This window comes from Cervus elaphus, chromosome 5, assembly GCF_910594005.1.
Source record: "Cervus elaphus chromosome 5, mCerEla1.1, whole genome shotgun sequence".
NCBI classification, from domain to species: domain Eukaryota; kingdom Metazoa; phylum Chordata; class Mammalia; order Artiodactyla; family Cervidae; genus Cervus; species Cervus elaphus.
This window is the reverse complement of record NC_057819.1, coordinates 6,607,275-6,837,933: the sequence shown is the minus strand read 5'-3', so window position 1 is coordinate 6,837,933 and position 230,659 is coordinate 6,607,275. Positions and strand designations below refer to the sequence as shown.

The window sequence follows — 230,659 nt, the reverse complement described above, 5'->3', positions numbered from 1 at the left end:
AGCCCGCCAGGCTCCTCTGTCCGTGGGATTCTCCAGGCAAGAATACTGGAGTGGGTGGCCATTCTCCAGAGAGGCTGCCCAGTAATTATCGGACGAATGCACTTCCCATGATAACTAAGGATCTTGTTTGATTTGCGGTTTCATTCCAAGGGCCCAAGAGGCCTTATAAGTGTATGGTGAATCAATACGTCAAGGCAAGAAGGGTGTCACGTCAGGGGCAGGAGGAAGTGAGGGAGGGAAGGTGGGAGAGAGGAGAGGAGCAAATGTAGGAGGGAGAGAACCAGAGTGGGGAGAGAGAGGAGATCAAGGGAGGGGGAACGGACAGCAGCACCCAGGGAGAACCGGGAGCGGGGAATTAACGCCCGGCCGCCCCGCCTGCGCGCGCCCTGGGGCCGCGTGGGCAGTGCGTCTCCCCGCTCCGGGCCGCGGCCGCCAAAGCCACGCGAGGCGGGCGGCGCGGTCGGGACCCCGGGTTACGCAGCACCCGTGGGGGGCGCCGCCGGGCGCCGGGGGTCTCGGCCCCGCCCCACAGGCCGCCTCGCGCCCGCCCCGCCCGCGCCCCTTCCCCGAGCCGCCCGGCCGCGCGCGGCATTGTGGGAGTTGTGGTCCCCGCGGAGCGCAGCGCGGCGTCGGCACCGGCGGGGGGACCGGCTCGGCTCCAGCTCCGGCTCCGGCTCCGGCTCCGGCTCCGGCGGCTCCGCGGCGCGGGCAGGGGGCGTCCAGGCGTCCGCGCCTTCGGGCGGCGGCGTCGCCCCGGCCCCAGCGGCCGCCCCCTCCGCCCCGCGCGCCTGGGCACAGGTAAGCGGGGGTCTCCCTGGGCTGCGGGGCTGGAGGGCGGCGCGGCCGGGCCGATCCCTGCGAGACGGGGAGGAGGCGGCGGGGGCCGGGCGGCTGCAGGCCCGCGGTCCCCACGCCCGGCGGTGCGGCTTCCGAGGATGCTTAGCGCCCGGCATCCTGGCCCCGCGGAGGGGCCCTCCGCCGCCAGGCGCTCGCTACGTGCCTGAGCGCCGCCACCTCGGCAGTGTTCGCGGCCCGGGCATCCTCCTCTTCCTCCCTGTGGCCCCTCGCGACCCTGTCCGCCGTGTTCACACCCCCCACCCCCATCACCCTCCTCGGTGACCATCCTGCTTGGTCCTTTTCCCTTGCTTGCACTCCTCCCCCCCCCCCCACCCCTGTGCATCACCCACTTCCCCCTGTCTCCCGTGGTGACCCTCGCTCACCTGTCCCATGAGGTATCACCTTAAGCCGTCTTCCTTAATCGCCCATTTTTCCTGTTAATACTTTATTCATTGTCCTATTCCTCATCCTCCCCCCAACCCCCGCCCCCGCCCTCCTGGTGGTCACCATCTGTCTTAACCTATCCTGTGCCCTCCCCTTTTCCCCGTCTCCTGAGTGGGTGGATTTCTGAAAAAGCTGGCCAAGAAAGTGAGGAAGAGAGGTCTCGGGTTCCCTGCAGCAGAGGGCTGGCTCTGAGCAGGCTCCTGGTTACATGCATCACACTTGTCCTGCTCCTTGGGGGTCTTCTAGGGTGGCCTGACCATACCCTGAGAGTGAGCAAAAGCTCTTTAGCACTGGGCAACCTCTTGAACTGGTGATGTAACTGGACTAACCAGGTTAGAATTGAGTCTCTTTCCTAGATATTCATTGTACCCAAAGTTGTGTGTGATGGGACTTGTTCACCCAAAAGTGGCGACAAATTCAGACCCTATTCCCCAGAGCCGACTGACTTTTAAGATCTAGAGTTATTAAAGTGCAGGACAGCAATGAGGTGTCCCCCTCCCTGATGAGGACAGCCGTGGAACAGATGTGTAAAGAAAGCTGGAAATCACTGAAGCAAGAGCTGGGTGGGGGGAGGGGGAAGGGCAGGGATGGAGCTTGGTGAAATTCATGCCCTTCCAGCTGGAGGGCTGGGGTCTGTGAGGGTCAGATGTTTGATAAACCAGTGCTTGATAAACTGCCAATCACCCTGCAAAGGTAAAGGTTTAATTTAAGTGTCACATTTCAGCTGTGAGCTTGTTAATCCACCTCTGGGCTCAGGTTCTGCCAGGATAGTTTGGCTAAAAGTAAGGGACAGGTGTGAAGAGTCCTTCCATGAGCTCTCGGTACTGTTTGTGAATTCGTGAGCAGGGTCTGAAACTGGGGTTTGGGGAAGCAGGAGCCTCTGCTGCGTTTTGTTTCGAGCTCAGCCCAAGGAGTGTTCATGGCTGGCGTTGTACAGAATGAGGCTTTCTGGGGGTGGGGTGGGGAGGGTTAGCGGTGTGGTTGTCCAGTGGAGAGAAGCCCCTGTCATCCACCCAGTCCCCTGGTGTCTTCATTTTGATTTATTTGAACCGTAGTCAAGGCTGATGGGAACTAACACTTAACAGGTGTTTGTTAAATGATCATCATCTCACTCTTGGAACCTTTAAGAAAAACCTTTCCTCCTGAGAGATTTGGTGTAAAAGTTCCAATTAGGGCTTCAGCTCAGTGAAGTGAGGGGGGAAATCCTTTTAGTAAAAGTGCTTGCTATCACGCAGATGTTAGTTTCACACTGAATTTCAAGAATCCTGGGGTTCTGTTTGGGAGGAGGCTTGCAAGCAAAACACCTCTCTGCAGGATTTTCCTTCCCTGGTCTTTAAGAGGAAACAGCTGCCAGTGATGGGAGGACCAGCCAAGGACCAGGGCCCCGGGCGGGGTTGGGGAGGGGCTCTTTGCGTTCAGGGACCCAGCCTTTCCCTTTCTCCCGAATCTGTGAGGAAATGGAGGATGCATGAGGACAAAAATTTAGCTTCTAACCTCCCCACTCTTGTATTTTTCCTAGAAACGTAAAAAATGTCCATGAATATTCAGCATGTGTGTTTCTGACTTACTAAATATCATAGTTAAGTGATTCAACCTAAGCTGGGAAGATAAAAAGTAGGGAGTTAAGGAGAAGCTAAGGGTTCCCTTTCATTTTAATAGCTTTGCATGTCTGGGGACAAAAGAAAAAGTCCCTTGAGGTGTGTGGCAACAAGAGTTTACCTTTGGCTGCTGGAATTCTCACTCCCAAGGTACCTTTCCCTGACGGCCCACCTTTGGTTTGCTGGCTCATAGAGATGGGAGTCCACATGTCATAGATGTCGCTAGATGATGACACGATCATAAGCACTTTCAACCCATCATTCCCCTCGACACTGATGAGCAAACAGAGAGGGGAGTGACCTGCCAGGTTTGGGTTCTTAACCTTTCTGCTGCGTTGCAAGAACACTTAGGCCAAACTTAGTCCCCAGAGAAAGAGGAGGGTACCGCTTTCCCGTTTTTGTTAGTTACCTTCACATATTTCTGGGGGAGAGGAGAAAGGGTAGTACCAAACAAAATTTCTGAATTATTCTCCTCGAGATGAGGGAATGTTACTACATATGTAGTAGAACATAGACCTGGCTGTTCTCATCTGATTAAAAAGAGGGTGGACAAAGAGTTTCAACTGGGAAACATCTCTGGGTTTTTTTGTTTTTTTAGTTTTATTGGAGTAGAGTTGCTTTACAATGTTGTGTTAGCTTCTACTGCACAGGAAAACACATCAGCCATACATATACATATATCCCCTCTCTTTTGATTCCCCTCCCATTTAGGTGACCAGTACATTAGTTAGGGTTCCCTTGCTATACAATATGTTTCTATCAGCTATTTATTTTATACATAGTATCAACAGTGTATATGCGTCAACTGGTAATGAGACAACTGGGCTCTGATCATCTTTTAGATTATTAGGATAATAACAGTGCTAGATATTGGACCAAAACATCTTGCCAGACATTGGCCCGAAACATAAGTGAGCTAAGTGGTAAAGCGCTTCTGTCTGTTTTGGAGAGACCGGAAAGGGTTTCTATTTTTCTCTTCTCATTCTGTCCATCATTTCACTTCATAGTCCCATGGGTGAGGCCAGTAGGTAGTCTCCCAAGCGAGGAGACAGAAAATGCCCAGTGTCTGCCACAGATTGACCCCAGGGAGCCCACTTGCTTTTCCAGCTTGATTTAAGCCCAGCCTGTGTCAGAAGGGCAAGAGAGATTAAATAAACAAGAACGATGAAGTGCCGTGAAAGAGAAAGTAAAATGGAGAACATGAGGTTTTAAGTGCCTTTGCCATTTGTAAGATGCTTTTGAATCCAGATTTCTCTTTAATAAAAACTACAAGAGATTTGGCTTCCCTACTGGTCCAGTGGTTAAGATTCCCAGCTTCCACTGCAGAGGGTGAGGGTTCAGTCCCTGGTCGGGGAGGTTCCATTACAGGGATTTAGGGAGAAGAAGTGTTTATTACATACCTACTTTATAAGAGTCCGGCAGTAGATCCTGCTTTGAAGTGAGATGGGCCTTGTGGCCCTGCCCCAGCTGCATGAACTGGGGTGGGTTATAGGACCTCTCTGAGCCTCAGTTTCCTCATCCATAAAGTGGGGATCATAGCACCTCCTGAGGACACAAAACAGATGGGACTGCTGTAATTATCCAACAGTACTTGACCCAGATTAGACACCACCGGCCTTTTGGGAAATGCAGGAAGAATGTACAAGATGAGAAGTGTGTCCTCTTCCAACAGGGATCTGATCAAACGCTCTGGGCCTTTTTGCATTTTAGCTGAGGACTTTTCCAAGTGTAAAAATTAATGCCGGTTTATTATTTTTTTTTTAATCTCAGGTTTGGATTGCCTAACATTGCACGGTGACCCACCCCACCACGTCCAAAGGCGACCTCAAGCCGCTCCTTCGCCCTGCCCACAGGGACTCCCGCCGGGACTGGAGCGGTGGGCACAGAGGTCTGTCCATGCCACTGGCGGCAGCAACCCAGGACCCGCGGCCGCCATGCCCCCGCCGGCCCCGGCCGCCCCCCGCCCCCGGCGCTAGGCTGCACAGCGTGGGCGCCCTCGGGACCCCCGAGGACTGACCTCTGCTGACCTCGCTCCGGACCCCCGACAGCTCCCCCCCCCCCCAAAATGTCGCTCGAGTGGCTGGCGGCCTGGGGCTGGTCGCTGGACGGCCTGAGGGACTGCATCGCCGCCGGCATCCAGTCGGTGCGGGACTGCGACACCACGGCGGCGGTCAGCGTGGCCTGCCTGCTGGCCCTGTTCGTGTGGTACTGTTACCACGTGGGCCGCGAGCAGCCCCGGGCCTACGCCTCGGTCAACGCCCTGATGCAGGGCCCCGACGCGGCGGGGCTGCAGAACGGCTTCGTGTACTGCCAGTCGGCCGAGTGCGTGCGCTGCAGCCACAGCGACGGCCTCAACCAGAAGCTCTACCACAACCTGCAGGAGTACGCCAAGCGCTACTCGTGGTCCGGCATGGGCCGCATCCACAAGGGCATCCGCGAGCAGGGCCGCTACCTCAGCAGCCGGCCGTCCATCCAGAAGCCCGAGGTCTTCTTCCTGCCCGACCTGCCCACCGCGCCCTACTTCTCGCGGGAGGCGCAGAAGCACGACGTGGAGCTGCTGGAGCGCAACTTCCAGACCATCTTGTGCGAGTTCGAGACCCTCTACAAAGCCTTCTCGAACTGCAGCCTTCCGCAGGGCTGGAAGCTGAACAGCACCCCCAGCGGCGAGTGGGTCACCTTTTACCTGGTCAACCAGGGGGTCTGCGTCCCCCGGAACTGCAGGAAGTGCCCACGGACGTACCGCTTGCTGGGAAGCCTTCGGACCTGTATTGGCAACAATGTTTTTGGGAACGCGTGCCTGTCCGTGCTGAGCCCTGGCACCGTCATCACGGAGCACTACGGCCCCACCAACATCCGCCTCCGGTGCCATTTAGGTAGGTGGGGGCGGGGCCTCCGGCCCGAGGCCCGCCCCGCGGAGGCTGCGCGCGCTTCCCGGCACTCTGATCAGAAATCCATGGGTCAGGTGCACGCAGTGTTGGCGGCAGAGATTGAGTCAAAAAGGCGTGGTCAGTATCAACCTACTCGGTGACAGGTGCTCCGTCCAGAGGCCCTGTCTGCCCTGTCCGGGGTGGGAGCCACCAGCCGCATGTGACTGTAGAGGGCCTGAAATATGGCCAGTGTAACTAAGGAGCTCGATTTTTACTTTAATCCAAATGTAAAAATCTGGCTGTGGCCGCTGTGTGGAACAGGGTAGCTCTAGAGCCAGAGGCTGTTGGGGAGGTTCTGGAGGTTTGTCAGGATGTCCAGGAGGCCGGAAGATGCCCAAGTGCCTTCCTGATCCCAAGGATGAGGTGTTGCTTGGTGTTACATTGATTTTGTTCCGCCTCTAAGGAGGTTGGTAATAAGTGTAGCATGTGTGGTGGTGGTTTTGAGAACAGGGTCTGCAGTCACGTTGCCTGTGTTTGCATCCTGGCTCCACCATGAGCCGGCTGGGTTCCTTTGGGCGAGTGAGTCCACCTCTCTGGGCCTCAGTTACCCCATTTGGAAAGTGGAGGAGGGAAAAAGGATTATTTCTTACAGAGCTGTGTTGGTAATGTGAGTTGTGAAGCCTTTGTTCAAGCAGAGCCTGCTAGAGAGAGTTGTTGTTTAGTTAAGTCGTATCCAACTCTTTGCCCCCCCACTGTGGACTATAGCCTGCCAGGCTCCTCTGTCCGTGGGATTTCCCAGGCAAGAACACTGGAGTGGGACAGAGAGTGAGCACTCAATAGAAGCAGGCTCAAATGCTACTCAGTGAAGAGGGACATTAGTTCTCCAGAATGCCTCCTCCCTGGTGAGTCGAGATAACATGTTGGTTAACAGGGCAACGGGGCCACAGGTTAGTATCCCAGACCAGAAGAGCCTGAGCGAGGCCCAGCATAGTGGTGTGACCGCCCCAGCTGTGGCGTGGATGGAGGACAAGCATGTGGAGGAGCCCAGGAGGGGCTGGAGCAGGGCTATCAGAACTGGGCTCCGCAGGGGACCTCGGGGCTGCGGGGGGCCTGAGCCCCTCTCCCCTGGGTCCCTCTGCTCCTCCTCTCTGTCTGTGAGGACTGCACACAGGGCTTTACTGCTTCAAAAAAGAGAAAAGACTTAGATTCAGGCAGTTGACACCGTTTTGCGTATCTCAAGAGTAAAAGCAGGACACGATCGGGGCCCTGGAGGGAGTGGCCTGGCTTCGTGGCTGGCTGTGAGACTGTGCAGTAACTGTATCTCCTCGGGCTTCAGTCTCCACATCTGTAAGGTGAGCAGATGGTACTCACTCACAGGAGCGTTGAGAGGTTTCAACAGAGTAGCATCTTCCACGGGCACTTGACACGGCGCCTGGCTCGTGGCAGCATTCGATCACCGGCAGCTAGGGCCTTCATGATCAAACGGTGTGTCGGGAGTGTGAGAAACTAGCCCAAAGAACGTGGCCCCGCCCCAGGAGACAGCAGAAAATGTGCCGAGTCCGGAAGTGCACACGCCTGGGCTCAGATCCTGGCTTAGCCCGTTTGCCAGGCGGCCTTGGGTAGGTGCGGAAGCTGTGCCTCCGTTTTCTCCTCTCTGCAGTGGGTGTGGTACCCACCTGGAGGGCTGTTTGGACGATTAGAAGTATGTCCTGTGTGTTGAGTGCTTTGCAGGTGAAGGGCAGTCGGGTAAAGGGGGCTCTGGTTATTCAGAGACGTGAGATGATCGTCTTAAGTGATGGTCGTGGTCAGTAAAGTCTCTGTGCGACGCACCGGGACGCGCTCTGAGCTCAGGGGACCCGGGCGCTGCAGGTGGCCTGCTCTGGGGAGGAGGGTCTGACCCTGCAGGACCCCGGGACCACCCAGGTGGAACGAGGGAAGAGCCATCCCCCGGGGCTGGGAAGTCCACTGGTGGGCTGAGCTTGGCCGGGCCAGTGGGAGCAAACCACAGGGGTCCCTCGTCAGGCTGAGGGATTCAGGCTGTGGGCGCAGGGAGCAATGCTGTTCTTAAAGGTTCTCCTTGTAAGTTTTTTGAAAGCTTCAGAGCGATGCGTAGGGAAGGGCATCTGAGGCAGAATCCCAGGCAGCGTGAGTAGGAAGGGCTGGTGGCAAGAACACTCAGGATCCGCCCCCTGGGTATTAATGCCTGTTGTGTATCGGTGCCGTGTACACGCGCGTGTTTGTAATACGTGTCTGCACGGACCGCTTTATGACCTGTCATTCCCCTCCCCGAGTGCCGCCTGCCACCAGAGAAACTGGGTCATCCGTGTCACCCTGGACAGCAGGCGGCCTGGAAGGCGGCCCACCGGCGTGGGCTATGCCGTGGCCAGGGTGCGCGCCAGGGCGGGGTTTGCTGTTTCCTTCTCTTCTCTGTCCCGCCTACATGTGTCCACCCAGAAAGGAAACGGGGCGTGTGAGACTCCTGGGACCTTGTGTGTTGACTGGGGGTGGGGAGACGAGGTCAGGGGCAGGGAGGGCCTGGTACGTGCTGGTGGCCACACCCCCACCAGCTACCTGGCTGTCGTGGGGAGGCCCCTGTGGTCCCGGAACTGTGCCCTGGTAATGCTCACCCCACGCCGCCTCCTCTTCTGCCTTCTGTCTTCATTGGGACTGGGGGTGTCATTTCTGTGTGACTGCAGCCCTAGTGCCTCCAGCCGGCACAAGTTTGCCGAGCCTGCTCCCAGCTTCCACTAGACGTGGCATCGCTTAACCCCTCTCCATGCCGCCCAGCCATCACCCTGCAGCGTGTAGGGGCTGCGATGTCCCCAGCCACTGCCACAGGCCTCCAGGGAACCGCCCCTGGAACTAACTAGGCAGATGTTAGCCAGGAGGCAGGTGCCCGGCCCGCAGGAAAGAGTAGAGGAAAATACACGTGCACGTCCACATTCTCATCAGGAAGCCCAGTCGGGCTCTCGTCCCTTCGTGAGTATTGCTGGTGTTCTTGGCCGTCTGGATGGGTGATGCAAGCGGGTCAGCTCGTGTCCGCCTTGCCCGCCCTGCAGGCCAGCTGCCAGCCTCCAGAGGCGGGGCCTCGCTGGACAGAGCCCTTTCTCCTCCTGTCTCTCGTCTCCGTTCGTGGGTGGTGGAGACAATGCAGCGAGCCCTAAGCCAGAGAGGCCGGGCTCGTAGGACCACCGAGGCAGTGTGGGGGCCTGTCTATCCCCAGGAGCTACCCAGATGCTCTGTCTGTGGGGGTGCTGACTGTTCCTGCCCGCCAGGCTGGCTTGGCAGTTGGCAGGGATGGTGGGCCGCAGGGAGGCTGGGGCACAGGGGAGGGAGGCAGAGGAGAGGGAACCAGGGCCGGGAAGCACAAGCCGGGATGTCTTTCTGTTGTACTGTGGGGGCTGGTAGTGAATCACCACCCAGAGAAAGGGGAGCTCCTTTCTGAAACCCTGGGGTGGACTGTCCCTGCAGAGAACCACCTATTCCTAAAGGCCTTCTGCACCCGAACCAAGCAGTGAGGGGACACACGGAAGGATGTGGCCCGCGGGGCTCTCCACTGGGGCCAGTGAGTGGCAGGCTGAACCCCTTTACGACCCTGACCTCCCCCCAGAAGTTGTCAAGGTAGTGGGAGAGGGTGGTTCCAGAGGCAGAATGGACTGTGTCAGCTGATCCAGTAGAGTGTGCTATTGAGAGCTGAAACTGACCGTCTGCGGGGAAATTGACAACCACTTAGCGTCACTGCTACTGACCTGTCAGCTCACACTTCATCATACTGTCCAGTGTTGGACCAGCCTGTTCCACGGAGCCAGATAGCTTGGGGTTTGAATTTCAGTTCCCACAGGACTGAATAGCACTCCCAGCAGGTCACTGAACTTCTCTAAGGCTCAGTTGCTGCATCTGGAAAGCATGTGTGGTGATGTCTGTAAAGTGTTTAATGCAAACCTGCTCACAGTAAGTCTTCAGTGGTTGGTAGCAAGGACAGTGGTCACACAGCCTGGAAGGCAAGTACGCCCACGGCCCCTCTTTACAGATGAAGAGCTACGGCTCAGAGAGGTGGAGTGGTTTGCTTAAAGTCACCCAGCACATAAAGGTGGTTGTCTGACCCCAGGTCCTCTGTCTTGCCCTCTCCCCCTCACGGCCTCTTGTTTCAATTCTGCCTCCCTCCATGCTTCCTGGAGCCATCCATTTGTGGTTCAGCGGGTACATGAAATCCTTGGGCTGTTCGGAAGTTGTTTCCTGTATGTTGGGAGGATGTTAAATCAGAGCGGTGGGTGCTGACTGGCCCGGGGTCATGATTGTCAGGCTGGGACGCTGGAGACACAAGCCCACCATGCAGGGCCCACCCACCCTCTTCCCAATCAGTTAGGTGGCCACGTGGTGCCTAGGCGACCAGAGTGCCAGGGGCCCAGCGTCCTTCAGACCCTCGGGTTGGAGATGGGGGTGTGAACGTGCACTCACAGCAGCGTTTCAAGCAGACCCTGTGTCCGGGGTTATATACCCGAGCCCGCTGCCCCACACTTGTGTTGAACATAACAGCTCCCTCTCTGAGGGTGTCAGTTTGTTACCTCTCAAAGCTCGACATTTCTTTAGGGGTGTCTCCGGCTTCCCAGAGTGAGGCTGGGGAAACTTGGACTATGAACATGCCATGCTCGGGCCTTGCGATGAACCCCAAAGAGGAGGGTGCTGTGAGGGTCTTAGCATCTTTATTCTCAGCTGGAGCAGCCCTTGCCTCTGGGGCAGGTGGAGGTCTGATCCCGCCTCCCTCGACCTCCAGGGGTCCCATGGCTGGGCTTCAGGAGTCTCAAGGTGAGGTGCAAGCCTCGGTTGATCAGTGCTTTCGTCAGAGGCATCCCTGGCCCAGAGCAGATTAAGCCACAGGAGGAGGGAGGTTTTCTGGGGAGTACAGTGGGGATTTGGGTGCACAGCCTGGCTCTGTCCTAGCAGACTGCCCTCTCCTCTCCCCTCCCACTGGGGCTCCCAAGGGGTGAGTGAGGGGGAAAGCGGGGCTTCGGAAGTTGAGTGCCGCCCCCCCAAAGGCTGCCCTCCTGACTTCCAGCATCCTGGTCCTGCCCACCTTCATCCTCTCCTCTCTCCTCTCCCCCAGGTCTGAAAACCCCAAGTGGCTGTGAGCTGGTGGTGGGAGGGGAGCCCCAGTGCTGGGCAGAAGGCCGCTGCCTCCTCTTCGATGATTCCTTTCTGCATACTGCGTTCCACGAAGGTGAGTGCCTGTCTGCTCTGTGGCCACCTTTAAATATATACGTATGTATGCTTATATATACTTCAATTTTATTTTTTAGAGCAGTTTCTAGTTTCCAGAAAAACTGAGCAGAAAGTCCAGAGTGTTCGCCCCTTGAAGTGACCTTCCCCCGCATATATTTTCCCTTTATTAACATTTTGCATGACCGTGGCCCGTTTGTTAACAGCAGACGCGTCATAGTTTACGTGAAGGTTGACCCTTGCTGTTGTCCGTTCTGTGGGCTTGGACAGATGTCGCGGGTCCGCCACGGGAGGACCGTACGCAGTAGCTTTCCTGCCCTAAACGTGCCCTGCACTCTGCTCCGAACCTTCTGGGGCCTTCTCCTAGGGTTTGTTCAGAGAGAAGGCGAGCCTGCGCTCTGTGCCAGGGGGCAGGAGGGGTCGCTGCCCGCGTGGGTCCGTCTCCGCAGGGGTCCTGGCTTGGGGGTGCTTTGACCCTCTCCTCTCTCGCCGCCCTCCCCTCCCCTCCCCAGGTTCGGCGGAGGACGGCCCCCGGGTGGTTTTCATGGTGGATCTGTGGCACCCGCACGTCGCGGCGGCCGAGCGGCAGGCCCTGGATTTCATCTTTGCTCCTGGACGATGAGAACGTTGGTCGCGCTGGAGTCGCCAGGAGTGACAGTGGGTCTGCCTGGGCAGACGGGGGTGCGGCTCAGCCCCCCCGGCCCCGTTTGGACCCCATGCTCAGAAACCTGCCTCAGCCGAGAGCTTGCATTTGGGACTTGTGTTTTTTAAGATCACGTTGGGTCCCTTTTTCCTTTGGTTACTGAACAATAGGGAATTTCCAGCTTGTATTTCCTTAGATTTTTTTTTCCCCTTCCCATCGTTTGCTTCTGTGATCCCTTTCTGCCTAGAAGCGCGTTCCCGTGCTCTGCGCCCAGCGGCCCACTGTCCCTGTCGTCGGGCGTTCACGCTCGCCGCTACCTGGTCTGTCAGAGCTCCCAAGTAGAGCTGCCAAACGGTTACTTGTCTGAATGTAATAACATAAATCTTCTTGTGGTCATCTTAAGAGGAAAACAAACAAACAAAAAAACCAACCAAAAAACTGCAAAGCAGAGAGCTGGCGAACATGGCCTCTGCTGCTCTTACAGTCACCTGGGGACCCTTCCGCTGCCCCAGGGCAGGGGGCAGTCTGCGGTCAGCATCGCCACCCGGCCCCAGCCGGCTGCGGCGTGGGCACGGTGGCCCTGGTCAGGGGCAGGGCCGACCCACCATTGCTCACCTCACCCCGAGCCCCGTGAGCTCGCTCACGGCAAGAGCCTCGGGCTGGCAGGACCAGAGGCGTCTCCATAAACGTGGCTTTCCGACAGAGCCAGGGTTGGTGGTGTCTTCTCCTCCGAGAGCCCAGCCAGGGCTCCCTCGGATCAGGCTCTGAACGCGTGATTCGCTTACCTCACTGCCTACAGAAGTCCTACTGCCAAACCGGGCCCGGGAGGTTCCCCGCTTGAGCTGTGTGGAGTCCACGGCGATGAGCGTTCAGACCATCAGGCTGGCCCGCGGGCGCCGAGGTGGGGCAAGCAAGACCTCCCTCCTCCAGGGACGTTCTGGAAAAGCCTTTCTCTGGCAAAACTGGGAATCGTAGGTCCGTCCGCCCAGGACGTGTCTGTTTTTTTGCTTTGGAGTTCTGCTGCCTGTGATTTTCCATTTGTCTTTCTGTACATAAACGTTCAAACGCTGGGCTCGGAGATCACGCTGGTGTCGGCCTTGTGCCTGTCACCACACAAGGGCGCAGCCCCGGCTCCCCGCCCACCAAGCCAGTATGTGCTCGTGAGGACCCCGGGCGACCTGCAGACCCGAAGGACCCACGGTCTCAGTGCTGGCTTGTTGGTCTCCGGTGAAGGACATGGCTGGTTTATGGCGCCAAGTCTGGAAACGGCCCCATGTCAGCCAACGTGTAAAGGAGTCGCCTCCAGCCACACGAGAGAGGCATTTTTGGAATAATGTATTATTGCAGAGTTGGGTCGATAAAACCATGGAGCGGCATGGAACACACAGTTTATCCTGCGTCCGGGTCCAGCATAAAGAACCCGTGTCTGCATTTGAGTACACTTTCTTACACATCTTTTTCAGCGATTAGGATGCAGGAAAGGGCAGAAATTTCTGCCCCACCCGAAGTCTTTCTCCTCCTCCTCCTGCAGTTTCTTGTCAAAGAGTCACTGAGGTGCATGATCTGTCTGCATCCTGACTGCTCTCCGTCTGCAAAGCTGACAGCCCACACCCGTCCCCAGCTGCCTGTGCTCCCGGGACGCGGGTGGGGACCAGGAGGTAAATAAAAGATCTTGCTGAAAACCAGAGTGAAGTGGTGAAGGTGGTGTGTGGGAAAGGAGACGTGACTGGGGCAGAAGCTCTGGGAGGGGCTGGTATGAGCTGGAGACTCTCAGTTCCTGGATCATGTCATGGAGACAGGCGGGGCCCCTGAAGGTGGTCACGTGCCGTGAATGAAGCGAAGTGTAGTTCTGATCCTGGAGGTGGGGGAAGGAGCGGACCCATGGAATGTTCAGTAACTGCAGGTGTCAGCCCTGAGCAGAGAACCAGGACCCTACCCTGCCTCAGAAAAACTGAGGAGTTGGGACTCAGTGCCGGGAACTTGTCCCCCATCCCCTTGGGCCAGTCACAGTCCTTCACCAAAGAGAGGCAGCGACATTGGTCCCCTTTCTGAGACCGCAGGAGTTCTGAGCAGTTAGGGAGAAACAGGTGAGGAAGAAGGGTGGGTGAGGGGGAGCTGGGGGAGCTCACGGGGCTAGTGGTAGAGGTACCAGGGGCGCCACGTTGCCTGTGGCTAACCTCAGGGCCCGAACCCTCGACAGCTGCGTTTTGAATCTTGCCCCTTAGAAGAGGAACCAGGGCTCTGGTGATCTTGAGTTGCCTGGCCGCCGGGTGGCCGCTGCAAGTGGAGGGAAGAGCGCTTTGCGCTCTGGGCCGCGATGTTTCGCCCCCCGCCCCCCGCCAAGGGTGCGTTGCCAGCTTGGCAATCGCTAAGGTAATTTACACGTCGTGGCCAGGGACGCCCAGGGTGAGAGGGGAGCTGGCCTGCCCGCCCAACTTCGGATGGGAAGCCCTGCCTTCCACCCAGAGACAGCCTGCCCCAGCTGGCTAGGCCAGAGCAGTTGCTCAGTGTGACAAGGTCATCTCCCAGGTCTTCTGTGCACCTGCTTACCACCCTGCAAAGTCACCTAGATTGTCTGGGTTCTGAGCCTCCCTTGGTGACATCAAGTGCCCTGCAGTGTGTGGCGGGGCAGGGGGAGGGTAGTCCTCACACACTGGTTCTGGATTTTGCACTGTATGGTCAGCTGGGGGGCTGCTGAGAAATAACTGGTACCTACCCCCCACCCCCCACCCCAAGGCATTCCAGTTCTTTGTTTCAGCTCATTTCCTGGGCTGAATCTCCTGTGTAGCTGGGGCTGAGGGTCGATGTCCTGAGTAGCAGAGATGAGGAGGCCTTTGAAACGAGCCAGCTGGAGGCCCAGGGCTGAGCTGTGTCCCTGTGATGCTGGTCAGGCCTCCAAACATTGGTCTCTAGGGGGCAGTCACTGCTTCTAACACCCTCCAACGATACTTTGAGCAGCCTCTTGTAAGAGCATAGCACTCCCATTCTCAGTCCTTGGGTTTCCAGGACCTGCCCCAACCCCAGCTGCAGGACTGGGCATATAACCCATTCCTGACCAATCAGAGCCTTCCAGACCCCTGGGTACTTAGGATTGGGTCAAGGCTGGGCACATGACCCACATCTGACCAATCAGAGCCTTCCAGACTCGTGGGTCCTCAGCGATTGGGTCAGGGCTGAGCACATGACCCACATCTGACCAATCAGCCTTCCAGACTCCTAGGTCCTCAGGGATTGGGTCAGGGCTGGGCACAGGACCCCAGTTCTTTCCTGGAACCATTGAGAAAGAGAGGCTACTGTTGATGGGGTGGGAGTGGGGAATCCAGTGTGAAGAAAATCTGAGCATGAAACCCACAGAGGAGAGCAGGTCTCATCCTGTGAAGATAGCCCTACCCTTTGCCTGGAAGCAGCCCTACCCTTGGACTTTTCCATCACATGAGCCAATAAATGCTCTTTTAACTCATGTCCAAGTTGTGGTTTCTGTCTGTTGCTCCCAGATGTCCAGATCCACTTTGTGCCTGATGCTCTCTGGCCTAGGATTAAAGTGATAAAGTGAGGTTTGAGGACGATAGTATGATGGCAAGTTGTTGGGTGGGTGGGAAGCGCTCCCTGCATGTTTTCAAAATGTAAGCCTGAGAAGCGAAGGCTCAGTGCAGAGTGCCGTGTTTAAGGATTTATCACGCCCTGCTGCCAGCCGCCTCGCCTACCCATGACATGTTTGTTCCCGCTTGACTCTTACTAACCAGATGTAAACACCGGGGACAGGACAGAATGAGGCCCTGTATTTTAGAGCTGCTGACAGATGGCAGCGAAAATACTCCATCAGAGTGCAGCTTTGGGTGGCAGGAGGCAACACACGCAGAGACTGACGGACTCTGCCTCCTCCCCAGGTGCACACAGTGGTCCTAACTTCAGATCACCCACTCTTCCCCATAGTGCCCACTCCCGCCACCCTGGATGCCAGGTGAGTGCGTTTCGTCATCGAGTACAGACGGCACGTACCTTCTGGGAGAGTCTGTCACATGTGTTATTATCCCGTAATACTTGGAGCCCTGCCAGGGGGAGCTGGGACAGCTACACACTCAACACGGGAAAACGTAGGGTCTGAGGGCAGGACACACGGGTGAGGTTGCAGTGCCGGCTAGTGGACGAGCCAGACGTGGAAGCCAGGAGTCCGCGCTCGCGGCTCAGCATCCCCAGGCTTTGAACTCCGTCGTGCATTCAGGCCTCCCTCTCCAGACAGAGGTACCCCGCTGGGGAGAGCGTTTGCCTTCTGAGGACGCATATTGAGCCCCACTTTCTGCAGCCCACGACCTGCCTCACTTTCACATACATCGCCTCTCCTCTCCATTTAAAAGAAGACGCTGAGGTTCAGAGAATTACATTAACCAGTTTCCAGAGCACGAAGTTGTAGAACCAGAAGATTTGAACCCTGGTCTCTGAATCCAAAGCCGCGTGTGCCTCCTGCCGCAGGAACCGGTTGGGGCTGGTGGGAGAGCAGGGACCAACTCTAAGCACGTGCAGGAGAGGGGATCGGGAGACGGCCAGGCTCACTCTCCCCTGCCCCTTGCCTTCCCTGGGAGCACTCGGCCCAGGGAGGGGAGGGCAGAGCAGGGGAGGGCTGGCACTCAGCCGACCCGAGCACACTCTGCAGTCGTGAAATGCCTCTTCTGGGCTCTTGACAGGATTCAAAAGACTCTCTGGGTTTTGTTCCCTGGAGAGCTGCAGCTGGGTTCCAGGTGGTTCAGACATTTAAAATAAACAGAGAGGAAGTGTCCTTCTTTAGCTTGAAGCCCTGAGAATCTTCACCTTAAGCTCCCCAGATTCAGTGGCCCTGTTGAGAAAAGATCCAGCGTGTCTTTGTTTTCTGAGCCAGGGTGACAGGTGTGGATCTAACATCCTGCCCTCCCCAGGGTCGGGGACAGGGGCTTCCCCACCTGCTGCTCTTTTCCCAGAACAGGTCTGCAGTGAAGGGGTGCGGGGGTGTGGGTGTGTGTGGCGGGAGGGGGGTGAACGGACGCCAGCGTTGTGCTCGGCTTGAGAGCACCAGCCGTCTGTTCCCTGCTTGTCCCGGGGACTCCTTCGGAGCCGGGATCTCCCTCTCCCTCAGGGCTTCTCCCCTCTGGAGACCATGCCCCACATACAGCAGGGGCATCCTTCTACCTGCCCCAAGTGCAGGCAGAGGAGGGGAGCTAGGTCGTCCTTGAATCTGCCCGTTTCCCTCCGTCATCTGTCGCCCTGCTGCTCCGGGCCACAAACCAACCTCCTCCCCCCTCCAAGCCCTCCCACCTGGACACCCACAGCCTCTGGGGGGGTTTTCCACTCCTGCTGTGCTTCTCACCCATCCGGGAGCCAGGGAAGTTTCCGGCGAGGAGCAAATCAAGGCACTGCCCTGCTTCAAGGCTCTCCTTCGCCTAGCGCCTCGGCCACTTGTCCGCTGCGGGCCTGCTCTAGCAGGAACAAGCAGGAAGAGGGGGAGCGCTCTGTTTCTGCCTTCATCGTGTGGAGTAGGTCTTCTAGGTGGAAAGGACAGGGCTGGGATCTGGGAGAGACTGTCGGGCATTTGGCCGAAGGGTCCAAGCCTGTGAGGAGCCTGGTGGGCGGGTGAGATGTGGGCTCACGCGTGTATGTACCATCTATTGCTGTGACGAATGACCCCAAGAGCGGCTTAAAACAACACACATTTATCATCCCCCACGCTTCCTGAGGGCTAAGGATTCTGAAGTGGATTGGCTCGATGGCTCTGGCTGTTTCTCGCAGGGCCGAATCAGATGAGGACAGTCAGGGCCCACTGTTGTCCGGTGGAGGCCACTGGGCCAGGCGGCCTGCTTCCAAGAAGCTCACTGAGACGGGCAGGAGATCCCACCCCGGGGACGTCTCCCCACGGCTGCCCACGTGTCAGCTTCTCCCCACGACAGGTGAACTGAGAGAGAGGCGGCAGCTGCGATGCTTCGTGACCTACCCTCAGAAGTCACACTGGCATCCTGGCCACATTCTGGCCATTAAAAATGAAGCACTCCGTCTAGCCCTCACTCAAGGGTGAGAGTCAGGTCCTGAAATTGTAGCAGAGAAATTGTGGACTTCCTAAGACACTTACTTGGCTGCGTCAGGTCTTGGTTGCGGCCTGCGAGATCTCTTGTTGCTGTGTGTGGAACTCACGCTGTGTCTCACGGGCTGTTGCTCTGCGGCGTGTGGGGTCTTAGCTCCCCGACCAGGGATCGAACCTGTGTACCCCTCCACTGCAAGGCAGATGCTTAACCCACTGACCACCAGGCAAGTCCCTGTGGGCCTGCTCTCACACCTTGCTTGCTATGTGGACCTCACGCTCTTCCTGTGACGTGGTGACTCTGCTCAGAGGGAGGCACAGGGCTGCCTCGAGTGCAGACTCTCGGAACCAGGATTCTGTGTTTTATGTGTTTTCAGCCCAACAGCAGCCCTGGGAAATGAGATGGGAAGAGAGGTTTCTGGAAGCAAAGCAAAGACGACGATCTGCCAGTAGCCTGACGCCTAGGAAAGGGCCCAGAACAGGCGGGAGGCTGTCTTGTGAAGCAGGTCTCGTGTGGAAGTGTCCTCGAAGCCAGGCGCTCAGCCGAGCTACTGAGGGCGGGGGATGTGAACACAGGCTCGGGAACTCCGAGTTCTGTCCCTGCACCAGCATGTAACAGGTCAGATTTTCGTCAACCTCAGGACTTGGCGATCTCACAACTCTAGAGCATCAGCGGCAAGTCTGGCTGCTTAGAAATGCCGCAGGACAGGAAGGGAACGGGTTCCGTGTCTGTCAGTCAGTCACGGGAAGGTGCCTGCAGAGCCTGGCCTGGGTCCTGGAAGGGGTTTTCCTCGGACCGTCCGGCAGAGAAGTAGGACAACGTGCATTTCCTTAGCTCAAGCTATGGCCCTCCTTCATCCGGGAAGCTCACCCTCTTAGGCCAGCCAGGGGCAAGAGAGACGCCAGAGACATGACAGAAAGGGGGCCGCAGGCCTGGTGTGCGGTGGAGCCTCGCTGAAGCTGGTGCTGTCCGCCCCCGACCCTCGCACACAGACCGCGCTGACATGCGCCCTTCCTTCCTAGCCTGGCTGGATCGGGCAGGGCAGAGAGAACGGTGACCACGCAGAGTACACACAGGTGTGTACATCTATACGTAGGTATCTCCATCAGAACTCAGTACTCAGAAGTCAGTAGCATTTCTGGTTACTTTATTTTCAGCCCTTAGCAACTTGTTTCAAGAAAAAGACACCATGTCATAAACAGGAGATATTGGCTCACTGGCGTGCAGTTACACTGCAGTTTTCACATGGAGTCTCAGGTACTTCCGGTAAAGATTTGGTTAGGATTTTGGTCAGTATTTTCATTCTGTGACTCTCATCGTACCATCATAGAACGTCGGACTGTAACGTCACCGAACCGATGTTCTCAGTCCTACCCTGGCAACAGCCAGAGCAGAATGCTGTCCCTTCTCATGCAGCAACCCCACTCCCCAAAAAGCAGCTCTGCTTCTTCTCCAAGACCTTTTAGAAACTCCTGTTTGGGACTCTCACTCAGGGCAACCAGCAGCACCTCCCACTTCCAGCCAAGGGGCCGGCCTGGCTGGTCATCACCCACCTCCGGGTCCCGGCACCCCAGGCTCCCTTCCAGGTCATCCAGATCGCCCCCTTCCCACAGCGGGTGATCCAGAAGATCCAGACAAGGCAGTCTCAGCATCCCCAACCGCTTCTTGTGCACTGACCCCCTAGGAGGACCGTGGTGAAGACAGCCTGAGAAGTGGGCACGCGGTCTGCTTGCAGATAGATCCATCTCCTGGCTCTGCAGTCACCTCGGACCCACCCCCTGCAGACAGTGTGGGACATGCACTCTAGACCAGGGACAGCGGGGTTCTAGAAGAAACACCAGCCTCAGTCTCTGTACTAGTCAAGGCCGGGGTGGAGTAGACCCAGGGACTGTCAGACACCCCGGGCTCCATGTGATGAGGGGGGATCACTGACCCCGGGCCCCTGGGCTGGAAGGAGCCATGGCCCCACCCTGACCCCCCCGCCACCCACACCATCAAGTTCTTTACCACGAGCTCTAGGTCTGCTGACCCGAGGATCGACCCCCTCCAGCCCTGATCCGCAGAAGGAGTAACAAACACTCAAATACTGCAGTCCTGAAAAAGAGGACTATTCCAGGGAAAGTAAAACAGAGGGGCTTTTCCACTTAACAAGGCAGCGCTTCCTTTGCTGGGGTTTGATTTGAGAGTCATCCACAGGGGTCAGGAGCGACCTACGGTTCAGAGCAGGTTCACCCCATGCTTCAGCAGCTTCTGCTTGGCTTTGCCCGGGAGGCTGAAGGCGCCGTCCTGCGGGTTTGGGAAGCCAGAGCTCCGTGCCGCCGTGGCCAGCTGCTGGAAGTAGGTTTCGTGAATGGGGTTGCAGCAGGCGTATACAGCCGTAGAGGCGTTCCTGGTGAAGGGGAGAAAGGAGATCACAGTCCGCCACCCGGCAGACCTCAGACCCCAGAGACCCCGCGAGGTCACTGGCCCAGCAGGACGAGCCCGGGCCCAGTCGCTGGGGCCACAGAGAAGGGGCGCCTCGGGGCTCCAAGCACAGCTCTGGAGGCCCCGCACAACCTGGTGCTCACCCTGGCCCCGAGCCTTCTGGCTGTGGGAGTCTCAGCTGTCTCATCAGAAGCATGGACATGACAGCAGTCAATTCCCTCACTGAGACTTCAGGGGTAAATGAGTAGAGATGGGTACAAATCGCTTAGCCCGTGGTGAGATGGTTAAGAAATGGAGGCTGCTGTTTCTATTACTGTTACTCAAATGAGCTACGTATCCCACCATGAAAAGTCTCAGCTCCGAGGAAGGTGAGACACTGCAGGTCCACAGGTCGGGGGTGGGTCTGGGTTGCCAGCATGGGCAGCTCTGACTTAAAGCCAGAGGAGGCACATATATTCTGGAAAGATACACAGAAATATTGGCTGGAGACAGCGCTGGGCAGCAGAAACACCCGCACTCATGCGTGGCAGCTGATAGACATTAGAACCTTGTCAGTCAGGCTCAGAGCCCACACCCCACACCCCACCTCTCAACTACACTGCACACACACACACACACCCCCCAACACCCCAACCACAAGCATGTGTGGAGGGGCGTGCACTGTGGAGACGAGACACCTGGGCTCAAATCCTGACTCAGCCACTGATCCGGGGCGACTCATTCATCCCACTGCATACTTGTCCATGAAATGAGGTTACAAAGAATGTACTCGACCAACCCACTCCATAGTATAGTACACACATGCAATATACACAGAGCAGGCACTCCCCTTCTGACCCTCTAACTTGCCTTCTTTTCTGCTACTGGTTTCATAAGAGAAGCATGTAGAGAGAAAAAGTAGAGTTCAGTTGGTTAAAGATTGTAAATGCCATTAATTAATAGGTCTAGAACTGTTGGCCTGAAGGTGTTCAAGACATGCAACAAAGTGAAAAAGGAACTTAGAAAACAGCAAGCGCCTGTGCTCCAGTTTTTTTTTTTTTTTTTATAAGACAGACCAGTAAAATAATAAAAAAATACTGATCATCTGTCTTTTATATGGGCTACCCCAGTGGCTCAGCGGTAAGGAATCCACCTGCCAATGCAGGAGATGGGGGTTCGATCCCTGTATTGGGAAGATCCCCTGGAGAAGGAAATGGCAACCCACTCCAGTATTCTTGCCTGGAGAATCCCATGGACCGAGGAGCCTGGTGGCTACAGTCCATGGGGGTCGCAGAGAGTTGGACACAACTGAGCGACTGAGCAGCAGCCCCTTTTATATGCAAAAAACAAAAACTAACACCAAGAAAACCTGGGGTGGGATACACCATCCTGTTAACTGTGGGTATCTGGGGGCACATGCTGGTGAGGGGAGGACACGTTGCCCTTGGGAGACCTTTGTGGGGGGCATCTGGATGTTGTGGTCAGGAGCACGCAGGGCTTGACCAGTTGGAAGACAGACAGCCCCTCCTCCCGCCCCAGTGACTGATGGAAGTGCTGAGACAGGCAGGGCCTTGGGTGCCCTCCCTGCTGTCCCTCAGTGTCTGCAGCAGCCCGAGCCCCAGGAAGGGACCCGGCACGTACAGCACTCAGGGAAGCCTGAGGTTGGATGACAGCAGCCCGCAGAGCGGGTCAGGGGAGGCCCGGGCCGGTCCGCGCACTGGTCTTCATCTGGCTGTGACTGAGGCTCTGCCAGGTACCCCGGGTGCAGCGCTGGGAGCGGCCTGGGGACGCTCACCTGACGGTCACCTCGTACAGCGTGGGCAGCCGGGCAAAGTCGGAATGCATCAGGCTGACGGCCTGGAGGAAGCGGCGGTCCTGCACTGTGTTCACCTGCGGCAGGTTGGCTGCCAGAAGAGGACACGGAAGTCATCGTGCATGGCAGAGCGCCGCCCCCACAGCACCCCCAAACCTAGAACCACCAAGAACTGGGGTGAAGTGAGGCCCCCCAGGCAGGAGTGCAGGTGCCCAGCGGCAGCGGGGACGGAGGTCAGAGTGCTGGGCCCTCCTGCCGCCCCTGATGGCAGGCAACATTCGTCTCGGCACACAGACGTCCAAGTTGGGAGGCGACACGTCACAGATAGTCTGGACGCGGGTGCTTCTCTCAAAATGATGGAGAAAGGGCCAGAAAGAGACCAGCCGGGAACAGTTTGCCGAGAGCATTTAAACCTGGTGGGAGCTGGGCTCCGAGACGGAAAGAGCATTCTGACCACGGGGCACCCCCACCCACCCACCCACCAGGGTGCTGGGCCCGGGTTCTGACCCCCCACCCACCTCTCGGAGGCGCCCCTTACCCGCCAGCACGTTCTGGACGCGGTCGTAGTGTGCGAAGTTGTAGGTTCTGGCCGCGGGGGCCGCCTGCTCCCGGGGTAGAGTCTCGCTCAGGTGCACCTCCAGCCCATTGAGGGACGCCAGGCTGCCGTGGTACTGCGGGGCGGGAGGGGACAGGCCGCCGCCACTCAGCAGGCCACGCGGGGAGAGCTGCCCGGCCGCCCCACGGGAGCTAACACCCGTGTTTGGAGAGGTCCCGACTTCTGCCCTGAGGTCCTAAACCTCTTAAAAGCGTTCATTGCTCAGTCATGTCTGACTCTCTGCGACCCCGTGGACTGTAGCCTGCCAGGCTCCTCTGTCCATGGAATCTTCCAGGCAGGAATACTGGAGTGGGTTGCCATTCCCTTCTCCAGGGGATCGCCCTGACCCAGGGACGGAACCCAGATCTCCAACATTGCAGGCAGATTGTTTACCGTCTGAGCCACCAGAGAGAGAAACCTCTTCAAACTTGTAGAAAAATGAGAACATAGAGGGAAGCGGAAAAGTAAAAGAAGGGGAAAAAAGGAAAAAAAGCCAAGAAAAACGGCCCAGAGTCCCAGCACCCAGGCAGAGCTGCTGGCAGGCGGCCCGCCCCCTCCTCACCACGCAGCCGCCGCGTCCCCACCCCGCACGTCTCAGCTGGACCGAGACGTCATGACGTCATCCGCGTGTGCGGCGCGGCCTCCTCCCTCCCGGAACCCGAGCGGACCCAGGGCCGCGGGCGCGATGCTCTCCGCTCGCTGGCCCAGGGGAGGACCCGGCTGAGGAAGGCCAGTGGGAGCTGAGGCCCAGGCCCCTCTATGGTCCATCGCCTCCTGGGGGATGTCACGTGCAGGTGCCGTGGGAACACAGGACTGTCCCGTTTCGTATGAGTCGTTGTTTATAAGCTAAAGATGGAGGTCAGACTGTAAGCAACGACTGACGCTAGTTTTGCAGCCTAACGATACAGCATGAAATTCATTCTTCAATCTGTTTTCCTACAACGACATTTTCCAACGACCAACGGCTGAGCTCTGTTTGGGGCCCATCAAGCAGGGATGTCATGCCCAATGGACTCAGCCTGAAACGGGGCCTCATGGGCCTGCCCCGGGGGCCACCGAAGTCAGGAGGCGGCAGCGGCTAGCGCCCAGGTAAATGACCCCCATGGCCCAGCCTCATCCTAGCCAGACCACCAGGGCCAGTTACAGGGGTTTCTGCACCTTGTTCTCTTCATCCGCGAAATAGGAGTATCATTGCTGAGTGGTGGAGGTCAAATAATATATGTACACGCTGTCTATTCTAAAGTGCTCCCCGGAGGGAGGAGTTTTCCTGAAGTCAACAATATAAAAATCATCGTCCTTGAAGAAGCGGTATCTCTTCCATGAGCACCAGTCCCTGGACTAACAAGACTTGTCTGTAGATTGACTTATTTCACAACAGCCGTGTAAAAAACTAAGCGCATGTAAAAAGGTACAGCGATGCTGAGAGAATGTTCCGAGGTGAATGTCATAAAGCTCAGGTGTTATCTTGGGGAACGTCCTGGCCTTAAATTAGCATTTCCGGCCCATGCTGCAGAAACGATACTCAGGCATTAGGTTTGGCTACAAGGTTTACGTGGCGTCCCCAGGGCCCAGCAGCCAGCCTGGCTCCCAGGAGGTGCCCGGTCAACAGCCACCTGGGGACTGGACCGAGAGCGTGAACTAGGAATCGTCAGCTGCAGGCTGTGAGTTAGTCACTGGCGCATATGACAGGCAGTGTCCAGGAGGACAGGCAGCGTCTTCTGCTTGGACTAGGGGTTGGCAAACACGGCCCATGGACCTTTTTTTTTTTTTTTTCCCCATGGACCATTTTTATAGCCTGAGAACTGAGATTGGTTTTTATATTTTTATATGGTTAGGGGAAAAAAAGAAAAGTCAAAAGAATATAACGATGTGAAATTACATGAAGTTCCGATTTTTTGTGTCCATAAACAATGTGCTGGAACACAGCCCCAGTTTACATACTGTTTATGGTTGTTTTTGTATTGTAACAGCAGAGGGGAAGAGCTGCACAAAGCCGAAAACGTCTGCTGTGTATCCCTTCACAATAGAGTTTGCCAACCCCTGAGACGCGCGACCACATACGAGACTGGCACAACACGCTAGGGGCCACGGAGCTGAGGCTGTGCCTGGACCCCTGCCTTTTAGTCCACAGGAAAGCCAGTGAATCACTGTCAGTGCGCCCCCAAACATGCACAAGAGTCGCTGCGGGGACACCCATGTGCTCAGAAGCACGAGGTTCAGGGAAGAGGGGCCCTTTTCCAGTCTCTGCCAACACTGACCTCGGGCCTCGGCCGCTGTGCGCACAGCTCCGCGCCCTGCTGTAGAGTGAACAACTGACCCCATCACTGTGGCCGAAGGGCACTGAGATGACGACCTCGGGGTTCTGAGCGGGGAGCCGGCAGTGGCTCTCTGCTGCCCCCTGGTGGTGGGAGCCGACTCTGCTCCTTCTGAAGCGGGGGGACCTCTCCCTGGCTGCTCCCCGCTCACCCCCGGCACCCAGCGCCCTGCCCCCACCCTCAGCAAGCAGAAACGGTGGCAGCTGGTCCAAGCAAACACGGGACGGCGGAACAACACAGGGAGCCGTGGCAACGTGTCCTTCCCGGGGGGACTGCGCTCATGGTCAGGTCCGAGCTTTCCTGCACCAGGCTGGGGGAGGGGGGTGGGGGTGGGGGTGGCTTTTCGGACAGCCGCAGAAGTCCGAGGGGAAATCAAGTCAACTGTTTTGTGTGCTGATCCCGGACGGAAAGGCAGTGAAAGCTCTCTGCCAGTTATAAAGGAGACGGCCTCCGGGTCTGATCAGCCAACTCCACTCTCAAACCGGCAAGCTGATCAAAGTCCATTATGCTCTGCTCTTTTTAGCAAAGACTGATTTTCCTTTTCTGTAAAGCTGCGTTCTCTCTTCTCCCCAACCCTAAACCCTCCTGTCTGTGAAAGCCCAGGGAGGTCGCTGTCCTGACACCAGTATGGGCCATGACAGACCAAGTGCCACGTCCACGTATAAAGGGCCATGGAAGGCAGGGCCTTCAGTCCTTCACCTTCCCACCTGCTGGGCCACCGTCAGCTCCACGGGGGACAGAGGGGTCGGGGTGGGGGCCGGGAAACAGCAGGAGGTGTGGACCTGCCCTGTGCATTAGCTAGGTCTCCATGGCTACTTCAGGGTGAGATGGGCGTCACCATGTCGGCCCCCAGCGCTATTCAAGGCTTGGTGGAAGTAGCAGATGTAAATTATTTACATACAGCAAATGCAGCATGCACCCTAATTTACCTCCTCCTCTCTGAGCAGCCTGTGTTGGTTTTTCTTTTTATCTTGGGGGGCCTCGTCTGAGCTGGGCTCAAAGCCGAACAGACCATGAGACTGAGGCGTGGGGGGAGGGGTAGGGATGGACATGTAGAGCTGCATCCATGGTCCCCGCTGTTATAATGAGGCAGGGGGACGGAGGTGGAGAGGGTGACCTGGGGCCTGGGGAAAGGGGAGAGGAGCCAGGCAGGTGGAGAGGGCTCTATGCGGGGACCCGCCTTCCCTCCTCCACTGCGCGCCAAGAGGGACCAGCTCCTTTACGGAGGGTCACAGGTCCGGCATGCTAATACGATGGGCTGAGCATAATACAGATTGAAGGACAGAAACACTGCGAGCCCCAGGATGCCGTTCGCCCTGCAGCAGCCTCAACTGCTGCTTCCCTGGCAACTAAAGCAAGGCCGTTACTATGGCAACTGGATCCAGTGTGGACCCCAGCCCGGAGGTCAGTGAGCCTCTAGGCGTGGGGGGGAGCTGCGAGGGTTTGAGCGGCGCCTTCTGGAGCCAGTCAGCATTTCAGAGGGTCCAGGCTCCTAGGAGTGAGCTTCAGATGGACGGGAATTTGGACTCGCAGAGAACCCCAACCCCGGCAGAGACACGCGCAGACTCCATCCACACAGGGATGAGGGCTGCTGGGTGGGGGCGAGGCTGTGTGTGGTCACTGCCCAGCACCCTCCCGGCTCACTATGAACCAGAGGCCCCGAGAAAGTGGGGACGCTGGAGAGGGTAGCCCTGGTGGCCACCTTTGCACTTGGCTCTGTGCTCGGCACTGGACGCTCACCGCCCACAAACGGAGGTGGGCACCCCCCGCACCCCACAGTATAAACAAGGACGTCGGCACCGGGCCGTGCAGCTGACGGCTGAGCCCCTCCCTGCCCCGGACCCCCACCCTGCTGCCCACTCACCACCTCCTCCACGGCCGCGCGGTCCCCCAGCAGCGGCTCCTCGGCCAGCAGCGACAGCACCAGGCCCTTAATGCTGTGCGTGTAGAGGTTCATCCGCACGAGCCCCTCATGGGAGGCCAGGCTCACCCTGGATGCACTTCTGTCTGCAGAGGGGCCTTCGTCTGAGGGGTCTGCTGAGTCCGGGCCGAGGGTCAAGCGGCCCTCGGGAGCCCCACTGCCGCGTTGCTCCTCGCCGTGTTCCTCCAGGGGCAGCTTGGTATGCCTCTGCCTCAAAACCAAGCAAGGTGCCCGCCCAGGCCCGCTCGTCCTGCCGGGGTCTTCCAGGTCGCCAGGAAGGTCTGCGGGCTGCGTGAGGGCTCCATTCTGGGGGACCGCCTCAGGAGCAGAGGCGGGGAGGCAGCCCAGGGGCAGGGACCCGGGCGGCTTGGCTCCGGGACTGCCGGGGTCGTGGACAGATTCCTCGCAACCAGGACCCCTGCCGTCTGCAGCAGGGTGGCTCAGGGATGCTTCTGTTTTCTGAGTTTCTGGGATGTGGATTTCAGACAAGTCCAGGTCCCCGTTCCCCCCGAACAAACCCAAACCCTTGCCCGCGGCAGTGCGGTGCAGCGTTGTGGGCAGCGTGCTCGCCAGGTCAGGGTCAGACCAGTGTCCGTTCTCCCTGCTGCCATCTGCCCAGGCGGCGTCAGGAGACAGAGGTTCAGGTGTGGTTGTCGAGGTCTGAGCCTTGGATCCCACGTGTCTGGGGGCGTTTTCTTTCGGGGCAGCTGAGGGCTCCTGGAGTCTGGCTGAAGACGCTGGAGTGCTGTTGAGGAAGGACAGGTGACTGAGGGTGGGCAAGGGCCCTGCCCCGGGGGAGACTGAAGCAGCGCTTCCCTAAAAATAATGGGCATTGGCACCATGTGGTGTCACGTGGTGACACCAGGATCACCTACTGGAAGTGGCAGAGCCCCCTGAATCAGAGGCACCCACGTCTGGGGGTGAACTGCGAGTCCGGTCCTATATGGGGTGCTACACATATGCTGTCTCCACCTTTCATGATGAACCCGAGACGCAGACATTATTGGATCCATTTTACAGATGGAAAAACTGAGGCTCGGGCAGGGAATGGACTTGCTCATGGCCACACAGCAGGTATGCCACGGATCTCAGATCTGAAACCTATGCTCGTCTCATTCTGCCAGATGCCCCTCATCTCTGCTGAAGGTCCAGTTCTCCATGCCCCCCGCCCCGGCCAGGGCAGAGCATGGAGAAGAGGGAATCATGGGAGGATGGGATGCACGGGGCTTCTGGATGAGCCCATGGGAGGGAGTGCCCGACACGTGAGTTCAGAGGAGCCTCTGTGAGCCCCCTTACCTGGCCGGGGGTTCCCGGGGGAACTCGCGGAGACTGGCGGCTTCCTCTTCAGTCAGGAAAACAGGTGTGATCTGGACGTTGGGAGGGAGCGCCGCTCCTAGAAGTGCAGAGCAACGTGGCCAGGGCCCTCTCTGGGCCAGAGAAGACGGGGAGGGGGGCAGGAAGTGTTCCTGGGGCGATGCCTCCAGCCCGCAGGCCGGCCCAGGGAGCAGCTCTGGGCTCCGGCCCCCAGAACAGAAGCCACAAAGCTGCAACTATGGTTTCTGCCATCAGCAGGAAAAGCCCACGTGGGCCACTCTGCTCCCAGAGGGACGTTTGGTAGAAGAAAACTGACCGGCACTAAAGACAGAACCTGGATCAAAAGCGCTGCTAACTGACCACAGGGGTCTGCCTGAACTTGGGCTTCAAATTAAACCCCCCTCGGCTGCCAAGGCTCTTCCTGGCAGTGGCCCTGCCGTCACCCTGTCCCCATCGTCACCTTTTGGAACTCATCTGAGCAGCTTCCTGGTGCTGAGGGTTGAGAAGGATCTGAAAGGGGGGGATTTAAAAGCTGTGCCTAAAATTGGAGGCTTTGCAACTGGGATTTTGAGAGTACCTTTGCCCTGGCAGTGCTGTTATTTATTTCCCTGATCTCACGAGCCGACGGGATAACCGTATGGGACGGCTCGGCCTTCCACGTGACTTGGACGGGGCCAGGCCGCTTACAGGGCCGTTTCCCAGACGTGACAGGACACCCGACTACTCACCACACTCCTGCAGGGCATCCCCTCCTGCGGGTTTCCTCTGAAAACAGACAGACAGGAGTCGGGGCGGGGCACCGCCTGCTCCCCCGACCTACCCATCGGGACCGCGCGCTGCCATCTGCTCCTGAAACGTGGCCAAGGCCTGGGGTGCTGGGCCCGGCCGCTCGCCCACAGCAGAGCGGGTGGAACACATCCCCCCAGGCTGCCTGCTCCCCGCCGGGGCTGGGGCCACGCCGGCTGAGGCGGCCACGCCACCCAGGCGCACACCAGGCTGCCTTCCGCTCCGGCCTCTCGGGGAATGACGGCGAGCGTTCCTGCTCTCAGCCCTCCAGGGAAGTCATCTGGAATACGGCCACGTCCGCCACAGCGCTGGCTGGAGCCCACACAGATCCCATTATGACAACAGCGTGGGGGGCCTGTGACCCTCACAGCAAAGGGCCCGGCCTAAACCCGAGGCGAGGCCGGCTCACCTCCGCACTTACAACCAAGGCGAGAAACCTGGGAGTCTCCTCAAAAGAGCTTTCCGGCCGTCTCCACCAAAAGGACCCAGCAAAGTGAAAGGAAAAACAAAAACTGCTCTTCTAGCCAAAATGACTCGCCCTCCTCTGAAAGGATGTGGTTTCCTTCACAGAAGCTAACTCCAGACAAAAATTCTTTTCAAAAAAAATCGCATGGAATCCCCTCGCCCACAAGCCAATCCTGTGAACACGGGGCACATTTTCCCGTAAAGTCTGTGCATTTTTTAAATACTTTGAGGACACATTACATAAAATTCTGTTTCTCTGCTCACAAGAGGGACTCACAGATTCTGTCATGAAAGCATCTTTGGGCATTTTCGACGGCTGACTAAAATCTTAGGAAGTTTACCGTGGTGCGGGAGAATTCATCACTTCCCGACTTGAGACCACCACCAGCAACCTGTCTGGAAAGGGCAGGCCAGTCGGTGTTTTGGGCTCTGCGGCTGTAGGTCTCTGTCTAGCCACTCAAGCTGCCGCCGTGGCTGGAAAGCAGGCCAAGAAAACACGGCAGGCCACGCAGCCCTCAGCCCTCAGCTCACAGCTCCTACCTTAGATGTCTAAGTGATAACCTGATTTTTCACTTTCATAAATCCTGTTGTGACCAGAGTTTTGAGTATAAACCTTTTCCAGCAGTCGGATAACTTCCTTAGTATTGACTCCTAAAGCTGAACAACGGGGAAAAAGGAAAAGACCCCCTCCACCCTCTCCTCATCAGACAGTTCACCAGGAAGGGTGTTCTCATGATGCCTGCACCACAGTGAGAAGGAGCCGGAAGAGAGCCGCACGTGCGTTTTTAAATGTCTGCTGACTTAGCAAGTACAAAAAGCTAGCTTCACGACAGATTTAAAAGCAGTTTCACATACTAAGAATCAACTTGTAAAACAAAAGAAAACAGAACTCCAAGGATATGTGCCAAATGCTAGTGGTGATTATCTCTATGTGGCCCAGTTGTGGGCAGGTTTATTCTCAATGAGCACATTATGACTTTTCCTTCATTATAAAAACAATTAGGTAAATATAAGATGGAAGTATTTTAAAAGCCGCTGTTGTCCTAAGCCATCTTTTACAGTCTCTCTCTGAAAAAAATCCAACATCGCTTTCTTTGGCATAAAGCCCACCCTGTGGGAAGTCATATTCTCACAGTTCCACCTGGATGGAAGAAAAACCAACCATCCAGGCCGACCACGCAGGAGAGAACACTTTCTTCCAGCTTTGCTAGGATCTCCCTTGAGGGGGACCACACGGATGGATGGGGCGTCCTAAGAAGGACACGGCAGCTGCCCCCACCACCGGGCAAGGCTGATCACCAGCCTTGCCCGACACAAAGACAGACTGGCTGGGGAACACATCCCTGCTAGGCGGGGGCAGGGAGGGGGGTTTGCTACCTGGTCCCGACGTGCCACGCGATGAAGCAGGACCTTGGCCGTGACGGAGGGTGGGAGCTGGGTGCTGACGATCCTGGGAGGTCAGAAACAGGAACCAGGACACCGGAGAAGAAACAGTCAGGACTCGGCATCGAAACAGTCCCAGCACCCGCGGCAGCTCGGATCTGGGGGGCACAGCTGGTGGGAGTGTCAGCTGGGAGGCACTCACGGTGGCCCTCCGGCTGTTCCCATCAAAGCTTTAAATGTCCGAACGCCTGGACCGACTTGTACCAAGAATATTCCTGAGGTGCTGGGATGGCTTCTCCAGGGCACATCCCTCCAGGATCAGAGAGTGCTGGACACACAGCACCAGCTCCCCTGCGTTTGGCGGGGACGGCCGAGCCTCCTCGAGGCCCAGAGGAGGCGTGGAGGGCTCCCAGGCTCTCTAGGAGGCCTTCCAACTGGGCAAAGAGACGCAGTGAGACCTCCGTGAGGCCAGCCCGAGGTGGACCCAGCCCAAGCAGGAGCCATGGCTGGTGCACTGGGGCCCCGGGCGGCAGGGAGGGGCGGCGCTGTGGGCCTCACACCCCTCTCCAGATGGTGTTGGGGGCCGGAGACCGACCACTCGCAGGCGTGGCCCAGCTGAGAGCTGCGTGGATCTCTGCAAAGCTGCCTCGTGCACTCCTAACTCTTCTCTGGACACAACAGCTTCCAGTTCCCCAGGGACAGGCAGGGACCCTCAATTGAATCTAAACTACCCTCGAGCTGCCAAACAAGACTGCCGGGAACTGGCCACACACAGAGCTCTCGGCGCCCCCGCCCCGATCAGGAGGTGGCCGGGTGGTCAGGGCTGAGCGGGGGCGGGGGCGCGACTCACAGTCCCGCGTGGAGGATGCAGCCGGCGAGCACGTGGGGCGAGCGCTGGCAGGTCTGCAAGATGAGGGCCGCCTTGAGCAGGAGCAGGGGCTCCACCTGTGCGGGCGAGAGGCAGGCCCAAGTCGGCACGTCCCCGTGGGCAGGAGGGGACGGGCCGGGGGCCGCGGAGGGCAGGCGGACCGCTCGGAGCCCGAGCCTGGAGGGAGGGTGTGCCGCACACCGGCCGCGTCCACCTCTGACACCCCACGCGGCTGCCACCACAAAATGCCAGGTGCTTGGCACCAGGGCGCCTCCCTGAAGCCAGGAGGCAGAGAGAATGGGCACTTGGCTCTTCCAACGCGGCCGTGCACATCGCCAAGGAGACCCTGACCGGCGGTGCGGAGACCAGGAGGCAGTGGCAGGGGAGAGTGAGCCCCTTAGATTCAGGTCACGGTGAACCCACCCTCCCCTGCAGCCCAAGCCCCTGTGACGAGCTGGCCTGCTGTCTGACCCGGTCCCCTAACTCTGCCAGAAGGGAAAATGGGAGCATCGCAGCCTTTCATGCAGGGTACGCGTCTCAGTCCTCGGTCCTTGTAAAAAAACCCCTAAAGGGACAGGCAGAGGGTCTGAACCTGCCCACGAAGGGCCAGCAGTGACTGGCAGCCGGAACCTGCGGTACCCGGGAGCGGTCAGCACTGAGAGTTAAGAGCCACGCTGGAGCCCTTCCCGCGGGCGGTTAGTTCCTCCACGGCCACTCGGAAAGCTCTGGGCCGACTCCCAAGAAGCGCTCCACATAGGAGCGGGAAAACTCGTCCCAGTTTCTAGCATCGAGCGGTGCCGCACCCCGGTGACAGGGACACGGTCCACGCCCGCAGAGACGCAGGCCACACATGGTGGAAGGTCCCACCCAAGATGATCAGGGCGCAGGGAGGGCTCCTCACAGCGCCGCTCGCATCTCCCCCCCGCAGTCTGAGGGTGTGACATCCGCCAAGGCCACCAGCCCACAGCGGCGCAGGTGGCCTCCCGTCACCACGTGCCAAGGCGACAGATCAGGGACAGACCCCGCCCAGCCCCCCGTCCTAGAGAGCGGCCACCCTGGGCCCTTCTGGATGTCGAGAATAACTAATGATAACGCTGAGAAGGGGGCCTTCAGATTGCTGAGTTCAGCACGTCTGGGCATTAACAAAGCAATAACACTCTTTACTGGGCATCTGTCCTTTATGTAACTGTCCCAGTTTCAGCCTCAGAACAGTCCTGGGAGGCGGGTGTCATGCCGCTCCATGGGTAAGGAGAGAGAGGCTGAGACAGGTGACCTGACTGGTCCCATCCCACGTGGCTGGCAAGCGCCGCCTGGAACCTGAGTTCTTAACAGCCACGGGGACGGAGGGACAGCTCATTGAAGGGGAAGAACCCGCATCCAGAAGCCCAGTTCCCATCCACGTGGCGGGAGGGGGCTTAGTCGGTTACTTTGGTTCGGTCCAGGTGCCAGAGGCAGTTGAAGATCTTGTGCAGGTCACCCGTGTTCCCCAGGATGTGCTCGATGAGCGTGTCCCACTCAGCACGCAGGTCTTCCCGTGGGCAGCTCTGAAACAGAACAGCCGGCATCAGCACCCGTGATCCCGACATGTGCTCCAGCAGGGACCCCAGCCCCCGACAGGGCCACGGGGGAAGGCAGGCATCCGGGAGGGGCTCCGGGGGCCCACGACCCTGGCGCTGACACGACGTGTTTGTGTAAAGGGTTCCTGGTGCCCGCATGTGCCCGGGCAGCATCGGTTTTGCTAAAGAGGTTCCACATGAGCCTCCCAGCCGCCCTCCTCATACCTTATAGGCCAGAGACACGGGCCCATGGTAAAAATGAAAGAAGCCAATGAGCTGGTGCAGAAGCTGCTTGCAGCTGACATCGGGGAGCTCCACGGCACAGCCCAGCACCTGCAGAGGACAATAGCGTTTTCCTGTTCGCGGAGTCCTGGTACTCAGGGCTCACTAAGCCAGACTCCACGGGCCCCTGGAGCTCCATTCTCTGTGTGCAGCCCCACACCCTCCCCCAGCCACCTGCTCTCCACGGGAAACAGGTGTGTTTTGAACCCACTCATGCCACCTGAGCTGGAATCATCCCCACTTCCTGTTCATCTGCCCGGGCATCCCCACCCTCCTCAGTCCCCCGCCACAGATTCCAGCACCCCCAGGCTGCCTGTTCTCATCACTCCAGCCACCCGTGACCTCTCTCCTGAACCCCTGTATGGTCAGCACTGTTATTTAGACACTGGATGTTTCATTTGGGTTTCACAGCAAACATGGGATCCAGACTGTTAGGAGAGGCCATCCAGCCAGATGGGGCGCTTCCAGAACCCGCACCCAGTGCATCGTCGCGCCAGCGTGGAGCATGGCGATGCTCCATTCCACAGACAATAAGACATTTGCTTAGTTAGGAAGTAATCTGGTCCTCTGTTTAAGGAGCCTGAAAAAAACTTCGTCTTCTTTGACTCAGTAATTCTACCTGGAGGAATCTCTCCTAAGGGAACCATCAGAAACTTAAACAAACCAACTCTGAACGAAAGCACGTAAACAAATGCTCTGAACGTAAGCTCCACTCAAGTGCCGTCAGCAGTCTGGCGCCCAGTTAAGTGCTTACTTCTCCCCCAGTTATTCTACAGATTTGAAAGAAATCCTAATGATCTGACCAACTTTCCTTCAGAGACCGACAAACTGATTCTGCAACAGAAATACAGAGGACTGAAAGTATCAAACACTGTCCCGGAGAAGAGTGAGTCTGGAGGATCTCCCCCAGCTGATTTTAGGACTGATCCTAAAGCTGCAGACATCAAGACGGAGCAGTACGTGTACAGAATCTTCAGAAAGGTCAGTGGGCGAGAACAGCAAGCCCAGAAACAGAGCCGCCCTTAAATGGTCCTTTGAGCTTCAACAAAGGAGCCCCAGGAAGCACATAGGAAAAGGCAATATTTTCAACAGTGGTGCTAGAACAATGGGACATCCACAAGGAGAAAAGGCCCTTTGACCTCCGCTCACACCAGTCACAAGGATTCATCCAAGGTGCATTACAGACCTAAATTTAAAAGCTACCACTATGAAACGTGCTCCCCCTCCCCGCCCGCCTCAACCCGGAATTGGAGAATGTCTTCTCCAATGAGGTAGGCAGTGGTTTTAGAGAGGATACAGAAAGCAATAATCGTAAAAGATAAAACTGATAGACTTCATTAAAACTAAAAAACGTCTCATCAAAAGACATTAGTAAGAAACTTAAGCCCACCCACAGACTGGGAGAAAGTATCTCAAAGGAAGATACCCAAGTATCCACGAAGCACATGAAAAAGCCCTGGTCACGGGGGAAGTGCAAATTAACACCTATTCAGACACCACTTCACATCCAGCTCAATGGCTAAAATTGTGAATAAGCAGACTGACACGTCTGCTGATGAGGGTGTGAAGTACCTGGCGTTTTCAGACCGTTGGTGGGAATGCAAGATGGTGCAACCGCTTTGGGCAAATGTCTGGTGGTTTCTTATAAAATCAACACATACCTGCCCTATGACCCAGCAATTCCATGCCTAGGTATTTACCCTTGAGAAAGGGAAATGTACGTTCACAGAAAGTCTTGTATAGGAATGTTTTTAGAGCCTTACTCTTTTGTTTTAAAGTCATTTTACTGAAGTGTAGTTTCTTTACAGTGTTGTTAATATCCAGGAACGTGATTCAGTTATACATGTGTGTGTGCGTGCTAAGTCGCTTCGGTCATGTCCAACTCTTTGTGACCCTATGGACTGTAGCCCACCAGGCTCCTCTGTCCATGGGATTCTCCAGGCAAGAATAGTGGAGTGGGTTGCCATGCCCTCCTCCGGGGGATCTTCCCAACCCAGGGATCAAACAAATGTCTTCTGCACTGGCAAGCGGGTTCTTTACCACTAATGCTACCTGGGAAGCCATATATATTCTTTTTCAGATTGTTTTCCATTATTTATCACAGGATATGGAATCTATTTCCCCGTTACTTTACAGAAGGACCCTATTTATCCATCCAATATGTTCGCATCTGCTGCTCCCAAACTCCCAATCCTTCCCTCCCCTAACCTCCTCTCCCTTGGCAAACACAAGTCTGTTCCCTATAGCTGTGAGACTGCTTCTGTTTTGTAGACGTTCATTTGTGTCATATTTTAGATTCCACATATGAGTGATAATCACGTGTTATTTAGTTTCTGACTGACTTCACTTAGTATGATAATCTCTAGTTTGATCTGTGTTGCTGCAAATGGCATTAGTTCACTCTTTTTTATGGCTGACTAGTATACCACTGTGTATAATGTACCACATCCTGTCTACCCATTCACCTGTCAATGGACATTGTCCATGTCCTGGCTACTGTAAACACTGCTGCTCTGAACACAGGGGTGCACGTGTCCCCCTGCCCCCTTTTTACTTATTTGGCTGCACTGGGCCTTAGTTGTGGCACGTGGGATCTTCCATCTTTGTTGTAGTGTGTGGAATCTCTAGTTGCAGCATGTGGGATCCAGTTCCCTGTCCATGGATCAAGCCCAGGCCCCCAGCCTTGGGAGTGTGGGGTCTTAGCCACTGGACCACCAGAGAAGTCACGTATCTTTCTGAATTGCAGTTTCGTCTGGATATATGCCCCGGAGTGGGGCTGCTGGGTCATTTGGTAGCTCTGTTTTCAGTTTTCTGAGGAACCTCTGTGTTTTTACACAGTGCGCACATGCCAAGTCGCTTCGCTCGTGTCTGACTCTTCGCAGCCCTATGGAGTGTAGCCCGCCAGACTCCCCTGTCCGTGGTGTTCTCCAGGCAAGAATATTGCCATACCCTCCTCCAGGGGATCGGCCCGACCCAGGGATCAAACCACATCTCCCCGTCTCTTGCATTGGCAGGCGGGTTCTTTACCACTAACGCCACCTGAGAAGCCCTCTCTTACACGGTGGCTGCACCAACTTACGTTCGCACCAACAATATAGGAGGGCTCCCTTTTCTCCACACCCTCTCCAGCATTTGTTATTGGCAGAGCTTTGGTGGTGGCTGCTCTGACTGGTGTGAGGTGATGCCTCATTGTAGTTTTGATACTCATTTCTCTAGACTCTTATTAATCTTACGTGCCCCAAACTGGACAAAGTTCCTGTGTCCAGAAAAAGAGTAAGTGGACCGATACGTTTAAACTGTGGGATACTGCTCAGTGATAAACAGGGACGCACCGTGGATCCATGCAACGGGGATGAATCCCACATACATTAAGCAGCAGGACAGAGGAGTGCTGTGGGTATTATTCCACTTACATGACACCCTAGAACAGGCAGAATTCTTCTTTGGTGGAAACACTCCGAACAGTGTTACCTGGGATGCGGGGGGAGGGGATGGAATTAAGGACATAAGGGAGCTTCCTGGCGTGATGCTAATATATTCTGTATCTTGATAGGGATTTGTGTTACACAGGTGCACCATTTATCCAAATGCACCAAATATACTCAAGATCTGTGTATTTTGTTGCATGTAAATGAATTTTACCTCAAAAAAGAGCAGAAGAACCACAAACACATATTGAACTCTAGTTAACATTCAGCATGATGACATACTTGGGGCCAGGCGGTAAGGTGTATACTCATATGTGCAACTTCAGAAAGCGTTAAAATAGAGGATAAAGGGATGAATAGATAGTATGTGATAAAGCAACCATAATGAAGGGTTCACTGTAGAATCTAAGAGGTATGTGAGTGTTCACCGTATAGTTCTTGCAACTGTTTGGTATGTTAGAAAATTTTTACAATAAAACATTGGAAATAATAACTATAAAGGCGAAGATACTTTCTCACACAAGCATCCCTTTCCCTTGGGAACAAAGTTAAAATAAGAGTAGGCAGGAGACAACGGGACTTGAGAGTAAAGGGTACTACTAGCTGTAAGTGGGTCTGTTTTGTTTTTTCCCCTTGAGGGTCCTCAGAAGCCTAACCTACGTGCACCAGTGTCTTCAAGTTTCGAGCTCCTTCCCCAGTAAGTGTGAAAAGTACAGGGAAAAACGGAAACAAGAAAAGATGGAGATTAAAAACTCAATTTGCATCACAGAGCAGAGAACACCCACAGGAGGAAGGTGAACGCCACCTTGTGTAATGCAGGCTGTGATAGTGATGTGTGGGAGAGCGCTGAGCTCCGACAGCGCCCGCAGAGAGGGACGCGGGCATCGTGGGTGACACAGAGGCAGGGGACGAGGCTGCTGGCTCAGGAGCCACGGCAAGGGTCACCGTGTAAACCCCGCCGGCACGGCACCGCTCAGCAAGACAAGCGCCTCTTGGTAGAGGCGACCCCGCCGGCACTGGTTCAGCCTGGCAAACTCACCCAGAGGTAATCACCGTCAACCTTTACAGCGAACTTCAGTTTCCGCAGGCGGACAAGGGCGGGAGGAGAGCCGGAAAGGTCAGAAACGCAGTGGACAAGCCCGGCGATCTGTCCACACAGCAGCTCCTGTTGGTCCAGCAGGGTCTGGGGAGAGGAGCCAGTCCAGACATGAGGCTGAAGGTCCTGAACTCCCAGGTCATTCCCCAGAGCCGGGGTGGCAGACTGCAGCCCGGAGGCCAGATCGACTCTGCCGCCTGTTTGTCTATAATCTGTGAGCCCAGGGTGGCTTTTACGGTTTTGTTAGGGTTGTCAAAATAATAACAAGAAAGAACATGTGACAGAGACCTTGCGTGGCTTACAAAGCCTAAAGCACTGGCCCTTTTGAGGCCAAGTTGGCCGAACCCTGCCCGGACTGTCACAGAACGCCCACAGTGAGCGCAGGAGATGACTGCCCAGAACGGCATTCCTGTTCCAAGATCACAGGGCTGAGCATTTTCCCCCATTCAGATCCCCATGGAGAGACCGGAGTGGTGCAGACTAATCCCCGGCGTAATCACGTGAGCAAACACACAGGCCTCCTGATCCACCTTCACATTAACTAAACCCCCCGGGGGAGACGGCACCTGAAGCCACAGAAAATGGAGAACTTATGCCTCAAAGGGCTGAACTTGGACCCAGTCAAGTCTTTAGATCCTCCTCCTAGTTTAAAGGAAAGGCTCTGGGCAGAAAGCATTGAATGATCCCCTTGTGAGGACGTGACCAGCCCAGTCCAGAGCAGGACACGTGCTGAAGTTCCCCTGCATCAGTGAGGTGGTGTCTTCAGGAATTCAGTGGTGCAGGGGGAGAAAGGATGGGGGGAGTGGGTGAGCAGTGTCATACGATAGGAGGGACTTGAAACACAGCCACGTGGGTTTGTGGCTCTTGTTTAGAGGCTGATTAGGAGAAAAGGGAGGGAGAGAGAGAAAGCGGGAGGGAAGGAAGGGCTAAGTAACATCTCAGATAATAAAGACAAAATGTGAACACAGACTCCATAAGGTGGTATTATTGTCACTAATTACGGTAATTTTTGCTGAGTGGGATGTTAACAAAATATACCCTTTCCAGTTGCAGATGTTCCCTGATGCTGGTGAGATGACACCATGTCTAGGATCTGCTTCAAATACTCCAGGAAAAAAAAAGAGAGAGTAGGGAGGAGTTAGGATAGCTCGTAACAGACTGGTCAGGTGGTGATCTTTGTTGAAGTCGGGCACACGACGGCTGATGACTCACTCTTCTTTACTCTGGTATATGTTTGGAGAAAAGTTTTTTTTTTTTCTTTCCCCCAACAGAGCAGACAGAAAATCGCTGACGGTAACAGACAGGTAGAGAAGGTGGAAGTACTGGGCTGCTGGCTTGGGCATTTCAACATCAGAATAGCAACAAAGAATACAGCTAGGAGTAAGGGAGCAGGGCTTCCCTGGTGGGCCAGTGGTTATGAATCTGCCTGCCAATGCAGGGGACGTGGGTTCGATCCCTGGCCTGGGAAGATTCCACATACCTCAGAGCAACTAAGCCCATGTGCCACAACTACTGAAGCCCATGCTCTAGAGCCCAGGCTCCGCAACAAGAGAAGCCACCGAAATGAGTAGCCTGCGCACCACAGCTAGAGGGTAGCTGGTACAACCAGAGAAAGGCTGTGTGCAGCAGAAAGAGCCAGTGGAGCCAAAGTAATAATAATAAAGAAATAAAGAATGAGAGAGTAAAAGTGGCAAATGCCTGGATTTTGCGAAGAAAACTGTCCAGATATAAACCCTTTGAAAGGCCATGGGGTCCCCACCGAGTGAGCCGAGTGGCTTACCTGCGGGGGATAAAAGTAACAGATGCCCGCTCGGGTTGGATCTCCTTCTCCCTTCACCTGGGAACCATCATAGAGGAAAAAATAGTTCCACCTGCCAAGAGAAGAGAGAGGAGCTGTGTTCCCTTCCATCCCATGAGCAGGGCCTTGTAACATGCAGCTTCCGGTGGCCCAGCCCAAGAGGGACTCATGCCTCAGTATCTGAAAAGCCTTCTGGGGGCCCCAGAGGAGAAGGAAGCCAAGAGCTACAAAGAGATAAGACCATTTCGTAAGTGCAGCCAACTCAAGCTAAAGACACGCCTCCATCCAGCGATCTGACCCTCTGTCCCAAAAGACAGCGAGCAGCTAAGGAAAGACGGGGCGCCCACAAAGACGCCTCTTATTTGAGACACTGCACCTTAACTCCGTACCCACGTGGTTTGGTAACGTGTCTTCTAAGACACTGATAACGAAGTAAGTTAGGGATGTCTCAGCTGCCCTCACAGCTGCTGGGCACGAGACCGCCTTTCTGCCGCCGTGTCCCTTAACACACACTTGCCAAGGGCTTGGGGCATGTGCTGCGTTCGCCAGCCCTGGGGCCACGGCGAGCAAAGGGACACAGGAGACGTGCAGTCTCCAGGCAGGAAAGCACGTCTATGCTGGGAAAGTGGGGGCGCCGCACCCCTCTGCCTGCCGAGGCCTGAGTCCCCAGGACTTCCCTGGGGGTCCGCTGGTGAAGACGCAGCGCTTCCACTGCAATAGGCGCAGGGTCAACCCCTGGCTGAGGAAGTTAAGATCCCGCATGCCACCTGGCTCAGCCAAAAAACCTACAAAACAAAAACTAGAAGCCTCACCCTCCTTTGACAGGATCCCTCATCAACCTTCTGACTGCCTCTCTGCAGGGGAAGCTCTCTTCTCAATTCCCACAACCCTCTGCTCTTCCCTGAAGACTCAGGATCTCTTCTGCGGTATGGCTATAATTATCTCCTTAAGACCACAGGGCAAACTCCCCAGGCTGGCGCTGGGTTCACCCTCAGTCTCTGAAAGCACGCCCGTCAGGCCAGGGCAGTGACTGGACTCTTCTCCCCAGTCTACACCCTGCCCCCGCCACCCTCCCTGGCCCCCACCTTATCCTCCCCGTGACAAGCCGTAACTGTTTCCAGCACGTTTTGCTTGCCTGAGCTCCAGATCTCGATGTGCCACCGGCTTCAGGGCAAGAGCAAATCAAAAATGCCTCGGGCGCCGCTCAGAAAGCCCACTGCCGGGTGGTGAGCCTCTTGGGATGTACCGTACAGAAATGGCATATCACTGTGCTGGGTACAGCGTTATCCGTCAGTTATGCTTCAGACAAAATGTCATAGAAAAAGACTGGATTTGTGGTTATCAGAGGCAGGGGGTGGGGGAAGCGGGGATCGGATGAAGGTGGTCAAAAGGTACAGCCTTCCAGTTATAAACAGTACTAGGGTTGTAAGGTGTTGGTGCTGTTGTTTACTCGCTGACGTTGTCTCCAACTCTTTTGTGGCCCCGTGGACTGCAGCCCGCCAGGCTCCTCTGTCCCTGGGATTTTCCAGGCAAGAGTATTGGAGTGGGTTGCCATTTCCTCCTTCAGGGGATCTTCTCAAACTAGGGATAGATCCCACATCTCTTACATGTCCTGCATTGGCAGGAGGCTTCTTTACTGCTGAACCACCAGCAAAGCCCTGGTGTAATGTACAGTATGATAAGTGTAATTAACACTGCCGTATGTTATATATGAAAGTTGTTAAACAGAGTAAATCCTGAGTTCTCATTACAAGGAAAAACTTTTTCCTTTTATTTGGTATCTGTGTGAGATGATGGATGCTCACTAAACTTACTGTAATCTTTTCATGATTACGTGAGTTACAGTGCTGAATGTCAACTATATGTCAGTGAACTGGAAGCTTATAGGTAGATAAATAGATGAATGAATGAATGAAACCCCACTGCTGGGCTGCATTCCACCTTTTCCTCATGTTCCCTGGGTGAACTCTTGACAGGCCCGCAAAGAACACTTGAGTGTCCTTTTGAACTGCACACGTGTCTATGGCCACACCACCCTGAACGCGCCCGACCTCATCTGAACGGCACACGTATAATGTCATAAACCCTGCTCATTCTTTTGAAACCACACCTCTCACTTTCCTCTCCCCGATTTAACGTTCACTGAACCAAATTCAGATAGGCTTAACCCATTTAGTGTTGAGGAGAGTTTCAGGCAGATGTTGTGGAATACCCTTCTAGAGCCAGTCTGGCCAAACTTCTCCCCGTGGCGAAATTCAGTGCGGCCACCTCTGCTTGTCTCTCACAAGCGAGGACTCGCCTGCCTGTGGTACTGGCACAGCCCAGCTGCAGAATCCAGCCACAGCCATCCTTTCTGCAATCTACCAGCGGTGCTAGATCCTGCAAGAGGCTTGTGTTGTCACAACACATCAGCCTCAGAGAGAAATGGCCCTTGATTAGTGGCTCTGAGGAAAATGGCTCAGCCCCCCCACTTAATTAAATCTAGACAATCCAGTTGGGGATTTTCAGTTCACCCAAAACATCTGTCCAGCAGCCTGGCAGGAACTAAACCCCCGCAGGCCCTGCTACTCACCAGGAGGCCAGCTGGCTCTCTGTGGAGGTGGAGGCCGCCATTTACTCTCCACCGGCCCTCATTCTCTTCATTTGGGTTTTCTTTTCCAGTCTGGCTTTGTTCTCCCCAGCAGTGGCAATTCCTCCGGGTCCCCAGTCTGCTGAATCTGGATGTGGGGCATCTAGGTGTCTTTAGACGCCAGCAGTCACTTGTCTAGTTTTCATTCAGCATGAAAGTGCTGCTTCCCTTCCCAGCAGGCCCTTCGGTCCCATCAGTACCTCCAGCCTCTCAGAAAGAATAAAATAAAGCAAGACGATTGTTCCAGGAAGTCAAATCCACCAATCTGGTTCCATGAGCATCAGCTCTCTGGCCCTCTGCGGAATGAACCCTTCAAAGAGCTCCTCACCAGGGATGCCCCTGGACAGGCAAGATGCATGCTGAAGGCGGTGCTCTGAAACAGTGTCTAGCTTGTCTTCTTCAAAGCCATTCTGAAGGCTTCTTTTTTAAGTTTGAAGCTTCCTGTTCAAAGATCAGTCCCTTGGCCCTAAAATAAACACAAGGCATAGATTATTTCAGAATCCCATGAGTGAGCATGTGACCCAGCAGAGCCAAGCAAATGGTATGCTTCAAAAGAGCTTTCCAGAAAGTTGAAGTGTGTTTCAAGATCCAAAAGAGAGGGGAGCAAAACCTCAGAGTAAGTCCAACAGTTAACTTGTAAAAGTGATGTCACACGTAAGATAAAATTAAATAACCGGTGTGAAAAAGCTTTGGGTGTTGAGCACAGCGATACGAATGAAGCAGCTGTAGTAATAATGGAACTCAGATTAAGGAACTGTCACCTCGACAGCCCCAAAAGTAATCTAAACGCCCAGAGCTGGGCGTGTTTCCAGAAGACAGAGAATTTAACAAGTGACATTCAAACTCCCACAAGAAGAGAGAAAACTCATGAAATTTCAAACTCAGAAAGGATGTGGGCATCACTTTAATCCTCTCTTGTAGTTTCCTTCAGTAACTACCTTGACTGTCTGGCTTCCTCCCTCCAGAGACACAGACACAGTGTTAAATTTATCCTTCCACCAAGCTGAAACTGGCCTTCAGGTAAATGCCACACTCACCAGGAAAAGAAAACAAGGTCTGATACTTTGGTCACTTCTAATCTGTATTACCAACTGTCACTTTCTCCAAGCTCAGTGTCCCCAGGGACATGGTTTCAAATGCTTGCTCACCATCTGCCATCCTCCTGGGAACACAAGGGAGTTTTGTTTTTTCAAGTTCCTTTGGTAGAAGTCCCTAGAGAGGACACCACTGAGTCTTTGGTGGCCTGTAAAACCTCTGTCTTTTCTCAGCTTTTGATATCTTGGGGTGGGCCTCACAAGGATCATACTCATGGCATCTGCGAAGTATATTCAGATGCCTATGGAGGCGGTCTCTAAGCCCCCTGGGGCCAAAGACTGCAGCCTGAAACCCCCATCCCTTGTTCCCATAGGACTGGGCCGTCCTCTGCCAAGGTCCACTCGCTTATCTGAAAGGTCCAGAAGGAGCCGGTAATGGTCCAAGGGTAAGGCAACTGTAGGGATACGGCCACAGAAGTCCCTGGAGGTGGGGCGAGGCGGCGATGAAGTGTGGCCTCAGGGTCTGCAGAGCGGGCAAAGGGGCGCTACCGACCGCGATGGGCCGGGAAGCGATGGCTAACCGCAGGTGGCAAGGGGACGTGTCTGGCCTCAGCTTCAGGGAGCTGGCATTGGTGGACAAAAAGGCGCAGGGGTCAATCGGGGCCCGGGTAACAGCACCGAGGGGCGCCCACAAGGCGCTCTCCGCCGTGCCCCCCCCCTTCCATGTCCCTGCGCCGCCGAGCGCCGCCCACCCGCCGGAGTCGCCAGGCAGCCCCGGGGTCGGTGATCGGGTTTAGGGACCCGATGGTCCCAGCGACTCCCGCCCGGTACCTACGCGCGCTGCGGAGCGGTCCCAGGGTCACGCGCCACCTGAGCCTACCTCCCCCAGCCTTAAGTTCGTGCAGGGCTGGCGCGCGCCGATGACGTAGGGTCGAGCGCGCCGTGACGTCGGAGGCCCATGGCGGCGGCGGCGGCGGCGGCGCGAGAAGCCTGGCAGGCGGCATCTCCGCGGAGACGGCGCTCGGCGGCTCGGCGTCCGAAGCGGAGGGAGGCTGCGGCGGCCGCCGGGACCCCGGGAGCCGAGCCCGAGGTGGAGGGCGGAGTCGTGCTTCGTCGCATCCAGGAGGCCAAGTAAGGACGGACTCGGTCCTGGGTCCAAACTTGACGCCCGTGGGAGCCTCCCCGAGCCCCATTCTCGCTATTTGTCAGCTTTAACTCTCAGGGTTTGAGGGTTATGGGTGGAGGTAACGGAGGTAAAGAGCTCATTATTGTAATAAGCACGCAATAACGTCTCTTATGGCAGTTGCAGCTGCGTGGCCGGTGGGCGTGAAAATAGTAATAGAACCTATGTAGGCTTGTTTCGAGGATTCAGTGGATTAGTAAATGGTTGCACCATTCCAAACAGTGTCTGGCGCGTGGTAAGCGCGCTACCCGTGTTCGGTGTGAATATTATGTTAATATTGGTCATCAGTGGTTTTGCTCGTACCAGGGCCCCAGCGTTTACGCGTGATACTCATCTTCACGAGTCTCATCCAATGATTAATTAATTGAGGAGCAGCTCTGTGCCTGACACTGGCTTAAGCGCTCTTTATGGACAATGACCATCTCAACCAGGCTTGGGTCTCGATCGGGCGCCGAGTCTCAAAGAAATATAATTTCTAGATGTGTATAGAACCAGGTTTCAAACTTTTGTCTTTGGTAACTTCAAATTCAATTCAGTCGCTGTATATTCATCGGGGGTTTGATTTAAGTCCTACCTGACTACCCTAGTGGTTTCTCCCACTTTCTTTAGTTTAATCCTGAATTTTGCTTTAAGGAGCTGATGATCTGAGCTGTAGTCACGTTCTGGTCTTGTTTTTGCTCACTGTATATAGCTTCTCCATTTTCGGCTACAAAGAATGTAATCAGTCTGATTTTGATATTGACCATTTGGTGATGTCCATGTGTAAAGTCATCTCTTGTGTTGTTGAAAAAGGGTGTGCGCTATGACCAGTGCATTCTCTTGGCAGAATTCTGTTAGCCTTTGCCCTACTTCATTTTGTACTCCAAGGCCAAACTTGCCTATTGATACTCCAGGTATCTCTTGACTTCCTGCTTTTGCATTCCAGTCCCCTATAATGAATAGGACATCTTTTTTTGGTGTTGGTTCTAGGAGGTCTTCTAGGTCTTCATAGAACTAATCAACTTCAACTTTTTCGGCATTGGGGTTGGATTATGTGATACTGAATGGTTTGCCTTGGAAACAAGCTGAGATCATTATGTCATTTTTGAAGTTGCACCCAAGTACTGCATTTCAGACTCCTGTTGATTCTGGGGGCTACTCCATTTCTTCTATGGGATTCTTGCCCACAGAGGAGATACAGTGGTCATCTGAATTAACTTCACCCATTCCCCTCCATTTTAGTTCACTGATTCCTAAGATGTTGATGTTCACTCTTGCATCTCCTGCTTGACCACGTCCAGTTTACCTTGATTCATGGACCTAACATTGCATGTTCCCATGCAGTACTGTTCTTTACAGCATCGGATTTTACTTTCATCACGAGACACATTCTCAGTTGAGTGTCCTTTCCGCTTTGGCCCAGCCGCTTCATTCTTTCTGGAGCTGTCCTCCGCTCCTCCCCGGTAGCATATCGGACACCTTCTGACCTGGGGGACTCGTCTGTCGGTGTCATATCTTTTTGCCTTTTTATAGTGTTTTCATGGGGATCTGGTATCTTGGGGGGTGTGTGTGTATCATAATGCCTGTGCCCTTTCTTCCATGATGGACACGCAGGTTGTTCCCACATCTTGGCTGTTACAGATAGTGCTGCAGTGAACGTTGGGAGTGAATGTGTATGTATTTTCAAAATAGTGTTTTCATTTTCTTTGGAAGAATACCCACAAGTGGAATTGTTGGCTCAAATGGTAGTTCTTTTTTTTTTTTTGATGTGGACCATTTTTAAAGTCTTCATTGAGTTTGTTACAATGTTGTTTCTGCTTTATGTTTTGGCGGCTTTTTTTGTTTTTGTTTTTTTTTGGCCAAGTCACATATGGGATCGTAACTCCCCAACCAGGGAGGGAGCTCACACCCCCTTTGTTGGAAGGTGAAGTCTTAACCACTGGACTGCCAGGGAATCCCTCAAATGGTAGTTCTGTTTTTAAGTTTTTGATGGAGCCTCACACTCTTTCCCATAGTGGCTGCACCAGTCGACATTTCCACCAGCAGTACACCAGAGTTCTCCTTTCTCCACATCCTTACCAACACTTGTTATTTCTCTTTTTTTTTTATATAGCCATCCTAACAGGTATGAGGTGGTAACTCATGGTGGTTTTGACTTGCCTACTGTTTAGTGATGTTGAGCATCTTTTCATGAACCTGTTGGCTATCTGTATGTCTTCTTTGGAAAAAATGTGTGTTCAGATCTTCTGCCCAGATTTTAATTGAATTGTTTGGGGTTTTCTTGCTATTGCGTTGTGTGTTCTCTATATGTTTTGGATATTAACCCCTTATCAGATACATGATTTGCAGATATTGTCTCGAATTCAGTATGTTGCCTTTTCATTTTGTCCATGGTTACATTTAACATGCAGAAGCTTTTTAGTTTGACGTAGTTCCGCTTGTTTATTTTTGCTTTTGTTCCTTGTACTCTTGGTGTTAGATTTAAAATATCATCACCAAAAATTTTTTAATAAATAGAAACAAAAAAGCATCGCAGATACTTGTGTCAAGGAGTTTACTGCCTGTGTTTGCTTCCAGGAGTTTTATGGTTTCAGGTCTTTCTAAAAATATACTCAGTTTTATTTGTTTGTCTGGCTGCACTGGTTCTTAGTTGCGGCACGAGCCATCTTTTAATTGCGGCTTGTGAGATCTAGTTCCCCCACCAGGCATCAAACCCATGCCTCCTGCATTGGGAGTGTGGAGTCTTAGCAACTAGACCACCAAGGAAGTCCTGGTCTCAAGTCTTATATTTAAGTCTAAATCCATTTTGAGTTAAGCTTTGTGTATGGTGTAAGATAGCGGTCTAGTTTTATTCCTTTTTTTTTTTTTTTAATGTGGCTGTCAGTTTTTCTAAATGCAGTTTATTAAAGAGACTGTCTTTTCCATTTTACATTCTTGGCTCCTTTGTTGTAAATTAACTGACCATAGATGGGTGGGTTTATTTCTAGGCTATGTTCTGTTCCATTGATCTACGTGTGGGTTTTTTTTTTTTTTTTTTTGAGTTTTTTTTTTTAAATTTTTTATTAGTTGGAGGCTAATTACTTCACAACATTTCAGTGGGTTTTGTCATACATTGATATGAATCAGCCACAGATTTACACGTATTCCCCATCCCGATCCCCCCTCCCACCTCCCTCTCCACCCGATTCCTCTGGGTCTTCCCAGTGCACCAGGCCCGAGCACTTGTCTCATGCATCCCACCTGGGCTGGGGATCTGTTTCACCATAGATAGTATACATGCTATGTGTGTTTTTAAACCAAAACTATACTGTTTTAATTACTATAGCTTTGTAATAGATTTTGAAATCAGAGGACATGATACCTCTAGCTTTGTTCTTCTTTCTCAAGATTACTTTGGCTATTTGGGGTCTTTTGTGGTTCCATACAAATTTTAGAATTGTTTGTCCTGTTTCATTAAAAATGCCATGGGAATTTTGATAAGGATTGCATTGAATCTGTAAATTGCTTTGGGTAGTATGAACATTTTAACGTTAATTGCAATCCATGATCAGGAAATATGTTTCCATTTATTTGTGTCCTCTTCAGTTTTCTTTCTTTACTATCTTGTCTTTTTCAGTATACAAGTCTTTCACTTCCTTGGTTACTTTTATTCTTAGGTATTTTATTCATTTTTAGGTGTTCTTTTTGATGCAGTTGTACATGAGATTGTTTCTTTTTTTTTTTCTGATCAGTAGTTTTTATTGAAGTATAGTTGATTTACAGTGTGTTAATTTCTGTTGTACAACAAAGTGATTCATTTATACATATATTGATATATATGTTATTCTTATATATTCTTTTCATTATGGTTTATCATAGGATATTGAATGTACTTCTCTGCACTATACGGTAGGGCCTTGTTGTTTATAAAAGCGTGTATCTGCTAACCCCACCCTCCCACTCCAGCCCTCTCCTCTCCCACCCCCCTCTGCTTTGGGGGCCACCAGTCTGTTCTGTATTGTCCATGAGTCTGATTTGGATTTACAGGTGAGTTCATTTGTGTCATATTTTAGATTCCACATATAACTGATACCACATGGTTTTTGTCTTTCTGACTTAAGTCACTGGGTATGGTAATCTCTACTTCCAGCTACGTTGCTGCAGATGGCCTCTTTTTTATGGCTGAGTAGTATTCCATTACACACGCTTACACATGCACACACACGCACACACACGCACACACACACATCTTCTTTATTCATCTGTCAATTAACGTTTGGGTTGTTTCGTGTCTTGGCTGTTGTGAATAATGCTGCTCTGAATATAGGTTTACATGTATCTTTTTAAATTATAGCTTTGTTCGGCTTTATGCCCAGGAGTGGGATTGCTATATCACATGGTTATTCTGAGTTTCCTGAGGAACCTCCGTAAGTGTTTTCCACAGTGGCTGCACCAACTTATATTCCCACCAACGGTGTAGGAGGACCACCTTTTCTCCATGCCATTCTCCAGCATTTGATATTAGTAGACTTTTTAAAGCCATTCTGATTGATGTGAGGTGGTAGTTAGCTCATTGTAGTTTTGATTTGCACTTCTCTAATAATAAGTCGTGATGAGCATCTTTTCATGTGCCTATTGGCCATCTGTATTTCTTCTTTGAGAAAAGGTCTGTTTAGGTCTTATGCCCATTTTTCAGTTGGGCTGTTTTGTTTTTTGTTGTTTTGCGAGCTCCTTATATATTTTGTAAATTAAACCCTTGTCAGTTGCATTGTTCACAGATATTTTATCCCATTCTTTACGTTGTCTTTTCATTTGTTTGTGGTTTCCTTTGCTGTGCAAAAGCTTGAGTTTTTAAGTTTGATTAGATCCCATTTAGGGCTTCCCTTGTGGCTCAGCTGGTAAAGAATCTGCCTGCAGTGCAGGAGACCTGGGTTCAATTCCTGGGTTGAGAAGATCCTCTGGAGAAGGGAAAGTCTACCCACTCCAGTATCCTGGCCTGGAGAATTCCATGGACTATATAGTCCATGGGGTCTCAAAGAGTCAGACATGACTTAGCGACTTTCACTTTACTTCACTTGATTTTATTTGTTGTTTCTATTGCCTTGAGAAATTGACCTAAGAAAACATTGGTATAACTTATGTCAGAGAATGTCTTGCCTATGATATCTTCTAGGACTTTTATGGTGCCATGTATTATATTTAAGTCTTTAATCCGTTTTGGGTTTCTTTTTGTGTATGGTGAGATGGTCTGTTCCAACATCACTGATTTACATGGGGCTGTCTGGCTTTCCCCACACTGAAAGAAGAAGCGGCCTTTTTCCCGCTGTGTATCATTGCCCCTCTGTCAAGCATTAATTTACCATAGATGTGTGGCTTTATCTCTGGGCTGTCTATTCTCTTCCGTTGATCCACATGTCTGGTTTTGTGCCAGTACCACATTGTTTTGATTATCACAGCTTTGTAGCATTATCTGACGTCTGGGAGGGTTATGCCTCCAGCTTTGTTCTTTTTCTTCTGGATTACTTTGGCAGTTCTGGGTCTTTTATGATTCTGTTTAAATTTTCAGATTATTTGTTCTAGTTATGTAAAAAAATGTTATGGGTAACTTGATGGGGATCACATTAAATCTGTATATTACTTTGGGTAGTATGGACATTTTAATAATATTCTTCCAATCCAACAGCATGGGGTATGAGTCATCTTGAATTTCCTTTATTAACATTTTATAGTTCTCAGTGTATGTGTTTCACTTCCTTGATCAGGTTTACTCCAAAGTATTTCATTTTGGTGGGGGGGGGAGGGTGAGGATGTGATTTTAAAAGGTTTTTTTGTTTTTGTTTTTTCTTCATTCCCTTTATGATATTTATTTGTGTAAAGAAATGCAGTGAATTTCTATATGTTAATCTTGTGTCCTGCTACTGTGCTGAATTTATCAGTTCTAGTATTTTTGTGTGAGGTCTTTAGCATTTTCTATATATAGTATTGTATTATCTGCATATAATGACAGTTTTACTTCTTCCTTCCCAGTTTGAATATCTTTTGTTTCTTCTCCTTGCTCGATTGCTGTGGCCAGCACTTCCAATACTATAAAAGATGAGGTGAGAGTGGGCATCCTTATCTTCTTCCCGATAGTAAGGGGAACGCTTTCAGCTTTCCACCAGTCAGTATTACGTCGCCTTTGGGTTTGTCATCAGTGGGCTCCCCAGGCGGCATTCACGGTAGAGAATCCGCCTGCCAATGCAGAGGACCTTAGAGACATGGGCTCAGTCCCTGGGAAGGTCCCCTGGAGGAGGCATTGCGGCCCACTCCAGTGTTCTTGCCTGGAGAATCCCGTGGACAGAGGAGCCTGGTGGGCCACAGTCCACCGGATCCCAAAGACTCAGACAGGCTGAGCGACTAACACTTTCACTTGCCATAAATAGCTTTCATTATACTGAGATGTTTCCCTCTATACCCACTTTAGTAGGAGCTTTTTTAAAAAAAAAAAAATCATGAATGGATATTGAATTTTGTCAAATGCTTTTTCTACATCTAATAGATGATGATCATGTGTCTTTGTCTTTATTTTATCCCATTGATTGATTTTGCATCTGTTGAGCCATCTTTGTGAACTTGGGATGAATCTCACTTGGATGCAGTGTGTAATCTTTTAATGTGTTATTGGATTCAGTAAATATTTTGTTGAGAAATTTTGCATCTATATTCATCAAAGATATTGACCTATAATTTTCTTCTTTTTTTTTTCATGATGTCTCTATCTGGTTTTGGTATCAGGGTGATGATGGTTTCACAGAATGTCTTTGGGAGTGTTGCTTCCTCTCCATTTTTTTGGGAAGAGGTTGGGAAGGATTGGGCTTGCCTGGTGGCTCAGCTGGTAAAGAACCTGCCTGCAGTGTGGGAGACCTGGGTTCCATCCCTGGGTTGGGAAGATCCCCTGGGGAAGGGAAAGGCTACCCACTCCAGTATTCTGGCCTGAAGAGCTCCATGGGCTGTAGTCCATGGAGTTGCAAAGAGTCGCAGATGACTGAGCAACTTTCACTTTACTTTCACTTCACTTAAGGATTGGTATCAGTTCTTCTTTTCATGTTTGGTAGAATTTACCTTTGAAGCCCTCTGATCCTGGATTTTCTTTGTAGGGAGTTTCTAAATTACAGACTATATTTCCCTTCTGGTGATCAGATTATTTCTTCTTGATTCAGTTTTGATGGGCTGTGTGTTTTTAGAAACTTGCCCATTTCTTCTAGGTTGTCAACTTTGTTGGCACGTAATTGTTCACAGTGTTCTGCTATGTATTTCTGCTGTGTCTCCTTTTCCATTTCTTGTTTTGTTGATTTGGGTCCTCACTCTCTTCATCTTGGTGAGCCTGGCTCGAGGTTTCTTAATTGTGTTTATCCTTTCAAAGAACCAGTTTTTGGTTCTTTTGGTTTGTCTATGTTTTTTAATCTCTCTTGTTTATTTCCTCTCTGACATTTATTACTTTTTCTTCCTTCTGCTTTTAGGTTTTGTTTTTTCTAATTCTTTTCAGTGATAAATTAGGTTGTTTATTGGAGATTTTTCTTGTTTTCTGAGGACAGCCTGTATTGCTGTGAATTTTCCTCTAAGAACTGCTTTTCCTGCATCACATAGATTTTGTGTGGTTGTGCTTTCATTTTCATTTGTCTAAAAGTATTTTTTAATTTCCTCTTTGATTTCATTGTTGACCCATTGGTTTTTTAGTAGCTTGTTGTTTGCTGCTAAGTCACTTCAGTCGTGCCTAACTCTGTGCAGCCCCATAGACGGCAGCCCACAAGGCACCCCCATCCCTGGGATTCTCCAGGCAAGAACACTGGAGTGGGTTGCCATTTCCTTCTCCAGCGCATGAAAGGGAAAAGTGAAAGTGAAGTTGCTCAGTCATGTTTGACTCTTAGCGACCCCATAGCCTGCAGCCCACCAGGCTCCTCCGTCCATGGGATTTTCCAGGCAAGAGTACTGGAGTGGGGTTGCCATTGCCTTCTCCGAGCCTGTTGTTTAGTCCCCATGTAATCATTTTGTTTTTTTCTCGTTTCTGTTTCTGTGATTAATTTCTAGTTTCATGCCATTTTGGTCAGGAAGGATGCTTGAGATAATTTCCATGTTCTTAAATTTGTTGAGGCTTGTTTTGTACCCTAGTATGTGGTGAATCCTAGAGAGTGTTCCATGTGTAGTTGAAAAGAATGTGTATTCTGGGATATTTTTTGGATGTAATGTTCTAAAAATACCAATTAAGTCCTAACTGTCCCTTTTGTATCCTTTAGTATCTCTGTTACTTTATTGATCTTCTATTCAGGAGATTTGTTCATTGACGGGAGTGGGATGCTAAAGTCTCCCACTGTTCCTGGATGTCTGTCAGTTTCTCCCTTTATGTCTGTTAGTGTTTGTTCTGTGTATGGGTGCCCCCATATATTAGCTGCACTCGTGTTGACGAGTGTAAAATCTTCTTCTGTCGGTCCTTATATCATCATACAGTGTCCTTCTTTATCTTTCTGTACGTCCTTTGTTGTAAAGGCTGTTTTGTCTGATGTTAGTATTGCAGCCCCTGCTTTCTTGTCACTTCCGTTTGCATGAAATATCTTTTTCTATCCCCACTTTCCATCTGTATGTGTCCTTTGCCCTAAAGTGGGTCTTTTGTGACCAGTGTATTATAGGCTCTTGTTTGGGGGTGGTTTTTTGTTTTGTTTTTTTTTAAAATCCAGTGTGCCACTCTGTGTCTTTTAATTGCAGCATTTGGTCCATTGACATTTAAGGTAATTCTTGATAGATATGTATTTATCACCATTTTAAATCTTGTTTTCCCTTTGATTTTATGTTTCTTCTTTGTCCCTTTTTGTTTCTTTTGTGGTTTGATGATTTTCTTCTCTCTTGTTTATGTTCTCTCCTTTTTGGTTCTTGTGAATCTGTTGTATGTTTTTGATTTGTGGTTACCCTGTTTTTCAAGTATGTTAACCCCTTCCTGTATTTGCTTGTCTTAGACTGGTAGTCATATAGGCTCAAACACATTATAGAGGGGATATAATCTATTTTCTTACTCTCCTTCCCCACGTTTTATGATTTTGATTGCCTCTTTTACATCTTTATGTTCATCCTCCATTCACTGTGATTATCACTCATAGAAGATTTTTAGATTTTTTAAAAAGTCTATTTACTGGCTTATTTACATGATTTACTTTCCCATTGTGATTTCCTCTTTATTAACATTTCCTTTAGGATAGGTTTAGAATTGCTGTATTTTTTTAGTTTTTGCTTATTTAAGAAATTCTCTGTCTATTCTAAGTGATAATCTTGCTGGATAGACTATCCTCGGTTACAGATCTTTCCCTTTTAGGACTTTGAATCTATCGTACCACTGTAAGATAGATTTCTGGCCTGTAACATTTCTGTAGAGAAATTGTCTGCTGGCCTTGTTGCGGGGTGGGGGGGGTGGGGTGGGGGGGGGGTGGGGGGGGCAGTTCCCTTAAAATTTGTTGTTTAGCTGCTGAGTCTTGTCCTAGTCTCTGCAACCCCGTGGACTGTAGCCCGCCAGGCTTCTCTGTCCATGGGATTTCCCAGGCAAGAACACTGGAGTGGGTTGCCATTTCCTTCTCCAGGGGATCTTCCTGACCCAGGGATCAAACTCGTGTCTCTTACATTGGCAGGCAGGTTCTTTATCACCGAGCCGCCGGTTTTTCTCTTGCTGCCTTTAGAACTTCTCTTTAACTTTTGCCGTGGTGGTGGCGGGATACCGGATGGGAGTAGAGGCCCAGACGGCACCAGCGACCAGGAGCGGAGGTGTGGAGCTGGGTACCGCGCGGGATCCGGGCGTTTGGGGGGACCACAGCGGCATCTGGGGGTCAGTTGTGCTGGTGACTTGTCCGGAGGTGAAGGGCCTTCAGTGAGACGGCAGCACAGAGTGTCCCGCTCGATCCCGCCCTACCCACCCCATCTTAAAAGGGCCCTTCCTTAAAAGTCCCCTTTGGTCCTGGGAATCCTCGATTCCCGGAAAGCCAGTTGATCTTCAGTCACTTTTTGGAGCTGGAGGATCTGTTGGACTTGGCATACCCCGTGGCCCACCACCTCCACGGGGACCTCTCTCTCCTTTTTCACCCGAGGGTCGGAGGACCTTGAGTTAAAGTGATGTTTTTCAGTGTCTGAGAATGTTCCCAATCTTTTAGCCTGAAATCATTAGTGATATTACTGTTTCATTTCTCCTTTTATTTCCGTTCCAAACATGCTTTTTTAGAGGCATAATTTCTGCTGATGCATTGTACACATGCTCTTTTATTTCATCTCCTGCCACTAATTTTTGGTTGTTTTAATATTTATTTATTTTTGGCTGCACTGGGACTTCGTTGCTGCGGGGGCTACTCTCTAGTTGTGGTGGGCAGGCTAGCTGCCCCATGGCGTGTTTTTCTTCCCAGACCAGGGATCAAACCCCGTGTCCCCTGCATTGGCAGATGGGTTCTTAACCACTGGACCACTAGAGGGGTCTTCCTGCCACTATGCTGATGACAGGTACCAGAACTGTAAACACCAGAGGAGAAAGGGCACTCACTGCAGCCTTGCAGGATGCCGTTTCTCTGGAAGGGCAAGGCCGGTTTTTGGAGTCAGAGGACATACAGCTGCCATTGAGCGAGCACCAGAGGTCAGAGGTCACTCTGAACAGCTAGGAGGATTCTCCTGTTGCCTGGGAGAGCTGACCCACTTCGGGAGCGGAAGCCACGAGAGCCGCAAGCTGGTGGGAACACTTCAGGGACCGTTCGATGAGTTGCTTCTGGCTGAGTGAGGACTAGTGTGTCGGTCTCAGAGAGACTCCTGGGGCTGCTGTCCCAGGGCAGCCCCCAAACTTCCCTGGCCTTTACCTCCAGGAACCCCACCAGGGTCTTACGGTGAAGAGCCAAGCAGAGTCACCTGGTGCCTCTGGCAGAGGGAAGAAAACTGTTTAAAATACACCCAGCGCATTATTTGTCACAACGGCTTGACTCTGTCTCCGGTGAAGACGCTGTCTGTCTGTAGCCTTGATTATGTTCTGTTCCATCTATACCTGCTCTGTTGATAGTTATGTTAGTGGAGGCTGGATTTTGTCAAACGCTCTTTCTGCATCTATGGAGATGGTCAGAGGATTTATCCTTCATTTTGGTAATGTGCTCTATCATTACGTTGGCTTTGCGTTCCTGGCGTAAATCCCAGTTAATTGTGGTGTATGTTCCCTTTAATGTGTTGCTGAATTCGGTCTCCTAGTATTTTTTTTTTTTTTACATTGGTGTTTATTCCTTCATCTTTCCTAATATCGAAAAGCCATATTATATCCAGTTTTTACTCACGAGCCTAGCAAAAAATGTTACAGGTCTCATTGTCATCACTGCAATAAAACTACAGGGATAGAAGCAAAACCTGTGTTCTCAGTGTAGCCATCTCCTAGTATTTTTGATGAGCATTTTTGTGTCTGTCTTCATCGGGGTGTTGGCCTATGATTTCCTTTCCTTACGGTATCCTTGTCTGCTTATGGTATCAGGGTTATGCTGGCCTCATGAAGTGAGTTTGGAGTGTTCCCTCCTCCTCTATTTTTGGGAGGGTTTAAGAAGGATCCCTATCACTTCTTCTTTGAATGTCTGGTAGAATTCACCAATCTAACTGGTCCTGAACTTTTTGTTACAGGTTTTTAATTACTTATTCATCCTCCTGACTAGTAATCAGTCTGTTCAGATTTTCTGTTTCTTCATGATTAAGTCTTGGAAAAATGTATTTCTAGGCATTTATCCATTTCTTTGAGCTTCCCTGGTGGCTTAGAGGGTAAAGTGTCTGCCTACAAGGCAGGAGACCTTGGTTCGATCCCTGGGTCGGGACCATCCCCTGGAGAAGGAAATGGCAACCCACTCCAGTATTCTTGCCTGGGACTGTGGCTCAGATCATGAACTCCTTATTGCCAAATTCAGACTTAAATTGAATAAAGTAGGGAAAACCACTAGACCATTCAGGTATAACCTAAATCAAATCCCTTATGATTATACAGTGGAAGTGAGAAATAGATTTAAGGAACTAGATCTGATAGACAGAGTGCCTGATGAACTACGGACGGAGGTTCATGACATTGTACAGGAGTCAGGGATTAAGACCATCCCCATGGAAAAGAAATGCAAAAAAGCAAAATGGCTGTCTGAGGAGGCCTTACAAACAGCTGTGAAAAGAAGGGAAGTGAAAAGCAAAGGAGAAAAGGAAAGATATTCCCATCTGAATGCAGAGTTCCAAAGAATAGCGAGGAGAGATAAAAAAAGCCTTCCTCAGCGATCAGTGCAAAGAAATAGAGGAAAACAACAGAATGGGAAAGACTAGAGATCTCTTCAAGAAAATTAGAGATACCAAGGAAACATTTCATGCAAAGATGGGTTCGATAAAGGACAGAAATGGTATGGACCTAACAGAAGCAGAAGATATTAAAAAGAGGTGGCAAGAATACACAGAAGAACTGTACAAAAAAGATCTTAATGACCCAGATTAACACGATGGTGTGATCACTCACCTAGAGCCAGACATCCTGGAATGTGAAGTCAAGTGGGCCTTAGAAAGCATCACTACAAACAAAGCTAGTGGAGGTGATGGAATTCCAGTTGAGTTATTTGAAATCCTGAAAGATGATGCTGTGAAAGTGCTGCACTCAATATGCCAGCAAATTTGGAAAACTCAGCAGTGGCCACAGGACTGGAAAAGGTCAGTTTTCATTCCAGTCCCAAAGAAGGGCAATGCCAAAGAATGTTCAAACTACCTCATGCTCGAATGCACTCATCTCACACGCTAGTAAGTGAAAGTGAAGTCGCTCAGTCGTGTCCGACTCACAGTGACCCCATGGACTGCAGCCTACAAGGCTCCTCCGTCCGTGGGATTTTCCAGGCAAGAATACTGGAGTGGGTTGCCATTTTCCTCTCCAGGAAAGTAATGCTCAAAATTCTCTAAGTCAGGCTTCAGCAGTACATGAACTGTGAACTTCCAGATGTTCAAGATGGTTTTAGAAAAGGCAGAGGAACCAGAGATCAAATTGCCAACATCCGCTGGATCATAGAGAAAGCAAGAGAGTTCCAGAAAAACATCTATTTCTGCTTTATTGATTATGCCAAAGCCTTTGTGTGGATCACAATAAACTGTGGAAAATTCTGAAAGAGATGGGAATACCAGACTATCTGACCTGTCTCTTGAGAAACCTGTATGCAGGTCAGGAAGCAACAGTTAGAACTGGACATGGAACAACAGACTGGTTCCAAATAGGAAAAGGAGTACGTCAAGGCTGTATATTGTCACCCTGCTTATTTAACTTATATGCAGAGTACGTCATGAGAAACGCTGGGCTGGAGGAAGCACAAGCTGAAATCAAGATTGCCGGGAGAAATATCAATAACCTCAGATATGCAGATGACATCACCCTTATGGCAGAAAGTGAAGAGGAACTAAAAAAGCTCTTGATGAAAGTGAAGGAGGAAAGTGAAAAAGTTGGCTTAAAGCTCAACATTCAGAAAACTAAGATCATGGCATCTGGTCCCATCACTTCATGGGAAATAGATGGGGAGACAGTGGAAGCAGTGTCAGACTTTATTTTGGGGGGCTTCAAAATCACTGAGGATGGTGATTGCAGCCATGAAATTAAAAGACGCTTACTCCTTGGAAGGAAAGTTATGACCAACCTGGACAGCATATTAAAAAGCAGAGACATTACTTTGCCAACAAAGGTTCATCTAGTCAAGGCTATGGTTTTTCCAGTGGTCATGTATGGATGTGAGTTGGACGGTGAAGAAAGCTGAGCGCTGAGGAATTGATGCTTTTGAACTGTGGTGTTGGAGAAGACTCTTCAGAGTCCCTTGGACTGCAAGGAGATCCAACCAGTCCATCCTGAAGGAGATCAGTCCTGGGTGTTCATGGAAGGACTGATGTTGAAGCTGAAACTACAATACTTTGGCCACCTCATGCAAAGAGTTGACTCATTGGAAAAGACCCTGATGCTGGGAAGGATTGAGGGCAGGAGGAGAAGGGGATGACAGAGGATGAGATGGCTGGATGACATCACCGACTTGATGGACATGAGTTTGGGTAAACTCCGGGATTCGGTGATGGACAGGGAGGCCTGGCGTGCTGCGATTCATGGGGTCGCAGTCGGACACGACTGAGCAGCTGAACTGAACTGATCCATTTCTTCTGGGCCATCCAGTTTGTTGGCCTTTAACTGTTCATGGTAGTCTCCTATGGTTCTGTGTATGTCTGTGGTACCAGTTGTAATGTATCCTTTTTCATTTCTGATTTTTGAGCCTTTTTTTTTTTTTCTTGGCGAGTCTAGCTAATGGTTTGTCCATTTTGTTTTATCTTTTCAAAGAACCAGCTCTTCGTTTTATTGATCTTCTCTATTTTTTGTAACTAGTTTTATTTCAGTGTGTGTGTGTGTATTTGGCTGTGATGGGCCTCCTCTGCTGCTTGGGCTTTTCTCGCGTTGGTGGAGGGCGGGCCTCTAACTGCAGTGGCTTCTCCTGTGGTGGAGCACAGGCCCTTGGGCGTGCAGGCTTCAGGAGTCGAGGCACGTGGGCTCGGGCCTTGCAGGTCGAGGGCCCCGGTTCACAGGCTCCGTCTTGGACTTGCTCCGTGGCACGTGGGATCTTCCTGGATCAGGGATGAAACCCATGTCTCCGGCATTGGCAGGAGGATTCTTTACCACTGAGCCACCAGGGAAGCCCTCTATTTTCCTTTTAATTTCAATTTCCTTCACATCTGCTCTGCTCGTTCTTTCCTTCTACTGACTTTGTTCTTTTTTAGTTCCTTGAGGTGTAAAGTTGTTTGAGACTTTTCTTGAGGTTTATCGCTGTGAACATCCCTCTTAGGATAGCTTTTGCTGCAGCCCATAAAGTCTTGCTATATCCCTGTTTTAAAGTCTGTTTTATCTGATAGAAATATAACTCTTCCCACTTTCCTCTGGTTTACATTTGCATGGACTATCTTTTTCTGTCCCTTCCATTTTCACTCTGCGTATCCTTATGTCAGAAATGATTCTCTTAGAGGCAGCAAATGGATGCTCTCTCAGTCCATTTAGCCACTCTGTGTCTTTTGACTGGAGAATCCATTCAGTTCATTTAACTGTTGACTGTGTGTTGCTCTGGTCTGTGGAAAACAGCTGACTTTAGAGAAAGCCTCGACACTTGGTTTTGCCCCTTCCACTTTCCCCGTGGGGTTATCTGTAGCAACACGGCCGCTGACTGAGGCCTGCTCTGTAGGAGGCACCGTGCTGCATGTTCCCCATTTCACCCCTGCCGTAGCCCTGTGATGGGTGCGGTTCTCACCCGTTTTAGGGATGAGGGCACAGAAGTGCGGACAGGCTCAGTCTCCAAGTTTAGCCACTGTTTGTGGAGCTGCCCCCGTGTGCCAAGACCCAGACGTGTCCCTGTGAACCGGGGGCCTCCTCCGGGAAGCCCTCTCCCCGCCCTCTCTGGGCCAAGCAGCTCCGCGCTGGCCGTGTCCCCCGGGCACCCTGCTCCAGGCTGACGGGTGGACTCTGCGTCTGAGCGTGCGCCCCCTCCCCACCTCCTGATCCCGGTCAGGAGGCAGTCCCTGTCAGGGAGCCCTGAAAAGGGCAAGAGGTGACCAAGCCACTTTTTTTCTCAACAGGGAGGACCTGGTTATCTCTGACTTCTGGAGCTCAGCACTAGGTGGGTACCGTGGGCTCAGGCTGGAGGCGCCGGGGTGGGCGGAGGGCCCAAAGGTGGGCCAAGCAAGGAATCCAGCTCTGGTCGGGTGACGTCTGCTTCACGGGGGGTGTCCATGCTGGGGTCTCATGCTAACTGTCCGCCCCCTTTAAAACTGTGTCTTCTGGCACTTAACCCTGGTCCTCAGCTTCTGTATCTGTGGAGTGGACTCGAAAATGTCCGCATCCTGTAGTGTAAGTGTAAATGAAGCGTTTGGCGAAGTGCTCACAGCGGTGACTGCGTGCTGCAGGGGAGCAGGGGGTGTTGGCTTCCAGCCGTGCTGCTGAAATTGACGTTTATCCTGCGCTCTTCCCTGACCTTACACGGCTGTTAAAGTCTCTTCCTAAACACGACGGGTGATAACACAAGTATACCATAGTTATAGTCTTTATGGTGAGACTTTTTACTTTTTTGTAAATTATACATAGTTTTTCTTTTTTAAAAAAAAGTAATCAGAACTTTTGACTTTTTTTGGCTGTATTGTGAGGCTTGTGAGAGCTCAGCTCCCTGACCAATGATCAAACTTGCGCCCCCTGCAGTGGACGTGCAGTCCTAACCACTGGACCCCCAGGGAAGTCCCAATATACGTAACTTTTCATGCATAAAGCTTTTTACCAAATTTAAGGTACTGTTCTTAGTATATATTCCCAGAGGTGGAAGTGGTCGGCTTGCTATCCACTTTCAGGTGGTTTTCCAGAAAGCGTTCACGGATTCTTTGAGCAGCGTGGATGCGGAGAGCCAGCTATCTACCTAACCTTCTGTAGCCTGGGTCTTATTTCAAGGTGTCTTTGCTGATAAGTCAACGTTGGTATCTCATTATGGGAATAGATACATGGCTGTTTGCGTTGTTTTGTTCTGCATACAGATCTGTTCTACTGAATTCAATGCCAGTGACAGAAAAGGAGAGCAGAGAACTCACCGCCCTGTGAAACAATTTAGACAGAGCATTTTTCCTTAGTCTCTAGACACCCCAGCGTACCTTTTTCTCCTTTTAATTTTTTACATGTTAAATATCTTACTCCCAGTTATTTATAGGATCATTTTGAGAGTTCTAGTCTTCTTTTATTAGAAAATTAGGTATTTCAGACCACAGTTGCATGTACTGGTTCCCTCTTACTAAACTAGGATGAGTTAATACAAGCTTTAGATGGACATCGTGGCCACGGATGAACCTGACTTTTGCTTGAAACATTCTCTTAGTTGAGGCCATGGGTACCCAGGCGCCGGCCACTGTCAGCTTGGGGTGGGCACGGCTGCACGCCCCCACGTGTCCTGGGTGGGAGGCCAGCAGCCCCTTCTCTGGGGAGTGGAGGCTTCTGCGCCCTGCTCCCCGGGCCGTGGATGGTTTAGCTCCTGGGTCACAGCACGCCCTCTGACTGCGCAGGGCCTGCTCTTTCAGAAACCATCACCGGGTGTCTCCAGAAACACCTGGAGCAGCTGAGGGCCCCCGAGGGGCCTCTCTCGGAAGCCCTGGGACACCTGCATCTCGACGCCCCCCTGGTGGAGGCAGACGCAGCCCCTGGCCCCGTCCCGGAAGAGACCCTGGTCCCAGGGACCTGCTGCCTCAAGTGTGTGTGTTACGGCGTCGGGAACTTCGCCAGCTGCTCCACAGCTAGAAGCCAGCTGGCGTTTTTGCTTCTGCTTCTGGAGCGGTGCCAGGTGAGTGTCCTCCGGTACCATCCCCCTCCTGGGTCTCCCGCACACTGACTGAGCCACGCGTCGCCCTCTGCAGGTTCCCAGGAGTCACTGCTGGGTGTACGACCCTCTGTTCAGTCAGCTAGAAGTCGCGGTTCTCAGCGCCCTGGGCCTGGTGGTTCTCAGGGAGAACGAGGTACGTGGCGAGGCCGCGGGGTCTGTCCGTCCCGTGTGGACCTGTGTGGTCCTGAAGGAGGAAGCCAGAGGGAGGCCGCAGCGTGTGCGGTGTGCGCGATTGTACCGACTATGATCAGGGTGGTGGGTGGTGTCGCTGCTGGAGGGGAAGAGGGCGCGGCCTCTGCACCACGGGAGGCCCTGCTGCTGGAGGTGCCCTGTCCCCGGGCCAGGAGGCTGCAGCCCAGCCCCGGCTGAGTTGTGGCTGAATCCTCAGATGGGGGGATCTCTGAGACCTTCGGAAAGAAGGCTCTCCAGAGGGGGTGACTGGACCCCAAGGTAACGTTTGGAAAGGCCCAAGTCATGATGGGGAGCTGCAGAGTGACATGGGACACGTGTGTTCAGCAGACCTGAGTTTTCTGGGTTTCTGGATGTCCCGATTTAGTCTCGTGTGATTCTGTAGCTGTCGCCCGCACGGGGAGGGAACGCAGGGCGATGCAGGAGGAGTGTCTCTGGTGCTTGAGGTCGCCGCCCCCTCCGCCTCTTAGCTGCAGACGGGGAACGTGTGCAGGCGGGAGGCGAACGGCAGACTGGGCGCGGCCCTGTCGTGGGGTGAGTGTGCGGCTGGCTAGGACTGCGCCCCCACCTTGCTGTAGACCTGTGTTCACCCCGTGCACGTTGGACCCCAGGAAGGGAAGCGGAGCGTGTGCGGGGAGCCCACCGTCTTCTACATGCCGCACTGCGGGACGGCACTCTATAACAACCTGCTGTGGAGGAACTGGTCGGTGGACGCCCTCTCCAAGGTGGTCATCATCGGCAACAGCTTCAGGGGGCTCGAGGAGAGGTGAGCGGGGGCGCCGGGGTGAACCCGGTCCTCAGGGCACCTGGACAGAGGGCTGGGCTGGGAGATGTCAGACTGGGTCACGCTGGGAAGCAGGGTGTCTTTCTGCAAATAATTTCTCCCTTCCCTTAGGACGGGCAGAGACGGCTTTTCTAAATGGGGGAAAACAGTCATTTCTTACAACTAACAGTATTCTCGGCCTGCGTCACACATCCTGTCGCTTCTCCCTAAGGAGATGGGCAGTGGCTGGGGCATTTACACCTGCTGCCAAATATTTGACCTCCTCTACACCCCCATTTTAGAAGATTTCTTGCTCTATTTAAGTCGTCTTGCCTTTCTGTGTCTTAAGGGGAACGAATCTGGTCTCATACTGCCTAATCATGTTTTTAACAATTTTGGTTTCTAGGTTGTTGACAAGGATTCTGCATAAACATTACCCATACGTTGCAAAGGTACCTGCCTGAGTGGAGGGGCTGGGGCGGACAGCCTGGGAAGCCTTACTGTGGGGAATCCCGCCTTCACCTGTAGTGGTGGCTGCTTGTGAGGGCCTGTGGTCCGGAAAGCTATGTTTTTTTTTCAGTGCGTCTCCTAATTTTTTCTTAATTTCCTCTGTTCTCAGTATTTGACCCAACTTATGCACTGTCCTTGGGGGTTCCAACTCATTGCACTAAGTACTAAAAATACCTTATTCCTTAGAAAGAGTGACGCGTAAACCAGGACTCTAACCCCGGAGGGTGGGACTTACCGCGCCTGCCCAGCTTGTTTAACTTTTGAATCTTTCTGCTCAGATTCTGACAGGCCTGGAGGAGGTGGTGTTCCCTCAGACCCCAAGGTACATGGACGTATTTAACGATACCTCCGTCCACTGGTTTCCTGTGCAAAAGCTAACCCAGCTGCCCACGGACACTTGGGCGTTTCGGGAAGAGCCAGATTACCAGGACTGTGAGGACCTCGAGATCATCAGGAAGAAGACAGGGGAGCCTCCCGCGCTGACCTGAGCTGGCTGTGAGGGGATGCGGGGCGCCCTCAGAGAGCAGGGAGCACACTGGCTCTGATGCAGACACCGTTTATTCCCCGGCGCACCCCCAGCAGGCGCGGCCTACTTGGCCATGTCGATGAGGCTCTGCAGCGAGGTGGGCACCCAGGTCTTCTCGCCCTGCACGAACACCACGCCCCGGTCGATGTAGATGACGATGCGGCCGAAGGTGTACAGCTGCTTGCCCTCGTGCCGCTTCCCGATGACCGGCATGAAGACGATGTTGTGCTCCTCGGCCTTGGTCTCGATGAGGTCCTTGAAGTTCATGGGCACGGCGCTGGCAGCCACGCCGATGCCCCGCTGGGCCATGTTCTCAGCCTCGCGCCGCTCCTGCATGGCCTCGTATTGGAAGTCCTTCCTCCGCTCCGTGTGCGTGAGGTAGGCGATGTGCTCGCGCGCACCGGGCTGCATGTAGGCACCTGCGAGACGCGGAGGCGGGGTGAGGGGTGAGGGGCCCACAGACGCCCAGGCGCCGACCCGGGCCCGGGGCACCTCACGGCCCGCCACCGACAGAGCCCCAGGGGCCCTGGGCGGGTGGACAGCTGGTTGCTGCCACGTTAGAGTTTCTGGTTTGTTCCTAATGACCAGAAATTATTAAACACTCAACAACCCTGACAGTCATCAGCCACTGTTTCCCACTTGCTAGGGCTTTCACCCCACACATCCCCAAAGGTTTCAGAACCCTGAAAACATAAGGCTAACACTATCAATAGATGTATCTGGGGGGGCTGAAACACAAATGAAGGGTCCCCAAATGCCCAGCGGTACTGAGGGGTCCAGAGGGGAGACTGTTCCAGGGGCTCACGGTCAGGGTGGCCAAGGAGGAGGTCTGGGGTGTGAGCAGAGAGAGGCTCCCTGGTGTCCCTGGGAGGCCTGGGTGAGCAGGGCTCACCTCACTAAACACAGTATACGGTCTGTGTCGTCCTGTGATAGGCTAAGCAGGAAGAGAAATTACAGCCCAGCTGCCACTCTGTGACCTCGTCTGTGAAAGACAGTCAGACCAGGTGCTTGGCGGCTCTGTTCAGAGGCGAGCGCACTCTGACTCGGGACTGGCTGAGGGGCCCCGAGACCCACCAGGCCGCGGGACCTCCCGAGAGCTGAGTATCACCCAGGGGTGGGTAGTAACTGAGCAGTCAGTGGCCTCCTCCGGACGCACCAGACACCACCTGTACTGAGCGCGGTCTGCAGTCAGTTACCCTGCGCCCCTGGGTCCTTACGGAGACCTGGAAGTGGGGCCTCGCTCCTGTTTCACAGGACAGACGACGGGTCAACTCCTAAGTGTTAGAGGGGCCACCCCGCTCCGGCCGGGCAGATGCTCCGAGGAGCTGCCAGCACAGTGATGACGAGGTGGGCCCGGCTGACGTGCGCCTTGTTCGTGGACAGCGCTCCTCTCGGCCGCAGGAGCCGGGGGGCAGCTGCGGGCTAAGTGACTATGTGGATGGGCCGCGTCCTTGAGCCCACAGGGCCTGAGCTCTGACTCAGTGTGGGCCACTCACCGACGTTGGAGGACACCGCCCTGTTCATGATGTCAAGAGCCTCGTTGAACTTGTCCTTGACAGACGGGTGCGCCAGCACTTGGTCCGAGAACATGGACTTCCAGCCCAGGTACCACTTGGTGATCTCCTCGTAATTGGGGCTGTTGCTCAGCCAGGAGCACAGCACCTGCCCAGAGGACACAGGTGAGGAGCCGAGTCCGCTGCGGCAGCAGGTGGGAGCACAGCTTCCACTTGCTCATCTGGGTCCTGGGCTACAAGCTGGTGACACTTGCAGGGTTTGAGGGGCTGAAGGGGGTCAGCTCAGCAGCGCAGGGCCCTGCACGTAGACGCTGTGTTTTGGCCTCCCACCCCCACCCCCACCCTCGGGCTGCTCTGAGGATCGGGGATGACGGAGGCTGGGTGCTCGGCCCCTGTGGCAAGTGCTCAATAAAGGGTGTGCACTGTGCCCTGCCTGGCCGTGTAGTTTCTTCTTGTGACCCCAGTCACCCCAGCTGTCCCCCCGCACCCCGCAAGCTGACACGGGGCTCACCTGCAGCCACTTGGGGAAGAAGTGCTTTTCGAGGAGACCCACCAGGCTGGAGACGGAGACCATCCCCTCCCAGTCGATGACCCAGTAGAAGGCGTCCATGTGCTGCTGGTGGGGGTTGACGACCAGCTCCCCGAGGCACATCCCTGCAAGAGAAGCCCAGCCTCAGGCACAACCAATGTCCGCCTTCGAGCTGCTGTTCAAGGTCGCATTTAAGCTCTTGACATGGCAATTCTTAAAAACCATTTCCTTCCCTAATCCAGAATTAGCTCTTAGAATCCAGTGGGACAGAAGTTTGAGGACCCCTGTGGCTGCCCTGTCACCAGAGGCCCAAACCAGAGCTTGGGAGGCAGGCGGAGGCTGACCCGGGCAAGGCAGAAAGGCCCAGGTACACTCGGGCTCTGGGCACAGAACTGCACCTCTCAGGGGAGAAGTCTGCGCTGGACGTGGCTGTGCTGCGGGTGGGTTTCCCCGGCTCCTTACCCAGCTTGGGCACGATGTTCTTAACCATGAAGGCCTCCCAGGAGCCGGGGGTGAAGACATCTTTCCAGGGCTGGAGGATGAGCTTGGCCGAGGAGTCGCTGGGATGCCACTTCTGCAGGGCGCTAGCCAGCTTGCTGCGGATGGGGGAGTAGAGTGGCTCCAGGCGCGCCTGCATGAGCGGCAGCCAGGGGTGGACCCACGAGTGGATGGGCACGGTGTCCGTCAGCGGGTTCCAGCTCTCCACCTGCAGGGGGAGCGTGGGGGGCCTGAGTTCACGCAGCCGTTGGGGGGCATGGGCAGATGATGCCCTGCTGGCTGAGCACACGTGTTGGGGAACAGAGTCTCCATTGGACAGGGACACTCAGTCACCAATATACCTATGAAATTTGTATTAAGTCTCAGAAACGGTACAATTCTAAGTCATTAAAGAAACTAAGTAAATGAATGCCCCACAAAGGGGGCTCTGAGGAACAGGCTGGAGCTGAGTGAAAGCCACTGCAGATTAGTGCTGCCCAACCCCGGCCCCTCCCCCCGAGGGCCCACCTCCTTCTGCAGCTTGGGGAAGATGAGCTGCTCCAGGATGTTGTCCAGCACCCACACGGGGATGAGGGGCGCCCAGCTGTCCAGGAAGTCCACCATTGGGTCGCAGTTCCTCGGCTGCCACTGTGCGACAATGCTCCGGACAAACGGCATCCAGACCTCCCAGATCAGCCTGCCAGCGGGCGGGGCAAACACTGGTTATGCGCCTGTCTGGTCCCACTGCCCAGCGCACCCCCGCCCCCACCTCTGGGGCAGGACTGCGGACACGCAGCAGCAGGGCCCTCCCGTCAGGAAACGATCAGCCGGCCCGCAGCTCTCATGGGCTCCCACTCGGCCTCCCTGGCGGGGTGGCTGGGGGCTCACAAGCCCCCCAGGGGTCGTGCGCTTCCCCACCTGGGGCTCTACTGCAGAGTCGACCCCCTCACTTGGGTCACGGCTTCAGCATCACCCTCCGAGACCTGTACCTCCACCTGTACCCACACGTGCACACACAGGTGGCCCCCTTGTCATTCATTCTCAGCCGGGCTGTATCTGTCTGCTCCATTACCACCTGCCTTGTCCCTTCCTGGAGACTGGCCCTGCCTCACTCCCGGGCGAGCCCGGCGAGCAGGACAAGCAGATACTCAGCGCACACGGTGAGGGGAGGGTGAGTGAATCTAAGTTCCCGGAGCAGCGCCTGCAGGTGCCCTGGGGGCCCACACAGGCCGAACCCCGCCGTCCAGCCTGATCGCTCCTTCCATGCCCCCGGGGAGCACCTGTGGAAGGCGTCGGCCGAGAGGTCCTGCCCGCCGTGCGACAGGAGCTGGTCGTTCTCCAGGAGGCCCTTCCACTTGGAGATGGTCTCCGTGCCATAGGTGCAGTCCTGCGGAGGAAGACACGGCGGCTGAGCGCGGCCTGCCGGCCCCTTGCCCTCTGGACCATCTGGAGGCCGGGCCACCCTGGGCGAGAGGCGGTGCGGCGGCCTCCCTGGCCCGCTCACCTTGAGGGGGTCCCAGTCCTTGAAGTAGTCCTTCATGAGCGGGTAGACGATGGCCACGGCCAGGTCCACGCGGTCGGACATCCGGTACTCCTCGTAGTACTTGTCCCGCAGCGTCTGGAAGACGCGTGCGCACTCGTCCAGGGTGAGCGGGTCGCTGCAGCCGGGCTGCAGGCGCCGCTCGCACTCCTCCACCAGCGCCAGCACCTCGCTGAGGCTGGCGATGGCCCGCTGCTCCTGCTGCAGCGCCCCCGCCGCCTTCTCCAGCTCGTGCGTCAGGTTCACCACCACGTCCCGCTCGTACTGCAGCTGCCGGTCGTTGCGGATGATCTCCTGCTCCGTCAGCTCGATGAGCAGCTGCAGGTTGTGCTCCAGCTCGGGCAGCGCGAAGCCGGGCGCCCGGGCCTCCTTGCCGGGCGGGGGCGGCAGCTGCGCCTGCGGCGGGAGCCCGTCGTCGGGGACGCTGTGCTTGTGGCTGATCTGGCTGTAGCTGTAGTAGACCTTCTGCTCCCGGCCCGTCATGTCTATGACCTGGGAGGGGGACGGGCCGCGGGTGAACGCGCGCCACCGCCGCCCGTAAGACGCGCACACGGGAGCCGGGGCGGGCGCCACGCCCGCGGGAGCCTGTGAGCACCACTCGGCGGAGCTGGGGAAGGGTGGTGATCTCAGAGCGGGGTCCGGGCTCAACAGAGGCCCGGGGCCAACCACCAGGGACGGATGGACAAGCCCTCGCCTGAGGCCTCTGGACAGACCAGATGGAAAACTGATGACATACTAATGGGGACTATCTCATTGAGATGAAACTATTTTCATACAAGAGTAGAGGCTGTACCGATTAAAGCAGGCAATAACACAACAAACACAGTCAAAAATACCTTGGTAAAACACACACATTTTGACAAAAAGACCTGAAAAGATATACATCACAGGTGTTAAAACTGGTCATTTGTGGGAAATAAAAGTGTTAATACTTTTGCCTCCATTTTGCAATTGTCTAAAAGGTACTGCATACTGCTCTGTATTAAGAGTTGTTTTGTTTTTTAATGTAAATACATGAAACACACAAACACCACCAAGGCAACCAAGGACATGAGGTAATGTCCCTGTCTGGGTAAGACTGAGGAATGGGAACAGGACGGCACTGAAACGGAAGTGTCACCGTTGCCTGAGCCAAGACTGCGGCCCGGGGCCACCGGAACTGGAACACCTGCAAAGATGTTCACCTCAGCTGCAGCGCTCGGGCCCGCCCAGACCTGTGGCCGCAAAGGCTCCAGCTGCGGCCTGGACGCCGCACTTCCTGCCAGGTCCCCAGAGGACCTGACACCTGACCTTGGCGAACCCACCGTACTCAGTCTGTGACACACACTGACCTCCTGCAGCAGACACCTGTCCCCTGACCCCCGGGACAGTGACAGGAAAACCTGTCTGCACACGACGGCCGAACATCCAGTCACCTTAAGAGGCCACGCGGGGATGCCCCGAGGGCCCCTCCTGGTCAGAGACTGAAAGAGCTTCCAATGCTTGAACCTGGCGACCGCACTTCTAGAAATCTAGCTTTAAGAACTGTCCACAGCACAGACAAGGCTTTACGCACAAAGTAACCTGCCCCAGACCGATCCAGAGATGTTCAAGGTCTAGCAGGAGAATAGCAGCAACTGGCAGCCCCAGAAAGCTGGGAACGTGAGTCGGTTTAGCACTGTCATGTGGGGGCGCGGACAAGGACGAGCCTGAGTGCAGGGAGTGGCCAGAGGCTCTACACACGATAAAGCGCACGCGCTCACCCTCCCACCCCCCGCACAGAAGACCCACAGGAACCTTACGAGCAAGTGACCGCCTCTGGTGTGTGCGGTAACTGCGTCTCCCAGGCCCCATCCTGGGCCGGCATCTACAGGCACCTACCTTGACCTGGGAGAGCTCCTTCTGGGGAGCGCTGAGCTTCTTGCTAATCCTGCCCTTGGCTTTCAGCTCTTCCACGGTCTTGTAGGAATACTTGGGCTTCTTTTTGCTTCCGCTAGGGTCTTTCCTCCATTGGCTCAGCTCCTTCTGAAATTCCTGAGTCAGAGGGACACGGTCCATCAGAAGACGAAAGGGCTGCCAAGACCTCCACACGGGTCCGTGCTGAGGACGGTGCCCTGTGACACTGACCCCTCCGAGGAGGCTGCCTGATACCCACTTCCCCTACAAAGGCGAGACCCTGTCCCCACTCCCCCATTTCTGACCACACTGTGGTTACGCGTGTACTGTGTTCCCTGCTGACGGCGGACAGCAGCCTCTGGCCTGTATCTGGTGCAGTGTGAGATCGACCCTGAACCCCGGACGCTATCTGACCTAATGAACAAGCAGACAGACCAACCCCGACCTACAGGCGCACAGGCCAGCCGGGCCGCCTCCCGACTCACCTCCTCAGCCTCCTCTTCCGAGTCGACCACGGGGAAGTCCTGCAGGGCCTGCGTGGTGCGCTCCGAGCCGTACGCCCCCACCGCGCCCTTCCCTTTCCTCTGCTTGGCCTCGATCGGGTTAATGATGCCTGAGGAATTTCAGAGAGACAGACGTGAGTGGCCGCCGTCGAGTGCGGGTGCACCACTCGGGGAGACCTGCTCCCTGGTCCTTCCACGGGGCAGCACGCCGCCCAGAAGCGGAGCCACTCCTGCCCGCCCCACACAGTCCTGCCGCTGCCATGGAGCAATGTGCCGACAGGAGCGCACTTAGGCCTGAGCGCGGGCTCCAGTTCCACCGGGTTCACTTATTTAGCGGCTGGGAGTCTTCATAACTGACTCCGGCACACCCTGTTCACCTGGAAGCCTATTAACACGGAAGGATAATATGTTGATTCTGATTGAAGAGAGGTGGGGCTGCCATTTAAACTCCATCTGTTTTCTTATTATGTTGTATATATATGTATTACACACATGCTTCCCTGGTGGCTCAGCTGGGAAAGAATCTGCCTGCAGTGCAGGAGACCAGGGTTCGATCCCTGAGTCGGGAAGATCCCCTGGAGAAGGAAACGGCAACCCACTCCAGTATTATTGCCTGGAGAATTCCACGGACAGAGGAGCCTGGTGGGTATAGTCCATGGGGTCACAAGAGTTGGACACAACTGAGCGACTATCACTCATCACTCATACGTATTACATTCATATAAAATTTCATATTGATAGTTCCCATCGCCTACGCTTGCTTTGCTCTATACTATGTTTGTGCCTTGGAAATAAATGCATTTTTCTTTTTAAAAAGTTTACAAACAGAACTACAGCATTTCAGTGAAGAACTGCCCCACCACACCCTTGCCAGCTGGTACTGTTGAGCTCCCAAATTAGAACAGCCTTCACTCTCACCCCAGGCCACCTTTTCTATCTTCACTCAAGTCCATGGCTTTTTCATGCAGCTAAGTTATCTTGCCCCTTTGTGAGCAGAGCCCAGGGACAGTAACATGAACAAGGATAGTGGGCCGTGATGTGGAGACAGCTTCCAGAATAAGGAAGCTGTGGGGGCTGACCAGGGCAGGAGCTGTCAGCTAACCCAATCCTTGCCAATTTCCTAAACCATAGCTTATCTACGACCTAGGAGAAACTGTCGATTTTTAAATACTGGCAACTGATCTGACTTTTTAGAAACACTGGGCAGGCCAGAAAGCAGCTTGTTTTCAGCCCATCAGGCTGTATTAACCCTGACCTCTCCCTCAAGCTGAAGTACGGCGTTTTATGTAACTGGAGTTTTGATAAAGCTCGGAGCTTGGACACGCTGGCAGAGAAGCAACAAAGAAGAGGACAGGCAGACCACGCCCCTCCCTGCCCGCCCAGTCTGAGCCCCCGGGGCAGTCCACCACACCTTGAGCATTCTTCCCCAAGCCCCTTCCAGGGACGTAGCCCATTTTCTGAAGAAGCTTCTGTCCGATTCCTTTTGTGTGTCTTTCCCAGCTGCCGAAATCCATGAAAGACTTGGTTCCTCCTGCAAAACCTTTCTGGCTGGGCTTAAAATTGCCACCCTGAAAACAAAGAAGGAAAAACCTAAGCAAGCAAGCATGGCTGATGGGACGATGGCCGGGCAGCCACAGAGCACTGTGAGAAGTATCCTACAAACCACACGGACACCAGTGATGTCTCAGGACAGAGCAAAGACGGCCTGGCACAGCCTCCCCTCGGGGAAACCTGCTCCCACAGGGAGACCCACACAACCGGCCTCCAGCAGAAAGCCCCCATCCCAGCAGATGCCAGAGCCACAGCAACCTACTGGGGACATTAATAAGGTCACAGCCCTTCAATAAAGAGGCTACCGTTTTTAACTTCTTTGGTCCGAAATCTTTAGGAAATTCATCCTGCTTCACGGGTTTCTCTTCATCGTCGGAGTCCTCCAGCTCCGCCTCCTCTGCTGCCCCTTTCTTGAGCCCCGCGCTGATGAAGTTGACAGGTGCCGAGTAGTCACGGGCCCTGCAGGCAAACACAAGGTCCAGGGGGTCTGTAAGAACTCTCTCAGGCCAACGTCACTGGCCTGAGAGAGCCTCAGAGTGGACCTCGTGGGATCCATTTTAAAAGGGCAACGCTGACTCCTATCGTCAGTGCCCCAGATCCGACTCCCCTGTAACCACATCTGACACTTTGACCTGACGTGTCAACTCTGTGACTTCAGACTAACCAATGACAGCGTAGAGTTGACTAAAAATTCTAAGTATGATGTGACTGTCCACTTTTCCTTTAATACATTACAATAACTTGAGGACTTTCCTGGTGGTCCAGTGGTTAAGAATCTGCCTGCCCACACAGGGGACACAGGTTCAGTCTCCAGTCTGGGAAGATCCCACATGCCATGGACAACTAAGCCCACGCGCCTTTGAGCCCATGCTCTGCAACTAAAGAAGCCACAGCAATGAGAAGCCCACGCACCACGACTAGACAGCAGCCCCCATCTCAGTTAGCGAAAACCTGCGCAACAAAGACCCAGTGTGGCTAGAAGTTAATTAATACTTAAAAAAGATAACTTGGTAAATTCAGTTAAGGCAGGAAAGGTTTAAGAAATAAAGCCTGTTAATATTACTAGTAAAATGGAGGAACACATTCAAACATCAGTAATCATAATTACTGATGATAATAAGACTTCCTTGGTGGCTCAAATGATAATAAAAGTAAATTGGAAGTTGTCAAACAGGAGATAGCAAGAGTGAACATTGAAATTTCTGGAATCGATGAACTAAAATGGATGGGAATGGGTGTATTTAATTCAGATGACTATTATATCTACTACTGTGGGCAAGAATCCTTGAAAAGAAATGAAGTAGCCCTCATACTCGACAGAAGAGTCCGAAATGCAGTACTTGGATGCAACCTCTAAAATGACAGAATGATCTCTGTTCGTTTCCAAGGCAAACAATTCAATATCACAGTAATCCAAGTCTATGCCCCAACCAGTAAGGCTGAAGAAGCTGAAGTTCAACACTTCTATGATGACCTATAAGACCTTCCAGAACTAACACCAAAAAAAGATGTCCTTTTCATCACAGGGGACTGGAATGTAAAAGTAGGAAGACAAGAGACACCCAGAGTAGCAGCCAAGTTTGACTTTGGAGTACAAAAGGGAACAGGGAAAGGCTAACAGAGTTCTGCCAAGAGAACGCACTGGTCATAGCAAACACCCGTTTTCAACAACACAAGAGAAGACTCTACACATGGACATCACCAGATGGTCAAAGCCAAAATCAGATGTATTATATTCTTTGCAGCTGAAGATGGAGAAGCTGTATACAGTCAGCAAAAACAAGACTGGGAGCTGACTGTGGCTCAGACCATGAACACTTTGTTACAAAACTCAGACTTAAATCGAAGAAAGTAGGGAAAACCATGTGGTATGACCTAAATCAAAGCCCTTAACAATTATACAGTGGAAGTGACAAACAGATTCAAGGAATTAGATCTGACATCTAATCGCCATAGATCTAATTAGATCTATTAGATCTCCATAGCCCCAAAAACTATGGATGGAGGTTCCTAACACTGAACAGGAGGCAGTAATCAAAACCATCCCCAAGAAAAAGAAATGCAAAAAGGCAAAATGGCTGTCTGAGGAGGCCTTACAAATAGCTGTGAAGAGAGAAGTGAAAGGCAAAGGAGAAAAGGAAAGATACACCCATTTGAATGCAGAGTTATAAAGAACAGCAAGGAGAGATAAGAAAGTCTACCTAAGTGATCAAGTCAAAGAAATAGAGGAAAACAACAGAATGGGAAAGACTAGAGATATCTTCAAGAAAATCAGAGACACTAAGGGAACATTTCACACAAAGATGGGCACAATAAAGGACAGAAATGGTATGGACCTAACAGAAGAAGAGGTGACAAGAATACACAGAAGAACTATAGAAAAAAGATCTTCATGACCCAGATAATCCCAATGGTGTGACCACTCACCTAGAGCCAGACATCCTGGAATGGGAAGTCAAGTGGGCCTTAGGAGCCATCACTACAAACAAAGCTAGTGGGGGTGATGGAATTCCAACTGAGTTATTTCAAATCCTGAAAGATGATGCTGTGAAAGTGCTGCACTCAATATGCCAACAAATTTGGAAAACTCAGCAGTGACCATGGGACTATTCCTAGAAAAGGTCAATTTTCATTCCAATCCCAAAGAAAGGCAATGCCAAAGAATGCTCAAACTGCCACACAAATGCCCTCATTTCACATGATAGCAAAGTAATGTTCAAAATTCTCCAAGCTAGGCTTCAACAATACATGAACCGAGAACTTCCAGATGTTCAACCTGGATTTAGAAAAGGCAGAGGAACCAGCGATCAAATTGCCAACATCCACTGGATCATCAAAAAAGCGAGAGAATTCCAGAAAAAACACCTACTTCTGCTTTACTGATTTTGCTAAATCCTTTGTTGTGGATTACAACAAACTGTGGAAAATTCTTAAGAGATAGGAATACCAGACTACCAACCTGTCTCCTGAGAAATCTGTATGCAGGTCAAGAAGCAACAGTTAGAACTGGACATGGAACAATGGACTGGTTCCAAACTGGGAGAGAAGTACGTCAAGGCTGTATATTGTCACCCTGCTTATTTAATTTATGTGCAGAGTACATCATAGGCAATGCCAGGCTGAATGAAGCACAAGGTGGAATCAAGATTGCTGGGAGAAATATCAACAACCTCAGATATGCAGTTGACACCACCCTTATGGCAAAGAGTGAGTAAGAACTAACGAGCCTCTTGATGAAGGTGAAAGAGGAGATTGAAAAAGCTGGCTTAAAACTCCAGCTTCAAAGCTTAAAACTCAACATTCAACTCTTAAGAGTAATGGAAATAAAAACAAAAATAAACAAAGGGGACCCAATTAATCTCAAAAGCTTTTGCACAGCAAAGAAAATATAAACAAAATGAAAAGGCAACTCACAAACTGGGAGAAAATATTTGCAAAAGATGCGACCAACAAGGGATTAATTTCCAAAATCTACAAATAGCTCAGGCAGCTCAATATTTAAAAAAAAAAAACCAATCAAAAAATGGGCAGGAGCCCTAAATAGACATTTCTCCAAAGACACACAGCTGGCCAAAAGGCAACTGAAAAGATGCCCAACATTGCTAATTATTAGAGAAATGCAAATCAAAACTTCAATAAGATATCACCTCACACCAATCAGAATGACCATCATCAAAAAAGCTACAAACAACAAATGCTAGAGGGTGTGGAGAAAAGGGGAACCCTCCTACAACTGTTGGTGGGAATGTTAACTGGTGCCGCCACTATGGAGAACAGTGTGAGGTGCCTTAAAAGACTAAAAGCAGAGCCATCATATGATCCAGCAATACCACGCCTGGGTATATACCCATGGGAAACCACAATTCAAAAAGATACGTGCACCCCGGGACCTCCCGGATGGTCCCGTGGTTAAGAATCAGCCTTGTGATGCAGGGGACACAGGTCTGATCCCCAGTTGGGGAAACTTAAATCCCATAAGATGCAGGCAAGTCAGTCCTCACACCACAGCTACTGAGCTCAAGAGCCGCAACGAAGACCCAAGGAAGCCAAATAAACACTGAAAAAGAAAAAGGTGCACGCACCCCAATACCCACTGCAGCACCATTTACAACAGCCAGGGCATGGAAGCAACCTTAATGTCCATCAACAGATGAGTGGATAGAGATGTGGTATAATCATGTATGTGATGGAATATTACTTGGTCATTAAAAATAATGAACAAATGCCACTTGCAGCAACATATACTGACCTAGATTACATTACTAAGGGAACTATGACACAGCAAGACAAATATATGACATCACTTATCTGTGGAATCTAATTTTAAAAATGACACAAATGAACTTGTTTCCAAGACAGACTCACAGATCTTGAAATCAAACTTACGGCTGCCAAAGGGAAAATGTGGGAGGAAGGATAAATTAAGAGATTAGGGTTAACATACACACACACACACGTATAAAACAGAGGATTGACTGTGTAGCACAGAGAACTCTACTCAATACTGTGTAGCAACCTATATAGGAAAGGTATCTGAAAAAGAGCGTCTCTCCATGTATTCATATGTATATAAATATACACATATATATGTATATAAATATATATATATAAATACATAACTGATTCACTTTGCTCTACACATGAAACTAACACAATATTTTAAGTTAACAATACTCCCCCACACCCCCCCCAAAAAAAATTTGTTTTAGACACTATTTCAAGTACAAAAATCAAATAAGAAAAGACATTTTCATAAGTCAAAATCATAAATAAATAAAATACATTTAAGGGCAATTATATGAATGGCAAGTATGTCAGCAATTTTATCAGATTCTTAGAAAAGCTCGTGCTCATTAAATGTATTTATGAAAACTAAAATACCTAAGAAATGAACTCTGTGAGATGGAAAGTACTGATTTTATCTGACTGCCTCAAGAACGGTACTGACAGTAAGTTCTTAATCACAGCTCCCCTTTGTATAAACTGGAGCTGATAGCTCTGTATTCTGTGGTTAAAAGAAGAGTGAAAAGAGTCCAATGAAAAAGCCCAGGAATACTGCAAAATAAAGTGATGCTTTCTAAAATGACTAACCAAGTAAATAAACATCCCTGTGGCAATAAGATCCACAGAGGAATTTTTCCCTAAGAGATGCCATATAAGAGCCCAACTCCAGAGTCAGACAGACCCCGATTCTCACAGCTTAGCCACGTGGCTCAGCTGCTGTTTCTTAATCTGTAAAACGGGATGATAATACTGATGCCTTTCTCATAAGGTCAGTGAGACCGGGCCTGTGAGGAGCCCGTAGGTTCTGGCTGCTGTTACTATCCTACGATCATACACTCCTGCCTTGTGATCTAGTCATCATCCACTGTTAACATTTCTTGCCAGATGAAAAGAGGCTGAACTGATCTCTGCTCTTTCTCCCTGTCTCCTTTGTGAAAAATGTATGGTCTCAATGGGCTGGAGATTCCAGGCTTCAGGTGGGGACACGGAGACAAACCTCAGTCTGCTACACGCTGCAGCCCCCCCACATGACTTCACACCAAGGAGGAGGAGGCTTTCAGCCTGAACCCCCAGCCCCTGGCCGCCTTCCCGGCCCAGTCTCCACCACCTCTTCGCAGACCACCGCCCAGGCCTCCTCACAGAGCCCCCCTTCCACTCTGGCTTCACAGGGCCTTCTCTGCACACACTCCTCCCACCACATCTTCCCGCTCTGCACAGACCCAGTCTCCTCCTCACCTTCTCCCCCATCTCCCCACAAGACCACTCACATCCTCTTGGACGCCCTGCTCTTCCCATCAAGGGCCTCTGCTTCCGTGTGTCCCCGACCAATCTTCCCTGACCTCTCAGAACAGGTCACACACCAGAAAAAGTACTCCCCCTCTGGTCCTACATCAGTTACAAACTTCCGTTTGTGAGCCTGCCTCCATCCTCAAGCGTCTGGGCTCCTGGGAGGGAAGGACGGGGGCTGCGGCACAAAGCTGGAGACACAGAATCGCTCACTCCACACTAACTGATGACCGGTCAGTGAGACCGCAGCGCTCTGTCCGGAGGAGGAACTGGGCTCCCTGGCTGAGGTCACAGCTCAGGGGCTCGGGGAAGCCAGGAGAGAAGCATACTTGGCGGGGTAGCTCCCCAATGCCTGGGGAAAGCGGTCCACGCCAGCCATACCGTTTGCCTCCAAAGCTGGGCCTCTCCTCGTCCGAGTCTCGCTCTGCCCACACTCCGTAGGTGGCCTCTTCCTTGGTCTGCCAGTGGCGCTGCCGGTTGGGGTTGAATTCATTCTGGAGATCCCAGTCGGTGATCTCAAAGTTCTCCCGCTCATCCTCGTCATCATCCATGTGGCCTTCCCCGTCCCGGTACAAGTGGGACAGCGACATGGCCTGTCACTGAAGGGAGGAAGAGAAAAGGCACGGTCTGTGACAAGTCCTTGGAAAAGGCAATGGCACCCCACTCCAGTACTCTTGCCTGGAAAATCCCATGGACGGAGGAGCCTGGTAGGCTGCAGTCCATGGGGTCGCGAAGAGTCGGACATGACTGAGCGACTTCACTTTCACTTTTCACTTTTATGCATTGGAGAAGGAAATGGCAGCCCACTCCAGTGTTCTTGCCTGGAGAATCCCAGGGATGGGGTCGCACAGAGTCGGACATGACTGAAGTGACTTAGCAGTAGCAGTGACAAGTCCTGGGGGCAGCAGCAGAAGGCTGCCCTGTCAGCTGCTACTCCCTGCTGCCCCCACAACTTCCTCCAAACGAAAATTCACTACAGTCACTGTTACAACTCAATAAAGCAGACACTAAAAACATATTTTAGAAAACAGGTAGTAAAAAAACAATAAAAAAGACCAGTCTCAACAGTCCATGTGGTTAAGCACGTATTTCCTTCTCAATGTTGTCAAACGTCAACCACACACACATACACAAAAACCACGGAAAAACAACTTAAGGATGTTATTCTACGTGTTATTGCCTCACAAATGAGGCAAACATCTTCCTGGACATTATTTTTTTCTATTGCTGAGTGAAGAATTTCATCTGGACTTATAACAGTTGAACAAAGTGATTTCTTTTTTTTAGAAAACATTTAAATATGACCCTCAGGTTTTCCTCTCCAGACAGGAACCCCTTTTGAGGTGCTAGAAGGCAGTAGTGATTATGAACAGGACCTTAAAACAGCACACATCTGTGAACCGGAATGCAGCAATCAACTCAGGGTAGCTGGGTGATGAGATTCAGCTGTCTCTTAAGTGGATTAACTACAGTACCAACTTTAGAGAAGGCTTGTGAGGCAGAATCAATGAGATGGTTCTTTCAAAACACTTAGCTCACAGTAAGTGCTTGTTACTCTAGTCCCACGATTAGGTCTATGGCCCCAACTATTACTGGATTAGCACGGAGCAAAGTGATTGTGAAAGCAGATGCTGAAATCACACAGCCTTAGTTCAAATCCCCACTCTACCAGGTACTCAGCGTACGAATATTAAACGCAGACCAAGTGCCAAGCATGGAACACCACAAGGCAATACACTGAATGCATGACAGCGCTGTGACCTCCGTCTAGCAGTTGCCAAAAGCAGGGACAGCTAACTCGTTACTTCTAAGGCGGGGTCAAACTCTGGTCAGCTCTGTGGGAAAGTTTTCCCTACTTACTCAACTCAACCCACTGGTGCAATGGTTGGGTCCTGCCAGTCCCAACCTCATGCAGGCGCGAAAAGGGGTGAAATACGCTCAGAGGTGGCGGGAGGTCCCAGATACATGGGAATCGCCGATCACCGCTGCCTCCTTGGGCACAGGGCAGGGTAAAAAGCACGGAGCTGTCACGAGTTACAGAGACCCCAGGAGGTGCTAAGACCTTGCTGGACGCCTCACGCCGATAATCTAATACAGGCATCAAGACACCTCTACGAGGGAGGTACTGCTAGCGCCGTCGAACTTCAGATTTCAGTAGAACGAGGCTGAGAAATTAACTTGCCCTCGGTTCCACGGCTGGTGAGGCTCGAAACCAGGTGGGACTGCAGCCAGGGCTCGGCGTATCCCTGCCGCGCCGTCCAGGGCCCGCGGTGGAGGTTCGGTGTCCAATTCGGCCCGGAGACCCCGAGCTGCTCCGCCCCCTCCCCGCTGCGGCCGAGCTGTCTGCCAAAGGGGAGAGCGACCGGCGAGGCCGAGCCCCGCTTCCGCGCGCCGGAGCCCCCTCTCCTACTGGCGCGGACTCCCCCCGCGTCCCCTGTCCGTCTACTCCCCGGCGCAGCTTACCTCTCTCCAGCTCTGCCGACCAAACGCAGCGGCCCGCTCGGTGCGAGAAACTCGCCACTAGGGCGCCGGAACTCGGATGCGGCGCGCCAGAAATGACATCACGTCAGCGGATATAACGCGTCGTTACCATGGCAGTGGTGGGACGCTAGGGTGGCTTTGGATTAAGAGCATCTGAGCTATTGATACGGTGAAGGTTTTTGCGGTCGAGAACGGCTGAGGGCTGGGTTTTTTTGTTTGTTATTGTTGTTTTTTGTCGCGCCCACTTCGTGGTGACGCCCGCCTCTGACGACTGGTACGGACGTCGCCGAGCCACCCTGGCCGAGGGAGACCTTTGTCAGCCTGAGAGTCTAAATCTGCAAAATGCGGATATAAGACTAGCTCCTGGGAGAGTTGTGCGTGAGACATTTGCGGTGGGGTGGGACGGGACATGACATTCAAATAGGAATATAGAAGGTCATATATAGACTGTCTCCTGGATCTTCGGGTCTCTCAGTATAAGCACCGTCGTGGCCCAGAGCGGTTGTCTTATACGGGAGTTTGATTAAGTGAAGGATTAAATGGGCAAACTCTAGAACTCCCAAGTATTCTGCCAGGCAATCTCTGCATTCTCTTCCATTCCAACAGGTTGGTAAATAAATCCGTTCACTGATCTAATAAAAATGTCCCCAGTGCCTACAATGTGCTAGGTTCCGGGGATCAAAGGAACTGACAAGCAGGGACACTCCTAGAGAACCCCTCACCAGCTCTGGACTCCGCGTCAGCACACAGGCGCTAGAGTTCCAATCTCAGCTCCACCACTTCACAACGTGAACCCAGGCAAGGCATTGATTACCTTTCTTGAAGCAAAATGGTTGCGATAAAATAGGTAAGCAGTTAAAACTGTACCTGGTACATAACAGACGCTTAGGGAGTGTTAGCACCCTAATTAGGTTAATTTTACCTTTTATTTTCTCTCACTCTATCTGTATGATGAAAAGACCTAAGTTCAGTCCTGGCGACCCCATGGACTGCAGCACACCAGGCCTCTCTATCCAGTAAACTCCCCGAGTTTACTCAAACTCATTGAGTTGCTGATGCCATCCAACCATCTCATCCTCTGTCGTCCCCTTCTCCTCCTGCCTTCAATCTTTCCCAGCATCAGGGTCTTTTCCAATGAGTCAGTTCTTTGCATCAGGTGGCCCAAAGTATTGCAGTTTCAGCTTCAGCATCAGTCCTTCCAATGAATATTCAGGAGTGATTTCCTTTAGGACAGACTGGTTGGATCTCCTTGCTGTCCAAGAGACTCTCAAGATCTTCGCCAACACCACAGTTCAAAAGCATCAATTCTTCAGTGCTCAGCTTTCTTTATAGTCCAACTCTCACATCCATACACGACTACTAGAAAAACCATAGCTTTGGCTAGATGGGCCTTTGTTGGCAAAGTAATGTCTCTGCTTTTTAATATGCTGTCTAGGTTGGTCATAACTTTTCTCCTAAGGAGCAAGCATCTTTTAATATCATGGCTTCAGTCACCATAAGCTGTGATTTTGGAGCCCAAAAAAATAAAGTCTGTCACTGTTTCCACTGTTTCTCCATCTACTTGCCATGAAGTGATGGGACTGGATGCCATGATCTTAGTTTTCTGAATGTTGAGTTTTAAGCCAACTTTTTCACTCTCCTCTTTCACTTCAAGAGGCTCTTTGGTTCTTCTTCACTTTCTGCTATAAGGGAGGTGTCATCTTCATATCTGAGGTTGTTGATATTTCTCCCAGCAGATTCCAGCTTGTGCTTCATCCACCCCAGCATTTCTCATGATGTACTCTGCATATAAGTTAAATAAGCAGGGTGACAATATACAGCTTTGATGTACTCCTTTCCTGATTGGGAACCAGTCTCTTGTTCCATGTATAGGTCTAACTGTTTCTTCTTGACCTGCATATAGATTTCTCAGGAGGCAGGTCAGGTGATCTGGTATTCCCATCTCTTGAAGAATTTTCCACAGTTTGTTGTGACCCACACAGTTAAAGGCTTTGGCACAGTCAATAAAGCAGAAGTAGATATTTTTCTGGAACTCTTTTGCTTTTTCAATGATCCAACAGATGTTGGCCATTTGATCTCTGGTTCCTCTGCCTTTTCTAAACCCAGCTTGAACATCTGGAAGTTCACCGCTCACGTATTGTTGAAGCCTGGCTTGGAGAATTTTGAGCATTACTTTGCTGGCGTGTGAGATGAGTGCAATTGTGCAGTAGTTTGAACATTCTTTGGCATTGCCTTTCTTTGGGATTGGAATGAAAACCAACCTTTTCCAGTCCTGTGGTCACTGCTGAGTTTTCCAAATTTGTTAGCATATTGAGTACAGCTCTTTAACAGCATCAACTTTTAGGATTTGAAATAACTCAAATGGAATTCCATCACCTCCATTAGCTTTGTTCATAGTAATGCTTCCTAAGGCCCACTTGACTTCACATTCCAGAATGTCTGGCTCTAGGTGAGTGATCACACCATCGTGTTAATCTAGGTCATTAAGATCTTTTTTGTACAGTTCTTCTGTGTATTCTTGCCACCTCTTCTTAATATCTTCTGCTTCCGTTAGGTCCACACCATTTCTGTCCTTTATTGAGCCCATCTTTGCTTGAAATATTCCCTTGGTATCTCTAATTTTCTTGAAGGGATATCTAATCTTTCCCATTCTATTGTTTTCCTCTATTTCTTTGTACTGATCCCTGAGGAAGGCTTTCTTATCTCTCCTTGCTTTTCTTTGGAACTCTGCATTCAGATGGGTTTGTCTTTCCTTTTTTCCTTTGCGTTTCGCTTCTCTTCTTTCCATAGCTGTTTGTAAGGCCTCCTCAGACAGCCATTTTGCTTTTTTGCATTTCTTTTTCTTGGGGATGGCCTTGATCACTGTCTCCTGTAGAATGTCATAAACCTCCATCCATAATTCTTCAGGCACTCTATCAGATCTAATCCCTTGAATCTATTTGTCACTTCCACTGTATAATTGTAAGGGATTTGATTTAGGTCATACCTCAATGCTAGCGGTTTTCCCTACTTTATTCAATTTAAGTCTGAATTTGGCAATAAGGAATTCATGATCTGAGCCACAGTCAGCTCCCGGTCTTGTTTTTGCTGACTGTATAGAGCTTCTCCATCTTCAGCTGCAAAGAATATAATCCCTTGGATTTCGGTGTTGACCATCTGGTGATGTCCATGTGTAGAGTCTTCTCTTGTGTTGTTGGAAGAGGGTGTTTGCTATGACCAGTGCGTTCTCTTGGCAAAATTTTATTAGCCTCTGCCCTGCTTCATTCTGTACTCCCAAGGCCACATTTGCCTGTTACTCCAGGTGTTTCTTGACTTACTACTTTTGCATTTCAGTCCCCTATAATGAAAAGGACATCTTTTTGGGGTATTAGTTCTAGAAGGTCTTGTAGGTCTTCATAGAACCGTTCAACTTCAGCTTCGGCATTAGTGGTCAGGGCATAGACTTGGATTACTGTGATATTGAATGGTTTGCCTTGGAAACAAACAGAGATCATTCTGTTGTTTTTGAGATTGCATCCAAGTACTGTATTTAGGACTCTTTTGTTGACTATGATGGCTACTCCTTTTCTTCTAAGGGTTTCTTGCCCACAGTAGTAGATATAATGGTCATCTGGGTTAAATTCACCCATTCCAGTCCATTTTAGTTCGCTGATTCCTGAAATGTCAATGTTCACTCTTGCCATCTCCTGTTTGACCACTTCCAATTTGCCTCGATTCATGGACCTAACATTCCAGGTTCCTATGCAATATTGCTCTTTACAGCATCAGACCTTGCTTCTATCACCAGTCACATCCACAACTGGGTGGTGTTTTTGCTTTGGCTCCATCCCTTCATTCTTTCTGGAGTTATTTCTCCACTGATCTCCAGTAGCATATTGGGCACCTACAGACCTGGGGAGTTCATTTTTCAGTGTCCTATCTTTTTGCCATTTCATACTGTTTATGGTGTTGTCAAGGCAAGAATACTGAAGTGGTTTGCCATTCCCTTCTCCAGTAAAGACCCAAGAGGCATTGTTAATGTATACACAGAACAATGGCCTTAGAGTCAAAAGACGTGGGTCTGAATTCTGATGGTCCTGAATTAAACGAGAACCCACAGGAAGCCAATTACTTGGGCAAGGGGTCTGTGTCTCTGTATCCCCAATGACATGTCTTGTCCATGTGCCTGACAGATACTACATAGTATGCACTCAAGAAAGGATCTAGAAAGTGAGGTTTTAGTAGAGGAGAAGGCCAGAGGGAGCAAGTCTTAGAGACTGAAGGTCCACTATGGAGTATAGTGAGGGAAACACGGAGACAAGATAAAGCATTTTGAGCCGGGTCTGAAAACGTACTTGCTTCTGTTTATAGGTCAAAGCCAAAAATAAACTTAAGCCCAGCTTCTCTGTAGCCATGCCCATAGCTTTACAGCATGAAATGAATGTATGAATCTGTAGTTACTTTGATCTCAAGGGATTGAAGCTAGTTGATTTACTTCAACAAAAGGACCCTACCTCGTGGCTTCTGGAGAAGGAAACTTTGTGGATGGTCATTGGGTCAATTGAGAATACAGGCTCTGATCAAGTGATCAGAGTGTGTGTGTCCCTTAGAATGGGGCGAATGGAAATCTTCAGTAGGATGTCCTGAGAAGATCGAAGCATCAACCCTGTGATTTCTGCCAAGGTGTATAACCTCAGTGGACCCATGAGGATACGTAAGACAAACTCCGGTAAGGGGATTTGTATAAAACAACGGGTCTGGGGCTTCCCTGGTGGTCCAGTGGTAAAGCATCCGCCTGCCAATGCAGGAGACACTGGTTCGATCCCTGGTCCTGATCCAGGAAGATCCCCCATGTCGTGGAGCAACTAAGCCCTTGGCATCACAACTGCTCAGCCTGGGCTCTCGAGCCTGGGAGCCACAACCACTTAAGCCCAAGATCCCCAGAGCCTGTGCTCCAGAACAAGAGAAGACACGGAAAGCAGAAGCCAGCGCGCCTCAGAGTAGCCCCCACTCTCTACAACATGAGAAAAGCCCTTGCAGCAAAGACCCAGCACAGTCAAAAGTAAATAAATTTTTTATAAAAACTGGTCTGCAATCTCCAAAAGTGCCAAGGCAGTGGAAGGTAAAGAAAAACCCTAGAATGTTCCAGACCAAAGGAGACTGAAGAGACATGACAACTAAAGGCAACACGATTCTGAACTGGATCTTTTTGTGATAAAGGAAGTTACCGGGTCAGCTGTCAGAACCTCAGTGGGGTCTGAGGGTTCCACGGTGGTGATGTGTCCATGTTCATTTCTTGCTTGTGATGATTGTCCTGTGGTTACCGTGGAGAATGTCTTTGTTATCTGGACATACTAGAGTATTTAGGGAGTGATAGGACATCACGTAGGCAACTTATTCTCAAATGATGAAAAGAAAAAAAATGTTTTATCCCTGAATATTCATTGGAAGGACTGGTGCTGAAGCTCCAATATTTTGGCAACCTAATGGGAAGAGCCAACTCAAAGGAAAAGACCTTGATGCTGGGAAAGATGGAGGGCAGGAGAAGGGGGTGACAGAGGACGAGATGGTTGGATGGCATCATCGACTCAATGGACATGAGTCTGAGCAAAATCCGGGAGATGGTGAAGGACAGGGAAGCCTGGCGCGCTGCAGTCCATGGGGTCGTGAAGAGTCGGACACAACTGACTGACTGAACAACTATGCACTTAGAATTTTTTTTAAACTGAAGGTTCTGGAGTAAAACTTAAAGGACCCAAGTAATATCCACTTTGTTTCTTCTTAGACCTGGGTATGTTGTTTCACTTCTCTACACCTCAGTTTCCCATCTCTATTGGCATATTATTTTTGTTTGGCTGGATAGCAAGTGGGATCTTAGTTCCTTGACCAGGGATCGAACCCGCACCCACTGCAGTGTAAGCACAAAGTCTTAATCACTGGACAACCAGGGAAGTCCCTCCCATCTCTAAAATAGGGATAAAGCTAGTACTACTCTGAAAGGCGGTCCCAGGGCCAAAATAAAAAGCGGGAGAGAGCTAATTAATGCATGTAAAAAGCTCCTGGCTCAGTCAGATCTACTTTGATTTAGAAGACTCAGTCTCGTATCTCTGCACGGAAGGTCTCGAGCCTCAAGGACGAGTGGTTTTTCCAGATTTTTGGACTCAAGTGCACAGCCTTCGGAAAAGCCAGGAGGGAGGTGGCCAGAGGTTTAGTTTCAGGATTCCCAGACCCAGCCTGGTCTCCCAGAATTCCCCAGATAAAACCCTTCATTTGGGACCCAGGGGCATCCAGGCCCATGTCTAGATTCCCAATGAGGTGCTCAGACATGTAGCCTTCCCAGGAGGGGTTGCCAGGCAACAAGCTTCCTCAGCAGAAGCCTGGCAGGGCTTTCGGACACTCATTGGTCCATTTCTTCCCTTTTCACAGAAGAGGCGGCAGAGGAGGCCACGCCGCAGGGGAGGTACCAGGGTCACGCAGGGCGTTTAAGGGCGGTGCCACACGACTGCTTTCTCTGCCACACCATGCCTGCCCCAGCCCACATCAATTCTGTCCACTTACTTGAGCAAATAACAACAGAGTGACTCCTGTCTGTTCAGGGTCACAAAGAAAAAAAGGTCTGCATATGTCATCTCTTCAATTCCTCAACCTTCCACGGTAGTTTCTGTAATATTTCCCCGGGGTCCACACTCCTAATCACCTGCTTAGGCCCCTCACACCATTCAGCACTGTTTCTATATTGCCTTCAAAAGATTTGGTGGGGAAAAAAATCCTGAGTTACAACTTTAAATAGGTTGGTACCATAGAAACAATCTGTAAGCGGCATTTCAAAGATGATATATTTAAAGTCTAGCACAAGTACTTTTTCTGGGACACTGACATTCTACAGTGGCACATGGCTGAGTCTTAATTTGAGTTCTGCCACAAAAATATATATCATGTCCTGAGCTTGGCAGAACCGAAGACCCAGATGAGCTGAGACTAGCAAATATGGTTTCCTTTTAAGTGTTTCTTACAGATGGTTTCTCCCCTACTTATCTTTCAAGAATCTGTGAACACTGTCCTTAGATAGCTGAGAGGCGGTTCTGCAGGCCTGGGGCGTTCCTGTATAGCAAGCATCCTGAAAAGGTGATACAGGTGAGGTGAGGGGAAATGGCACCACACCAGCTCCAGTTACGTCCCTCAACTGTGTGGCACCTGCTGGCAGAGGTAGGGGGTGGAGGCAGCTGTCATGTGAGAAGTCCGGCTATTCTGAGACCGCCATGCCCCAAGGAAGCCCAGGCTGGCACGTGGAGAGGGCATCTGATAGTCACGCCTGCAGATGATCCAAACACCTGAGCCCAGGCACCAGGCTCTCGAATGCAGGAGCCTACAGTGGACCATCTGACTAGGGTGACAAGCCCCAGCCACCGTCGGGCTATGAGGACCACCGGGGTCGCTCTAGTTGACTCCCAGAACTGAGAGGTTGCACAAGGCATGGTTTTAAGTCCCGAAGCCGGGGGCCGGTTAGTCACACAGGGATGGATGGGTGGAACCATGAACGAGCCTGGATGCCTTCCGGGATGCTGACACTCCACAGCGGCACATGGCTTAGTGTTATTTTCGGTTTTTGTCACAACACGTATCGTGGCCTGAGCTTGCCGGAACGGAAGATCCAGACCAGCCTGAGATGAGCAAAAAGGAGCTGAGATCACGCCCCTCGAGGGTCATGAACTTCCTGCGTCCACAACTCCAGCAGCAGCCCATTCCACTGCTGTCTCAAGACCAGGAAGACCAGAAGCTTCCCTCTGCGAGCTCATCACTCACCAGGCAACACACCCACCTCACCCACCAACCCCTCCCAATAAACCCAGGAAGTTCTAACTTCCCCCTTTTACAGATGAAGAAACAGGGGCACAAGCCACATAGCTGGTACTCTGGCCTGACTCCAAAAAGCCATCCCCCACGCCACCGTGAGTCACTGCCTTCCCGAAGCCTCACTACCGTCATGGGAATGAAGGCAAGGGGGTGTGGGTAAAATATGTAACCCTTAAAGATAAGAAAGTATTCTAAGCCTGGCTGATCCCTAAGCATCTGGGGGGGATTGTCAAGCCAAGGACCAACTCAGCAGGTTTGGAGAGAGTTCCAGTGCTGCAGAAGACAAAGAAAGGAGGGGACCAGCTCCTGGGAGCTCGCCTCCTGATTGTCCTTTATTAAAAGGAGTGTCTTTGGATACCTAGGACCCCAGTCCACAGCAGGCCAGAGGAGGGTCATGCTGTTATCATTTGGCCTCTGGAAGGGCTGGAGACAAGAGTAACTAAGGTCAGTTGCCCCGTACCTTTGTGACTGACGCTCAGTAAAAAACAGCTGGCCACCAAGGTTCGGGTGAGCCTTCCTGGCCAGCAACACTTCACACATGCCATCACATATCCTTGGAGGGAGAAGTGAGCACGTTCATTACGACTCCATTAGGAGACGGCATCTGAGGGCTTGTGTGTAGGCTCTCCTGGACTCTGACCTCTGCGCCTTTTCCCCCTTTGCTGATTTTAGTTTTGAGTATTTATTTGGCCGTGTCGGGCCTTCATTGCAGAGTGCAGGATCTTTCATTGCAGTGCCAGGCTCTAGAGCATGCAGGCTCAGTAGGTGCTCTGAGATATGTGGGATCTTGAGTTCCGAGGGATCCACCCTGCCTTCCCTGCATCCCAAGGCGGATTCCTAACCACTGGACCACCAGGGAAGTCCCTCCCTTACTGACTTTAATCCACATCCTTTCACTGTAATAAACCGTTAACTGTGAGCCGACCAGGTTTGCTGAATTCCCTAAGTCCTTCTAGCCAACTGCGGAACCCGAGGGTGGCCCTGGGATCCCCGACACGGGAGTCCAGCTGTGCCCTTGCGTGGACCTATTCTCCAGCTTTTGTTCTTCATCAATGCACCTGACAAAAACTCAGAGGGGAAAAAAAATCTGTTCACTCTGTAAAGTAAGTGTTGAAGTCGCTCAGTCATGTCCGACTCTTTGCGACCCCATGGAGGTAGCCCGCCAGGCTCCTCTGTCCACGGGATTTCCCAGGCAAGAATACTCGAGTGGGTCTCCATTCCCTTCTCCATGGGATCTTCCCAACCCAGGGAGGGAAGGCGGGTCCCCTGCATTGGCAGGCGGATTCCTGACCACCAGAACCACCAGGGAAGCTCTCTGTAAGTAGGGCAGAGACAGATGAGTCCTTGTTCCGTTTATTCAAATAATATATATATATAATTTGTTTTCCTCTGTGAAACTGAGTAGAACCAAGGAAGGATAAAAGAAAGCCTCATATATTAAAATTCTTAAATAGATTCTTTGACTTCAAAAGTAAGGGTCAACAGGAGAGGCACAGGCGGTAGGCCCTGACCCAGACACAAGCCACCACAGCCGTCCTGCGAATTGAGGAGGATGGCAAATCCATTTCTTAAAAAACAAAAAAAGTTCTCGAGGGGAAGAATATAAAATAACCTAAGTTTCAAAAGCAGGACTACTTTCACACTCTTGGCTCTCTACCCCGCACTGTCCTAAGACAGAGTATCTCAAGGTTAAGTTTCCAATGACTCAGCTTTTGCAAACATATATGCAAAGACGTTCCTCGTGAGCAGTCCTGTTTTGGCGGTTAATAGCAAGCAATATGCTTGGATTAGAGGTCCGATTTCCACTCGAATGCAGTTTCTCCTCTTCTGGCAAACAAAGCCATGTGCCGAGATCTGAAAGGGGAAAAACAAAAAAACGGGCATTAGGCCCCAGAGTCACGATTCCAAAATAGCTCTTGTATATTTATACGTGTGACGGCTGGACGGATGGTCTGCGTGTACTCACATAAGCCTGTGGGATTTTCCAATAGCATCCCAGATGGCCGGAGAGAATCTACATTTAAAAATGTCTCCTGGGTTCTTACGCACAGCTCAGCCTGCTGCCTCTCGACCTCGAAGACTTTCCTGACTTAATGAAGAGCAAATGGCAGCAATGAAAAGTGCCAGTGAATTTCTGGAGGCCAGGGAGGAGGCATGTATTTAAGGGCAGCTCCCTCCTGGGAATTAGCTAAAGCACCCTGTCTCTGGTACCTCGTCTGAACAGTGAAGCGGGGAACGGATCTGGTTTTTATCAAAGGTTCAGGATTCTACTAAGGAACCCGCAGAAAGAGAGCGAGGGGAATCGAGTTAGGGAGAAACACGGAAAAGGCTGCTTTCAACTTGAGGCTTCTTAGGAATGAAGCGCAAGTCCTGGATTTTAGCACAGCTCAAAATGGGAACCCTGGTAACGATGGTGACTTAAGTGTCTCTCCAGCCTTGGGGGCTGGTGCAAAGGGGACTTCAAGAAAAACAAAAAAATATGCTGATTATTTAAAAAGAAGGCAAGGACTAAAAATAGGCTTGAGGCTAGAAGCTCTGTTACAGTTTAAAAGCAGCAGCAGAATAAATACCCAGGCAACTTGGTTCTGGCTTCCCTGAGACCCCCAGGTCTCCTTGAGCCTGATCAGAGAAGCTGAGCCATGTAAGGAAGCGAGTTCAGTGGCTGGATGGAGCCTTAGCGCCAGGGCCTAGCATTCCCACCGGGGCCAGCTCACGTCAACTCACAACCACCCTTGGAAGCGGAACAGGGGCCAATCCCCATTCTCCAGATAGGGAAAACAGAGGCCAGCAGGAGTCCAACCTGGAGTGAGTTTTGAGATATTTAGATAAATATCTTCCCAAGATCAGAACCTGTTTTCCCACCCCTCCGGGCAAAACACGGATGGATAAAAATGCACTTAAAATCATCTGTTAAAAACAAACTCTGAAAAAAAAAAAAAAACACAAACTCTGGGGGAGATGACTTTTGGTGGCTGTGTGACCTTGAGCAAGTCAAAGCCCTTCTCTGGGCTTCGGTTTTTCTCCTCCGTAAAATCTGGGACCTGCCTCCAAGGGATGCTGAGGGTAAGAGGAGTAATGGCCAGGACCACCTGGGCCAGTGCAATGGGGGCTATTGTTAGACCAGAGCCCCCGGTGCCTATTATTAGAACCTTAATTGCTTTGGGCCAACCTGATGCTGTTTATAGAAGCCAGGCCTGTCCAAATCGGTCTAGAGTCCCCCCATCACACTGGTACTCTGTACCCCGCTGCCCAACGACAGAGCAACCTGTTTCTTTTTGGTTCACCATTGATGCCTACCCCCACCCAGATCCAGAGCTAGGAGACCAAGCCTTGATTCTATAAACAGCTCCCCAAGCCATCACCATGGAAACCTAGAGGGCTGGGTCAGTCCACCTTGGTAGCCTCTCCCCCACCCGGGGAGGCTCAGGAAGGAACAAGCTTTTCAGAAAAGTGGCTCCTGGTCTCAGAAGTGGTGGGAGGCCCCAGAGAAGCCCACAGGCCTACCTGGAAATCACGAGCTTCCTAGGTGGGAGGAGGTGCTGTTCGGGTTCACCTGGAGGAAGACAACACACAGGAAGGTCACGGCCAGGTGGGGGTGCCAGGGGCTCACGACACACTCCCTCACTGAGCTACTGTCAACAGGACTGGTTGTTCGGCCGCTCAGTCGTGTCCAACTCTTTGCGACCCCATGGACCGCAGCACGCCAGGCTCCCCTGTCCTTCACCATCTCCAGGAGGTGGCTCAAATTCATGTCCGTTTAGCTGGTGATGCCATCCAACCATCTCATTTTCTGTCGTCCCCTTCTCCTCCTGCCTTCAGTCTTCCCCAGCGTCACAGAACATGACATGACAGACCCCCTCCTATTCCCCTGCACCTCACAGTCTAGTGGGGAGAGCCTGCAAACGCGTCTGTAAGGAATTATTAAGTCCAGGCAACACAGCGGGCTGATATGAGTGATGGGTGCTGAGACCCCTCCAAAGTGATTCCCAGAGGCCCCTGCAGAGGGGTGACATTTAAGGTGTAGGGTAATGAAAGAGCTGGGCTTCCCAGGCAGTGCTAGTGGTAAAGAACACGCAAGCAGGCATGAGAGACACGGGTTCCATCCCTGGGTGGGGAAGATCCCCTGGAGGAGGGCACCGCAACCCACTGCAGTATCCTTGCCTGGAGAATCCCATGGACAGAGGAGCCTGGCGGGCAAGGAGTAGGACACGACTAAAGCGACTTAGCATGTGTGTACATAATAACAAACTTACATCTGATCTTTACCCTGGTCCAGACAGCAAGCCCTAGAACCCTTGCAATCTCCCTAGTGATAAAAAGCATCTTTTGTCTGCAAATGAGACGCCTGGGTGGCTGGGGCCCTCAAGCTTCAGGATGGGGGCTTGGTCACCCATGATTAAGGGGTTGGAAATTTCAGTGCCTGCCACCCCTACCCAAACCTCTGGAGAGCAATGAATAACAAACAGTCAACGATTTAATCAACCATGCCTACTTAATGCATGCATGTTCAGTTGTGTCCGACTCTTTGCAACCTCATAGACTGTAGCCCTCCAAGCTCCTTTGTCCGTGGAATTTTTCAGGCAAGAATACTGGAGTGAGTTGCCATTTCCTCCGCCAGGGGAATCTTCCGGACCCAGGGATCGAACCCGCATCTCCCATGTCTCCTGCACTGGCAGGTAGATTTCTTACCCCTGCGCCACCTGGGGAGCCCACGTGCCTACTGCTTAATAAAACCTCCAGAAACATCCCTGAAGGATGAGGCTCAGAGAGCTTCAGGGCTGGTGGACAAGTGACAGAAAGGTGGGTCGTCTGGGCATCTGAAGAGGGGGCACTCCTGTGGGGCGAGGGCCCTTAACCTGGGGGTTTAGAGGCTATGTCTGGAAATCAGTGTCAGAATTGAACTGCGTTGTGCAACAGCTAGCTGGAATCTGGACAGTCAGGTTGTTGGTGTTGGAAATCACCCTGTGAGCAACGATCTAGATGATGAAACGAGGCCAGCCGTGCACGGGTGTGGGTAGCAGAGCATTTCCGGCAGAGGGAACAGCGAAGCCCTGGGAAGGAGAGGGTGTGTGAACTTCAGGAACTGTGGACTCATTTTTTGCAGGAGCTGCAATTCTGATGTGTGAGCTGCTTTGGTTTGCTGGCTTCCTATTTTCCCATTTTTTCTGTTGCACAAGGACAGTCTGGATGGCTACTCAGTATCCTAGTGTTCCGTATAATGCACACACCACACTGTTGCCTAAGATTGTTTCCAAGTGTTACAGTATCCTGCATGAGGTCATGTGTGTATGGGTGCAGGGACCCTGGAGGAGAAGAGGGCAGGAAGTAGGAATTTGATATAACTCGCGGGGTAGCTCTCCTGAGGGTGGGACTGCTCACGATGACAAAGCATATGCCATCCCTTCATTTTTGGTCCTAATAGAGCAAAAATGGTCCCACACAGTGCAAGAGGGTGTAAACTGGTCCAGCTCTTTTGTAAGACAATTTCAGCCTTGTGGTTCAAGAGTCTTAAAAGGACCCTTCCAGGGTCCTTAACCCTGGCAGTCCAGTGGTTAAGACTTCGCCTTCCAATGGTGCAGGTTTCATCACTGGTTGAGGAGCTAAGATCAAATGCCTTGCAGCCAAAAAAACCCTAACCATAAAAGAGAAGCAACATTGTAACAAAATTCAATAAAGACTCTAAAAACGTCTACCCATTCCACTCCCTAAAAATGTATTTTAAGGGAATAAGTCCATAGAGCCCTGCACCACTCACCCCACAGGAGAGAGGCAAAACCAGGCGGACAGGTGCATGACACCACTCAAAATAGTGCAAAAATTACAAACCATCTTAGGGCAACAGTTAAGTAATTGGCGGCAGAGAATGCATTCCAGAGGAAACTATGGAGTCACCCAGAATGGCCACGGTGAAAACCCCAGGATGGAAAAACACTAAGACAGCAAAACAAAGCAGCTCATCCCATGCAATCTCAAGGAATACAAAAACAAATATCCAGGTAGGCCAAAAAAAAAAAAAAAAAACACTATATGTAAAAAGGGAAAGAGTTCAGATTGTGGTTAGTCCCCCTCAGCCCACTTCTGTGTGTTGTTCTTGTTATATCTTCTTTGGGTTAAAACAAATAACAAATTAGTACTGACTAATTCTGGCAACATTTCTTTTCACAGTGGCATGAGATGGCTTTCTGGTTCCCATGCAGGGAGCATTGGACTCAACGCCAGAGGGTCAACATGTGCGGGGCCCCAGGCAGTGAGAATGTATGAGTTTGATAACTGAAGTGGAAATTGGTACAGGGTGTTTCACCTTTTATTGGCCAACACACACATACACACGCACCAACTAAAACTACTGATTTTAGCATCAGGACAATTCATTAAAGAAAGAAGCACTTTCGGGACTTCCCTGGCATTCCCACGGTGAACACTCCTCACTCTCACGGCAGAGGACTCAGGTTAGATCCCTGGTCTGGGAACTAAGATCTCACATGTGTTAGCACAACCAAGAATCAATTAATTTAAAAAAAAAAAATTTTTTTTAAAGGAACACCTGAGCACCAAAAGGAGAATGGCTTAACGTCAGTCCCAGGAGTGGTTTTTTCTGACAAGGTCCAGGGACAGACTCCCACGGACAGACGCAGGATGCAGGGAAGGCCAAGTGTGGGGGACGCGTGTGGGGACCCAGGACTGTATCACGTCCACATTTGCACACACACCCGCATCATGGGACTCTCGTTTTTGGGCAGACTGATGAAATTTTTGCTCTGGGTTGTGGCTTGTTTGGGAAAGGCCACTTAAAATTAGGCTGAATTTAAGACTGGAGGCATTAACTTTGACAGAAAGTCCCCACCAAATCCCTTTAGCTGCATTCAAGCCAGGGGGGCAAGGGGAAGGACGGGGCTCAGGTAGAAGGGCTGCTGAGATGTGGCCCAGGGTGGATCAGACACTCAAGAGCCCCTGAGCGGTTCCCCACCTCCACCCAGTTTTCTGAGGGGAAAACCATCGGCCGTACTAGAGCAGTGAAGTGTCTGAGGACACAGAGCAAACAGGTGGGACTACAGAATTCCCCCTGGGGTTTCTGACCTGAAAATAGCCTTTCAGATTGGCTGGTGTTTTATAGTCCCCTTTCAAGACCTAGGAAAGAGAAAAAAAATCACTATTGTTAGAAATGATCAAAAAATAAAATTTAGCCCATCACTTCCACACCCACCCACCTACCCACCCACCCTCCCAACTAACCATTTTTCCATCCTTCCAGCCTCCCACCCATCCATCTATTCATCCATCCACCCACCCACCCAGCCACCCATCTACCCTCTCATGCATATACCTATCCATCCACCTACCCTCCACCCCCACCCACACCCCCATCCACCTACCCACCCATCCAACCATCTATCCACCAAATGTACCCATCCACTTATTCACCTCATCTATGCACCCCTCCAACAAACATTTATTAATAGGCTCCTCCTAAACATTTATTAACAATCCTCCGGATATTAGTCTAAGCTCTGGGGTTGGCAGTGGGGCTGTGCAGGGGTTTTACACCATTAACAAGACAAACTAAAATCCCCGTTCTCCTGCAGCTTCCATTCTAGACTAGGGAGGGCCAGAGAATCCACAAGTAACAACAGAACACAAGGAAAGAACAGATCAAACCATGGGAAGCACCACATGGAAGGCAGGAGGGGTGACTGGGAGTGCCCGGGGGGCTTCTCCTGAGGGAGTGGTCCAACAGGGCCTCCCGGGACAGAGGGCCTCTGAGCTGAGCCCCGCGTTCCAAGGAAACCCTGCCAGGCTAAGCTCTGAAGGAGAAGCTTTCAGACGGAGGGCACAGCAGGGCAGAGGCCCTGCGGTGGGAACCAGAAAGTTCCAAGCCTTCCCACTGTTCTCTGGAAATACAAGGTACTGGAGAGACCAGCGCTGTAAAATAGAACAGAATGTGAACAACCCTGTAATTTTAAATATTTCAGTAGCCACAGTAGTTAAATGAAAAAAAAAAAGTGAAATTAATTCCAGTGGGTTTTTTTTTTTTGGTGGGGGGGTTGGTGGCAGGGGCCAGGGTTTGTGGGATCGCAGTCCCCTGACCAGGAATTGAAGTCACACCCTTAGCAGGGACAGTGCAAATTCCTAACCTCTGGACTGCCAGGGAATTCCCTCTAGTGGTGTTTTTGTTTTTGTTTTTTAACTTAACCGGATACATCCAAAAATTAATACTTCAACATGTAATTGATGAGGTTCAGGTTAGGTCTCCCCCAAATGCACCACTCTGGCATATTCACTGTTTTGAATTAAAATTATTTAAGAAACAGTCATGCTGGAGAAGACTCTTCAGAGTCCCTAGGACTGCAAGGAGATGAAACCAGTCAACCCTAAAGGAAATCAGCCCTGAATATTCATTGGAAGGACTGATGCTGAAGCTCCAATACTTTGGCCGCCTGGTGTGAAGAGCTGACTCATTGGAAAATAACCCGACGCTGGGAAAGACTGAAGGCAGGAGGATGAGATGGTTGGATGGCATCACTGATTCAACAGACATGAGTTTGAGGAAGCTCTAGGAGACAGTGAAGGAGAGGGAAGCCTGGCGTGCTGTGGTCCATGGGGTTGCAAAGAGCCGGACACGACTGAGTGACTAGACAGCAACAACAGTGCCAGAAGGACACTCTGACCCTCCTCTGAGCCCCTGGGAGCAGGAAATAAATCTCGCAAGTGAAAGATGCCCTCCTGTCCCCAGGAGGTACAGAGACATCTTTATCACCAGACAAGGAGAATCTGGGGCCCAGAAGGCTGTGTGAACAAACCTTGTTTCTTCTTCGCTAACTTACTCCCCCAAGCCCAAGTGTCTCTGCCTTGTCAGTTCTCCACAAACGCATTGTTTCTTTGCCTAAAAGGGTTGAAGGACACCTGCTATGGCCCCTTCCTGTGAAAATCCTATTTTTATGAGTCCTTGTATGTATGATATTAAATTTGTTTTCTCTCCTATTAATCTGTCTTATGTCAATTTCATTATCAGGTCAGTCAAAGAGCCGAGAAGAGAAAAAGGGAAAAGTTTCCTCCCCTACATAGTCAATATAAAAATGATTAGTGAGAAATTCTACATGCTTTGGTGGGGGGGGGGTCCGTCTAGTCAAGGCTATGGTTTTTCCAGTGGTCATGTATGGCTGTGAGAGTTGGACTATAAAGAAATCTGAGTGCCGAAGAATTGGTGGTTTTGAACTGTAGTGTTGGAGAAGACTCTTGAGAATCCCTTGGACTGCAAGGAGATCCAACCAGTCCATCCTAAAGGAGATCAGTCCTGGGTGTTCACTGGAAGGACTGATGCTAAAGCTGAAACTCCAATACTTTGGCCGTCTGATGCAAAGAACCAACTCACTGGAAAAGACCCTGATGCTGGGAAAGATTGAAGGTGGGAGGAGAAGGGGGGCGACAGAGGATGAGATGGTTGGACGGCATCACCAACTTGATGGACATGAGTTTGAGCAAGGTTTGGGACTTGGTGATGGACAGGGAGGCCTGGCATGCTGCAGTCCATGGGGTTGCAAAGAGTTGGACACGATTGAGCAACTGAACTGAACTGATGAGGACCTCAAATCCAGTGTGAGTTTCACACTTACATAGCACCCTTTCCATATGGACTCATCACATTTCAATGGCCACACAAGCCTAGCGGCTGTAATGGACAGCACAGATATAGATGGTCTCATTAGCACTGGGGTCCTTTCAGAACTGAGTGTACTGCCAGGACCCAGGACAGGAACATTCTGTGCCTTCAGTATCCACATGCACACACACACACACACACAGCTTTCAGCCACGGGATTTATCTTCACAGCCACAGCAAAACCACTATAAAGACTAAATGAGGTGTCTGGCACTGGTCACGACTTATGAAACCCCAAGGAATAATGGGCTTCCCTGATGGCTCAGATGGTAAAGAATCTGCCTGCAATGCAGGAGACCCGGGTTCAATCCCTGGGTTGGGAAGATGCCCTGGAGAAGGGCATGGCAACCCACTCCAGTATTCTTGCCTGGAGAATTCCACGGACAGAGGAACCTGGTGGGCTACAGACCATGGGGTCGCCAAGAGTCGGACACAACTGAGCGACGAACACGGTCAACATGTTCAGGGAATAAACCTCTTTGTGTTTTTGTTTTTTGCCATCTTGATTATATTTTAAAAGTACACAAGGTCACAAAACTAGAGCAAGCTTTTGGCTTTTTAAATTTTTTTAAACTAATTCTGTTCTTACATCAAAATCTGCACCATTGGATATGTAAGCCAGAAACTTGAAATTAAAAAAAAAAAAAAAATTGAAACTGACCCGTTCAACTCTCTACTTGCATATGTGAAGGGTCAAAATATTTCTTCTTAGAAGCACAAGTGTATCTGTCACAAAAATTGACATTACAAATGAGGTGAAGTGAATCAGTGAATTGTGGTTTTCCTAACACTTGTGTCATTAACTAAGTTTGTAGAAAACAAGAGTTCTTCTTTGGGGAGTCAACCTCTTTGGAAGAGCTCTAGAGAACCTTCTCTATTTTAAACACACGAACAGCAGAGCTCCAAAGAGCTGATCTTAACCATCACTGCTCATCAACATCTTTTTATACAACACCCAAGGTCAGGTTTGACTCTGGGAGCTTCGGACCCACAGTCTGGGACCTGCCGGGGGGCTCTGCCTTCTAAAGAGACTCCAGAGAAGCTGCTGCTGCGCCCCTGGCTAAGAATGTAGGAAAGGAGGGGCCAGCTTTCTCTGAGGCCCTCGTCCCATCCCAGCCACCTCTCCCTCCGGAGAAGCACTTAGGGGCTGGATTTCAAGGTCCCCACCAGCCACTGTGGCTTCTTTTTAATCCCTTAATGACTTCTGTATTATGAAATATACATACATACAGTAAAGTATCTAAAACACCTAAGTATAGTGTAAAGGATAATAACTATGGTTAAATAGTAAACGTTAAAATGAATAATAAATATCAAACCAAAAATAACAACATAGTGATAATCAGCCGTATCCAGGTTGCCAACACCCACTCTCTCCATGCAGTCTGGGTGTCTACCTCGGATCTCTGAGTATTTCCACAAGTTTACAGAATCAGCCGATGTCAGGGGAAGAAGAAGTAAGGAGGTCAATAGATGGGCTTACACTTCAAGGACAAGGGCAGAGCTGCCAACTCGCAGTGAAATGGAAATTCTCTCTCTTCCCTGGTTGGGAAACTAAGATCCTGCATGCCACACAGCACAACCGGAAATGAATAAATAAATAGAAATGAAAATTACAGGTGCAATAAAGGGACCCATCCTTGATTTATTCACATCCTGCCTTGACTTGAAGGGCTTTACAAACACATGAACTGCCAGCCAGGGAAGCAGAGGGGAAAGGACAAGGCCGAGCGGAGAAACAGGATGAAATCAGCACAGATGGGCCCGCCAGGAGATGCTACGGAGTGAGAGGCACAATACCCACTGGTTTTGAGCTTCCTGGTGGCCCAAGTGAAAATGGGAAGGCAAGCAGCCATTCGAAGACAGACACAAGCCAGCTGCCTAGGAATCAAGGGAGCGAGTGTCCCCTCGGGCAGCAGGAGCCCCCACCCCCGGCCACATCTCCCCATGAGCAATGCACTCACCCGGTGTGTGTTGTTGATGACAATGGGGTCGGGGTTGCCGTAGTTGGGCGGGTTTGCATAGGGGTCATAGCCGAGCCGGGCCAGCATGGGGGCGATCTGGGCCATGTCCCTCAACACATCCCCAGGGATGTGGCCAGTCCACTTGGAGAGAGCTTCCAGGTTCACGGGCTTGATGACCTGGTCTGTGGATCGTTCAATCCTGGGAAGAGAGGGCAGGCTGGATGGGGTGTGGGCAGACCCAGGTGGCGCTGGGGCAGCAGGGAAGGTGGCGGGGGTGGGGGGGACCTGGTGTTTGGGACCCACTCGGCTCCCCTCAACTGTAAGAAGGTGGGCGAGTCATCTGGCCTCAGCATACCTGCTCTGTACAATGGGTTTAAGGGCACAGAGTGGAAAGCTGGCAGAAAAGTGCTAGGCAGTGCACACCATTTCAGTGGTGCTCAGATTCTGCTTCCTTGACCTCTTATGACTTTTTAAAGATGACTTTTTATTTACGTGACTAAAATGGACTAAGATTTTGTTCTTGAGGAGTAATTCTAAAACACTAACAGTAAGGTGAAGAGTCCCTGTGGTCACCACTCCCGGTGCATCCGCCGCCTGCAGGGACCCGATCATAGCATTCTGGAGGGCACCTCTTCATTCAGTCTTAAATGTAGAGTGGCCAGGGGGCCAGACGGCCTGGGGGCAGGTGCCAGCTGTGTGACCCTGGCAGAGTGACTGAACCCCTCTGGGCCTCGGTGTCCTCACTTGTCAAATGGGAGTCATTAATAGTACCGACCTTGCTGGGCTGTTCTGAGAATAAGTAGGTGAATAATGAAAGAGTGTCGGGTACATTTTAAGGTCTCAGTGTTAGCATGCACTCTCTCTCTCTCCCACGTATATACATAGAAAATCTATGGTTTTGCTTGCAGATTTAAAAACAGAAGTTGTCTGCTATATATAGCACTGCTTTGTAGGCCTTTCTTTTTTTCCACTCACTCAATACCTCCTTCTTTTTCCATTCCCCGAATGGTGGACCTGTAGGTTGTTTTCAGTTTGCTGTTAGGATGAAAATGCCATTATCTTACAGTGCTTTCTCGATCTCCTAGATAACAGGGTTATCACCTCATCCAGTCATGATGGTCTTGCTGATTATAGCTCAGGGGCTTCACAAGATGGAGGGTGGGGAAGGATGAGGACCTATTTCTAGATGCTTCCATCCCAACCAAGAGATAACTTGGGAACGAAGAACAGTACAAAAAGATGGAGCAAAAGGAACTGGGATGGGGAGGGAGGGAAGCTGGGGAGGGAAGCACTGTGGGCTGGCTGGGGGCGGGGGTGTGGAGCTGGAGGCTGCAGACCCGGATTGAAGTGTCAACTCTAGCCAGGCTGTCAAAGATCTCAAACACCATATAAACATCTCTGCCGCAAGCAGTCTCGCCCCATGACGATCACCCACAAGGCTGTTTTGCCATGAAAGATAAAATCACATGCTGATAGTTACATGACAAGAGAAAATGACAACGTATTAGTTTCTGCAGGTCCTTCCTTGGGTGAGCTAATCTAAGCCAGATTCCGTTATAATTTTCACTGTGTTCAAGACACATGAGCAATCAACTAACCATCCCTTTTTTGGGGGGATAGAGGAGCCTGATTCTTCTTTTGCCTCTCTCTCTTTTTTTCTAATTGAAGTACAGTTGATTTACAATGTCGTGTTAGTTTCTGGCATACAGCAAAGTGATTCACTTATATGTATATGTTATATAATATTCTTTTTCATATTCTTTTACTATGGTTTATTACAGGATATTGAATATAGTTCCCTGTGCTATACAGTAGGTATATACTACAGGTATAAGCCCTGTTGCTTATTTTTTTTTTTCCTGTTGCTTATTTTATATATAGTAGCTTGTTTCTGCTAATCCCAAACTCCTAATTTATCCCTCCCGTTTCCCCTTTGGTAATCATGCTTATTTTCTATGACTGTGAGTCTGTTTCCCAGGTTCATCCGTGTCATAGTTTAGATTCCACATACAAGTGATATCCTACGATGTTTGTCTTTCTCTGTCTGACTTACTTCACTTACTATGATCATATCTAGGTCTAACTGGGTTGCTGCAAATGCCATCATTTCATTCTTTTTTATGGCTGAGTAGTATTCCACTGTATACATGTGCCGCATCTTTTTCATCCATCCATCTATTGACGGACACTTAAGTTGCCTCCACGTCTTGGGTACTGTGAACGGCGCTACTGTGAACGTGGCCCCCAGTGTCCAATACTATGATAAATCTGGTAAAGATGGCAGGAGGAAGCAAACCACTGTATCTAAACTAGCTAAAGACCCATCGTTAACGCTCTCAGAGGCTGCTGTGAATCAGCAGCTGCCGCTTTCCTATGAGCCACGGCTCGGTACCCTTTTGGTTTGACAGGTGGGAGGGATGACTGCTCAAGAGGATCTGCAGAAACTGATATGTTATCATTTCCTAGTATAATGAAACCAAAACTGTCAATCAACCAGTTATTTCATCTTTTACAGCAAAATACTTGCTGCAGAGATGTTTATGGCAAAGAAACCCAACCTGACCAAACATGTGTCTGGCCTCTGCCACAACCCTCGTGCCTCCAGGACTTTATGGGACAATCACATAGACGCATCCCAGAACAGGGATGGGAGCGTGCTTAACACGAGTCAGTAAGCAAAGTGTCCCAGAATGGGAGATGTTAAACAGAATATGGTGATTTTGTGGTGGAATATTATACAGCCATTCAAAGTTATGTTACTGCAGAGTGCTGGGGGCTCATGGCCAAGCGTCCCAGATACAAGGTGAAAAAAGTCTACAGAGGAACCTGCCGAGCAGGACTCTGGTTTTATTCCCTGACCAAGGACCAGCAGGCCACAGATCAAAATCTGGGGTGGAGGGGTGAGGGGTGGATTATGGGTGGCTTTCCTTTCCTGTTTTAGGTATGTTCCCAACTTCCTGCCATCAGGATGTGTTCCCTTGGTCATCTGACGTTGTGTCAGGATGATGTACAAAATCCCAGCTCCAGCACCAGCTGGCCAGGGTATCCAGTCCGTGGGCACTTCGCTGCCAGGAAGAGAGCTGCTGAGCTCTGCTCAGGGCTCCAGAGCTCCCGGGGACAGGGAGGCCCCAGAAGTTAGAGAAACAGGAGGCGTCGTCCCAGGAAGAACCGCTCTTCCACTGGGCTTTTAGGGATGCTTGCACCTGAGCAGGATGGAGGCATGGGAATGGCACACTCTGGCCCTGCCCTGTCCCAGGGTCTCAGGAGATGGAACAGGGTCCCAGTCACGGAGAGCTTGAGAGAACAGGCCCTGAGTCCAACAGGCGTGACTCTGAACCCTGGCACCACCTCTGGCTGGGCCAGTAACTTTCCTGAGATTCCGCTTCTTGATCTATGAAATGCAGTTAAGAGCAGTTCCTATGTCTGAGTTTGCTGTAAAGATGAGGGCAATAATGATGGTTGGGGGCTTAACTCAGTGCTGGCCACACAGCAGGTGCTCAGTAAGAGAGCAAAGGCGAGGCCAGGGGGGATGCCACCAAAGGCGAGATCAACACTAAAAGGAAGATGATGGGGATAACAGCACCTAGGAGGTACCACCCCATCTGATGTTCACACATGAACATAGGTGGACGGATTCTGTCTGCCCCCACTATCGACGGGGAAACGGAAGCACAGAGGTTGAACCCCCTGCTCAAGGCCACACAGCTAAAAAGGCTTGAACCCAGACGGCCAGGTCCCAGAATCTGTCCTCTCAACCTTTACCGACAATAGCTGACTACGCAAAGCCCATGGACATGGGGAGGAGGGACTGCCCCCTTTTGGAGGGGGGATAATAAAACCGAGGTTTCAGAGAGGACCAGCAACTTGCTCAATGCAACAGAGCTACCGGGAGGGAGATGAGGTTCAAAGCTCTTCTCTTAACCACTGGTCGTCTCAGATCTCTGTTACAACAGAGAAGGCTCAGAGAGGCATAGCGACCAGCCCCAGGCCACACAGCAGAAAGCAGGGGCTCCACTCACTTGGACAGAGAGACGCCGCCCGGCTTGCCGATGAGGTCCTCATGGTGGAGGACAGCGTCACTCCAGGCGATGCCCAGGAAGTCGAGGATGAGCTTGAGGGAGCGCCGGGGGTGCAGCACCAGCTGCTCGTAGTACACGGGCAGGCACTTGTCCTTGCCCACCTCCATGCACTGCGCGTACATCACCTCGATGGCCTTGTTCCACTTGGTGAGGCAGTCGCGGTAGCTGCTGAGGTCGAAGCCAGCGATGGTGACCTTGCGGGTGATCATGGAGTGCACGGAGGCCCGGCCGTCGCGCACCATGAGCAGGAACTTGGAGTTGGGGAAGAGGCGCGACAGGTAGACGGAAGACTTGAGCGTGAAGGGGTCCTTGTTGCAGAGGACGCGGGCCGGCTCCCCGTGCTTGGCGATCACCTCCAGGATGAAGGCCTGCATGGCGGCGTCCAGCACCTCGTCCGTCACGCCCGCCTCGTCCAGCCGCAGCTTCTCCCGGCCCGACTTGGACCAGGCCTGGCGCATGGCCAGCACGCGAGGGATGATGCGGGTCTCCTCGCCGCAGCGCACCTCGGGGTGCGCGTCCAGCATGGCGCGCATCAGCGTGGTGCCGCTCCGGGGCACGCCCCCGACGAAGATGAGCGGCATGGCCTTGCCGTAGCGGTACTCCACGCGGTCCGCGCCCACCATCACCAGCTCCTCCTGCTCGGGCCGCATGGTCCGCCGGGGGCCCCGCGGGCCCCCCAGCACCGCCCGGCACTCCAGCACCCGCTGCCCCAGGTGGACGGCCAGCACCAGGGCCAGGGCCAGGCCGGCTGCCAGCAGCGCCCTCCGCACGGACAGGCGCATGCTGGGCCCGGGGCGGGGGGCGCGCTTCAGGGGCAGGCGGGCGGGAGCCGCGCGGCGCTCACATCTGCGGAGACAGAGGGACACGGGGGGCTGGGGGGCGGTCAGGGAGGCCGGTGGCGTGCCGGCGCTTCGCCATCCAGACCCCAACCACAGCCCGCGAGGATGCCGACGACACCCACAGCAGGACAGTTTGATGAGCCCGGTGCTGCGCGGGGCAGGCCCTCCCTCTTAACTCCCGAGATCCAACCACCCTCAGGGGAGTCTCTATTATTACCCCCACCCAAGCCCTGGGTTCAAATCCCTCCTCCCCACTTCCTAGCTGGGGGACCCTGCCCAGTCCCGGTAACCATTCAAGGGCCTCAGTTTCCCCATCTGATAAATGGCAAGTGAGTGACAGTAGCTGGGTCCTACCGGACTCTGCAACCCCACCTACTATAGCCTGGCAGGTTCCTCTGTCCATGGGATTCTCCAGGCAAGAACAAATGGAAAGAGGAATCATTCTTTTAAAAATAGACTTTCTTGAAAGACATTTACGTGAAATTCTTCAAAATGTGAAAATAATAAAAGCACTAGAATATCACATTTCAGGAGCACAGTCATTTGATAAGGAAGATTCCCGGTTTTGCCTGTTTTTACTCACAGCTGTCTTCTCAGCCCCTAGCGCAGTGCCTGGCTCCTAGTGGGTGCCCAGTAAATATTTATGGAACGTGCCTGGGTGGAATGAGCAGGGCCGGAGTAGAGTGAGTGATAGGAAGTGATATCAGTAGAGACAGGAGGAAGCCAAGGTACGGAGGGGTTATTCACAGTCACCCGGCTGGGAAGCGGCCAAGCTGCAGTCATGATCGGGACCCAGGGCGGGGGTTAGGAGCTGGGTCTGTGTCTGCTCTGAGCGACCGCGTCTGCCTGTGCAGGAGATGCTTTTCAGAAGCTGCAAAATATCCTGGGGCCTGGGCTTCTTCCAGAATCGCTGTCCATTCATTCAGCCTTCCCTCAGTCATTGCTTAGGAAACAATGAAAGGTGCCAGGCTAGAGGCCGGAGACAGGACAGTGGACGAGAAGGCAGGGCCTCTGGCCTCAAGGGGCCTATGTCCTAGCTGTGGATGGAGATGATTCACAAGCTCCAGCCAGACTATGATACCGGCTTGCAAGGAAGTGAGCTGGACACCATGAGAGGGATCAAGAAGGGGCAGGAGGAGGAGGTCAAGGAGAACTTCTTGGAGGAAGTGACATTCAAGCCGAGACCCAGATGAGCAGCTGGCTATGTGAAGATGTGGGGGTGGGGGGGCTCCAGGCAGAGGGAACAGAGAGAGCAAAACTCCAGGATGGGGGAGGATTTAGGGTGCTCAAGAACCTATGAGGGGAGGCTGCTGGGGCCGGAGGGGAGGGAGGGAGGAGATGGGGAAGGAGCTGGACTTACTCTCAGGGCAACCCCTGCGGAGAGGGCCTGCAGGGGTGAGAACAGAGACAGGGAGGTTAGTCAGGAGGGCCCTGTCTGCATTCCGGGGACTCAGGGACGTGTAGACTGTGGGGCTAATGTGGGAACAGGGGTAGGGGATGATATGGGACCTGAACCTAGCTCCTTACCCCTTGTAAATGTCACTATGAAAGTTGACCAGACCCAATGCCAATTCTTTAGGTTAGGCACTGGTCTTGAAAAGAAGGGGTCCACCCAGCCCAGTCCCTCCCCCTTCTCCAGTCACTCAAATGTCACATCTACCCTCCTCCCCCATTCACTCTCAAGGTCCTTTGATTATGCAACCTCAGCAAAGAAGGTGCAGACTCAGATGCTGGAGAGGCAGCCCTCCTCCAGCCAGCCCAGCTCTTCTCTGCGTCGCCCCCACTGGGTTTCAGAGCCTCTGTTTCCTCCCTCACCTCTTTCTAGAATCCAAGTGAAGCTGGAGGCCTCTGGGCATTCGAGGAATCAGACAGACCTGGGTTCAGATCCCAGCTCTGCCACTTCCTCTGTGGCTGTGTGAGCTTGGGCAACAGACTCCACCTCTCTGAGCCTCATCTGTAAAATGGGTCTAAGAGCGTCCACCTCGAAGGGCTGAACACTAAACAGCCTCTAAGAACTTAAGAATGTGCCCAGCACATAGGGAGCATTTGAAAGCGTATTAGCCATGATCACTGGTTATCCATTCATTCCAACATTTCATGAGTTCCTACTGTGTGCAGGAGTCGGGCTACGGAGCTAAGAGACACAGACTCAGCTCTTCAAGTCTACTTGGACTGTGGACTCACATCAGGTAGGGGGTGATGGGCTGCCTGTAGGAGGCAGCCTTCCTGCCAAGTTAAGAGCAATGGACAGGTGGTGTTTTGAATAGCTGGGTGGAGAAGAGAGAGAAGGGAACAGCTAGGGCAAAGTCACAGGCAGGAGAGAATCTGGTATGACGGGAGGTGGGGTGGGGTTTGGGGCGGGTGTTCAGCCAAAACCACTCAAGGCCCGGTGTGCAGCTGCACCAATCCTCCCACAAGGGCTTGGATTACCTGGGGCCCCTCAGGCCAGAGCAGGTGGAAAACAAACATCAAAACTGAAAAAAAACACACCATTTCAGGCCTGGGGTCGAAACTGCTGAGAGGCCCTGGCATTTCCTGGCCATGTGGCTTTGGGAGAGTCACTTCCCCCATCTAAGCCACAGTTTCCTCAGCTGCAAAGAGGGGTGGGTCCGCTGACCTCAAAGGCTGCCGTGAGGGTTCTAGAAGCAACTGACAAAGTGAAGATGAGTCTCATCTGGGGGTCGCTGGCTTCACTGAGCACTGGAAAATAGCTGGGGACCCTCTTCCAAGAAACATGAGCCTGCTGGAAATTGCTGGCAGTTCATGGGTACACTGGATTCAGAGTTGGGGTAGGGAAATCTAATGCCAGGGCTACTTTCTGGGCAGATGCAGGCTGGACAGGACACAAAGTCACTCAGAAATCCCTCCGAGGTGCCCTCAGCTTCATTAAGTGCTCAGTGAAATTCTCTCTGTAGCCCTGAGACTAGAAATCTACCAGAGATGATTATTTCAGTGTCAATGGCCCTGGTGGAGTGTCAATCACACTTTAGCTAGAATTAGTGCAACCACTTTTTCTTCCCGACACTTGGTGGGGAGGGACAGACTGAAGCTGTGGGGAACAGAAGAGGGGGCGATTTAGGAAAGTGGTTTCCAGAAAAGACACTTTTTGTGCCTGCCACTGTGAGTGTGTGTGTGTGTGCACGCATGCATATGTGTGCATGTGTGTCCTCTTGAGCTTACGTGTGGAGTTGGAAGTGATCTGGATACTAAATACCACGGGGGAAGCCTGTATGAAGGGACAGACATAATTTTTAAATTGTTATCAACTCCCAAGTTTTGCTTAATGCTGAGCATTCATCCGGCTATAGCGCTTTAAAACAAAGCCCTGAGTTGTGTATTTTTTACACTTACTGAGCACATCCTCAGCTAAAGTTTATTCCACGCATCACCTAGAGGGATCCCCTCTGCCACCTCTGGGCTGAGCATGCCTCCTGCTCGGCAAGCAGCTCAGAAAGGGGAGGCCACTTGCCTGAGACGGGTCAGGGTCAGATCAGGCGCTGAGGCCGAGCTGTTCACGGTCCTCAGAGAGGACCCAGCAAGGGGCTCGTCTCTGGGCTCATCTCTGCCACCGGGAGAAAACAGCTCAAAGTGGGCAGGTTAGACATGAGCAGGAGACAGCAAAGACCAGCAGGGCAGCTTGAGAAGCAAAGGCAGGGCGACTTGGCAGAGAGAAAGCCGCTGGGAACCTAAGACAGGAGGTAGCTTCCTAACCACCCAGAACCACAGACCCCATCCACTCCAGGAGGGGTCAGCGGGCCCAGCCCAGGGACCCAGGCCTGCCCTCCACCCCCCATCACGCAGCCAAACTCCGTTGAGGGCAGTGAAGCTGGTGGCTAAGAGCCTCAGACTTGGAGTCCTGCAGCCCCAGGTTCAAATCCAGCCCCTGCCACTTGGAGCTGGACAGCCGGATGAGGGACCTCAGCCCTCTGAGCTTCGGCTTTCTCCTCCAGCAAAAGCGGGCTGATAAGAACCTTTTCTCGGGGAGCTATTATGAGATGTGGGGAGCTTTTGTGTGAGGGGCTGAGAAAGCACACCAAGAATGCTGGTGGGGGACACCGGGTGCGGGGGGTGGGTGTTTAGATTCTGGCTGCGCCTTGAACTGGCTCAGTGATGCTGGGTAAGTCCCGGCCCGCCCAGCAGTAAAAGTTCCCTAAGCAATGAGGCTCCTCTCCACTCTGCTTGGTCAGGCACTGGGTTTCTGACAGACAGTAACCTGGTAGAGTCTGATCAGCTGCCCGATCATGGAGGCTGGGCCGTGGGGGTGCCGAGGGTTTTCTCAGGGGAAGCCGGTACTCTGGGGTCCCTTGGGGGAGCACTCACCTTCCCTGGACACACTCATCCCTGGGCTCTGCTGCTCGTGGCTGCTCGCCAGGACGGTCCACCAGCTGAGCCCTGTGGAAGCAGAGGAGATGCTGCGTTAGGCATGTGTGCTGCGGGGAGGGGCTGGGCCCCCCAGAGGGGCAGAGGAAGGGTGCTGGGCTTCACCCCACAGTGATCTGGGGCAGCAGGGAAGCACCCTGGCAAATGAGCAGCAGAGCAGGGACAGGCCCCCTCAGGCCAAGATGTTGAAGGTGTCTAAATTCACCGATTCAGCTAGGGAATGAACTGGCCCACTTCTCAGGCAGCAAGGTGTGGGCTGAGAATCTGAGCAGCAGGTGGTCTCTGCCTATCAGGCCCTCCCTTCTTCCAGCCGAAGGGCCTTGGACTTCAGGAAAAGTAAATATCACAAGATGCAACCACCGCCACCACTATCCTACCTCTAATCACCACCTGGGGCTGCTGGGTACGGTCGAACAGGCTGTGCACTGCCCAACTCCAAAGGGCACTGCGTGCCCAGTCTATGATACGGCGCCCCCTGGAGTTGAACAATGCCTTGCTCTCTTGTGCCTGACTCTCTGCAATCCTGTGATCCTATGCGAGTACCTTGTGCCATTTAATCCCCCAACGAGGGGGGATTGATGCTCCCAAACAAATCATGCTCCCAAAGTTGGGAGGATGATGCTCCCAACTTTGTAAAGTGAGAAAATGACAGCCAGAGGAAGAGCAACTGACTCGGGGAACCAGGGTCACCATCCAGGTCTCTGAGACTCTGACGCCCAGCTCTTAACTGCATTAAAGGAATAGGGCCATGAACTCCATGGGGGTCTGGGGTGAAGCCTGGCTGACATGGAAACAAGGGAAGCCTGTTTTACAACTCACTGCTCGTTATCATTTGGGGGGACAGGGGGGAGGCGGATTGTTAGTCCAATTCTCACCTCCTCCCATTTTACAGATGGGAAAACTGAGGCTTGGGAGCAGCTATTACTTCATAGACTCACTTCTCTCTGCTTAGTCCCATCCCAGGAGGCGGGGGCTGAGGGAAGAGAGTTGGTAGTGGTTAAGGATGCAGCTCTGGAGTTGGATGACTCTCTGACTAGGTAGACTGTTGTTTTTCTGAGCCTCAGTTTTCCTTTTCTGTAAAATGGGCTGTTAGGAGGTTCAAACAGGGTAATAGCAAATACTCAAAAACCTCAGCAATTATTAAAACACTGGGAATAGGCTGTTACTCTGTTCTAGGGGTCCTATCTCTCTTCCCATTCACTTACACTTTGCTTCTACATTTTTTTTTTCTTATCCCTGAAACACCAACCTGATTAGTGTATCTAAACCCAGGAGGATGGTTCCCAGCCCCTGCCCCTCCTCCCAGCTACTGAACACACAGGCCTGGCGTTCCCGAGGCATGGACAGCCAGTGAAGAGAGGCCTGGCTCTTGGAACAACAACAACAACAGAAACACCATTAGGGACCAGGGCCCTTGAAGCTCTTCCGGAGACCAGATGGCTCCGGCCCAGCTGCCCTCAGGCAGCCCTTGAAATGCCAAGAGAGCTTGAGAGACCTGCCGGGAGGGCAGCTCCCACGGCCCCTGGGGGTCGGGGGACGGGCCGTCAGGGCCTGAAGAGCTGCGACTCCAACATGACGCTCTAGCCACAGGTCAGGATTTAAGTTTAAGTTAAAATTAAATAAAATTTAAAATTCAGCTACTTATTGACACCGGTCACATTTCCAGAGCCCAGAGGCCCCCTGGGGGCTACCGTACTGGCCACAGCGATTCAGGATGGGGTCAGCACGTGTGACCCTTGAGCCAAATCTACCCGTCAGCCTGTTTTGTGAGGCCTGTGAGCAAGGAGTGATTTTGACTTTTTTTTTTAAGGGAAAGAGGAGGAAGAGGATGAGTTGGGAGGGGAGAAGAGAAGCAGCAGCAACAAGAAAAACTGTTCTGCAAAACCTGGAATATTTACTATCTGGTCATTTTTAAAAAAGGGCTTCTCAGGTGGTGCAAGTGGTAAGGAACCCGCCTGCCAAGGCAGAAGACCTAAGAGACGTGCGTTCGATCCCTGGGTTGGGAAGAGCCCCTGGAGGAGGGTAAGGGAACCCACTCCAGTATTCCTGCCTGGAGAATCCCATGGACAGGGAGCCTGGGGGGCTACAGTCCATGGAGCTGCAAAGAGCTGGACACGACTGAGTGACTTGCACGCACACACACATGCATTTATAGAAACAGCTTGCAGGTCCCTGAGCTAGACCACTCCTATCATTCACCCAAAGTCAGTCCCCTACCCATAAAGGAATTCCATTCCCAGTATGCAATCAAAAGTCCAACCAAGTTAGCCTAGGTATCCCAACTCACAATCAGCTATACCACTGCTGCTTTTCTGCCTGCGTCCAGACATCCTGGGCTTGAAATAAAGACGCTGCACCCCTGTACTCTGGACAGTACTCAACAGTAAACATAAGCAACACCATTCCTAAAGGATGCACACATGCGTCAACGTGCGCCAGACACTAACTTAAGCGGCTGGACACGCGAACACAGTTCACATTGCTGAAAGCATGCAGCGTGGAAGTTCGCTGTAGCGGACTTGCCGTTGGAATGCCGCCTCAGGAGACACAGTGAGGGCTTCCTTGGTGGCTCAGCGGTGAAGAATCCGCCCGCCAGTGCAGGAGACAGAGGTTCTGATCCGGGAAGATCCCACATGCTGCGGAGCAACTAAGTCCGTGGGCCAAAACTACTGAGCCTGTGCTCTAGAGCCCACGTGCCGCAACTACGGAGGTCGTGCATCTAGAGCCTGTGCTCCTCAACAAAAAAGCCACCGTGATGAGAAGCCTGCGCCCCACAAGGAAGGGTGGCCCGCTGCTCACTGCAACTAAAGAAAAGCCCTCGCAGCAGCAAAGACCCAGCACAGCCTAAGATAAATAAATAAAATTATATATAAATATAAAGAAGACACATGAGAGGGGTGGGGAGGAGTCAATGAGCCCTCCTTTTCTTGTAGGAAGAACATCAGAATTTATTGAACACCACTGTATACCTAACACCAGACCAAGGCCTTTCCATGCCTCTACCTCATTTTAGCCTCCCAACAGCTCAGTGTGCAGGGTGGAGCGGGGAGGGGGTTCTCCAATTTACGACGCCAAAGGCCCATAGGGGCGCAGGGTAAGCACAACTACAGCAAAAAGCAAATCCGCCAAATCAATCGAACCAATGAGCAAACACCAACTCCGGGTAAGAACACGGGGGTGGTAGGCGATCGTGTTTTTCCCCGAACACACACTTCCATGGTATTGTTCTACGGTCTTGATCTACAGAATAATAAAACAACCAGTATTTTCTTGAATCCTAAGCCAGCCACGGTAGGGGGTCAGATTGAAGGGGCTCCAATCCCGGCTCCACCAGTTACTGGTGGTGTGACCTTGGCCAGTCACTTAACGTTGCTGAGCCTCAGTTTCCTCATCTGTAAAATGGGGACGACAACAAGACCTCCTAGGAGGCTCACGTGAGGCACCCGGGCCCTTGAAAAGTGGCCAGTGTAAACGTGGAAGTAGCCTCATAGGAGTCCTGGGAGGTATAAATAAGTTAGAAATTGTTAGAACAGAAGCTGGCACATAGTCTGGCACATAGAAAGTGTGCTTTACGAAGAGGGAAAGCCAGTTTCTAAATTTGGCTCTGTCTTCATGATGGGGTCACAAGACGGGGCAGCAGTGAGGATGATTTCACATCAGTCTCTTTCCACTGACCCATGGGCTGCCCTGAGTGACCACCGGAAGCAAGGGGAGGGGGCGGTGATGGACCATCTTCAAGACGCCCTCAGACCTGGACTCATTCATTCCACAAATGTTTACTGAGCACCTACTATGCTTGGAAGTAGAGTTGCAACACATCAGGGGCGGCAGCCCAGGGCCCCTGCCCTCACAGAGATGATGCTTTGGCAGGAGCCAGGAAACCAGCATGCGAGATAACTACATCTGTGATTGTGATAAACAGTCAGAAGGTAATAACAGAGGTTGGGGGGCGGGGGCGGGGGGGAAGACGTGCCCTAAAGCGCCAGACTCAGCAGGATTTCACCAAAGCTCAGCAGATCAAGAGGTTCCCAAACTGGGGGAGTGGGGAGGGCTGGAGCACCGGACGCCAGCTCAGGGGGCAGGTCATGGCACTTGTAAGAGGAGACTTGGAGGGGTACCTGGTACCCCCATGCCGGAGCTCAGCCATCAGCCTTGCAAGCCCTCTCTGTGGGAACCAGCTCCCAAGCATTCCATCACCATGGAGACCACCTACCCCTCTGGGGCCCACTGACCTCGCCACCCCAAGCCTCCAGGGAGATTCGGGGAGATTGGGGAAGATTGGGGCTCCCCCTTCAGGATCCCTGGGGATCAGAGACCTCTGACCTACTCTGAATGGAAGCCAGTCAAGAAGAGCCTGCCAGAATCCAGTGGGGTGACAGCAAGAGGCAAAAAGGGTAATTCTGAGGCTTTAAGGGGTGAGGCTTGAGCGTTAGAAACACGAGGGGTGATTCAAGACAGAAGAAAAGGCAGGCAGGTGAGCAGCCTTAGAAATATCAGCTCATACTTCTCAAGCCCTTACTGTACGCCAGGTATTGAGCTGAGAGCTCTACACATATCACAGAATTTTTATCCTCACTAGCCCTGTCCATGAGCCCATCTGACTCTCCTGTATTAACCATCTCTTCATTGATCCTCAGAGAGGTGAGTTCATCTGGCCAAGCCACATAGCTGGTTAGCACAGGAGCTAACAGGAAAACCCAAAGCTCTCTCCAGAGCCCATGCTTCTAGACCTGAGTTTCCTCATTCATTCCACAAATGTTTACTGAGCTTTGCATTTTTTTTTTTCACCTTAAAAGATCAAAGCAGGGCCCACGCCTGCCACCCTGCCTCAAACTTGGAGGTCCAGTTCAGCACCCTGTTGGCACAAGCTCAGGGTGGGGGTCACATCCCGGCTCTTGCACCCAGAGGTTGGGAGTCCTGGGTTGATCCAGCTTGTGGAGCCTCAGTACTGCCATCTGAGAAATGGGGGTTAACACCTGGAACGAACAGTCGCGAGGAATTCCTTAACATCACCGCACCCAGCACGCATGTACAAAAACGCTAGCACTGACTATGATCACTGTCATCACGGCACGGGAAGGAAGACTGGAGGGAACCTGAAGAAAAACAGACCGGTGGTTTGGCAAGGCGGGGTCGGCAAACTTCTGTGAAGGGCCAGGAAAGCCAATGATTTCAGCCCCGTGGGCCAGAGGGTCTGTCAGGGCTTGACAGACCACTCGGCCTCGGCACTATGAAAGCAGCCAGCAGAATACACGTGGCTGGGTTCCAGGCGAGACTATTTACAGCATCAGGCGGCGACCTTGACGTGTCCCTCGGGCGATCGTGTGAGAAGGCCCGGCTCTGTCTGAACTCCCAGGGAACTGGGACAAAAACACAAAACGCAGATGCAGTGGGTCACCGTGGAAGTTGGTGTATATTTGGGCTGGAACGGCCAGGGGTAGGACTCAGGCAGCCGGCCTCTGCTGAGAAAAATGGGCAATGCGGGAAAATATTTTATTTTTTAAAAGAAATGCATGCACGTATATGGGGTCATCCGCTGTCTGGTCTGTTGCCAAGTAAAGATTTAAGGAGAGAGACCTGTGTGTGCCTGGCCCTTCGATGTGCATTTTGCCTCTAACAACAACCTGGAGAGTTGAGGGAGGCACTCTTATTAGCTCCAGTCGACAGAGGGGGAACCTGAGGCTCAGAGAGGTGAAGAGCTCAGGCAAAGGTCACACAGAGAGCAACGAGCTCAGCCTGCGGTGGAACCACCTCTGTCTGGTCCCAGAGGCCGAGCTTTTTAACCATCACCCCCAAAGCCCTACCCTGCTCAACACCCAGGTGGGGACCAGGCGCGTCCACGGTCGGCTGCCTGGGGCAGTGACGGCTTGGCCCCCCGGCTCCCGGGCTGCAGCCTTGCCTCCAGCGTCTGGGGCGGCCTGGCTCCGCTCTGTGCTTCCTGCTGGGGAACACCCGGCCCCGGCCTGATAAAGAGTATAAACAGGAAAGGGCCGGGGTGACCTTGCAGGGCCCAGGGCTTCCTGCGCCCGTGCTGCACACACACACCTACACACCCACACCCAACCCTGTCTCCACTGCTCTGCCTGGAAGCGTCCAGAGGTAGGGGTGGGGAGTGGGAGGATGAGCACGCCAGGGTCTGTGTCCCGGCTCTGGTGATTGCTAGCAATGCAGCGCTGGCTGGAGCAGAGGAAGCAGACAGCGGTTTACACAACCGAGGCCTCAACTGGGCCTCAGCGGGCTCATCTGTGAACTGGGGATGCTGACACCCGCGCCGAGGATTAAACAAATGAACCCACGGCTCTGCGCTGTGTTACTCTACCACTGTTATTTCCTCCCTTTAAGGTGGCTCAAAACTTGCACGCATCAGAATTACCTGAAATTGTTAAAAGACAGGCTCCTGGGGCCTGTCCCCAAATAATCTGATTTGCAAATTATAGAGTTCTCGAGCTCTGCCCCTCCCCCTGCTCTACAAAACACTACGTGGGGCACTGGATTCGGCATTTGAGGACTGTTGACTGGCCGGGCACTGGAATGGGCTGTGTAGGGGCCAAGAGCAAGACAGGGCCAGGAGCAATCTAGGCTCACTTAGGAACCAAGTGCGGAGGAGTACAAGGAAACCATCATAGTGAGTCTGGCTAAGAAGACAAGGATGAAGATCAGTGACACAGTCACCTGCCCGGCGCAGTCAAATTAAATAAACAAACACAAATATTTTAAAAAAATTTTTAAAGAACATGATAACATAAAAAAAAAAAGAAGTGGGTGGAGGACAGTCAGAGAGCAGAGAGGGGATGACTTTGGCGCACACGCCCAGGGAAGCAGAACAAGGTGTCTACATCTCCCAACACCCCAGGGGTGCACCTGCCTCTGCTCCGGGCCCCTAGGGGTGTCCCCTCCTCTCCCCAGCTCTCAGTTTCCTCATCTGTAAAATGGATCCAGCAACTCTCACCAGCAAGGGCTGCGGTGAGGACTGAAGTGAGACGGAGGCTTACCCGTGAGAAGGTAAGAGCGGGTGATGCTGGCGCCCTTTGGTAATCATGGGTCCCATGCAAATCTGAGAGAAGGAAGTAGCCAGGGCGGGGGTGGGGGTGCGGGTGGGGGGGGTGGTGGGTGAGAGGCTGGGGAAAGGAGGTCAGCAGGCTCCAGGCAGGCCAAGCAAGGAGCTTGGGGTTTATCCTGAGGGCAGCAGGAAGTGGGGAGTGCTGGCGGGATTGAGGTCTGGGAGGGGGCAAGGGCTTTTTCTAGTGTAGGATGGCTTAGAAGGTGAGGGCGGGAGACCAGGTGAGAAGTGCTGAGGGACCCAGGGACCACCTCAGAGGAGACGCGATGGAGAACACAGTGGAGGAGGAGGCCCAGAGGCCAGATGGTCTAGGCCAGAGGAGGTGACTCGGAGACCCCAGTCTAGCCTCAGGCCAGGCAAACAGCTCATAGCCTTTCTTGCCCTGGGCCTCGGCTCATCGGCCTCTCTGTAAAATGAGACAAGAGGTCTGCGTGGTAGGTAGGGCTGGGTGATGAGACTAGCGAGCTAGTTCCCTGGGCTACAAAATTTACAGGGCATCCCCCAAACTGAGTATGCAGGATTGATAATATTTAAATGCAACATTTACAAACGCCAGTCATATGCAGAGACGTGGATGGACTGAGGGACTGACATACAGATAGAGCAAAGTAAGACAGGAACAGAGAAACATTAACACGTGCATGTGGGATCTAGAAAAACGGTACAGATGATCTTATTTGCAAAGCAGAAATAGAGACACAGATGTAGAAAACAAATGTATGGACACCAAGAGGGGCGGAGGGGTGGGATGAACGGCTAGACTGGAACGGACACATCCACACGCGTGCTCAGTCGCGTCTGACTCTGCGGCCCTGAGGACTGCAGCCCACCAGGCTCCTCTGTCCATGGGATTTCCCAGGCAAGAGTACTTGCAGTGGGTTGTCATTTCCTTCTCCAGGGGATCTTTCAGACCCAGGAATCAAACCGTCTCCTGCGACGCCTCACTGGCAGGCGGATTCTTTAGCACTGAGCCACACTACTATGTGTAAAATAGATAACTGCTGAGAACTGTGTGGCGCAGGGAACTCTATTCGGTGCTCTGAGGCGTCCTAAACGGGAAGGAAAGCCACAAAAGCGGGGACATGTGTACGTGTGTGGCTGACTCACTTTTCTGTACAGCAGGAACTACCACAACACTCTAAAGTAACCATACTCCAAGTAAAAAAAAAACTGCCGGAAAAACACAATGACAAACAAAACATCACGTCTTTAAACGGGATAAATAATGGTGCTATGCTAAGGTGTATTAGAGCCTGAGGCAGAAGGAAAACATATCAGGAATACTAATCCTGTCTTTATTTAAAATGTTGACATGTTGTTCATCATGGATTTTTTTTAATCAATTTAGAGTTTTTTGGGGGAGGGGTGTAATAGCTTTACCGAGATTGAATTCACATATCATACAATTCACCTATTTAAAGTGTATAATTCCATGGGTTTTAGTGCATTCACGGAGTCACGCAAACACCTCCACAATAAATTTTCGAGTATCTTCATCAGCCCAAGGGGAAGCCCTGCTCTCAAGCTGCACCCCCAACCCCGTCCTCCCCCCAGCCCCTGGCAGCCGCTCTGTGACTTTTCCTCTTCTGAACCTTTCAGATAAATGGAAAAACATAATACAGGGTCTTTCGCTGCTTTACATTTAGCATGTTTTCAAGGTTCACCCATTAGTTTGGGTTTTTAAAATTTGCATTAAAACAGTACTTATCTTGATTGCTGAGCTTTGGGGCACTTCCTTAAATTCTGTACCCGAGTCCAGTCCCTCACATGCTTAATCTCAGACCTGGGTTTAGGGGATCCCTCCAGACCAAACCCAGGTTTCTGCAAACCCCAAGTTGAGAGCACAGTTCTGTCCACAAAGCCCCCAGCCTGGATAGCAGAGGCTGCGAGGCGCCCCTTGAGGGAGTCCACGTGGAATGGCGGAGTGGCTCCATTAAGCCACACTCCCCTGGGGCAACTCTAACTCCACTTGCCCCGAGAAACTCCACTGCGGACGTCTGCTCTCAGAGGAGCATTTATTGAACTCTGGCTGTATGCATCACAGGTCACCTCCCCACACACCAGGTTCGGCTGGCAGCCCCTTCATTCCCTTTCCTTGGACAGTCATGGCACAGCCCCCTCAACGAAACAGGGCCTCTGAGAACACAGGCGGCGAGGCACATGGCAGGGTGGCCCAGGGGTTAAAGGGCTGGGTGGAGAGCTGGGAAGGGCCTGGGGCCATGTCCAGCTCTGCCAAAGACAGGCCAGGAGATCTGGGACAGGTTAACGTCAACAGCCTCAGTTTTCCCATCTGTAAAGTGGGGCTGAACTGCCTGCCTCAGAGGGTTGCTGTGACAACCACTGAGGCAAGTGCTTCGGGCAAGACCTGGCAGCAGGAGGATTTAAGTAAATGCCAGCTCTTAATTTGTCATCATCTCATCATCTCTAATTAGACACTAATTAAAATCCCACAGTACAACCATAACAGAAATGTATACGACCGTAAGAAAGAAGGATTCGTTATCCTGCAGGTGATCTGGGACATGATGTTCGGTCATAAAAAAGTTTATCTGATTCTATTCTGATAAGTATTTATGTTGAAAAAATACTCCAGAAAGGTAAGCCCTAAACTGCTAAGTGGAGCTTCATTTATTTCTCCTTTTCTCCCTTCTGAATTTTCTAACTATTCTACAGCAGATATATATTAATGGTGTGATATAAAAGAATGGAAAAATGAAATTGGGGTGATTTCTAGGTTTACTGTGTAATATTGAGATTTTGAGCCTCGGAATGCTGAGCCGGCCTTGGAGAAAGCTCAGGGAAAGCCCAGAGAGGAGAGTCTGCCCAAGGTCACATAGCAAGGTCATGGGGCAGCCAGGCCTGGATCTTGCTTTCCAGACACCCTGAGCCAGGCTCCTCTCTGCTGACTTCAGTCAGTTCAGTTCAGTTGCTCAGTCGTGTCCAACTCTTTGCAACCCCATGGACTGCAGCACGCCAGGCCTCCCTGTCCATCACCACCTCTGGGAGTTTACTCAAACTCCTGTCCATTGAGTCGGTGATGCCATCCAACCGTCTCATCCTCTGTGGTCCCCTTCTCCTCCCGCCTTCAGTCTTTCCCAGCATCAGGGTCTTTTCAAATGAGTCAGTTCTTTGAATCAGGTAGCCAAAGTATTGGAGTTTCAGCTTCAGCATCAGTCCTTCCAATGAATATTCAGGAATGATTTCCTTTAGGTTTGACTGGTTGGATCTCCTTGCAGTCCAAGGGACTCTCAAGAGTCTTCTCCAACACCACAGTTCAAAAGCATCAATTCTTCGGCGCTCAGCTTTCTTTATGGTCCAACTCTCACATCCATACATGACAATTGGAAAAACCATAGCTTTGACTAGGTGGACCTTTGTTGGCAAAGTAATGTGTATGCTTTTCAATATGCTGTCTAGGTTGGTCTTAACTTTTCTTCCAAGGAGCTGGTTCATTCTCCTGTAAGAGGAGGTAGGCTGGACCCCTGGTAAGCAGTCTGGCCCTGGGGCTTCCCTGATGGCTCAGGAGGACATGGGTCCGATCCCTGATCCAGGAAGATCCCACGTGCAACTAAGCCTGTGTATGCCACAACTTCTGAGCCTGTGCTCTCGAGCCCGGACACTGAAACTACTGAAGCCCCTGTGCCTTGAGCCCGTGATCTGCAGCAGGAGGAGCCCCCACAATACGAAGCCAGGTACCACAACTACAGAGTAGCCCCCGCTCAAAGCCAACTAGAGAAAAAGCCCAAGCAGCAACAGAGACCCAGCGCAGCCAGATGTAAAATAAATAAATTAACTTTTCTTTTTTCCAAAAAGAGGCTGGCTCTGGAGTCAGGCTGCAGATCCTAGTGGCACCATGAGCTACGTGACCTGGGGCAAGACACTTAACTTTCAAGAGCATCTGTCTCTTTCTCTATACGATAAGGCTCAGACATGCAGCAGTACCAAAGGGCTTTTGTAAAGAGTTAAAAAAGATAAGGCGAGTAAACTACGTTTTACCAAACAGTAGGTACTCTAGGCCTTATTGTTATTATTACTATTACTATTACCAGTATTTGTCTTTGGAATCTAGCAGTGTCACAGAGACTTCTGCAGGGCATGGAATGCTAACTCAACAGGTGCAGGAAGGAAATTTCAGCTTGGGCACTAGGGAGCCATGGCAGGTATTTGAGCAGGAGAGGAGCACAGGGCCGGTGGCCAGCGCCCACCTAGAGGGACCGTCTCTGCCAAGGGCCTCCATCGCAGGCTCCACGACCGTGGCAGTCCTCCCGGAGCTGCTCGGCCAAACCACAACTCCCACTGGCTACAGTCTTGCCGCCTCCAGCCGTGCCCACTTCCTGGGGCCAGCTGGGCTGGTGAACACCAAGTGATCAACAAGTCGGGGGGTGTGAGACAGCTCACACAGCCTCGTGTGTGATGACCAGGAGGCCCAGAAGCCTGGAAGGGGCCACAGGGTGGCAGAGAAGGTCCCCCATATCACCGCCATGAAGACTGATTTCCAGTCAAGCCTAGCCCCTACTCTGCTGTGTGACCTTGGAAAAGTCCCTTTCCATCTCGGAGCTCAAGTGTGCCCATGTGCAAAGCAGATCCTAACTGCTCTGTACGCTCAGTGGCTGCCAGGGGGATGCCACACAATAAATCAGCCGTGGTTTCCTCTCTGTCTGCTTCAGGTGGGAACTCTCACTAATTCCTTGCAACCCTGGAAGTGGGTCCTTGGACTATTCCTGTTTTTTAAGTTGACTTAATTACTCAGGTCAAAGTTACAACCTCTGTATTTAAAAATAACAGAGAATGGGACTTCCCTGGTAGTCCAGTGGCTAAGACTCCATGCTCCCAATGCAGGGAGCCCGAGTTCGATCCCTGGTTGGGGAATTAGATCTTGCATGTCACAACAAAGACCTGGTGCAGCCAAATAAATAAAATAAATATTAAGAAAAAAATACTAGAGAAGGATTAAGTCTCCTGGGAGCAAAATCTCCAATCCCGTCCTCTTCCCTCTTTAAAGAGGTAAATGCTGTCGATCATTGTGGTGAGGAACCCCCCTCCACACACACACCTGCTTTCTGTGAGGTTACAGCCAAAGTCACATCTGAATGGAAACCACACAGGGCCTGTCCCCCACCCTCCCAGACACCATCCTTTCATGCTTCCATTCCCCCTTCCCTCCTTCCAGCCACACACTGTCCGACTGCACCGGTGGATCTCAGCTGGGGCTGATTTTGAGGGACCCAACAGCAATGTCTGGAGATAGAGTCTGGGCTGTCACGACTGGGGTTGTCGGACGTGTAGAGGCCAGGGGTGCTCTGATGCCCAGCCCCAAGTGTCAGTAAAGCCAGGGCTGAGAGGCCCTGGATCACACGTATCCTGACACTGGCTCGGGTCACCCCAGCCCAGGTCAGGGAGACCCTCCCGCGTCAGTATACAGAGTCTGTCATTCAGTACACCCTGCCTGCGCCCCCACTGTGTGCCCGGCCCGGCTCTGGTCCGGGGCCACGGGTTAACGACACAGGCGGAACCCCGGCACTCAGAGGCGGCTGCCGTCCTCCCGGGAGACAGACACAGCAACGGGCAGGACCCCGAGAGGTCTCCCTCCTTTTAGCTGCTCCAGCGCATCCTGGGCAGGGATGGCTGACCGTTCATTGCGCCAAAGCCTTCCTGATGGACACGGAGGCTGCTTTCACCTTAGACACAACGCACCCCATCGCAAAAGAACGTGCCTCCCTTGCCTGTGACCGAGAGGCACCCCAACGCATCAGCAGGGACCCCTGGAAGCCTGCCAGTCCCACCCCAGAGGTGTGGAATCAGAGTCTGCATCTTATCCAGCCCCCAGGCATCCCGGGGCTTCGCAGGTGGCACGGGACCCGCCTGCTAATGCAGGAGATGGGGGTTCGATCCCTGGGTCAGGAAGAGCCCCTGGAGAAGGAAATGGCAACCCACTCCAGTATTCCTGCCTGGGAAATCCCATGGACAGAGGAGCCCTGTGGGCTACAGGCTCACACAGAGCCAGACATGACTGATGTGAGCGCGCACACACACACACACACACACACACACATGCAGGTATCCGCACGCATATTCAAACCTGAGAAGCACGGCCCCACACTAAGTAGTTAGGTAAAAGCAGTCAGCTGGCTTGGGAGCCTCACATCCTGTTTCAGCAGAACGTGCCCTCCAGAGACCCTCCCGCCAGCGGTCTGCGATCCACCCGGCATACCCTGATGCGTCTGCACCAACTTTGTATTGTCAGATGTTGCTGTTTTCCCTGAGCTGATGACTCTTCCCATTCTCCAGATGTGAAGACTGAGACTACACGGCCAGAACCCAGAGCGGGGTGTGGCTGATGATTTCAAGGCCTCCCCCCACCTCCGGCTTTTAGGATCTGGCCACATCCTGGGCATGTTCTGTGCCAGCTTCCCGCCCAAGCGCTCTGGCTCTCAGGAAGCGAAGCTGCTCACCTGGAAAAAGACGATGTCCTGCGGGAGGGAACTGGCTCTGGAAATGGGGGCGGGCGTGTCTGTAAGCACCACAGGGGAGGCTGCCATGTCCCCATTCATGTCCAGTCATCCAGGACAAAGGACCAGCTGGATCCTGGGGTCAGCCTGCCCTTTATGCACAGGAGCTGACTCCAGGGCTCTGGGACAAGAGCAACGACGGGGGCGGGCAAAGAGACAAGGAGCTGGGGGGAGGGGACCCCAGCCTTGCTCTCACTGGCTGCACAGCTTAGCCTCAGTGTCCTCTCCTGAAAAATGGGCTCATGCCTTCACTGCAGAGAGCTGCCAGGAGGACGTGCAGACGCCACGTGGAGCCCTGTCCTGGGCGGGTGCCTCACCGCTGCATTCAACTACCTCCCTCCTCATCACCCTCCCCATTTGACAGATGAGGAGACTGAGGCTTGGACAGGTGCTGCCCTGCCTGCCCTTCTCTGACACTGAGCTGTGACCACGGGAGCCTTAAACCTCACAAGGTGTCAGATGCTTCTTCGAAATCCTGCCTCTGCCGCCCTTGTGTGACCCCAGGCAAGCTGCTTCGCCTCTCTGAGCCTCAGTTTCCAAAGCTGTGAAATGGGGATGCAATACAGGGATCGGAGATGGGAAGCTGCCTTGCAAACTGCGGAACGTACTGGACATTCCCTCCCCACCCCGGGCTCCAGGCTGTCCTCCCCAGGAAGGCCTGTCACCCGTGGGCAACTCCCTTCTCTCCTATGCTCTCCATACGACACGGGCGAGGCCAGCAAAGCTGGCGATCCCCCCGGGAGGGAAAGCCACTTGCTCACGGTCACACAGATGGTGAGCAGTGGAGAGCAGGGCCAGGCAGCATGTTGCAAGCGGTGCGGGGCTGGGGGAGGGCAGCCAGGGGTGTCCGACCTGAGTGGGGAGCGCAGGTAGCGGCCAGGCTGGGGCTGCCGGGTGCCCAGAGCCATGGCCACCGGGAGCAGGAGCACCCGAACTGGCTGAGGTCTCTCCTCCCGGCTCTCAGCGCTGAGGCCCCCGTGAAGGGTTGGTCATGCCCAGGATGTCCCCGCCTCTCCCTCCTTCGGGGCCCAGCCTGGCCACCCACCCGGGGATCGGCAGCGGACACTACCTGTCTGGGATGGCACGGCTTCTCTCTGCGGCCAGAGCTCAGGTCTTCCTGGCTATTCGGTCTCCCTACGGCTGGTCTTGTCCCGTCCTCTGGAATCTTCCCTCCCCACCTGTGGCTGGCGGGTGGAGCTGCCACGGAAACCTGACCACGTCACCCCCTTGTCTAAACTCTTCCGTGAGCCCTCAGGCCCAGCCAGCCGCTCCAGCTCCTCCCCGCGGCTTATAACAGCAACATCCAGTAGAAGGTCAAGGTCGGCCACATATGGAAGTCAACTTTCCAGCAGCCACAAATTAGAAAGGTAAAAAGATAAAGGTGACCTTACACTTCACAATAAATTTCATTTCACCTAGTGTATCCGAAAATATTATTAATCAATAAAAAAATGATTAATGAGACAATTGACTTCCTTCTTTTCCTTAGTACCAATTCTTTGAAATCAGGGGGTATATCTTCTATTATTCCTGGAGAAGGAAACGGCAACCCACTCCAGTATTCTTGCCTAGAAAATCCCATGGACGGAGGAGCTTGGTGCATTATTAGCACACCTCAATTTGGATGATAAATTGTCAGGAGAAACATCCAATCTGCAACTAAAGGTCATCCTAGTTTCATCTGGAAAAATTTACATCCATGCCCCCAAAGACCCAAAGATTTCTACACACATTTACAAAGTTTCCCAAGACATGGAATAGAGTATTTGTTTTGAAATCTACATTTCAATTATATCAATACAAAAAATTCTGTGCCTCAGCTGCATGAGCCACGTTTCAAGGGCTCCACGGCCACATGTGGCTCCCGGCTCCCGGAGCGGGCGCGCGGTTCAGTCCCACAGTGTCTGGTCCCCATAGCCCTCTCACGCCTCCTTTCCTGGCCTGTCCTGGATGTGAGTGGGATCTCCACGCAGCTCCCAGCTCCATGATTCATCCAGGGCCTTCCCCAGCATCCCCCACTTTCTGCCAGTTCCCCCTCCTTCCTGCTAGATACAGCTCCAGGTTCCTTCCTCCAGGAAGCCTTCTCTGACATCCCCCGCACGACACACTCCTGGTCCTTCTGCTCACTCCCCTTGTTATAATGTCACATGGCGTCAGCACCGTCCACCTCTAGGTCCCCCGACCTCAGCGCTATCGACATCTGTGCTGGATGATTCTTGTTGTGGGGCTGTCCTGTGCGTTGTTTAGCAGCATCCCTGGTCTCAACTTACTAAATACCAGTATGTTCCCTCCCCAAGGGGTGATGGCCAAAAATATCTCCAGGAGTCCCCTGGGAACACAATTGCTCTTGGCTGGGAACCGGTGCCTGTACAGAGAAGGCACTCAAACACGCACCTAAAGAAGAGGCTTTACCAAGCATCCTGCACCACGAAGCCTGCCTCCTCCAGGAAGTCTTCCGTGATGCCTCCAGTCTAGTCAGTGTTCTCGTGGGCTCCCAAAGCCCCCTGTACTCACCCCAGGGCAACTTCCTCCAAGGGCTGGAACTGGGTCTTCTTCACCGCTGTACTTTCAATCCCTAGCTTGGCAATTGGTACAAAGTAGATGCTTAACAGATATTTATAGAACTGGCCTGAGAAACAGGGATGACTTAGGTTGAAAAGTCCCCACAGGGCTAGTTTTTGCCTGTTTTAGTTCAGGGCTCTTTCATTCCTGCAGAGGTGCCAATAACAGTCCCTGCTCCATTTATACACGAAGCACTAGGCTAAATACTCTGCGGAGTTGAGAGGGAAACTGAGGTTCAGGCAGGTGACAGCTTGACCTGTGTTCAAGTCAACGCCTTGGAGGCTCAAAACTTCTGGTTCCTCCTCCTACTGATCAAAAAACGTTACACATGGAAGAAGATATTTGCAATACATATGGCAAACAAGATATTTGTATTCAGAATATGCAAAGAGCTCTGGGAAATCAGTAAGAACAGGACAGGCAACCCGTTCAGAAAAGGGGCAAATCTGAAGAGATACTTCATTTAAGAAGTTATCTAAATAGTCAATAAGCATTTGAAAAGGTGCACCACCTCAGCAGGGAAATAAATGCAAAATAAAAATACAACTTGGGGCCATATACATCTGAATGGTTAAAATGGAAAAAAAAGAGGGTAATACCAAGCGTTAGCAAGGATGTGACACAATCAGAACTTCCGTGCTCCATGGGTGGGAGAGGAACCTGGCACAATCGCTTTGGAAAAAATTCTTTGGCATAAGAGACAAAAGCTGAATCTGCACCTTCTCTGGCTGTCGCTGCTGTGGAGCCGCTGAGTTGTGTCCACCAGGGAAGCCCTGTACCTTCTCTATGACCCCACAATTCCACTGTTAAGCCCCGCAATTCCACTGTTAAGTATATATCATCAGAAATGCATCTAACTCTTCCCCCAAAGGATACATATTGACCTGTTCCCTGCAGCAAAATTTGTAACCACCCCCAACTGGAAACTACTCCAATGCTCATAAACAAGCGGATGGATAAATAAGTAAATACAAATAAATCCATGCATGCCGGATAGCCAGGAGACAGAACAAGCTGAAACTTCACATGCTATGGGTGAATCTCTCAAGACAGCATGCTGAGACAGGAGCCCCCAAAAGCCAGTACAAAAGAGAATATGTGTTTGTGCGCATGTAAAGCACTTTATATGTATATAAAGTACAAAGACAGGCGAAATTAATCTCCAGTAGGAGATTCTGGGACAGCAATCCCTCTTTGCAAGGAGGCATGCCGGACGGGGGCACAGGTATCTTGGGGTGGGGGTAGGGGGTGCTGGGCATGTGCTTTCCTTGATCTGGATCGTCACACACACGAGCACTATTATCTTTTGAAAACTCATTGAGCAGTCTATTTATGATGTGTGCACCTTTCCATACATCTGACTGACTCCAATAAAAACAGTCTTAGAGAATCACACTTTGCCAGACGCCGCTGGGCATCCTCCCACCCACACACCTTTCCCGCAGTCCCAGAGGAACACACAGGACTCCATTCACTCATTCAGCCACCGCTGGCTGCCGGGCGCTCTCCTGAGGCCAGGCTGGGTGCCAGGTGCCGGGACATTAAAGTGGACTGAGCCTCAGCACCGCACTGTGCCACCCCCACCCCGCTGCCTGGCACACACACCTGCCCCCGCTGCACAAACCCACATGCCAGAAATGAGCCGCCAAGGCTGGGGTGCCTTCTGATCAGAGGCCAAGGAGGCGATGTCGGCTTGTTTTCCCCTCTCTCTCCCGGACTTGGTGCAAGAAAGTCTGAGACTTTTTTCCTTACGCTGGGCCGATCCCAGCCATTCTGGTGGAGGCAGCAGGGGTTTCACACTCTGCTACTTGTCTGCCGCCGTCTCCGCCACTTCACTCACCCACTTTCCTCTGCTCCCCACAGGCTGGTGACTTCTGGGCTGTCATCGCCAGCCCAAATCTCTCTCCCTGACACCAGACTTGGCCATCGACTGTATCCACGTCACCTCTGCATGCGTCAAGCTGGGACCTCAAATTTAATGCGTCCAAAGCTCATCTCTTGGTTTCTCCCCCTAACTCACCCTACTCCAGTTGTGGGCAGCTCAAGACGCTCGGGCCGAAAGCCTTGGAGGTAGCCAGAACCTCCGACTTCTCTCTGTCTCTCCCACCCCAACCCGACCCGGCAGCCAAACCTGCCAACTGCGCCTTCGAAATAGAAGCGGGCGATGATTTCTTGATCTGACACCAAAGGCATAAGTAATAAAAGAAACAAAAACTGGACTTCATGAAAATTAAAATAGTTTGTGCCTCACAAGACACTATCCACAGAGTAATAAGGCAAGCCATAGAACGGGAAAACTTATGTGCAAATCACAGAGCTAATAAGAGGTTCATATCCAGAATCTACAGGGAACCCCTAAAACTCACCGACTGGCTAAAAAATGGGCAAAGAATCTGAAAGCACATTTATCCAAAGACAGACAGACAAATGGGCAACAAGTACGTGAAAAGATGCTCAACATCAGAAATCATCAGGGAAACGCGTATCAAAAATACAATGAGTTGCCACCTTACACCAATTAGGATGGCTAGTATAAAACAAAACAAACACAACAAAAAAACAATCCCCCAAACAAACAAAACCCCAGAAAAACAGAAAATGGCAAGTGTTGGCCAGGATGTAAAAAACTGAATCTTTGTATACTTGCTGGGGATGTAAAATGGTACAGTCACTGTGAAAGACAGTAAGGAGGTTCTGCAAAAAATTAAAAATAAAGAATTAGCACATGACCCACGCTAACTTCATGTCTGGGCATCTACCCAGAAGAACTGAATGCAGGGTCTCAAAGGGGTATTTTTACATCTACGTTCACAGCAGCATTACTCACAATAGCCAAAGTGTGGAAGCCACCCAAGGGTTCATGGACAGAGGCACACAATGTGGGGTATTTACACAACGGAATATTACTCAGTGTTAACAAGGAAGGCGATCCTGGAATATGTTACAACACGGATGAACTTTGAGGGCATTATCCTAAGTGAAATTAGCCAGTCAGAAAAAGACAAACACTGTACGACGGCATTTACGTGAGGTATTCAGAGTGGTCAAAATAATAAAGACAGAAACTAATTGTGGTTGCCAGAGGCTATGGCAGGGAGGATGGGGCATCAGGGTTTGATGGGTCCTGCAGTCTTTAAGAACAATTTTTTTTCTAGTCCCAACCTTAACACAGAGCTTGGCACTGCCCCAGGCATTCGTCTTTTATTTTCTGAGCTCTCTTTGCAGATTACTAAGTTTCCCCAGGTATCAGGGAGCCATGAACACATGGGCTTTGCAGAAAGACAGAGCTGAGTTTGAATTCTCTACCTGTCAGCTTTGTGACCTCAGGAGAGTCACTTAACCTCTCTGAGCCTCACTTCCTTATCTGTGAAAGAGAGCAGTTAAATACACATAAAGGCCTCCATGTCATATCGGAGCAGAAAGAAGGCTCCATTAAGGGCAGCGGCTGCTTCCACTGTCTCCTCCAGGACATTAACCCTGCCTTCCCTTTGTCCTTTCTGCTCCACCACTGGTGGTGTGGGCATCTGTCTGCTGGGATGCAAGCATTCTCCATCCGTAACTGGGACAGGGGCTGACCCCGCACCCAAGACCAGTGACTGAGGTCTGGTCAACAAAAGGGTACAGACACTCATGGACGGGCACGAGACTCCAGGCAGGTGAAGAGGAATCAATCCTAGGCTCGCGAGAAGAATCAGAAAACCAGTTCTCTTAGAGCTAAATGAGCAGGACGGATGACTGGAGACCTGAAAGGGGAGAGCTGGCCCGAGCATGAAGCCACCACAGAAAAAAGGCCATCAGTGAGACAGAGAACGGACGACACCGTGTCAGGCTTCCACGGTGGCCCGGCGGTAAAGAACCCACCTGCCAGGACAGGAGACACGGGTTCGATCCCTGCTGCGGGACGATCCCACAAGTCACGGAACAACGAAGCCTATGAGTCCCAATGACAGAGCCTGTGATCCAGAGCCTGGGAGCCGCGACTGCTGAGTCCGTGTGCTGCAACTACCGAAGTCCATGCACCCGAGAGCCTGCGCTCTGCGCCGGGAGGAGCCCCGCGATGGGGAGCCCGCACACCACGATCAGACAGCAGCCTCCACTCGCTGCCCCCGGAGAAAGGGCCACGCAGCAACCAAGACCCAGCACGGCCAAACGTAAATAAGTAAATAACATTTTAAAAAGAGAGAGCGTGTCCTACAAGGGTGAGGCACCCGCACACAGTCACACTCGAAAGCAATCTACTTTCGGACTTAACCATTTATCTAAGTCAATAAACCCCCCTTTTTCCTCCCCCAACCTTTAACTATTTTAAACCAGGATTCAACCGCTCACAACCAACTCTGATACAGACACATCAGAGGCCCCTTGGGACCTTGGCACACTCACCACTCACGTGGTCTTCTCCCAGACCCCAGTATGATTTTTTTTTAAATTGTTTTGATAAAACTAAGCAAAATTGATTCCCAAAGTCGCATGGGAAGACTCACAGCGACGGCTGGAGCCAGCTAACTGCTCTCATTTCTGCCCCCAAGGGTGTGTGGATCGGAGTTTTCCTCATGGGAAGCCAACCCAGAGACTATCCTTACCCAAAGGTCAGAAGGCTGTTCTCATACTTTACGCTTAGAAAAGTCCTTGACGAACTTCCCCCTTCCCCTTAATTGTAGTTTATGGTTTTTCTGATTGCATGTCTTTGCTGTGGAAGTTTTGCCGTGGCCGACAGCCAGAAAGGTAGAAAGGCTTGACCAGGAACAAAGCAAGCAGGTCACAAATACTTCCTGATGGAAGTTCCCAGATAAGAGGAGTCTTTTGCCCAGATCTTTGGGGTATCTGAGCGGGGGGACAGGGGTGAGGTCTGTTTTTTAATTTCTGGCTGTGCCAGGTCTTCACTGCTGCGCACAGGCTTCTCGTCGCAGGGGCTTCTCTTGTTGCCGAGGATGGGCTGCGGGGCTCACGGGATCAGTGCTGGCACATGGCCTCAGCACTCACGGCTCACGGGCTTAGCTGCCTCGAAGCATGTGGAATCCTCCCGTGTGGACCAGGGACCGAACCCGTGTCCCCTGCATTGGCAGGCAGATTCTTAACTACGGGACCACCAGGGCCATCCCTGGGTGGGGGTTTTAAGAGAGCCATTTGCAGGCAGCACATCCGCGGGAATCTCGTTTTACCCGGGACATCAACCTGCCCACCTGCTTCCCTCATGGACAAACACAGTCCAGACTAGGAGACCCTCCTTCCTCTTGCTTGCTCCCAAAGCAGACAGAAGGGGAAGAATTTCAAAGAGCTGCAAGAGCTGCTCAGAACAAGAACACTTTAAAAATCAGAGGGAGGAACCCATGAGGAGAATCGTCTTCTCACGGTGCACTGACTTCTGGGGGGGCCAGAGTCAGATGAGTGAATGGCCTTTCCTTAAAGAAAAATGGTTTGGGGCTCTGAAGGGGCCTGGGACTTCGCTGGAGAGTATCTACATCTGCAGACTTGCCCAGGCATCACCAGAAACAGACTCAGGGAGCATGCTGCTGTGGGGGAGAGTCCCTGAACATCTCTGAGCCTCAGTTTCCTCATCTGTAAAATGGGTAAACAACACAATCCAGATTGCTATGAATTACTGAGCACTTCAATGCATCAGGCACCACATAAACTCACATATAATCCTGCCAGAAACCCAAGAGACAGTCACTAATGGGATTCCCATTTTACAGGAATGGAAACTGAGAACCAGAGAAGGGAAGGGGCTGGCCCAAGGTTACACCGCTTGTGCGCAAGTTAACTCAAGTGTGTCTGACCCATAATTGGATGAGCTAAATCCTGCAATAAATCTCCTCTTAAAAAAAAACATTGCCCAACCCAGTCTATTGAGATTAACCACCAATCCTTTCCTTTCTTTTTTATATTAATAAAAATCGAGGTATACTGTGAAGATTCTAAAGTCAGAGTGAGACAGTACCTCTAAAAATGACAACAAAAACACATCTACGTATATACTGGGTTGGCCAAAAAGTTCATTTGCAGAACCATATGGGGGTGGATGGAAATGACAATGGTAATAAAAGTAACAACAGTAACTGTAATAACAGCAAACACACCTATACTGCTTACTCCAGGCCTGGGCACTGTGCTAGGCGCCTTACACGTATTAGTTCCTTTAATCCTCACAGCTAATCTATGAAAACAGTGCTGTCATTATCCCATCTGACAGACAAGGAAGCCGGCGCACAGAGAGCTAAAGGCCTTGCCTCAGAACTCTTGGCAGGTACCTGGTGGAGCAGAATCTTGAGCCTACACTGCTAGACACATTTTATTTTCCTGGGCTCCAAAATCACTGCAGACGGTGACTGTGGCCATGAAATTAAAAGATGCTTAGTCCTTGTTAGAAAAGCTATGACAAACCTAAACAGCGTATTAAAACGCAGAGACATCTCTTTGCCCACAAAGGTCTGTCTGGCCAAAGCAGAAGCTGGGAACATGTGAGCAATGCAAACTCTTGGGCCCCTTCCAGACCTGCTGGGTGGGGGTTCTGGGTGTGGGGTGCAGCCGGCTGTGGAGGACAAGCCCTCGGGGGTTGGGGGGTGCGCCCACTGACCTTCTCAGGACGGGAGGAGAGGCAGGAGTGGGGGGCAGGGGTGGATCCCCGGACACTGGAGTCTCCTGCAAGGAGGGCCCCTTCCCTCCTCGGCAGAGCTGTATCTCTCCCTTCTGGTTTCCCCAGCGAACCCACAGAATGCCTGTGATTACAACAGCATCCTCTGTGCGACCCAAGGGCCGAGCGGGTGACATGTGAACACAGGACTGAGGTTCCCGAGGCGGCGGCAGCCGCAGCCCCGGGCTGAAAGCAAGCCCGCGTCAGCCCACTGGGAGGTCAGTGACCTCCGACTCCACAGCCCCGACCGCTTCCGCAAACCTCGGGGCTGCGTGTCATCCCCTGGAGGGTACAGAGGCCCGGGGACCCCCCGGCAGGTGGGCAAGGTGGCCTCAACGCGAGTCTCCCACCTCCTCAGGGATGGTTTCCACCTGACACTGACCCAAGGCCACCACGAACACCCAGCCGCGCTGTCCTGTTGCTGAGGGTGGGGGCCCCGGACGCGGCTCTGGGTTCCAACCCCGCTGGCACACCCGAGCAAATCGCAAATCACCGCCACCCTCCAGACCCCGTGGGCGGAAGGAAGAGGCTGGACTGGTCTCTGATCCGGCCCTCCTCCCCCAAACTCTCACACACCCTGCCGGCCTACTGTGTGCTGGAAGGGAGGGGGACACGCCGCGTGCTGCCTGCCCGGGGCGGGGGGTGGGGGGTGGGCATGGCCTCTGCGGGGCCAAGGGGACCAGCCTTGGACGCGCACCTCTGCTTGGGAGCCAGGGTAACAACACCCTCGCCGCCCCAGGGACGCAGCCCCAGCCCAAATGAAGCCCACAGCGGCATTCCGGCCTCGGGCCGTGGACCCAAGCTTCCTCTTCCTCCCTGCAGCCCTGGGTCAGCTGGGCGGGGTGAGGGGGCCACCCCCGGGGCTGGGGGTGGAGGGCAGACTGCAAACCCCAGACAGCAGCCTCAGCCGCCCTCCTGACCTCCCTGGTCCTCCCTGTCTTCACCAGGCCAACACGGCCCACGCCAAGGCTCCCGCCCCTCCGTGGCTGGTCCCGGGGAGGGGGGGGGGGGCGGGTTCGGATGGGCCTTGAGGCAGGATGTCAGTCGCGGCCGAAGGAAGTGGGACAGAGGGGAGCGAGGAAGAGCGCATCGGGGTGTGTGCAGGGGGGAGGGGAAGGGGAAGTAGCCCAAGCGGGGGAGGGAGAGGACAGACAGACGGACGGGGCAGGGGTGGGGGGGGTGGGGGGATGCAGAGAGGCAGAGATGGGCCCGAGATGGGGGGCGAGAGAGGGATGAGGGGAGACAGGGTCAGGGGAGAGACCCAAACCAAGAGGGAGACAGGGATGGGAAAAAGAGGGCACGGCAGAAATACAGACCCAGACAGACAGCGGCCGGCGGGGAGTCAGAGCAACGGGGAGCAGCCTGGAGCAGGAACTTCGGCTCCCCGCCCCTAACCTCAGCGCCAGCTCCTGGGACTTCAGGGAAAGAAAAGACCATCAGGAGGAAGGCTGCTGGGTCTGGCCCCCTCCCCGCTTCCCCCAACCCCTGCCACGGGGCTCCCCCCCCAAATTCCCACCTGCCGAGGGCCACCCTGCTGACAACGGCTACACTCCAAACCCCCTTGGCTGTCCTCTACTTGAGACTCTGGTTACATGAATTCAGTATCGTTAAAAGCATTTTCAAAGGAAACTGCCCCCTCACACCTTCAGTTAACAACACGCCCTAATTAAAAGGTGACTGCAAAGAAGACACGGAAAGGAAGCGGTCCGATCCTCTGCCTGCGGGCTGAGGCTGCCACCAGCCCAAGGACCACCCCACACACCCCACCCCCAGGAGCCCAGAGGGGGCGCTGCTCTGTGCTCATCCACAGGACTCCCTGGAGACAAGCACTGAGTTAGCACCCACAGCAGACTCTGTCCAGGAAGTTATCAGAAGGTGGAGGGGCACTTGGAGGGGAAAAGTCTTTTTCCTTCTTCAGGGTAAACCCAGGTTTTCTGACACAGCCAATTTTTAATGTTCTCTCATCCCTAACATACACACAGAGACAGAAAAAAGTCTGTGTTGTGAGCCATACCAAACCAACAAGGCCAGCTTTGTGTCTGTGGTTCCCTTCCCCTAGAAAACCTTTCCTGCCCTCCTCTACTCATCTAACTCCTACTGGTACAGTCTGTACCCCCTCCTCCAGGAAGCATTCCTTGACTGCCTCCCAAGCCCGTGTCAGGTCTCTCCAGGTGCTTAGCAGCCTGCGTGGCCTCTCTGGCTCACTGCCTCCTCCACTGGAAGGCACAGGGCTGGGCATTTCCCACATCCCCTCGACACTGGGGGTCAGCAAGGCCCCCCAACTCCCTGCACCAGCTGCATGAACTGTTGACTTGGTGGGAGAACAAAGAAGTGAAGGCATCCAAGTGCCTCCGGATGGGTTGAAATCAAAAACAAAACCTTCTCTGTGCTCCATGAAGATTGTCCAGGCAGAAGCTCTGAAGTAACAAGAATGTACTGACCTGGCACCAGTTGGCCTCGCCCACTTCCTGGCCCCCCAGACTCTGCACTGGCAACCCAGCCGCTAGGAGCCTCATTTTGTCTCATCTATAAAATGGGTACAGTAGCAAACTACCTGTAAAGAGCTAAGTACCCAGGAGGCCCTCAAATGTTAGCTGCAATCATTCTCTTTATTACAACCTTTACATTCACCAAATCACAAAACATTATTGCCTGAAGGAACCCAAGAGATGAGTAGATGGAGGCTGCCAGACTACCTGCAAAGGGCCCAATAATTGTCATTTTCAGGGCTTCCCTGGTAGTCCAATGGTTAAGATTTCACTTTTCAAGGCAGGGGCTGTGAGTTCTATCTCTGGTCAGGGAGCTAAGATCCCCCATGCTTCCCACCAAAAAGCCAGAACATAAACAACAAAAGCAACATTGAAACAAATTCAACAGACTTTTTAAAAAAATTATTTTCAGTTCTGTGGACTATTAGGTCTCTGTGGGAACTACTGGACTCCGCTGTGGTAGGCGGAAGGAGCCACAGACAAATGTGAATAAAAGTGTGGCTCTGTTTCAATAAAACTTTATTTGTAAAACCAAGCTGTGGGCCAGAGTCGGCCCATGGCTGTAGTTTCCTGACCTCTGCCCTAGGCCGTTACTGCTTCAAGTATGGTCTTTAGACAACAGCGCTGGAGTCCCCTGAGAGCTGGCCCTGCCCCCAACCTGCTCAGTCAGCGTCTGCGCTTTGGCGAGACCTCTAGGGGATTCGTGAAAGTGTTCAAGTCTGAGGTGTGTGTGCTCAGTCACGTAGTCGTGTCCGACTCTTTGCGACCCCATGGACTGCAGCCCGCCAGGCTCCTCTGCCCACGGGATTCTCCAGGCAAGAATACCGGAGTGGATTGTCATTCCCTTCTCCAGAGGGTCTTGCTGACCCAAGGATGGAACCCGCGTCTCCTGTGTCTCCCGCATCAGCAGGCAGATTCTTTATCGCTGAGCCACCCTGGGAAGCCCCAGTTTCCCAGTTTGGCACCTCAGGTCAGAGATGTCATTTTCTCTTTTTCTTTTTGCCGCCTCTACCGGAACATGTGCTCCGGGAAAGCCGGGCCCTGGTGGCCTCCTGAATCCTGCACCCCAGCATCTAGCTGAGAACTTGCCATGTGTCCTTATTTAGCAAGTTACCGAGGGCCCGGTGTGGCCCAGGGCCGGGGGCAGGGGTCAGGGCACTGACTGTAGACGTCGCCCGTGGCTCTCCGCGCGGTGATGGGTGGACGGATGACCCGCCACGGCGGCCACCGGAGTGGGGGAGAGTGGGTTAGAACCCTGGTGCTGTCACCTCAGATCTGTGTGACTTCAGGAAAGTGACTGGAGCCTCAGTTTCTGGGAAATAAAGTTGTCAATAAGAGAAATACCTCCCTGGCACCCTGTGAGGACAGGGAGAGGCTATGGGATGGTGTTCCGGCAGCTGTGAGGTGGCGTGGATGCGCTGGGGCAGACACACTCGCCAGTCCTCATTGGCAGACGGACCTCCGTCAATCATGTCCGACTCTTTGCCACCCCATGGACTGTAGCCAGCCAGGCTCCTCTATCCATGGGATTTCCCAGGCAAGAATACTGGAGTGACTTGCCATTTCCTCCTCCAAGGGATCTTCCCAACCCAGGGATCGAACTCACATCTCCGGCACTGGCAGGCAGATTCTTTACCGCTGAGCCCCCTGGGAAGCCCTAGAGGGCCCTTACCTGGCCCCCAAATAACCCTGTGGGCTAATCAGGGACCTGGGCCAGGTAAGGCCGGACCCTGGGACCCAGAGAGGGACTGTGGGATGAGGACAAGGCTGTGTTAAAAGCCTTGAGGGGACTCTCCTGGTGGCCCAGTGGCTAAAACTCCACGCTCCCCATGCAGAGCTCGGGCTCGATCCCTGGTTAAGAAGCTAGATCGCACATGCCGCAACTAGAGATCCCGCAAGCCTCCACTAAGACCTGGAGCAGCCACATTAAAAAAAAAAAGCCTTGAAGGTTTATAGTAGCAGAAGGGGTAAGAGGCCTCAGACAGTCTCTGATGACCTAGAAAAGCAGTGCTGGAAGAACTTCTGGAGAACACTGAAACCAGTGGTTTAAAATATATATTCGTATTTAAAGCAACAGATCTGCTCATTCAGGTGACACCCAGGCCCCTGGGGTCCTCAGAGCCTGGAAGGTGTGCACTCAGCCAGGGACCCTCAGGGCTGGGGCACAGTGGGAAGAAAGCAGGAGAGCCCAAGCCATCGAAGGGGCAGCTTCAGGCCCCTCTAGTTTGGCCCAAGCTCCTGAGTTTCCCTAAGAAGGGAGGCTCTGGCATTATTCTCTAAAAATATTCGAATGTTTTCTCCTTTTAAAATAAAACATCATGGGAGTATACAAGAGCCACCCTGTGGGGTGAAGCTGTTGACTGGCAGCTTGTCACAGCCCTACCTACCCATTTCACAGGTGGGGAAACTGAGTCACACAGCAATCTGGAGGCAGAGCTGGGACTCAGCTGCCTCTGAGCTCTTGCCCAGCCCCCAGGTGCTCATGAGACTGGGGGGAGTAGAGGGACACCGGGGTGGGGAGGAGAAATCTAGACCTCACAAGCCAAAAGCCCTGTTTGTTCTGTCCATCCGGGAAGCAGTGTGGATAGAAGGGCAGGAAAAGGGATGAACAATTATTAATAACATACAGTAATTTTGTGATAAATTTTATGATAAAATATCTAAGAATAATTCTATAATAATGTAAGAAGAGCAACTGAGATTTTCTGTATGCTAGGCATGAAGACAGGGTATCGAGAGGCAGGTAAGATGGTAATTAATAGTGTAGACCCTGGGGGCTTCCCTGGGGGCTCAGCGGTAAAGAATCCTCCTGCCAATGCAGGAGACATGGGTTCGATCCTGATCCGGGAAGATCCCACCTGCCTCGGAGCAATGAAGCCCGTAAGACACAACTACAGAGCCTGTGGCTCTAGAGCCCGAAATCCTGTGCTCCACCACAAGAAGTCTGTACATCCAGACAGAGAAGCTGCCACTCTGCAACTAGAGAAAAGCCTGCATAGCAATCAACACCCAGCGCACAAACGAACAAATAAAAGTATGAAAAAAAAAAGTGTGTAGACTCTGGATTCAAACCCTGTCTCTCCCCACTTCCTAGCTGGGTGACCCTGTGCAAGTGACTTTGCCCCTCTGCGCCTATGAGTGTACACATCGGAGGGCAGGTGGGAGAATTAAGTGAGTTCAAGCACAAAGTACCTAGAAGATTGCCTGGCACTCAGCAAGCCCCATTGACACTGTATTTAAATCACTGCCTCTGGACAGATGCAGAAGCTGGTCTCACAAAGCAACACGTTCAAGTATTTCTGAAGAGCCCGTCTGAGCCCAGGGGCCTGGCGTTTCCCCTGGTAGCAGGGTGGGCACTTTACCCAGACCCCTCCCGTCAACACCCGCAGCAAGTAGGTCCCAGCTCTGTCTGTATTCTGCAGATGAGAAAAGTGAGGCATTGGGGAGTCAGCCAGGGAACACCTCGCCCTCGAGTGGAACTGGCTGGATTCCAACACAGGCCCAGGCCCTCAAGGTTGCTATGGCCCAGCCCACTCTCTGGCCTGGGTCAGTTGCCTGGGTCAAAAGTCTGGTCGATGAGGGAATTCACTTGGCGGCCCACACATTCTCCTCGGGGCTGAGGAAGTCCGGGGTGGAGGAGACCTGAGCAGGGGGCGTGGGAAGGGGCAGGCAACCCAGAACCTACCCTGGAACCAGACAGAGCAGATGTTTCTGCAGAGAGTGAGGAGCTTTGCAGGCAGCTGGAACAGGAGGCGAGTGGGGAGGCCAGGAGCCTGCTACCCAGACAGGTCTCCATTCTGCCACCTGGCAGATCATAGCCACGCCGGCCACACCCGGGCTTTTGGGCCAATACCAGCCGCTTAGAGCGCCCAGTCTTGCTACAAATTGATCCACATGAACTCCTGCTACAAACTGGTCCATGAAGTCATGTCGCTAACGCACCTGAGCACTTTACAGATCCCAAGGTGCTACTGCATTCAGTCCACACCCATTCCCCAGCGGGATACCCTGACGCCTGGCAAGGGGCAACCCCTTGCCTAGCCACGATAGCCCTGTTTCCATTTCCCCAGGCTGCCTTCTCCATGCACAAAATTCAGGATTTTTAAAAGGCCAAGGGAGGGGAAGGATGCACAAGTGAACAAAAGCAGGAGGGACTGGACACAGCCACCAGGAAGCCGGGTCTCCAGGGCCCTTCCCAAGAGCAGCTGCCTGGTTGGGACGAGGCTGGTGGCTAGGACCCGGGGATGCACAGCCCAACGCCAGCTGAGGTTCCTGAACCAGCGGATCACAGGCTGAACCTCAGAAAGAACTGGTGACCTTCAAGCCCCCTTGTGCTCTCATGACACCAGCACCCTCTGACTTGGGCTCTTCCTGGGCAGCCCTGTCTTATTCAAAGACAAAGTGTGTGAGGGACGTGGTGGGCATCCCAGATGTGGGGGCGATGACCGAGAGGAGGGACGGGGTGGCCGTCGCTCAGGACTGCTGGCCTCAGGCCCAGGGGGGGCGTCTCTGGAAATAAGCAGTGGCCCACTTAGGGTATATCTAACTTCTCCAACAGCTCAAGCAATCAAGAATCTGCCTGCAGGGCAGGTAACTCCGGATTCGCTAGTTCAATACCTGACTTAGAAGATCCCCTGGAGGAGGAAATGGCAACCTACTCCAGTATTCTTGCCTGGAAAATCCCATGGACAGAGGAGCCTGGCAGGCTACAGTCCATGTGGTTGCAAAGAGTCGGACACAAGTAAGCATGAATGCAAGATAAGAGAACCTCATGGCTTATCTTGCCACGAGGTCACGGGGGTATGGGGTGGAGCACAGGCACGACCAGACTCCACTTCCGAGCCTCGGGGTCACAGTCTAGGAAACCCGCCAGGGTCTCCCTGGTGTCCACATGGAGCCTTAGCTGTCAAGGGACTCCTGCTGGCCTAGGGTGGGAAGGTCTGAGTCATCCCCCTTTCCTTTCACCCCATGCAGAGGTCCCTGACAGCACCACCGGATCGTGTGCTGGGTCCTGGGGTGGACACAGCAAGCCCCAGGATTCCTTTCCTCATGGCCTCCCCTGGTCCTGCTCAGGATCTGGCAGGAGGGACCTCAGCAAATAATTTCTCACTGTTACAGGAGGACACAACAGCACATGTACCTCACCTAACTGCCCCAGGCTTGATCTGTTTCCCTTCCTCAGAAAACCCAAGAGTTCCCAGTTACTCTAGGGAAGAGCTTAATTTCCTGCCCTTCAGTTTCACCTGTGTAAATTGCAGATGCGTTCATTCCACCTGTGTTCCTTTCTAACTAGCAGGGGTCAAAGCCAGTGATTTCCAAGATTTCAGCTGCTGAAGCCTAAATTTGTTTAAGAGCATTAGAACCCTCATCTGCTGCTGATGTGACTGTAAAACAGAGAAGCTGCTTTGGAAAACAGTTTGGCGGGACCTCAAAAGGTGGAACGAAGAATTACCATATGACCCCACAATTCCACTCCTAGGGTTGTACCCCAGAGAATTGAAAACATACACCCACACAAAGAGTTGTACAAGAATGTTTCACAGCAGCACCATTCATAATAGTCCCAAAGCGGCAACAACCCAAATGCCCATCCGCTGATAAACAGATAAATATGATATATTCAATGCAATGGAATATTACTCAGCCAAAAAAAAGTAATGAGCTACTAAAATAGGGGTTTCCTTGGTGGTCCAGTGGCTAAGACTCCACGCTTCCGTTGCAGGGGTCTTGGGTTCAATCCCTCATCAGGGAACTAGATCCCACATGTCGCAACTAAAGATCTTGCTGAAACGAAGACTGAAGATCCCATATGCCACAACTAAGACCCGGCGCAGCCAAATAAATATATAGTTTTTAATGCTAAATAAGTAATAAAGAACCGCATACTAGCACGTGGATGAAACTTGTAAACGTTCTAAGTGAAAAGCACCAATCACAAAAGGCCATAGTGCATGACTCCCTTTATAGGAAATGTCCAGAATAGGCAAATCCATAGAGAAGAAAAGTAGATTAGTGGTTGCCAGGGGCTGGGGGAAGGAGGGATTGGCAGTGACCGCTGATGGGCCCAGGGTTTCTTTAAGGGCAGTTAAAATGTTCTAGAATTAGACACTGGTGACTGTTGCACAACTCTGTGACTATCTCAAAAACCACTAAATTGAATACTTTAAATGGGTGAATTGTACGGTATGTGAGTTATATCTCAATAAGGCTATGATTAAAAAAATTACATGAGATTTAAAAAAAATAAGGTGATATAAACACATATATTAAATAAATAATAGTACAATTGGGAGTCAGTGGGTTAAAATGGTTCACAAGTGACACAATAAACCCGATTTCACAGTCATGGAAACTGAGGCTGAGTGCAGGGGAATGACTCGCCCAGGCCACATCACTACTAAACCAGAGTGAGTCACACCGAGACTTGTCCAAACCCAGAAGCCTGGACTAACCATCAAGCCACCCAGCTAAATGAAAGCATGTGAGATGGAGTAGAGGGAAAAGTGTTCACAGCCCAGAATGGAAACAGACCTGCAAAAAAAAAAAAGGTCAATAAGCAAGGACCAGTTAACTCTGTGGGATACCAAATAGGAAGGCCCAAGGACGCCTGTGGAGTGCCAGGGAAGGCTTCCAGGAGGAGGCGCTGCTCAAGGAGGCTTCTGAAGGATGAGTAGGAGTCTATCAGCTGCCCCACCCCCACCCCCACATCTCTACAAGATACACAGAGTCAGGGGGCCTGAGGCTGTTTCAGCTCTGAGACATCCTAGCTGTGGGATCTAGGGCCGAGGGCACAAGACCTCTCTGAGCCTCAGTTTCCCCATCTGTAAAAGGGGAAGAAGGCAAAGTGATCAGCCCTTCTAACTACTGCACTCAATCGGATGGTTCCCACACTTCCTCCCGAGGCGGCGGGTCTCTGAAGTGGAAAAGCTAGACCTCGACCTCTGCCCCACATAATAATAACAGACTCCGCCAGGTCCGGCGTGCCCAATCTTAGTGACCATGACCCCTTTCCCTGGTCGCCACTCCCAGTCCTAGCTTTACGAGGCATCTCCCATTCAGCTCACTCCTCCGAGAGCAGGAGGTTACGGGGCAGTGGGATCCTCTGGTCAAACTCCACCCCACTCCTAGTGGGTGACCCCCAGGTTCACCAGGACTGACCCCTTATTTCATGCTCTCGGCGCACCCCCTCCCCGCTCCAAGCAACTATTTCCTTCCCCTAATCCCTCCACTTGAGACACGCCTCGCAAATCCACGGCGGCTGCAAGTTAACTTCCACCCGCCCCCCCCCCCCCCGCGCGTCTCGGCGCCCGCGTGGGGGTCCCCGCGCGCGCCAGGGAGGGGCCGGTGGCTCCGACAGCGGAGACACGCTGCTTCCCCCCTCCCAACACACACACACACACAGACGCTGAGCACCTCCCGGTTCACCGCGGGATCCGGGTCACGGGGACCGGCTCTCCGCCGCATCCCGCGGAGAGCGCACGGAGCGCACACGGATCCGCCAGCCGCCCGCCAGCGCCGCCTTCCTCACAGCACCCAGCCCCGGAGCCCGGAGCAGCCGGGCCGGGCCAGGGAAGAAGCCGCGAGGGCCGAGGACTCCCCGGCGCTCGAGGCCGACCCGCAGGCGGCCTCCTGCCGACAGCTGCAGCCCAGGCCCCCCCACCGCGCGCCGCCCCGGGACCACCTACCGTGAGAGGCGCGCCGCCGCAGCCCCGCGCGCCCAGCGACTCCCAGCTCGCCAGCCGCCCCGGCCGGGGGAGGCGTGGCCGCGGCGCCGTGACGTCGCGCGGGGGCGTGTCTGGAACGTGGTCCCGCCCCCTTTCAGGCCCGCCCACGGCCGCTCCCCATCACCCCTGTCCAGCCTCCAGACCGCGCGGTGGGGCGGAGCGTCCCAGAGAGCCGTCCCGGAGAAACCCTGGTCCGCATGCTGGCTTTCCCCCAGGTCCAGGCAGCTCACCACTTTTCCTCCCACCGGCAGCTCTGTTTAAGAGAATTTCCCTCTGTCTGTATGCAGGGGAGTGGAATGATCGCCAGGAAGTGGTGTGAGAGAAGAAAACCAGACCCTGAGCAGAGTGTTTTAAATACTGTTTGTGTAAAACAAAAGAGACGAGAGGGAAGGGCTGTCCTACAGTTCGTATACATCAATGGTTCTCAAAGAGGGTGTGATTTCTCTCTCTTGCGGGCCGCCCCGCTCCCAGGAAGACATTTAGAAAAGTCTGAAGACATTTTTGATTGTCACTGCTGGGGGGTGGGGGGAGCGCTGAGGGTGGGAGTATGTTTCTACTGGAATCTAGTGCGTGGAGGCCTGGGACGCTGCTAAATAGCCTACAATGGAGGGGAGGAGGGCTGACCTCCTTCCCCCCAGACGAAGAGCCATCCAGCCTAAAATGTCAGCAGTGAGGGGTGGAGAATCCCTGATAGACAAGACGAAAACTCCAGGTTGGTAGGTCTCGTCTCAGTCTAACTTCTCTGTGCCTCTGTTTCTCCATCTGTAAAACAGAAGATAATAGACTGATCTGTGCGTTACATGCATATGCGTTGAATACCTGAAGGAAGGGGAGGAAGGGGTACAGGCTTACTTTTCACTGTGACCTTTGATCTTTTTCCGTTTGAATTGGAAGTCTGGTAGGCTACAATCCATGGGGTCACAAAGACTGAGCGACTTCACTTTCACTTTCTTTTATATATTACCTATTTAAAATAATTTCTATAATAGTTATCACCACAACTACACACACACACACACACACACACATATTGTTGTTTGTGCATGTGCAGTTGTATCCCACTCTTTGCAACCCCATGGACTGTAGCCTGTCAGGTTCCTCTGTCCATGGGATTTCCCAGGCAAGAATAATGGGGCGGGTTGACACTTCCTCCTGCAGGGGATCTTCCTGACCCAGGGATCCAACCCAGGTCTCTTATATCTAATGCATTGGCAGGTGGGTTCTTTACCACTAGCCCCACCAAGGAAGCTCATATACATATACAATTACCTTTGTATAAGTAATATAATTACATACTATTTAGGCATGGCTCTAAGCACTCTCTATTCATACATTTAAACTTTTAATAACCTTGTCAGAGGTCTATTATCATCCCCATCTTACAGATAAGAAAAAGATGACATATAGATATTAAGTAATCTGTCCATGTCCAGCCATGTGTTTATCTGTAGCTCATTCATTAATTCATTCATATTTCCAATAAGTAGTGCCTGCCATGTAGGAACTGCCTGCTGGAACTGGCAAAATGAAATCCCCTGCTTCCATGGAACCAGCTGTTACTGAATAATGTTATATAGTGTTTATTGTGCCCACACCACAGGCTTGGTGTGACTCACTGCATGGTAACCCTGCTGGGTGCTTTAGAATGTCCCTTTCTGGGTAGAGAAATGGAGATCAAAGGAAGAGAGGTCTGACTGTAGTGACATGCATTTCCTGAGCACCCCATGACCCTGTGCTGGGCATAAGAGTCATCAAGTAACACAAGAGCAAGGGTCCTGCATCCAGGTGGGGAATCTGGACCCTCCAACAAGCGTTTTGTACGTGCGTGCCTGCTCAGTTGCTCAGACTCTGACTCTTTGCAACCCCGTGGACTGTAGCCTTCCAGGCTCCTCTGTCCACGGGATTTTCCAGGCAAAAATACTGGTGTGGATTGCCATTTCCTCCTCCAGAGATCTTCCTGGCCCCAGGATAGAATCTACATCTCCTGTGTCTGCTGCAGTTCCCAACCAGCATTAGGGAGCTGGAAAGAGTGCGATCAACCTGGTCCAAGGAGGGAGGGCTGGGGTGTTTACACTGAAGCCTGAAGCATGGCTCAGGGGTCATAGGAGATTGTCAGTCACAGGGACCCACAGCTATAAACACTCAGAAGGAAGGACTGTTGTCATGAAGTGCAAAGTGGACAGGATGTGGAGTGGGTAAGAGGAGGTCAGGGAGGTCTGCAGGGGTGGATGCATCAGGGCTTTGTGGGCTAGAGGAAGGAGTCTGGTAGAGATGGAAAGATATGGAAGGCGGGAAACCGAGGAAGAAGGGGCCAGCTTTGCTTTCTGCAAAGATCCTCTGGCTGTTGTGCAGAAGAGGACAGGCAGGGAGACTGTTTTGGAGGCTGTTGAGATACTCAGGGGGAAGCCGGTCAACCCAGCAGGACTGGGGGCATGGAGGGCATGTTTGGGTGCTAGAAATGTCTGGAAGATAAAACTGGTAGATCTCCGTGGTGGCGCTAAAGAAGGGGACCAGAATGATCGCCTGGTTTCTAGGTTAGACCTCTTCTCTCAGCTCCCCAACTCAGAAAACCCCTTCAGGTCTCAAGCTGACTGTCTCCTCCTTGAGGAAGCCTAAGCCTACCCCCAACCCCGACCCCTCTGCCCCTGGCAAATGTCCTGATGAGATGGACACTGGACAAGGCAGCCTGGGAAACTGTTGTGACTTTGAAAGTGTAGATGAATGAGTTTTTTCCTGTTTGCTCCTCTAGCCTGTGAACAACTGGGACAGGGGCATTTTCAGTCTTCCCCAACCTGTCTCCCCAGCATCTAGACAAAGCTGGGCACACAGGAGCCCCTCTGTCAATGGTCACCAAAAGCAGGAAGAATAAATGTGGCATAAAACATGTGGATTCTAAACCCCTTTGCTGAAATTCAAGAAGATGATGATTCAGATATCTGCTCTGCTGTAAGCACCTTGTAAAAAAGACATTCAAGCTAGTGATTTACTCCTTCCAACAACCTCTAAGGTTTTATAATCATTACTCCCATTTCACAGATGAGGAAACAGGTTCCATCAGGTAACTGGGCTTGATCAAGGACAATAGCTAGTACATGTCAGAGCTGAGATGCAAACTCAGGATGGTGGGGGGGGGGGGTGGGAGGGGGGAGGCTGAAGTGGGAATGGGAGGTGACCCAGCAGTGGGCAGGAAGCCAGGACAGAGGGGCAGGTTCGCTTCTCTTGCTGGAAGGATGTGGGGTTACCCTGACTAGCTGGGTACCCAGGCTTCACAGAGGACTTTGATCTTGCGTATCGGATCCAGGTGACTGGCTGTCATGGCAACGTGGCCCTAAAAAGATGCTCATCTCTCTAGAAGCTCCGCAGGGCACTCTAGCAACGTGCCCTTTCCCCAAAACTCAGTTGCACCATCTGGCCCTGGCACAGGAGAGATGATGCCTCGGGTGGTGCTCCCACCCACGTCCTGCCCCCTGCACACACACACATCGCTGACTTTGTACCGATGTCCCAATGCTCAAAATGCTGTGTGCTGCCTCAGTCACTGTGGATGGGAGATGGTCTTCCCAAAGGTGTGAGACTCAAAGATTCACGAGCTGGGATCTAGCAGAAACGTAGCATCGTCCCAGCTTTTCGAAGCACTGTATCCTGAAGCCGGCGTTCACAGCAAAACTCATGCAGAATCCAGAGCAGCACTGGGAAGCCCTCGCGAAGGCTGTGGGCACCGTGGCCACGTGGCCAAGTTCAGCTCCACCGGTGCCCCCAGCATCATGCCCGTGATCGCTTCTGCTGAGCACCTGATGAAGCAGAAACTGAAAGTTTCTGTTTCAAATGCAAAAATGTGACATCTGTGAGCTCTGAAACCCTGTTCCAGGTGGTGAGATGCTCACATTTCAAGAGACACGTAGGAACTAGGACCCAAGGGAGGAGCAATAATAGGTTTATAATTGTCATGTCACTCTCACTCCTGGCCTTTTTAGATGTTCTTTTCTTTTCCTTGTTTCATCTTATCCTGTTACTTATTTTTGCTTGAACTTTTTATTGGTTCTCTGTTTTCTGTTACCACATTTTGTTTATTCATAAATTCAGTAGCAAAAGTTAAACATATTGATAAAAACGAATTAAATATAAAATAATTAGTTTGTTATTTTCTTCCAAGTTTTTTCAACTGTTTTTGCCAAGTGTGTATATTATGCATCAGCGATGCTAACGTGCACATTTTTTTTAATATAACACCTGTGAGAAAATAAAAACATCACCCAATCAAAAAATGGGCCAAAGAACTAAACAGACATTTCTCCAAAGAAGACATACAGATGGCTAACAAACACATGAAAAGATGCTCCACATCACTCATTATCAGAGAAATGCAAATCAAAACCTCAGTGCGGTACCATTACACGCCAGTCAGGATGGCTGCTATCCAAAAGTCTACAAGCAATAAATGCTGGAGAGGGTGTGGAGAAAAGGGAACCCTCTTACACTGTTGGTGGGAATGCAAACTAGTACAGCCGCTATGGAGAACAGTGTGGAGATTTCTTAAAAAACTGGAATTAGAACTACCATATGACCCAGCAATCCCACTCCTGGGCATACACACCAAGGAAACCAGATCTGAAAGAGACACGTGCACCCCAATGTTCATCACAGCACTGTTTATAATAGCCAGGACACGGAAGCAACCTAGACGCCCATCAGCAGATGAATGGATAAGGAAGCTGTGGTACATATACACCATGGAATATTACTCAGCCGTTAAAAAGAATTCATTTGAATCAGTTCTAATGAGATGGATGAAACTGGAGCCCATTATACAGAGTGAAGTAAGCCAGAAAGATAAAGACCAATACAGTATACTAACACATATATATGGAATTTAGAAAGATGGTAACGATAACCCTATATGCAAAACAGAAAAAGAGACACAGATGTACAGAACAGACTTTTAGACTCCATGGGAGAAGGCGAGAGTGGGATGTTTTGAGAGAACAGCATCAAAACATGTATATTATCTATGGTGAAACAGATCACCAGCCCAGGTTGGATGCTTGAGACAAGTGCTCGGGCCTGGTGCAGTGGGAAGACCCAGAGGGATCGGGTGGAGAGGGAGGTGGGAGGGGGGATCGGGATGGGGAATATGTGTAAATCCATGGCTGATTCATGTCAATGTATGACAAAAACCACAACAATATTGTAAAGTAATTAGCCTCCAACTAATAAAAATAAATGGAAAAAAAGAAAATAAAAACATCAACAGCTTCGAGTGGAAAGCAATCTGGAAGGTTTATACTATCAATGCAAAGAAATTTAAGGACTCACTTCACTGATGGATTTCCAGCTTGTCTTCTTTTTATGGGATTCACAAAATTGACACGCTGAAAAAGTTTTGCCTAAATATTAATAAATTTAAATATATATTTATATATAAATATAAAAAGGTTAAAGTAGTTCTTTCAATAAGTATGAAATAACAATTCTAAGTGATTAGAAAGTAACTGTTATATTCGAATGGAGAGTATTTCTCCTTGTGTTTCTTGGATCACAAGATCATGTGGCATCTTGCCTTTGAAGAGGTCTAAGCACTGAAGAAACATGAAAGTTGGGTCTGCGTGGCTCATACAATTCCACGACAGCAGAGTTTCAGAGCTGTACTCACACACCTTAGGAACTGAGAATGGGCATCTATGTAGCTTGGTATCAAGCCTGTATCAAGCTATGTAGCTTGGTATTGGGCTCCGAGGACTGTGGACACTTAGAGATGCATTACAGAATCATTGAGAATCACGGAACTTTGGAAACACAGAGTCCCAGCATCAGAATCTTGAGGCTGGATGGACTTGTTTAAGGTGGCGTTTTACAGATGGCAAGAATGAGTCTCTGGGTACAGAAGCAATTTGCCCAACATTTGGTAGCTCCTAGCAGTAGAGTAGGACTGACACCCATATCTCCTGATTCTTACCCAGGGCTCCTACCTTCTGGTCCGAGACAAGACAGCCTGACTTCAAACGCAAGAGGCTGGTCAAATTGGAGGGTGGGAGAACTAGGGTGGGAGGAAGAAGGAAAATGCATGTCCCAGAGGGGAAGATCTTCAGCTTTGAAGCTCAGCAAAACCACAGAGTGGGGTGTCATGAGGCCCCACTTTTCTTTCCGGCTTCCTCTTTGCCGCACTCTGCATTCCTTTCTCACCCCCGACCTCCGCCCACTCAACCACCAAGCTACTCCTCCCACTTTAATAAGCGTCACTTGGACCCACCACAAGCTCTCTCCACCTCTGTGTCTTTGCCCACGGTGCTCCACAGCTGCCAAGGACAGCTGTGCAGGTTGGGCACTGCACAAGGGTACCGTACGGACATTATAGACATCACAGATTTATACCGATACTTTCTGGCAGATGGCAGTCAGATGTCTTCTTTGGTTTGTTTCATTTGGCTGCATTGGGACTGGGTTGCAGCACGCGGGATCTTTTCCTGAGGACACACGGGTTCCCTAGTTGTGGTGCACAGGTTTAGCTGTTCTGTGGCCTGTGGGATCTTAGTTCCCCAACCGGGGATCAAATCCACGTCCCCTGCATTGCAAGGAGGGTTCTTAACCACTGGACCACAATGGAAGTCCTGGCGGTCAAATGTCTTGAGGAAGAAGTATCTTTTTATCATTTGCACAAAGGTGCCATGGAGGGTAGCAGGGACCCTGCGTTTGCTCTGCCTGGAATGCCATCTCCTTCATTTACCACCAAGTAAGCTCCCGATTCATCCTTCAAGGCCCCCTTCAAATACCCTCTCCTCCAGGAAGATATCCATGGCAACACCTCCCCCAGGCTTCCCACAGAGATTAATGATTCATAACATCGGTCAAAGCTACTTGTTGATCCAGGAGTCATACTGCCTGATGTAGATTTCCAGCATGGGGCATGTGCTGTCTGTAGCGGGAGAGATGATGCTAGGTGGAACTTGGACCCAGGACTAAATCGGACACAAGAAAATAACCCTCTTTTGACTCTTGTTTGACTAAATCAGAGAGAAACAGCTCAGTTTGGGCAAGCACTTCTTTCAGACCTCCCTCTGACACTTGCTAATCACCCATTTCATCAAAGAGTGAGCAGGCTGCAGGCTAAAGCTTAAGCAAGCAGTGGTATCTGCTGATAACGCAGTGCTTGGCCTTCTTTAAATTATATTTACTTAAACGACTGCTTCCTATCTATGGCATAGGATGCCAGTTTTCCATATCCTGTAGTGTTATCAAGTTTTACTTACAAATCAATGCATTTAAGCACACAATGCTATCTATTTAAACAAAAATGTTAAGTAACAAAACAGGTGGTAAGAAGAGAAGGCAAAAAAAAAAAAAAATCAGAAGAGTAGGACCTGAAGGAGTAGAATTTGAAAACACAGATTTTTTTTTTTTAAGACTGTGACTCTGGAACCTGACTGGGTTCAAATCTTGATTTGACAGCTGTGTGACCTTAGACAAGTCACTTTCCCTCTCTGGCCTTCAATTTCCTCACTTGTTAAATAGGGATAATTATACAATACTGGCCTCCTAGAGTCATCCAATGCTGAAGCTGAAACTCCAATACTTTGGCCACCTGATGCGAAAAACTGACTCATTTGAAAAGACCCTGATGCTGGGAAAGATTGAGGGCAGGAGGAAAAGGGGACGACAGAGGATGAGACGGTTGGATGGCATCACCGACTGAATAGACATGGGTTTGAGTAAACTCCGGGAGTTGGTGATGGACAGGGAGGCCTGGCGTGCTGCAGTCCATGGGGTCACAAAGAGTCGGACATGACTGAGTAACTGAACTGAAGAGTTGTCCAAATGATATACAAACAGAATGCAAAGAACTTAGTGGTATTTGTTGGTTTCTTTTTTGTTTTTGTTTTTTTCAGTTGTGGTTTTTTAAATTAAAAAAAAATTGTTTGATTTATTTGGCTGTATCAGGTCTTAGCTGCAGCGTGCGGGATCTGTGTTACATCATGTGGGATGTTTTGCTGTGGTGCATGGACTCTCTAATCAAGGTCTGAGGGTGCAGTTGCCCCACAGCGTGTGGAATCTTAGTTCCCTGACCAAGGATTGAACTCGTGTCCTCTGCATTGCAAGATAGTCTCAACCACTGGTCCACCAGGGAAGTCCTGTGCTTGCTGTTTTGATTATTACGATACTTATCAAGACGGAGGAAGTTGCTTGCCAACACTGAGGCCTGCATCTGTTCATAGACCCAGGAGACAGCTTGGCTTCAGGAATTTTTATTTGCATGGGGAAGGTGGGGATGATGAGCCTGCAGCAGGGCGGGCCGCACGAGCAGCGCGTGGACTCACTTGGGCGGCTCGGCGGCCAGGACGGGGAAGCAGCCTTCGCGATGCCACTGCCGGTCACGTAGGCGGCGCACGGCCTGCATCTGTGGTTGGAAGGCCCCCCACTCATTCCAGTGCCGGAAGTCGCCAGGCTCCAGGAGGTACTGGTACCCACGGTAGCCGGGATACTGGTAGCCGACCCAGCTGGGGGGAAAGCAAGAAGGATGGTGTGGAGGTGGCCTGTCTCACTACCTGGCACCTGGATGCCCCCCTGGACCAGCCGGTCCTCCATCCAGCCCGGCAGCCTGCTCTCCACCCCTCACCTGTCCTCGCTGGCTGGGGCCACCCGGGGCTCCTCTGGGCAGGCTTGGCCCCTTCCTACTGGCTCTGGGCAGTGATCTCACCTCTCTGACAGATCTCGGCTTCCTCCTCTAAGTGAAGCGGGGATGGTCATGGGAGCTGGTTTATGAGGGTTTGGGGGGCCGAAGGGGAAAATGAATCAAAGTACTTTGCTAAGTGGATTGCAGATACATGGTAGGGAAACTAATATACATTCCACTGAAAGTGATGACCTGGAGCTCAGAGAACAGGATCCAAGGGAGTGAACACAGGGCTTGGGGACTGGTTAGCAACAAGAAGGGGCACTCTTGTTTCAAAAAGTAGTTTCCTTTGTTGGAAAGTGAATTTGTGTGAAGTGGCTGGGAACACACCTTCTGGTGTGTTCAGACAACCAGTTCAAATCCTAGCTCTGCCATTTCCTAGGTAGGTGATTTATCAGAACCCCAGCTTGCCATCTGTGAAATGCGGATGATGACAAACCTGCCTCATGGGTGTATTGTAAAGACTCAATGACTATTCATTGAAAGAAGTTAGCATGGTGCTCGGTCCATTGTAAGCACTTAATACAAGTTATTATCCATGATTAATTTCTAATTATGCCATTGCCTCTGCTGGGAGGGTCTTTCCAGGTCTCTCTCAGACCGCTGCTCATCTTTCAAAGTCTGGCTTAAGTTCCAGCCTCCTCAGGTAAACCTTGGACCTGCCCTCCACTCCAGCACAGAGAACCCAGTCCCAGAAACCTTTCTTCTCCCTCTTACCTCCATCTCTTATCTATTATTGCTGGACATCATCTCACAGGTGTACTGACATCTCCCTGCTAGACTGAATAAGCCTCTGAAGGCAGGAGCTAAGCCTTCTTCACCTCTGCCTCCTGCTGTGTGCCAAGCACAGAGCCTGGCTTATTGACAATGTTTGGTAAACTTCAGATGGCTTACATACTGGAATACTGGGTCTCAGGGAAGGACAAAAGAGCAAGAAAAAGACCACAGCCCTGATGGTGTTATAGAAACTCAGAAAAGCATCTGGGGTGGAGAGCTGGATGCTTTCCACGTGCCTCGAGGCGATCAGGGGTGTCTCGTATGGTTCTCTGGAGGCAGGGGGATGGATAAAGTGACCTCCTTTGGGTATCTGTCCCTTCCCTGAGTTCTCACGGACATGGGGTGGGGGTGGGGGCCTCTGTTTTGAAAGCTTCAAATCCTAGAGTTCAGAGCAGAAAAATCCTCTGGGATTAAGAACCCTGATGTGCCCATTGTATAGAGGACAACACTGAGACGCCGAGAGGGCTTGTGGCTCACCCAGGTGCCACAGAGCATCAGTGACAGGGTCAAGGCCCTTTCGTTACAGTCTCTCAGATGTCTCTCTGCTCATGCCCCCAGAGGCTCCAATCTCCCTGGATATTTCCGTTTCCTTGACCCACACAGACTGGTCTACTCACATCCACTCTGCTCCTCCTCGCTTCACTATTTCTCCAACCCAAACACGGGGCTAGAAGCCCCTACTCGCTCCATCTTCCCACTTCTTAGGATAATTGCTAGCGTTGTTTACACCAACATGCAATTCATCAACACATGATTCCACCTCCGCCCCCTAAGGCAATGACACTCTCTTGGCAGAATCCAGGCCTCCGGACTTTCCTGCACATCTGATGTTGCATCCTGTCTGGGCAGGCTCGGGGGGTGCCCTCCCAGCCTGCCTGAGCTTGAAATGAAGCAGGGGGTGAGGGCCCATAGGAGCAGAGCTTACGTTCCGCTGGAGACCTTCACACTGCCCACGCGGTCACAGAAGCCGTAAACCCAAAGGCTGGGCACATCATCCTCCTGGATCTCCATGGTGTTGCCCTTGAAGTTGGCCCCTTCGAACAGGCAGAGCTTGTGCTCCTGGGCGTCCTGGGAAAGGAGAGAGGGGGTCAGGGGTGTGAAGGGTGAATGGGGCCTCCTGGGGGTGGAGAGAGAGAGAGAGCTGAGCCTGCTCAGGCCATCACGGGACTGACCCCGGATTGTCGACATCCAGCCTCGAAGCGCCCTTCTCATCTGGAAATATGAGGATGTCAGCCTCTACTTCACAGAGCTAATCCATAGAGAACACTTAGCATGATGCCTGGCATACACCAAGTGCTCCAGACAAATTTACTCAATATTTTTATTATGCTGATCAGGGGTGCAGAGGCTCAGAGACGTTAAGCTTCTTGACTGGCGTCACACAGTCAGCCAGGGGCAGAACCCTCCAGAGAAGCGTGTCCCTGCTCCCATCCCCTCTTGCATCCTGCTCCCCACCACTGCTTCTGCTGCAGCCACACCAGTCCCCCCTTTTAGCTCCTTGTTCCACCCAGCCCGTCTTCACTCCAGGAACTCTGCCCCCACTGTCCCCCGGAAGGCTGTGCCCACGGCTGACTCGGCGCCCATCTTTGGGAGCTCTCTCCTCGGATCACCCCCAGCCACCCCCACCCTCCTCTTCCCCAACACCAGAGCCTCGGTTTCCTCTTCCCCTCTCTGAGCACACGCTGCATGGCCCCCATGCAGTAAGCACCACGGCTGTTTGCCATTACAGGTGGATTTCTGTGATTAGGTTTTCAATAGCTGCCTCCCACGGGGGCAAGGACCCTGCCTGTTGCAAGCACACTTGCACATCCAGAGCCTACGACAGAGCCTGGCAGAAACACATCCACGTGTCTGTGGTAGAATGAATGACTGCATGTGGGAGATGGTCGAGACAGAGATCCCTCTAACATCCCAGGAGAGAGGGCTGGAAAGGAGCCAGGGAACCCAGCTGGGAGAAAGTTGGAGGTAAGAGAGAAAATGGGCCACCCAGGACGGTGGCAGGGCTACAGGGAAGGGACTAGACCAGTGGCTCTTAGCCCTGGCTACCCAGAGACCTCAGAGGCATGGAAAGAAACCAGTGCCTGCGAATGAGCCCCAGAGATCTGGATTCAGTTGGTCTGGGGTGGGGTCCTGGCATTGGGACTTTTTTCTAATTATATATTTTATTTAAGCAAATATGTCTAAATGATGCTAATTTCAATAGGCGGACAACACAGCAATATTAATGAGGTCTTTAAAAAAATTTTTTTGGTTGTGCATGTGGCATGTGGGATCTTAGCTCCCAGACCAAGGATTGAACTGGCACCCCTGAGTTGGAAGTGTGAAGTCTTAACCACTGGACCACCAGGGGAGTTCCTAATGAGGTATTTTACATTCTTATTTTTTCTTTTTTACTATGTATTCAAAGCCTGCCATGTATGTTACACATCTCCATTCAGACTAGCCAAGATTCGCGTGTTTAAGAGCCACATGTGGCTACTATATTAGACACAGCAAAGCTCAAGAAGCTACTGGAAGTGGCCCAGCTGATTGCTGTATCGAACAACTGTATGTTGACCTAGACTGCCTTATAAGGACCACTGATTGGGAGAAGAACCCATGAATTCTCACAAAGCGTCCATTGTTAAGGCTGATAATTCAGCCTCAGATTCCGAGAACATGATCAGGTTGGATAACCCATTCACATAGATCTGGTGAGGCCAAAGAACTGGCTGTGGGCACCTGGTAGTCTCAAATGGACGTGCATGAAAACTCTTTATGAAAATTCCCACCACGGAAAGCAGAAGTTGTTACCATCATCAGAAACTGACCTTGGTGAGTGAAGATGTGGCTGGTTAATGAATCGCCATCAACATAATTCTGAAAAAAAACCTGTGAATGGCTTGGGGATAACTCCAGCCTATTTCAGCTTTGAATCTTCTTGAAGTTACGTTATTTCCATTAGTTAAACATTACAAAGGGGCTAATTCAGTACATAGTCTTATTGTCAGGGAGTTCACTGTGCCCTTCTGCAATATCCCTCTTTGCAGCCATCATGTAAACTTCAACCTGCATGTCTGGCACTTTGGGTGGGCTTTGAGACTTTTCAAAACTCCCCAGGAGGCTCAGTGATGGTCTGCCTGCCAACGCAGGAGACGGGGGCTCCATCCCTGACCTGGGAGATCCCACGTGCCCGGAACAGCTGAGCCTGGGCCCCACCACTGCTGAGCCTGCGCTCTAGAGGCCGGGAGCTGCCACGACTGAAGCCTCTGTCCCCTGGAGCCTGCGCTCGAGAGAAGCCACCGCAACTAGAGAGCAGCTTGTGCGCTGTAACGAAGGGCAGCCCCGCTCTCCGCAACCAGAGAAAAGCCTGCGGACAAATGGAAACCCAGCAAAGCCAAAAAGAAAGAAATGAAACTATATTTAACAACAAAACTGGGTTCCGCGTGCCCTGGGCTCCTGGCAGGAGATGGGCATGTGATGAGCATATCACGGGTGCCTTGTGAAGTGACCAGCAAAGAGCCATTGCCCTTGGACGAGCTCAGAGGTCACCGCCCAGCATTCCTCCTTCATTTCTCCTCCTCATCTGACGCCGTGGCTGTCCTGGCCGTCACACCAGAGGCTTGCTCCTGCCCTGCCCCAGAATCCTCCCCTGTCCCGAGCCCGGCCCAGGGGCCACTCACCATCCGGACGGGTCGGAAGGACATGAGCCGGTCGCTGCGGTAGCTGCTGGACCACGTGTCCCAGCGCGGGTACTCGCCTTTCTCCAGGACGAACATCTCCCCCCGGAAGTTGGACTGCTCAAAGGCGACCCAGCTGGATGGGGAGAGAGGTGGGCAGGGTGGAGAGAGTCAGGAGGGGCGGAGGCAGAGGGGAGAATCCATCATGGGCAGAACCCTCTTCCCCGACTCGCCTTCGCATCTTTACCTTGCAACACAGCCCCAAGGCTGGAGGTGGGGAGAGGCTGATCCCACTGACTGACGGGGAGACTACCGGCAAGACGCTTCACTTCTCTGCACCTCGGTTTCCTCATCTAACTTGCCTATCTTCTTGAAGTTGGTGCAGGATTAAATGAGATGGTGTGTATAATTACAGAAGCCAAATATTTCCCCAGATGTAGGATTTACACATAATTTTAGCACTGTGAGGACTTGGGGGAAATAACCTATCAGAAAACATTTTTAAAAAACCCCAAAGACTCTTGAGAGTCCCTTGGACTGCAAGGAGATACAACCAGTCCATCCTAAAGGAAATCAGCCCTGAATACTCATTGGAAGGATTGGCACTGAAGCTGAAGCTCCAATACTTTGGCCACCAGATGCAAAGAGCTGACTCACTGGAAAAGACCTTAAGGCTGGGAAAGATTGAGGGCAGGAGGAGAAGGAGAAGGGGGCGGTAAGAGGATGAGATGGTTAGATAGCATCACTGACTCAATGGACAGGAATGTGAGTCAACTCCAGAAGACAGTGAAGGACAGAGGACCCTGGCGTGCTGCAGTCCATGGAGTCGCAAAGAGTGGGGCATGACTTAGCGACTGAACAACAACAGTAATTTATCTTTGGATAAGGAAGAACAGGACACCAACCAGAGCCTTCAGCAGGCTATTATACTGTGTTCACGGTAGGAATCTTTTCCACAGAAACCTTTTACTTACGCAGGTGACACTATCTTTCCATTTGTAAAAATGATGCAAAAAGTTCTTTTGATATATATTTATTTGTGTCAAAAAAGGGTCCTTTTAAAATGAAGTAGGGACTTCCCTGGTGGTCCAGTGGCTAAGACTCCACGCTCCCAACATAGGGGGCCTGGGTTTGATCCTTGGCCAGGGAACTAGATCCCACAGGCCGAAACTAAGAGTTTGCATGCCACAGCTAAAAGATCCCACAGCTGAGCCTGGCACCTCCTCAGGTGCCACAACTAAGGCCCAGGGCAGCCAAATAAATAGATATTATTTTAAAAAATCAAATAAGTATATTAAACAAAGAATATTCCTGGAGATATGGGGGTAGGGAAAAATTGATACAGGTGCTTGAATCATGTTTGATGAAGACTGGCCTAGCACACAGAATACAGTAATCAGAACAGGGGCAGTGGAAGGGGAAATGAGAGTAATATTTGCCTCTCAGATACCTATGAGAATTAAATGTGATTGTGCACATGTAGGTGTTCAGTTCTCTAAAAGGGCTAATTACAAACCTGACGTCGGATGGGGGCTTTCTCAGTGCAGCCTGATTGAGGATGGGAAGTGAGCTTTTGTTAAAAGGACCAGGGATTCTGGGGGAGATAAGATGATGCCCATTTCACAGATGAGAAGGCTGTGATGAAGGAGCCCATTAAACTTTCCTCACTGTGTTTCAGAGTTCTCAGGGAACAAGAGAGGGCTGGGGGATGCTGACATTAGTCTCACCTCCCTGATGGGGGCTGGGACCCTCCTCTACCCAGAATGAGAGGGGGAAGATGGGGGCAGGGGAGGCTACTACCACGGACTGAAATAGAATGTGTCCAAGGAGCCTCAGGTCTCATCTGAGGAAGGCGCCAACCCACACAGCAGAGTGACAGAAGTGATAATGCAGATTTATTCTTCCAGAATAGAGGTGAATCTGCCTCAGCCACACAGAGGCTGGAGCATATGAGAAAAGGATGGGCAGATGGATGGGCGGGTGGATGGATGGATGGAGGAACTGATGGTTGAATGAACAGGCAGATGGATGGATGGACAGGTAGGTAGCCGGGTAGATGGCTAGATCTATGGATCTATGGAGGAGTGTATTGATGGCTGGCTGGATGCATGGTGGAGAATGGATGGATGGAGGGAGTGCTGAATAGAGGGATAAATAAATGGATGAAGAATGAATGTGCAGATGGATGGATGAACTGATCTGTAGATGGATGAGTGGGTGCATGGGAAGCCTGTAGATGGATGAGTGGGAGCCTTGGAAGATGGTGCCATGCAGGAGTTAAGAGGACAGACTTTGGAAACAGACAGACCCCAGTTCTAATCCCAGTTTAGCCATTTATTTTCTGTGTGACTCTGGGCAAGTCACTTTAGCTCATTAAGCCTCCGTCAAGGAGAAGAAACCTCTACCTTGTCAGGAGGTGATGAGGGTCTAAAGCGAAAACACAAGCAGCAAGATCATTCATGATTAAAGAGGAAGGGAAGCCGGAGATCTGAGCTTATGGGAAGACAGACACTGATGTGGTCTTGCCACCCTGACACCCTCTCCTAAAACTGTCTTATTCAGGAGTCACAGTGCCCAGTGAGGACCTGGTATATGAGCGAGGAGTTGTCTATATTAGTGCCTTTTCTCATCTCCTGTGGCTCATATGAGCAAGGAGAGAGGTAGGGCAGGAATCTCAATTCACAGATATGGGAAACTGCGGCTCAGAGGGGTTAAGTCAGCAGTCTAAAGTCCCACGGCGGTGGTGGCGGGTGTCTGCTGACGCCCCCCAGGCTTCAGGCGGGCTTGCCTCCCGTCCCCACCTGGGTGAGGGCACCCCTCTCCTCCCCTCCCCTGCCCACCCCATCCCCTCCGTCGCTTTCTCCACCACTGTTTCTCCCAGGGCCCTGCTGGTCCTGACGTGGGCCCAAGGCCCTGGGACACAGGACCTTATCTCTCCCACCAGTTGCAGTCCCAGAGCACACACCAAAGACCAGCTGCATCTTTGTTGGAGGAGAAATACTCTGGGTTTGAGTCACTGATAATGAAAAAAGCCTGAAAACCCAAACTGGCCACATCCGGCAGCTCCTCTTCTCAGCTGGGCTTTGACTCTGTGGGTGGGGCTGAGGTTACCAGCCTACCCCGGCCCATGGTAACATGGCTAAACACACAGAGCACCAGGAAGCGGCGATAATCTTCGTGACCACCAGCTAACGTCTGGGCACCCACAGAATGCCAGCCCCATGCTGCATTATTGCCTTCAGACTTGAGGACAGTCTAGCAGGAGGGAGTGGGGACCATTACTCTGCCCATTTCAGAGATGAGGAAACTGGGGCTCAGGCACTTTACAAGTTAAACAGGAGAGTTGGGACTCACACCCAGGCCTGTCTGACCTCAAAGCCTATCTCTGCCCTCTGTACCACCCAGAGCCCCAGGATGCTGGGCGAACAGGCTGATCACACCCCTCGGGGGCTTTTTGGCTGGAGAGAGGAGGCAAACGGGCCCAGTGGGTCTTGTCTAGCGGTTGGGCCTGCGCCCTGAGCGTAGTCCACAGGGGTTGAAGTTGGCACAACCACTATATCCAAGGGACAGTTATTCCTGCCTTAGGCCCAGAGAGTCAGGGGCAGCCTGTGGAGCAGGATGATATAAACACTGTGAGTGAAACTTGTCAACCTGAGTCAAACCCAGGCTCTGCCACTCACCCTTTGAGCCTTGGTTTCCCCATCCGTCAAACGGGAATTAGGAGCCACCCCTCCCCCACACAGCACTGTAGGATCACCTAGGTAAAGTCCTCAGTAGGTGCCCTGTAGTACCTCCTGGGTACTCAACAGGTCATTACTATCCTAAAGACTACAAGCTGCCCAGGAGAGGGGCCAGCTAGTGGACACCCGGCCCTTTGCCCTCCTCCTGCCATCAGTGATGGGCAGGGGGCTCCTTCTGCCGCAGAAACAACATTTCTTTAGAGCCTGGAATCATGCCTTATTGTCAGTGTGACCTTATGCTTATCAGATCACCTCTCTGAGCTTCAGTTTCCTCATCTGTAAAATGGGAAGGCGAATCATACCTCCCTTTCCTCCCTCTTGGGTTTGAAACAAGCCCTAGAAATAATACACAGTTGGCCCCAGTACAGAGGGTCCTGCATCTGTGAATGCAGAGGTCAGGCTGGACTATGCCATCTTATACCAGGTACTTGAGCACTGGCAGATTTCAGTATCTGCTGGGGGTCCTGGAACCAGCCCGTGGAGGGTACTGAGGGATGACCCTGTGCGGCCCTGCTAGCACAGTGGAAGGCAGTAAAGAGCAGCTATGGTTGTTTCGGTATTCCTATTTTACTAAGGCTGTGGGAGTGCCCCTCCCCCGCCCAAACACTCACGGTCCAGAGGCGACAATGAGGCTGCGCACTCGTTCGAAGCCACGGTCTCCCAGGTTCAAGCACTCCCCGGAGAATTCCACCCGTCGGCCCTGGAAGTTCTCCTGCTCAAAGACCACCAGCTGCAGGAGAGAAGCCCCCGTGCCCAGGAAGCAGAGTGAGGGGGGGAGTACCTCCAAAGTGGAGAGGCTCCAGGGCAAATATGCATTAAGTACCCATGTACCGAAGAGCAGGCAGTGCCCAGATCACCCGAGAGCTTGCTGGGAGCCAAGGTCTGTGAAACGATCCTGTCCTGCCTTCCCTCCACTTCTGAACTTAGTATCTGTACCGTCTTTAGGAACTGATGGATATTCCTTCCAGGCCTTTATCTGTACTGTTCCTTTTGCCTGGAATGCCCTCTCCACCACACACCCCAATCCTGGAGCTCATGTCCCCTGTCCTGTTCTAGGCTCAGATGTCACCTCCTCCAGGAAGCCCTCCCTGATACCCTTTCCCTGAGTGAGCTTGGTCGAGTGGCCCCCCCCACCCCCACTGTGCTCACCCCATCAGTAGCATAGGTAACACACATACAGTCACTGCCGGTTTGCTTCTGGGTCTCTAGGTACCCCTCTCCCCTTTCACTCACCCCTTCCAAAGACCAGTGGGGTGGATCTATTTCTGTATCTCCCAGCCCCCGCTTCTGCCACAGAGCTGATGCTCAGGAAACATTCATAAGTCTACCCATCAAACCACAAGAGAGGCCAGAAGCAGGGGCCACTGTGTTTACGTGGGCTAATACCCTCCTCTCACTAAGCATCCAATTTTGGTTTTTGTCCGCTCATGGTCCCCAGCTGGGAAAACCGTCGCCATTCCCTTGAACCGAGGCAAGCGCGTGCCTTCTCCCAGCCCCAGTTTCCCCGGCTGTAAAACGGAGAGAGGTTCAACATACCCATGACCCAGCCCTTCCACTCCTACACTTATCCGCCCAAGAGAAGCTCCTGCAGGTGACATGGCTAAGAACACCCTGACCACATTGTTTATGACACCACAGCTAGCACCCACCCCACGGTCGTCAGGAGTGATGGACACCCTCTGAAACATCACACCGCAGCCACAACAAATGACCCACAGCAATGCGCGGCAGTATCAGCGGCTGCTAGAAATCTCATAGCAAGTACAAAAGAAAAATGAAAACCCCGGAACGGTTACATACAGTATGTTTCAGTAAGTTAAAAACAAATGAAGTGTAAATATCTACTTTTAAAGGAATAATGCATCAAAGCACATAAAACAGCAAGCAAGCAGGTGAGGGGGCGGGGTGAGGATGGCAGTTCCCTCGCCCAGGGGAGAAGGGAGGTGGGTTCCCGGGAGGGTGTGGGGGTTGCGTAGGAGGAGTGGAGGGGCGGGGGCGGGGAAGGGACACTTTGAATTAGATACAGGCTGTCTACCAAGTCCTGGCTTTTCGTGTAATTAGCGGGTTTGCAGATGCGTGTTGTTTTCATGAAAAATTAAATTGAAATTAAACCATTAAATAAGGGACCGCATAAGTAGAAGCCGGCCAGGGAGGGTGGACCGCCTGACAGCGTGTCATGACCCAGTTCTGAATACCCGCGGTTGCAACCCAACCCGGTCCCAGGGGACCGGATGCCTGGCTCTCCGGGAGCCCTTTCAGCTTGACCGGCCGCTTGGAAACACTTTTCGGGAGGAGCTGATGGGGGCCTTCTGCCCGAGAGGACCTTCTGGGACAGCTGTTTCCTGATGCTAACTAAGCCAGCCCGCTTTCTTTCCTTCTGTTTCTTGCTTTCGACAAACTCGAAAGCAGGTGCAAGCCTGTTGGGCATCCTGGCGGGGACGCAGGGGGGCAGGTGGGGAGGGAGAGGCGGGGGGGGGGGCGGGGAGGGGCGGGGAGGGGCGGGGGCGCGCAGGCGCGGGGGTGCAGCCCCCACCGCCCCGCCCCCAGGCCCGCGCTCACCTTGTAGTTGCCGGGAGGCAGGTCCCCTTTGGCCGCGGGCGCCGGCTGGGCGGGGGCCGGGGCGGGGCCGGAGCCCGGGGCGGGGCCTGGGGGCGGGGCCGCCTTCCCCTTCCCGTCGGGCCCTGGGTTCACGGCGGCGGTGGCCGAGGCCTTGGCCGCGGGCTGAGACATGGTTGCCGCCTGCGGAAGTTTTGTCAAGAGAACCCTTCGGCCCGGGTTCAGACAGGCCCGGCAACCCCCAGGCTGCCTCCCTGCTTCTCGTCCCCCCATCCGCGAGTATGCTCAGCCTTCTCCAAACTCACCTCCTCTCTTTCTCCTTCTAAAACGGAAGCCTGGAGAGCTGTCTGTCCCCATCTCCTCTTTGGCCTTCAAGGATTTCCCGTCTGGGGGGACCCCCTCACTCCTCCTAGCTGCCTGCACCCCGCTGGCTGCCGTGTCCTTCCTCTCTACCCCCTGGAGTCACTCCTCACGCTCCCATCACTTAGCACGCTTCTTGGCTTAGGGCAGCTACGATGTGCCCCAGCAGATTTCATAGCAAGAATGTCCCAGTTGGGGAGGCCCCGGAGATAGGACCCTCGAGAATGAATGCATCCTTCCCTCAGGATAACCTCGGATCTCCTCGCAGCAATCTGAGGCTCAGAGAGGGGAGTGGGCCTGCCCGAGGCCACCCAGCTGCCAATTGGGGGGACTCCAGTTTTAATGCCCCCAGACAAACCCAGCTACGCGGCTTTGCCATCTACTTATTCTGATCGACTCATCCTTCCATCCTCGGTGCCTGGCTCAGCACTTGGCACATAGGAGATGCTCACTTAACACCTGTCCGGAGACTGCATGAATGCCTCTTCCTCTCTCTTTTTGCTGAAACCGTGTCTCAGGCATTGCCTGGGAACGGGTGTGTGGGTGCAGACACAGGCCTGGGCTGCGGGAGGCTCCTGACACGCCTGTCAGGGTTCTAAAAGAAGGGCTGTGGCCATGTGGGCGTTGGGTGGAGAGACCTTTGGTCACTTCCAGAGGTTCCTCCCTACTTTGGGGTCATGGGCCCCTTGAGTGTTTGGAGAACACCTTGTCTTTGTCCCCGGAGAGGGGGGGGGGAAATGCCCCCTTTAACTTTGGAGACCGTTCATTCCCAGGGACTCCAGGACCCCCCCTGACAGCACAGATCAAGAGTCCCTGGCCGCAGCTTCCTGAATACTTTCTGTGAAGAAGAGCTAGCTGGGGGCAAGCAGACTCCTCCCTGGGCCGCTCTTGAGAAAGGCTGTCATGACTCTGGGTGCTCTGCCCACCGGTGGGGAGGCCAGACAGCTGGGCCACATCTGTGGCTTCCAGGCTCTTGCTTACCCCGCCCCCTGCCCGCCCCGCCCCCAAAGTCAGGCTCTGAATATCAACACGCCCCTGGGGGGCACTAGGTTCCCTCCTCCCTGGAGAGGTGCTCTTGCTTTCCGCATCCCCTGCCCCCGCCCCAGCCCCAATCCCTCTCTCTATGCATCGTGCCCTTCCTCCTCCCCTCCCCCTCCCCCTGTTTTCCCGTTTTTCCCCTCCTCTCTGTGCCTGCCCTTCTGTCTCTCCTTCCGCTTCTCTCTGCCCCAGTGTCTTGCCCCGTTTATGCCTCTGCACCCATCTGGTCTCTTTCTTGTCTTTCTTTTCTTCCCTCCCTCTCTTCCTCTCTCTGCCCCCTCTGTCTCCCCACCTGGCTCCTGATGACCCCCTTCTCTCTGACTCTTTATTCCTGCTCTGTCTCCCTTGCTCACTCCCCTCCCCTCCCCTGGGGCTCTTGGCCGAGGGTGGGTCCCCTCTTACCTGGGGCCCTGCTATTTGCTGCTGGAGGACAGGCAGGCGGGCAGGCTTGGTGTAGTGGGTGACCAGGGGCCGACCCCCCATTTTATAGTCTGGCAGACACCAGATCCTGTCTTCTGTGGCACAAAGCGGCAGCTGGCTCAGCAGGCCCCGGGCAGAGAGTCGGGGGGGCCTCGGAGCCCCGGCCCTGCTGGGTTCCTGCGGAGGGCAGCACTTTCCATTGTGAGCCCGGCACGCACAGCAGAAACCCTGGCCAGCAGCCACATGGCCTTGCCTCTGCCGGGCCCCTGCCCCGAAGCCACTCTCACAAACACTCGCTGGGGATGGGCTTGTGATGGGGTTCCCACTAGCTGCCAATACAGGGAAAGGGGGAGCCTCCAGAAGGTCGGTTGGAGACCTGGGTTTGAATCCAGGCTCAGTCACTCTGTGCCATGTGGCCTTAGCAAAGTCTCCCCCTTGGGGCCCCTGCGTCTGTGGTTATAAGTGGCTCAGGTGTCCCTGTGGGGTTGCCTCACAGGAAGGCAGGGGACCAGGGGTAGCACTAACGCATTACCCCTGCCGTCTGGGTCAGTCCCCAGGACAATCCACCTTATCGGGCACTTTCATTATACCCATTTGGCAGATGAGCAAAACTAAGGCACAGAGAGATCAGAGCCAGGAATGGGCTGGGTGCAGGGGGAGCCGGGGAAACCAGTTGGGAGAGAGAACAGGGACTCGGGTTGGGCAAGTGGAGAGTGACAGAGAAAGAGGGATGATGCAGACGGAAATACGGAAGGGTGATGGCGACAGAGACAGACAGACAGAGACAGATGTCAAACAGAGCAACAAAGAGTCGGAACAAGGGAACAGATGCCAGAAATCTCCTCATCCAATCCCCTCATTTCACACTTGGAGAAACCGAGGCCCGGGGGGGGGGGGAACCATGGGTTTCCACACGGCCACACGGGATGAGTTGACAATCGAGCCAGGGCTGGGGGACCGCGGGGTGCTGTCAGGCCACGCCAGCCTGCAGTCTGCCTCCCCGGCCCCTGGTGCTGGTGATGGGCTGGGGGAGAACGGGATTCTCCTGAGGTTCTTGTTTCTTCTTTGGGGGTCCAGGGTCCCAGACTCCCCACGGAGCCCAGCTCCGCCTTGCAATCAGCATGGCCCACGGGCAGCTCCGCTGTCTGCCCACCCCCCACCTTGCATCCCCTCCCTTCCCAGCCTCCCCCCTCCCCGCAGCCTTTCATCCTGGGCCAAGGCCTTGGTTGAGGGGGCAGCAACCGCAGGACGGGGCAGCCACTGGAACGGGGGCCAAGATGCCTGCGGTGGGGGCCACCCACAGGTCTGGGCTTCGAGGCCAAGATGTCTGGGGCAGTTCCGTGTCCCCCATAGCAATGGGCGGTCAGTCAAACAGTGCGGGCGGAGGTGGGGGGGCCCCGGGCGGAGGTGGGGGGCCCCTCCCATGCCCCCACCCCCCCATGCCCCCCTCTCCCGCCCCCATCCTGGGTGGCTCCACTCTGAGCCTGACGGATGTGCTTCCCGTAACCCTCATCATTTTGGTGGGGGCGCTGGGATCGGTCCTCTTCGCAGATGAGGAGACCGAAGCAAATCCCTCTGCCCTCTCTCAGCCCATTTCCTCATCTGTAAAACGGAATGGGAAGTCACATGTTTTGAACTCCTGAACCCAAGCCCTCTTGCTTTCATGGAAGTAAGTATTTTCAAGTAATTAAGCGTGATCATTAAGTATTTAATAAACCTTTAAGAGGAATCATTTCCCCCAGCTTTACTGAAATATAACTGGCAACCAACAGAGGGTAAAGGTGTGTCATATGTTGACTTGATACATTTACAAATTGCAAAGTGATTGCCACCTCCCTGCCTTCACACAGTTACTATTTGTGTTCTTGTGGGGAGAACAGGTAAGATCTGTTCCCTAAGCAGCATTTGAGTACACATTACATCATTAGCTGTAATCACCGTGCTGTACTTTATTTCCCCAGACTCGTTAACCCTAAAACTGGAAGTTGATGCCCTGTGAGCATGTCTCCCTGTCCCCTCCACCTCCCAGCTCCCGGCACCCTCCATCCTACTTTCCACTTCCCTGATTTTGTCTTTTTATGGTTCCATATGTAAGTGAGATCGTACGGTGTTTGTCTTTTCTCCGACTTATTTCACTTAGCATAATGCCTTCGGGGGTCTATCCATGTTGTCAGGAACGGCAGGGTTTTCTTCTTTCTCAAGGCTGAATAATATTCCATTGTATGTCTACATATCACATCTTCTTTATCCACTCATTGGATAAAGAGTGGATGGATAATTAGGTTATTTCAGTTATCCACTATTGATGGATAATTAGGTTGTTTTTACATCCTGGCTATTGTGCATAATGCTGCAATAATCATGGAAGTGCAGATGTCTCAATAGTAATTTTTTTAAATTAGCCGCAGTAATGCCTGTGACCATGGAGACATGTGATGAATGTCAGGTTCCAGGAGCAGTTCCAGAAGAGCGATGCTGTTCGTGTATAATTCGTTTCCCCTCACAATACCTCATCTCTTAGGCTGAACCCAGTTTACCTGTATACCCATTTTACATATGAGGAAACTGAGGCTCGGAGAGACGAAGTAACAGGCTCAAGGTTACCCAGCCACCAAGAGTGGGACATAAACCCGGGCCGTCTGGCTACGGAGGCTGCATCCTTGGCCTTTAACCTTGCTGGCAACCTGATGTCAAAGTTGTACCTTTGATAGGGCTGCCTATCACCCACCCAGGAGGGCACTAGCGTTGCCTTCTCAGCTCACAGCTCCGTGAGCTGACGTGCACGTTCTCCAGCTCACCCGGAGGGATCTGGTTTCCACCCATGCTCTTCCCTCTGCCGTGAGAGGACCCTCTTGGGCCAATTTCAGAGGGTGGGAGTGGGGGGAGACGTGTGCACGAAGTGACTTCTCCGAGCCCCGGATGTTGGGCGGTGCGGCACAGTTCGTTAAGCATGTTCAGGCCACCAGCGCCTTCCTCTGTCCACGGAGCCAGCTGGGCCCCTCTCTGGGCTTTGTGGGCCCTGGAGGCCCTGACCCAGCCACCCGTCCTGCCTGCGTCCCTCTGCACTCCTTCAGCCCCATCGGGCCACCAGCCCCAGATTCCCACCTCTGCGCTCTTGCCTAGCAAAAGCATCTCACTCCGCTATAAATCCTCCACACCCTTCAGAACCGAGTTTCAATGCCACCTCTGCCATGAAGCCCACCCTGATTGCCCCCAGCTGAGGAAGAAGACGGGACCTGGGAGAGGGGAAAGGGATGGGTGTTTGTTGAATGCCTGTGCCAGACATGTGACATACTCTCATGCCATTTTATAGTTCATCCTCGCTCCATTTTACAGGAAGAAATGGGGGGAGGACCCGCCCCGGGTCACACGGCTAGGAAGGCTGAGGTTTTTGGACTCTTGGTCCACCGCTGGACCAGGGTGGACCTTCTTCCTCTTGCCTCCTTCCCGGGGATCCCCGAGGGGGGCACCCTGGCCTCTCCCTCCCAGCCGAGGCCAATGCTGCTGACACCTCTCCATTGGAGCCACAAGCAGGGCTGGCTTTTGTTCCTGTCACTCACTTGCTGAGTCAGGGCTCTGTCCCCCGAGGGGCCCTCTCTCCTCCCTGCCTATAAGAGCCTGACCTTGGCCGTTCCCGGGTCTGGCATGTTCTCTGGGTCCGTCTCGGTAAGTCCCCCGGGTTGGAGAGGGGTGGGATTCGAGCTCTGGGTGAGTCTCCTGGGAGGCAGGGGAGCCCCTGGTCCCCAGTCCTGGGGGGATACCACTGAGTCATCCCGAATGCCATCCTCATCGAACCAGGCTCCAGACCTCGAGACCAGTACCTGCGACCGCCGTTTAAAACCCAAATGATTCCTGTAATCCTGCTGCCTCAACTTCCGCTCTTAGAGCCTCCGTTCTGGGTCAGGTGCTATCTTTGGGAGGCTCTCAAGCTGATCACCTTGGCACTTGCCAGGGGCACAGCATTCACCCACCCGCAGCCGCGGAAATTCCCCCTACTGAGTAGGTAAAACAGCACAGAGCGGGGTGTAGGGGAATGGGTACATTTTGAGACAGAGAAAGGATGGAAGAAAAGAAGGTATTGGAAAGTGGAGGAGGAGACTGCCCAAAGCCACACTTTGCCCTTCATCTTGGGCACTTCTGGGCCCCACCTGGGTACCCATCTGCCCAAACCAGACTTCAGCTTCAAGGAGGGGAGCAGAGTCGGGGTGGAAGCTTCCTCATCTTCTTCTGTCGCCTAGGAAACGAGCGGCATGTCTCTGCAGTGCACCAAGTCGGCGGGACACTGGAAGGTAGGGAGAGGTGCTGGGTCTGGGGAGGGGGAGGGCACAGGTCAAGCCCAGGGCCTGCGGACCCCTGCCCCACCTTCTCTCAATCCCCACCGCACCCCTGGAGCGGGGCCGGTAATGAGGGCCCATTTCACGGAGGATGTAGTCGAGGCTCCGAGAGGGAGAGGTTCTTGCCCAAGGTCACACACAGAGGTTCTTGATTTGAACTTGGGACTTCTGGTCCTCGAATTTAACCGTCTCTCTGGCAGAAAGCGACAGGTCTTCCCTGTAGTTCAAATGGTAAAGAGTCTGCCTGGAACGCAGGAGACCCGGGTCCGATCCCTGGGTTGGGAAGATCCCCTGGAGAAGGGAATGGCAACCCACTCCAGTATTCTTGCCTGGAGAATCCCATGGACGGAGGAGCCTAGCGGGCTACAGTCCATGGAATCACAAAGAGTCGGACTCGACTGAGCAACACCACTGTTACTGGCAGAAAAGGCAAACTGGTGATGTTGCACAGTCTCTGGGCATGATTCCTTTGGTTTCCTCTGTGTTAAAAAACAAACAAACAAAAAAAAAAACACCTAAAACCTCTGAATTTGTCATCAGCGTTTGAAGACCGGGAGAGTTAGTTCACAGAGAGGTTCGGTAAGAAGGGTTGTCTTGGGGGAAATTGGACTGTTGGTTGCATTACCATGTGGCAGCAATAGGTGGCGCTGAGCAGGGCCTGTGCTCCCGGGGTCTCAGCTCTCACCGTCCCCTCCCTGGACCCTGGAGGCATCTGAGTTTGCCGTCCCAGCGTTACCTGGCCTGCCCCACACTGAGTCCTGGGGTGCATCCCTAACCCCTCACCGCCCCGCATTCCCCCCAGCTGCCCAGGACTCTGATGTGGGTCCCCACCTTTTCTCTCCGGCATAGATCGTGGTGTGGGATGAGGAGGGCTTCCAGGGCCGGCGGCATGAGTTCACGGCTGAGTGCCCCAGCGTGCTGGAGCTTGGCTTTGAGACTGTTCGATCTTTGAAAGTGCTGAGTGGCGCGTGAGTCCAGGGGGATCGGAACTGGGATTGGGGAGACAGGAAGGCATCTAGAGAGGGGTGCTGGGACTTTTAGGCGTTCTAGGTCCTATCTTCCCAGGCTCTAACTGTACTGGTGTGCCTCCGTGGGTCTGACATGCTGGGGAGCATAAAGGACGGCAGCGTAAGGTTGCACAGGTTGTGCACTGCCCAAATGTAGCTGCGCTGGGGAGGGGCGCCATTCACACAGGGTCTGCCCATTGGATGAGGCAGCCTTGTGGGGCAGACCTTCAAAATCCAGTGTTGGGTCTGAAATGTCCCTGCTAGGCACAAATCAACAGTCAATATCACTCACCAAAAGTGGAAGGTAACTAAAAATACAGTGAAAAATAATGCTAGTAATTTTTAGTTAACTGTTGCTGCCTGACTGAGATCTGAGCATGAGATATGTTTTATTTAAAAAGAGGGAGAGAGAGGACTTACCTGGTGGTCCAGTGGTAAAGAATCTGCCTGCCAAGGCAGGAGATAGGAGTTCGATCCCTGATTGGGGAAGATTCCACATGCTTTGAGGTAGCTAAGCTCACGGGCCACAACTACTGAAGCCCATGCCCTAGAGCCTGTGCTCCAAAACAAGAGAAGCCACCGCAATAAGGAGCCTGCACACCGCAACTAGAGGCCGCTCCTGCCCTCTGCAACTAGAGAAAAGCCCGCAGCAGAAGCGGAGACCCAGCGCAGCCAAACATAAAATAAATTTGAAAAAATTAAAAAGAGAGACGGAGATTAATGAGATGGCCAAGGCTGAAGTCAGCGTATGCTCGAGTCTCATCTACATGGCCCAGGGGGACAGGTCCGAGGGTGGCAGGTACCTGCAAGGGGCAGGATGCGCAGTGGGGCAGTGGGCTTCTCCACGTCGGCACTGTGGATGTTTGGGGTCAGGTAATTCCGTGCTGGGGGCTGCCTAGGGCATGGGAGGACGTTTAGCAGCGTCCCCAGCCTCTACTCACAAATGCCAGTTGCAAATCTCTCTCCTCCTGACTCCCAGCAAGACAACTAAAAATGCCTGCAGACATTTTCACTGCCTCCTTGGGTGGGGTGGGGTGGGGGGGGCAAAGTCACCCCTGCATGACAACCACTGGCCTAGAACTCAGGGTCGGAAGCCTCCTAACCTCTCGCACCCTCTCCCCTCTGCCGGCAGGTGGGTGGGTTTTGAGCACGCCGGCTTCCAAGGGCAGCAGTATGTGCTGGAGCGGGGCGAGTACCCATCCTGGGACGCCTGGAGCGGCAACACGTCCTACCCCGCCGAGCGGCTCACCTCCTTCCGGCCCGTGGCCTGCGCCGTGAGTCCCAACACCGCCTGGTCCTTGAGGGCGGGGGTGGTGCGCTGAGCCCCTCCAGTGGGGCTTGGGAATTGGATGTCCAGAGTTCAGATTCTCGTGTCACTGCTTCAAGCTGTGGCAGTCCCTCCCCTCTCTGAGCCTCAGTGTCTTCATCTTGAAATGGGGCCATAGTACTTAAGTTCTGGGGAGAAGAATGTACATGTGGACAGAGCCTACCACAGACATTCTGCCCGTCGGAACTCTGGTTGTGATATAAACTCCTTCCTGTTTTCTGTCCTTTTCCTTTTTTCCGGCCGTGCTGTGCGGACTTTGGGATCTTAGTGCCCTGATCGGGGACTGAACCTATACCCTCTGTGTTGGGAGCATGGAGTCTTAACCTCTGGACCACCAGAGAAGTCCTTGTGTCTCTCTTTTCATGACTCAGGGACCACTGGGAGAGGCTGGGTACCAGAGATAGCAGGGCGATGTGAAGGGTCCTATTTCTTATTCCTAATTCATTGTCAGTGTTCCTGATTTTATATTTTAGCTACTGTTTACAGAGTATGGGTAGAGGTGAGTACTATTACCCCCGTTTTACAGATGAAAAAACTGAGGCTCAAAAAGGTGTATTTTTCTCCTTCAAAAACAATTTTAATGAATTTTAAATAACTGCAGCACATGTATTTATCTCCTAAAGTTCAGGGAAAAACCCAATATGGCTGAATAAGAAAATAAAAGTCACTTATACCCACACTTCTGAGACAGAAGCCTACTGTTATCAGTACTTGAGATTTCCTTGGTTTCTGTGCTACCCACAGATTCTATCTGCAGTGATTGATGTCCATATCGATGTCTAGATCTGTGTATCTATACCATCTATAGCTATATATCTACATATGCACATCATTTGGTTATACAAATTGAATCAGAATGAACCTAAAGCTTGGAAACCAGCCTTACCCGCTCTGCAAATATATGCCAGTCACCCTCCGGGTGATTAAATCTCACCTGTGACATTTTCCATGGTGACCTACCTAGTAACCGTGTTATGGTTGTTCACTGTTCACAGACAGCCCAGCCACTGTGCCCATGTGGGGACCCGCGTGGACTCCCCCAGACGCGATCCCTGCCTTTACCTGGTTTACGAGTTCTGCAGAAGTAGATGTGGTTAATTTCATTTTATAGATGAGGAAACAGGCTCAGAAATGCTGTGAGGGCAGGGTTTTTGTCTGTTTAAACTTTTTATTTTGTATTGGGGTATAGCCAATTTAACAATGTTGCCATAGTTTCAGGTGGACAGGGAAGGGACTCAGCCACACATATACATGGATCCATCCTCCCCTAAACTGCCCTCCCATCCAGGCTGCCGCAGGACATTGAGCAGAGTTCCGTGTGCTCTACAGGAGGACCTTGTTGGTTATCCATTTTGAATATGGCAGTGTGTACATGTCCACCCCAAACTCCCTAACGATCCCATCCCCCCGTCTTCCCGCTCCGGCAAGCATTAAGTTCGTTCTCTAAGTCTGTGAGTCTCTTCCTGTTTTGTAAGTTAAGTTCATTGGCATCGTTTCTCCTTTGATTCCACATATAAGGAGTGTTACATGGCGTTCCCTCCTTCTGTCTGACTTACTTCACTCAGTATGACACTCTCCAGGTCCATTCGTGTCGCTGCAAATGGCATTACTTCATTCTTTTTAATGGCTGAGTAATATTCCACCGTATATGTGTGGGGCATGTTTTTAAGCTCAGTCAGCTGACATGTGGAGAACCAGGATTTGAACCCAGATCTCCACACCCTTCTCTTAACCCTAGTGTAACACTCCGGCTTACTCCCTGATCCCCTGCTGCGGGCTGTCATACTGATTTTTTTGATTCTTTTCTTTTTTTCTTTTATCACCAAGGCTTGTTGTCCTTGTTTATTTTGTGTGAATTTCTGGAAGGTTTTGTCTCTTGTAAGGTTTCCAGTGCCTGTTGCCTTATTGTCCTTCCAGAGGGCTGGTGAGGAAGGCTGGTTTTTGGAGACGAGAGCTGGGGTGCTGGGGCCGGCTGGGGCTTCCGGCTGACACCCTGATGCTCCGACTCTGTCCCTGTGTCTGCAGAACCACCGTGACTCGAGGCTGACCATCTTCGAGCAGGAGAACTTCCTGGGCAGGAAAGGAGACCTGAGTGATGACTACCCCTCCCTGCAGGCCATGGGCTGGGATGGCAATGAAGTGGGCTCCTTCCACGTCCACTCGGGGGCGTAAGTGGATCGAGGCAGGAGTGGAGACGAGGTTGAGCGGGCGGGGGGACACCTCCTGAGGTACCTAGAAAGGTCCGATGAGGGACCATGGCCTGATTTGGAGGAGATGTCAGACCGCCCCCTTTGCAGTGAAGATCGGGCTGAGACCTGGACGGTAAATATTAACTCGACCAGGCAAAGAAGGGCCAGAACGGTGTTGCTGGCAGACGGAAGCGCACGATCAAAAAGATTCCAGTGGCGGGCAGAGCAGGGCGTGTTCTGGGCAGGAACGCCTGGGGGGCTGGAGTGGGCTCGCAGCCTCGGGGCCCCCTGGGTCTCTGCCGTGGTTGCCAAGCTGGTGCCTCTCGAAAGGTAATGGTGTGCCCCTTCCCTTTTCCAGCTGGGTCTGCTCCCAGTTTCCTGGCTATCGAGGTTTTCAGTACGTGCTGGAGTGTGACCACCACTCAGGCGACTACAAGCACTTCCGGGAGTGGGGCTCTCACGCCCAGACCTTCCAGGTGCAGAGCATCCGAAGGATCCAGCAGTGAGCAGAGGGGTCGGCGCTGAGCAGGGGACGCGTGCTTGTCTGGAACAGAGGAACCGCGGACGCTGCTGCCTGCTCTCTCCTCTGCCCGCCCCGTCACCCGTATGCACCCAGTTAATCCCGTGGGCCAGTCCACGCACAGTCAGCACGAAAAACTAAAAGTAATACTAAAATAAAAGGTCTAGTGTTACCCTGTGGTTTTCCACTTTGTGAATCCTTTCAGAGGATCGAAGTGTAGCTTTGTTGATTTTCTCGGTCGTTCGTCTGTGTTTCATTTCACTGAGTTTTGCTCTTATCCTTCCTGTTTTTCATCTTCTATTATTTTGGGTTTACTTTATTCGTCTGTTGTCTAGCTTTTAAAGGCAGACCCTTGAGTCATTAATTATGGCCCCTCCCCCCATATGGGTTTTCCTGGTGGCTCAGATGATAAAGAATCTGCCTGCAACGCAGAAGACCTGGGTTCCATCCCTGGGTTGGGAAGATCCCCGGAGAAGGGAATGGCTACCCACCCACTCCAGTATTCTTGCCTGGAGAATCTCAGGGACGGAGGAGCCTGGCGGGCTACAGCCCAGGGTCGCAAAGAGTCAAACACGGCTGAGTGACTAACTCACACACACCACATAGTCGAACCTTCCCCAGTGGCTCAGCGGTAAAGAATCTGCCTGCGATGCAGGAGCCGCAGGTTGGATCTCTGGGTGGGGAGGCTCTCTGGAGGAGGGCACGGCAACCCACTCCTGTATTCTTGCCTGGAGAATCCCATGGACAGAGGAGCCTGGCGGGCTACAGTCCATGGGTTTGAAAAGAGTCAGACGCTGCTGAAGCGACTTAGCATGCACCCGCGCATGCACGCCCATATAGTCAGAGTTAAGACTCTCCCTGCAATCACTGCATTAGCTGCTTCTCAGAAATTTGTGATTTGATGTGTTTCCATTATCACTCAGTTTGATATTTTCCTGTCTCCCTTATGAGTTCTTCTTTGATCCATGGGTTACTTAGGGATATGCTATCTGAATATTAGGGATTTCCTACATATTTTATTGTTATTGATTTGTTAATTGTGATCAGAGAACATACTCAAGATTTCAATATTCTAATGAAACTTATTTCATGGCCCAGATATGGTCTATTTCTGATAGACTTGAAAACTTTAAAATCTTGCCGTTGTTAGGTATAGTGTTCTATAAATGTGGACTAGATCAAGTTGGTTCACAACTTTGGTAGGATTTTTCTATATCCTTGCCAATTCTTTAAAAATTAGTTTTTTTTTTTTTTTAATCAATCACTCAGAAAGGGCTGTTAATATCTCCTACAATGATTTGGGCTTTATCTGCTTCTATCTTTAGTTTTGTTCATTTTTGTTTCCTGATTTTTTTCCCTTCAAGAACCTTGCTGCTGTTTTACTGAAAGTGAAAGTCACTTAGTTGTGTCCGATTCTTTGCGACCCCATGGACTATACAGTCCATGGAATTCTCCAGGCCAGAATTCTGGACTGCGTAGCCTATCCTTTCTCCAGCGGATCTTCCCAACCCAGGGATCGAACCTAGGTCTCCGGCATTGCAGGAGGATTTGTTACCAGCTGAGTTACCAGGGAAGGTGCACGTACATTTATTTATTTTTAAATGTTTTATTTTATATTGGGATGTAGTCGATTAACAATGTTGTGGTAGTTCCAGGTGGGCAGTCCTAAGGGACTCGGTCATACATATACAGGGATCCGTTCTCCCACCAAACTCAGGTGCACGTATGTCTGATTGCTGTCTTCCCAATAAACTGTCCTAAGTGTGTGCTTTTTTTAAAGCCATGCATGGGGGGAGCCAGTCCTCTCCCCTAAAGCTTCACACCTTCCTTGTTTCTCTCCCCAGTTCTTTCTCACGCATACTACCCTGGAGTCACATTTAACACCTTCCTCCTTAAAGGTTTTAAAACAAGGAAAGGAACTCCCCATTCCTTTTGAACCCCGAGCGGCCAGATCTGTACACACACGTTCCTCGCCCCAGCCCGCCCCGCCCTTACTGTTTCTCCTGGCTCTTTGTATATGGATTGTCTTAACAATCATAAGCCATCTGGCTATTTTCCGGACTGTCTTCCTCTGTCATAAGTAAGTCTGATAGAGTCAGGAAGGGGCAGGGTTCTGAACCGCCTGCTGGAAAAGATAACATTATCTGGCTCCGGAAGGGGAGGACAGTGTTTGGGAACACCGGCACTTTTAGTCATTTTTTTAACCCCTCTTTGTGGTATCCGGTTCATTCAAACAGCCACGTGCCTGGGACCTCCTGGGCCCCCAGGCCCTGGCAAATGGTAAACAAGAGACACAAAACCATTTCTCTCACGCAGTTGGGTGGGGAAGGCAGAAAGTGCCCAGTGGACCACGATCTCCTGTGACGGGTGCTGTGATGGGGAGGTTCGGGCGTGCGGGGCACATAAGCAAGGACCTCAGTCCCTGATGGGAGAGGGCTGGCAGGCAGTTCTTCCCCGGAGTTTACCGCTGCTCTGACCTCTCTTCCGGACTCCATCCCTGGATACCAGCTCCCTCCTCGACACCTCCACGTGGATGCCTGATGTACATCTCAAACAGAATCCATCCACAATCCAAGCTGGAACCATGTGTTCCAGCTGTGTGGGCCCAGACCTTCGGAATAATCCAAAATCTTTCACACCCCACAGTCCAATGCCTGGCAAATCCAGGTGTCTGCACCTTCAGAATGTACTAGAACCCCAAACCCGAGTCACCGTCTCTGTTGCTCCGACGTTGGTCCAAGCCCTTCTCCCTCCATCCCCCTCGGTCTCCCGGATCCCACTATGCCTCTGAACAACCTGTTCTTCAGGCTTCCCTGGTAGCTCAGTGGTCAAGAATCTGCCTGCAATGCAGGAGATGCAGGTTCGATCCCTGGGTTGGAAAGACCCCTGGAGATGGGAATGGCTACCCACTCCAGTATTTTTGCCTGGGAAATCCCACGGACAGAGGAGCCTGGCAGGCCGCAGTCCATGGGGTTCGCAAAGAGTCAGACATGACTTAGCGACTGCAAACAACAATCTCTTCTCCACCCCGCAGCCAGGGTGGTCCCGTTAAACACGTAACGTGGGGAACTCCCTGGCAGTCCAGTGCTTAAGACTCCGCGCTCTCAGTGCAGGCAGCGTGGGTTCAATCCCTGGTTGAGAAATTATGACCCCACAGCCTACAAGTGTGGCAAAAAAAAAAAAAAGAAAAGTAAGTTTGACCTTTGCTCCCCTGCTAAAACCCTTCCACACTTCCCACCCCACCCCAAGAACAAAATAAATCAGTATTTCCCAGTCCGACGAGGCTGGTCATGGTCTGCCTCCCCCGGGGTCTCTCTGACCTCATGTCGCTGTAGTGATGCTTTCCTTAAACATCCCAGGTGTATTCATTCGCTACGTTTGCCAAAACCAGGTAGCACAGACTAGGGTGGTCTAAACAACAGAAATCTACTTTCTCACGGTTCTGGAGGCCGGAAGTTGATGATCAAAGTGCCTCCGGCTGGGTTCTGGGGAAGGCTCTCTCCTGGGCTTGCAGACAGCCGCCTTCTCCCTGTGTCCTCACGTGGACATTCCTCTGTGTGTGAACCCCTGGTGCTTCTTCCTCTTCTTATGAGGACCCCAGTCTTCTTGGATGAGAGCCCCACCCTAACAGCCTGACTTAATGATCTCTTGACACACCTTTTCTCCAAATATCCTTATATTCTGGGGTCTTGGGGGTTGGAATTCAACTTGTGAATTTTGAGAGGAAACGTTTCAGTCCAGGAGACCAGGTTTGTTCCCACCTGGGGGTTCGGTTTTTTAAAATTTATTTGGCAGCACCGGGTCTTAGTTGAGGCACATGGGATGTAGTTCCCCGACCAGGGGTGGAAGCTGGGCTCCCTGCACTCCCGCTGACCCTTTCACTTAGAATCACGTGTTCATAGACTTTCAGACTGGGAAGGAACTTCTCTTATCAAGTCTAGTGTTTCTCAAGCTTTTTTCCATTATTGCCACCCCTCCAGAGTCTTTTCAGACATTGTTTTCCAAACTGCTTCCCTTTTTGTCAATGGAATTTTAATACCACAGGTATTAATATAATGATATTATATTATGTTATATTAATGATATTATATTATTAGTGATATTATATTAATATAATATTAATATAATGATAATATATTAAGATCCATGTCCATCATATATGTATATCTGTGCTTCATACATAAAAATAATAATGTTTGGGGTTTTTTTGGTTTCGTTTGCTCCTCAAGTACCCATTTTCACTTCTCTGGGGGTACTATTGCCCCCATTCTACTGAACAGTGCTCAGTTGTGTCTGATTCTTCGTGACCACCTGAACTGCAGCCCACCAGGCTCCTCTGTCCATGGAATTCTCCAGGCAAGAATACTGGAGCGGGCTGCTACTTCTCCAGGGCATCTTCCCAACCTAGGGATTGAACATGCATCTCCTACATTGCAGGAGGATTCTTTACCTGCTGAACTGTTGGGGAAGTCCCGTTTCCAACGTATAACAGAGTCACGTCTCTTTTTATTATTACATTAAATTTACTTATTTAATTTTTTTGGCTGTACTACGTGGCTTGTGGGATCTTAGTTCTAAGACCAGGGATTGAACCCGGGCCCTCAGTTAGGATTTATCAATGACTGTTTTACAGGTTTTGTTACTTTGTTCCTTGAAAAAAAATATTATGTCCTGTAGCTTTGGGTACTGTTGGTGTCTACAGGGCAGAAATACTCACAGCTGGCCAGAGTTTAATGTGAATTCTGACTCTCTCAGTCCATGGGGTTGCAGAGTCCCGCATGGCTGAGTGACTGAACAACAATAGCAAATGACTCTCTGGGAGAATAGAGTATTCAGAGTTTTTCAAAAGTACCTAACACACAACTATTGTTATCTTTTATTTATTTTTTTTGGTGGAGCATCTTGCGTCATGAATGACTTGAGGAATATAGTGGGAAATGGGGCAGTTAAGTGTGATAGTCATTCACAGCCTAGTATGAATTAGCTTGTAGTGTTTAGGTCCCAGCATTCAGCAGGACTTTAGGAAGTGCACTGAGGAGATGCTAAGTGTTGCGATGGGAGCAGGGGTACTGTCCAGGACGTGGTCTCACGGCCAGTCCTAGGGAATGGGCATTAGGAAGACATAGGGATGAGGACAACTTAGAGAGGGGGCCTGAAGTCAGTCTCTGCGGATTCTGAGGTTTTGCTAAGGCCTTGGATGGGGGTTGGGTCTGGTCGCCATCTTCCAACTAGAAATGTCTCCACACTGAGCCCCTAGAAAGCTCTGGATGTAGGGAAGTCGTGCCCCTAAAGCTGTACCTTCCACAGGGGGTGACTGTCTGACCCTGATAGTTCTGAATTGGTACCACGCCTGGGGACAGAGGCCATCACAGCTGTGGACACGAATCCTGGGCTTACCAGCTTGTCATCTCAGTCTTCTCGTCTGTTAGCTGGGGAAATGCAAGGCTGACCCCTTTGCCTGTGAAATGTTAAAGGACATGTTATATATGCCTGTGCCCAGAACACACACAGGGTACTTGATAAGCTCTCAGGAGAACGTGGTGGAAGTTGCTATCATTTTCAGTATTGTTATTAGTATTACTTTAACTTTCTCTTTCTTTTGGCTGATAGTCCTCTATCTTCACCCCAACCCCGTTAACAACCTTCCTCATAACAATGACAAGGATGATAATATTGATGATATATTTCTTTCATCTGGGATATAATTTAAACCTCACAGTAACTCCTTGACATTATCATTATCCCCATAAAACTCATCAAGAACTTGAGGCTCAGAGGCTCAGAGAGGTCAAGCAACTTGCCTGAGGTTACCCAGCCCTCAAGAGCATTGAGCTCACTGTGGGTTGTATAAAGCTTCATGGAGCATTAAAGAGATACTAGGCACAATGGAATTTGTAAACATTAAATAAATTGCTAGGTTCATGTCCTTCTTTGAAATAGTTAAGAAAGTAGCCCCTCACACTTTAGTATGAATAACCGGGGTGGGGACCTTCTCATATATCCTAGGTAAGCTGTGTGTCCCCAGGGGTCAAAGCAGGCCATATTTGCTAAGTGAAAGAATTGGGGGAGCCTCACTGGAATTTGATGGCAGCCCTACTAAAAGCCAGTCCCAGTCAGAGCCAGAGTGAGGCTGGCAACTATAAAAAATGGAACCCCAGATGTGAGATGATGGCTGGAGTGACAGGCAATAAAGAGACAATTTGTCAGGGGTGATCATGGGAGGGGAGGAAAGGGAGCGTGAAATTATTTTTCCTATCTTGCCAGAAGACCAATTCTCCTAGGTTATAAAGGAAGGGGCACTTGAATTATAGATGCTGTTTGTTCAGAAGTGAGTGTTAGCACAGAACACCCGTCATGCTGAACCCCACGCGTGGTGCACGTGACCCACCACCGAGTCTGGGACTGCGGGTCTCGCCAACATCCTTTTGGCCCAGAGAGGGGAAGGGACTTGTCTAAGGCCCCGCAGCAAGCACCATCCACGAGGCTGCTCCGAAGCCTCCTGCCTGCCTGTCTGGTGCTTCCTCTGGTCTACAGGCTCCTCACACTTAATGAGTCACTTTCTTCCCCACCCCCCACCCTGGGAGCACAGAGGCCCTGACACAGATGACGGTGGGAAAGGTCAGACAAAAAGTAAAGAAACCACCCAGAATGAAAGGAGGTGAGAAGTGGAAGATCTGACAAGTCTTGGGTGTGTTTACTAGAGGGAGGGAAGGAGGGAGAGCGAAGAAAGAAGGGAGAGGAGGGAGCTTTTTTCCTGAATCCTGCCAGAAGCGGCTGCGTGGAACACCTATTCATCAACCAGAGCAGTGATGGCTACAGTAACGGAGCTCATCACCGCAGGCCTTTGTTAAGAAATGGCATCTACTGAAGTCTGCTTCCAGCTGGTCACAGGGCCAGGCACTCAACCGCCGCCCGTCCCCCCCCGCCCCAGGCCATGGCCCCCCCCAGCTCACTAACTGAGAGACTTGAGCCCAGAAGCCCCCACTCCACCCCACGTGCCTCACTGGGGCGGGGAGCCGAGTCTGGCACAAGCCCCCACGGTGGGTGGTGGCCCCCGATCCCTACTTCCTAGGGCTGTTTGCCCATCGCCTAACTACAAGACTGGTGGAGGGGAAATATCGCTGGTCGAGGAGGCTCTTTTCCTGCCTGTCTTCCTCTCTGGGCCGAGTCCGCGGAGGACTCGCCTGATTCCAGTGGTGAGAACACCGGCGGTCCAGGTAACAGTCACTGTGATTGGTCCAAGGGATGGGCGTGTGATCCAGCGGGAGCCAATGAGAGGCTGCTCTGGAACTTTGGTTGGAACCATTTGGAAGGAGACGCTTTCTACACGCTAGGCTTGTGAAGTGACAGGTGTAAGATTGGGACTTGCCTTCGAAGGCAATATGAAAGCAAAACCAAGGCAGGGGAAGCCCTAGCGGCCAGAAATGAGTCCCACCATCCTGTTATGCAAATACACCCTGTGCTTTTTATCACATGAACTGAAAAACACCTTCTCCCTGTGTGTTTTTTCTTTTTTTCTTTTAAGATGTTTTAAGATGGGTTTGTCATCGACACTTGAACAGGTCCTGGCGCTTTGAACTCCCCTAAACCCCTAAACCCATGAGAAGAAACAGAAGAGCTGACCACTTCCTCCCTTGCCCCTAATCAGGGGCCCCTGTGGCTTTTCTTTTGGGCCCCCCTTTTTCTCACCTGTATCTTAGGAGCTCTTGTTCTTTCAACCCTCCTGGCTGTTCTTGACCTTAGTGACCACGATCTCTCCAACGCTGGCTCAGTCTCCTCTTCCCCCAGCAAGGCGTTATCAACCCCTTGCTCAGATAAGAAGACAGGTGGATCCGTGCAGGTGAACGTTCTCTTTTGCGCAGAGAATGGGAAGCAGGGCTGAGACTCAAACCAGGGACTCGCGACACTCTGGCCAGGGCTCTTCCTCCTTCCTCTACGAGGAAGCAGGGCAGTCTGACCTAGCCTGAGACCGATTTCTTCATTGAGGTTCAACCGAAGGTTCCACACTAGTTCACCGAGGTAGCTCAGGCTCTTCCCGGCCCCTCCAGCCCACCGGGCCGCCGTGGGAATCTAGCAAACTTCCACCCGAGACCTGCGCCGCACCGCCACCTGGTGGTCACATGTGAAAACACACCTCCTAGAGGCTGTCAGGGGATGGTTCTACCCTGGGGCGGGTAGGGGAGGGAAAGGGGCGGTGGAATAGGGATTGGTGGGACAATTTCTAGGAATTTTGGAATCTGAGACTTGATTAGGGGCCTGATGGTCCTCCTCTGTTTCTCTGCCACAGCTGTTGTCTCTAGCTTCCTTTCTCCTTGTAGTCCTTGGATACCTTTGAAAGGAACTGCATTCCCTCTTTTCCTTGACTGCCAGGATGCTCGGGACCAAAGTACAATCCACCACTAGCAACTAGGCAGTACCAGGTGGCAAGCGTTTGGAGGAGGAGCTTAATCCCTGACTCCATATTCCTTTCTGTGAGCCTCATTTTCTCTATTGTATATTTAGTTTTCTGCCTGGGCTTGAGGGCATCCTTAATCTTTTTTTTAAAGATTTTTAAACAACAAAAAAAATCTATTTATTTATTTATTTTTTGGCTGTGGTGGGCCTTCATTGTGTCACAAGGGCTTTCTCTACTTGCAGCGAGCAGTGGCTACCCTTCATTGCAGGGCACAGGCTTCTCATTGCAATGGTGTCTCTTGCTGTGGAACACGGGCAATAAGGGGCGCAGGTTTCAGTAATCGCGGTGTGTGGGCTCAGCAGTTGTGTTGCACAGGCTTAGCTACTGCCTGGCATTTGGATCTTCCCAGATCAGGAATTGAAACTGTGTCCCCTGCATTGAAAGGCAGATTCTTAAACACTGGACCGCCAGGGAGGCCCCTGAGGGCTTGCTTAAAAGCCACCTTGCGTGTGTGTGTGTGTTAGTCACTCAGTCGTGTCTTTGCAACTTTGCGACCCCATGGACTGTAGCCCACCAGGCTCCTCTGTCCATGGAATACTCCAGGCAAGAATACTGGAGTGGGTAGGCATTCCCTTCTGCAGGGGATCTTCCTGACCCAGGGATCGAACCCAGGTCTCTCACATTGTAGGCAGATTCTTTACCATCTGAGCCACCAGGGAAGCCCAATAAACCACTTTAATTTCCTTCTTTGTGGGTGACAGGGCTGACAAAGCAGGGTTAAAAATTCAGAAAGAGCTTCCTACCTTCTACAGGCCTTGGTTCCCTCCCCTATAAAGTGGGCACAAGAACCCCTGCCCTGTAGGGTTCCGTGGGCATTTGCGGAGATGCCTGTGCCTGCCCTGTTTCCCATCTCTGCACCTGCACCCCCGGGCTGGGCTCTCTGCTGCTTGCCTGGGGCAGGCCGGGATGCAGAGAGGACCCAGAGCTCAGATCACGGGGCCTCCACCCCCACTCTGTGCTCTGCAGACCCACTGGGCGCCCCTGCTGGAGCCTGGTGCCCTGAGCCCCGCCCCTGTCTACCTCCTGGAGGACTTCTGGCCTCCAGAACTTTCTGCCTCCTGCTTGCAGATGCCATGGCATTCCCAGCTGATCTGCGGAGAGTCCAGATGCATCTCATAAATAAAGAATGCGCTGTTCCTGCAGAATGGCTGCGGCGTGGCCGCGCGGGGGTGGAGAGGTGGGTGGACGGGGCTGAGGGAGGCAGGGAGGACTGCATGGGCTGCTGGTCCCAGACCAGTGGGGGGGGGTCAGTCTGAGAGCCCGGGAAGGTGTTACGGGGCCGGATCTGGACACAGACTGCTGGGGCTGAATCTTGGCTCAGACACCTCCTAGTTATGTCCCTCAGCTTCAATTTCCTTGTCTATAAAATGGGGATGATATCAGTACTGGTGCCATGGGCTGTTACGGCCATTGCACTTCAAGCATTTAGCCCAGGAGCTGGAACACAGTAAATGCTATTATTTGCCCCCAATTTCCTTAGTCTTCTCCTTCAAGAGCTTTGCATTTGCTTCTGCTCTGGGGATCGGTGAGGATGGGGTTCACACTGCGTCTGAGTCAGGGGAGGAGATGACAGGCTGTAGGAGAGGGTGGACCCAGGGAGAGGGGCTCAGGGCGACGGCAGCAGGTGTCTGGAGCAAGGGATGAGGACACAACCACTAACTCACAAAGGCAGACAAGTTCCGGCAAAAGGGGACAGCATCTCTGCAGCCAGTTCAGCGTGGGTGCTTGGGCTGTTTGATTGGCTTCTGAAGGAGAGGGTGACCTTTGGAAGGCAGACACGGCTTATACCATCAGCATGGCCGCATCGCAACAGAGCCTTGGGTGAGTCACTTTCCTTCTGTGGGTCTCTGTTCGTCCATCTATAAAATGGTTTCTGAGACACGTTCCAGAACTGCAGCATTTACACTGGGAGGTTAGGTGTTCCTTTGACCAGTATACGTGGAGGGCCACCTGTGAGTCAGACCCCAGGCCAAGCTCTGGTGATGTAATGGTGGAAAAACAGCAAGTTCCCCCCATAAAGGATCTCACGAGCTGGTGTGTGTGTGTGTGTGTGTGTACACACAGACAAACAAATAGCTATGTAATCTTAAACTAAAGGCAGTCCTGAAGGAGCGGGACATCGTCAATCAAGGAATGCGTGTGACTAATGGCCTCGACTTTGACCGGGAGGCTGGAGAAGCTTTCACCCCTACTCCAAGTGTCCTTGTCCTAGACAAGGGCACTAGGGCGGGGCCGGGGGGGCGGGTGGCACGTGGAGCAGGAGTGTGGTGAGGGGTGGACGTGGGACTGTCAGCAGGAGTCAGCCAAGGCAAGGCCTCGCTGGGAAGGCAAGGTGTTTACTCTTTATCCTGCGACCCTGAAGGGCTGTGGGCTGGGGGAGTGATGAGGTCAGCTTTGCATTTCGAGAATCTTCTGGCTGGAGTGAGAGGAGCAGACTGGAGGGAAGCCAAAAGTCCCAGGCGGGGGTGATGGAGGCAGAGACCCTGGCGGCAGTGGGTGGGGTGAGGAGGGTTTGGTGAAACGTCCAGAGCACGCACTGATGGGGCTGCGGGCGTGAGGGATCTGGGAGGGAGGCTCTGCAGGGAACGTCTCCCCCTTTCCAGTTCCTTCCGGCCCCTCCCTGGCTCTGCCAGCATCTGCCCTTACAGGAAAAGAGATGGGCCCGGAGGGGCAGGCAGGACGGGGAGAGGCTGGCCGGCTGCAGCACCTGCTGGGGTGGCTGGGGAGGCCGGGGAGCAGGTGCGGGGCATCTGTTTGCAGACAGATCGCGAGATGGGCTGGCTAAGAATGGCACACACGCTGCCTGCCTCCTCTGTTGTCTGGACACAAAGGCGCAGACAAAGGAGCCGCAGGGACACAGGACGCACAGAGGCAGGCACACACACGTGCGCACACACGCACGCACACACAATGCACACACATGTGCACATGCACACACATGCGCACACACACACATGCACGTGCACACACACGCACACACACGCACCTGGACAAAGGGGAGGGGGGCAGGGGCTGGCCCTCGCAGAACAAGGAGCGAGGTGGGGATGGGGGAGGCTCGTGTGACCTCGGGCAAGGCCGCTTGGTCTCCGAGCCTTGCTCTGGGCACCGCAAAGACGTTGTGGGATACTAGTGAACCCCGAACCTTGCTGGTCCGATGGTCTTCCTTAAAGGATAACTGACTGGGGGGGGTCCATAAAGGCAAGGGTACACCTTCAGGTCCTGTGGGTACTGATGACAAAGAAGGCGACCACGAGTGTGGTGTGGGGTCCTCACCAACCTATACTGAGTTAAACCAACAGCTTGGACACGCACATGTAAAAGAGCAAATGAGCTGTGGACAGGACTTGCTACTTACATGCCCTGCAGACAGGGTTGATGTCTGTGGAGTTTCTGAGACCGTTTATAATAATTTCTCGGGACTAAGAACTCCGGGTCTTAGCTAGTCTCTAATGGTTCTTCAGTAGAGAGAGAGAGAGATGGGCAGGGGGATATTTACTGACCATGCCATGTGTTTTCGGCAGTCAAATCACTTAATTGTTCCGAAAGCCCCGCAAGACAGGTTGTGTTTTGCCCATTTTACAGAAGAGGAAACTGAGGCCCAGAGTGATGTCACATCGTGAGTAAAGTACAGATTCCAACTCACGTCCGCCTGACTCCCACATCCATGTCTTGGCTACCGATCGAGCTGAGAGGAAGGTAGAGAAAAGAAGTAAAGAGCCAGGTGGCAGAGAGCCTGGCAGTGCCTGGTGAGCGCCTCCTCACTGCTGGAGAAAGATGGACGCCTGGTAATGTTGCTTGGACACCTGGATACAGCTGTGCCTGAAACAGTTACAGCGCCGGACTTATTTTCCTGCCACTTGAAACTGAAAAGATTCTAAAAAGGAATAGTTATGCTTCCTGTGACTTTCAGTTCTCGGTCCCCGGTACAGAGTCTGGCACTCAGCAGGCCTTTTATTGACCTCAAAGACGAGTTGGGTCTTTAATATATAAACTCTCCCAAGTCCTCTGAACTTTCGTCATGATGGCATTGCTCCCAGTGACTTCTGCTCATTCCCTGACTAGGTGGGAGCTTCAAGGAGGTGGGGGGGGGGGTTCTGTGTTACTCACCAGCATACGCTGGGTTGGCACCCAGAGGGTGGAAGCTTCTCAAACTGGGGAGACCTTGGATTCGTGGAGGGCAGGGTGGGCTCTGCTGGGTAGGATTGGGCAGTGGCGGGTGATGGGAGTAGGCAGGACACCCCTTGGCATGTCCCCGGGACCCTCACTATGCCCAGGCACCCCAGTGGCTTTGTGCTGTGGGCCCCATGACTCCCCGCTGACTGCTGTCTCTGGCCAAGTGCACGTGTTGGGTGTGAGCCCGGGGCAGCCTGGAGGTGGCGAGGGGCTGATGCGCGGGGAGTGTCCTTCAACCACGACAGGTGAGAGTTGGGGGCAGGTGCCCTGATTCCCTGGACCTCACGTGGGACAGCTCAGGCGGGCCCCACCTGTCAGAGCACCTCAGCGGGGCAGCTGCCACAGCCACTTGCTTCTTGTTACGGACTGGAGTGTGTCTCCCTAAATTCACAGGTGGAATTGAGTATGACCCCAGTGCGACTGTATCTGGAGATAGGGCCCTTATGGAGGTCATGGAGATTAAGTGAGGCCAGAGTGGGGCCCTGATCCCAGAGGACCGGGGTTCAGATAAGACCAGGGGTGTACATACAGACGAATGGCCAGGTGGGGACACAGGGAGAAGGTGGCCTTCTGCAAGCCTCGGGGGGAGGCCTCGGGAGACACCAGCTGTGCTGGCGCCTTGACCGTGGCCTTCCAGCCTCCAGAACTGTGAGAAGATAAGTTCCCGTGGCTGAATTCCTCCCTGTCTGTGGCATTCTGTTACGGCAGCCCTCGCAGAGCGATGCCCTCACTGACCCACCCAGTCTGGCTCTTCGGTCTTCTTGTCTTCCTCCGTTAGTCCACTCTCCAACTCATCTGCTTCACTTCCTGGGATCAGCTTCCAAGTCAACCACGAGCTGTGAATCCTTGTCTCGGTCTGTATCTTGGACAGTCCAGGCTCATATTCCTGTCCACGCTTTACCTAGCGGGACTGCTGGCCTTTGCGCTTGAAGGCAGCTCCTGAGGGCAAAACAGAAGCAAGGCTGGAAAACATGGAACTCTACTCATCTGTGGCAATGACGCTGAGCCAATGATGTCCCTCCTGGACTGAGGGAGAGATTAACCACCGCTGTGCATGCCCAGGGCAGGGCGGTGGATGGACCCCAGAGCACCCCTAGTAAAGTGGTGGCGTCCAGCGGACCGTGGGCTGGAGCATCCTTTCTAGGGGAAGGACTGGGTGAGCGTGAATGCAGATGGTTTTTTCAGTGATTCTGAGCGCAGCTTTTGGAAACAGTGCTGAGCCTGAATCTCCGCTTCAGCACTTTCTAGCTGGCTGACCCAGGGTAAATCACGCCCCCTCTCTGAGCCTCGCTGTCTTTATCAGATGAAGATGATATTGACATTTCCTCAGAGGATGCTGGGGGTGGGGGATGTGGGTAAAGCCCTTGAACAGTGTCAAGTTAGCGGGGTGGGGTAAGTTCATTGCTTCTGAAGGTGATGATGGCGGGTAGGGGGGCGGAGAGGGAGGTTGCTGGGAATGTTGAAGGGCATATGCTTTTTGAGGGCCATGCCACACACGGCTCTCCTCTGCGGTACGAGCACTTTCCCCTGAATTTGGGGAGCTCCACCCTCACCCCAGCGAGGATAGCTGCTTTGATGAGTCAAAATGCAATTTCTATCTGAGTGAGCCTGGGAGCTGAGCTGCTGGCTCAGGGAACAGCTGTCAGAGAGAAGCTCCCCCGAGGCCCGGATGGAGGCACACGGGCTCTGTTAATAGCTTGGCTGGAGGGCAGATGAAATCTGGCTCTTCCCGGAGCCCTTCTTTAGAGCATACGGCAGGTGTGGCCAGGCAGAGAGGCGGCACTGGGGGAGGAGGGTTTATGTGACTGGTTTAGGTAACAAGGTGGTGAAGTCCACCTCACACCCTCTCCAGGACGCCCTGATCAGGTGCAGGGTCTGGGGGGGGGGGTCAGGTGCAGGGTCAGGGGTCAGGTACAGGGTTGATGGGGGGTCAGGTGCAGGGTCAGGGGGTCAGGTGCAGGGTCGGGGGGGTCAGGTGCAGCGTTGGGGGCGTCAGGTGCAGGGTCGGGGGTCAGGTGCAGGGTCGGGGGTCAGGTACAGGGTTGATGGGGGGTCAGGTGCAGGGTCAGGGGGTCAGGTGCAGGGTCGGGGGGTCAGGTGCAGGGTCGGGGGTCAGGTGCAGGGTCGGGGGGTCAGGTGCAGGGTTGGGGGAGGGTATAGAAGAAAACAAGGGGCAGAGAAGCGCGTACCCAAAAGGCTTGGAAAGAGGGACTCAGACTGTCTGCACGTGTTCACAGCAGAAGCAGCCACAATCGCCGACAGGTGGAAATAACCCACATGTCCATCAACGGACGGATGGGCACACAGATTATGGTGTAGCCATGCAATGGAATATGATTCGGCCATATCAAGGAACCCAGTGCTGGTATGTGTGACGACGTGGATAAACCTCAAAAATGTTATGCTGGGTGAAATAAGCCGGAAACTAAAGGACACATATCTTATGCTTCCATTTATTTGAAATAACCAGAAAAGGCACATCCATAAGAGACAGGACATGGATTCAGGGTTGCCAGGGCCTGGGGCAGTGGGGAGGGTGGGGAGGAACTGCTTAATGCGTGGGGGGTGTTACTTGGAGGGGATGAACATGGTTTGGAACTAGATCGAGGCGGTCGTTGCACAACACTGGGAATGTGCTGAATGCCACCAAACTGGACTTCCCTGGAGGCTCAGTGGTAAAGATTCCGTCTGCCAGTGCAGAAGACACGGGTTCGATCCCTGGCCCGGGAAGATCCCACATGCTGTGAGCAATTAAGCCCAGGCACCACAGCCAGAGTTGGTGCCGTAAAGCCAGTGCTCCCCAGCAAGAGGGGCCACCACGACAAACAGTAGCCCCTGCGAGCCACAGCCAGTGAGACCCTGCAGGCAGCAGTGAAGACCCAGCACAGTCAAAAATAAAGGATAAATGCCACTGAACTGCTTGCTTTAAAGTGATCGGTTTTAGCTATGTGAAATTCACCCAATTTTTTTTTTTAGGTGCAGCCACTATGGAAAACAGTATGTAGGTTTCTGAAAAAAACTAAAAATAGGGTTGCCATATGATCCAGCAATCCCATTCCTGGGCACACACCCAGACAAAACTATAATTCAAAAAGATACACGCACCCCTGTGTTCATAGCAGCACTATTCACAAGAGCCAAGACCGGAAGCAACTTAAGGGTCCATCAACAGATGCACGGATAAAGATGCGGTACATATTTAAATGCAATATTACTCAGCCACAAAAAAGAAATAATGCTATTTGCAGCAACATGCATAGACCTAGAGATGACCATATTAAGTGAAATAAGTCAAATAGAGAAAGACAAACATATATGATATCACTTGTATATGGAATCTAAAATACGACATAAATGAACATAGTTATGAACCAAAAACAGACTCATAGTCACAGAGAACAGACTTATGTTTGACAAGGGATGGGAGGGAAGGATTGGAGCCTGGGATTAGTAGATGCAAACTAGTATATATAGGATGGATAAACAACCAAGTCCTACTGTACAGCATGTGAGACTAGATTTGATATGATAAACCATAGCAGAAAAAATACGAAAAAGAATGTTTAGATCTATAACTGAGTCACTTTGCCAGACAGCAGAAATTAACCCAACATTGCAAATAAACTATGCTTCAATAAAATACTTTTTTTTTAATTTAAAAGGAGGTACAGTAGGGTGAGTACTCAGAGGCACCAGGCAGGTTGATGATAGAGTTGGAATTGGAACCCTGGCCACCTGGGCCAGCTGAGTTTCTCCAGGGAAAGAGAAATCAGAGTTTTTCCTGGACACGTTACCCCTGTCAGAATTCCTGGGATATCTTGGACTGTGGGCTGGGGGGGTGGGGGTGAAGGCATGATGAGCCCCAAACTACCTAGCTCACAGAGACTCATGAAAACAGCTGAGGCAACCACCTGGGCCAGCTTACAGGAGGCAGCTATATGCTGAAATGCATCTCTGGGATGATGGCACCTATTCCTGTTGCCATGGCGACCAGCACTTCGTTCTAAGCTGCTCAAGCCACTTTCGAGGGAGGCAGAAGACACTGACACTTCCTTCTGGGGAGCCATCCGCTGCTCTTATCCGCCTGTGGGCCCCCCGGGGGCCCAGGGTAACACTGGAAATGTCCCCTGGAGGCTGGGGTTCTTGGCGAGTTGTGGTGAGAATGACATTCTACCATTTTGGAGGTGGACCCTGCCACGTCCTGGGTCTACTTGCAGGATACGGTGAGGGTCGGAGACAAGAAGGATGCCAGCTCCCCACAGACATCAGACTAGACGTGGGCCCCAGAGCGGGTGGTGGCAGTACCTGGAGCATTAAAGGAGATGATGGAGGCTACTGTGGGTCCCGCCCCTTCCCAGGATAATGGTGAATTCGAGGGAAGTTTTTGTTCACCGCAAAGGTGCTCTGTGGCTGGACAGAGAAAAGGCAAGGGACCAACGGAATCCCACGGGAGAGCCAGTTTGAGCTATCTGAGATAAAGAAATCAGAGAACCAGGGACCAAGGGCAGCAGGCAGGACCACGCCTCTCGGGTTCCTGTACCTGCTGGACATGGGGTCTGTCCTCTTCGGCATCACTCAGTCTACGGCTCACTCTGAACCCACCTCGCTTAGACACAGTCTTCCCAGTAAGCCCACAGCAGCTTCTGATTATTTCTTTTACTCCCCTCTTCCTCCTGCTGTCCTCCTGCAAAAGATATCCCTGGAAACAAAGTTGCTTGGAAATGGAATCACGGACCCCTTATCATTCATCTCTGGGAAGCCCCAGGAAACAGGAGAAGCGTTGAAAATTTGCGAGTGGCAAGTGTCAATTTTTTTCCCTCAAATGGATATTGGAAATGATGGGCGGATCCTCAGGAGAATTTGGGAACTGATTATGGAATAGGTGGTGCTTGGGAATACTATTTTTCTTTTTTTTAAAGAGTGACCCCTATGCATCCCCTATGTTCGTTTGGAGCTAGTCATGCTGAAGCTCATTTCCTCTTTTGTGTGTGGTCCGGTGATGCAGGGCAAAGTCGTAGACCTGTAATGACAGGGGTTTTGGCTGTGGACTCTGGGGCCATGCTGTGCCTGGACGCCCATCTTGACTTCTCTCTAACAGCTCCACATGAGTCTTGCTTATGTGGTGGGACGGCTGACTCAGTTGGGGTGAAGGCAGAATCTGGGTCCCGCCATGGCAACTGCATAGTTCCTGCAGTGGCCTTGGCTGTGCACACTGGAAATGTGCTCTAGGTTTTGTTGAGTTGGGTCTGGATTTTCTGAAGAAAAGAGATGTGTAGTGTAGTTAATCGCTAGTAAACCTGGGACCTGAGCTGGTGGGTTCAAATCCCACCTGGATCTCTTACCAGGAACCTGGGCGGCTCTTGTTGCCTCTCTGAGCCTTAATGTCCTTTTCAGAGCCATGGAGATGATAAATAATATACGCAGAGGTGTGAAAATGAAAGGAGATGTCATTGGAATTAAAATGTGTTTTGAGTGTTTTGAGCCCTTACTAAGTGCCAGGCAGTCCTAAGCTTCTCTCCCCACAGGTATTCCTGCATTTAACCCCCACGACCCTTTGAGGTGAGCTCCAATATTACCTCTACTTCCTAGTCTAGGAAATTGAGTCTCAGAAAGGGAGTGATTTGTCTCGGGTCATCCACCAAGGGGCATGGATAGAGCTGACCCAGGATAGCTGGCTGTATGTATCAGATAGCTGATAGGAATGGCCTGGCACAGTGGTTCTCAAGCGTCAGCATCCCCTGGAGGGTTTGTTAAAACACGGATCTCTGGGCCCCCACGCCTGCGTCTTTGATCCAGTAGCTCTGCAGAGAGGCAGAGAATCTCCATTCCTAACGCGTTTCCAGGTGATGTAATGGTGCTTCCCTAGGACCCGGTCTCCAGCGACTGCTCTGGGACCATTTTCTAACACTCTTGTTGGTGCGCTTAGTCGCTAAGTCACGTCCAACACTTTTGTGACCCCGTGGACTGTAGCCCGCCAGCCTCCTCTGTCCACGGGGTTTCCCAGGCAAGAATACTGGAGTGGGTTGTCATTTCCTTCTCCAGGGGCTCTTCCCCACCCAGGGATCGAACTCGGGTCTCCCGCATTGCCGCAGATTCTTACTGCTCTAGAAAAAAATAGTAGGTAGGAAAGAGAGGGCAGGCGGGGGGGAAAAGCCACACCTCTAAGTTGTTAGGCCTAGTGGTGTAGTGGCACGAACAAGCCTGTGAGGTCTCAGACCGGGGTTCAGGTCTTGACTCCACCACGACCACGGGCGGGGTTAATAGAGAGGCGCACACCCAGGCCGTGCAGATTAATGGAGAGGCACTCCACCCCCTTCCTCCCGCCCCGGCTCCAGGCGTCTACTCCCCCGGTCCGCAGTCGCGCGCCGCTCGCCTCTCCATCCCTGGTCCAGTTCACCCTGGCAAGCGTTGCCATGGCAGCGCCGCGGGCTGGGATGCGGGAGGCCGAGCGCGCTACCCAGCTCGCCTCTTTGTGCCGCGGGGGTGTCGGTGCGCTGCCCCCGCACCCGGCCGCACCCGCCACTCAGACCCCGACCCCCGGGACGGGGTGAAGGGTAGGGTGTGGGGTTGCAGGGGCGCGGGGAGGCGGGAGGAGGGCCGAGGGGAGGGCCGGGGGTGGGGCGCCTCCGCCCGCCAGCCGCTCCCGCATTAAAATTTCATGGGCGCTGCAGCAGCTACAAAGACGACGCCGGCTGCGCTCGGGGGACCAGAGGGAGGGAGGCTGCGGACGAGGGCGGGGAGGAGTTTGCGATGGGAGGCGCCTGCAGGGGCTCCCCCAGTTCTGCGCTGTGAGCCGGGGCACAAAGAGCCCTCTGCACTGGAGCCGCAGGACCGCGGACCCGAGGTAAGCCGCCGCCCCGTTCTAACAGCCCTCCCTGCCCAAGCACCCTTGTCTGCGCGCCGGGAACAGCCTAATTTCCCCGAGGCTGGCGTCGAGGGTAGGTCCCAGGGTCCCAGGCTGGGACAAACCTTGCCTGGGGTGGCAAACCTTGCCTGAAGCTGCCCTCATTTGTTGGACGAAGAGCTTCTCCAGTCCGCTGTTGCCAAATGCACCCGACCCCAGCCTGGGTGGGGCATGGGGAAGAAGAGAGGAGTTTGCAATCCGAGTCTAGCGCCCATGGGGGTCTTGCAGTCATGATTTGAGGGGGGAACAAAGACCCTCCCTTCCCCCCGCTACCGGACAGAACAGGAGAAGTCGGTCCCCCTGAACCTTTTCCGCCCACCAGAACCAGCCAAGCCTTGAAGGGACCCTCCGTGGTCTCAGAACTGGAGGTGGGGGATGGGAGGGTGGAGCAGGGTTCTTGAGCCCCCCACCCCCGTTGTCTCATACCAAGCTCCCCCTCAAGCCCCCACCCTGGCACCTGCCAATTCTCCACTTCGGGACTCAAATGCCAGATGTCCAGTGTCCAAAGGGATGCAGGGGGCCGGAAAACCTCTTCACTGAGAATAATGGTATCGATAATGATAATAATACATCAGGTTGAGGAGAGCTCTCTGCCAGCAACAGCTGAGTGAGTTGCGTGCATGTCCACAACAGTCCCCGGAGGTGGTAAGCGTCCCATTTTAAAGATGAGGAAACTGAGCTCCAGAGGTTAGCGACAGGTCCAAGGTCACACAGTCAGGGATTTTTGAATTCAGATAGGTGCCACTCTAAAGCCCACGTTGTATCCTTAAATGGGTCTGCAGAGCCCCCCGAGCCCCCAGCTCCTCGCCTACATCTCTCCCGTACATTCTCTAGGGAGGCTGGGGATTTGGGAGGGAGGGGGCCGATCTCTGCTCTCCCCCACTGGAGGACCCTCGGCTAGAGACACTGCATCTCGGCTGTGAGAAATGGGAGGCTGGGGGCTCCGTATTCCCCACCCTCATCCTCCGGGCTCCAGGCCGGTGGCTGCCCTGTGCCCGGGCTGCTGGCGCGCTCACCCCACTGCAGTGCCGGCGCGGGGAAACCGCCCCCACCTGCTGCTGGGGGCGGAGGGGGTAGGTGGTAGTGCGGGGAAGGGCGGAGAGAACGGCTTTGTTTTTCTCGGTGCTCAGCCTCAGACTGAGTGAGACCCGGGGCTCAGCGGCTCCTTCGGGCGACCGACAGCGCCGTCCCCATCTGGGAGAGCCGGGGAGCTTCGCGATTGCCGGGCCTGGTGGGGGAGGGGAGGGATGAGTAATTCCACTCGACAGACGGGAAACCTGAGGACAGCGGTTCTCAGACTTCAGGGGCGTTGCTTCAGGTACGGCAGATGTCCGGGCCACGTGGCCAGGGGATGAGTCAGCAGGGCTAGGGTGGGGCTGGGCATCTGGAGGTTTACTCAGACCCCCTCCTCCTCTTCATCGTGCAGATGGTCAGACCTCTCCCCTCACCCCCGGCCCAGAACCACTCTGGGTAAAAAGGTATCCCCGGGGACACTTGGGCAGAGGTTAGCGTTGGGTGGCCTCAAGCTCATCCCACACTGAGGTTGGTTAATTTCATGTTGAAAGAATTTTGAGGGTATCCAACTCTTTGCGACCCCATGGACTGTGTAGCCCGCCAGGCTCCTCTGTCCATGAAATTCTCCAGGCAAGAATACTGGAGTGTGGGTTGCCATTCCTTTCTCCAGGGGATCTTCCTGACCCATTTCCAACCCGAGGACCAAATTCCTGACCCAAGTATTGAATTCCCAACCCAGGAATCGAACCCCAGGTCTCCCGCATTGCAGGCATATTCTTCACTGTCTGAGCCACCAGCAAAGCCCGTTTTAAGGGTAACATTCCTATGGCTCTCTTGCCCACCTATTTTGTACTTTAATGATGCTGGCCATTGAGAAAGTCTCTGAAATCTACCCTACACCTTCTTGCTGCATTTTAGGTCCATCTCTCCACTCCTTCAGGGAGGAGGGAGGTGAATTCTTTGGAGTCCCTCAAAGGAACCGTAACTTCCCACGAGATTTAGAAGGACCACTCTCTCCACTGGTATTCAAAATGAATTCAAACATGAAATTTTTTTGGTGACCTTTAAGATGAACATAGTAAGTTTAAAAGAATGCATGATAATTATAGGAGATTTGGAAAACACTGAAAACAAAAGGGATGAAAAGTCCAAAACTCTGTCATCCAAGAATAACTACTCTCTTTACCATTTTTACGTATTTCCCTGCGGTACATTTTCTGTGCTTGAAAATACTAAGTGAATTTGTGCTCTGTGTATAATGCTTTTAAAAGGCTTCATCAGAGGAGTTTCTCCATATTTTTATGCCCTTGGCAGAAATCACTGTTAACAGGGTTGGTGTCTCCTTATTATTGGTCTTGCCAGTTGTTTTTTAAAATCTTCTTCTTAAGGATCCTTTCTCTGGACCTCATCCCTGCTTCTGCCCAGGGCAGGATTCTGCTCTTTGAGTTGATCCCTCTTCCAGGCAGCCTGCTGCTGCTACTAAGTCACTTCAGTCGTGTCCGACTCTGTGCGACCCCCTAGATGGCAGTCCACCAGGCTCCCTCCTCCCTGGGATTCTCCAGGCAAGAACACTGGAGTGGGTTGCCATTTCCTTCTCCAATGCATGAAAGTGAAAAATGAAAGTGAAGTTGCTCAGTCGTGTCCGACTCTTCGCGACCTCATGGACTGCAGCCTACCAGACTCCTCTGTCCATTGGATTTTCCAGGCAAGAATGCTGGAGTGGGCGCCATTGCCTTCTCCACCAGGCAGCCTAGTGCGGTAGAAATAGAAGGCACCGAGTTACAGGGATCTGTGTCGGATCCTCCCCCCACCCTACGCTCTGTGTCAGTTTCAGGAGGAAGTCATTTCCCTTCTCTGAGCCTCAGTCTCCTCATCTGCAAAATGGGAATCATAATACTTGCCTTTAAAAGGCGATTGTGAGGCTCTGAACCTGTGCGTGAAAAGTGCCCAACACCTAGTACAGACTTGGAAGCTTTAGTGCCTCCACTCTCAGCTCAGGTCACTTTTACTGCCCCTGAATCTTGTAGAGACATCTAGTTATTTGCTTTCATTTGTATTGGGCTTGTTGGTTTCTCTCCTGGGTGGACCTCAGGCTGTTTGAACAGTGGTGTTTCTGGGGCATTGGGGCCATTGTGCAGGCTCAATGGGCTGGGGAACAACTTAAAGGCTAGTCCTTTGTTTGGAAGGGATCCTTCCCCTCCTCTCTGAGGCACAGCTCATCTGTCAGCTGGAGCTCCCTGGAACAATAGGCAGCGATGCTCAGTAGAGGCAAAGGCCGGCAGAGGGTGACATCTGTCCCCTCATCCCTCACCAGGCTGACCGGATCAGACGAGGCAGGTGTCCCTTGCTCCCTTGGGGTGACAGGTGGGCCCCTCTGGAAGCTACTGGGCGAGTCATGGAGGGGAGGGAGGGGCTGAGCTAACCTGTGCTCAGAGGGGTGGGGTAGATGATTACTGGTAACCGGCTCCAGCTGCCATTTGTTAACTGTTAACCAGCTGCCATTTGTTAACCAAAGTTCTTGCTGGGAGTTGCCGCTTGGAGACCCCACGGAAAGGCTGAGAACTGGGCACTACAGATGGGAACTGGAGGCTCAGAGAGGTGAAGTGATTGGCTCAGGGTCAGACAACAGGTTAGTTGTAGAGTTGGGATTTGAATCTAGAACTAGTCTGGCTCTGAAGTGTGTATCTGAAACTACTATAGTACGCCGCCTCTTCTCCTAAAAGGGAACATGATCAGTTGCCTCAAGACCATGGAAGCCACTGGAATAAACTGACCCAGATGGCTTAGCTGTTCCGGTGAGTTCTCTCACAGTAACACTGACAGCCAGTGTTTGCACTTGACACAGCCTTGCAGGTCTTTTCTCTTTTAACCCCCACCTCCATATCAGAAGAGAAGCCTTCTCCCCCTTAGGGCCTCAACAGGCCTAGTTAGAATCCAGCTGCATCCTTTTCTTGCTGGGTGATCTTGGAGCAAGGCACTGGACTCTGAACCCCAGTTTCCTCATCTGTAAAATGGGAGTAAAAAAATCCAACCCATTGTTTTTTCAGGTAAAGGCGTTCCCCCCTACCCGCAGCTCAGGGGTCCCCTTGTTTGAGGGAGGTGTGGATACCAAAGCTCCCCTTTTGTGTAGGTTTGTAGTTGAATGTGTCGTGAGATGGTGTTGTGCGCATGTGCAGAAGCCTCTCTCTCCCTCTGCAAGTCTGCCACAAGGCGCCTTACACACCCTCTTATTCCCAGGAGTTGCCATCATCTCCCAGCACGCACTCATCCACAGCAATGCAGGCCAGCGTCTCTCTGATGCCTCAGCTCTCTGAGCAGCTATTTTATTCCAGAGTCAGGAAAAAAAAAAAAAGCCCTCAAACCCAGGGGGATCCTAAAATGCAACCAAATGCATTTCCCTGGCAGCTTTCCCTCCATTACGACAATCAGCACTGAGTGTAGGGGGAAAATTGAGTATCCGTGGATGGTATTAATGAGCAGTGTGGACAATGGTAGTCATAATAATGTAAGAAAAGAAGAGAATGCAAGATGAGAGATACTAGTTACCACCTCATGTAATCCGCACAACAGCCCCAGGATGGCAAGCACTATTATCATCCCCACTGTGTGGATGAGAGGGCCAGCTAGAGAAGCAACGCAGCTGGTCAGGGTGCCAGAGCGGGACCGGAAGCCCATGTCCTTTCCCGCACCCTTGGGTGTTCTGGTTGGCACTGGCCCCACCAAGGTACCCTGTGGTTTCTCATTTCTCTTCCAATCTGCATCCCAGGAGATCAGTTCTGGCAAATGCTGTGATTTCAGAACACAGGCTGGCATCTACTCTCCAGCGCACCCACGGCTACATTTCCCACCCCATCTTTCCTCCTCTCTCTCGATGACAGCTGGAGGCATCTCCCCACCCACCCGTGTGGTTCCGGACACATTCACGTGGCCGCCGTGACCCTTCCAACATCAACGGAGTAACCGAGGTGATCCTTCCTCTCCTTCTGTGTGTTCCTGGGGCTGGGGGAGGCCAGTCTCAAGCTGTGTGGTCAGGCCCACCACGAAACCCACATGTGTGGGAGAAAACTTGTAGATTTCAGAGGCAGGCGGGACCTCTAGGGTTCTCTGGGGTCCAGTCCCTCAACCAAGGCTTCCCTGATGGGACTCCTGACCTTGGCTTGAAGCAGGGGTGGGGTGGGGCCTGTTGTGGGCTAGTGGGAACTGCGATGCTGGGGCCTGGGAGCCCACCACTGGGTCTCTGTGTGGCCTTTGGTCTGACCCTTCTTGAGTCGTGCCCTCTGTCATCAGTTCTAAGTGATTTTTGAAAAGCGAACTATACTGAGGGATGATTTACATGCCATAAAACCCACTCATTTAAAGCATACATTTCGATATTGATGGAGAAGGAAATGGCAACCCACTCCAGTACTCTTGCCTAGAAAATCCCATGGACAGAGGAACCTGGTGTCCATGGGGTCGCTAAGAGTCAGACATGACTGAGCGACTCCACTCACTCACTCGATATTGATGAAGGTACACAACTGTGTGGCCACCACCACAATCAAGATATCAGACAGTTGCATCACCCCAAAGTTCTGCTGTTAAATCACCTCTGAGCCTCAGGAAACCACTGAACTGGATTAGACATTTTCCCTAAAGTTTCATCATCAGGGACTCTGTTGTGCTTGACTTTTTTGTCTTTTTTGCTCAGCATAATGTTTTTGAGGTTTAAACTTGCTATTGCCTGTGTCAGCAATTCAAGCCCCCTTTTTGGGTCTAACTTCATGAAGGCATATCATATAACTCATCCACTTCGAGTGCACAATTCAGTTGAGTTTTCGTCATTTTACCAAGTTCTGCACCCATCGCTACAAATCAGTTTTAAAACCCTTCCACTGGCCCCATAAGATCCCTCACCCCATTTACCGCTAATCCCCAGCCCACTCTTAATCCCTGGCAGCCTCTAGTCTGCTTTGTCTGTATAGGTTTGCCTTTTCTGGACATTTCATATAAATGGAAATCATACAGCCTGTCTTGGGCCTGCCTTCCTTCATCCAGTTATACTATTTTTGAAGTTTGTCCTTGTATGTAGCAATAGCTTGTCCCTTTTTATCGCTGAGGAGCTTTTATTAATACTATATGTCTGGACTACCAACAACAATTACAAGCTTATTTATCCATCCATCAAGACAGGGGATTTATATTTGATCTGTGCTTCCTAAGTGGGGTATATACACCCACCGCCCCAGGAGGCTTATAACCCTGCAGGATAAATATGGCCCATCAGTGTTACCGCCAGATTTATCCAAAGTTTAAATCATTAACTGGGGAGGATAATTTTTGCGAACATGCCCTGTGTGCCAGACACTGGCTGAGCCTTTGAGAATAATTAGCCTTGAGTCACACGCTGGGGACGTGGGGTCTGGAAGCCATCGCCTCACTCACGTTTGTTTGACCTCAGAGCCCTTTATACCCTCCTAGACAGCTTGTCAGCTTGATACAGGAGCTAAAGCTTTCACTGAAACCTCTGTTGATTTATTCGTACCAGGGAGTCTGGGTTCACAGGGTCAGGGCAATGGGTTGTTATTGTATTTAAACAATGTTCCTCTGAGTGGTGCAGGGTCTGTTCACAGAGTGCAAGCAAGTTCCTGAGACAGAGGAGAAGGAAGGGAATTTCCGGGCTCTTCGGGATGTTCAGGACCACACTGGGAAGCAGCCTTGCAGATAAGTATTCAAACTTCCCAGCCCACAGCCTACCAGCCTGCCCTCTCCTGGTCCGTGGAGCAAAGTACAGCATCCCTGAATCCCTAAGTCCAGGGAGAAATCAGTGCTCCAGCTCATTTGCTTTCCTATCCCTAAGATACAAAGAAAAAGCTTGTCCCCATTTTATGGGGCCCCAGAGAGTAATTTTCCTACCCCACTTATGACATCAAGGGCTAGTGTTTTACAAACTCCACCCTCAGGGACTTCTGAGGAGCTGAGTTTGGTAACTTCATCTTGAGCACCTGTAGATCTGGTGTCAGGAGGAGACTGGGGCCTCCCGGGGATTTGGGCTGGCCCTTCCCTTCTTGGTTCTCGTCCTTTGTCGTCATGTTTATAACACTTGGCTAGGGCTCCTTTTCTTGCCTGGCAGTCAAGTGGGGACCTTGGCGCTGTGACCCCAGGGCACATGCTTCTTGGTTTAAGGGTCTGAGTACATCTCCAGCTCTGGGCCCGGGCCCTCAAGTCCAAGTGCTGACAGCAAGCTCTGAGAATACAGTGGAAGGGCCCAGGCCTGCCAGCGGATGAAGATAACTTTGTTGCTGTTTGCTGTTTAGTCCCTAAGTCATGTCCGACTCTTTGCCATCCCATCGACTGTAATTCCTCTGTCCATGGGATTTTCCAGGCAAGAATACAGAAGTGGGTTGCCATTTCCTTTTTCAGGGAATCCTCCTGACCCAGGGATCCAACCTGCATCTCGTCTCCTGCATTGGCAGGCGGATTCTTTACCACTGGGCCACTGGGGAAGCCCTAAGATAGCTGAGCTGTCATCAGAAGAAAAGCTTGGGAGATGGTCCTGGCTCAGGATCTGTGGGCATTCTCTGGTCTTCTCCACACTGGAGACAGTCGCTAAAGAGCCCCAGCCCACCATCTGGCTCCCCAAGTTTTATCTGGGGCATCAGAAAAGATAGGAGATGAGGGCGGGGGGGGTGGTGGGCAGAAAGATAACTGAGGTTGGGCCTTCTGCTTCCCATCCTCTGCCTCAAACTGCGGGTGGTTACTGCACTTTGGGTGAATGTCGGGACTGGGAGGACCTCGGGACCCAGAGGGAGGGGCCACTGGTCCAGCGCGAGCTGGGATCAGATGTCCAGCTTCCTGCCCGGGGCTCGCCCTGCTCTCTCCGGGGCCCCACGTTGGTGTTGGCAGGGAACAGGGAGGTGTTCTGGGGAGTGAGGGGTTTTCTGGGGTGGGAGGAAGGGAGGTGGGGGTGGTGCGCCTGGGCCCAGCCTCCCCGCCTCCGGCCGGGGCTGTCTCCTGAGCAGAGAGGTCTGGCCCGGGCTGGGGAGGGGGCCCGGGTGCGGTTTTCGCCTGTGTCGCGGTTGGCTCTTTTGTCTTCCAGGCTGGGGCTGTGGGGGGTCTCCGTGGGGCAGGAGCTGGGATCAGGACACTGTCTGGTAAGCCTGGGTAGGGGGTGGGGGAGGGCGCTCCATTGAGTTTCGTTTCCCCCACCTGGGCCCTTCCCCGGGTATCCAGGCCCGGCCCAAACGCTCCTGCCGGAAGCTGGGGGGCTGAAAGGCTTGTTGCGTGGGGCCTTGGTGGAGGTGGTGGGACGGAATCACGACCACGGCGGGCAGGCCCACAGCACAGATTTCAGCACGTGCCTTCATTCAGCGCAGACGGGGACCGAGCGCCTTCTCCCGGATAAGCGGAGGATTCGGAGGCCAACGTGAGATGTGGTCCTGCCCTCTCAGATCTTCGTGTAAGAACGTGCTTTATCACCGTCCCCGTGAGGGAATGAGCTCCCCGTCCTGGGAGGAGTGCCTGTGCGTGTGTGTGTGTGCCGGGGAAGGATGGTGCAGAGACCCCCTCCCCCAGCGGGAATGTCTAAAGGGAAGCCGAGCCTCCCGAGGACTCTGAAGGCCCTTTCTGCCCACCTGGACCCTTGCTTCTCATCCACCTGTGATGCCCGCAGGGTGGGCTCTGCGCTCTCTCTGTTGCTTCCATACCCCCGTGCTGGCCCTGGCAAGGCGGGGCGCCGTCTCTATGTGTTACTAGCATCCACGGCCCCTGCCCTCCCCTGTCTCAGCGTTGGCGGCACAGGAGGGAGACGGGGGTCTCTGAGGGTGTCCCCCGGGTGTGGGTTGGCCTCGGGTGGAGGCCGGGCCCTCCTCCTCACTTGCTGTGCCCCCTTCAGGCGGCGCTGCCCCGGCTGCGTCTCTAGGACTCCTGGCCCGCTGTCCTCCTGGAGCCCACGGGAGCCTGGACTCTGGCCGTGGTGACACTGGAGCAGTCTTCGCTGGTTTTCTGGAACCCTGGACAGCTCCCCGAAGATCTCATCCTTCCTAACTTCTGAAGCCTCCCCTGGATAAAGGCCCCTCCTGGTTGGTGCTCGGCTGAGGACAGGACCCGGCTCTGGCGGAGCGTGAGGGAGGCTGGCAGCCCGCTGTCCATCCCCTCTGCATCTGCCTGGACCTGCCTGCCTGTCCCACACCCGTCCAGGACTGGGGGCCTTTTCTGAGCCCGAGGACCTCACTGCTCCTCCCATCCCCGCTGGTGACCAGGTGGATCTTGGCCTGGGCCCAGGCCCCACTGACCACACCTTCCCTGAGGCTGGGTCTCACAGGACCTACAGGACAGGGGCAGGGACCTGCCGGTGGGCCGTCAGGGACGAGCTGCCCGCAGGCTGGAGGGTGGACGCGGCTCGGGAGTCAGTGGGCTGGGGCCTGTTTTGTGCCCTTTGCGTGTGAGTGATTCTCATTTCTTTGGGGGCTTCTGGGGTTCTTCTTCCTGGCTTCTCTCCCTGAGGGTCACCAGGAGGAGGCAGTCTAGGCCTCGGGGGGAGCTTGGGCCTTCCCCTAATGCTGTGGAGCTCTGGGAGGGGTTATCCTGAAAGGAGAGGGTTTCCAAGAGAGGAGAAGACCCTGGCCAGGGGGCTTGTGAGAAGGAGACAGACCCTGGGCCTGGCTCCTGACATCCAAAGGGAACAGTCCGGAATCAGCCTCACCCTAGCCCAGTCTCAGACCCCTGCTCCTGGTCGCCCCCATCCCTGGGAAGCAGAGACGGGCAGGGCACGCTGCACACAAGTGCGGCTTCCCCATCACCGGGCTGTGGGCTCACTCACACGCCCTCCCCTTCTCCAGTCGCCCCAAGGGGCCGGCCTCAGTGCTTGCAGGAGGGCGGCCATGGCCTTCCATGGAGAAGCTCAAGAGCCTGACGTCCTTTTCCTGGGGCAGGAAGGGGCGCTGCCATAACAGAACTCCACCCCTGGATGGCTGAACTGCAGAAATGTATTTTCTTATAGTTCTGGAGGCTGGAAGTCCAAGACCAAGGTGGCAGGGATGGTTTGTGGTGAGGCCTACCTCCTTGGCCGGCAGATAGAACCTTCTTGCTGTGTTCTCACATGGCCTTCTCTCTGCGCATATGCAGAGAGAGAGAGAGTGTGAGAGAGAGAGGAGAGAAATAGATATCAGACATCTCTTCCTTTTCCTGTAAGGGCACTGGTCCTATGGGGTTAGGGCCTCATCCCTGTGACCTCATTTAGCCTTAATTACCTAAGCCAAAGCCCTTCCTCCAAATAGAGTCACATCAGGGCTGTGAATATGGAGGGAGATGCAATTCAGTCCATAGCAGGTGGTCACCACAAACCTGGAAGCTGGCGCCATCTCCCCTTTAGAATTCCCACCCCCGATGGGGACGGGAAGGAGAAGCAGAGGCATGGGAAGCAGAAACAGTGTGGCAGGTCCTGTGCGAGGGTGGCCCTGGGAGCCTTGGAGAGACACGCAACTGGCCGAACCCAGAGCAGTGAAGATGAGCCCCCCTGGGGAGAAAAGGGTCCTGTGAAGAACTTGGGCTTTGGAGCCTGAGGGCTACGCTCTGAGGTGCAACCTTGGGCAAGTCACCTCACCCCTGTGAGTCCGATTGCCACTCTGAAGCAGGAGCCATCTGCTTCCCCGGGGACCGGGGCACAGGGAGAAGTCAGTGAGATCTCACGACTGGCACAGCGCCTGACTCTTAGTAGGTGCTCAATAAATACTCCCGTCTGTCTGGGAGTTTGGATTTAGGGCTTCTCTCTTTTGGGCACCCTGGACTGTAAACTCCGCATCTTTGATCCAGAGGCATTTCTGACCAGTGCTTCCCCAACTGTATCTTTTTGTTTGTTTTTGGCTGTGTGGGGTGGCATGTTGGATCTTTGTTCTTGGACCAGGGGTCGAACCTGTGCTCCTGGTGTTGAGAGTGCAGAGTCTTAACCCCTGGACTGTGAGGGAAGTCCTCCCCTCTTATATCTTTAATATCCCTCTCTAATCAGATCAAGGATCTACTGCATGGCATGGCCTCCACAGTAGCTCTGAATGCTTCCTGGGGAGTTTAATATCTACCCTTCTTATCAGAATTGAGCACCTACTGTGAGTCCTTCCCTGTGCTACTCATTTGAGGGGGATATAAGTGCCGATATAGCCATGATTCAAGCCTGCAGGATCTCACAGCCATGTCAAGGGGGAGAAAACCAGTCCACCCAGAGAATGAGAGGATGGGGCAGAAAACAGTCTCCTGAGGCACAGGTTCTGAGGGCTTGGGTGGGTGGGAGACCCCAGAGTAGGCTGGAAAGGCTTCCCAGGGAGGCTGAACCAATCAGGACCTTGGGAGGATGAGAAAAATGTGGCTTAGCTGGGAGTTTTCCAAGGGAAATTAGGTAAGAGATTCCCAAAGTAAGTTCTAAGAGATGTCATTGCTCTTTAAAAAAAAAAAAGAAATTAAACTCAGTAGGTTTCTGTAGTGCAGGACTTATCAGAGCCTTTAAAAGTGCTGATGGGAATTGTGAATACTCAAGGACAGACAGAGGACTAAGTATTTTCCCCCAAGCTTTACTGTCAACAAAACCCTTTTCTTACGGAGCATGATTTAGAACCGCAGAGTCTAGGCTGGGGTTTCTGTGGGAGAATGGTAATAGTGATAGGAGATGACAAAACCAGGGCACACTCAGGTGCCGGGGAGCAGTGGTGGGAAGGCAGCTCTTTTCCCTGGGGCCGGCAAGTCTGAACTCAGCTGTAGAAGTCAGGGGAGCTCTCCATGGCTAGAGCGTTTGGGGGAAGGGTCGGCCAGCGGTTGGGGTAGCCAGATGCCTGGCAGTGAGGGGCGGAGGAGCTGTCCACTGGAGCCGGTGACTCTGGGGTATCAGACCTTTTGTGAGAAGATGCTGGTATGTGCGTGTGTGAGTGTGCCTGAGTGTGACAGGATCCAGCCTTCTGGGAAGGGGTGACCGGGACCAGGCAGGGGGTCTTTCCAGCCAGGACCAGCGGCGTCCATTTTTGGGGGATCTGAAGTGGCTGGGGGAGGGGCCCTGAGACCCACCGCTGAGAAGCAGATTCTTCTGGGCAGGGTCCAAGTGGACAGTTGATCCTGGGGGCGGGGCTGAGGCCCTGGCGGCAGACCCCCTGCCCTGGTCAGGCCCGGTTCCCTGGCTGGTGGGGGCGGGCGGCCTCTGGAGATGCGGCTGGGGCAGTGTTGCATGGTGGGATTAACCTACTAACCCAGGGCTCGGCCGGGACGCTGTGGCGTGTGGCGAGGTGCCTGGCCTTCTGCCAACCGACTAACCCACTAACCAGGCCCGAGCATGCCCTACTAACCCCCCCGCAGCCAGACCCTACTAACCTCGCAGCTCATGGGCCTTCCCACGGGTGGGGATGTGGGGGCAGACGAGGCTCCGGAAGGCCCTGCCCGTGGCCTGGGATCTCTGTGCAGACCCACATTCCAGGACCGGGCGCACAAACAGGACTTGCCAACTCTGCCGCTTCCTGCCGGGGCGGGGCGGGGGGGGGGGGGAGGCGGGACTTGGAGAGTCAGTCACCCCACCTCTCTAAGTCCGTTTCCTTGGCAGTGGAATGGGAGGCCACCTCCCAGGAGGATAGAGTTCTTGACACATGGCAAATACTTAATCCACATTTATGCGAAGTGGGGGTGGGAGGCCCAGAAAACCGGACCCATCGGGTCCCCTGGCAGGCCCTGGTCCCTCTAGGTGGTTTGCACACAGACCCCTCTGCCTGGGGCCAGACACTTGCTTTGAACCCTTAACTGTGTCTTTCCCCACACTCTTCCTCTCCTCAGCTTTTTCCCATAGGCAGTTCTTTCGTTCAATTACTAACCCGTCTAACCCCGGGGCGGGGGGGCCTCAAATGCACCCCGACCACCCCCCCTAACAAACTAACGGACCCGAGTGTGTTCCTCCTTTTCTCCTAGCGACTCCCGTCCGTGTGTGTCTGCTGAGGTGCCCCTGTCCGCTGGTGCTGCGCTCTGACTTACTAACCCAGCCCCTACTAACCCTGTTTTCTCTTCTTACTAACCCCAGCCCTGCCGAGCTCTGGGCCCCCTTGGGGGCTAGTTACCCTCTCCTTTTGGCAAGCAGATGTCCTAGGCTGGTCCTGCAGACAGATGCCCCACTTTGCTGCCCCGATTGGCTGTGAGTTCAGAGTCCCCTGGGTCAGGTCTGAGTGGGGTGAAGGCCCGGAGGAAGAGGTGCCCCTGCGGTTCTGGAGGGAGGCTGGCAGAGCATCTCTCTGCGCAGAGTCTGGGGGCCACTGGGAGTTGGCCGGGGCAGGGCAACCTCTGCGGTGTGAGGGTGGAGACCTGCCGGTCTCCTTCCAGCCAAGGGAGCGGAGAGAAGGAGCCTCTGGGTCCTTCTTTGGAGGGAAGTGGGGGTAGATGGTTCTCACTGGGCAAGTGGCTGATAGAGGCGGGGCGCCACTGAGGGGCGTGTCCTGCGCAGGAAGTCAACAAAGGGGGCGTGTCCCTCAAGGGAGTTAGTAAAGGGGCGTGTCCCACGCCGGAAGTCAGTAAGGGAGACTTCCTCCGCATTGGAAGTCACTAAAAGGGTCTTAACCTCGGTGGAAATCACTAAGGGCAGCATTTGGTACCGGAAGTTAGACAAAGGGGGGTATTTCCTATATTTGAAGAATGGAAAGAGGGGTATTTGTTACACCGTTAGTCAGTGAGAGGGGGATTTCTGCCTTATCACAAGGCGGTGAGGGGGAATGACTAAAGAGATGAGTGAGAGGGGCCATTCATACGACAGGAAGTTGGCTAGAGGGGCCCTTCCCCCATCCCTTGAGCTGCGAGATGCCGGTTTACCACGCTAGAAGTAGGTGTGGTCCATTTCCCCTACAGTTGCCTTTGAGAAGGGCAGTCCACACTGGGAAGTTTGAGAAAACAGCAGATCTGAAGTTTGAGAAGAAAGCAGATCTTGGGTAGGGGGTTTGCGGGAGAAAGTGGGAAGCAACCAATGAACCCCAGGTGTCCACAGGGCCCTGCAGGCCTTGGACCACTCAGAAATTAACCCCTGGCTCCTTGTTCTTTTCACCCCCACGTCCCTACCCCAGCCTGTCTACCCCAGAGCCCGCCAGCCGCTAAGCCAGGGCCACACCTGGGGGTGATTTTACGCCTCACCTCCAGTAGGCACCTTGGTCTCTTTGGGCTAATCTCTGGCTCCTCTGCACTAACTCTTGCTCTTACCCAGCTAATCCCTGCCTTGCCCTGGCTGCCCCAGGGGCTGACCATTAACAGCCAGCCCTGCCCACTGGGGGGGCTCCAGGCTCCTGGCCTGGCTCTGACCTGCTCTTAATTAACCTCTCCTTCACCTGACTAACTCCTGCCCTCCTGATCTGTTCCTTTCAGCAGAAACTAACGGCTTGTGGATTTCTTTCTGACTAACAACAGGTCTAACACTCCTCGTCACTATTACTATTAACAGCTTGGATGTCGGCATGACTTGACTAACAGGGGAGAGGCAGAGCTAGTCGTGTGGGCTGTGGTGATGGCTCTGGGGAAGAGCCAGCTGGAGTCAGGAAAGACCTCAATGCTCAAAAGGAGATGTCGGGGCTGGGCTGTGGCTTAGGCCGAATGGAGGAGTGGTGTCTGCTGTGGGGTGGGTGGGGTGGTGGGGGGTGGTCAGAAGCATAGTCAGCCTTCCAAGATTTTGGCTGCTAGACATAGCCTATTAACCCCTTATAATTTGCATTTGGATTCTGGTTCTTTTAAACAATAGCCTGATAGTAGTATTAGTGCATGCAGCTTTTGTAGCCCCCACCCCGCCAAAGGCCTGTCTAGTGTGTAGAGAGGAGATGCCATTGTAATTGGAATCATCAGTCACCAGGGGAGAGCCTAGAGTCCTGGATCTGGGGACTTCAGAGTTTGGAAGCCTTAAGACATAAAACTTTAAACTGAAATAGTCAGATGGGTTATAAATCCATCACCCATTGACACCTTGGTGTAAATTAGCTCAGCTTTCTAACTTGTGCAATTTAGCTGCCCTGGGAGGACCAGAATGTGGCTGGGAGTCTGGATCTCTTCAGGCCTGGGGAGGCTCCTCTGGGAACAGAGAGGAGAAGCTAGAATCCGGGGGTTTCTAGGTGGGTGTAAGAGGGGAAACCATGAGGCCGGGGAGGGGGGATGAGAAGAGGGGCTGTTTTGCTGATTTGGTCTGGTAGTCAGGGTCTGTGGGGCAGGACAGCTTATAGCAGGGCCTGGAGGATTGGATCAGCTCAGGGGCAGGGTCAGTCCTGCCTGGAGGCCTTATGGGCAGCTTGCTTGGGTCATTGAATACTGTTGTGGGGTTGAGGGCCTCTCTGAAAGTCAGAGACTCAGAGCTAAACTCGTGGAGCCGCTGGTGAGGTCTGCAGGGTGATCCAGGGGCCTGAGCTGCAAAGGGGAGGAGAGAGGAGGACACATCAGAACCTGGGATGAGGGCGGAGCCTGAACGGAGGAAGCACGTGCCTGCTGCCCTCTAGTGGCCGCCTCGCTTCATTTCACTGGAAACATTTCCCATTCTGGGGCCTCTTTCAGTTCAGTTCAGTCCAGTCGCTCATTCGTGTCCGACTCTTTGCGACCCCATGAATCGCAGCACGCCAGGCCTCCCTGTCCATCACCAATTCCCGGAGTCTACCCAAACCCATGCCCATCGAGTCGGTGATGCCATCCAGCCATCTCATCCTCTGTCGTCCCCTTCTCCTTCTGCCCCCAATCCCTCCCAGCATCAGGGTGTTTTCCAATGAGTCAACTCTTCACATGAGGTGGCCCAAGTACTGGAGTTTCAGGGGCCTTTATATTAAACTGCAAAGACCTGACGATGCTGAGGACCTACTGTGTGCCCAGCACTGCTCTGGGTCTTGGACCACACACAGGCTTTTCCATAGTTCTTGACTAACTTGGTGGAGGAGACAGAGAAATAAAACAGGTAATGCAGTGAGGTGGGCACCATGATAGGGGTGATGGGCCTGTGGAAGTGCCCAGGAGGCAAAGGATGAGAAACACCTGCTGCGTGCCAGGGGCAGTTCTAGGCACCAGGGATGGGTGGTGATTAAATATGATACAAGCCTCCAGGAGCTTTAATGCTAGCGTATCGAGTGGTGTGGGGTAGAGTGGGCTGTGGGCCACCAGTAGATTTTCTGAAGAGCAAGGCATCTAAGTGGACCCCCGGCTGGGCAGAGTGTGGTGGCGAGAATGGCGGACAGAGTTCTGGGGGTCAGAGACGACTGAAGAAGTTCTGGAAGGGTCGTAGGGGACGAAGCAGGAGACTGAGGGGAAATGGACACATACCAGATGGTGTTGCCAGGAGGTTTGTCCTAAGGGCAGTGGTGGGGGGGGGGTGGGGGTGGTTGTGGATGTGATCTGAGGAGGGGAGATGTTAGATTTGAGTTCTAGGCTGATGACGTGACTGTTTCAGCCTAGGTGGAATTCTGAGGAGCTGATAACATGTTCTGGCCAAATTTTAGAAAACTGGTTAGAACTTCTGGAAAGGTGGCGGATCCTCAGATCCACCTTAAGATAAATAAAGAGGGCCATGTTCCTGCCAGGCAGGGGCCTGGCTGAGGGGACAACGACAGGTTGGAGGAACAGCCTTAAAAGCATGTCGTCCCAAGCCCCTGGAATGGTCATGCTGGTCTGGGGGAAGACCTGAGGGTACGTGGTCCCGGGGCTGGAAGTCCACAGGAGAATCTCGCTGGAGAGGGACCCCGTTAGTCCTGTGTGGCTGCAAGGGGGCATGCAGGCTTGGAGGAAGCTTCTAAGAGGCTGGTCCCAGGGAGGGAAAAATGCATCTTGGTGGGTAATGAACCTTCTGGAGACAGAAGGATTGGGGGTAGGCCACCTTTGAGACTGAGGATAGTGATGGGATTCTGGGATTCTGTGTGTGAGTGTGTGTGTGTGTGTCCTTGACTTACTACTAGAGGAAGCCAAGCCCAGGAAGGCAACTCTATTCTTCACCTCTGAGCCCAGCCTGCCGATGCTCACTCTGGCCTGGACTCCTCTGAGCATCAAGCTCGCTAGGAGCTGTATCTCAGGAGCCCGGGAACTGGCGTCCCAGCTGGAAGAGGCGACTCAATCCTTTAACAGCCAGTGTGGAGGGAGAGGCCATGGTGGTCCCTGCTGGGGGGCTGTGCTTGTGTAGATATTGATATTGCACATATTGAGCTGGGGGGATTCCCTGGGGGGGACTGGTCCCATCCCCACAAAAGACCCCAAAGGCCCTCTTGAGCATCTACCCAGGGAACCCACTGTATTGCTTGAACAGACCAGAGAGGGCACTTTTCATGTTACTGCCTCCCGGGGATGCTAACTGTGGGGACAGAAATTCTGCTGTTGATTAAACATACTTTTATGTGTATCCAGGAATGAAGTGTGAACTTGGCCTTTTCCTTTCACCTATAAATGCAGCTTCTTTTGTTGAAAAGACCATTTTGATATTAAAAACTAATTCACATGCAGAGGATCACTGTGGCTTAAGAGGCAGAGGGGTGCGTAATTTGTGGGGATGGAGAGCCAGTGGCATTTTCCTGGCACCAGAGTGGACTCTGCCAGCCTTCTCTCAAAACCATGACCTTAAAAGTCAATACAATATAGATTTCATTTGTAATTGTGGGAAAATACACATTAACAAAGTTTCCCATCCTAACCATTTTTAGGTATACAGTACAGTGGTATCAAGTACATTCACACTGTTACTTGATGTTGCAAGCATCATCACTATTTGCTGTTATTTAGTCACTAAGTCATGTCCAACTCTTTTGTGACCCCATGGACTGTAGCCCGCCAGACTCCTCTGCTTGTGGGATTCTCCAGGCAAGAATACTGGAGTGAGCTGCCATTTCCTTCTCGAGTGGATCTTCCCGACCCAGGGATTGAGCCTGCATCTCCTGCATTGGCAGGCAGATTCTGTACCACTGAGCCACCAGGGAAGTCCAGTGCTCGATGTTTCAGTATTTATTATCTGTTTGTTTTGGAGAAGGAAATGGCTTTATTTGGCTGCACCAGGTCTTGGCTGCGGCATGTGGGCTCTTTAGCTGCAGTGTGCAGGATCTAGTCCCCTGACCAGGGACTGAGCCCAGGCCTGCTGCATTGGGAGTGCAGAGTCTCGGCCACTGGACCACAGGGCAGTCCCTGCTGCTGTATTTTTAAGATAGCACCACTTTTTGTCTAGGACAGCATGTCAGAGAAAACCCACGTCTCTTCTCAACTTTGGTCTCTTTCCTGCTCTCCCTCTCTTCACCTGGAAACCATTGACTGAGTCCACCCTGAATACCAGGCACAGCCCTCCTCTCGGGGATGCCAGGCTACCCAACTTGCTGCTTCTCTAAGGCAACTCTTATTCTGTCCTGTAGATTTTTGCACTGGCTTTTCCTTTTTGCATGGCTGAGGGCCCTTCTTTGGAGCCCTCAGGTCTCAGCTGAATGTCACCTCCTCAGAGACACCTCCCCTGACCATCACATCCACAGTGATTCTGTCATTTCTGTTCTCAAATATTTTGGTCCTAGGGCCCTTGTATACTCCTACTATATGGTAAAAGGTCACCCTTCAGTCCACTTGGGCACTGCTCGGTCACAACTTGCTCCCCATTTCATTCATTCAACATCTTCTGATGACCAGAACGCACGTGAAAATATGCTCAATATCACTCATTGTTACACAAATGCAAATCAAAACTACAGTGAGTTATCACCTCACACAGGTCAGAATGGTGGTGGTGGTGGTTTAGTTGCTAAGTTGTGTCCGACTCTTGCGACACCATGGACTGTAGCCTGCCAGACTCCTCTGTCCATGGGGTTCTCCAGGCAAGAATACTGGAGTGGGCTGCCATTTCCTTCTCCAGGGACAGGTCATAATGGCCATCGTCAAAAAATCTACAAATAATTAATGCTGGAGAGAACGTGGAGAAAAGAAAAACCTTTCACTGTTGGTGGGAATGTAAACTGATGCAACCACTATGGAGAACAGTATAGAGATTGCTTAAAAAACTAAAAACAGAATTACCATATCATCCAGCAATCCCACTCCTGGGCATATATCTGCAGAAAACCGTAACTCAAAAAGATACACGCATCCCAATGTTCACAGTGGCACTATTTACAATAGCTAGGACATGGAAGCAACTTAAATGTCCATCGACAGAAGAAGAAAGAAGATGTGGCACTTATGTAAAATGGAATATTCAGTTCAGTTCAGTCGCTCAGTCGTGTCCGGCTCTTTGCGACCCCATGAACCGCAGCACTCCAAGCCTCCCTGTCCATCACCGACTCCCAGAGTTTACCCAAATTCATGTCCATTGAGTCAGTGATGCAATCCAACCACCTCATCCTCTGTCGTCCCCTTCTCCTCCTGCCCTCAATCTTTCCCAACATCAGAGTCTTTTCAAATGAGTCAGCTCTTCACAATAGGTGGCCAAAATATTGGAGTTTCAGCTTCAACATCAGTCCTTCCAATGAACACCCAGGACTGATCTCCTTTAGGATGGACTGGTTGGATCTCCTTGCAGTCCAAAGGACTCTCAAGAGTCTTCTCCAACACCACAGTTCAAAAGCATCAATTCTTCTGTGCTCAGCTTTCCTTATAGTCCAACTCTCACATTAATATGCTGTCTAGGTTGGCCATGACGTTCCTTCCAAGGAGTAAGTGTCTTTTAAAAAATGGAATATTACTCAGCCATAAAAAGAATGAACTAATGCCATGTGCGCAACATGAATGGGCCTAGAGATTGTCATACTGAGTGAAGTCAGTCAGACAAAGACAAATATCATACGCTACGGCTTATATGTAGAATATTAAAAAATAGTACCAATGAACTTTATGAAACAGAAATACAGCACCACAGATATAGAAAAAAAACTTATGATTATCAAGGGGGAAGGGGAGGAGGAATAAATTGGGAGGTTGAGGTTGAAATATACATAGTACTATATGTAGAAAGATAACCAATAAGGACCTACTGTATAGCACAGGGAACTCTACTCAATACTCTGTAATGAACTACACAGGAAAACAATCTAAAAAAGAGTGGATGCTTGTATAACAGATTCACTTTGTTAATAGCAGAAACTAATACAGCACGGTAAATCAACTATACCCCAATAAAAATAAAGCAGCTTCTTATCCCTCCTCCGTGTGAAGTGCCACATGGAGTGCCCAGGGCAGACAGGCAGACAGGCACTGGCCTGCCTTTGCAGAGCTTACAGCCCAGGCGAGGCGGCTGTGCTCAGCTCTCCAAGGACAAGGGCTACCTCACGAGGAGAAAAGGAGGAGACGGAAATTGGCATGGAGTCGACCATATTAGAAGTCAGAACTGAGATGTTTTAGAGCCTTGTTTATCCAATTCATTACCATAACAGAAATGAAAACTGAGACTTTAAAAGGACTTATTAATTCATTGAAAAAAATGACAATAAAAATAAACATTGCATGCTTATGTAAATAACATTCTTCATGAAAAATAAATTTCAAAAAAAGATAGCATTATTATTTTTTGGTAAATCTCTTTAATGTCTGGCTAAATAAAAGACTGTGGATCGCAAAAAACTGTGGAAAATTCTGAAAGAGATGGGAATACCAGACCATCTGACCTGTCTCTTGAGAAATCTGTATGCAGGTCAGGAAGCAACAGTTAGAACTGGACATGGAACAACAGACTGGTTCCAAATAGAAAAAGGAGTACATCAAGGTTATATATTGTCACCCTGCTTATTTACCTTATATGCAGAGTACATCATGAGCAACGCTGGGCTGGAGGAAGCACAAGCTGGAATCAAGATTGCTGGGAGAAATATCAATAACCTCAGATATGCAGAAGACACCACCCTTATGGTAGAAAGTGAAGAAGAACTAAAGAGCCTCTTGCTGAAAGTGAAAGAGGAGAGTGAAAAAGTTGGCTTAAAGCTCCACATTCAGAAAACTAAGATCATGGCATCCGGTCCCATCACTTCATAGCAAACAGATGGGGAAACAGGGGAAACAGTGGCAGACTTTATTTTTTTGGGCTCCAAAATCACTGCAGATGGTAACTGCAGCCATGAAATTAAAAGACGCTTACTCCTTGGAAGGAAAGTTATGACCAACCTAGACAGCATATTAAAAAGCAGAGACATTACTTTGCCAACAAAGGTCCGTCTAGTCAAGGCTATGGTTTTTCTAGTGATCATGTATGGATGTGAGAGTTGGACTCTAAAGAAAGCTGAGTGCCGAGGAATTGATGCTTTTGAACTGTGGTGTTGGAGAAGACTCTTGAGAGTCCCTTGGACTGCAAGGAGATCCAATCAGTCCATCTTAAAGGAAATCAGTCCTGAGTGTTCATTGGAAGGACTGATGTTGAAGCTGAAACTCCAATACTTTGGCCACCTGATGTGAAGAGCCGACTCATTTGAAAAGACCCTGATGCTGGGAAAGATTGAAGGTGGGAGGAGAAGGGGTCTACAGAGGATGAGATAGTTGGATGGCATCACCGACTCAATGGACATGAGTTTGGGTAAACTCCGGGAGTTGGTGATGGACAGGAAGGCCTGGCGTGCTGTGGTTCATGGGGTTGCAAAGAGTCGGACACGACTGAGCGACTGAACTGAACTGAACTGAATAGAAGAGCGAGCCTTGGATTCTGCTATCTGCTTCTGCATTCAGTCTGTTGCAACATAACATGTCCAGGTAGCCCCTGGAAAACCCCACCATGCACTTGGGAGGGAAGATGAAATGGAAGGATTAATTTCTCTTTGGGTCCCCAGATCTCAGGACCACGCCTTGAGAGCCGCTGCTCTATCAGAGAAAGCTGTTTATTTCTTGCTGAAAACTTGTGCCCATCTGCAACTACCTCACTTACTCGTTTGATTCCTTATTTGTTGTCTGTCTCTGCTCTTACTGTACACGCGTGGAAGGCAGGGTCCCGGAGCCCACTGCAGGCACTTCTAAGTGGTCAAGCCAGAGCTGCAGTTCTCGGACATAGCCAGCAGATGGCGGTGTCGCACCAAGACCGCCGCATTCTCTGTTGGAAACTTTGGTTACTCTGGGGTTTCAAGAGGAGGCTCTGTGGGGATCCTCTTGGGATTCCAGAATTTCACGGAATTGGGTGGGCCTGGGTGGGTGGGGGAAAGAAAAAGGCTAGAGAGAATGTGGTTTTGAACAGAAGCTTCGGGAAAGTTCTGTTCATTTCTACTGAGGGCTTCTGTTTCTTAACAGACATCAAGCCAAATGGCTTCTCCTCTTGAAGCCTCAGTTTCTTCATCTGCAAAATGGAGATAATACCGTTTCCGTCTAAGAGATTGTGAGGACTCGAAAAGAGGAGATGCAGAATATCAGTACTTGATGGGTCTCCAATCCGCTTTCCTATGCCTGTAGTTTCTCCTGCCGCTGGGCAGGGAATCCAGGTGGAAGGTGGGGCAGCCTGAGGCCTGGAGAGGGGAGCAACCGGACCATGTCACTGAGCAGACAGACGGCGCCCTGTCCTCCCGGCGCCTGAGCCCACCTGAACGCAGGCGCCCCAGGGGTCCTCGCTGTGGGCCTTTCTCACCAGATTCTCTTACCCCAAGTGGCCACACTAGGGTCAAAGCCACACAGCTGGGGGTACAGAGGCCCCATGGAGAGCTGGTGCTGTTCTGCCTGAAACACAAACTTCCCAGCCCTCGCAGAGAGTCCTGTCCTGTGGGAAGGAGGCCTCCTCCTAGAGAAAGGCCCTGGAATGTAAGGAATGTTCTGGAGCCTCCCGCCAGGGCCCCAGGACAGGAGCGCCTTGGAAGCTCAGGACCGTGGGGGCTCTTTCACAGGGAGGATCTCAGGGCCGCTGGGCCACCGGGGAGCTCATACCAGACAGCACCTTTTGGCACTGGGGTCAGGCCTCAGCCACCTCTAAGCGTTCCCAGGTTCCCAGTGTGGCTGTGAGGGCCTACTGCGGGACTCACGCCGCCGTGCCTCCAGCACCTCCCCCAGCGCCAGCGCCCCAGGGTCTGGGGCCGGGCCCTGCGCTGGGCGCCGAGGCTACAGAAAAGTCAGGCTGAGCTCCGCTCAGAACCTCCTGGACTCAGACACTGTGCCACCTGGGGCAAGTCACCTCGCCTGTCTGGGCCTCTGTGTCCCCACGTGTGAGACGGGTTAGTAATGGAGCCGCCTCCTTGGGGTTGTTGTGAGAGGATCCCGTGCACAGGGAGGTCCTGGTGTAATCGTGCTGCAAGCGTTTGTCATTATTGTCGCTGTGGCTGGCTGTATTTTTCAGAAAAGGCAGCAGCAGTCTCTCCCAGCCCCTCAAAGCTCAGTAGGCTTGTGACCGTGGCAGATGTGATGGTACGTGACTTCCAAGGCCAAGGGCGGCTCACCTGGAACCCAGCCACCATGCTGTGAGGAAGCCAAAGCAGCTGTGAAGAGACCCGTGGAGGACCTAAGCCCCAACCCCTTCCCCACCCCGAGCCCTGACTCAGCCCCCAGGTGGCAGCAACTGCGCCATCTCAAAGGGCGGATCCTTCAGCTCTAGTTGGGCTACTCCAGCCGATGCTGCATGGAGCGGGGATAACCTTTCCCAAATTGCAGGTTCAGGAGCAAAAGAAATGATTCTAGCTCTAAGTTGGTAGGTCTTGGAGTGGAAGACCTTGTGCAGAAACAGACAACAGATACAACTCCTTTTAAAAAAAGTCTTTGTTTCTCTCTCCTCTGAACTCAAACCCTGCCCCATCCTGGTCCTCTGCCAGCATCTCCCATCTCAGTGAAGAGCCCCACATCTCATCTCTGGATGCCCAAAGGCAAAACTGGGGAGAAATCACAGGTATTCTGTCCGTTTTCCTCTGTCTCTCTGCCATTCCTCTCGTCCAAGCCTCCAGCGCTTCGCTTGCGTCTGGGGTGGCCGTCCCAGCTCCCTCCCTTCCCTGCCCACCTCCCTCCCCCACAGGACTCTTGATACCTAAATGATGTGCAGAGCGGGTGAGCCACCAGCTCACAACCTCACCTGCCTGGAGTGCTGGGTCTCAGCTTATGAACTTCATCTGTCTTCTCCTGGCCTGTCCTCTCTGTTCCTCGAGTTCAGGATGAGGCCCCTCCGGCAACCACGTCCTGCCTGCGCACAGCGTCCTCTGAGGCCAGTAGGGGTCACAGACATGGAACCCAACACGTGAGGCACCTCCTGCCATTCACTGCTGCGGCAGACGTTGAGGAGAGCAGCTGGGCAGCGTGGCCTGGGGGTGGCTGAGGCCAGTAGTGGGAGCACTTACAGCTGCTGTGAAGGAGCTGACCGTGTGACGTCAGGGGGAAGGGAGTGTCAGGCAGGGGCCACAGTGAGGGCGAAGGCCCTGAGGTGGGAATGAGCGGCGTGCTGGGGGGAAGAAGACTGGGGTGCGAGAGGCTGGGGGGCTGGGCCTTGAGGTTGGGGGTCAGCAAGCAGAGAGTCACTTGGAATAGAGGAGGCAATTCAAAGTTATTTATACGCTTGTTTTCCCAACCAAAAAGCAGATGCTGATTATCTCCCTGGTGGGGACTGTCAGCCGCACCACTAGTGCCTGTTTGTCCCCCTTTATGGGGACAAACTGCTCTTCAGGCTCACCTGGGGACTTCCTGCTCAACACCAGCATCACCGGCTCTGTGAAGACTCCCAGGTTCAGCTCACCTTGGCTTTCTGTGTGTCCCACAGGACCCTGGACCAGTTCCCAGCCAGGCACCCGGAGCTCTGCCTTTTGTTTCCTTGTGTGGACCTTATTTCCAATCAGGCCACTCTGTTTCAAAATGAGGTTCCCTCACTGCCTCTGGATTTCTGAGGCTGGGTGGGCTTGCTAAAAATGCAGACTCCTCTGAATCAGCACCTCAGGGATGGGTTCAAGAATCTGCCTTTCTAACAAGCTGCCTGCCAAATAATTCCTTTTTTAAAAAAAATTGACTATTTCTGGCTGTGCTGGGTCTTCACGGCTGCGTGAGCTTTTCTGTAGATGTGGAGAGTGGGGGCTGTTCTCTAGTTGCGCTGCACAAGTTTCTGACTGTGGTCGCTTCTCTTGTTGCAGAGCCCGGGTTCCAGGGCATGTGGGCTCAGTAGTTATGGCACGTGGGTTTAGCTGCCCTGAGGCATGGAATATCTTCCCGGATCAGGGATTGAACTCATGTCTCCTGCACTGGCAGAGATTTTTTACCACTTGGGAAGCCACCCGCCAAGTAATTCTTATGCTCACAGATGTTTTAGAAGCCGGAATGAGGGCCTGAGCAGAGCGGCTACATCAAAAATGGTCCCCAGGCTCCCTGCACAAAGCCTCTAAATGTGTGTGGAGTGAAGGAATGAGGTTTTGTCAGGAAGTGGGGAGAGTAACTATTCCTCTTGGATCCTCCCTTCTCTCAGCCACAGTCCCCAAGTAAGACAGGAGGTCTCACCACATTTTTCTGCCAGGGGGAAAACTTCTCCAGTAAGAATTCCCCTACCCACCACCCCCTTTAATCTACTCATTAATACACAGTATTGTAAAAGTGATCTATAATTAGATGCTAACTGAGTTTGGCCGTAAAATTGGGTGGGCCAGGTCAGCAAGGTAAGCCGGGAGCCAGCTGATTGTTATGATCAATCAATAACCTATTTATTTCCCAACATTTCTATTAACCTCTGCCAGCCAATCACAGTTTCAATTTGAAAGGCTGGGGTCTGCTTTGCTGACTGGACAAGTCTGATTGAAAGCAGGACCCTGACACGACCCCAAGGGCGAAATCCAATTAAAATCATTTTCACTTGTAGATTAGTATTTTTAGCATGTTCTATATCCTGGGATTCATCATTCCTGGCAATAACTAATGTCTTCTGACACGAGCAGGTGGATTGGCACTGCCATAAATAATAATTGTGATTAATTAGTTCATCATGTCCTAGAGTGGCTTTGGGGTGGTGGTTGGTACAGCTTCTGGGAACTTTTCCCACCGCAAGCTGGTTGTGTGGTCCTTTTCAATCCCATCATTTGATGACCTTTCCTAAGTAGGAATGGAGTTTGTCCCTGGGTCTGTCTCCCTCTTCACACTGAGCTCTGTGAGGCCAGCTAGCAGGTTTCATTCATCACAGAGACTCACTTACCCTTTGGCAATCCCAGTTCTCCTTCTCTGGCCCCACCTATGGACACCATGGATTGGATCATGGGTAGGGCCCAACTCAAGTTGGGCCAGGGAAAGCATCTGGAGATTTGGAAGTAGGTTTAAGGGCTTCCCTGTTGACTCAAATGGCAAAGAATCCGCCTGCAATGTGGGATACCCAGGTTCCATCCCTGGGTCAGGAAGATCCCCTGGAGAAGGGAACGGCAACCCATTCCAGTATTCTTGCCTGGAGAATCCCATGGACGGAGGAGTCTGAAGGGCTACATGGGGTCACAAAGAGCTGGAGAGGATTGGCTGACTAACACTTTCAGTTTTTAAGGGACATGGGCCCTTGGTTCAGCGTGGCTCTTCCGGGGAGTGCTGACTGCCATGGTCTGTGCTGTGAACTGGGAAGTAGCGACAAATGCAAGTCAGGTCAAGCGAGGAGTAAGGACGAAGGCAGAAAGGAGGAGCACATGAGGTTTCCTAGCACACCCGATCTCTATTTTCCTGAGACCCGCCTGCACTCCAGCTCAGGTTCTATGAGTTGCCCCTGCATTTTGATAATAAGTATTCTTTCTTCCTACTTCCCCTGCTTGAGTTAATCTGAATGTTAGCTTCTTTCCAACTAAACTCTCCCCCAAATTCAGAGCCCAAGAGAGATCCAATATTACACATAGGCTGGTGGCAGAACCATCCCCTTTGTCCTGACTCTTAACAAAAAGCCCTTTCGAGGAAGAAGGAAATAATAAGGAAGGAAGGAAGAACGTGCATTTCTTGAAGATTTACTGTGTCAGGTGCTTTGTAATGGCATCTATTTAATCTCTTCCATCCTGGGAGGTAGATTTTATTCTATTTTCTCTGTTTGCAGATGAGGAATCTGAGGCGCGGAAGTGAACACCTTGTCCAGGAAGAACTGAGGATTTAACTGCTTTCGCTAATTTCGTGACTGTTCAGCACCCTAAGCTGCTTCTTTAAAAGAGGTGTGCTGCTTTGTTATAAACATTACCACGAGGCTGTTCGGAGACAGCCAGCCAGTGGGAACCTCAGGAGTAAATCAACCAGAGAGTCATGGTCAGCCCCTTGAAATCCTGCAGAGGACAGGCAGGGTCACAAGTCCAGGCATGGGCAAGACTCCTTATCTTTTAAAAAACGTATTCATTTTTATTTATTTTTAAGTGGAGAATAACTACTTTATAATGTTGTACTGGTTTCTGCTGTAGACAACGTGAATCAGCCATAATAAACAAACAAACATTCCCTCCCTCTTATTCCATCCCATTCCTCTAGAAGACTCCTACCTTTAAAGACCAACTCGGAGAACCCAGTCATTGCTCTGAGTGCTTCAGGACCCCCTCAGGAACCACCCAGACCACCCCACCTCCAGCTTCTGGATGGCTCATTTGTGGCCACTGAGATCATTCCAGCATCTGCACCTCCTGTGTGTTAGGAAAAAAGCAAAACCAGATCTTCCCAAAGAGGCTCTGCCAAGGGGAAATCCGGGAGGACCATGAGCTCCTCCGATGCTCTCAGTGATTTTTGTCTCTAGATACTAGGCCAGGGTTGTGTGTGTACCGGGCTCCCTTTAATACGCACACCTGGATTGCACTGGGATGCCAGCACATTTCCTAATGAAGAACGGATGGCAATAGAGAAATAAACATAGCTAGGACCAGGTATCCAGACTAGCATATATTGAAGAATGTTTCAGCAGATATATCTAGGAGACTAAGAAGACTGGGAAATTCCTGTAGTCCCTGTCTTAGCTTTGGCTGTTATAAACAAAGTGCCATAGACTGGATGGTGTATAAATGGAAATTTCTCATAGTTCTGGAGGCTGGAAGTCTGAGATCAGGGTGCTAGCATAGTGGGATCCTGGTGAGTTCTGGGTGGCAGAAAGTCACCTTCTCATATCTTCACATGAGGAAGTGAGCTAGTATTCTTTTTTTCCCTAGAGGTATTAATTCCATTCATGAGGGCCCCACCCTCATGACTTAATTACCTCCCAAAGCTCTATGTCCCAGTATCATCCCAGTGGGGATTAGATTTCAACAGATGAATTGGCGGTGGAGGGTGGTGGGGGGAAAGGACCACAGACATTCCAGTCCCTAATAGCGCCAAATTCTTCTTCTTCTTCTTCTTCTTTTTTTTTTTTAATATTTATTTGGCAGTTCCAGGTCTTAATTTCTACACAAGGGATCTTCGTTTTGGTATGCGAGATCTGGTTTCCTGACCAGGGACCAAACCCAGGCTCCCTGCATTAGGAATGCGACGCCTCAGCCACTGGACCACCATGGAAGTCCCCCCTAACAGCCCCACATTCTAATCTCCAAATTATTTTGACTATTAAAAAAAAAAAAAAAATCAATCTGGAGACCTTGTAACACTGCAGTTTCCTTAGCCTCACTTCTGGGGGACTCTGATTTCATAGGTCTGTGCTACATTTGTCCTTTTGAGATGCTTCCCTGAGGACTGTGACAAGCAATCAGATTCAGAGCAGCCCAGGGCACATCCCTACACTAAAGGCATTGAGAATACCTATTAGTTTCACTGAACCCAGTTTACCAAAGTTACTTAACATGTATCCCTTCATATATTTTATTTACTGCATAACACCTGTTTGCACAAGGTCCACTGGAGAGTCTACCAACATTTTTCCTTAATAATTTCACATGCATATCATAACTCCAGTGATTCTTTCATGCCCCTCCCATCTTTTTACTGAATTCACTGGGCTGTTTTCTCCCTAAGGGCAAGGATAGTATCTGCCTTACAATAAAACCAAGAAGGACCCTGCAGGGCCCTCCCAGGTACAAAAGGCCTTCAGAGTCCCCCATCTTTTATTTGTTGAAAAGCTGTAGTCTCCCAGACCTCCTCTGAGTCACAAAAGAGCAGGCTCTAGCAGTTAATAATTAGGGCGAGTCACATAATCTTTAGTTTCTCCCTGAAGGACATAGGTAAGTGTCTGATGACCACTCCTGAGTTGTTTTGCAGATATTAAAACTACCACCAGAGAGAAAAAGCTAACTGCATGATCAGCAGACAGTAGCCGTGACACAAGCTGCTCCATCTTGCACAATTTTAAGAACTGGCCTCTAGGAAACGGGAACCGACCAACCCTGGAGCGGAAGATGAACTGTGCTTGAGACAATTAAGATGGTGTTGACCAGACCACCGCGTGACCTGTTTCAAGATGATCGATGGAGTCAGCTGACTGGCCATTCTGCATGGAACCATCACCTGTGCACCCGGGAAGCTTTCCTTTAAAAACTCTTGCCCCCTGATTGGCAATGGGGAGACTGTTTTTGGGGGGTTGCTAGTTTGCCATCTCCCCAGGTCACCAGCTTCTTAAATGAAGCATCTTTTCCCACCAATCTTTGCCTCTCGAACATTTGACTTTTCAGCCACAAGCAGCTGAACCGGAGTTCAGTTCCAGTTCTGGCGGGTAACAACAATGTTCCCCCCTAGAGCCTGAGTAAATGAATGTCTCTTAAAATCATCTCTGAACAGGAGACATGACCCCCTCCCCACCTTCCCACCAACGGCAACACTGATCTTGGGAAGATAGTTTTAAAACTTTAAAACTTAGAGATGGTGATTTCCCCTCTGTCTTCTAGGATCCGAATCTGATTTCCACCCCACAGATGGTCACAACTGGAAAGACTATAGAACTGCTTTTGGTTGGCAGTTGTGGGTATTGGGTGTTGAGTGCTGGCCACCCATCTCCTTCTCCAAGCTCTTCCCCCACGGCTCTGTCTTTGCCTCTTAACAAACTGGTTCCCAGGTATGAGCCCTCCTGAAACAACTGGTTAAGGCAAGACATTTCCCATTGCTCAGTTTCCTCTGCCTTCAAGCCGCCAGGGGACTGAAGAGAGAAGTGCTGAGGCTACTGAAATGGGTTTCTCTGTGGAGGGAGCATTTGTGTTGGAAATCACATTAAATTCAGCACGCATAAACCATTCACAGTGGCTTCTTACACCCCAGGAGGACCAAGATCCCACTAATAATCAAAACAGAAATCTGTACGCAGGTCAAGAAGCAACAGTTAGAATTGGACATAGAACAACAGACTGGTTCCAAGTTGGGAAAGAAGGGCTTCCCTTGTGGCTCAGCTGGTAAAGAATCCAAATCGGTAAAGAAGTACATCAAGGCTGTACATTGTCACCCTGCTTATTTAACTTATATGCAGAGTACATCATGTGAAATGCAGGGTTGGATGAAGCACAAGCTGGAATCAAGATTGCTGGGAGAAATATCAATAACCTCAAATATGCAGATGACACCACTCTTATGGCAGAAGGCAAAGAAGAACTAAAGAGTCTCTTGATGAAAGTGAAAGAGGAGAGTGAAAAGGTTGGCTTAAAGCTCAACATTCAGAAAACTTAAGATCATGGCATCCAGTCCCATCACTTCATGGCAAAAAGATGGGCAAACAATAGAAACAGTGGCAGACTTTTATTTTTTGGGCTCCAAAATAACTGCAGATGGTGACTGCAGCCATGAAATTAAAAGAAGCTTGCTCCTTGGAAGAAAAGCTATGACCAACCTAGACAGCATATTAAAAAGCAGAGACATTACTTTGCCAACAAAGGTCCGTCTAGCCAAGGCTATGGTTTTTCCAGTGGTCATGTATGGATGTGAGAGTTGGACTCTAAAGAAAGCTGAGTGCCGAGGAATTGATGCTTTTGAACTGTGGTGTTGGAGAAGACTCTTGAGAGTCCCTTGGACTGCAAGGAGATCCAACCAGACCATACTAAAGGAAATCAGTCCTGATTATCCATTGGAAGGACTGATGCTGAAGCTGAAACTCCAATACTTTGGCCACCTGATGTGAAGAACTGACTCACTGGAAAAGACCCTGATGCTGGGAAAGACTGAAGGCGGGAGGAGAGGGGGACGACAGAGGATGAGATGGTTGGATTGGATCCCCGACTTGATGGATATGAATTTGAGTAAGCTCCGGGAGCTGGCGATGAACAGGGAAGCCTGGCATGCTGCGGTCCATTGGGTTGAAAAGAGTCGGACACGACTGAGCAACTGAGCTGAACTGAACTGAAGGGTGATGTATTTATCGCACCCTGTAAGCGCCCCCCCCCCAACCACCTTTTTAATGTAACTTTTTAAATTTAATTCTTCACAAGATAATGAAGACCTGAAGAAGTGACCCGAGCAGGAAGCTTTTATTCATTTATCTTTTGGCCACACTGAGTGGTATGTGGGATCTTCGTTCCCCAACCAGGGATCGAACTGGCACCACCTGCATTGGCAGTAAAGAGTCTTAACCACTGGACCACCAGAGAAGTCCATGTAAGTCCCTTTCTAATCCTACTTGGCAAACACAAACCACCAGGACTTACCTGCCAGTTCCAGGCCATTTTATGTGTTCCCCGGGAGTGGATCCCATGTCAAGAGAAAAGCAACTGGTTGTCCTGACCCATGTTTGGCAACGGTCCTTTGGTTCCTAGTTGTCAACAGTTGAGGGGGCCGGTGTTGATCAGTCTCCTCTGGATCAATACAGCGTGGGCACTGGGAAGATGCTCCTGGACTGCTCCGGGACAGTTCACAGGGCTCGAGACAACCACGTGTTGAGAGCGAGTTCCCCTCTCAATGTTTAAGTGGTCCTTTCAGAGCCCGTCAACAGTGGGGTTGTAAAGCAGGTGGAAAAGAGAGTGTATGGCATTTTTATTGCCCGGTTCCTGGACTTCACGGGCATTATTCCCTATCCATGTCCAAAAGGAGTCCCATAGGTCACGCACGGCTGTTCTAAATCCTGAACAGTGGTTGTGATGCTGGAAGCCTTTGTCGACGTTCTGTAACGTCTCCCACCTGTGGTAACGCGTCGTAGCCGGCGTGTAGCCGTGATCCCGTCCCCCTATTTCGTTGCTCTGCCCCCTCCTGTAGGCGGGACCAAGGTGGGGGTTGGTTTGGGGAGTGGGCTGGTCTTTCCGAACCAGGTAACCCCCAAGTATCTGACAGATAATCCAGGTCCTTGCCTTTCGTCTGTATTCACCAGCCAATCCCCGGCAGTTAGAGGAACCCCGAGAGCGGAGCTGTCACTTTTAAACTGGAAAGAGACTCTGAATTGAGTAGGACATTCTCAGAGTCATGGAAGAGAAAGACGCCTCTCATGGTGGTCAGCTACCCAGGGCCCCTAGTGCTAGTGGACGCCACCTCAGGTCACTCCCACAACTCTTTGTCTCCGTCCTAACTTCCCGACTTCTTCCCGCTGAGGGAAGTTTCCTCAGCCTTCTGTGGCCAATTTTTAGCTGCACCCACTCGCCTGTGAGCCTTGTGGTTGCCCAGCCTTGAACCTGGAGACACTGACGTCAGAAGGAAGGGGTCCTGAGGCGACGGCCTCACTTTGCGCAGCTGGCGGCCAGCACAACATGGCGGCGCTCTTCACCTCTAGGAGCGGGAAAGAGGCTGCCGTTGATTGGAGGAACTGATGTCACGTGGGCTGATTGGTTACCAGGGAAACCAGTGGTTTGGGCACGCCCCCCACAGGCCTTCAAGTTAACCACCGTCGTGGTGGTGTGTGTTTCTTGTTAACAAACTAGTAGATGAAGCCGTGCTGCCCTCAGTTTTAGAACCATCACTCGGCTGGGGCAGAGGGCAGGCGTGTGCATGGTCCATGAGTCGGTGCAGTTGAAGCAGGTGCTGGTGGAGCAGGGGAGGGAGGTACAGAGAGCTGGCCTGGTCACCATCTCATTGCATCCTTTCTATAGCTTTGTTATCGTTATCTGCTATTATAGGTGAAGAAACCAAAGCCCAGAGAAGTTCAATAATGCAGGGTCCCACCGGAGACAGATGGCACATTCAAATGAACCTATTTTAATAAAGATACTATTTCCAGCAGTCAGGGTAGTGGATTCATTTTCTGTTTTTTAAAAAACATTTCTAATGCATTTGTTTCTTTTTCCTAAGTCTTTATTGAATTTGTTACAATATTGTTTCTGTTTTATGTTTCGGTTTTTTGGCCAGGAGGCATGTGGGATCTTAGCTGCCTGACCAGGGATGAACCTGCACCCACTGCATTGGAAGGTGAAGTCTTAATCACTGGACTGCCGGGGAAGTCTCTATTTTTAAAAAATTTGTCTGCACTGGGTCTTAGTTGTGGCACTTGGGATCTAGTTCCCTGACCAACTCCCTTCATGACTTTGCCTTGTCTCCCTCTTCTGTGTGACCTTGAGTGGTATTCCCCCTCTGTTCCAGCCACAACAGTCACCACCTTCAGGTCCTTCATGCTTCCTACGCCAGGGCCTTGGCACATGCCATTCTCTTTCACTGGATGCTCTTTCTTTCCTAGCCCCTGCCCCCCTTAATTGTACCCGCTGATCCTTCAGATTTCAGCACAAGCTTCACTTCTCCAGACATTAGGTCAAACTCTTGTTATCAGTTCTGAGGATCTCACCTTCGTAGACTAGTCATTGCTATCAAGATTGGATAAGCAATCATCTCCCCTTGCAGAAGGCCTGAGAGCAGGGACCACGCCTCTTTGTTCTCCCTTGTAGCCCCAGCATCTTGCCGAATTCCTGGAGCCGAGTGGGCATTAGTTATGTCAAATGGTGATGGAATCTTTGTGCTCTTGGAGTCAGGACCTGGTGCATGGCAAGTGCAAAATAACTGGTTCCACTTGTGCAAAAAGATAAATGGGTTCTCTGTGGCCTGGTGGGTCCCATCCCTGCTTCTCAGTAGTGTCACTGGCATGGCTTTGGGGTGGACAGACCAGGGTTTGAATGTAGCTTCTTCTATTTCCCAGCTGTGACTTTGGGCAAGTCTTTTCATTCTCAGAGCCCATTTCTTGGTCTGTCAACTGGGGGGTCTTCATTGGGGGCTGCAAAGAGGATTTCACAGCAGATGATTTCAAAGCCTTCTGTTAACCGAAGCCACTTGGGGATACTCTGGGAGAAACCCCACATCCCCGTGTCCTTCCACAGAAATTGGCTATTCGGATTTTGGTGGGTGAACCCCATTCTGGATGGGCCTCCAGAGACCAGCCTTTCCCATCTTCCATCTGAGATGTTTGATGAACAGTGGCACTGGCCCAGTTTCCCAGTGTCCTGAGTACTAGGCTGCGTGGCCACAAATCTGAACACCCCGGATGTAATTCCTGAGTCTGGTCACCTCCGTCTCACAGGCGGGAGGAAGTGGACAGATTTAGTGGTGGGATGGGCGGCAGCTGCTTTGGATCTTGTCTTCTTGCTTTATGGGAGCAAGCTCTGAGCACGGTCACGTGCACGCAGCTCCTCTCTCCCCCACTGCGGGTTCTTACAGAGTTTCCCCCACCCTCATCCACCAACTGTTTTTCCTTTTCTCTTAATTATAACAGAATGCATGCTTGCTACTTAAAAAAGGTTTCAAATAATAGAAGGTGAAGGTCCTCCCTGCCCACTCGAATCCCATATTCTCAGGTAACCAGTGCAGCATGTATTGTGAGTACTACCAGCCCTTGTCTCCATGACGCTCTTAAAAACCTGTATGTGAGATGCTAGAGATGGTGTAGAGAAAAGGGAACCCTCCTGTACTGTTGGTGGAAATTCAAGTTGGTATCGCCATTATGGAAAATAATACGGAGGTCGCTTAAAAAATAAAAACTAGAGTTGTCATATGATCCAGCAATCCCACTCCTAGGCATATATCTGGACAAAACTCTAATTCTAAACGATATATGCCCCTCTGTGTTCATAGCAGCACTATTCACAATAGCCAAGACATGGATACCAACCTAAATATCCATCAACAGATGAATGGATAAAGAAGATGTAGTAATACACACAGCGGAGTACTACTCAGCCATAAAGATGAAGTAATGTCATTTGCAGCTATATGGATGGACCTAGAGATTACATGCAAAGTGAAGTAAGACAGAGACAGATATTATGCATCACTTACATGTGAAATCTAAAATATGGCACAAGGGAACCCATCTATGAAACAGAAACAGACTCAGACACAAATGAACCTGTTTATGAAACAAACCACTCACAGCAGACTGGTGGTGGCCAAGGGGGGCCAGGGAGGGGGAGGGTTGGATTGGGGGTCTGGGATTAGCAGGAGCAAACCATTATACATAGAATGGGTAGACAACATGGTCCTAGTGTATAGCACAGGGAGCACATGTTCAATATTCTATAACAAATCATAATGGAAAAGGATATGAACATATATATATTACCAACTAGTATAAAGAAGATAATAACACAACTTTGTGACTCAACTATAGTTCAGTAAAAGCAACAATGGCAACAAGCCGCCTGAATGTGCTGGCAGCACCTATTAATCACAGAGAGCTGACTGTGGGACGGGCATTATGCTCTAAGCTGCTCAAATGGGTTAATTCAAGGCTGGTAGAACATGCGGGCATGCCGTGCTCAGTCGTGTCCAACTCTTTGAGAACCCCATGGACGGTAGCCCCACCAAGCTCCTCTGTCCATGGAACTTTCTATCAAGAATATTGGAGTGGGCTGCCATTTCCTACTCCAGAGGATCTTCCTGACCCATATCTCCTGCCTCAGCAAGCAGATTCTTTACCCCTGCGCCACCTGGAAATCCCAGAATGCTTGCACTAATTTTACAAATGGGGAAACTGAGGCCATTGGTTTTAAGAGGCTTGTCCAAAATCACACAGCTAGTAAGTGACACAGTCAGAACTGGAATCCCCCGCATGTGTGTGTGCATGGTACACTATATATGCATGTGTGCACTTAGGCATTTTTTTTTCCCCCACGGAAGCGGGTTACACTATATTTTTGGTTCTTAAACTTTTATTCACTTCATAATGTATTGTGGGCATCTCTGAAGGTCTCTGTAAATAGGTGCATGTTTAATTTTTCAACTACTTTAATGTTTGAAGAGTATTATAGAGTATGGATGGGCTAAAATGTATACAAACCAGCTCCAGAGGAGAAATGTGAAAATCATTTCTAAATTTTTGCTTGAAAAACCTTGCCAAGGTTACCACTCTTTCACAGATTCCTTAAAAAACATTTAAAAAATATTTTATGCACATGCTGAATATTCAAATAGTTTTCCAGAGTGAACAGTGCCTGTGTGTCTCCCGCTCTCCTTGACAGGTGAAACCACTGTTAGCAGCTTCTTCTGGAACCTTCCAGAGAAATAGTGTGTACTTTCAAGTATGTGAACACACACACACACACACATACACACAATGTATATATACACATGAACACACAGACATACATATATACAAACATGCATTTTGGGCACATAAGTTATACTATACATACTGCTATAAACTTGCTTCTTTTTCATTTAATAGTTTACCTGGAAAATTGTTATACCTCAGTCCACATAGACATCCCATGTTCATAGTTATTTATTTAATTTTGAAGAAGTCATATATTCATTGTTAAAATATATAATAAAATAATTAAGTGATTTATGTGTAAAATATATAAACATATTTGAAAGAAGACCGTGAAACATCTCCCTACCACTTCTATGCAACCCCCTCCCCTATAAATAACCATGATTCTTAGTTTTATTTATGTCTTTCCATATATATATATCTTGAATATATTTATATTCTTACTTTGCCCCTCTTTTTTACTCATGAGTGACACACTCCGTATGTGTATTTTGGAGATATTTTCATCTTAGTACATAAACAATTTCCTCACTCCTTCCTTCCTTTTTTTTTTTTTTTTAAATAAAATAACTTCAGATAGCCAGCATTCCACTGCATGGATAAATAAAAACATGTTCATTTTTTTTAAGAAACTATTATTTCAATCTTTCCTGAAGGACTTTTCAGTGCCTTTAACATGCTAGCATACATTGGGATCTGTATATACATTTTGTAGACTGCTTTGACTACACAATTACCACACACCAACATGATTTCACTGCTTTATTGTACTGAGGGGGAGTCTGAAGCCCAGAGAGGGAGTGCTACTTGTCCAAGATCACACAGCAATGGTGGAGATCTGAATTTCCAGGCTTCCTGTGACAGTGACAACGATGAAGTGCTGAGTGCCCTTTCCCGGCACTACCAATTCTAATCGTGGAACACTGAGGTGTGCTAAAGACCTTTAGGGGCACCAACCCATATAGATTCATTAATTTTGGAATAATTGCGTAGGATTCTTCAAAAGTGTTAAGATTAGGAAAACAAGGCGAAGGTCAGAGGCTGTCACAGACTGGAGGGGACTCAGGAGACACGGCAGCTAATAAGTGCAACACGCTGTCTTGGAGTGGATCCATGTTAGGGAGAAAGCAGGTGAAATCCAAATTAAATCTGTAGTGTAAGTAATAGTATGGCACCAACGTCAGATTCCTAGTTTTGATTGATGCACTATGATTATGTAGAATTTTAGCACTCGGGGTATTGGGTGACAGATATACCAGAACTCTCTGTATTATCTTTGCAGCTTTTCCATAAATCTAAAATTATTTCTAAACAGGAAGTTTAAAAATTTGTTTATATTATTTCTGCCAAACCAAACACCATCCTGTACTGGATTCAGCCATAGAACAACAGAAGTAAGCCCAAAATAATGTTAGAGTGCTGTATGAAAATATCTTTGGGAAAATTCACAAACATGCTGATCTTGGTTACTTGGGAGGACGGCCCCTGGGTGGCTAGTGCGGAAGGGGGGAGAATTTTCACAGTTTATTATTTAATACCTTTTGGATTTTGAATTATGCATTGGGTTGGCCAAAAAGTTCATTCGGATGGTTCCAGATGACGTTACAGAAAAACTCGAATGGACTTTTTGGCCAACCCAATAGACATATTCTCTTTCAACAATTAAATCTTAAAAATAATCAAAAAAGAAATAAATGGGAAAATGTTAATGTGGAATTTTTTGGGGGGCAAATAGAGTGAATGAGATGGTAACAATACTGCTCACTGCTATTAGTATTTATTGGAAGTTTCTCCGATGTGCCAGGCGCTGTGGTGAGCATGAAATCGGGATGAACCCATTGAGTCCCCTCACCCATGCAAGACCCCTGTTTTGTAGAAGAACAACTTGCTCAAGTTGTCATGTAGAAAGTGACAGAGCTGAAATTTGAGGTCAAATCTGCCTCATTCTATCCCCTGAGCTTTTAATCACCTCTCTCTACTCCTGTGGGATAAATATGCATGCAGCAGGCTATCGGAGCAAACAAGATACGGTGTGCGGCAGAGGCTGTTGGAGCCACGCTCACAGTCGCTTGTCCTGCATTTCTTTCCCTGGGCGTGAGGTAGGGTAGGACTGGGTGGGGGCAGGCTGGTTCTGGCCATTGGACCTGTGCTGCCCGTGCTCTGGTCGGCTAAAAGGGCTGGTGAATTATGCCCCAACCAAGGACTAATGGGCTTCCCTGGTGGCTCAGTGGTAAAGAACCTGCCTGCCAATGCAGGAGAAGTGGCTTCGATCCCTGGGTCAGGAAGATCCCTTGGAGGAGGAAAGGGCAACCCACTCCTGTATTCTTGCCTGGACAATCCCATGGACAGAGGAGCCGGGCAGGTTACAGTCCATGGCATCACAGAGTTGGCCACGACTGAGCAACTAAATAACAACAACAAACAATGACTAATGGAAGCTGGTGTAGAAAAACCCCAGGTCCCTCCCCCCTGGGTGACAGTGACAACCTGTGTCCTTCGGGTGATGGGACTGAGCTCTGCTGCCCATGGTGGTGACCTGCTGGATTACCTACTCTTTCCTGG

At 51.9% G+C, this 230,659-nt stretch overlaps 7 protein-coding genes, 2 long non-coding RNA genes and 1 other non-coding gene across 30 annotated transcripts; 4 read left to right on the top strand and 6 right to left on the bottom strand.

Annotated features, from left to right (window-relative positions):
• The first annotated feature begins 646 nt into the window (after window positions 1-646).
• On the top strand, window positions 647-13,293 carry ASPHD2 (aspartate beta-hydroxylase domain containing 2). The gene is made up of 4 exons (XM_043901496.1): window positions 647-798; window positions 4,650-5,752; window positions 10,851-10,964; window positions 11,476-13,293. The coding sequence occupies exons 2-4, from the start codon at window positions 4,945-4,947 to the stop codon at window positions 11,583-11,585; spliced, it is 1,032 nt and encodes a 343-aa protein (XP_043757431.1). The 5' UTR covers window positions 647-798; window positions 4,650-4,944; the 3' UTR covers window positions 11,586-13,293.
• A 5,483-nt stretch (window positions 13,294-18,776) lies between these two features.
• Window positions 18,777-44,270, bottom strand: HPS4 (HPS4 biogenesis of lysosomal organelles complex 3 subunit 2). 7 transcript variants are annotated; one of them, XM_043901484.1, is made up of 16 exons: window positions 44,172-44,209; window positions 43,340-43,464; window positions 42,246-42,768; window positions 39,656-39,746; window positions 37,819-37,962; window positions 33,295-33,402; window positions 32,941-33,057; window positions 31,496-31,590; window positions 30,640-30,712; window positions 28,740-28,776; window positions 27,994-28,090; window positions 26,641-27,442; window positions 22,405-22,537; window positions 21,849-21,957; window positions 20,417-20,531; window positions 18,777-20,039 (listed from the first exon to the last, which is right to left on the bottom strand). In XM_043901484.1, exons 3-16 carry the CDS (start codon window positions 42,284-42,286, stop codon window positions 19,758-19,760), a joined length of 2,244 nt encoding a protein of 747 aa, XP_043757419.1. In that variant the 5' UTR covers window positions 42,287-42,768; window positions 43,340-43,464; window positions 44,172-44,209; the 3' UTR covers window positions 18,777-19,757. The 7 variants fall into 7 exon arrangements, with proteins under 7 accessions (XP_043757419.1, XP_043757418.1, XP_043757420.1 ...); XM_043901483.1 differs by lacking the exon at window positions 43,340-43,464 and having other exon boundaries at window positions 44,172-44,270; XM_043901485.1 differs by lacking the exons at window positions 43,340-43,464; window positions 44,172-44,209 and adding an exon at window positions 44,217-44,252.
• On the top strand, window positions 44,266-65,808 carry SRRD (SRR1 domain containing). 2 transcript variants are annotated; one of them, XR_006341000.1, is made up of 8 exons: window positions 44,266-44,467; window positions 60,105-60,145; window positions 61,581-61,840; window positions 61,914-62,012; window positions 62,680-62,834; window positions 63,238-63,283; window positions 63,620-64,245; window positions 65,122-65,808. XR_006341000.1 is itself a non-coding variant. In XM_043901497.1 (7 exons), the coding sequence occupies exons 1-7, from the start codon at window positions 44,295-44,297 to the stop codon at window positions 63,827-63,829; spliced, it is 984 nt and encodes a 327-aa protein (XP_043757432.1). In that variant the 5' UTR covers window positions 44,266-44,294; the 3' UTR covers window positions 63,830-64,478. The 2 variants fall into 2 exon arrangements, 1 of the variants encoding a protein (XP_043757432.1); XM_043901497.1 differs by lacking the exon at window positions 65,122-65,808 and having other exon boundaries at window positions 63,620-64,478.
• On the bottom strand, window positions 55,805-55,937 carry LOC122695893. The gene has a single exon (XR_006341630.1). It is a non-coding gene; the product is annotated as a small nucleolar RNA SNORA1 (small nucleolar RNA).
• TFIP11 (tuftelin interacting protein 11) lies at window positions 63,882-89,104 on the bottom strand. Of its 6 annotated transcripts, none has more exons than XM_043901478.1 (13): window positions 88,421-89,104; window positions 78,028-78,245; window positions 72,162-72,315; window positions 71,717-71,873; window positions 70,288-70,415; window positions 69,788-69,940; window positions 67,892-68,419; window positions 67,668-67,774; window positions 66,916-67,084; window positions 66,373-66,616; window positions 65,893-66,035; window positions 65,364-65,529; window positions 63,882-64,286 (listed from the first exon to the last, which is right to left on the bottom strand). In XM_043901478.1, the coding sequence occupies exons 2-13, from the start codon at window positions 78,234-78,236 to the stop codon at window positions 63,931-63,933; spliced, it is 2,514 nt and encodes an 837-aa protein (XP_043757413.1). In that variant the 5' UTR covers window positions 78,237-78,245; window positions 88,421-89,104; the 3' UTR covers window positions 63,882-63,930. The 6 variants fall into 6 exon arrangements, with proteins under 6 accessions (XP_043757413.1, XP_043757416.1, XP_043757415.1 ...); XM_043901481.1 differs by lacking the exon at window positions 88,421-89,104 and adding an exon at window positions 85,335-85,359; XM_043901480.1 differs by lacking the exon at window positions 88,421-89,104 and adding an exon at window positions 80,843-80,857.
• Window positions 89,105-89,297: 193 nt separating this feature from the next.
• On the bottom strand, window positions 89,298-141,919 carry TPST2 (tyrosylprotein sulfotransferase 2). Of its 5 annotated transcripts, none has more exons than XM_043901492.1 (8): window positions 141,820-141,919; window positions 108,821-108,892; window positions 103,602-104,507; window positions 99,583-99,781; window positions 95,038-95,088; window positions 92,922-93,011; window positions 91,465-91,513; window positions 89,298-89,814 (listed from the first exon to the last, which is right to left on the bottom strand). In XM_043901492.1, exons 3-6 carry the CDS (start codon window positions 104,441-104,443, stop codon window positions 92,937-92,939), a joined length of 1,167 nt encoding a protein of 388 aa, XP_043757427.1. In that variant the 5' UTR covers window positions 104,444-104,507; window positions 108,821-108,892; window positions 141,820-141,919; the 3' UTR covers window positions 89,298-89,814; window positions 91,465-91,513; window positions 92,922-92,936. The 5 variants fall into 5 exon arrangements, with proteins under 5 accessions (XP_043757427.1, XP_043757428.1, XP_043757426.1 ...); XM_043901493.1 differs by lacking the exon at window positions 141,820-141,919 and adding an exon at window positions 141,548-141,762; XM_043901491.1 differs by lacking the exon at window positions 141,820-141,919 and adding an exon at window positions 141,552-141,570.
• Window positions 141,920-150,079: 8,160 nt separating this feature from the next.
• Window positions 150,080-163,262, bottom strand: CRYBB1 (crystallin beta B1). Of its 2 annotated transcripts, none has more exons than XM_043901473.1 (6): window positions 163,056-163,262; window positions 161,259-161,438; window positions 159,311-159,429; window positions 154,963-155,095; window positions 152,226-152,368; window positions 150,080-150,347 (listed from the first exon to the last, which is right to left on the bottom strand). In XM_043901473.1, exons 1-6 carry the CDS (start codon window positions 163,134-163,136, stop codon window positions 150,164-150,166), a joined length of 840 nt encoding a protein of 279 aa, XP_043757408.1. In that variant the 5' UTR covers window positions 163,137-163,262; the 3' UTR covers window positions 150,080-150,163. The 2 variants fall into 2 exon arrangements, with proteins under 2 accessions (XP_043757408.1, XP_043757409.1); XM_043901474.1 differs by lacking the exon at window positions 163,056-163,262 and adding an exon at window positions 161,999-162,020.
• Window positions 163,263-164,568: 1,306 nt separating this feature from the next.
• Window positions 164,569-172,622, top strand: CRYBA4 (crystallin beta A4). Its single transcript, XM_043901475.1, has 7 exons — window positions 164,569-164,742; window positions 165,476-166,739; window positions 167,312-167,362; window positions 168,257-168,375; window positions 169,547-169,688; window positions 171,767-171,909; window positions 172,289-172,622. The coding sequence occupies exons 2-7, from the start codon at window positions 166,719-166,721 to the stop codon at window positions 172,434-172,436; spliced, it is 624 nt and encodes a 207-aa protein (XP_043757410.1). The 5' UTR covers window positions 164,569-164,742; window positions 165,476-166,718; the 3' UTR covers window positions 172,437-172,622.
• Window positions 168,294-180,478, bottom strand: LOC122693728. The gene is made up of 3 exons (XR_006340998.1): window positions 180,140-180,478; window positions 169,664-169,869; window positions 168,294-168,396 (listed from the first exon to the last, which is right to left on the bottom strand). It is a non-coding gene; the product is annotated as an uncharacterized LOC122693728 (long non-coding RNA).
• Window positions 180,479-191,786: 11,308 nt separating this feature from the next.
• On the top strand, window positions 191,787-203,427 carry LOC122693724. Of its 4 annotated transcripts, none has more exons than XR_006340996.1 (5): window positions 191,787-191,922; window positions 196,875-196,961; window positions 198,609-200,129; window positions 200,352-200,434; window positions 200,870-203,427. It is a non-coding gene; the product is annotated as an uncharacterized LOC122693724 (long non-coding RNA). The 4 variants fall into 4 exon arrangements; XR_006340997.1 differs by having other exon boundaries at window positions 196,795-196,961; XR_006340994.1 differs by having other exon boundaries at window positions 196,763-196,961.
• Window positions 203,428-230,659: the final 27,232 nt, after the last annotated feature.

Bases quoted from the DNA above. Each gene is read 5' to 3' on its own strand.
- ASPHD2 (XM_043901496.1), top strand. From the start codon at position 4,945: ATGTCGCTCGAGTGGCTGGCGGCCTGGGGCTGGTCGCTGGACGGCCTG. The intron at 5,753-10,850 runs GTAGGTGGGGGC...CCTCTCCCCCAG, and splicing joins CCGCCTCCGGTGCCATTTAG to GTCTGAAAACCCCAAGTGGC. The intron at 10,965-11,475 runs GTGAGTGCCTGT...TCCCCTCCCCAG, and splicing joins GCATACTGCGTTCCACGAAG to GTTCGGCGGAGGACGGCCCC.
- HPS4 (XM_043901483.1), bottom strand. From the start codon at position 42,286: ATGGCGGCCTCCACCTCCACAGAGAGCCAGCTGGCCTCCTG. The intron at 33,403-37,818 runs GTGAGTTTGCCA...TGTCCTCTGCAG, and splicing joins TTGACGGTGATTACCTCTGG to GTGCTGGGCTGTGCCGTGGA. The intron at 20,040-20,416 runs GTGGGATACGTA...CCCCTTCACCAG, and splicing joins CGGAGCTGAGACTTTTCATG to GAACGCCTCTACGGCTGTAT.
- SRRD (XM_043901497.1), top strand. From the start codon at position 44,295: ATGGCGGCGGCGGCGGCGGCGGCGCGAGAAGCCTGGCAGGCGGCATCT. The intron at 44,468-60,104 runs GTAAGGACGGAC...TTTTCTCAACAG, and splicing joins CGTCGCATCCAGGAGGCCAA to GGAGGACCTGGTTATCTCTG. The intron at 63,284-63,619 runs GTACCTGCCTGA...CTTTCTGCTCAG, and splicing joins ATTACCCATACGTTGCAAAG to ATTCTGACAGGCCTGGAGGA.
- TFIP11 (XM_043901478.1), bottom strand. From the start codon at position 78,236: ATGTCGCTGTCCCACTTGTACCGGGACGGGGAAGGCCACATGGATGAT. The intron at 69,941-70,287 runs GTGAGTCGGGAG...CCTCTGACTCAG, and splicing joins CGGAAGAGGAGGCTGAGGAG to GAATTTCAGAAGGAGCTGAG. The intron at 67,775-67,891 runs GTGAGCGGGCCA...CTTCCTCCGCAG, and splicing joins AGGACTGGGACCCCCTCAAG to GACTGCACCTATGGCACGGA.
- TPST2 (XM_043901492.1), bottom strand. From the start codon at position 104,443: ATGCGCCTGTCCGTGCGGAGGGCGCTGCTGGCAGCCGGCCTGGCCCTG. The intron at 95,089-99,582 runs GTGAGTGCATTG...TCTCTTTCCTAG, and splicing joins TCATCAACAACACACACCGG to GTCTTGAAAGGGGACTATAA. The intron at 93,012-95,037 runs GTCAGAAACCCC...TCTCCTTCCCAG, and splicing joins ATCTGAAAGGCTATTTTCAG to GGCTTCGCTGTTCCCTCTGC.
- CRYBB1 (XM_043901473.1), bottom strand. From the start codon at position 163,136: ATGGGGGGTCGGCCCCTGGTCACCCACTACACCAAGCCTGCCCGCCTG. The intron at 155,096-159,310 runs GTGAGTGTTTGG...CTCCCCATCCAG, and splicing joins CTCATTGTCGCCTCTGGACC to CTGGGTCGCCTTTGAGCAGT. The intron at 152,369-154,962 runs GTGAGTGGCCCC...CTCCTTTCCCAG, and splicing joins CCTTCCGACCCGTCCGGATG to GACGCCCAGGAGCACAAGCT.
- CRYBA4 (XM_043901475.1), top strand. From the start codon at position 166,719: ATGTTCTCTGGGTCCGTCTCG. The intron at 167,363-168,256 runs GTAGGGAGAGGT...TCTCCGGCATAG, and splicing joins AGTCGGCGGGACACTGGAAG to ATCGTGGTGTGGGATGAGGA. The intron at 169,689-171,766 runs GTGAGTCCCAAC...CTGTGTCTGCAG, and splicing joins TCCGGCCCGTGGCCTGCGCC to AACCACCGTGACTCGAGGCT.